The sequence below is a fragment of the Notechis scutatus genome, chromosome 5 (genome assembly GCF_049901735.1).
Source record: "Notechis scutatus isolate UNSWTSFEM ecotype Mainland chromosome 5, rNotScu1.2, whole genome shotgun sequence".
NCBI lineage: Eukaryota > Metazoa > Chordata > Lepidosauria > Squamata > Elapidae > Notechis > Notechis scutatus.
This window is the reverse complement of record NC_142013.1, coordinates 16,425,773-16,714,130: the sequence shown is the minus strand read 5'-3', so window position 1 is coordinate 16,714,130 and position 288,358 is coordinate 16,425,773. Positions and strand designations below refer to the sequence as shown.

The window sequence follows — 288,358 nt, the reverse complement described above, 5'->3', positions numbered from 1 at the left end:
GTATCAATAAGTCATGATGCTATACAGAAATTATACTTAAATATTGACTCAGGATTGGGATATAAAAACTTATTATTGTTTAATTATCAAGAAGATAAAATATTGGTTTAATATACTTGGAGTGTCCAGGGTAAGTCAATATATTCTGTAATTACTGAAGTTTCTGGACATCCAAAAACTGCATCTCATAATATATTATGGCAATAAATATTTAGGTTGTGAAGTTGCAAGGTATACCAGCTTTGTTACCCAGACTGTTATATTTCTGTCCCATTTTCTACAGAGATATAATTTTCTTTCTTTCTTTTTTCTACAAAGGCTTTCTAGATAACTTATGAACACTTCAAATGGTATATATCTATGAACACATAGAAACATACACACACATATTATATAATAGTCAAAATTATAGCAGTTCTCTCCTAGCAAGTCTTTTCAGAGTTTTAGACAATATGGCGAAAATTAATTATACATGTGTGTGCGTGTGTGTGTGTGAGAGAGAGAGAGAATAATATCTACATATATACTTAAAATATCGTGGCCCAAGATGTTTTGAAATCTGTATACCAGAAAAGCTACCTGTTAATGTTTCCTTGGTAAAGGTCTAGTTAGAGACATGGGAACAATTTTATTTGTCCATTTCTTGCCAAAGTTCATTGCTTGTTACATAAATGAGAAGAAAAGAACCTGATATTTTGAAGACGGGAAAAACATTTCTCTCCAGTGACCTCTTTTTGGATGCATTTGCATGAGTATATCTGGATTATTATTTCATTTCAGATACATTTGGTTCTTAGTGCATTTTTAATATCAAAAACAATTTCATATCTGCTAAAATGTTTTTTCAACCCATTGCAAGAAAACATTACAGATGTGAAGGATCTTGAAGTCTAGTAACAGGTAAAGCTGTATCTGGTGATAAAAAGGGGACTTAAGGTAACACAATTTATTCTGAAATGAGTTTAATTTGTTTGGATGAACGGTAAGCAATATATTTGTAAAATGCAGAGCAATAGATTTGACTTATTGCCTAACATTTGTGAGGTGTAAAATAATCCATCTCCACATTGCAGACCAAAAAAAGAAAGCAAGGCTCAGATTTTAACCTATGTAGCCCTCACTCTTAAGCCTGCACTTCAATATTGGTGATTAACTGTAATCAGAACTGTATCCTCAATGTGATGGAGTGATGGAGTCATATGTGCTTATTACAAAATATTAATAAAATACCATCATTACTGAGTCTTTCCGGTCCAACCCCATTCATCATCCTCTTTTAACGACCCCATAATCCCTTGCGGGGTGCAGTCTGGGTAACTGAATGGAGCTGAGTGTTTACTGGCTGCATGCCTTCTGTTCCCAATGCGGAGGTGTTTTTCAGCAGATACATTCTCAGTGTGCCCAGAGGGAGAAATATCTGCCTCTACCTAGGATCCAACTCACAGCCTCCTGATTGTGAGGCGATTGCACCACCTCTAGGCCACCGCATCACTCCAGTCCAACTGCATTGTGCACAATTAATATAAAGGCTCCCTGTTTCCAGGCAGAATCATAATTTTTGACCACTTTCTGCACAGTTGTTTAGGAAGATATGACATCACCCTCTCAAATGTAGTATCCATTTATCAACACCAATATCTGTCATAGCCCTATCACAAAGAGATGTATAATAACAATCAGAATCAAGCAACTATTTGAAACAAGAGTAAGAAAAACAAAAATGCAGTAAGCCAGTCTTCTCCAATCTGAACAGTCTTCAATTTCCTAGTGGCTCTGCTGGTTGGAGGATTTGGGAAGTTGAAAGTCCATACATTTCAAAAAAGAAAATGCCCAGTCTGGAAATCACAAAGAGAAGAAAACAATATTTTATATATTACAGGTAATCCTCAACTTACGACCACCATTGGGCCCAAAAATTCTGTTGCTAAATGAGACAGTTGTTAAGTAAGTTTTGCCCTATTTTCTTGCCATAGTTGTTGAATGAATTACTGCAGCTGTTAAGTTAGTAACACAGTTGTAAAGTATCTTCCCCATTGATTTTGCTTGTCAGAAGATCACAAAAGGTGATCACACGACCCCTGGATACGGCAACCGTCATAAATGAGTCAGCTGCCAAGCATCTGAATTTTGACCACATGGGAATGCTGCAATGGTTGTAAGTGTGAAAATTGGTCCTGAGTCATTTTTTTTCGGTGCCCTTTTTGTAACTTCAATCACAAAACAAACTCAACGACTACCTGTATGAAGCATTTGTGCAAAGGAAGACCACTGAAAACAAACAAGATATTTTAAAGAAAATGAAATAACTTTTGTCATGCCACAACATATCACTTTATATACTGTTGCTGCTCTCTAGCCCCATTTAGTGGCCAGAGAGACAAATATGCCCCAACTATATTGTTTGAAGCTGACTCTACCCATTTACCCATCAGTCTGCACTCTCAAACCAAGTGTATGCTGGGAAGCCAGACTCCATTCCTTGAGCATTTGGAGAAAGCAGAAGCACAAAGAAGAATCCATCTTAAGCTGTGGCACATGGTCATCCAAGAACAAACTCACACCCCACACACAGAACATTGCTGGTGAGATTCAAATTGCTTGTATTTATTAATTGTTATGTTCAGCAGTAACTTAATACCATCTATCTTATATTTGATTCTCACTGTAAGTATCCTTATTTTCCTCAGTTTCACCATATCCTGTTCTCCCAATAAAGCATTCAGATCTACGCACACAGTCCATTTTATTGGAGGATGGGTGGGTTTAGCCGCATGTTGAGCTGCACACAGACTAACGTGCAGTGGGGACAGAACAACTTTTGCTTTTATTCTGCACACTGGAACATTTTTTTTTTTGCAATAGATTCATAATATATTGAGATATATACATTTTATTAAAAATAGAAACAACTCTTCCCCCCAAAAACCCTAAGTAAATAAATAACTAAAATCCCCAACTCCAAAGTATTAATCATTTCTTGCTAGCAGCATTCTAAGAAAACGTCTTGCTGATAGATTTGCCTGTATTATCATCAGAAGAATCTCAAGAGGTCATTGACACCTAGTTTGACCAATCGTACAACCTTGGGATATTGGCATGTTCTAGGATTCCTTCAGAACAACAGGAAAGCAGTGCTAATACTTGTTTTGAGTATTTTCCAAAATCTTCTGTAATGTACACAGTATGTACATCTGTTCATAACAGCTGTGCAGAAGAAATAATGAAAGGGATCACTGGAACTGGAAAAGATGAATTAGATGAGCAACTAATTGAACATACCAACATTTCCTAAAATCTATCCTGTTTCATTAAAAAAAAAATATTCCCCAGAAACAATACCATACAGTGATCAACAATGAGAGTTGTTACCGACTTTCTTGGAAACTCAGGAAGTCTGACTTTACATGCTCTTTTTTTCCCCTCCTGGTCTCACATAAGAATTGTTCACAGAAGTGGGGTGAATTCCCAAGAGACCAGCAAAGCACTGGCTGTGTTTTCTGACATTAGAAAGAAGTGTTAATAACAACAACAACAACACATAAATGAGGTAATAAATCAAATATGTTTTTTTAAACAGAGCAGAATTCAGCTTGACTCACTCTTAGGGGAAAAATAGCATTGCCTAGGCATGAAGGAATATTCATAACTATTGTATAAGAGGTTGTTTGAGTTTGATGTTTTGTGGAATTTCAGAGCATAAAATAGTGGAATTACACTATAAGGGATTGCAAAAGTATATTAAGGGGAGGATTATTTTGGATGTAGGCTTTACACAGACCATTTCTTTAAAAAAACACATAAAACATATTTATTTATTACTGTATTTGACTGAAAAAAGGCAGAATATACAAACTTTTCATCCTTTAGCTACAAGAATTCTATGAGGTAGGGTTGGATTGAGAAAAAGTGATTAGCTCTGGTGGAGGGGAATCTTGAATCTGGTGTCCTAATTCAACTTTAACCACCATACTTCATTGGCTAGTAGCATTGATCACTGTTGATCTTAGGTTAATGGAACATCTTGTCATTGGAATGTTCTTTTCTATGGCAATTTTAATGACCTAGTTTCCACAGATGAAGAACCAGCTGGGATTGGCAACCAAAACTGGATACAGTATTCCAAGTGTGGTCTTACCAAGGCATTATAAAGTGATACTGACACTTTATGTGATCTTGATTCTACCCCTCTGTTAATGCAATCCTATGATCTTGTATAAATAATGTAGTGCAAGAAACAGTCCCAGCTGGTTCATCTGCAGAAACTAGGTCATTAAAATTGTCATAGAAAACAACATGCCAATGGCAAGATGTTCCATTGACCGATTATGAACAGTGATAACAGTAGAACAGAACAGCAGAGTTTGAAGGGACCTTAGAGGTCTTCTAACCCAACCCTCTGCTCAGGAAGGAAACCCTATATCATTTCAGACAAATGGTTGTCCAGTCTCTTCTTTAAAACTTCCATTCACAATTTGTGGAGGCAAGTTGTTCCACTGATTGTTTTAATGCTGGTCAATGCTACCAACTAATGACGTGTGGTGGTTAAAGTTGGGAGAATCTTGAATGTTTGGGGGTTGCAAATAGGGTTGTGAGAGACACACGTGATCCTATCCTGACTTGTACAAAGTGATCCTATCCTGACTTGTACAAAGTATGCCTTGTGTTCTGTATGTCTGTTAGTGAGGAGAGATTCAACCTGGTCTCAGTGCAATTGAATTGCAGGTACTTCTTAACTACCCCCAGTTCCCAATGATGGGATCTAGAACATGGGTCAAAATGTTCAGCCCTGCTCCTTTCAATGTCATCACAATTAGGGGACTACATTTCTTCCAAATCATTTTTAAAGCAAACTTAGCCCTAGTTCCCAAGTCCTCTTTTAGCCTATGCTCTATTCTGTTAGATCAGAGGTCCCCAAACTTGGCAACTTTAAGACTTGTGGATAGCTGGCTGAGGAATTTTGGGAGTTGAAGTCCACAAGTCTTAAAGGTGCCAAGTTTGGGGACCCCTGTGTTAGATGGAGAGGGAGAGGGAGAGGAAGAGGAAGAGGGAGGATTGATATGGATGTAAACAAATAAAACAACTTTCACACTTTCTCTCTAGTTAGAAATTAAGAAAATGAACCAATGAAACCAAACTTTTATTTCAATTGTAATAGGGGATAAACTCAGGGGTGGCCTGCTGGGGGTTTGTAGGAGTTCCAGAGAGCCCCTAGCTAAGATTCTGTGCAGTTCGGAGAACCTACCAAATCCCACTCCTGGCTGGCCCCACCCGCCCCGCCCCGCTCCTCCCAGGAGTCCCCACGTGTCCCATTTTGGATGCAGGTAAATGCAGGGCACGTGTGGCAGCTTGGGCAGGGTGAAAAACTGGCCTCCTGGAAGTTCAGGAAGGCTGGAAATGGGCTTGTTTCTGGCTTCCAAAGACCCTACAGAGACTGGGGAGCCCGTTTTCACCCTCCCAGTGACTCGAGGAAAGGTAGGGCAACCCCCCGGTAATGCAGGAGACCAACTAGGCCACGCCCACCATGGCCATGCCACCCAGCAACCAGGCAGAGAACTCTTTGCTAAAAATTTTGAAGCCCACCTCTGGATAAACTATTACTGACTTAGGGTTAGATTACATGTGCTCCATACTTCTATTTTTAGAAAAGAAAATATGTGTATACTTTTGTGTGTAGAATTCAACTCTTTGCCTTGCCTCTGTAATTAAATTTCTGCTCCCTTTGAAAGTGTTTCAGTGTAAATGAAACAATTTGCTTTTCTCTGCTGGGACTTTAGCAGGAATCAGACCCCCTTATTGTCTCAGATAGAATATTTTGTAAAATGTATCCCTGGAAGTGTTGGCAGAATCTCACTGACTATATTTTTTTTTAAACCCTGCACTTGGAAACAAAAACATGTTTTTCATATTGTACATATTGGTTTGGAGCCGGTTTAACAAAAATAGAAATATGAAATAGAAATGGAATATAAATTGCTATAAGTGATATAAATAAAACAGTGAAGAAGAGCAACAACCAGAAAGGTCCAGGAAAAACAAAAAAAAGTGGTTTCTTGAAAATGCATTATATTTATATCATATTCCTCTATTGTAGCTGGTTCCAGGACTGTTCCAGAAATTGCATAAAAGAAAAGTGATGGATCCAGATGAAGAAGGGGAGAGAATTTAACTTGATTGAATATGCACTTTACTGAACTGAAGCATATATTAGGTGGTTGCTATATTTCACTTTTAACAACTAGTTCAGTTCTCAATTTAAAACATATCTATGATTTTGGGGGAATTGCGTTCTAAAATATATATGCGTATCTACAACACAATTTCTCAAATTGTGAATCTAGGCCTAACACCGAGTCCCAGCATGGTTCCAGGTGCGCCTCATAACCTTATCAGTTCTTCCTAATCTTCTACTGGTCAAATGATGAAAAAAGAATTGAAAGCAGATGGCCTGGAAATATAAGAGGGTTAGAAAAAGATTAAAAGGTCTATAACAGTAATGAATTACTCCTCTTGTTAAAATAAATGTCCCCTTGAATAAAATGAGATCAATGATAATTCTTTTGTGCTCTAGCTGCTGCAACACCTGGCACCATTTTGAAAATGGATGGCTTCCATAATTTGTAAGGATTCTAGACCACAGTAATTGGCACAAAAAATGTGCAGACTTTTTACTGTAATATACACAGAGAAAAACAGGATGGACTGAACCTCCACTTCAAAAAGTTTGAAAATGTTAGAAAACAATGAGACTGATAGAGGTAGGCTATTCCATGTCCTGGAATACTGTTACTGCTCCCTTTATACCAACAGACAATTTGGACTCTTTCCAGATGCATGGAACAAGGAATCCACACACTGTTTTTTTGTCCTGCATGATTAATTATACAGGTAGTCCTCAATTGTATCACCTCAAGAGATACAATCAAGATCAAGTGAGGTACTAATACCACTCTATAAAGCCTTAGAAGACCACACCTAGAATACTGAATCCAGTTTTGATCACTACACTATAAAAATATGTTGAGACTCTAGAAAAAGTGCAGAGAAGAGGAACCAGGATGATTAGGAGACTGGACTAAAACATATGAAGAATGGTTACAAGAATTGGGCATGGCTAGTCTAATGAAGAGAAGGACCAGGGGAGACATGATAGCAGTCTTCCAGTATTTGAGGAGCTGCCACAGAGAGGAAGAGGTCAACCTATTTTCCAAGGCACCCGAAGGGCAGACAAGGAATAATGGATGGAAACTGATCAAGGAGAGATTCAACCTAGAAATAAGGAGAATTTTTTTTGACAGTGAGAACAATCAACCAATGGAAAGTTGCCTTCGAAAGTTGTGGGAGCATGATCACTGGAGGCTTCCAAGAAGAGATTGGACTGCCATTTGTCAGAAATGGTGTAGGGTCTCCTGCTTGGGTGGGAGGTTGGAATAGATGACCTATAAGGTCCCTTCCAGCTCTGTTAATTTACAATTGTAATTGAGCCTGGAATTATGGTATATGTCATTGCAGTCATTAACTGGTCACCACATGACCTGATCCAACATTATGACATATTTTGCAGCAAAAATTAAGTGAATGTATGCTGTCATTAAACAACATCTTGGTTGTTAAGCAAATCCTGCTGTCATTAAGCCAATCCATATTATATCCAATGGGTATTGTTTTGCCAGAAATCAGCAAAAAAGAAAGACAAAAATTGAAAAAAATCACATGACTGCAGGATTTATTTATTTATTTTATTTATATTGCCACCTATTCGCCCATGGCGACTCAAGACGGCTTACACAATGTAAAACAATATTTAAAACAAAAAATAAAAATAAAAACAATAAAAACTAACAAAAAGAATCAAATAAATTAGTAAAGTACAAAGAACAAAATTTGGGAAAACAAAAAAACAAAACAACAAAAAATCAAAAACCATTTCCCTGACAACAGCAGATCACATTAGCCATTTGATGGACTCCATCCCTCTCTGGGTTCCCCAGGCCCACTGGCAAAACCAGGTCTTCAGTGCCTTTCAGAAGTGTGTTAGTGAGGGGGCCATTCTAATCTCTGGGGGAATGATGTTCCAGAGAGATGGAGCCACCATGGAGAACACCCTTCTTCTGGGTCCCACTAGGTGTATCTCCCTCAGGGGTGGGACCTGCAACATTCCCTACCTCCTCACTCTAATGGGTCGAGTGGATGTGACTAGCAAGAGATGTTTCCTTAGATAACCCAGACCCAAGCCATGAAGGGCTTTAAAGGTGACAACCAGCACCTTGAATTGCACCCGGAAGCAAATCGGCAACCAATGCAGCTCCTGCAGGAGAGATGACATATGTGCACACCAGGGTCTGCATAAAACCATGCGGGCCGCTGCATTTTGCACCAGCTGGATGCTGCAAATGGCTGTAAAGGTGAGTCATGAAATCATGGGGTTTATGTGTAGTTGTCCTAAATTCTAAATCAAGCCATAAGTACTTTTGCAAGGGGGGGTCTGTTGTAACTTTGAACAATCACTAAGCAACCAGTTGTAAGTCAAGGACTACCTGTATGCAACTGAAGAGAGAATTCTCAGCCACTCATTCGACCATAGAAACAGATTTTACATTTCGTTTCACCTAGGAAAATGTTTGGTTATATTGCTGCAGGCATTTGACTAGAGTCGCGTTCCATGCTTTGGAGTTAATTGGAGCATTGGACTTTATAAGAATACCATGCAATCACTCCATAAAGCATAGAGGAAAATGATTTTCCCCTTAAGAATAAAATGCTGATTAGAAAGAATGGCCAAATACATCCCTGGCTGGTTAGAATCTATATAGACAGAAATGTTGCTAGAGGATGAACTTCTATGGTGGGAGGGGGACTTCTTTTTCCTTTGTTTGGTCTTCTATCATGGAACTTATAAGTGAGTTACAGAAGAATACTGCTAGCACAACGAGATGGTTTTCTCAACATAATGGCTTGGAAGTGTCAGTGTGCATGGCAAAGATGCGTATGGCAAATGATAGCAATAGCATACTTATATATTACTCCACAGTGCTTTGCAGCCCACTCTCAATGGTTTACAGCGTCAGCATATTGCAACCCCCACCCCCAACAATCTGGGTCCTCATTTTACCAACCTCAGAAAGATGGAAGGCTGAGTCAACCTCAAGCCTGTCAGGATTGAACTCGAGACTATGAGCAGAGTTAACCTGCAGTATTTCATTCTAACTACCACCAGGGATCCTTATAGCATAGCATATTGCCCCCAACAATCTGGGTCCTCATTTTACCAACCTTGGAAGGATAGGAGACTGAGTCAACCTTGAGCTATGGAGGATCGAACCCCTGGCAGTCAGCAGAATTACCTGAAATGCTGCATTCTAACCACTGTGCCCCCATGTCTCATGATGAAATACTGTATACATGAAAGGGAAGATATTACATTACATTTAATGTTTCAACTGAGTATTTTACCCTGAGTAACAATTACAACCATAGGCTGTGTTCACATACTTTGATGGCTGGCTTTTCCATTTTCTGAGTTAGTGTAATTCATAGAATTATTAAGTAACTAAATATGTTCATACAATATGCTAGGTTGTGAGAAATGAAACAAAACAAAACCAAAGTTAAAATTCAAGCTTAGGGTGTTGTTTAAATGCAGCTAATAGGTTTGTAATTAATCTTGTTAAGCATGTAGTGTTAATGCAGTATTGTTGCTCTGTTCATGAATTCAGAAATGCTAAAACTTGATGTGCATTCTTGTAATATGTAGAAAACAGCAATTTCTGCAATTCAAAACATTTAGAAATTCACCATCTTTCTAAGCCTCACAATCACTTTGGGAATAGCCAATAGTTATAGTGTCTTTTGTGCTGAATAATCTGCCTTAAAACAAGTGCTCAGTGTGTTAGAAATCCAAAATATTTACCCTCCTCCTAAGGATATGTCAACTCAACCTCGCTAAAGATGAAGACATTTCAGTCCAAGATATTTGAAGGGTTCCAAGGTTGAGAATGGCCATAGTGATCTTCCAGTCTTTATCCAGCTCCTCCAGTTCAGAAATGAATATATTTACCTGCTTTTAATCTTGTTGTCAAGGTCTGATAACTCAGATCCAGATCATTCTCTGTGCTCTTATTACTGCTGGCCATTGTCCTAACATACTAGTCTATTAAGATAAGCAATAATGTGTCTATTTGTTTGGGTATAGCGTGTTAAGTGATAACAGCAACTGTGTTTTGTCAGCCTGGGTTTAGCCTACTGTTTGAGTGTAACTAATGGGCCTTTCAGAGTGGCTGATCCTATCTAAGATAGGCTGACAACAAAATCTTAAGCAAGTTAATTATCAGCTCCCAAGATCACCGTCTTGCTGGAATTCTCAGTGGATTTATTGGCACCCATCTAGTTTGCTAACAAATCCAGGCATTTTTCAGAAGGTTAATGAGTGTTCTCCTGACTCAAAAGATGAGGAGTTATAGAATCTAAATCTATCTATCTATCTATCTATCTATCTATCTATCTATCTATCTATCTATCTATCTATCTATCATCTATCATCTATCTACCTCTGTCTGTCTGTCTGTCATCTATGTCTACCTCTGCCTGTCTGCTGGTTGGCTGTCTATCATCTATGTATCTGTTTATTATCTCCCTCCCTCTCTCCCTCTCCCTTCCTCTCTCTCTCTTTATCTAGCTATCTAGCTAATCATATATCCATCCTTTAAAAATGGGTAACTACCAGTAGTATTGGTAATTCGATCTCTTTTAAAGACCATTTACCTTCAATTTTAAATCATTCAAAGGAAAATGTGCACATCAGAAACAAATGAAGAAAAACTCTCCAGGGAAGTTGGCTTGGCTAATACAGGATTATGGTGGTTCATGCCAAACCACAGACTACATCTTCTTAGGCAAGTTAATATGCCCTTCTATTCGCCTGGGTTGTTGTTATTATTGTTTTTTATATTAAGTATCTTCAAGTCATTCTTGATTCCTGACAACTGCATGGACAAGCCCCTGCAGCATTTTTTGACAAGAAGGCATTTGCTATTTGTCTGTTTCATAGGATAGAGAAAAATTAACTGCACCAAGGTCATAAAGCCATCCTAGCTTGGGGCCTTTAACTACTGTATCTAAATTGTACAACTAAATGTATTGGATTATAGATCTTAAATTAAGAGCCACTTTGGTAAAATGGTTAAACACCGCAGATGAGAAACTGGGAGATTCTAGTGAGTTCTAGTCCTGCCTTAGGCACAAAGTCAGCTAGATGATCTGGGGTCATGCCCTTTCTCTCAGCCCTAGGATGCAGGCAACAACAAATTTTTCCAAAGCATCTTGCCAAGAAAATTGCAAGAACTAGTCCAGGCAATCACCAGGAGTCAAAATGACTGGAAGGCAGAAATAAATAATAAATAGTAAAATAACATAAAAAACAAAATAAGAAAATAAAACAACAAAACAATAAGCTCTTATATTGTTATATGCTAGTTCAACATTTGGGGCACAGTTGAAATTTTGAGAGCATGTTATAGGTACTCTCACAAATTGAGTCGTGATGGTGCAGTGGTTACAATGCAGTATTTCAGGCTGTTCAATGCCAGCAGCTTGTGTTTTTACCCAGCTCCCCAAACATGGCAAACCCTCTGATGTGAACTCAAAAGATTCCTTTATTAGGAATGCCGGCAGCCCTGGCAAAAAGTTTTTCTAGCACACGAACAAGTCTGTCTGTCTGGAAGATGAATAGTTGTCTGCCACATCTATTCATTTCTGACCCTACCTTTTATCCCTAGAGCTAGAGTGGGGCCTCATTACCATCGGTGGCTCTTCCTTCCCCAGGACTGGCCCACGGCTTTCCACTGCTCTGCTCTTCTCTGCCTTCTGCACAGTCGTGTGTCAGGCACTGGACCCAGCTGTTCCTCTTCTTCCTCATCAGCTACCTCCAGACCTGGGGGCTGTTGACTCTCCATCTGAGGGATGAAGGATGGCCTCGGCTCTGCCTCTGTCTCTCTCTCTCTGCCAGTTCCATTCCCTCTTCTACCTCAGAGCTCCTAAGTTGCCCTGATGCTGACATTGACTCCCATGCCTCTTCCTCCTCCTCTGATTCGGCTGCTGGGGAGGGGCGGTGGCCGACAAGCCACAACAGTTCAATTCTCACTGGCTCAAGGTTGACTCAGCCTTCCATCTTTCTGACGTTGCCAAAATGAGGATCACATTGTTGAGAGCAACACGCTGACTCTGTAAACCACTTAGAGAATGTTGTAAAGCAGGGGTCGCCAACCTTTTGGACCTCAGGGACCACCAAACTCATAATTTTAGATCCCAGGGACCATTAACTGGTTCTGTGGGTGTGGCCTAATTTGTGGGTGTGGCTTGGTGGTCATGTGACTGGCTGGGCATGGCTTGTATGTAAATATTATAAATATTTATATAAATATTGATTTTTTTATAAAAAAAAGAGCAACTTTTACTCAAAATCAGGCAAAGCAGGCAGATTGAGTTGCTCACAGAATCATTCAATGATCTATCTATCTGCCATCGGCGACCTCAGTCTCTCAAATTTGCTTGACGTGAGTCTGCACTGAATTTGCTTGCAAGCAAACCTTCAGTCCTAAGGGAGGTTCGGCTGTGCTTAAAAGCAGAGCTGAAGATCTAAAGACTAGCTAGAAAGCAAGAATTCCAACCATTTTCTGCTTCCTAGCTAATCTAAATCTCCCTGCACAGCAAAACAGATGATGGTTGGAAAAAGGAAAAATAGAAATTTAGCAGGCAAGTTTACTGGGTAAGGAGTGAGTAGGCAAGGAGGGTTCCCTCAGGCCATGTGGGTGGCACAACCTTGTGTTTCTGCGCAACCTGGATTAATTGCTTTGGGGGGGAAGCTCTGGGGGTGAGATTTCTCTGCGGCCCACCAAAATTTTCTCACCGGTTGGCAATTGCTGCTGTAAAGCACTATAAAGCAGCATATAAGTCTAAGTGCTATTTCTATTGCTATTGTCCACCATAGGACCTAGCTAGTGGCTAGCTAGTGGCTAATCACATGAAACACAATCATAAGAAGGCTACTACTGGTAATGAGGATACTCGTTCTATCTGACCTCAATCCCACTTCTTTTCCCCCCTTTTTTCCCCTTTTTCCCCTTTTTCTTGGCATGCTTGTAGCCTTTAACATTCTTACTTTATAAAACTTTGGATATGCCAAAGACCAAAGCAGCCTTGGAATTTTTACACTATTTTTGAAGGGGAACGCTTTGCTTTTCAGTATGCTGCTTTCCTTTTCTTCAAATTTAAAATAATCTTAAAATAAATAAAATGGGACAAGGAGCCTAGCAGGCACCAAGGGAAGGATGGGTGAACACATTGTGAATCCCAGTGATGGATGATTCAGGGTTTGGTGTCAGCACCAAAATCTTTTTTTAACTTTCCCCGTACATATATAAAAAATGTGCAGCGAAAAAAACAATGCAGTGGTAATCAAACAAAGTGAATGTATGCTGGAGGTGACATTCATAAGACTGGTTTATCAATAGAGAATGTATTGACTTTTATGAAGAAAAAAAAGCCTGGAGATCTGTTAGGGATAACATTGGTTACCTAACTTATTTGGGTAAAATAATATATAAACTATGTTAGTGAGTTTAAGTGTATGTATCACTTTAAACTGTAAACCAAGTTTTTGGGTGCGGTTGTAAAATCACCATAAGAGGGAGCGAGAGAGCTCACTGTTTGCTTGGCTTTTACTGGAATGCTGACAATGGATTGATGGTGATAACTGCGTGTTTGCTGAAAGAAGAAAAGGGGTTTGATTTTTCTTCATATCTCTGATTGCAAAAGAGATATATCACTGGAATGATATTGTAAGTTTAATGAACTCTTTTTTGACACTGGACTTTGCAAACTGAATAACCCCCGGACTGACTGAACTTAGTGTATGACATATGGACCGTTTTTGACTATGCTATAACTCTTGCTGGAATAAAAACTATTTAACTTGCACAGTGTATCTGTCTTACTGAGTGTAAGCTACTACAACGTTTTGTCTCACATATCTGCCTGTCTGCTAGACTGCCGTTGCACGTTCTGCTAGGGTGTATATCCCTAACAAGATCAATGAAATATAAATATTAAATTAAAAACAAATCCAAAAGAAAACAATAATGCTAGTTCTGAGACAAGGAGTGTGAAATCAGAGTATACAATCAGAAAAGAAACATCTCTGAGATTTCCATTGTAGATAGATGGCCGTAGAGTAGAATAGTTCCTCATCTTTAAAGGAGATACGCTCTTTAAAGAAAGAGATATGCTGATGAAAAAATATATGGTTTCTAAAGGCATCATGAACAATATTGGAGACCAAAATACATTGCTTAAAATTGAGTCCAAACAGCTCATTTTTTTGTGTGACTAAACATCTCATTACTAACTTTACCCCACCCCCCAAAAAACCCTACAATCTCTAACACTACAGTCCATATGTTTTTATCTTGCTCTTTAGCATAAAGCAAACATTTTTTTCTAAAATCATCATCTTGATTTGTTTAAAATGTAGGCTTTAGTGCAGATTAAATTATGTTGTAATGAATTTTTGCCTATTGGATAGTATGGGGCATTATTTATTTAATTTTTATTTGTTTGTTTGTTTGTCAAACATATACAAGATAGCAGATATAGGTATGAACATAAACAGAAACAAAGGAAGTCAACATAGATAAATGGGAACAGTAAGACAGGGACGGTAGGCACTCTGGTGCACTTATGCATGCCCCCTTTAAGGACCTCTTAGGAATGGGGTGAGCTCCAAGGTAGACAGTTTGAGGTTGAAGCTGTGAGGGGTTGAGGCTGTAACAACGCAGTCTGGTAGGGCATTCCAGGCATTGACCATTCTGTTGCTGAAGTCATATTTTTTGCAATCGAGTTTGGAGTGGTTTACGTCAAGTTTGTATTGGTTGTTTGCCTGTGTATTGTTGTGATTGAGGCTGAAGAAGTCGTTGACAGGTAAGACACGGTAACAGACGATTTTGTGTACAATGCTTAGATTGGACTGCAGGTGGTGCAGTTCCAGATTGTCCAGGTCAGAGGTGGTATTCATCAGGTTCTGACCAGTTCTGGAGAACCGGTGGTGGAAATTTTGAGTAGTTCAGAGAACTGGTGGTAACCTTCCACCAGGAGTGGAGAGGGAATGGAAATTTTACAATATCCTTCCCCTGGAGTGAGGAGGGAATGGAGATTTTACAGTATCCTCCCCCTGCCATGCCCACCAAACCACACCCACCAAGCCACACCCACAGAACCAGTAGTAAAAACATTTGAATCTCACCACTGGTCCAGCCCCAGAATTTCAAGCATAGGGAGGCATAGGGAATTCTATTGTGAGTGGAGGAGTGGAGTACTTTTCACAAGAAACAAAAAGGGTTTAGTGACCTTGGTATGGAAAACAGATTAGCCACAGTTATCAGCAAAACATATCAAGAAATCAGTTCTGTAGATGGTGGTAACTAAACCTAGAAACCTAAAATTCCCAAGAGGTACTGTTCATACTGTTTTTATTTCTCTTATTTATCCTTTTCTTTGTTGGTTTTCTTTGTTTGGCATTAATCTCTTTAAAACTGTATGCATGTATGTATGCATGCATGCATGCATGTAAAAATCAATAAGGCAGATTTTGGTTCAGGAGTCGAGTTCTCTAGATGTGATTCTATAAACACTCAACCCTCACAATTCTGGGAATCTTACTCCCAACACAAATGGAGAATACCTTACAGAGAAAAGCTCATATGGTATATATTGTAACGGCATCATGATGACATATCTATACAGGTAGTCCTCAACTTATGACCACAATTGAGCCCAAATTTTCACTTGAGTTTTGCCCCATTTTATGACTGACCTTGCCTCATTTAACAAATATATAGATTCCCCCATTGACTTTGATTGCCTGAAGTTCACAAAAACGGGATCGTGTGACTCTGGGACATTGTAACCATTGTAAATATGAGTCAGTTGAATTCATGGTCACCTGAATTTTGATCAGGTGACCATGGGGGTTCTACAAAGGTCAAAGGGTGAAAAACTTTTCAGTGCTGTTGCAACTTTGAATGATAAAAAAATGAACTGTTGTAAGTTGAGGACTACCTGCACTGAACTTAGGCCAAGGACCCCTTTGTATCACCAACTATGCATAGCTGCATTATTCACGACTCTATCATTGTAACAGGAACGTGCTTCACAGGGGGATAATTCCATGCAGAGGTGGTATTCAGCAGGTTTTGACCAGTTCTGGAGAACCAGTAGCAGAAATTTTGAGTAGCCGGAGAACCAGCAAATACCACTTCTGACTGGCCCCGCCCCATCTATTCTCTGCCTCCTGAGTCCCAGCTGATTGGCTGGGTCTTCTTTTCTTGCCTTGCACAGGAGAACGGAGCTGGAAAGCAGGTTAGTGGGGTAGGGAGGGAATGGGATTTTACAGTATCCTTCTCCTGCCATGCCCACCAAGCCACACCCACCACACGCCTACCAAGCTATGCACACAGAACCGGTAGTAAAAAAATTTTGAATTCCACCACTGATTCCAGGGTACTGTGAGCTTAAGTGAACCGATATACACCAGGCAGAAAAATAAAAAGATTTAAAATGTGGATTGAATTTTAAAAACATACAAATGTTATTGGGAAAGGTAGGATGTTAGAACCAGAAGGGCATTAAAATTTTTGTTTAAAAAAGAACCAGAAGGGCAAACTAGGTCTGTAGTTCTGAATATTTCGATATATTTAATTCCTTGCTCATTCCTCCTGGCTACCATGAAACAGATAATGGGAAAATTGAGGGCGGGGGGAGGGATAACAAGTTGCTTTTGGTAATTATTATTCAGTAACATGTCACCCAATGTTTGAACTGGGACCGTAGGGGGAAAAAAAGAGATGAAATGCAAGGACATAAAAAGTATATTTCTGATTTTGAATTGCAAAGGTGTATTCATCCTTAATCCGGAGTGGTGCAGTGGCCTAGAGGTGAAAGTCCTCACCTCCCAATCAGGAGGCTGTGAGTTTGATCCTAGCGGCAGATATTTCTCTCTCCTGGTGCAATGAATAATTGTCTGCTGTGAACTCCACACAGGTGTTAGGAAGGGCATCTTGCTAGTAAAGGTTCAAGCTCCATTCAGTTGCCCTGACTCCAGCCCGACGCAAGAGTTTATAGGGTCTCTTAAAGGGGGGGAGGATTATCCTGAATCCAAATGCTTACTACACAAGAGAGAAGAATGATTGTCTGCCAGAAGACAATGTTTTGAAGCCTGAAAATGATATTATGACAAATGGGAGCTTCCTTAGGTCCTATCATGAGCCTCATCTCTTAAATAGACAGTTGGTTGCCATTTATTAGGCGTGGCTGTATTGATTCTGCCAAGATTCAGGCAGCTGGCACAGGTATCCTCATGAGAGACATTTCAATCCAGATGATCAGATGTTGTTTATATTTACAGAAGAGCTTTGATAAAAATAAAACTGCTCACTCTATCCATTCACAACCTGTCCAGATGTTCTGATTACAGGTGGGAGCTAAAGAGAAATCTGTTAAAAGAGACAGGGAACTGTATTACAACAACTTCTCTAAAGACTTTGAAGATGGAATCAAATACAGAAAAAAGGAACGTTTCCCTCCCAAAAATGTTATTCTACAAAATATTTTTTACCATTGCTTCCTCAAAATATTCAGAACAATAGATTTAATACTTTTGTATTGATGTTCCAATCCATTGCCTGGAGGTGAAGATGTCCTCCATAATATTTCCTTCTTAATATTGAGAATAAGAGAAATCACTTAGAAAGATTGTATGGCTAAGGTTGTATGGTTTAATCTACACCTCTTTATTCCTACTGAGGGAAGTCACCACCCCGCCTGGAAGAATGAAATATTTTTAGGAATATTAAAAAAGGCAGAATATTATATTTCCCAAAGAGAGAAATGGAGAAGCATGCTTTTTAAAGGCAGAAAGCAACCCCCACCTTTTCTTAATAGCCCCAGCAGATATTTTGTCCCCATTAAGACAGATTGGGCCAGTCTATTTAGAAACCAAATTGAGGACGCCTTTTAGAAATGCAGATTTGGTAATCCATTCAAGACAGGATATTTTGAAACAAAGGCAGAATAATAGCATTAGCCCTCACCCAACAGCCAAAACAGAACAAAAGCAATTAAGCCACAATAAAAATTACCCAATACCCTTTCAGAACGCAAGCACCTTCACTGCATCACCCTCAGAAACTTCAACCACACTTAGCTCAGACAAACATCTAGGATTTGTAGTTTGCCTATAGAGCAAGCTATGACCCCTATATAACTCCTACATGGCCCTGTGGGAATCTGCAACATCTAATAGAATACATGTTCATGCACAGGAACAGGAAGCTCAAGTGCAAAGCTCAAAGAAGGTATAAAAACCCTCCACTCTCAACTCCATTTGGTCAGCTGCCCAGAACCCTTGGTTTAATGATGAAGCGATTCTGCTTTATCATTAAACCATCTTTCCAATCAGCTTCTAACCTCCAACCTCTTTGTCTCAAGTGCCTTTCTCTTGGTTTGGAACTGAAACAGATACATATTTCTTTCCACACTACTATGCTGTACTGGTTTTCTTGAATATTGGTTCTACTTTATTATGGAATCTGCAAAGTAGTGTCTAGCACAGGGGGCTTCAAACTTGACAGCTTTAAGATTTGTGGACTTCAACTCCCAGAATTCCTCCTCTAGTCATATTAGCTCAGGAATTCTGGGAGTTGAAGTCAACACTTGCCAAGTTTGAAGACCCTTGATTTAGCACAACAACTGTTTTTCCCCCCCGCTACCCAGAACAGCATAGATAAGAGAAAATCTCTGTTCTTGACATAGCTAACAATATTCTTCCCCTCATTATAGTTCCATAGCAACTGAAAGGCTATAGAGATTGAAATAACGAAGTAAATTAAAATCAGGACTCAGTGGCTGGACAAAAATGCCAAATCCACTCTAAACATCTGGCTGACTGTGCAACAAACTATAATAATAAATCAATAAACTGCAGGAAAAGGAAATCTGGCTCTGAAAAAACAATTGCTGTGATTATATCATCACTGTATTGTCTACAGATAAGGTGGGGGCTTTGAAGATAAGATGGCATATTATGTCCTCTATCCATGTAAAAAAGCAGCTTTCTAGCATCAGCAGTGTGTTATCTAAGCAGCTCCTCATTAATGAATTGTTAAAATTGTCATTTTTCAAGTTATTGAAAGTTATTTTTCTTAGCATTTGCCCTGCATACTTGCAGAGTCTGCTTTTTTTTTTACTGCGTTCATCTATTCTTATTCAGAGCTATCAACGCATGATGTGACAAGAGGTTTTTATTTTTTATCGGCAGGGTTTTTCCAGTTTTTTACATAATAATTTTCAGTGTTGTGATTGATTGATTGATTAGGTGCCATCAAGTTGCTGCTCATTGTGGAGTTCTTAATACTCTCTGACTTTGGTTGGTTGCTTGCAGTTGTTTTATTACCCAACTATGTAACATCATCAGTATGAGTCATTGTTGACTCTTGGCAACCACATAGGTTGACAATTTACACCAGGGTTCTGTTTGATCTCTGGGGGGATGGGGGCATGACTAGGATGGGCGTGGCCAGCTCAACACCACTCATCCAGGCATTCAGGCCTCATTTTCAGCCACGATGGCTTCCTGCAGCCCTCTGAAAGCAAATACGGAGCTCGGGGGGGGGGGAGCAGGCTGCAGGAGGCCATCATGGATGAAAATGGGGCCCACTGAGCTTCATTTTTGCTGGCAGAGGCATCACGGCTAGCCCTTCCCTGTTTCCAGGGAGGCCCCATGGACCAGATTTAAGCACCCCACGGGCCTTGAGTTTGACACCCCTGATTTGCACCTAACCTGATCTTTCAGGCCTTTGAACAGTGCATTTGTTACCACCATAATTGAATCCATCCACTTTACTGGTCTCCTTCTCTTTCCTTCTACCTTTCCCAGCACTAAAGCCTTCTCCAGAGTGCATGGTCTTTGCATAATAATTTTGCAATCCGCGCAGAGAACTTCAGTCATAGGGCAGAATAGAAGTAACAATAAGCCAATTAGAATATTTAAAAACAAAAAAGATTGAAACATCTAGATATCAGTAATGTTTTTTTTTCTTCTTCCTATGTTTTTTCCACTTAGTTGTGGGATCCATTTTGCTTCCATTGGGTTCACGTAATTCAGGGGTGTCAAACTCGTGGACTGTGGGCCAGATGCATCACGTGCTGGCCACGCCAACCCCCGATTTAGTGACAGGGGGAAAAGTCATGACATGTCACGTGACAACAATGTGACACTGCGAGTTTGACACTCCTGACATAGTTGATCTGGTGAAGCTACAATACCAGCACAGGATGAAATGAGGGAGCTGGAATTTTTTCAGCCAGTTTGTTACAGCATAATATTGATTAAGAACAAGAGGGAGCGATTGCTCCAAGGTCATCCAGCTGGTGTCTATGCTTAAAGAAGGATTAAAACCCAAGTTACATGCTTTCTAATTCAACCTGTTCACCACTACACCAGGCTATTTCTCTTGAAAGTAATATGAGTCATTTAGTGGTAGGATTCAAAAATTTTTACTACAGGTTCTGTCGGCATGGTTTGGTGGGTGTGACAGGGGAAGGATACTGTAAAATCCCATTCCCTCCCCACCCCACTAACCTGCTTTCCAGCTCCGTTCTCCTGTGCAGGGAAACAAAAGAAGACCCAGCCAATCAGCTGGGACTCAATGGGAGGTAGAGAATAGATGGGGGCAGGGCCAGTCAGAGATGGTATTTGCCAATTTTCCAAACTACTCAAAATTTCCTCTACTGGTTCTTCAGAACTGGTCAGAACTTGCTGAATGCCACCTCTGGAGTAATTTCATAAGATTCTCTAGCTATGTCATCACATCGCCAGCGATGTGGGCAGTAATTCTGTGGTATGTTACTTCTCACTTGAAGTGCAATCACAAAAAAGCCACTCTGCTTTTCCAAAATACTTTCATGTATATGAACCTGAAGAACGGATGAGAAGCAAAACATCTTCAAATATCTTCTTGGATGAGAAATGAAACAAAGAAAGTCCAGTTGCCTCTTGAAAAAGCACCTTTGAGACAACCATGACCTGGATGACTGAGAACCTCCATAGATTCTTATTTATTCATAAACATATACAGTATACCACCCATTTTGATGACTTTTGCTGGGTTATAAAAACTTATAATAACATGAGTTGCAGTTGTGTCTGGAAAAAGGTGTCTGCAAAGCAACAAAGAAATTCACACCGTTTGTTGATACTAATTATATTTAGCACACATTTCTAATTCCATTACAGATGTTTTACTGACAGAGAAAAATGAAGCACTGCCTCTGGGGGAAGAGAAAAGAGGAAAAGAGATGTGCCAGTTTATCAAAGGTAATAATCAATTCCTTACCAAATTGGTGCTTTATTGAATGATGCCATGATAAATTAATCAGACACCAACCAGGCTGATGACAGGTTTGACGAATAAAAGTTGTCACACAGACAGGAAAAGCTTATAAATCAATTCTGCTGTGGCACAAAAGTCAGGGAATAAGGTGTTAATGCATCCATCCTAATTACTAGCAGGGAAATGATTTTTTAACTCCCCCCCTCCCCATTATAGCATTTTTATTGCATTCAGCCAAACCCATCACATTGTTGGTGTGTCGTTCTGCTTTCTTCTCAGCAAGGATTATTTGGCTATGACAGTCACATCTTAGTGACATCCAGAGTAGACTATTGCTATGCATTATACAGCTTGCCTTTGAACACAAGTCTACTACTTGGACACACAAACTGAAACAGACATTATTGATATTGCTAGTTCCTTGTTAGATATTTGAGTCTCTTAAACAAAAAACAAGGCTGAAAAAATAAGACAATTTTTATAGATCCTTCTCAGAGTGAATAAATAAAGCATTTCACTGTTTTGTTTCTTACTTATATATTTAGTTTACAATACCTTATTACTATCTGGTCATTTTGTATTAATGCTTTTGAATTATGGTGTTGGGGAAGACTCTTGTGAGTCCCTTGGACTGTAAGGAGATCAGATCAATCAATCCTAAAGGAAATCAACCCTGACTGTTCTTTGGAATGACAGATAGTGAAGCCGAAGCTAAAATACTTTGGTCACCTAATGAGTAGAGAGGACTCGTCGGAAAAGATCCTGATGCTGGGAAAGGTAGAAGACAAAAGGAGAAGGTGACAGCAGAGGATGAGATGGTTAGATAGTGTCATCAATACAATGAACATGAATTTGGGCAAACTCAGGGAGACAGTGGAAGACAGGGTGTGTGTGGTGTGCTGTGGTCCTTTGAGGTTGTGAAAAGTCAGACATGACTTTGCAACTGAACAATAAGGGAATATCATCTTTTAGTGCTCTCAAATTCCAAATGAGCCAGGACAATCTGGAACTGCATCGCCTGCGGTCCAATCTAAGCATGGTTCACAAAATTGTCTGCTATAACATCTTGCCTGTCAATGACTTCTTCAGCCTCAATCACAACAATACACAGGCAAACAACCGATACAAACTCAAGATATACCGCTCCAAACTCGATTGAAAATATGACTTCAATGACAGAGTGGTCAATGCCTGGAAAGCCCTACCTGACTCCATTGTTACAGCCTCAACCCCTCACAGCTTCAACCTCAAACTGTCTGCCCTGGACCTCACCCCATTCCTAAGAGGTCCTTAAAGGAGGCATGCATTTTTTATGTTCCTACTGATACTTGTTATCTTGTACATGTTTGACAAACAGATAAAATAAATAAATAAAATAAATAAATACCCCAACAGTTACTTACCATTCCTTTGAATGTATCCTAACTAAGATAATCCAGGGCTTGGATGTCCAGAGCTCAAAGGTATTTAGCCGCAAAGCCTACACTTGAAATTCAACATCCTACAGCTCCTGACAGTATCTTATTGTATCATATAGGACAGGTAGCAGAGGGTCAAAAAAATATCAATCTGCCTCAGGCTTTGTCCCACTGAGCTTGTCAGAAGCAAAGGTGAAATGTTTATGGGGAACATTTTCATTTGTAGGTCATTCTCTTAGTCACTGTACCGTACAAGCTAGAAAAGATGTTCCTTTATAATGGAATGATTTTTCAGTGCCCTTAATTTAAGAGAACAAAGAGGCTGAGGCTGAAATGCTTCAGGCTTGATTCAAATTGACAGAGATATTTCAAAGGCAAAGAACGTTTCAGATAAAATTGTTACATTGGTGAATCATAAGTTCACACTATGGAGCTAAAAGGGTTCAATAATGTTCACAATGTGATCATTTATTAAAAAGAGAGATAGAGGAATATTCAGAATGTATTAGAGTCGAATCCTTAAAATTATCCAGTTGAATCTTTGCAGCATTATTATCATCTAAAGAATTTACCAACCCCTGATGCTTCCTCATTATAGTTCATGGTTGAAGCTTTTATAAATCAAGTTTAATTTTATGTCTCAATTATAACTGAACTTTTCCATTGAGGGGCACGTATATATTGAATCTTGGCTGATTATAGGGTGTCCATAGGGTGGATCATGATCAAAGATGGCAGCCTTAACTCAACTCAGGAGCTAGGGAGTTATAAGATAGTATCTATTTATGGACAAGTTATTCAGAAGCTCTGGTTTTCTGTCTTGTCATAAATTGTTCCAAATTTAGATCATCCAAATTCTAAGTCCTTATGCATTTCATCTAATTTCCTATTTTAGTTATTATGATTATGAGTTCTTTTTCCAAATCTTTGCAAATAAATCCTGGTGTGTTGTATTATTATTTTTTCAGTTCCAGTTCTTCAACATTCCTATGTCTTGGGCCATCACATTCATAAACCAAATATGGTCCTTTTCATGAACATTATTCATACTATGGTAGTATACTATCTCCCCAAATCAATTGTACTTTTTTAAATCAGTCTGCTATTTTGCTGCATTCAGTTATTAGGTGTTCAGTTGTTTCATCTTTACCTCATCAAAATCAGCATTTACTATTAAACTATTTTTGTCTTGATAGTGGTCTGTCGTACTATTTCTCGAGCAGCAAAAGCATTTCTTCTTTTTTCTTTTTTAATGTACTATCCTTTAGCCATGTTTTGAGGCCATCCAATTTTCCTTCAGAATCTTAAATGCCCATGGAGTGCTGTGGTTTTCCAATTTTCTAATCTCATTTCAAGTTGCTTTATACAGTCATGTTTAGATTCCACTTCTGCAAATAACCTTCCTTCTGAGTTTTTTTCAATAAAGTTTCTTTTCTTGTATTGATATATTTTTCCTCCTCTATAATTTGTTTTACTTGTAAAAGCCTTCACCCCATATTCTACTGTAAAATATAAATCTCTTGGTTGAGGTTATCAAGGTCTGAATCCAGCTGACTATTCCTACAGTATATTGAATTACAAATATTGTGGGTAGGTTCGTGGCCCTGAATGTATTTCCATCAATTAGGGGAGACTAGGATTTTCCTTAATTGCTAGCAGCATTCTGAGCTTGTTTTTCTCTTTATGTGATTATGCAAAATATCTGACTTTTCAGATTTCCCAAATGTGCTTATTCACTTATGAGCTGAATACCTTGCAATATTGCATCCAGTTTTGGTCACCTTGATACTGTATAAAAAAAGATGCTGAGACTCTAGAAAGGGTGCAGAGAAGAGCAACAAAGATAATTAGGGGGTTGGAGGCTAAAACATACAAACTACGGTTGCAGGAATTGGGTATGTTTTGCTTAATGAAAGAAGGACTAAGGGCTGCCCTAGCAGTGGATGTTAGCAATGCTCCTAATATCCACTCTTAGGGGGCTGCCATAAAGAAGAGGAGGTCAACCTATTCTCTAAAGCATCTGAAGGCAGAACAAGAAGCAATGGATGGAAACTAATCAAGGAGAAAAACTAACCTAGAACTAAATAGAAATTTCCTGACAGAAGAATTCATCAGTGGAATGACTTGCCTGCAGGAGTTGTGGGGGCTCCAACATTGGAGGTTTTTAAGAAAAGATTGGACAACCATTTGTTTAAATGGTATAGGGTTTCTTGCTTGAGCAGAGGGTTGGACTAGAAGACCTTAAGGTGCCTTCCAACTCTGTTATTCAGCTATTTCATTACTAGTTTGGAAGTGAGATGTCTTTGTATAGCAAAGTATGTCTCATACATAATGCCAACTAGCAAGACAGCTGAACAAGGGTACCTTTTGGCCCCATTACTTTTTAATAACTGAATCAATGTAAATGTTTTAAGCAGGGTGTGGCACTAGAAGAATTCCAAGATCCCTTCCAGATCTGTGATTCTGTTATTATTATGATCAGTAATTTTACCCTTTATTTCAATGACCTCACATTTACCAAGTCCAAATGACATTGCAATATCACTATTAGGTATCTAAGGAGTATTTTGTAATGATTCCAGTACAGCTTCTGATTTCATCACCATCATTCGTGGTGGCGCAGTGGTTAGAATGTAGCATTGTAGGCAACTTCTGCTGACTGGCAACTGCCTGCAGTTCAGCAGTTCGAATCTCACCAGGCTCAAGCTTAACTCAGCCTTCCATCCTTCCGAGATCGATAAAATGAGGACCCAGATGGCTGGGGGCAATAAGCTGACTCTGTAAACCGCTTAGAGAGGGCTGTAAAGCACTGTGAAGCGCAGTGGTAGGATTCAATTTTTTTTACTACTGGTTCTGTGGGCGTGGCTTGGTGGGTGTGGCATGGCTTGGTGGGTGTGGCTTGGTGGGCATGGCAGGGAAAGGACACTGTAAAATCTCCATTCCCACCCCTGGGAGAAGGTTACCACCGGTTCTCCAAACTACTCAAAATTTCCGCTACCGGTTCTCCAGAACTGGTCAGAACCTGCTGAATACCACCTCTGGTGAAGCGGTATATAAGTCTAAGTGCTATTACTATGATCAGTCATCGTCATTTCTCATCTTAATATAAGCAAACAATACTTATTTCTTTAGGCAAGTTCAATTGATTTCTGTAGCTTTCTTAATTCATATACTGTCATAGTGGAGAGAAGGATAGAGCATGATTAAACAGAAACATTACTTAGATTTCACCAGAAGGCAGATGACTGAAAACTTCCTCAGAAACACCAGCTGGAAAAAGTGGTTTGCTAAAGGTTGCTATCCTAATAGCTACATTCATTAGCTGTCTCAGTATATCCCAGATCAGGCTATTAACTATTCCAGCTTTGACACTTTTATGTTCAGGTCCTGAGTTTTTCTATCAAATGTCTTTATTAAATCAGATGAATCTCCCAGTGAGATTATTGGAAAAGGAGAGAGAGCGTGAGAGAGAACATAGAGACACAAACAGCTGTTGATCAGATAATACCTTTTGTCTGCAATCTATTGGGTGGGTAGTTTTCATTTCCCCTATCAATTAAAAAATGAATTCACTACAGCTTGGATCAAACATGTCCTTTTATGAGTTAATAGCCTCTTCGCTCATTTTCCTGGTATAAAAGCATGCAAAGAAGGGATGTGGGAATAAATATATTGGCATTATTGTTGCTATTATCAGCAACAAGTTTCATTGAATTCATTGGTGGTCTGTTTTGGATTATCTGTAAATTCTCCATCTCTTCTGCTATCACTCCTTAGAGTGAGTCTGGTGTCAGGCAGTGCCCAAATCAACCCAGCAAGCAATAAAATATATAAACGTTACCAACAATCTCCCAATATCCATCCTATTTTGACTGAAATCTCAGGTGGATATCTTTGTTCAGATCTCAACCTGTAATTTTACTCTTAATATCTTCTTTTTTACCTAATGCTCATCTCATCTAGCTAAATATGAGCCAGCAGTGTGCAGCCGCCGCCAAAAAAGCTAATGCAATCCTAAATTGCATTAACGGGGGATACAATCGAGATCAGGTGAGGTAGTAATACCACTCTACAAAGCCTTAGCAAGACCACACCTAGAGTACTGAATCCAGTTTTGGTCACCACATTTTAAAAAAATATGTTGAGACTCTACAAAAAGTACAGAAAAGAGCAACCAGGATGATTAGGGGACTGGAGGCTAAAACATATGAAGACCAGTTACAGGAATGGAGCATGGCTAATCTAGTGAAAAGAAGGACTAGGGGAGACATGATAGCAGTCTTCCAATATTTGAGGGGCTGCCACAGAGAGGAGGAAGGGGTCAAGCTATTTTCTTTCTTTTTTTTGTAAAAAGTTTTTTATTTTTTAAATTTTACACATCGTTTCACGTGAGCAATATGTTTCCAGATTATAACACTTGTACATAATCATACTTTCATTTCCAGTTAATCTTATATAATATTAGCTCATATTATTATCCATTTCATTCATCTTTAAATAAATTTGCATTTCATATTTCAGTTCATTAATTCAATATCAATATAATTTCATCCATACATAAGTTTTCAATTCTTTATCCCCTATTATTTCCATTTTCAGCTTACCACCTATTTTATTTTGCATTACACATCATTATTGTCCTTAATTTTCTCTAAGCCAACATATAATAAACAATCTGAGAAGAGTAAAAATATAGTAAAGCCAATATATTTAGGATCCACATGGTATTTTCCATTCCCCTACTTTAATCATAATAAAATATTCTCGTTATACACTTCTAATATCCATTAAATAATCAACTGTATATATAGTCAACTGTATATATCCCCTCCAGTAAATCACTAAAATAACTTCTTAGTATATCTCATTTTATCCTCACTTTACTTATAATCATTAATAATCCTATTTTTAATTCATTTCCTTTCCCTTGTTTTGATCCTCCAAAAAAGAAAAGGGTTCATAACAACACATCTATATACAGTTCATATTCATATATATATGTAATTATAAATTCCTAAGATATTTCCCAGCAAGTTTTAAGCTAAATACCAATATATATTCCATGTGGTATCCCCCTTATAGAATCCCTAACCCTTATCTCAGAATTTTTTGGCTTTATTATTTCTTTTAATTTTAGCCAACTTTCCCTTTTCTAAATTTTCCAGGTCTTCCTTCTTTCCTTCTAGTATTTCGCCCATCTTCTGCACCCCCCTTTCCTGTTCTCTTTTTTGAAGTTTCTTCTTGTATAATTACTTCTTTTGTTTAATCTTGGGAGCGTTTTCTCTTTTATTTATTGACTCTGTCATCAATGTCATAGTCTTAATTCCTTTGGTGTCTTTTGGCAGTATCTCTTGTTTGCCATGTCTACCTGAGCCACTTTCTTCTTCGTTTAATTCCACCTCACTGGAATTTCTTTGATCTTCTACCATCGCCAATATTTTCTTTTCCAATATGTCCGATAATTCCCTTCTTTCTTTCAGCATTCCTCTTACAATTTGCAATTCCAACTTAAAGTCTTTGCTTATTTCTTCCATTTTTTATAATCAGTTAAGTTATTGATATTCAAAGTCTTTTATTGCAATCCTTGCCAAAAATCTCCTTTTATCTTTGTTTCGCTTATTAATCCTTCTGTCTCTTTGTTTCTCTTTGTTTTCTTAATAATAACCAATTCCAGACAAGTCCAGCATTTTGTCCAATGCCTAATTAATGCCAATTTATATTATTCAAATTTTAGTCTCTAATTTCACTGTAGCTTTTTATACTCCAATTTTGTTTATCTTGTATTTTTCTCTTATTTTTTGTTTGCCGCTGTGGTACTCCTATGTGAGGGCTCTTTCTTTCTACTTCTCAGGGTTGTTAAGAAAAAGTCAAGTTCTTTTATCTGGTTACATGTCGCTCACCACTTCATCACTCCAGTGCATACTTAGGTCCCGGCAGCTTTCCATTTTCAGGGCAGCCATTTTAGATTGCTGTTTTTCCCTGTCTTCCAGGTGAGTAATACCTAGCTAGGGAGGGGAGATGTGGCTCCCCTTGACCCAGCTGGCAGTCTCCCCCTCTTTCCCCCCCTGAGGTGGGTGAGATGACTCCAGTCCCGTAGGGACCCTTCCAACAAGGTAACATGGATCAAAGCCATGCACAATCACGGTCTGTGATCCGTCATCGATGGAAGCACCACCCAGTGTCTGGGTCAAGCTATTTTTCAAAGCACCTGTAGGCCAGACAAGGAATAATGGATGGAAACTGAACAAGGAGAGATTTAACCTGCAAATAAGGAGAAACTTTCTGACAGAGAGAACAATCAACCAATGGAACAGCTTGCTCTCGGAAGTTGTAGAAGCACCATCACTTGAGACTTTCAAGAAGAGATTGGACTGCCATTTGTCAGAAATGGTATAGGGTCTCCTGCTTAGGCGGGGGGTTGGACTAGATGACATATAAGGTCCCTTCCAACTCTGATTATCTGTTATCTGTTATTTCAGTTTTGCCAATGTTACATATCAACTGTCTTGTGGTAAGCGCACTCGACTGAATGCTAATAATACCTGCCTGAACTGGCTGTAAGAAGCATTGACTCAAGAACTGTCTGTGAAAACTCATCAATCATTGGGCAAGATCAGAAACATACAACCTTTATTAGAGCATGGGCAGGCTTGGCTTGGCCATACTTCAAAAGATGGGTAGGGCAACACAAAACCCTGCATTTACATTTGATTTCAATTTAATTAACTTCAGCTTCTGTATAACTATTTCATGTGCATTTATTCAATTTTGATTTTGGTCATATTCAGAACTTACCTGAGCAGGCAATTTTTCTTTTAACCCTAGAGAAGGTGCACAATCCAACCTGGGATTGATTATAGTAAGATTGACATTGTGGAAACCTATTAGAACATTTGGGGGGGAAACCCTTTCCTGAATTCTACATATTATTACAAAAGCTTTCATTTTACTAAATTGTCTCTGATTTCAGCAAAAGAACCTCACCAGACTGTTTAACATTTGGAGAGCCTCCCCCCCACCTCTCTCTCCTCTGTTGCCTTACTTGCTGAATTTCTAACTGGTTTATTTGGAAAGCCAGATGTTACTTGATGCTATTTGCTGTTCCTCTATGTGTATGGTTGGACAATAAGTGAAATAGGCTTAGCATATTTCATTGTAGAAACTACAAAAACAGATGGTTGAAATTCACAGTTAACTCAGATGCTTGCAAAATCTTCACATGATATTTTGTGTTTGAAAGTCTTTGTCCAACCTTATAGTGAAACCAAACACTTTTTTTTCTTTTGATTTTTCAATGTGAGCATAAATGCCTAATTTTGACAATCCCATCAGTTTTAATAGGCAATATATTGCCATGAACAGGAGAAACTTGATAAAGTATTTGCCCTGTTATTTCCAAACTCTATCATTCAACAGGAAATGTCAATTTTAACAGGTAGTCCTCCAGTTACAACCACAATGGAGCCAAGTGAGACAGTTGTTAAGTGAATTTTGACTTTTTTCTAGATTTTACATGTAACTTCAGAACCAACCTGAGATTTGAGACAGCTTTCCACAAAAGGAATTCCTGCATCTTCCCTTTTAAATTCAGCCTCCACCACCACCAACAGGGTAAAGAAACTAAATGTTGCAGTAATAAGTAGGAGCTATACACCAGCCACATGGAAAAAGTATTACTTTTTAAATTTTATTTGTATCCCCTATATCTCCAGGCCTAAATTGGGGCTAGAACTCACATTTGTTTGGTGCTTTAACCACTGAACCAAACTGGGTCCCTAAATCACAAAGCTAAATCATTATAATTAATCTAAGCTTCAACAATTCTGTGTCAGAGATATTGCAGAAAATAGAAATATCAACTCCTAATTCTAATCCGAAGGACAGAATGCAAGTAAGTATTTATCCCAGCTGCGCTAGACAGTTAGAAATTCACAGGGAATAATGTAGTCAAGTCATCCAGAGACTTAGAGCAGAAATCAAATTGGCAGCAAATGAATTAGGTAAATAAATTGCCAAAATACAGGCCAGGCTATGGGGTCATCAATCATTTTATAGGAACAGAATTGAGTTGAAGTTGAAGTGGAGAATTATTTGGTAACCTAGGACAGTGCCCCCTCCACCACCACCATTTTTGGGCACCAGGGACTAGCTCCCTGGAGAGAAGTTCTTTGTCAGACTGGAGGGGCGTGGTTTCATGTACTGCCTGCATTCCATGGGTGGGGCTTCGCTTGTTTGCGCAGTTTGTTTTCTGGCATGCCGCAGACCGGTGTTGCTTCACGGACCAGAGGTTGGAGACCCCTGATCTAGGAGGTCAGCAGTAGTGACCCACATTCAAGTGCTTAAATCTTCTTGATCACCAACCCTGTTCTGACCAAGGCTTCCTAAAGACACCAACAAACACATATAAAATCCAAATCCCTTTTAATTTAGTTCAATGGCTGTGAATTATTATCATTCACAACCCAGAATGAGTTTCAACCAGTTATAAATAGTCCCAGGAACATCTGCCAAAGTTCTTCAGAAGAATGCTGATAAGAACGCACCTTATCTGACTTGAAGTGCTGCCAACGACTAAAGTCCCAATTAGTCTTTTAAAACCAAACACAGAACAAATTCACCATGGAGCTTTCAGAGTCCCAACCGATCAGAGTGAACGACGTTGCTTCCTGCAAAGGTTTTCCTACCTTTGCACTTCCTTTATACCTTATAGGAGGGGCAATCACCTCCAAGCCTTACTCCCAAGTTGCCCCTTTTGTCTCAGCTGCTTTTACCTTCTGGCAGCTCTGTGCACACGTGCACTGGGAACAGGCTCCCCTTTGTTCCTTGGCCTTGCTGCTGCCAGATTCTGGAGGCTCTGGAGTCAGCATGTAACTCCCAGATGAACCTTGCCCCATCACTGTGTTGGATGCAGGACCCTCATCCGAGTCCTCCCCAGACCCCCAAATTGGTCCCTGTTGGTCACTGTCCAATTCTGCTGCCATCTGCACAGGCTGCTGGCGAACCACAACAAACCCTACCTTAAGATAGACACTGTAAGTTGCAAAGTAGCCTATTACCTTCTCAAGTATACAGTTTCCTTCAAAGATTGCTTGTCTTAAGGAACAGTCAATTTGAACTAGAGGCTATTTAATTTTGCACTTCTATTTCTTATCCCTTTCTCCTTCTCTCTTTTCTATCTGTTCCTCTCTTTGACCATTTGCCTTTGTTAGTTTTTAATCTTTTGGTTTTATTTAAAAAAATTAATAAAGTTATGGTATTTTTTTAAAGCAATCTCTGCTTTGGAGTCCTCAGTTAGGAAAAAAGTGACTATTAAAAATATAGTTCCATGATGGCCACCTTCAGCTATCAAATATTAAACATAATTTGGGATGACTTGGCAGGATTTGTAGTTTTGGAGTAACTTCATTGTGCAGATAAACATGGGGACAAGGACTTAATCAGTCTTCCATTACTGAGCATTGATTGCGCTGACTTTTTTAATGCTAAAATTGGCAAGCCACCAGCTAAGCTGTCCCAGTGTGATTAGAAATATTAGAAATAAAATGGTTTTATTATAGCCTCTTTGCCTCAGTTTCTATAATGTTAATTAAAAGAAGAAGCTTGAATGGTCAGCTTTAACAATTTCCATTTGGGAGAGATAACATTCTGAAAAACTGTATTCTGAGTGGGTGGCAGTTTCTCTTAGGCTTGCAGTGTTCTGCATATTTAAGAATACATGCCACTTTCAAAATTAAACCGAGGTTTAATGAATGAGCTAGATGATTTCTCCCCATTTCAAAGTATAAGTAACTTCATAGTGCTTAGTAAACTGAATATAAAGTTCCATTTCTTGGACTATAGTCACAGTAATGGAAATATGTTTTTGTTCATGCAATGCAAATATTACTCCTTTTCATTAGTGGGCCATTGCATATTTCCACATTTGCAACAGCAGGTCCTTCAACCATCCAGAGGAAATGGATGTATATATGAAATGAACTCAGACCATGGCAATGAGACTAAAGGAAATTGACCAGTCTGGTTTGTCTTATCCAGTGACCGAAATGCAACTCTTCTCTATAACCCTTAGCCATGAAAGCCAGCTGGGTGTTTTGGGGCCAGTGACTCAGCCAAGCTCACCTTACAAGGTTATTGTGAGAAAAATGGAAAGAGGAAGGTGAGTTGGATATGTTCACTGCCTTGATTTATTTGTAAAAATAATGAATTTTACAAATAAACAATCTCAGTACTAGTAATAAATAAATACTGTAATATACAGTAATAAATTCAGAATCTGAGATTCTGAACCATTAAGGTTTTTAAGATGTATTTTAAATGAGTGATTGGAAGAATTGCATTGCTTTGGTTTTTGTTTCTTAGCTTTTGTGACAAACTATGCAAAAATATCCTTTTGAGACTAACATCACCAGGATATGCCAATCATTTTAAAATGTATAAAGAAAGATGCAATACCAATCTTGTATCAGTTTATTATTTCCTATGCTGAATGCATTTTTCTAATCATTTTCTACATGAAATTCTTTCTTCAAAGCTTCTCGTGAGCCTCACCTTTTCTCCTTTATTTTTATATAAAGAAATGAATGTATAATAAATTTTAACTGCAATTAAACTTCTTTTTTTAAAAAAAAAATCCTTCTGGTTTCCTGTTGATGAAGGGTGTGTTAAAAATACAGACATGATGCAATAGTTTTTCAAGCGAACTGAGACAGTGCCTCAGCAAAATTTGTCAGAGATTCTGTGACTGAGCCCACAGCACAATTCCATGTCTTCTGGGCATTTCACCAATTTAGCTGAACCAATCCAGAATATTGGTGTGAAATCTAGGACTTGCCAGAGTTTTGTATGGGAAATTAGATTGGAAATCCCAGACAAAATCATCCATAAATTTGTAGGCAGGTATTACAATTAAGTTGAGAGCATCCAGTTTTATTTCTCTTGTCACAATTTCTCTAGTTGTAGATGTGATGAGCTGTTATTTGATTCCATAGTGGGATAGATGAAGACCAACAAATTGTTGACAGAATCATAGAAGAGGCCACTTGGATCATAAAATTCTTGATCCTTATAGGAATGTCTATTAAAAATAAACACCATTGAAGAGTTTATGTTTTACCTAGCCTGGTAACCAGCCCACAAGCTCAGAGAATGAACCTTCACTCGTCTATTAAAAATCTCAGAGAGAAGGGATGTTTAATGTCTATTCAACATATCCAGTGGAAAGACTATACATCTTTTAGGGTAATTGATTTCTTGTACTAGCAACAATGGAGCATTTGTGGATTGGGGGATCCTGGATATTGAAAATTGATATACAGTTCTGGATCTTACCGATACAATGAAATGCTCTTAGGGGACAAAGGGAAGGTATACTGTTTAGGAAACAGCCAGACAAGAGAGGGAGGAGCCCTCATTGGTTTAATTGTCAGAGAAAGAAATTTAGGAAGGATCCACTCTAATTGGTCAAACAATTAAAAATGGCAGCAGAATATTTGTATGTTCGGACTTGCAAGATTCTGTTAACCTAGTCCTACAATTTAGTACATTTTTCACTACTCAGGTGACAGCGAGGACATAGATAAATCTCCAAGCATCTTCAATGGCCCTCCAGAAAGGATGCAAATGACCAGCTGTCTGCAAGGAATATAAATCCTTCCATTCCCCACCATCTGGTCAGAGCCAAAGAAGCTACTATTGAGACAGTCTTTTCTATTTTAAAAAGCCTCTTGTTTTTCCATTTCTCCCTAACATAAGTATAGCTGGGACAATTACTGTACACTGTAGACATGAGATTAAAATATGAATTGCACCTGTATTTTAAATTACTTTTTTCAATTTAATTTTAATGTTTTAAGCTTCATGTTATATTTCAATTGCAAGGATTATTTAACTTTTCACCTTGCTTTATTATAACATCCACTGTAGCATATCATCATCCCAAAATGTTTTGGAGCAGAGGTCTAATATATAGATTTCATAAGCAATTGATGGTGGAATGTGTGTTTTTTTTTAACAATTTATCAATGGGAGGAAACAGAAAGAAGCATCTTGGTAGCTGAGCGACTCTTTCAATAAATTGAATGAAATACCAATCAAATCTTGATGAAAAAGGCAGGGAGAAAGAAACCAGGTAGCAATTTTGGATAAAAGCAAAGGAGAGAAGTTATATACCAAGATCTAGCCTGTATATATCAAATTCATTGGAAACTAATAATGGGGAAGTACATTCAAGTAAATGCAACTTCTCTCTTACAGAAGCCTCAATTATATTCCACTTCTGACAAAAATGCAGTATTACCACAGAAATTTCTTATCGAAAGAAAACTGAAATACATTTCTCCTTAGAATATTCCTGAATATTCCTGACAGGAAATGACTCATTTCACATGACTGTCCGAATGGAAATTGCATGCTGAACGTTTGGTTAGTTTTAATCTATATTCTCAGTCCCAACATTTTCTTCTCCGTAATGTATGGGAGAAGCAAGACAGAGACAGATGTTCCCATGTGTTGGACTCTGCTTAGGAGACACGTCTTTCAAGACAAAGGACAAGGTGTTTTCCAAATATCTCTTCTTACATCTGCAGACTTGTGAAAGGAAATGATGCAATATACAAGAGGAAAATGAGATCAACAAAAAAATCATTCCAGTTCAAGGTGCCCATTTTGGGAAAGATAGTTTGGCTCTTGCTTATGGTTATGAATAGTTAATGTTATTATAAAGATTTTTTTTTAAATCCACTGATTCCATGCTGCCTTTCAGAAATGAATGTTTCATAACCTGAACTCTTTCTTTAATCTCCTGTTAATTATATTTCATGATTATGAGCCAGCCCTCAATGTCAATCCATAATACTGTTGCTTTTCAAATATTTAACAAGGTGAAATAGAATCATTAAAGAAAGGATGCAAAAAAGGGGGATAGAATGAAATGTGAATGGCAGAAATTAAAATAATTTTTACTTATTTTAAATAAATAGAATTGTTAAATTGTCCCACAGCAAGTTGGCTGTGGCGAGTTGGCAATGATGAGTTGGCTGTGATGAGTTGGCCACAGGAAATTGGCTATGGCATTCCCATTTTCAACCAGTATTTTCATTAGAATCATAAACTCTTTCTGAGTTCACCAAGTTATAAATAAAATGTTGTGAAACTAAAGCTTCCTGCTATTACCATTGTTAAATAAACATATGCATGTACAACATCAAAATGCATCACATTTGTTTTCTGCCCTGTCAAAAGAAAAATAATGCATCACAATACCAATAGCACTTTGTCTTATATACCATTTCATAGTGCTTTACAGCCCTCTTTAAGTGGTTTACAGAGTCAGCATATTTACCCCAACAATCTGGGTCTTCATTTTACTGATCTCCGAAGGATGGAAGGCTGAGTTAACCTTGAGCTGGTGAGAATCGAACTGCTAGCAGTGAGCAGAGTTAGCCTGCAATACTGCATTCTCATCACTTCACCACCATGGCTCTTACACCTTCTTGTCTGATTGATTGCCATCATCTTTGTTGTTTGTATCTGCAAACATAGACTAAAGTTATGTAATTCAAGTTACTCATTGCTACAAAATGTGACAAAGTGCTAAAATACATACATTTTCTTCTGGGCATACTTGCTGCCTGTCTAAAGATGGAGAAAAGGGTACTCTCAATCTTTGTTAGGATCTACCTTGCTTTATTAAGGCATCTTTAAAAAATTAGAAAATCTTCAAGAAGTCTACCTGGTTTAAGTTTTGTAAACTGAATTATATGGTGGGATCAACTGACTAAACTTCTGTTCCATGTCCTACGACTGTGCTTCTTGCACCCCACTCCTCCAATCTTGATGAAAAAGGCAGGGAGAAAGAAACCAGGTAGCAATTTTGGATAAAAGCAAAGGAGAGAAGTTATATACCAAGATCTAGCCTGTATATATCAAATTCATTGGAAACTAATAATGGGGAAGTACATTCAAGTAAATGCAACTTCTCTCTTACAGAAGCCTCAATTATATTCCACTTCTGACAAAAATGCAGTATTACCACAGAAATTTCTTATCGAAAGAAAACTGAAATACATTTCTCCTTAGAATATTCCTGAATATTCCTGACAGGAAATGACTCATTTCACATGACTGTCCGAATGGAAATTGCATGCTGAACGTTTGGTTAGTTTTAATCTATATTCTCAGTCCCAACATTTTCTTCTCCGTAATGTATGGGAGAAGCAAGACAGAGACAGATGTTCCCATGTGTTGGACTCTGCTTAGGAGACACGTCTTTCAAGACAAAGGACAAGGTGTTTTCCAAATATCCCTTCTTACATCTGCAGACTTGTGAAAGGAAATGATGCAATATACAAGAGGAAAATGAGATCAACAAAAAAATCATTCCAGTTCAAGGTGCCCATTTTGGGAAAGATAGTTTGGCTCTTGCTTATGGTTATGAATAGTTAATGTTATTATAAAGATTTTTTTTAAAATCCACTGATTCCATGCTGCCTTTCAGAAATGAATGTTTCATAACCTGAACTCTTTCTTTAATCTCCTGTTAATTATATTTCATGATTATGAGCCAGCCCTCAATGTCAATCCATAATACTGTTGCTTTTCAAATATTTAACAAGGTGAAATAGAATCATTAAAGAAAGGATGCAAAAAGGGGGATAGAATGAAATGTGAATGGCAGAAATTAAAATAATTTTTACTTATTTTAAATAAATAGAATTGTTAAATTGTCCCACAGCAAGTTGGCTGTGGCGAGTTGGCAATGATGAGTTGGCTGTGATGAGTTGGCCACAGGAAATTGGCTATGGCATTCCCATTTTCAACCAGTATTTTCATTAGAATCATAAACTCTTTCTGAGTTCACCAAGTTATAAATAAAATGTTGTGAAACTAAAGCTTCCTGCTATTACCATTGTTAAATAAACATATGCATGTACAACATCAAAATGCATCACATTTGTTTTCTGCCCTGTCAAAAGAAAAATAATGCATCACAATACCAATAGCACTTTGTCTTATATACCATTTCATAGTGCTTTACAGCCCTCTTTAAGTGGTTTACAGAGTCAGCATATTTACCCCAACAATCTGGGTCTTCATTTTACTGATCTCCGAAGGATGGAAGGCTGAGTTAACCTTGAGCTGGTGAGAATCGAACTGCTAGCAGCGAGCAGAGTTAGCCTGCAATACTGCATTCTCATCACTTCACCACCATGGCTCTTACACCTTCTTGTCTGATTGATTGCCATCATCTTTGTTGTTTGTATCTGCAAACATAGACTAAAGTTATGTAATTCAAGTTACTCATTGCTACAAAATGTGACAAAGTGCTAAAATACATACATTTTCTTCTGGGCATACTTGCTGCCTGTCTAAAGATGGAGAAAAGGGTACTCTCAATCTTTGTTAGGATCTACCTTGCTTTATTAAGGCATCTTTAAAAAATTAGAAAATCTTCAAGAAGTCTACCTGGTTTAAGTTTTGTAAACTGAATTATATGGTGGGATCAACTGACTAAACTTCTGTTCCATGTCCTACGACTGTGCTTCTTGCACCCCACTCCTCCATTGGGTAACTTAGTTTTGGAACCAAGAAGGGTGAGAAGCAAAAGATCTTCAAAAGGAAAAAAAACCAAGAAAGTCCAGTTGCCTCCTGAAAAAAGCATCTTTGGGGCAACCATGATCTGGATGACTGAGAATCTCTACAGACTTTTAGCTATACAATTTGGGATGAACATCCTTTGAATAGCGTGGAAGTAGGAATGAATTTCCAGAGGAAAAAATGGCAAACTACAGGAATCAGGAGCACTACTCAGGTGACCCTGAGGACACAGATAAACCTCCAAGTGGCCTCAACGACCCTCTAAAAAAAGATGCAAATAACTAGCTGTCTGCAAGGAATATAAATCCTTCCACTCTCTGCTATCCTGTCAGAGCTGAAGAAGCTTCTTGGATGAGAAGTGAGAAGTGAAGTTTTTTCCAAACAAAAAACAGGAAAGCCCAATTGCCTCCTGAAAAAGCACTTTTGGGACAACCATGCAGAGGTGGTATTCAGCAGGTTCTGACCAGTTCTGGAGAACCGGTATCAGAAATTTTGAGTAGTTCAGAGAACCGGCAAATGCTACCTCTGACTGGCCCCACCCAGATTTATTCACTGCCTCCTGAGTCCCAGCTCATCGGCGAGTCTTCTTTTGTTGCCCTGCACAGGAGAATGGAGATGGAAAGCAGGTTAGTGGGGTGGGGAGGGAATGGGATTTTGCAGTAACCTTCCCCCAGGAGTGAGGCAGGAATGGAGATTTTACAATATCCTTCCCCTGCCACATCCACCAAACCATGCCCACCAAGCCACGCCACGCCCACTAAGGCACCCCCAATCAGTAGTAAAAAGTTCTGAATCCCACCACTGCAACCATGATCTGGATGACTGAGAATCTCCACAGACTTTTAGTTTTGGAACAGAAAAAAATATTGGAGATAAGCTCCCTGAATGGAATATAACTAAAGATGCCATTATGGTGCAGCTATCAAAGTATTCCTTCTGATTTATCATTATAAGAAACATAGAAGCTTTCTCCCAGTAACTGACTAATAATAACAGAGCTCCACAGAGGAAGGCATTCACATTTATTGCTTAGAAACTATGCCTTTAGCATTCTTTGAAGAAAGATGTAATAAATGCCAAATGGAACAGCACCTTTGCCCCTGTGGTGCTGGTCAAGTAGACACCATTACTCATTATGTCTTCTACTGCCTTATCTATAATGAGATTAGGAGGAAAACATTGATGATAGACAAACTTAAGGAGTCAAATGCAGAACAATTGAATTACCTTGTAGATGTGATTCCATCTGTTAGCATTCAGGTGACTACAGTTTGCTCTACTCTCTTAAACTCAGAAAAAAATAGCACTTGGTTCAGCTTAATTTATGTTATAAGTTTTAAGCATGTTGCCTTTCTTTATGTTTAGAAGTTTTCTTTTTATGCCATGCTATGGTGTTGTAAGGGACATGGTGGCTCAGTGGCTAAGACGCTGAGCTTGTCAATCAGAAAGGTCCGTAGTTCGGTGGTTCGAATCCCTAGCGCTGCATAATGGAGTGAGCTCCCATTACTTGTCCCAGCTTCTGCCAACCTAGCAGTTCAAAAGCATGTAAAGATGCAAGTAGAAAAATAGGGACCACTTTGGTGGGAAGGTAACAGTGTTCCATGTGCCTTCGGCATTTAGTCATGTCAGCTACATGACTATGGAGATGTCTTCGGACAGCGCTGGCTGTTTGGCTTTGTAACCGAGATGAGCACCGCCTCCTAGAGCTGGAAACGACTAGCATGTATGTGTGAGGAGAACCTTTACCTATGGTGTTGTAACCTACATTCACCACAATAAACCTATTACCTACAAAATCATTTTGTGGCTGGGAATATGTCAATGGCTCTGAGGACCACAAGGGTTATGTCCTGAGTTGGTAAGGACATCTTTGTAGGGAGGGGAGGGGAGTGAGTTGTGTGTAAATTGAAGTAAATAGTATTAATCATTATATACACTTAAAATGTTGCCAGTTACTTTAGTGAAGAAAGAAGGAAAAAGCATGAATCAAAACACTGAAAATCAGCGTTTTGATCATGCTGAATTTTGCAGAGTTGTCTCTGGTTGCCATGGGGAAAACTGTATAATAGATACCAACATAAGGGAATATTTGCTCTTTTGAGCTTGGTTTTTTTTTTTGCTCTCGAGCTTGGTTTTTTTTATAGTTTCATTACCCAGTTATGGAATAGTTGAGTAATGAAATATCTGCAAGAAAACAGCCAAGCTCAGAGAGCACAGACTCTACAATGGATGTTATCCATAAGGTGAGAACTATATCAAGTGCTGGTGCAGATATATTGAATATATATTTCACTTTCCTTTTGAAGTAATGAAAGGCAGCAAAAGAATAGACAAAAGAAGTAGAATTTAAGATTAATTCAAGCTTGAAAATAATTACAAATATGACATCAATAGAAGTATAATGTTACATCCTTTATTAAAACATTTCAAAATGGTAAATTGAAGAGAGTCATTCTAACAGTGAATCGAAATGCAGAGAAACCTCTTCAAAGCAGATGATAGGTCCAAAGCTGTACTTCCCTCTAAGAAATCCATGTTTCCTGGAATGATCCAATTTACTCCATTTCAGTTCCTTCTGAAAAACCTTGTCTCTTTCTCAGTTCAATCACCTTTCTTCTAGCACAGGGGTGTCAAACTCACGGCCCATGGGCTGGATGTGTCGTGTGCTGGTCCTGCCCCCCACTCAGTTTAGCAAAGGGGGAAAAAGTCCTGATACGTCATGTGATGCCGCCATGACAACGCGAGTGTCAACTGAAAAGATACTCCTTTGGTCTTTTTAGCTGCCAGAAAAAGGGAGTGGGGGAAACAAGGCATTCTTGAAATGCCTAGATAATCACCCTGGCAGCCCAAAGTTGTCAGAGCATAAGAAGGTTATTGGAGAGCATGATGGATGACTCTTGAAGATGGATGTGTCCCATTGGAGAAGTCACATCCAGGGGATGGGGGGAAGACCAGGGTCAAGGGGAAAATGTATGATGTAATGTAGTATCAGCTGCACCCAGCTAACGCCAGCATGGCCACTTCTAATAAATCAAATTTCTTTTCTCTGAGATGCGGCTAGAGACTTTTGATTTGAATGAGGGTGGATGTATTGGAGCCCTGACAGTGAGTTTGACACCCCTGTTCTAACATGACCCAAAGGTGTTTTCTTTCAACTGAACTTTCTGGTTTTGCTAAAAGACATTTTGCTTCTCATCCAAGAAGCTTCTTCAGTTCTGACTGAATGGTTCAAAATGCAAGAATTTACTGCATATTCCTTGCAGCCAAGTAGTCATTAGCCCTCTTTCTAAGAATTGTTGAGGCTCTGTGCCCTCAGGGTCACCTCAATCCTGTAGTCTTCAATTTTTTCCTGGAAATCCCTTCATACTCCTCTATTCAAAGGGTGTTCTTCTCAATGGAATGGGACAATTCACCACAGCCAACTCAACACGGTCAACTTGCTGCAGGACAACTCACTGCATGACAATTCAACAATTTAATTTAATTATTTAAAATAATTTAAAAACATTCTATTTTTTGTCATTCACCTTTCATTTTGTCCCTCCTTTGTCACTTTCTTTAATGATTTTATTGCACTATTTCTTTGATATTAGTGTAACTCTTGTCCCACAGCAAGTCATCCCTTGGTGAGTTGGTCATGGTGCGTTGGATGGTGGTGAGTTGGCCATAGGGAATTGGCAGCAGAGAGTTGTTGTAGACCCCATCCCAAAATGCATAACTAAATATCTATGGGACAGCCATGGACCAAACATGACCTGGACGACTGAGAATTTCTATAGACTTTTTTTTCTAGCACAGTATCTAGTCAATGAAGGAGCACATCCCCATATTTTCTCTCTTTCAGTAGATAACATTATGGAGCTATTATTGTATTTCAAAACTGTTTAGTTTGTGATTCAAAATATCTTTAATGTATCTCAGATCCAATTCGATATTTGAGATTCTTAATGGTCAGATAATGTTGACCTAAGATTTTCATTCACCTCCAGAGATGGGAGAAAAGAAAATTGCTTAATTTTGCAGCTCAAATTCCTATAGGCTCCTTTTCCTCTTTTCATTAGTTAACATGTCTCTTAATTTCCTCCTTAGTTTTGTTAGCTCCATTTTCTGCTGCAGGAAATGGCTATATTGTTTATGTTGCAGTAATCTTCTTTAATTGATTTGGGAAGTGTGCCAGTTGCTTCTGGTATTTGGGACATGTTTTTATGTGATTGGCTTTCTTCCAACAGCCATCATCTTTGGAGTTCACTTTATCCCTTTATCCCTTTGTTCCTTTGATATCTGGCATTCCTTGTCCTTGAAGGCTGTGCTTTCATCCCATAAACTTGGATCCATTATTGACTATGAATAGAAAGTATATATATATATATAAAATTTATTTATTTCTGATTGGGATATATCCAAATATGTATTATATATGTGGATATATATGTGGATCTTTGGTTATTCGGGTTTTCTCCCGCGTAAGATTGGAAGTAAGATTGGAAGTATTACTGTGAGAAGCACAGAGCAGAAGACACAAGCCTGAGGATGATGAATGAGACTTCATCGAAACGTTGCCTAGATACTTCCAATCTTACACGGGAGAAAACCGAATAACCAAAGATGCACATATAAATACCATGCGCAAAACCTCAGAAAACATATATATATATATATATATATATATATATATATATATATATATATATATATATATATATATATATATATATATATATATATATGTTTTCTTAAGTTTTCAGCGGTACTTACATGTATGGTGTTCGGCTTGGTTCGGTATTTTCCTACGTCATTGTAGTTCTTTTAAAGTTGTAGCAACGTTTCAGCAGAATCTCATCTGCCATCATCAGGCTTCTGTATTGTGTCCGTCTGTGAGTCAGACTTTTACAGTAGTTTCAGATTTGAATTTGGGGCAGCCTATTGCTGTGCCAGAATGGTTTTTTCTTCATCCTGATTGGTTGGGGTCTTGGTCTGTGTTTATTGGTCTCGGAGTTTGCTGTGTTCTGCTTGATTGGTGTCTCTAATATCTTCTGTCTGTTTTTTGGCTCTTTTTGTATCTTGATTGGCTGGCAGCATTGTGTTGCTTTAATGGAGGCCTTTAGTGCAGCTTGGCTTCGGGTAAATGGACGGCTATCATTAGTTAGGAAGCTGGGTTTCATCTGGGTGCCTGGTTGGGGTGTGTTTGAGCTGGAGGTATCAGGGGGATCTGTTTGTGTCCAGGTGTTTGCCTGGCTTGTGGTGTGGAGATTTTTTGTTTGTGAGTGCAGGCTTCCAAATGATTGACAGCCTGGTGGAATCATCTCTTCTGTTCATGCTTTCTGGTCTTTTTTCAATCTCTATGGCTTCTCTGATGATTCTGTGATTAGGGTTTTCTATAGTGGCCAGGGTTTTGGTGCCATTGAAGTTGATGCTATGACCTGTGGCTTCCATGTGTTGGACTAGTGAGGAAGTGTGTTCCAGATTTTTGACTGCATTTTTGTGTTCATCCAGGCGGGTGCTTATTCTTCTATTGGTCTGTCCAATGTATGTGGCCGGGCATGATGCACAGGGGACTTCGTATATGCCTTGGTTTTCCAGGTCAATTTTATCTTTGGGGTTGCTAAGGATGGCTGCTATTTTTCTGTCTGTTTTGAAGGCAGTCCTGATGTGATGTCTGTGTAGTACCTTACTAATTTTGTCTGTAGTACCTCTTATGTAGGGCAGGACAGCTGTTCCATAGGTCTGTTCATCTTCTGGGTCTCTATTATGTTTCAGTGTGTTTTTGTGGATCAAGCTGGTGATTTTGCTTTTGTGGAAGCCGTTGGCTGTCAGTACTTTAGTCAGGGTGCATAGTTCAGTCTTAATGTGTGTCTTGTCTGCCAGGCGTTTGGTTCTGGTAATTAGTGTTTTAGCCACGGAGTTTATCTGTGCTGGGTGGTGGTGGGATTGGGCGTTGAGGTAGCGGTTGGTGTGGGTTTTCTTCTGGTATATGGTGTGTCCTAGTGTGCCATCTGTTTTTTTGTAGATTAGTACATCTAGGAATGGTAGTTGTTTGTTTGTTTCTGTTTCCATGGTGAACTTGATTTTGGGGTGTGCGCTGTTTAGGTGTGTTAGGAAATTGTTTAGGTTTTCTTGTCCATGGGGCCAAATCACGAATGTGTCATCGATGTATCTTAACCATAGTTTGGGTTTGAGGGTGGCATTGGCCAGGGCTCTGGATTCGAATTCTTCCATGAACAGGTTTGCAATGACAGGTGACAGTGGTGATCCCATGGGAGCTCCTTCTATTTGTTTGTATCTTTGTCCTTTGTATATGAAATATGTGTTGGTTAAGCAGTGTTCTGTTAGTTCCATGAGGTGTTTAGCTGGTTGGTATTTATTTTTGATGATTTCAAGGGTCTCTTTTATCGGGACTTGAGTGAATAGTGAAACCACGTCAAAACTTACAAGCAGATCTTCTTGCTCCACGTGTAGATCTTTGATCATTTCCAAGAAGTGGTATGAGTTTTTTACATGAGAAGCTGCTGTTTCAGCATGGGGCTGTAGCTCTTTTGCTAGGTGTTTAGCTAGGTTTTGTAGTGGTGCTCCTCTGGAGCTGACTATGGGTCTGAGAGGTATGCCTCTTTGTGTATTTTTGGGAGGCCGTATAGTTTGGGGCATCTGGAAGATTTCTCTCTGGGTATGATCATGTGTTGGATCTCTTTGCTTATGTGGCTGGTTATAATTTTCTTCTTGGTTAATTTTTCCAGATATGTGGTTGGGTCAGTGTTTATGGGTTTGTATGTGGAGTCTTGGAGTAGGTCTGTCAATTTTGTTTCGTAGTCTTTTCTGTCCATTACTACAGTGGCATTCCCTTTGTCTGCTGGGAGGATGATTATGCTGCTATCTCTTTTCAGGGTTTGTAGTGCTTTGATTTCATTTTTCTGTAAGTTGCTTTTTGGTGGTTTGCTTGTGCATAAGATGTTGGTAACTTGGTGTCTTATTTTATCAGCTTCATCTGTATTTAATTTAGTTAGGCTGGATTCTACTGCACATATGATGGATTCTGTGGGGATTTTTGGGGTGCTATAGCATAATTGAATCCTTTGGTTAGGACATCTGTTTCTGTTTTGGTGAGTTCTCTGTTGGAAACGTTGTGCACTAATTGTTTCAGGTGTTGTTGTGAGTTGTTGGGGTTTTCTTGTCATGTTCTAATTTCTTTAATTTTTTCAATAATTTTTCCTGTTTGTAAATACCTTCAGAATCAGCTCTCCAAGTTGTAAGTTGTTTTATCTTGTCCCAAAGTAGAGGGTGGATTTTGCTGCTCAGTTCCAGGTGTAGTGCTAGCAAATCTTTGTTTAACTGATCTAATCGGAATCTCTTACTGTGGAGCTCGTTTCGTAGTAAAGCCATTTCAGTTCTTTTCAGGATACGTTTAGTGGCTGCTGTGCTTTGATGAAATGTTAATTTGAAGCAGGTTGGTGTAGTGTTGTTGTCTCCTGCAGCTGCGTAGGAATTGGAGGTCACATAGTATTCCTGCTCTTTTAATTTCCAGTTTCTCGTAGGTTTTGATCTGGCTGTTTATTTCCTCCCGTAGAGGTTTGATATTTGTTTTCTTAAGTTTTCATGGTACTTACATGTATGGTGTTCGGCTTGGTTCGGGTATTTTCCCACGTCATTGTAGTTCTTTTAAAGTTGTAGCAACGTTTCAGCAGAATCTCATCTGCCATCATCAGGCTTCTGTATTGTGTCCGTCTGTGAGTCAGACTTTTTACAGTAGTTTCAGATTTGAATTTGGGGCAGCCTATTGCTGTGCCAGAATGGTTTTTTCTTCATCCTGATTGGTTGGGGGTCTTGGTCTGTGTTTATTGGTCTCGGAGTTTGCTGTGTTCTGCTTGATTGGTGTCTCTAATATCTTCTGTCTGTTTTTTGGCTCTTTTTGTATCTTGATTGGCTGGCAGCATTGTGTTGCTTTAATGGAGGCCTTTAGTGCAGCTTGGCTTCGGGTAAATGGACGGCTATCATTAGTTAGGAAGCTGGGTTTCATCTGGGTGCCTGGTTGGGGTGTGTTTGAGCTGGAGGTATCAGGGGGATCTGTTTGTGTCCAGGTGTTTGCCTGGCTTGTGGTGTGGAGATTTTTTTGTTTGTGAGTGCAGGCTTCCAAATGATTGACAGCCTGGTGGAATCATCTCTTCTGTTCATGCTTTCTGGTCTTTTTTCAATCTCTATGGCTTCTCTGATGATTCTGTGATTAGGTTTTCTATAGTGGCCAGGGTTTTGGTGCCATTGAAGTTGATGCTATGACCTGTGGCTTCCATGTGTTGGACTAGTGAGGAAGTGTGTTCCAGATTTTTGACTGCATTTTTGTGTTCATCCAGGCGGTGCTTATTCTTCTATTGGTCTGTCCAATGTATGTGGCCGGGCATGATGCACAGGGGACTTCGTATATGCCTTGGTTTTCCAGGTCAATTTTATCTTTGGGGTTGCTAAGGATGGCTGCTATTTTTCTGTCTGTTTTGAAGGCAGTCCTGATGTGATGTCTGTGTAGTACCTTACTAATTTTGTCTGTAGTACCTCTTATGTAGGGCAGGACAGCTGTTCCATAGGTCTGTTCATCTTCTGGGTCTCTATTATGTTTCAGTGTGTTTTTGTGGATCAAGCTGGTGATTTTGCTTTTGTGGAAGCCGCTTGGCTGTCAGTACTTTAGTCAGGGTGCATAGTTCAGTCTTAATGTGTGTCTTGTCTGCCAGGCGTTTGGTTCTGGTAATTAGTGTTTTAGCCACGGAGTTTATCTGTGCTGGGTGGTGGTGGGATTGGGCGTTGAGGTAGCGGTTGGTGTGGGTTTTCTTCTGGTATATGGTGTGTCCTAGTGTGCCATCTGTTTTTTTGTAGATTAGTACATCTAGGAATGGTAGTTGTTTGTTTGTTTCTGTTTCCATGGTGAACTTGATTTTGGGGTGTGCGCTGTTTAGGTGTGTTAGGAAATTGTTTAGGTTTTCTTGTCCATGGGGCCAAATCACGAATGTGTCATCGATGTATCTTAACCATAGTTTGGGTTTGAGGGTGGCATTGGCCAGGGCTCTGGATTCGAATTCTTCCATGAACAGGTTTGCAATGACAGGTGACAGTGGTGATCCCATGGGAGCTCCTTCTATTTGTTTGTATCTTTGTCCTTTGTATATGAAATATGTGTTGGTTAAGCAGTGTTCTGTTAGTTCCATGAGGTGTTTAGCTGGTTGGTATTTATTTTTGATGATTTCAAGGGTCTCTTTTATCGGGACTTGAGTGAATAGTGAAACCACGTATATATATATATATTATATATTATATATAATATATATATAATATATATATAATATATATATATATATATTACAACTTTAAAAGCACAACTACAATGACGTGGGAAAATACCCGAACAAAGCTGAATAACATACATGTAGTACCCACTAAAACTTAAGAAAACATATATATATATATATATATATATTCTTAAGTTTTCACGGGTACTTACATGTATGGTATTCAGTTTGTTGGGTATTTTCCCACGTTTAGTTGTGCTTTTAAAGTTGTAGCAACATTTCGCAGACTCTCATCTGCCATCATCAGGTTTTGTATTGTGTCGCCTGTGAGAAAGACGAACACAATACAGAAGCCTGATGATGGCAGATGAGATTCTGCCAAAACGCTGCTACAACTTTAAAAGCACAACTATAATGATGTGGGAAAATACCCTAACAAAGCTGAATACCATATATATATATATGTATACATATACACACATATATTTTATTGAGGATTTTTTAAGAAATTAAAATACACATATTGAAAAGCCACAAAGAATATAAAGAAAAATAATGAGTAAGAAAACTGAAATTGAAGGCAGGGAAGGAGAGGGAAGGGGAGAGGAGGGAGGGGAGGAAAGAGGAGGAGAGGGGAGGTGGGGAGGAAAAGGGAAAGGGAAAGTCTAAACCTTTTTTATAGTGGTTATAAATGCATTCATTTGACACCCCTCCTCTCTAAGGTTCATTCATAATTTCCTTCTTTCCATAAGCTATCCTTTCTACTTTTCAAACCCACACATCTCAAGTTCATTTTTCTCTTTTTTCAGTAAAAAGTCCATAATAGTTTTCCAGTCGCTTACAAATTAATTTTACCTTTTCTGCTAGTTCTATCATCTTCATCAACCATTCCTCCGTTGTGGGTATTTCAGAATCATTCTATTTATGCACATATAATAGTCTCACAGCAGTAATCATGTATAAAAATAACCTTCCATGGCTCTTTTCTAATTGACTTTCCATTAAACCCAGCAAGAAAAGTTTTGGTTTTAGTTGAACATTGATATTTACTATCTTTTTGTATGTTTTTAATCTACCTGAACCCAGAAGTTTCTGGCTTACCAGGCAAGATAAAAATGACCCTTTATATTGTCCACATTTCTCATACGCATGCACACACAAACACACACGCATATATTTTCGGGAATCATATATCAATGATACCTAATTTTAGAAATTTTCTAAATTCTAACATTATAATTACAATTGGAGAGAAAATGGCAAAGCCAGGGTGTGATGGTCTCTCATGAAAAGAAGACACAACGCAGGGTTGTCTCTGGATGAGAGCTCAGAGCAAACTCTGAAACCCTCTTTTATTAGAAGCAATCTTTGTTAACATAGCAATTTTTGTTAGCGTCCTATCACAAACGTATTACATCACCCAAAATGCACTGATCATTCACATAAGCACACAAAGCTGCAAAGTTTAAGTTTGCTACAGTTCTGGGTAAGAAATAGCAACAATTTGTCCTTGCTCCTTGCTTCGTGTTGCAGCCAACCACCAGAAGGCTCCGTTGTCCTAGCACGTACACAAAGAACAAAGAATCATAGTTCCCACATCTCCCCTGTTTTTCCTTTTTAAGAGACAGGGAGTGTTTAGTCCCAATAACAATCTTTGTCAGGTGCGTAGGCAAGAGTGTTGTGCATGCTGATGTTATCCACGACGTTCGTGACCTCTTCAACCATCACAAACATCTTGTCCTCGTCTGGGTCGTCACAGGTTGGCTCTCCTATCTCATCTTCGGATGGCAGTGGTTCATATGTGTTAGTTATTTGTTGATTCCAGAGAGCCATTACCTGCGCAGTGGCTTTTTTCTCAGCCAAGAGGGATAAACTGTTAGAAATAGTGCGTACAAAGATGGGTAATACACAAGGCAATACAACACATCCCGCAGCAATCATACCAATGAGTGCTACAATAGCTTGCAAACCAGGCAATCTTGGGAACCAGGATCCAAACATGTCTCTAAAATCAAGACCATTCCATGTTTGCACGGGTACATGCGCAACCTTGATCATTCTATCAGTAATTTGTTGGATAACTTTTCCGCTATCATCTACCTCAATACAACAATTACTAAGGTTAAATTTTCCACACACTCCTCCTTCTTTGGCAAGAAGATAATCTAAAGCCAAGCGATTTTGCATAATATAAGTTCATGATTTTGAGGGCCTCTTACTTGAGCAGAGTCAATAGGTGGGGTGTACCAGTAGTTGTAAACAGTGGTGGCCCCCACGTTAGTCCCGGACACCTTTTGAAACAGATATTTCTTTTCCTGTAGATAAGACCTCTGCCAGCTGTGTGAGCCGCAGGTAACTCCTGCAGCGTCGTTAGGACCTTGGCCTTTGCTGATGGCAAAGCAAGCATCAAAGCATACTGAGGTGTTGGTACCCCCCCCCCCCCCGAGTGACATTATGGGTTATGTACCCATTTTTTGTTTGACTGGTTGAGAACATTCCTGCAAGATCAGAACTGGAGCCACCTTTGTATGCATAGACATAGAGGGATGCTGTAATGGGTCCCACTGCCTTAGGCTCATAGCACTGAATGCCTTCGGCAGTGTAACATCGCGCATATTGAGTGTTGTTATGCAGACAAGGGGAGACCGTCGTGGAGTTGCACTCAGGCTTCAAAGTATGATAGATCAGGGTGGGTTGGGTTTTCGTGCTGCGAGTAGTTTTGATGCAGGCGTCGCAGGAGGATGGGGTGGCTGTCGTATCGGCAGGAACGATGTGGAAGCCCAGGAAACAAATGATGAATGCAGCGGGCAGCTTCATGATGCTGATGTAGGCAAGGCTGGTTTGGGTAGAAAAGGCCTCACTTGTCGTCCGGGGACCCAGGTGGTGTTGTTGTTGTAGGAAACAGCCGTGTACCCTCGTCCCCAGGTTATAAGTTCAGCAGGTCCATGCCATGTGGGATCTGGCAGCTGTCGAAAGTAGACTGGAGGTCTAGGAGCATCCTTGGATGGAGAGCAAAAGTGTTGAGAGGTGGCAGAAGAAGCAGGTGTGCCAGACTCATTCAGGAAATTCAGTGTAAATAAGCACAAGTTAAGCTTGTTTTGCAGCGTGGGTAGCCCTGGGGTGAGTTTCCCCATCGAGTTTTGAACTTTGTCAAGAGCATTCTTTAGGGTCAGATTGGCTGTTTCTACTATGGCCTGCCCTTGCGAATTATATGGAATGCCAAATTTGTGCAAAATGCCCCATTGTTTACAAAAGGTAGCAAAGTTGGTACTAGTATAGGCGGGGCCATTATCAGTTTTTTAATTCCGAGGGCTTTCCCAGGCACGCAAATGACCGGATGCAGTGGTTAATGACGTGTTTTGTGGTCTCTCCTCTTTGCGGGGAGGCCATGATGAACCCTGAGTATGTGTCCACTGAAACGTGGATATATTTCCATGGTGCAAAAGGCGCATACTGGGTTACATCCATTTGCCAAATTTGGCATGCTTTTAAGCCTCTGGGATTTACTCCCATTGGCAGGGCAGGGGCTTGCTTGCTGCAAGTAGGGCATTGTTGAATAATTGCAGCAGCCTCTTGGGCAGTGATTTGGAATTCCTTCATAAGAGCCCTTCTATTTTGATGAAAATAGTTATGACTGTCCCAAGGGGTTAGGGGAGAAAGAGAGAAAGCGGATAGAATAGTAGCAGTGGGTGCGGCTGAAGCTGCTGCGTCGGCTCTGTCATTTCCTTCTTGTAATGGGCCGGGAAATGGTTGATGACTTCGTATATGAGCAACAAAGAAAGGGTGGGAGCGGGTTGAGATGAGTTACTGAAGCGAAATGAATTTAGTAAGAAGGTCATTGTCCAGAGTGGGGGAGAGATATGCATCGGAGATATTCTTTACTATAAAAGTGACATAAAGACTGTCCAAGATTAAATTGAAAGGTTGATTGGGAAAATGTTGAAAGGCCAATATAGCAGCAGCAAGTTCTGCCCTTTGGGCAGGTGATTGTGGCTGAGTAACTTTGGTGCGCCATTGCCCTTCTGACAACCAGGCACAGGCGCCATATTGCTTCCCTCCATCTGCATATATAGTGATTGCAGAGGGAATGGGGGCTGTGGATTTTATTGATTGTCAATTAAAAGGAACCAGCTTAAGTAAATTAAGCCAGTCATCTGCAGGGAGATGGCAGGAAATAGTCACCGGCCATTCTCCCATTACAATTTGTAATGATTCTGAATTCAATAACATTACCTCCCAATCGGACAATGACATGGGGGCATATAGTACAGAGGGTTCAATAACTATTAAGGCTTTACAACGTTGACGCCCTTTGTGAATAAGTATAGAGAAGAGCAAAGGTTTGGGGTTAATGGATTTACGAGGGGTATGAGGCAGATGTATCCATTCTAGGATGAGAAGTTTAGAGAGACTTTGAGCAAGAATTGCAGTAGGTAGCTGAGGTGTATTGAGCAAGATTAAGGAAATAGGAGCATTGTTGTGACATTGGTCGACCCACCTTTTCTGCATAATGTGCTGTATGTCCTGGGTGATTTTTAATTGATGATCTGTAAGGGTAATTTTATCCCCTGGAGTGGTTCCTCCCTTTAATGCATCAAACAGGGGGCTGAGCATGTGTGTAGTGATGCCAAAATAGGGACGGGTCCAATTAATAGCCCCTAAATATTGTTGTAATTTTACAAGGGATGTGGTGCGGGGCAGGGCTAATGCTGGTAAAACTGGTGCCGAATAAGCTTGCATTAGCTTATGTCCTAGATTTTGAAAAGGATGTCGTGTTTGAACCTTTTCCAAGGATATGTGTAAACCACCTTGGTGTAGCAAGGTGATAAGGTTGTCCAGGGTAGCAGCAACTGTGCCTTCCAGACCGGGGGCACCTATGAGAATATCATCCATATAGTGCTAGACTAGAAATTGTGGGTGTTGTGTTCTATAGGGCTGAAGGATTTGATTAACATAGTATTGGCACATTGTGGGGCTGTTAAGCATGCCTTGAGGCAATACCTTCCATTGATATCGTTTAGTGGGATGAGAATTGTTAGGTTTGGGAACAGTAAAGGCAAAGAGTTTGCGGTCTTCCGCATGAAGGGGGATGGAAAAGAAACAGTCCTTGAGGTCAATGACAACGACGTCATAGTTAGTGGGAATAAGGTTGGGATTAGGTAAGCCACATTGGAGTGAACCCATGGGTTGTATGATGGAGTTGACAGCCCTTAAATCATGCAAAAAGCGCCATTTTCCAGATTTTTTCTTTATAACAAACACCGGAGTGTTGTATGGGCTAAGCGATGGCTCGATATGATCATATTGTAATTATTCGGCTGTTAATTGCTGCAATGCAAGCAATTTATTTGCTGGCAATGGCCATTGATCAACCCAAACAGGAACATCCGTGGTTAAGGTTAAGCGAAGGGGAAGAGGATGAGTCATTTTAGCTGCAATTTAGCGCCAAATTGAGAGAGCAAGTCTCTCCCCCACAAATTCGTGTGAAGGAGGAGGATGATGGGCTTAATTTGAGCAGTCCCTGTGAGATTTTTAGAAGTCACAGGGAGCCAAAATTTACTGATGCGAGCTGTTTGAATCCCTCCTACACCTCTTACCATTGGGGAGGTCTCTGTTTCCCAGTCTGTAGTCCACTCGTCAGAGCGTATCACCGAGACGTCCACACCAGAATCCAGAAGACCGGTGAAGCGGCGACCCTTGATTAAAGCCAAGAGTGTGGGCTTAGTTTCGGTGATAGATCTAGTGATCAGCACATCAGAGGGAAGTTGCGGTACCATGATCATTTTTGCTACGACGTCACCCTTTTGTAACTTCATTGGAAGAGTGGATAGCACAGAAAGATTAATGGCTGAGAGTTTTGAGGAAGAATAAAGCAGATCGGGAACCACAGAGATTCCTTTGAGGAGGGCATGAGGGTGAGATTGTATAAGAGCAGTTTTATCGGAGGAGAAGGAGGCAGAAGGAGGAAGCTGTGCGCTGACAGAGAGTGGTAGATGGGGAAAGGATATGAGCAATCTTCTGCCACTGATAATTCATACACAGTGGATGGTATATGGGCAGCCTTGGGAGAGGGGCTAGCTGCCGGCCCCTCTACTCATTTCCCGAGGGTTCAGTTTTTGATCGACATTGATTAGCCCAATGATAGCCTTTTTTACATTTCGGGCAGACTGTTTTTGGTCGAGCATCTCTACTGGCGGAGGGCTTTACTGCCCCCCCGCCGGGAGCTCGACATTGTGATTTAAAGTGGCCGGGCTTCCCACAATTGTAACAATTACCAGATGGCTTATTACCTCTGGTGATAGCTGCAGCCATCATTTCGGAAGTGTATTGGTGTGTTCCCACCACCCTGCAGGCTTGTAGGAATTGGGCTAGAGTGGCATCTGGAGAATTAATCAAGGGAGTAAGCAAGGTTTTACAGTCTGCATTAGCGTTCTCATATGCCAATTTAAGAAGAATTCCTTCCCGAGCTGCCTCATTTGTAATTTGCCTTTGTAGGGCCGTTTGGAGGCGTTCAATAAAATCGGCATAGGGTTCATTGGAATTTTGTAGAATTTTTGCAAAAGATTGTGCGGAGGTATGAGGGTCATCCAAGTGAGAGAGAGCAAGCAGAGCGGCTTGTGCAGAAAGGTTAAGAGCATTAATAGGGCTATTATATTGAGCTGTGGGAGCAGCAAAGGCACCGTCTTCTGTCAGTTCATTTGCGGTAAAATTTGGATTTTGAGCTGCCAATAGGCGACAATGATGGAGAAACTCCGATCGCCATACAACAAATTGAGTCCCTGTTAGAGTCATATGAAAAAGGCTATGCCAATCAGTTGGGATCATTATATGTGCATTAGCCATCATTGTAAATAATCCCATCGTAAATGGAGCCTGAATACCATACATTTGTACAGCTTGTTTGATATCCTTGATTAATTTAAGAGGGATGGGTTCCCAGTGTGGGACGTTTTGTCCCTGCACGTTCTGCATATAAACTAACGGGAACGCCGATGGGCAGTCGGAGTGATCTAACTTGCCAGTTCTAACTCCCGCAGCGATGGCGGCATGAACCGCACCCATAGGAGGGGGTAAGGCAGGAGAGGAAGGCACAGAAGGGAGAGCAAGAGAAGAAGAAGAGGGATTGGGTGAGGGGGGGTCAGGAGAAGGGGGGGAGGTTTACCGACTTCATTTGCCTCTGGGGGCAGTCGGTTTAAGAGACACAGGCGCCACAGCGGGGGGCAAGAGTTGTACAGCAGGATTCACATAGGGAGGGGGTCCAGAAAGGGGGCCAAGTAGGGGTTGCTCTAGAGAGGAGAGAGCCTCAAAAACCACCCTCCAAGCAATTAATATAGACGAAGGGGCCCTAGGACTTGCATGAAGGTATTTTCCAATCTCCTTCCATACTGTAGTTTTAATACTGCCTTTAGCCGGATAAGAAGGGCAGTGTTGCCAAATGTATTCTAGGAGTTCCTCAATAGAGGTTTTTGTGAGGGGGGCATGAAGGGAGCCCCCCTTTTTAAAGGTAAAAAATTTTCATTTGGTCAATTCTCTGATTTCCTGAATGTGAGCTGCCTGCTCCTTAGAGAATCTACCACCCATACTCATGAGGGATCCGTTGTCGCCAGCGATTCAAGCGGATGGGGTGCACCAAGTCTATTCCAGACGATGAGAATGGGCATGCCAAAGACGTATCGCTTTTGAGTGGATCACGTCGGGGTCACCAGTTGTGGTGGTCTCTCACGAAAAGAAGACACAACGCAGGGTTGTCTTGGGATGAGAGCTCAGAGCAAACTCTGAAACCCTCTTTTATTAGAAGCAATCTTTGTTAACGTAGAAATTTTTGTTAGCGTCCTATCACAAACGTATTACATCACCCAAAATGCACTGATCATTCACATAAGCACACAATGATGCAAAGTTTAAGTTTGCTACAGTTCTGGGTAAGAAATGGCAACAATTTGTCCTTGCTCCTTGCTTCGTGTTGCAGCCAACCACCAGAAGGCTCTGTTGTCCTAGCACGTACACAAAGAACAAAGAATCATAGTTCCCACACCAGGGGGAGGAGTCAAGTGAGAAATTAGTCTCGAGTCCCACCTGGCACAAGAAGGCAAAGTCCAACTCTCTTTGAATGCCATTGATCCAGAGGTGATATTCAGCTGGTTTGGACTGGTTCTGGCATACCGATAGCAGAAATTCTGAGTAGTTCGGAGAACCGGCAAATACCCTGCCCACCCGCTCCCGCCATTACCTCTCCTATATTCCCTTGTTTTTTAGCTCAGCTGATTCGTGTGGCAGAGTAGATTGCTGCGCCTCAGCTGAGCTAAACAACAGCTCACCAGCACTGATACAGAGGACGGTCTTTGATCCCTGCAAAGCATGCACTTTCATAGAACTGGTAGGAAAAAATTTGAAAACCCACCACTGCATTGAACCTTATCTAGTCCTCCCCAGGGGCAAACCATCAACCTGAGACTATTTCTGTGTGTACGATTGAGCAATAAATTAGCTAACTCAGTTCTTGACATGTGGGCCTCCTTGTTTACGCCTGACATAACATACTTTCAACTATATTTTCTCATTGTTCCATCAGTATATTGTGTCCATTTTATCAGATAGCCCTTGGCTTATGGCCAATAATTTAATGGTCATTCCAAGTTAGGATGGTGCTGACATGTTTATTTCACTGTAGAACCGATTACTATTGGGTAGAAATCTTCCTGCTGCCACTTTTGTCTTCAGAAATGGGGATGGGCCTACCACTATAACTGGAATGAGATAATGTATGAAACAGAGAGTTGTGACTGTCCAATTTGGTTTGCTTGCCTACTTGAGAAACAGTCTACCTCTGGCTGCTACCTTACTCAGCTATCTGAAATGAGAGAAGAAAGGAAGGAAGCTCCATTCAACTTTGTAGGGCCAAATCTATTGCTGTTAGAAGTAATGGCTCTTACTTCCCAAGGCAACACTGGGCAATGCAAGGAGAAACCATTACCATCTCTCTTTCTGGGTCTCTTTTGTCAAGGTTGGTAACAGTTATTTGGTGGTAAGCAAGATAAAAGCTTTTTCTAATGCCAGACATTTGTGATCCAGACCTGATATCTTCAGATGATAGCCATTTATTTTATTTTATTTATTTATTTATTTATTTTATTTGATTTGCCAATTGTTTACAAGATAATAAGTATAAGTGTATACATAGTTGTGAATACATGAAATGGGTACATATAAGAAAAATAAAAGAAGAATAAGAGAAACAATAGGACAGGGACGGTAGGCACGTTGGTGCGCTTTATGCACGCCCCTACAGACCTCTTAGGAAAGGGGTGAGGTCAATAGTAGACAGTCTAAGGTTAAAGTTTTTGGGATTTGGGGAAGAAACTACAGAGTCGGGTAGAGTATTCCAGACATTGACCACTCTATTGCTGAAGTCGTATTTCCTGCAATCAAGTTTGGTGCGGTTAACTTTGAGTTTGTATCTATTGTGTGCTCTTGTGTTGTTATGGTTGAAGCTGAAGTATTCATTGACAGGTAGGACATTGCAATGTATGATTTTATATACCATGCTTAAATCAGATCGAAGACGGCGTAATTCAAGGTTTTCTAGTTCTAGAATTTCAAGTCTGGTGGCATAAGGTATTCTACAACGAGTACAGGAGTGAAGAACTCTTCTTGTGAAATATTTCTGGACTTTCTCAATTGTGCTAATATCAGATATGTAATGTGGGTTCCAGATTGATGAACTGTATTCGAGTATTGGTCTAGCAAATGTTTTGTATGCTCTGGTTAGTAGTGATATTACCAGAGAAAAAGCTACGTAGGATTAGGTTAACAACTCTTAATGCCTTTTTGGCTATGTAGTTGCAGTGGGCTCTAGCACTTAGATGGCTCACTACATTTTGGTGCCTGTGATAGATTGCTCAAATTAAGTCCTCATGTCTTCTTACTTGGGCCAAAACACTGATCCTAATGAAATTTATCTTGAAGAGGGCTTCAGTTGGTGACAGAATTCACTATTAACATTGCACATTTCATAATGTGCTAACATGAGCCTGCAGGCTACTTTTGCTGACTGCAATTTGGCAGTTCAAACCTCACCAGGCTCAAGGCTGACTCAGCCTTCCATCCTTCTAAGGTGGGTAAAACGAGGACTCAGATTGTTGGGGGCAATATGCTGACTCTGTAAACCGCTTAGAGGGGGCTGTAAAGCACTGTGAAGTGGTATATGAGTCTAAGTGCTAGTGCTATTGTCGTTAGTGATATCCATCATGCAGGTCTTCTTCACATGTAGCAAGGAGTTTGGGTCTATCAATCAACATTCCTGGAGGAGGAGAATTGTGGAAGCCATCATGAGCTCTTCCTTTTCTTCATTTCCAGTCCTTTGATTTAGCTAAGGACTGAAGCTTTAAAAGTGCCTTTTAAAGCTCGCTTTTTACATTTTTAGATCTTACCTGTTTGTACTTTTAGGAACCAACTCTCTTTCTCTGTATATATCTTAGCTTGAATTTCTATGTATGCTTTTTTTCTAAATCTATTGTATTTTATATATTTTCATTCTCATCCCAATTTACCTTGCTATGTTCTATTTCCACATTACTATTCTTTACATTATTTCTGCCTCCTTAGTATTAATTCTAGTTTTATTTCCATAATTAGTCTTTGATTTCTGAATTTCTTGATCTTTATTCTCCATGCACTTTCCTTTCCTTCTTTACCCAAATACTGAGAATTGTACTGCCTGTATTGATACATCTCCTCTTTTATTTATCCTTTATTTCTTTACTGCTTTACAGCATTATTGTATCCTTAAAACCTATTATGCCTTCCCTCACTTCCTTCTCCCTAGAATCCCTTGCTTCTTTTGGCATCTCTCCTTCCAAGTGTCTGCTTTATGGTGTTGGTTGTGATTAGGTTTTCTTGGTGTTTCTTCAGATATTCTTGTGGTTTCTTCCAGGAGAGCTATTGATTGGTTTCCCTGACTTAAAACAAATAACTTCTTCCTGAGAACAGTATAGGACAAAAGGTTGAGAGTTTAATTCTCAAGGTTTTAACTCTTCGATTTGGATCTGCATTCCCCTGTTCTTTCTCCTCTTTTTTATTGGCAATATTCTTGTAACCATCACATGCAATTCTAAACTCTATTAAGAACTCAAGTTTTTAAGGAGCATATTTGTCATACCAGTTCCTTGAAATATCATCAGTGGCATGACATCCTTTAAAAACATTTTTTGACAGTCACTGTTGCAGGGAAGGTGAAGGCATTCTTTTGCAATTGAAACATAAACCATTAACATTCTTTCTTCTATACAGCTGTGGTCAGGTTTGCAATTCACAATAACAGAGGGACATTTTGCTGAGCTCAGATCTACCATCATAATCTGTTTGACTGTTATTGCCAGGAACTGCATGATTTCATTTTGAATTGTTTTTCCAATTCAAGTATGCCTGTTTCTTGGCCAGTGGCTTTTATTAGATGCCCATGAGTTCATCATCAAGGTCAGCTTCACCTCAAAACTTAAGGATGTCTCCATTGCTCAGTATATACAGCTGAATTTTAGTGTCACAAAGGACTGGTTTTAGTAGCAAGCATTTTTTTTTTTTTTACAGTGGCAGTGAGTCTTTTCAGAACATCTCTCTTTAATGCTGATATCAAGTAATTCTTTCATATATGTATTTTCCAAAGCTCCAAAAGGCAAACAAGAAACAATGGTTGGAAACTAACCAAGGAAAGAAGCAACCTAGAAATAAGGACAAATTTCCTAACGGTGAGAGAAACTAACCAATGGAACAGCTTGCTTCAGAAGTTGTGAGTGCTCCATCACTGAAGGCTTTCAAAAAAAGACTCAACAACCATTTGTCTGAAATGATATAGGGTCTCTCGCTCAAGCAACGGGTTGGACTAGAAGATCTCCAAGGTCCCTTTTAACTCTTATTGTTCTATGAAAAGGAATGCTTTCTGAGAGTTGCTGTTTTCTCACTGCTTGCCAGATTTTTCTAATCCTTTATCCTTGTGGAACTCTGTGTGGCTGGAATATTAGACTGGTAGAGTTAGCAATAAAACCAGTATGCAACGTTCTGGTTTCGGGGGGCAGGTTGAGTTATGAGTTAGTATGAGTTATCAGGGGGATTTCCTGTCACTACAATGTTGGATAAAAATGTTTTATTTTCATTGCCCTTCAGAGAACAAAAACATTTTCACTTTGTGTGGCCAATACAGCTGAAAAATATCCTACAAGATCTTGAATCATCTGGGACTAAGAAATAAAAATTGTTGTTTTGTGCATTTCTACTACTCTCTTCTGTGGTCTTCAATTTTCTTCAAGGATGTGTATACAATAAGATATAGATATAAATCTATTTGAGTTATGGGCACTGCAGAAGCTGCCAAATTACCTGGAACATTACATGTCTCCTCATCATTCATTTCCTTATTGGGCATAGAAGGCTCATTGTGCATATTTGTGTTATTGTATCTCAAGGCAGCTCCTTCCTGCTTAGGAAGAAAATAACTTCCTTCCTTCCTTTCTTTTTTTTCTCTAAAGGCTGCCCCAAATGGGCATTTCCTTCCTGTACTCTTAGGCGACTGGTATTCTGTACAATGGCTCTGAACACTAAACTGAGGAGACAAATAACCAAGACCTGAATGAGGGAAGCCATTAAGTTCTGAAGAACCTTAAGAATCACTGCCTATTCTCCCTTAGTTGCATTCAGAGAAGCAGCAGAAAGCAAGAAGTCCCTCAAGATGGTGTTCACAGCCCTTATTATGTGTAATGTTTGTATCTCAGGTGAGCAAAGGTACGTTAGATCCAGAGTGACCACTAACAGGTAGAGCAGAGGTCTCCAAACTTGGCAACTTTAAGACTTATGGACTTCAACAAAGTCTTAAAGTTGCCATGTTTGGGGACCTCTGAGGTAGAGCACAGAGGATTTGAACTTGTTTCCTTCAGATCTGAATGCTCCCCATCCCTTCTCCATATTCAAGGGATGGTAGAGAAGCACCACTGAGTTCTTCCTTCTCTCTGCTCACTTTGCAACTCTTGCTGCTTTCTGTTTTTCTCCTCTGCTCTCTTCCATGTCTGTTGTCTCCTATGCTCTTCTTCTTGCATCTCTGGGCCTCTGAGGTAAAAAGTGTATGAATGCACCAGCAGGAAACAGTCTGGCCTTGGTGTTGCCACTCCCTCGTCGTGCACAAGAGGCAGCTGCCTCAGTTCACCCTGTGGTCAGGTCAGCCTTGTCAGACAGTCCTCTCGCCAGACAGGGCAAGATTGGTGGCACAAGTCCAAGCCCACACCCAAGAGGACTGTCTCCAAATGCTATATGGGAGTTGGCACAAGCCAGTTCGTGCAAACTGCTGTTTAAGAAGTGGCCCCTGATCAATCATTGGGCCTGGCCTAAATCTCAGCATAACTGTACCAACAGAAGCAATGTCTGCTTTGTGTACCTGTGTCCATTTTGTAAACCTCAATGAAGCAGCTTTTAGCACTAGCACTTAGACTTATATACCGCTTTACAGCCCTCCCTAAGCAATTAACAGAGTCAGCCTATTGCCCACAACAATCTGGGTCCTCGTTTTACCCACCTCAGAAGGATGGAAGGCTGAGTCAACCTTGAGCCTGGTGGGATTTGAACCGCCAAATTGCAGGCAGAGGACAGTCAGCAGAAGCAGCCCACAGTGCTGCACTCTAACCACTGCACCACTGAGGCTTTAATCTATTCTGAATTTTAGGTTCTAATCTATTTTAGACTGTAATCTACTCAATACTCCAGAACTCAGAAGAGATCTGTGTCAAATCCTCCAAGGAGGAAACAAGAGAGCAGAGGTGCTGGCATCTCCTTCTTCAAAACTTGTTCTCCTCAGAGAAAAAGATATGAGCCTCCAATACCCAGCCTCCACAAATCCCTTGCCATTGTCCCTGGTGGCTAAGGCCTATGGGGGCCAAATATTTTGAGGATATCAAGCTGCTACTATGCATCCAGAGGGATGAAGGCAAGGAAGTATTAGTCACTTGTTCTTCTAAGTGCCACCAACTCATAAGCTTCAGGCAGGAAGGGGAAATGGCAACCTAGGAACCACCTGGGAAAGGGGCCTTAAATTTCTCTTCCGCTCCTGAATCTGTAGGCTGGTTATCTCCTCTGTGGTAGCCTATCCTATTTACAGAATCAGGAGGTCCCAAGCAGCTCAAATCTGGGCTATCCCTAGAATTCAAGGCCAGTGGATCAAAGCCAAGTGCCAGCCTTGGAGAACAGAAGATGCTTCCCCCAAACCCCACTTTGCTTTGGAGCAATGGGGAGTGATGAAGAAGGACAAGCATCAGTTTGGGATGTGGGCGTTGGACCAGGTGTCTGAGGTTTTTTTCCCCCCTCCAATTCTGGCGCTCAAGCTCCATCGCTAGGACCTTGGAGACTCAACTTTAACTGCTCCATCTTCCTTGCGTCCCTCTAAGTTTCTCGCTGGCCTCGCACGGCAGGAGGCGATCGGTGGGCACAAGGTTGCTCTCCAGAGGCGATCCTTTCTTTCCTTCTCTCTCGGCCCCCTTCACCCACTCTGCGCAGCACCAATCCCGGACCACCACGCCTCCTTCGGAGTCAAATAATAATGATAATGATAATGATGATGATAATAATAATAACAATAATAACAATAATAACAATAATAACAATAATAATAATAACAACAACAACAATAATAATAATAATAACAATAATAATAATAATAATAATAATAATAATAATAATAATAATAATAATAATAATAATAATAATAATAATAATAATAATAATAATAATAATAATAATAATAATAATCGGCGCGTTTTCCTTCCCAAAGCAAATAGAGAAGACCCCCCCAAAAAAAAAGGCTGCCAAAGCGCTCCTGACCCATTGAAGCCGACCCAGCACCCCGGAATTGTAGAGACCCCAATTCTGAACGCTCTCCTGCCAACTTCGCGAGAGACCTGGAAAACAGCCCTCCGGTCGGCCAGTCCCAGAAGGGCAGGGCAGGGCAGCTCAGCTCGGCAACGGTAGAGGGCGAGGGGGGCGTTGTAGCCTTCGGCTCGCTCGCCAACCTTCTCTTCTTCCCCCCCAACCCGCCCCCACCTCCCGCCCCACACATAAACACACCGCAGTGCGCGTGTGAGGGCAACTCCCCTCCTTTTTTTCTTGCCTGAGCGGCCGGTTGGCGGCCGGGAGACGCGAGAGGTAGAGCGGGGGGAAAAGCTCTCCGAGTCTCCGCTTTTGTCCCAAGTCGGCAAAAGGAGGATCTTCCCATCGCTTTAGCTCTGCAGCCGTTCCGGCTACAATCTCCCCACCCCCACCCCACCCCTCCACCTTTTCTTCTTCTTCTTTCAAAAGTTTTTCTCGACTTCGGAGCGAACGGGCAAAGGGAGAAAGCGGGGGTTTCGCTGGCTTGAAAAGGGACTGTGGACCAAACTCTCCCTTTGCAAGAAGATTGGCGGTCGCCTTTGATTCTTTTTTTTTTTAAAGTCTTTTTTAAAGACTTCCACCACCACCACCACCATCTCCGCGATGCAAATGCTGGCGCCGTTCTTCCTTTACGTGGTAGCCTGGGCCACTTTTTGCCCCCAGCAGCAGGGATCCGCCGCCAGCAGCCAGAGCGGGTCGATCAGAGCCTTGCGCGCCTCGAACCGGCGGCGAGATGGTGAGTTTCTCCTTTCTTCACCTATTCCTCACTGATGGGTGAAATTGGCCAGGCGGCCGCCAAAAGCTGAAGGTTGTGGAAGTGCACCCCCTACAAGTTCTCCTGAGAGGTGCACTTGAATGGAGAGACAAAAAGAGGGGGGAAAGTTGTTAGGGTTGGGGGGGCTGTGCAAGCAACTTTTCTTCAACCCTCTCTTTGCTTTTCGGACTGCCTTACATTACCTACAGCCAGTGTAAATGGTCACAGAAGTAAATGCATGGCCTTCGGACTTGAGATGATGAATTGAAACTTAATATACAGTACAGTGAAAAACTACACAAATACATACCCTTTAGAATAGAATAAGAATAAGAGTAGAGTAGAGTAGAGTAGAGTAGAGTAGAACAGAACAGAACAGAACAGAATAGAATAGAATAGAATAGAATAGAATAGAATAGAATAGAATAGAATAGAATAGAATAGAATTCTTTATTGGCCAAGCGTGATTGGACACGAGAAATTGGTCTTGGTGCAAATGCTCTCAGTGTACATAAAAGATACATTAGTCAAGAGTCGAGAATCATAAGGTACAACACTCAATAATAGTCATAGGGTACAATAAGCAATCAAATCATACTAGGAAACAGTCAGTATAAATCGTGAGTATACAAGCGACAAAGTTACAGTCATACAGTTACAAGTGGGAGGGGATGGGTGATAAGGAGTGGGGTTAAGAGTAATAGTAGTGCATATTTTGTAAATAGTTGGACAGTGTTGAGGGAATTATTTGTTTAGCAATGAATGAAAAGCAATGGATAAGAATAAGAACTCTTTATTGGCCAAGTGTGATTGGACACACAAGGAATTTGTCTTCGGTGCATAAGCTCTCGGTGTACATAAAAAATACATTCGTCAAGAATCATAAGATGCAACACTTAGTGATAGTCATAGGATAAGCAAAATCATACTTGGAGACTAAATAAACAATATAAATTGTAAAGATACAAGCCACAAATTTATAGTCATAAGTAGAAAACGAGCTAGGTAATAGGAAGGATGAGAAGAATAATAGTAAAAGTCTTAGTAAACAGTTCGACAGTGTTGTGGGAATTAGTTGTTTAGCAGAGTGATGGCATGCGGGGGAAAAACAGTCCTTGTGACTAGTTGTTCTGGTGTGCAGTGCTCTATAATGTCGTTTTGAGGATAGAAGTTGAAACAACTTATGTCTAGGATGTGATGGGTCTATAGATATTTTCACAGACCCTCTTTTTGACTCGTGCAACATATCGTTTCAAAATAACTTGAAAAGAGGTCTGGGTCCCATAAAATAACAATAAAATGTTACTTTCAAGAAAAGATGCCAATCTTCTGTTAGATGCTCAAGTAAGGATTCCTATAAAGGCGTGTATCATTTCACAGATCCATATTCACCCATGCTGCAGCAAAAGTTGTAGGCAAGATTAGCAATCCAGAGGAATATTGCCTAGCAAATCCTGCCCACTCGAGGGAGGCATCCAAAAGAATGCATCTTGCTTAGCATTTCAGGATAATTGGATAAGTGCATCCAGCTTTCGCAAAATCTTTTGGCAGGACCATTTCTTTCCTTTAGTCTTTTGCATGGAATTATTGCTTTTGTAGAAAGACCAGAATGAAATCAAGGCAGAAATTGTGTCTGGTAAATTAATTGACCTTTTTTTTAAAAAAAAAAAAACATGCTGGCAGTGAATTCAGGTTTAGGCAAGATATAGCCTGCGAAATTCTTCCTGGCAAATAATATTTCCACATCATGGATACAATTTGAAATGAGTTTATATCATACAGAGGTCCTTTACATGTGAAAAAATCCATGATTATGAAAAGCTGGCTTTCTGTTCTTTAATCAAGACAATCAACAGTATTATCAAGGGATTATCACATGGGTAGGTGCTCAAACAACCTATATTGTCACCTCTTGGATGTTCAAGACTCCCCACAACACAAAAAAGGATGAAGCAGTCATAGCCTGTGGTTATTTAAAGTGCAACATCTCAGTTCTAGTTACTTGCAGTTACTTATTACTTCTTTCAGATGGCAAAGCTGGAAAGTAGCGTTTTCAAAAGTTTTAAGAGTTTGTTTCAAACTTGAAATGAGCTAGGCAGACCAATAACTGATAGATTATGTGCCATTAAGTAGTTTTCCGCTCCTAATTACCAAACAGATATATTTTCTCCATAATGTTCTGTTCTTGGTACTTCAGCTCTTCGGACAGTGCTTTGCTGTTAGTCATCCCCTCCTTCTCTCTCCTTTTAACTTAGCATTGAAACCTTCTCTAGAGAGCTCAGTCTTTGGTTGATTTGTTCAATGATCCATTGTCTTGTTTTCATGGCTGTTCACAGTATTCTCAGAAGATTTTTCAAGAGGCATCCACAGTTCAAGAAATATACTTCTACTTGTAGATAACTCCTACTGTGCACAATAGAATGCTATCTATATCAGTGGTCCCCAACCACCGGGCCCCAGACCGGGACCGGTCCATGGATCATTTTGTACCGGGCTGCCTATTTTGCTTGGATGCCGCCATCTTGTTTCGACGGCGCTTGAGAAAGTGCTTCCGGGTGAGCTTGTCGGTCGTCGGTTGGAAAGCGGCGTTTGGGTGCTGAAGGAATCCTCGCACCTTAGTTTTGTCGAAGGGGGGGGCAGCTTCAAACGAAGAGTCGTCCCGATGGAGGTGGAGTCTCGCGTTACTCAGGAGGAGATTAAGAAAGAGCCCGAAAAGCCCATTGACTGCGAGAAGGTACAAAGGAGGAGTTGAAGGTGGCGGGGAGAAGCGGGGGACCGCTGGCTGGCCGGTAGCTCGGCTCGCCTTGCCTTGGTCGTGCGTGCTGATGTCGGTACCGGTCCGTGGATCATACCAGTCCGTGGTACAAAAAAGGTTGGGGACCACTGATCTATATTACCAATCACAAGGTATAAAAGTACAAGTAGGTTTTCAAGCATCTCAGAACACTTCAACAGACAAGATGTTATTAAAAAACAAAGAACAAAAAAGTAGGCTGCGAAGAATGTATAAAATGTTTGAGCTATTGAATGTAACTAATTTCTGAGACCAGAAGCCCTGGAGTTTAGAAGTGTGTCCTATATTCTGGATGGGATAGTAATTATTCAGGAGCACAAGAAGTAATATTTCTGGGTTATAACAAAATGTTACATTCCTTTTCAGATAGATTCTTACCCATCAAAGATATTAATAGAGCTGTAAGTTATGTTATATATTTGGCATCAAAACATATATAGACTATTGCCACCTTTTTAGTTGAATCTTCTATTTTTGTGGTCTCCAAAATCACATTACAGAAATTCATCATCAAAATTCAAACTTTCATCTGCAACACGATAGTCTCTTATTCTTTCTACAATTTAGGACTTAAGATAGTGAACTGTTAAGAGCCTTTTAAGCCAGGTATGGCCATGATGAGAGCTGCCAATGTGTACAGGTACTCCTTGACTTACAACCAAAATTGGGACCAGAATGTCTGTTGCTAATGAGACAGTTACTAAAGTAAGTTGCATCCAGTTTTACAACTTTTTTTGTGATGATTGCTAAGTAACCATTACAGTCACTTAAGGGGAAAAAAATTCTGCCTCTGCCTACCAGCATTCATAGGTATTCATCTGGCTAGCGTCTTGTCAGTGTGTGAGAGAGAGTTGAGGTCTATTTGGAAAGTGAAACAGTATTTCCGGTGTGAGCAAGAAGGAGAGAGCAAGGAGTCTGGACGTGGCTTAGCTCAACTGTTCTGTACTAAAGCTGCTTGGTGCTGTGAAACTAAAACTGAAACTCCTCTCCTCTGCTTGTGTTTTGCATTTGGAACATATTTTTTGGGGGGAGAGGGAGTAGAACTCCTTAGCATCAGAGCGTGTTAATAATAATATAGGAAATACTAATGCTCTGATGGTCATTTCAGAAAATCCTTTTTTAGTGAGCACCTAGAAGCCAAGAAGAACATACGTGCCAAATTTCAAGATGCGTGAGTGGTATTTCTCTCCCTCTCTCTCTCTCTGTGTGTGTGTGTGTGTGTGTGTGTGTGTATGTATATATATATATATATATATATATATATATATATATATATATATATATATATATATATATATATATATATATATATAGAGAGAGAGAGAGAGAGAGAGAGAGAGAGAGAGAGAGAGAGAGAGAGATGTAACCCTGGAATTTTGCATCCATCATACATGCCACTTGCCAGGCACCAAAATTATAATTATGCCATCAGGTCATATGTGTGAGGACCGGTCATAAGTCACTTTTTTCAGCACTGTTATATCTTTGAATGGTCACTACATGAATGGTTTTAAATCAAGAACTATCTGTAGTTTGTTTTAAAAAAGGACAATGGAAATGATTGGGAAATGAGTGAATCAGTGACTATTACTTCAAACGACAGGATAATACTAGGCTAATACTAGAAGTGATTGATATTTCTGGATAGCCTACCTGCTGGGAGAAATGGGCTCATTTTGTGGAACAACTAATTCACTGCTGGACTGGACTAGACAGGCCTTTGTCTGATCCAGCAGGAGGCTTGCTGCTATGTATGTTTCTTTGCCAAGTATCCTTCATCAACCATGTTGCCCACAAGAGATGTGAATTTTAGTCTACAGGAGTTCAACCTCCTCTCTATGCTCAAAAATATAATCTTGGTGCGGGAAACTAATCCTATGACTGGATGCCCAGATATTTAATCTGTGGGCAATTATATTTCATTTGCAGAGGACATTCAACTATCTTATTTAATAGCTAAGTATCAGGCAGAAATCAAAAATTCAGAGTCAAGAACAGCTTAAATTTGTGCTAGAGAAATTTCTTCCCCTGCCTTGTTTTTTTATTTGCTTAAGCTGAGGGAGGGAGTGATAGAAAGCAGCTCAGCATTCAAGATCCGCCCCTCCCGCTGCTAAATTTGACCTACCCTGCTGGATTTCTGAATATTCAAATGTCAAGACTTGGAATAAACTAAACTTACAACATAGTTTTTCCTTTTCCTCCTTGCAAATCTTCACGGAGATCTCTGCAGCTGCAGTTTTGTGGCCTCGTAAGACTAAGATTTCTACTGATTCAAATGATTGTTTGTTTTATTTTTCTTATGTGTACCCATTTCATGTATTCATAACTATGTATATACTTATACCTATTATCTTGTAAGCGATTGACAAATCAAATAAATAAATAAATAAAAATAAATTTAAAAACCCCACTGGATTTCTCTTGGTTAGGGAAGCAGACAGTTTTAAGTAGAAAATGAACATGGAGGGGAATACAAGCGGTGAATATAAATTTTGCCCTCCAGTTGTATAAATGTTTTTTTCAAAGATTTACAGCTGCAAACAGCTGGACCCTTAACACTTCTCCTTAGCAGATGTTTACAAAGGGAAGTGCTTGAAGAAATGATACCAAGGAAGTTCTTCAATTGCTGCAGAAGGTATATTATCTTTCCTTCAGTCAATCTGACAGTTAATTAATTTATAGAGTAACAGAATTGGAAGGGACCTTGTAGGTCATCTAGTCCAATCCTCCACCCCCAAGCAGGAGACCCTACACCGTTTCTTACAAATGGCAGTCCAATCTCTTCTTGAAAGTCTCAAGTGATGAAGCTCCCACAACTTCCAAGGGCAATTTCTGTTCCATTGGTTGATTGTTCTCACTGTCAGAAAGTTTCTCCTTATTTCCAGGTTGAATCTCTCCTTGTTCAGTTTCCATCCATTATTCCTTGTCTGGCCTTCCGGTGCTTTAGAAAATAGCTTGACCCCTTCCTCTCTGTGGCAGCCCCTCAAATATTGGAAGACTGCTATCATGTCTCCCCTGGTCCTTCTCTTCACTAGACTAGCCAAGCCCAGTTCCTGTAACCGTTCTTCATATGTTTTAGTCTCCAGTCCCCTTAATCATCCTGGTTGCTCTTCTCTGCACTTTTTCTAGAGTATCAACATCTTTATAGTGTGGTGACCAAAATTGGATGCAGTATTTTATTTATTTCTTTTCTTTTCTTTATTTATTTATTTTGTCAAGCATGTTTTAGATAACAGATATAATCGAAACATGATTAAAAATGCATGAAATGGGTGCGAATAATTGGGGACATTAGGACAGGGACGGTAGGCATGTTGGTGCTCTTATGCACGTCCTTTACTATTGGGAATGGGGCGACATCAACAGTAGACAGTCTAAAGTTAAAGTTTTGAGGGTTTGGGGAAGAGACCACAGAGTCAGATAGTGCATTCCAGGCATTGACAACTCTATTGCTGAAGTTGTATTTTCTGCAATTGAGTTTGGAGCGATTTACCTTAAGTTTGTATCTATTGCGTACTCATGTGTGTGTTGTTGTGGTTGAAGCTGAAGTAGTCATTGACAGGTAGGACATTGTAGCAGATAATTTTATGTACTATGCTTAGGTCAGACCGAAAGTACTTTACACTTACTGTAAGTGTGGTCTTATTAAGGCTTTATAGAGTGGTATTAGTACCTCAATTGATCTTGATTGTATCCCACTGTTAATGCAGTTTAGGATTGCATTGGCTTTTTTGGCTGCCGCTGCACACTGCTGGCTCATATTTAGCTGGTTGTCCACTAAGACTCCAAGATCCCTCTCATAGTTACTGCAGTCAAATCCTGGTCTCTTTCTCTGATGTCATATTCTTCAAGGGCAGGGCTGACTGTATTTCTCCTCTGTTCCTATTTTCCAACTTTTCAACCTCCAGGCATTTAGTGATGCTCTCTAGTTTCTGGATGGAGGGTATATTTAGCCTTATTTGGAATAATCGCCTCAGAGGCAGAGGAAATTTGAACCTTCCTGCCTTTTCAGCTATAGCTTTTGAGACAAGCTTTTTCCCCTCCTATAAACGATCAATCAGGAAATGCTGGCATCCAATAATAGATGTCGGATCCTTCCCTCCCCCCTACTTTTTAAACGTGCCCCGAATTTACATTTTGTTTTATAAAATTTGCCCTGACCTGAATATGTTCTAACATTACTCTTTGAATTACAGAGCTAGGACAATATTCAGTAAAATATTCCAGGCTCTTGTCCAGATTTCAAAAACCTTTGCTACTTTGAAGGGGAAAAAAGAATATTAAAAAACACATTGAGCAATTCATGATCCAGTGCTAGAGAGCACCGGATTAACCGCTGGAAACTCTATAGTGGTAAGACTTTTTCTTACAATGGAAAATAACCATTTGGATTACTTGTCCTAGAAATGTTTAGATAAAATATACTTGTTTTAGTACTTGAACATAATTTAAGAAGGCTCCTTTGCTTTACAAAGTCAAGTATGACAGAACTAAACCAGCAGTGGGATCCTACCTATTCCACTACTGGTTTGGTGATCGCTCATGCGCACCTAACACATGCGCGCAGCTTTCCACATGCCAGCTGAGGCCTGTAACACCAATCATCTGAGAGGATAAAGAGAAAAGCGTAGGGGCGGGTGGGATCTCCAATCCTGTGCTTTTCTCTTCTTTCTGCTCTCAGCTGATTGTGGGAGGCTTTTTTTTTACCACCGGTTTGGCTGAACCAATCCAAACCGGTAGCATACTACCACTTACCTAAATGTTGTAGTACCCTAGAATCAAGCTAAGGTTTGGTAGATTAAAGTCTCCAAAGCCAAAACTTAAGAAAACCAAAATGTGGAGCAAGGAAAAAAAAAACATAAAGAAAATAATAGATATCACATTATCATTCAGCCATTAATGCAGTCTACTCTTATATTTCAATCTTGCATAACAAAATCATGCTAGCGGAACAAAGGAGCTGTGATTTTTCAGTGTGCTTCCTATTCTACAAAACCTTGAATCGGAAGATTTGTAGGAAGGTTTTCACTCCATCATCCTTTCTGTAGGCAAGGGGTGTCGAACTCATGTTGTCATGTGACGTACCGGGACTTTTTCCTTCTTCTCTAAACCTGGTTTGGGCGTGGCCAGCATGTGACACATCCGGCCTGCGGGCCAGCAGTTTGACAGCCCTGCTGGCTGGAGAATTCTGGGAGTTGAAATCCACAAGTCTTAAAAGTTGCCAAGTTTGGACACCTCTGGCTGAAATATTACAGTCAATCACTACAAGGAGGCAAACCAAGGTCATAAGTCCAATTTTGGGAGTTGGTCTTAACTTTGAATGGTCACTAAGCAACTGATTGTAAGTCGAGGACTATCTATCTGTACATGAACCAGGTTCAAATTTCTGATGGTCAGGCCCCCTCTATGACTGAAATCCAGGCACTTAGAAATATGGTTACATGTATAGCCATTTGCAAAGTCCTGTGGTCACATGACTGCATTTTACAACAGATTTGCCAAAAAATACTGGCACTTACTTCTGGTTTTCATCAAAACCATGCCCATAGCAAATGATTGATTCATTTAATGACCATGATATTCATTTTAAGACTGCTGCATTCACTTAGCAATGGTTAATTTTATTTATTCTTTGTGCCTTTTTAAAAAATGAACATGATTTGCTATGGGAGTAGTTTTATTGAAAACCAGAAGTGTCATCTCAAGGGTGCTTTTTTCAAGAGGCAACTGGACTTTCTGGTTTTTCTTTGAAGACGTTTCACTTCTCATCCAAGAAGCTTCTTCGGCTCTGACTGGATGGTGGGGAATGGAAGGATTTGTATTCCTTGCAGACAAATCCTTCCATTCCTCACCATCCAGTCAGAGCCGAAGAAGCTTCTTGGATGAGAAGTGAAACGTCTTCAAAGAAAAACCAGAAAGTCCAGTTGCCTCTTGAAAAAGCACCTTTGGGACAACCATGACCTGGATGACAGAGAATCTCCATAGACACCAGATATATCAATTTTCGGCAAAACCACTGTAAAACACAGTCTGAAGTAACCCATTTTCAATATTTGTACAATGTGTTGATCATATGGGGAGACCATACAGAGTGCCAGTCTGGTGTAGTGGTTAGGGCACCACTAGAAACCAAGCTGGACTGAGTTCTAGTCCGGCAAAAGTTAGCTAGGTGCCTTTGGTCCAATCCTCTCTCTCCGCCCTAAGAAGCAGATAATGACAAACCACTTCTGAAATCTTGCCAAGAAAACTTATTCAGGCAGTTGTCATGAGTCCACGCTGAATGTCTGGAATGGTATAGGGCCTCCTGCTTGAGCAGGGGGTTGGTCTAGAAGACCCCCCAAGGTCCCTTCCAACTTTGGTATTCCGTATTCTGTATTGTCTTTGCTGGTGGCTATTAAGATCTGGCAATTACGGTAGGTGAATCTTAGCAGTCTCAGTGCACAGATACTTTGCAGACATCCTGGTTTTAGGGACACAAAATGGACTTAAGATGTACGCAGGGATAGTTGTCTTAATGCAAAAGCAACAACTATGTTTACACCACTATGATGACCCAGGATGGGATACAAAACAAACACAGTCACAGAAAACAGGTGAAGCCCCTTTTATTCCTTCACTTTGCTTCCAAGCTCCGAATATCTTTGACGGAAGACAAAAAAAACCCACAAACAGTTACATGAAGAAGGAAAAACGCAACACAAACCAGGCAAGGTAAGGGCTGGAGGATGTCCACAGATAACACACACTGGGAAGGACACCAAACTCAGAGAGGAACCATAAACTAGAGATATTTACACACTTTGTTTCCAGAGTTTGCCAGTACGCAGGTCCAAACTCTTCATTCAGTTGTCACACCTGCAGCCTATGAAAAGGATCAAGGCCCTCTCCTCCCGAGGAGACCATGTCTCTTTCTTATCCTCTCCTCCCTGCGTGCCCTAGGATGGATAGGGGATGGGCCTGGGTCCTCCTCTGACTGCTCAGCTGGCCTCTGCCCTTACCTAACCTCCTCCACAACCTCCATAGCCACACTTCCACTCCCTGTCCGCTGTTCCTCCTCTCCCTCAGAGTTAGTCTCCACCAGGGGCATGACAGCCACTTCATAGAGAAAAGATGGATTAAGTCAGAGGCTTTTGCAAATTACGTCTCATTTCATCAGATGTACAAAATGTCCTTAATATGTATACTTACACAGAGACATTTATGATTTAATGGGGGGTTAAGTACAAACAATGAGGTCAAAACCAAACAAAATGCTGAAAGCAGAGGCAGTGATGAATACCTGTCAGTGGCCATTCACAAAACATCTATTGAACCATGATAGGGCCATCCTTGCAGAGGTTACATCATTAATTTGGTTGTTTTTAAATAGATGGTTTATTCTTGCTCAAACCCTAGGATCCATACTTTTTCATAAATTGGGTAACTTTGCAGTTCACTGGTTTTTATTCCGTGGATAATATTTCAAAGATGTGACAAAATAGACTGTAGTCTATGAATGATTGCATCAGAACAAAACTTACATTGTCTTTATTGTGTCACAAGTTCCTTTTGTTGTGGTTCACTGGCAGCCTGTGCAGACGGCAGCAGAATCGGACAGTGGGGAAGAAAGGGGACCAGTCCGGGAGTTTGGAGAGGACTTGGATGAGGGTCCTGCCTCTGATGCAGAGATGGGCCCAGGACCATCTCGGAGTGGGGTGCTGCCTCCAAAGCCTTCGGAGCCTGGCAGCAGTGAGGCAGAGGACCCAGGGGAGCCTGTTCCCAGTGCGCGTGTGTGCAGAGCTGCTAGAAGGTGAGAGCAGCTGAAACAAAAGGCGCAACTCAGGAGTAAGGTTGGGAGGTGATTGCCCCCCCCCCATATAAGGTATAAAGGACAGGCAAAGATGTTGAAACCTTTGCAGGAAGCAAAGTCATTCATTCAGTTCAGATTCATTCTTGAAGCTCTTTGTACTTTGGTTGGTTTTTTTTTTTTAGTTCATTGGACACTTCTGTTATTGGCAGCACTTCACAGGACAGAAAGGTGGGTGCTTCTCTTGAGGGACTGTTTGAGATTCATTATCAGCTGGGAATGAAAATGAAAATAATTCCCAGTGTTGCAATAAAACAAGACTTGTTTTTAAAATAAGCGTGTGCGTAATTACGGTCTCAGAAGCCTTGGTCAGAACACATTTTTTCTTTGATAAAACTATGGATGGAATTGGAAAACATACAGATAGTCCTAGACATACGGCCACAATTTAGCCCAAAATTTCTGTTGTTAAGTTGTTGAATGACTTTTGTCCCACTTTATGACCTTTCTGGATGCAGTTGTTAAGTGAATCACTGCAGTTCTTAAGTTACTAACATTGGCTGTTAAGTGAATCTGGCTTCCCCATTGACTTTGCTTCTCAGAAGGACACAAAAGGGGATCACGTGACTTCTGGACTCTGCAACCGTCATAAAGATGAACCAGTTGCCAAGCATCTGAATTTTGATCAGGTGACTATGGGAATACTGCAACAGTCATAAGTATGAAAATGGTCATAAGTCATTTTTTTCTAGAGTCATTGCAACTTCAAACAGTCACTAAACGAACTGTTGTAAGTCGAGGACTGCCTATACTAGGAAAAAGCATTTTACATAATGTAAAATGTATCTTTCCTTATCTTGAAGTGCATTAGAAATGTTGGTCTGAAACTCTCTTCTATCCCCGGGGTTGCCAACCTTTTGGACCTCAGGGACCATCAAACTCATAATTTTAAATCCCGCAGACCAGAGACCCTGGGAAAATCCCCAAAAATGTCTGCAGGAAAATTCCCCACCCCATTTTCCTATTTTTTATTTGGGATCACAGGATACCGTCTTCAGCTCCGTTCTCAGGGAGAGAAGGAGAGAGAGAGTTGGAGAGACAGAGATAGAGACAGAAAGACAGAGACACACAGAGAGAGACTTTTGGTTTCATGCAAGGAAAGCAGCAAAAGCAGCAGAAGTCTTTCTTTCTCTCCCCCAAACTCCACCAGAAATGCGTCTTTATGAGACTTGTCACACCGGTGCAGCCTCTTGGAGCAGGATGCCTTGCAGGGTCCCAAAGATTCATTCCTAGCAGAGTTTGGGGGGAGAGAAAGAAAGAATTTTGCTGCTTTCCTAGCATGCAGCCAAAAGCAGAAGAAGAAAGAAGCGGAAAGAAGCAGCCCGGTGACCAGGCCGGGCATGTGGGGCAAGTGGGGCAAGTTCTCCCTCTCCACCCTTTCCCTCCTCCCCTCACTACATCGTGTTGTTTGCAATGCAAGTGACACAAGCTTTGTGTTCCCACAGGCCATGTGGGCGGCACAGCCTTGTGTGAAGCCTGGATGAAGCCTGGATTTTTTGCTTTGAGTGTGACATTTCTCTGGAGACCACCAAAATTTTCTTGTGGACCAACAGTGGTCCCTGGCCCACTGGTTGGTGACCGCTGTTCTATTCCACTGCATGTACTGTGGAAAATAGCGACTTATTAGGCTGTGGAAATCATTATTTTTATTTACGAGGGAGTAAGTCCTTTAGCTCAAGGATAGTCACCATGATAGCTATCAAACCACTGGAATTGAAATTCTTCTCTTAGTCACCATCAGACTCCACAATAGTTTTGAATGTTTTGCTATCCAGAAACAACCCCAACCCCCGAAAAAAAAACTAGTGGAACATTTTAAGGTAAAAGAGCAATTACCACACTTGCCTTCTGCTGCATTCACCATGGCAGCCATTTTGTGAGAAAATCACAATACACAGTGAAGGTTATCTCAAAAATCCAAGCTATGGACCTAAACAAAAGCAGAAGCTACTTGCTCTGGAAACAGAAATGGTTTATGTAGCCTGGATTCTTGGCACACAATAACTCCTTTAACAAAAAATCTCTGATTAAGTCTCTTTGTAGGCTTGGACCCATGCCCTTCTGCACAGTGGAGCAAACTTCCATCTGGCAGTTGCTATCAGGTTTGTTCAGCTGATCGCTGAGATGTCGGCCCTGGGACTGGATTTCCAACACTGTGATTCTGTGCCTCCAAAATGTCATATTAATTGGTCAGATAGAAAACTAAATCCTGTCTTTCCTCCGGGAACTCAAAGCAGCACTCATTGTAATCCCTTGCCAATGTTTTTGCCTCCCACAAAAAATAACCCTATGACATAGGTTAGGTTGAAAGATAATGGCTGGCTGAAAACTGCAGGTGAAATTTCATGGTCAATACTGAATTTCAGTGAGAGTTTCTCATTAATCCACACCTTAAGGACCATATCACAGAGGTTTGAAAAGATTTGCCCACTCATTCCGTAGTAGCTTTTGAAATGCAGCTCAGCAGGTGCACAAGGATTATGGTGAGAGTTGCTTAGAGCATACGCCCATAACAATTTCACTGGATCAGCGCTTACTTGAACACCTGCCTTTGAGCTCTAGAATAACAAAGAAAATTACAAATGTGGTTCATCTATAATCAATATGTGGGAGTTCCACAAAGCACTTGGCAGTCGGTGTCTGCCCTGTTTTATCAGATAGATGCATATCATGCCAAAGCAGATATTTCAATTATAAACTTGCCAGTTAGTATCAGAGTTGCAGAAAACAAACTGAATAGTCTTTTCAGCACAAATCTTTTTAAAGCGATTGTCTCTCATCACAACATTTTTATAGTTGGAAAAAAATAACACTGATAAATAGATTTGTAGTTCTGAAAGAATGGCATGATGGCAGCCAAAGACAACAGTGAAACGGTCAGCTGCAGAATAGGTTGAACAAATGCAAAATGCCTCTGCTCAGCTTTACCTTAAATTAGCTTTCCACAGATTGACATGCCGCAGATGTGTTGGATTCCTGTTTCCTTCATTTTGAACTAGTGCAGCTGTGCTTTCTGAACCCAGAACATATAATTTAAGACTGTGGCTTGTGATGGGTTCTTTTTTTCTCCTTGCACAAAACATCTGGGTCATACCAAATTTCACCTTCCGCAAAATCTTAAACTTGGTATGTAGATCATGGATATGTTCTGCTTTCTGGCCCTTTTTCTGTGGCTGTCACACTTGGTTTGATTCAATTTCACTGCTATTTGTAGACTTGTATTTAGCCAAGCAGGGGCCACATTCCATGACACTGTGCGCCTGGGGAAACTGAGGCAACAGATTCAATGGCTGTACCAAAAATAAAAGAGTGTAGATTAGGGCTGTCAAACTCCCGGCCCACAGGCGGGGGATGCATCATGTGCTGACCAGACCCACCCACACCTGGTTTAGCAAAAGGAAAAAAAGACCCAATATGTCACGTGACACCACCATGATGACGTGAGTTTGACCCCCCTGATGTAGAAAGTTTTGCACTATTTGTTTTGGAGCTGCAAGATGAGCAAATAAAAATGTTGTGAGAAATCCTGCCTTGTTGTGTGTGTCCTAGATATTGGGTTTTATCCTTTGCCAAGGATGGAGTGTGGTAGCAGGGATGGCTACGTGGGGCATAAAATTGCTGCCTAGGATGTGGAAATCACACTGTTTTGCTTTTTGTAACTGCATTTGAACTGTTGCTACGTTTTAGTCTGAAGGGTTTTATATATCTTCTTGTGAATCACATTAAATGCCTCTGTGTGGCAGTAAGGCAATGTAACATTAATTTTGATGAATGACTGAATGGATAATATGGACTGAGGGAATTCATCGTGGGTCAGTGCAGCTCTTCTTGAACTAAAATCCGACTGCAGGCTTTTCTAATTTGATACCCTCCAGACATAAACTGCGTGGCAACATTTTGGACATTCACTTCACTCATCTGGAAAGGCATGAATTTGGAGAAGGTTAATTGTACTATGAAGGTTTTTTTTTTGACAGTTCCCCCTCCCCACCATTATAAGAATAGAAGCCCAAATAAACATGTACAACTCTTACCGTGAAGCATGGCATTTCCTGAGGTTCTTGTAAATAATAAATTGTCTATGACATCAAGTTTCCTCTTTCTATCTGAGTAATCTCTGGTCTCATTCCTTGGCATTGATCTCCATCTCACGTTTTAAAAGGCAGTTTCCTACATTTGTGCTTTAGCAGTTTGGGATCTTGACAAAGGACTACCTGACCCGCTGAATCAACTTCCTGCTTGCTTCCAAATACTTCTATCCTGCATCTTAACAGAATAACAGAGTTGGAAGGGACCTTGGAGGTCTTCTAGTCCAACCCTCTGCTCAAGCAGGAGACCCTATGCCAGTGTTGGCTAACCTTTTTGGGCTTCTGTGCCAAAAATTGTGTGTGCGCTTGAACGCTCGCGCTCGCGTGCCGGCACCCGGAAGGCAATTCGCACCCCCAACCACCTATGCATGCACCCACAATCCCCACCCACCCACCTCTGCCACCCCTTACCTGCACTGTACCTCAGAGCTGATTTTCGGCTGGTTTGAGGTCTTTTTTTGCCTCCTAGAGGCTTAAAGAAGGCTTCTGCAGGCTTCTGCAGGCTTTGCGGGCTGAAAACTAGCCCCATTTGGTCACTTCCGGTATTGTCGGAAAAACAGGAAGCGATGAAATGGGGCTAGGTTTTGTCCTGCAAAGCCTGCAGAAGCCTTCCTCAAGCCTCTGGGAGGCCAAAAAAAGGCTTCAAACCCACCAAAAATCTGCTGTGAGGCACGCGCATGTGCAGTGAGGTAAGTTTGTCTGCAGCTCGCGTGCCAGCACAAATGGCTCTGCCTGCCACCTGTGGCACGTGTGCCATAGGTTCGCCATCGTGGCCCTATGCCGTTTCAGGCAAATGGCTGTCCAATCTCTTCTTTAAAAACTCCAGTGATGGAGCAGCCACAACTTCTGAAGGCAAGCCCTTCTACTGATTAATTATTTTAATTACCAGCATCACGAAAGCTTTCTTTATTTCTAGGTTGGTTCCAGTGGTGGGTTTCAAAACGTTTCCTACCGGTTTGGGGTGAATGCACACTTTGTGCATTTGTAACTCACCTTCTGCTGCAAGCCCTGTGTGTAAAACAGCTGTGGCAATTAGCTGTGCCATGCAAAGCAGCTGAGGTTGAAAAGCAGGGAATAAGGTATAGGGCCAAGGTGGGTGGGAAAGCCCAGTAGCAGATCATCAGAGCGAACCGGTTCACTAACAGATGATCGTTGGAGCTACCGGGTCAGCCGAACCAGGCCGAACCAGTAGAATACCATCACTGGTTGGTTCACTTTCTGACTAGTTTCCATCTATTAGTTCTTGTTCTGCCTTCAGGTGCTTTGGAGAATAGGTTGACCCCCTTTTCTTTGTGGCAGCCCCTTAGATATTGGAACACTGCTATCATGTCACTTCTAGTCTTCATGGACTATATGAAATTGAACTTCATGAAAGTATAAATCGAATTGCATAAAAAGATTAAAATATAACAAGCTTGACCTTAGTCCTTCTCACAGACATAGAAAATAATAACATCCCCAAGCAACTTAGTAACTCCATTTGTCATTCATAATATTGCAAGAGGGTCTCTTGGTATGACATTGTCAAACTTCTTGATCCCCAGTAGAGTTGCAACAACTATGAAGTCACAGAATGTTATGGAAGGAAGAGTCAGCCACTGAACACTAGGGACTGATAGTATCTTGCTGGAATGTTAGTCTGGTGACAATACATGAGAAATGCCAAGGGACTGCACAGTGCTTCCCCATGTATTGTTTTCATTGAAGTCAGTGGGATATACTTGACCTAAGTTATTTCCGGATTGCCTGGTGGCGACAACATTGATGTGACAGGAAGCAGTGTTTATTTTTCCCACATGGCTCTCTGCTACATGGGAGGTCAAGGAAGGTTTATATGAAAGTGCCATGAAGAAGCTTTGGGAGACTTTGTGGCTGACTGGAAACCAAATGGAATCAATTGCAGTCATAACAATTATATGCTTAGGAAACAGTTGGCTGCTTCTCCGATTTAGATACGCTACGATGCGGTATTCCTGTTTTCGTAGCATACATTTTTGGGCATTAAGAGAAGTCATTGTTTTAACCTTGGATTGTTAAATGATTTGGCAATCATTTCAGCACTCAGCGTTTCAGCTTCAAAAGGACACACGTCACCCCTAAAAAGCATAAATGAAATTTGCAAATGCTAATTGCTGTAAAGGTCAATATTTTAGAAAGTGTAATTATAAATTAAATGGAAATTTATTTATTTTTTTATTTGCTATAATTATATCCCACTTGCCCTTCAGGATCTCATGGTTCTTAGACACTTATTTCAGTTTTTAACCACAATAACAACAAAATGAGACATAGCAATCTAAACTAGTTCTAAGACACCCAGTGAGTTTATATAGTCAAGAAAGGCTTATGTTTGAGTCTCCCTGCTCTTGATGCCTTAACTATTATACTATACTCTTTCTTATATTATTATAAAGAGGAAAACTGGACCTGAACTGAGCATCTCTCATATATTCCTTTTCTCAATGTTGTCAATGAAGATGTATGGACTACAACTTCCACAATCCCCCAATCAGCATGTAGAAGTCCATGCATCTTCAAATTCTCGAGGTTCAGCAACACGTTCTTAACCCCTTCAAATAGACCAATCTGTGCCAGCCCTTCATCAGCTCAATTGTTCCTTATCAATTAGGAAATACAGCCACTGTTTCTTTGGACCAAGCCATGCTGAAATTCACAGATGATTTAATGAGAAATGTTTTGTTGGCCCCATGTGCTTTCATTGGTATTTTCTGTCTTTTCTTAAGGATATACATTATTTCAGGGGTTGCAATTAATATTGGGCTTGCAATCAGGAAAGGGAGAGAATTATATTTGCATTGTACCAGGTGTTACATTTGTACTACATTGGTTAGTTTTGTATGGCCTCAGCCCAATTTATTTAATGGTTCAATTGATGTTGATGTTTTAACCTAGTTAATGAATTAATCTGGGTTTACTGAAGATGTTAATCCATAAACTAATCCAATAAGATGGGTTTGTGCAATACATTAAGCCTTTCTCAATTAGTCAAAGTTAATACAAAACATGTTGAGAATATTATGCAAGTATGGCCTTAAATTGATCTAGTTAAGCATGTTGTCAGGGTTCCGAGTAACACACCCAAAGAAATCAGAACTGGGTACATCATATCAGCATGGCCAATGAAAACCAACTCTGAAGTTTCCCAAGTTAAAAGTATAATTAAAAGAATAAATGTTTCCCTCCCCTCAATGTGTCCCAAGTCACATTGTCCAATTAAAACCATTGATGCATCCCTGGTCACTCCTCTCTTCCTTCCACTGCGACCTGTTGAGATGACCTTGGTTCCCACAAGAAGGCTTGTTGTTTTGTCTGTGAGACAATCTACCTCCTTCCCCCCCGCCCAGAGTGCATGACAACTATGAAGCAGAAAAAGATGGCTTCAGCCAGAGTTGACACATCATTTGAATGCACTCTTTGTATTGAGGGCATCGTTCTAACCTATGGAGTTCAAAGAAAGCTTTGTGGCATATTACTTTTTCCTGCAGGACGTTTTTGAGGATCTACCATATGTGGAAACTGTCTCACTCAAGTCTAAAGGTAGGATGACCCTATTCATCAGGGTAATAATTTATAGGATATTCCATCAGTTTATAAAAGCTTAGGCGTCTAAACTCTACCCAACCTAAACTGTAATCCTAATCCATAACTATTAATTTATCATATAATGAAAATTGCACAAAACTGAACATCTTACCATCATAATGCATTCTTTGGAACAGACTTTCAGGGATAAAGCTGATGTCCATCTGCAGGTGAACTCTGTTTTCTTTCCACTACAGTTTCTAAAAAAGCCACTTCCTTAGAAAAGTGTCAGAAAATGGATCTTATTGTTTTTTTAAAGTTCTAATAACTGCATCTTAGAACAATTATAGCATGCAGTTAAAAAGGACTAGCAGTAAAATGTAATATTGATTGCCTCTAAATGCCCAAATTGAAATGAGATGGCTCAGAGAGCAGCAAAAATGTATCTTACCAAATGGCTGGCTTGATTTTAGGCAAGTTACAGTTTACCAAAAGGAATATAACTTTAACTAGAAAATATTATGTAAAGAAATATTTAAAAAGAAAGAAAGGAAAGAGAAGTGAAGTTTCTTGTCAGCAGGATAGACAAATTAAATATCTGTGGTATGGAGAACATAATTTTGGACCTTCCTCCCAAAAGTTCTAAAACTGCTTCAAAATCACGCTGTGTGCAATGGATCAAAGCATACTTTATTCTGTTCACATTTCCTTTGTAAACATTGTGATTTTTCAAACTTTTCCTGGATAGATTTCTTAAGTTTTCTACTTCACTTTCTATCAACCGTGACTCCATTTGTACACAGGGATATTTTCCTACTTCTTACGAATCATAAATTCTCAAGTGGTGTCTGTGGCATGCACTCCTAACCATTTATATCCATTTATCAAGTAAAAATGTGTAGGAGTGCTTGAAAAAAATCTGTTTCCAGTTAATCTGTACTGTTGCTTTCCAGTAATATCACGATAAAGATTCAATAGCTTGAGCTGATAGAATTCAGGACTTGGTTCCCTCTCCAACATCACAAGAAGATATCACAGTGTCACATACACAAAGGAGTAAGGGGCTGTTTATCATGATTTGTATTATTATCTTCTACCTTTGTTTTCAGGGAACAGATTCCAACTCATTTCTTACGCTTCATGCATTATGAAACTCTGCAAGAAACAGAAAAGGGAAAGAAACCATATCCAAGTGACTGGTTTATTGTAGATACGTATAAGTAGTTCTTAACTTACAATCATTTGTTTAGTGACTGTTCAAAGTTACAACGGCCCTGAAAAAAGTGACCATTTTTCATACTTACGACCATTGCAACATCCCCATAGTCGCATGATTAAAATTCAGACGCTTGGCAACTAGTTCAGGTCAGGGGTAGTCTGATAAGGGTTCACAGGGGTTTAGGAGAGCCCCTAGCTAAGATTCTGTGCAGTTCAAAGAAGCCCCAAATCCCACTCCTGGCTGGCCCTCCCTACCCTGCCCTGCCACTCCCAGGAGTCCCCACAGAGCCCATTTTGGATGCAGGCAAGTGCAGGGCATGTGCAGAGGCTCTGGAAGTTTGGGAAGGCTGGAAATGGGCCCATTTCTGGCTTTCAGAGGGCCTCTGGAGCCTGGGGAGGCCATTTTCGCCCTCCCGGAGGCTTGAGAAAAGCCTCCAGAGCCCGGGGAGGGCAAAAACACCCCCCTCCCTACTGAGGTGCAGGAGGCTGACTAGGCCACACCCACCATGTCCACGGTCACCCAGCAACCGGGCAGAGAACCCCTTGCTTAAAATTTTTGAAGCCCACTCCTGGTTCACATTTATGATGGTTGCAGTGACCCAGGGTCATGCGATATCATTTTATGACGAGCAAAGTCAATGGGGAAGCCAGATTCACTTAACAACTGTGTCACTAACTTAACAACTTCAGGGATTCACTTAAGAACTGCAGCAAGAAAGGTCATAAAATGGGGCAAAACGCACTTAACAACTATCTCACTTAAGCAACAGGAATTTTGGGCTCAATTGTGGTCGTAAGTCAAGGACTATCATATTTTAAGTTTGAATTGTCCCAAAGCCACAAGATACCCCATCCTGCTGCACCAAAACTGTCCTGATGTTGGAATGAGCCATTTTAACCTTGCCGTAAGTCAAGTGAGTCAAACTTGAGGGCCGCATCAGGATTGTATTTGACCTCTAGGGGCTGGGGTGGCTGTGGCCAGGATGGGTGTGGCCAGCTTGATGTCACTCATGTCAGGGACGCCTGTGATGGCCCAAGTGCTCTGCCAGCAAAAATGGACTCCCGAGCTCCATTTTCAGCTGCAGCGGCCTCCTGCAACCCTCTGCCAATGAAAATAGAGCTAGGGAAGGCCTCACGCAGCCCTCTCAAGCTCCATTTTCTCTGGCAGTGGCAGTGTGGGCCTGTCTTTCATTGTTTCCAAGGTGGTCCTGTGGCCCAGATCTAAGCACCCCGAGGGCCAGATTCGGCCTGCGGCAGGGGTGCTATTCTACTGGTTCGGACCGCTTCTGACGTACCGGGAAGATCAGCGGAGACTGAACCAGTTTGCTCTGATGATCTGCTATTGGGCCCTGACCTTTATTCCCTGGTTTCGAAGTGCAGCTGCTTTGTGCGGCACAGTAGATTGCCACACATCAGCTGTGGAAGCTACAGGGAGAGTGCAGGATTGCAGGAGGTGAGTCTCTGCATGTGTGCAATGTGCATGTTTGTCATGCACGCAAAGTATGTGCATGTGCACAAAGTGTGCCCACCAAGTGACACCCGGTGAACCAGTGGTAAACTACTTTGAAACCCACCACTGGCTTGCGGGCCTTAAGTTTGACACCCCTACCAAAATTTCACTTTGGTATTTTCAGCCCTTGTCTTCAACCAATCAATAGTGTTTTGAATTTTCATTTTTTATTTTCCAGGGTAATGGTTACCCCACTGAATTCTAGATAGTCTGCATATATGAAAAGCATGGCCTTCGTTTCCATATAATAACTAAAAATATTGAATGGTAAAGACCTTGTGTCATCCCAACTCAATACCTCACTCTGGTTTGAACAGAAGAATAAGTACATATTCCCCTCTTTAAAACAATAAGGAAAAAAGCTGACTCATCCTCGTCCTCCATTTTTTTGGGAATTTTGGATAATCTCAGCAAAATAGATTTAAGGGAGCAGGGGCAAGAGCTGACAAAATTGGTCAACAAAGCCACTAAATTAATCTGGCAGTCATGAGATGAGGATAAACAACATCAGTATAACAACTGTGACACTGCACATTGAGAGGAAAGTTACTCTAATTTTGAGATGATGAGATTTCCAGAATCAAAAGTCATCTGTCTGGACTAATTGTGATAGAAAATGACAGTTAGTAACAGCCTTCTTATCTTTGTGGCAACTCCGGAATGCTTTTCTATGGGCAAAAGTGTCCAATTTGTTTAGAAGTAATTTACTGCTTTTGTGACCTTATTATAAATCAGCGTGATATCAACTGCTCTTCACCTCATGTTAATGACCAGTAAATAAAATGTTAATTTACTTTACAGCTTTGTGTTGCAAAGGTTTCAGGTATTTATATGGTTTTAATGAGGGTCCAATTTGCACAATAGCCTGAATGGATGACTATTAATAAAAGCATCTTTGTAAGGAAGAGATAATTATAATGCATCAGATGGTACCGTTATTTGAGGTGGGATTTTGTTCTTCTACATATCTGTGTTTTAAGGAGTATATATGTCTCCCTTTAGCCACTTGGATATCCTAATGCCCAAGGAACAGAATGTAAATTTTCTAAATAGACAAATCTGCAGCAAATTGGCTTTTCTGGGAAACAAGGGTACTGAATATATTTTTATAATGTGCTTTAATGATTGTGCCAATGATTGTGTGTCAAACTCAAGGTGTGTCAAACTCAAGGTCCAGGGGCTGGATTCAACGAGTGCTTAAATCTACCCTAGAACAGCAAAGGACCATCCCGCTGTGCCTCTGCCAGGGAAAATGGAGCTAAGGGTTCACAGCCCTCCCGAGCTCCATTTTCCCTGGCAGAAGGCAGCAAAAGGCCGTTGTGGCTGAAAACAGAGCTTGGGAGCCCATTTTCACTGGCAGAGCTCTTGGTCCACCATAGATGCCCCCGACACAAGTGACATCAAGCTAGCCATGCCCACCCCAGCCCCCGAGGTCAAACACAACCCTGATGCAGCCCTCAATGAAATTGAGTTTGACATCCCTAGTATGAGGAAATATCATCAACAATAACACCTTCAGTTTGAAGAGCCATAATCCAGAAATTTGGTATCTACAGTAGTATGCCAGTTGGCTTATAAATAGGACTTTTTCTTATAGGCAGAAATAAGGCGGTATGAGTTATTATTATTATGATATTTGTAATTTCTTCCATCTTAAATTGGGATTAGCAATGTAATACTTTCTGGTATTTCTTTTTGAGATTACAACTTGTATCAAAATCTGTCAACATATCTAATGGTTAATGGAAACTGTAGTCCAAAACAGTAGGAAGGATCCAGATTGCCTGCCTTGTTCGAAGTATACTAAACAGTAGTAGTAGTAGTCATTTAGTCCTGTCTGACCTTCAGCTACTCTGTGGATCAGGACTCTTCATGTGCCTGTATCATGTGCTCATCCTGGTGTGGCCCTTTATAGTGTCCAACCAACAGATGCTAAGGTGGCTTCTTCTCCTTTTTCCACTGATCATTCCCAGCAAGATTGGCATTTTAAGTGAGTCCATTCATATGGCATGGCCAAAGCATGATAGCCTTTGCTTGGTAATTGTTGTGGCCTGTCAGCTGCCAGCACCTCCAGAAGCTGAATCAGAGGAGGAGGAAGAGGAGGTATGGGAGTCAGGGTCAGTCAGGGCAACCTAGGAGCTCCAAGGTGGAAGAGGTAATGGAGCTGGCAGAGAAAGAAAGACAAAGGTGGAGCCTGGGCCATCTGTTAGACCTCAGATGGAGAGTCAACAGCCCCCAGGTCTGGAGGTGGCTGGTGAAGAAGAAGAGGAACAGCTGCGTCCAGTGCCTGACGCCTGGCTGTGCTGAAGGCAGAGAAGGGGACAGCAATGGAAAGCCATGGGCTGATCCTGGGGTAGGAAGAGCCACCACTGCTAACAAGGCCCCACCCTAGCTCTGGGGATAAAAGACAGGGGGTGCAGATCAATAGGTGTGGCAGATAACTATTCATCTTCCAGCCAGACGAACTTGTTAGCCTGTGGTACCAGCATTCCTAATAAACGAATCTTTTGAGTTCACATCAGAGGGTTTGTTGAGTTTGGGGACCTGGGTCAGAACATCTTGACTTCGAGTCATATTTTTGGTGAGATTCAGTGTAGGACTTCTTTGTGATTTTTGCAGTCCATGGGATGCACAATAGTCATCTCCAGCACCATAATTCAAAGGTGTCCACCCTTCTCTTATCTGCCTCTAAGTTTTAGTAAATAATAGATCTATGCTAAGTTGGGATTTCACTAAGGACAAATCCATCTTGATGAAAATTTCCTCTTATTATGGCTTGAATTTTTCAAGGTTCAGTCATCTGTCCTTTTCAGGTTTATGGAAACAGGCTGAGAAGTACATATTGATCAATCACTCTTTCCTCTTTCCTCTGTGTATAAAGATAACATTTTTCTCTTTCACACTAGCTGCATTCATATAGTACATTTTACCAAATTACTGAATTATCCCATTTTCTGGGCTTCCACAACATTTTAAACCATAGGATAAGCAAATGGCCTGGATTTTCACAGCAGACTAAGCTATAAAAATGGATAAAAATGCAATGTACTGGGTAAAGAGTGCCACTAGATTTTTCTCTGACTTGGTGAAATGTATTATGTGAACATGTCTAGACTGTGAAGTCCTCTTCTGCTTCAGATAACCCTATGGTGAAGGAAGCAGTCAACCTTATAATTTATCTATTTTATTTCTGTACCATCTGATTCCAATTGATTCTGGGCAGCTCACAGGATAAAAATAAACAACAAATATAATATATTTGTTGGTTAGAATGGAGTACTGCAGGCTACTTCCACTGATTGTTGACTGTCGGCTGCCTGCAATTTGGCAGTTCATATCCCACCAGGCTGAAGGTTGACTCAGCCTTCCACCCTTCCAAGATTGGTAAAATGAGGACCCAAATTGTTGGCGGCCATATGCTGACTCTGTAAACTGCTTAGAGAGGGCTGTAAAGCACTGCAAAGCAGTATATAAATCTAATTAATATGCTATTGCTAGGGCTGAACTGATCAAGAAGACAAACATGTCTCTCTCTCCTTCACACACACACACACACACACACACACACACACACACAGTGGGATTCAAAAAAAATTACTACTGGTCCTGTGGGCATGGCTTGGTGAGAGTGGCTTGGTGGATGTGGCAGGGGAAGGATACTGCAAAATCTCATTCCCTCCCCATCCCACTAATCTGCTTTCCAGCTCCGTTCTCCTTTGCAGGGCAACAAAAGAAGACCCAGCCAATCAACTGGGACTTGGGAGGCAGAGAATAGATGGGGGCGGGGCCAGTCAGAGGTGGTATTTGCCAGTTCTCTGAACTACTCAAAATTTCCGCTATCAGTTCTCCAGAACTGGTCAGAATCTGCTGAATACCACCTCTGCATTCATAGCCAAAAGCTAAAAAACAAATACAAATAGTCCTTGACCCTCTCTCTCTCTCTCTCTCTCTCTCTCTCTCTCTCTCTCTCTCTCTCTCACACACACACACACACACACACACACACACACACACACAGGAGCTCCAACCATGCTAACCCAATGTTGATGAGAACAACCAGGTCTTTAAGGCCCTCCAAAATACCATCAGGATAGAAACGATATTTGTGTTTGTCCTCAAATATCATTGGTCATGTAAACCAAGTCATTAGAGGTACCTCAAAAGGCTGAACTGGGTACAATTATTTTCAAAATAAACAGGGACCTATGTTCGGGAGATTTGTCATCTGAATAAATGTGACAATTTGTTAGTCTTCTCAAAATGTTTCTATTTTCGTAATTGTAACGATTGGGTTTTTTTTACCTGTAATATTTAGACATTTGTTATTTATACACCCTTAAATTATGCTTTTAGGACAGGGGTGGGCAAACTACGGCCCGCGGGCCACATCCGGCCCGTTGGTCTGTCCAATCCGGCCCGCCCCTGAAAAAAAATTGCTGGGCGTGGCATATTGCCCTGTGCCGCGTGGCCCCAAAGCTGCAAAACAGTGCGGAGCGCTCTCGGGTAGGAAAGAAAAGAACTTTGCAAAGGCCTTGGCTGGGAGTTCAAAATCACCTTCGAGTGCGACCTCTCCGAAGGTGAGTCCCCACCGATCCCCCTTTTTTTTCCGGGCTTCCAGGCTTAAACTTTGCAAAGGCAAAGTTTGCAGGCTGGAGCGTCTTCCGCCAAGGAGCGGGAAGGGTTCCGCCCGGCGGGTGGGTGGGCTGCTTAAACTTTGCTCGGGCGGCACTTTAAAAGCCTGCACCCAGCACTCGAGCAACTTCCCAGCAACTTTCGGCTTCCTTTTTCCTCGCGGGCGCTCGCGCCTGGCCCCGAGCCGTGCGGCGGAGGGGAAAACCCAGAGCGCCGCCGGTCGCCTCCTCCAAGCAGCCCGCCCGCCTGCTGGGTGGAACCCTTCCCGCTCCTTGGCGGGAAGACGCTCCGCCTGCAAACTTTGCCTGTGCAAAGTTTAAGCCTCAAGCCCGGAACCGAGCAACTTCACAGCAACTTGCGCTTCCTTTTTCCTCACGGCGCTCGCGCCTGGCCCCAAGCCGCACGGCGAAGGGAAGCCCGGCGGCGGGCGGGCTGCTTGGAGGAGGCTCCGGGCTTCCCCTCCGCCAGGCGCGGCGCCTGCGAGTTAAAGGAAGCCCGAAAGTTGCTGGGAAGTTGCTCGGGTTTCCGGGGCTTCAGGCTTAAACTTTGCAAAGGCAAAGTTTGCAGGCTGGAGCGTCTTCCCGCCGAGGAGCAGGAAGGGTTCCGCCCGGTGGGCGGCGGGCTGCTTAAACTTTGCTCGGGCGGCACTTTAAAAGCCTGCTCCCAGCACCCGAGCAACTTCCCATCAACTTTCGGCTTCCTTTTAACTCGCGGGCGCTCGCGCCTGGCCCCGAGCCGCGCGGCAGAGGGGAAGCCCGGCGGGTGGGCGGGCTGCTTGGAGGAGGCGACCCAGCGGTGCTCCGGCAGCAGCAACAGGCAGTTCCACCCGGGCTCCGCTCAGGTGTCTGGCTGGGGCTGTCAGGAGTTGCTACCGCCCGGCGCAGCTCACGCGCGCTCCAGTCCGCGTTGCCTTGGGAAGGAAAGGCAAAACCAGGAGCCGCTGAGCCTGAGCCTCCGGTGCCGCTGCTCCCGTTGCAAAGCACTCTTCCTTTTTGCCTTTCCCTTCCCCAGGCAACGCGGGACTGGAGCCAGCGCGGAGCGCGCCGGCGGTAGCAACTCCTGACTCAGGGGCCTCCGAGGGGAGAGGAAGGAGGAGAAGAGGGGGAAAGGGTGGGGGCGATTCCCAAAAATCTTGTGCTGACCCGGCCCGTCTGTCAAATTTTAAAAGTCAATGCGGCCCCGAGCCAAAAGTTTGCCCACCCTGTTTTAGGATTTGGGATTCTGCAGATTTTTAATTAATCTGGAATTTATTGACAACGGTGACTGCAAGTAGAGAGATAGTGAGATATCGTATGCTGTAGAAATTATAAGTTGTTTATTATTATTATTATTATTATTATTATTATTATTATTATTATTATTATTATTATTATTATTATTGTTGTTGTTGTTGTTGTTATTTAACCACAGCAGTTGTGACTCATAGTGGTCATTAAAAACATCCATCATGGAACAATATGAATTAAAATGGGGAAATCATAAAAATAAAATATTGTTAATTTAAATTAAATAGCAGCCCAATAAGAGCTAACATTTGAATGAGCAAATGTGAATCAACATTTGAATGTTGATTGATTGATGATTGATTGATTGATTGATGAAAAATCCTTCTGGAAGAGCTCTATTTTGGGAATGAGGGTCAGGCTGTAAATGTAACTGAATAATCCAGTTGATTATTGAAAGAGCATAATCTTCTTTGCGCACCTATGTGTTATTTTAATAGATTAGCCTGTGGTTCACTTTGAGTCCAGAACGCAAGGTCCTTGATTAATACTGTATTTGGATTACTCTAGAGCAGTGCTTGTCATAAATAAAGAACATAATCTTCTTTGCTCACATATTTTCCTAACACTTTGTGTTATTTTAATAGATTAGCCTATGGTTCATTTTGAGACCAGAATGTATGTACTGTATTTGGATTACTCTAGAGCAGTACTTCTCAACTTTGGCAACTTGAAAATGTGTGTAGAGTTCAACTCCCAGAATTTCCCAGGCAGCAAATCTTTGTAGATCTAGGAAATTGTTGAACTCTAACTCTAACCACGGTATTTTTGGAATTGCTAACTCTTCTGTGGTACTTTCTGAGGCAGATGGGAATAATGACCATACTGTGGATTTACTTAAGGCCTATAAAAAGTGGAGTAAACTTCCTAAGGATTCTTGAGAAATTATTACCAAATTGAAGGTTTTAACAAAGTAATAGTGGCAGCTCATTTTCATTTGGCCTGCCAGTCATTTGTCACTACTAATTGTTGGTGGACACGCATGGAGGAGTGGAGGCAATAATAAAACCTGTGTACGGGCATCAAGATGCAGCTCACATTATGTATGTACTTTTGTTTGACATCTCATTATTTTTCCATCATTGTGGGTTTTTACTGGGTGGCTATGCTAAATATATTGTAATGTGCCTCTGTTTCAGTCTGGAGCTTTGGTAGGAAACCAGGTTGTCCTTGAGACGTGGCTGAATTGCAACTTCAGACCTCTTTTTACAAACTGACAATACTGCAGGGTTTCAAGATTCTTGTATAACATCCACAATAAAGCATAGTTTTTTAATTTGTCAGACTTGCCTCATCTGATCCCTTAGGGAAGTAAAACTCTTGACTCTGTCTGAAGTGAAAAGGCACTTTTACTAAGAGATGTTGATTGCAGGAGAGTTGAGTAAAACCTAAAATTTCGATGCACCAATACAAAACTAAACCCCTGGTTTCCCCTAGATGGATCACCCTGTAGTCCATCCGAGCATAGCCACTCCAAGCAGCGCTGGGATGTTTTGAGAAACTCTGAAGTGTTTGGGCTGGCGAAATCCCACATCCAGGGCAGATGGGTCTTGAAGATGCCAGTGTGCCAGTACAAACTGGATTCCAAGATGCTCTGTTCTTCCTCAACTGTCAATTTCTCCTTCCCAATTTTCCATCATAAAGGTATACAGCAAATTGACCATTTGTTCCCCCCCTTCCCCATTGATGACAGAATGCCGGCAAAGTGCCAAGCCAAAGCTGGTGGTTCTGACATAATCATTCTCTAGCAAGTTAGAGAATGTTTACTTTTTTTAAATACATAAGGAAAACTGGGGACCTGGAAAATAACCTAAGCGAAGTGCTTTTCTAATTCTTTAGTCCTTTTCATATTCTTTCTTGCAAGAACTTACTTTCCATTTCTGTTCTTCCCTTCCATAAAGCTGGTCATCTTGTTATAATCTGCCATTTTCATTAATATTGATCTCTGTTTGGCATATAACAGCTTTTGCATTACTATATATTAAGAGCCATGGTGGCGCAGTGGTGAGAATACAGTACTGTAGGCTACTGCTGACTGCAGGCAGCCCAAAAGTTTGGCAGTTCGAATCTCACTGGCTCAAGCTTCAACCTTCCGAGCTCAGTAAAATGAGGACCTAGGTTGTTGGGGGCAATAAACTGACTCTGTAAACCACTTAAAGAGGGCTGTAAAGCACTTTAAAGCGGTATATAAGTCTAAGTACTATTACTATTTTCTGAATATGTCCTTTCCTCTCCTCTTCTCTGGCAAATGCTTGTTGTATGAAATTCTTAAGCTATAATTAATCCATTTGCTATTAATTAGATATACAGAGCTGCTTTTCTTTCTTTTTGTAAATGTAAATGCATGCTTATATTTCTGTATGCTAAAAATCTGGTGCTGTTTGTGAATTCAGACGCTAGTTTAATCATTAGCTGTTCTCTAATTCATTATCAGTTTAAAACAATTGAACAGATTAGTCCCCATTTTAAAAAAATAGAAGTCACCCTATTTCACAAATTACAAAGTGTAAATCTCTTGAATGTGTCATAGCCCAATAAAACAAATCCTAGATTTAAATGGCATTTGATATGTGTACACAAGCAAATGCACATATGGGGGAAATTGTATATAGCTCAGGGTTGAACAGTGGAGTCTTTTATGATCTCTGAGCCTGGTTGTTTGCTTGAAGATGTTTTATTATCCAACTAGGTAACATCACATTAACTAGTTGAGTAATGATGCATCTGAAAGCAAACAACCAAGCTCAGAAAGCACCAAGGACTATACAAATGCACATATATTTGTAGGCAGGTCTATAGCAAAACATGTTCCAAAACCCTTATTTGCCACCATGTGAACAAGGTAATGGAATATGCATCAGAAAAAACAAATTCTCTGACTCTGAACAAAATGAATTTTTTCAGAACAGAGAACTCTTCATTTGATATATTCTGAACTAAGAGCATTTGACAAATGGTTTTGGTGTTGCTGTTTCCTTCTGAATTGATTTTCTGCAGCAGAGGAAAAAAAATTTTTTGATAGAAATAACAGCCACACTTTTGCTATTTTTTTTTTAATCTTTAAAGAGTTTCCTGTGTTCTGCTTCATTGGCTAATCAGCTCATCTTCTCAAATGTAGGATGACCTCATATTCTCTCTAATATCTACACTTTTTGATAGTTTTACTAGCTGACCTTGCTAAGGACTTTCTACACATTTCCGTGGACTGCAAATAAAGATAATGAAGTACTGATCTTTCCAGAAGCAAATGTGTATTTCCAGTGAGGTAAAAAAAAAAAAGCCCAACTCACCAAATTCATACCATTTTTGATGGAAATCTGCACACAACAGAAATAAAGGTTAATCCTTTACAGGGAATCTTCAAATTACGACCACAACTAAACCCAATGTCAGGATTCCAAGTAATAAATCCACATCAAGCGAAGGTCCAAGGCTAGCAGATTCCTCAATAGATGTGATGACCTGAGGCATGGCACAAAAGCAACAAAGTCACAAAAATAGGTAAAGTCCTTTTAATACTTGGTCCCCAATGTCCAGTTATCATTGGCTGGAGAAAAAACTCTCCCAAGAACAGTTTTTAAAGAGAAGAAATTCCATCTGAACCCAAAGTACATATAAATTATAAATAAAAACCAATACAAACCACGCTGCAGCAATTAACGAGGCAGGATAAGGAATTGAAGACTTCAAAAGATAACAAAACACACACAGTTTGGAGGATGCCAGAACTCAGATAAGACTTGACAAACCAAAATAATTCATGCTTTGCTTCCAGCAAGGAGCATTGCGCAAACACCCTCTTTATCCTGTTTTCCCAGCTGCAGCTAATTAAGGGAATCAGGGCCTTTTTCTTCCCCATAACCCACGTTGCTCCCTTATCCATTCCTCCCTGTGTGCCCTAGGATGAAGAGGGGGTGAGCCTGGGTCTTCCTCTGAATGCCCAGCCAGACTATGTCCTTCTCCAGTTTCCTCCACAGCCACCGGAGCCACACTCCCATTCCCTGTCAGCTGTTCCACCTCTCCCTTGGAATCAGATTCCAACAGGAGCATGACAATAGAATAGCTTTATTTGAAATATCATATTGGCACAGATCTGGTGAAAACCAACTCTGAAAATTACCGCTGTTTTCATCTAATTAAAAGTAAAAAAAAATTCTACTTTCTCAAAAAAACCAGTGGTCCAATCACGGTGCAGTCTGGCAACCAGGTAGCATCATTCCGCCTTCCTCCGACCAGGTGTGAGAATGTCCTTGGTTCCCAAGAGAAAATATTTTGTTTTGGCTACAGAATCCCCTTTATCTCAAACTTCTCCCTCCCTGTCTCTCAGCTCCAGTGTGGAAACAGTGAAGCAGTAAAAAACAGCTTCAGTCAGGTCAGCTTCATTTTTGTTGCTAAGTGAAATATTTATTAAGTGGCTTCTGCCCCATTTTATGGCTTTCTTGCCACGGTTGCTTAGTGAATCGCTGCAGTTACTAAGCTAATACCACGTTGTTAAGTGAATCTGGCTTCCCCATTGACTTTTCTTAAGAGAAGGCCGCGAAAGGTAATCACATGACCCTGGGACCAAGCAACAGTCATAAATATGATCCACTTGCCAAACATCCAAATTTTGGTCACATGATCATGGGGATGCTGTGAGGATTGTAAGTATGAAAAATGGTCATAGGTCACTTTTTTCAGTCCCGTTGGAAATTTGAATAGCCAGTAAATGAACTGTTGTAAGTCAAGGACTATCTGTATATGCATTTTCTCACAAATAAGTTAAACATCTTTCGCTTGTTTCTCTCATTCTCTCCCTTCTATTTATTACTTAAATAAATAAACCATATGCCTCTGGAATATCTGCAACCATAATTTAAAAACATCCCTAAATTATCCCCCAAATCACAATAAATCTCTAGAAGAATACAGTTTACTTTAGATAAATCTACGCTAACTTTAGAAGAGCTATTGTGAATAAAACTGATATAATCATAGGCAGGTTGCTATCTTTCTTGAAAACAGATCTACTGTGAATAACTGAATGATTGTCAGATATACATTATATCATTTCTTTATTATCAACACTAGAATTTATATGGGGGTGTATGTGCCTATAAATGTATTTATGCATATGTGTGTGTATGTGTGTGTGCATGCACATGTGTGCACACCCACATTCACATAAATACATATAACATACATATACATGTACATATATTCATACCACCCACAGAAGTACATATGTCAATATGGACATATATTTCACTTAACATACAATATGTATTTGCTGAAATTCTTGATGCCATTTATAACATTAGTCCTTGAAAACTCAGAAAAATGGTAACATGTGCTGTTGATTTGAAGCTAGAAAGCTATTTGTTCTACTTTTGTGGCATGCCAGAAGGCATGAAACACAGAAAATGTATTATTTATAGCTGAAGCATAGTAAAAGCTAAATATTGCAAGAATTACTGGTGTATGAGATCAGATTATCTGGGATCATTTTCAAATATTCAGTTGGGTGCCAATTATTACATAAAAACCTCACATTTATATGCACATGCACGTAGAACTCAAAATATGGAAAACGGGCGTGCCTTTAAAGTTGCCTATCCACACAAGCACAAAAAGAATCAGGGCAGGTCAGAAACACCTCCAACACCCATTGTACATGGTGCCCAGTAGTGGTATTCTACCGGTTCAGGCCGGTTCAGGCAAACTGGTAGTTAAAAATGCTAGCGATTCAGCTGAACCAGTAGTAAACAAAATACTACCAGTTTGGTTGAACTGGTATTTCCAATGATCCGCTGGGCAATGATCAGCTGCACCACTGTCACATGTGATTTAGATGAGCTAGAAAGCAGGAAATCATCAGATTTCTTGCTTTGTAGCTAATCTAAATCGCACGGCACAGCTGTTTTTCCCCCCCTCGCTGTTCTACTTACCTCGGAAGGCTTCAAAATGCTTCGTTTTTTCAGTGCCCTGAGGCACAATAGGCAAAAAATGGGGTGCGGGGGATGCTGTGTGGCCTCCCAGTGCCCCATTTTTGCTCCCAGGAGGCTTTCCTGAGGCCCAGTAGGCCAAAAAATGAGGTGTGTGGGGGGGGGTGCTGTGAAAGAAAGAAAAAACCACATAGCCATGCCCACCCAGTCACATGACCACCTAGCCATGCCACCTAGCCACGCCCACAGAACTGGTAGAAAAAGTTTTGAATCCCACCACCGATGGTGCCCCCCCTGTCCCAATCCCAATCGACTTCAGTATATATGCCCTGGAAAATGAATAGAGGCTTGTGTTTTCTACAGCCCTAATGTTGACAGTCCTCAACTTAGGACCACAATGGAGCCCCTAATTTCTGTTGCTAAGTGAGACATTGGTTAAGTGAGTTTTGTCCCATTTTGTGATCTTTCTTGCCACAAGTGTTAAGTGAATCACTTGTGGTTGTTAGTTAACATGGTTAAGTGAAACTGGTTTCCCCATTGACTTTGCCCATTAGAAGGTCGCAAAAGGGGATACTGCTACCATCATCAGTAGGAATCAGTTGCCAAGCATCCACATTTTGATCGTGCGGGATGCTGCAATGGTTATAAGTGTGAAAAACGGTCGTGAGTCACTTCTTGCAGTATTGTTGTAACTTTGAACAGTTCCTAAGCCAATAGTTGTAAGCTGAAGACTATAGGGGACTTCCCAATTCAAAAATAATTTCTTAGGGTTTGTACATTCAATTGAATTTCAGCAGGATTTCCCTCCATACCTCCTTGCTTATATGTCAAAATCAGAAGCAAGGATGGTAAAGATATCATTTTCCCATTCTCTTTTAGTTATCATGCCTTTAAGCTGAATTCCATCATAGTACAATAGCTGGCCTTTGAACTATGATGCTGGAGAAGACTTCTGCTAGTCCCTTGGACTGCAAGGCCATCACACCGGTCAGTCCTAGAGGAGATCAACCCTGACTGGCCTTTAGATTAGAAGGCCAGATTCTGAAGATGAAACTCAAATACTTTGGCCACCTAATGAGAAGGAAGGACTCCCCGGAGAAGAACCCAATGCTGGGAACGATTGAGGGCAAAAGAAGAAGGGGGCAAGAGAGAATGAGGTGGCTGGATGGAGTCACAGAAGCAGTAGACATGAGCTTAAATGAACTCCAGAAGATGGTAGAGGACAGGAAGGCCTGGAAGAACATTGTCCATTGGGTTGTGATGGGTCGGAAACGACTTTGCAACTAACAATAACAACAATAGCTGGATTGCCAATATCTGATTCGAAAAACTGTGGTTGAACTTCATCTATGGAACTGTTTTCATTAACATCTGCCTCAGGATATGGCTGTGTTAGACAACACAATTCCTGATTATTGTATTGGATTATTTCCTGGATTTGCACAATATTTGAATCATAAGTTAACCATATAAGCAGGGTTCATATAACACGCTGGAAAGATAACCAATGAAAAATTAAATAAACTCAACATGTTGGGTAGTCACATCATGCAATGCCAGTCTGTCCAAATGGACAGAATTGTTGCCTGTTTCTCAATGCCGTTTTCTCCCTTGAAACTTTCTCTCTTGAATGCAGTTAACAATTCTCTCTTCCTGCCAAGGTTGAAATCTCCCATGAAGAAATCTATATACACACTACATATGAGATTGGCAACTTTTTATCCAGGTCCAGGGAATTATAAAGTTTATGGTCTATTGCTTCATATCTTTTGATGTGTTAAAAGTGGTCTCCAGGAAATTATTTATTATGGTCTCCAGGAAATTATTTACATTCAAGTGTTCGATACCCCCTTTGATCTGATGCAATCCTGCTCTGAAAAGTTGTGGTGTTGTCTGTGCTCTTGATTTCTCATGATATAGAAATCACTAGTCAGGCTAATTATATTGCTCTAAATTCAAATTCAGAACAGAGCTGGAAGGGACTTTTGAAGTCTTTTAGTCCAATCCCTTGCTCAAGCAAGTGACACTATACCATTTCAGACAACTGGCTGTCCAGTCTCTTCCTAAAAACCTCCAGTGATGAAGCACCCACAACTTCTGAAGGCAAGCTGTTCCACTGATTAAGTGTTCTCACTGTTACAAAGTTTCTACTGAATTCCAGGTTGTTTCTCTCCTTGATTACTTTCCATCCATTGTTTCTTGTCCTGCCTTCTGGTGTTTTGGAAAATAAGTTGATCCCCTCCTCTTTGTGGAATACTGCTATACTGTCCTTTCTTTAATTTATTTCTGAAATGAAATAGGGTTTTTTTTGGGGCGGGGGAGGGCAATTGAAATATGCCAATGCATGCTTGTAGCAAATTCAAATTTTCTAGAATTTTTATATCAGCATTTATGCTACTGAAAAGGCCGATGAGTTGTGTCAGAATGGAGTGCTTATGAATGAGATTTCTCATCTGCCTTTTGTATTAATTTTATTTTTCTCTCCACCTCTTTGAAGTTCCTCTTGTGCATTTCATGGAATACTTAGAAAAGGGACATTCTGAATGAACACATTGGAGACCACTAGAGAGTGAGGTGGCCTTACTTCAAGTCAATTTTGCTTCATGGCAATTTCCTGGACAACATGAATTTTCTTGGTACCAGCTCAGAATTGGTTACAGTACCTTTTTTCGTGATGGTTTTTGATTTCCTGGTCTAGTCTATAATTCTGGTACTTCCTGAAAGTTTTCTAGTCCTTCTTAGCTTTCAAACCAAGTTCATGTTTTCTAAGATTTTGGCCTACCATTATATATGAACCAGATCATTGTAGCTAGTTTTACAAAATATGGTTTAAACAGCCCTTCAATTGTATGATATATAAACCCAGCCTACATTTAGAAACCAATTGAAGTAGATAAAGGGAAAAAAACCCAATGAAGCTATCTTCCTTGGATAGTACATTTTCAGCTGCAGAAATTTTTTTGCAAAGAAAAAAAAATGAAATATAAATCTTTCTCATGCAAACTGAAATGATAGCATTGAACAATTCGTTACATGGTGGCATTGTTTAACCACTCATAAATGGAAACAAATACTTTTACAACATCATGGCTACAGATTATCCTTTTCTATTTTACAAAATTAGGCTTTAAAATGTAGTCCAGCAGATGGTATGAAAATAGGGGCTATAGTAAAGTAGGGAAGAAAAGTATTTTGATGTTATGTATTTCAGCTGGTCTTATTTATTTTAGCTAAATGGTTCTTTTAATGGGTAATTCCTGGCAGATGGCCCTCAATCAGAATTTTTGATTCTTCGCCAAAGTCTGCTAGGGATTAATAAAAAGAAGTGAGCTTCCATAACTCTCGTGCATATAATAGACATTTCAACAGGCAACAATTTACAGGCTAATTATTAGCTGATGTGAATATCATAACATGCTAAGGCCCTTTTCTATTATTTAGCCAAAATGTAACCACCTCTTCCTCCTCTTCCTTTTCCTCCTCCTCCTTTTCTCACATGCAGAAAAACTATAGACTTTCTCGTGGTACATATTTGGTCACTGTTTCTTCATATTAGTGATTTTAATCAGCAAATCCACTTACTTGCTGCAGCATAGATTGAGTAACCAAGAAGGCTCATTGATGGGAGAATTTTTCATTGGTGGTCTTTGATTGAAAGGGGTTTATTATATAATGTTGTCTTGGATCTGGCTATTTCTTTTGAAAATAAATATTCTCACAATTAAGATTTTGATGGTCTGTAGAATTATTTTATTTTCATTTGTTAAGTACTAGGTAAATAACCAAGTAAAAGCAGCCTAAATCATAATATAATTGTTTTCATAACTTTATGGATTTTTCAACATAAAAACATCAATGCTTTCCCCTTCAAAAATGTATGAGAATTTAAAATTCTCTCATCCCCTCCCCTGTTTTCCACAGGGGAATGTATAATAAAAAGAGATCAAAATTGTCCCTCACTAAGCAAGCTGTTTTGAACCAAAACATCTAGTCTGAAAAACTGCAGATGTACCAATCTTGCAATTTTTCTCCGAGAACACTCCAACTTTTGGTGGAATATCCCAACTGGAAACACTATGGAGGATGTTGGTATTGCCAAGTTGATTTATCAAATTTCATGATTACATTGAATAAAACTAAAATGGTCAGGCTGATATATTTTGCTTAAAACGTTATTTTCAAGTTCTAAATATGTAGCCCTTGTCATGCAAAATTCTTGAAAGTTTGTGCATGGAATATGTTCCCTGCCAACCCATTCAGCTATAAACGTGTAAGACGTTTTGTGTAATATCTTGTCATGCACCTCAGGAAACTTATTTGATTTTATAATTCTTCGTTGTAACTTCACAAAATTAATTGAGATAAACTTTTCTTCATTTATCCAGGCATTATTTGGAAGTATTTACTTTATTAAATTATATATAATTTATACAATTTAGAAGTATGTGTATGCATGTGTGTATGTACAGTATGTATGCATAGATAGGTAGGTAGGTAGGTAGGTAGACAGACAGACAGACAGACACACAGAAGCACTTTGTGATTTACATTTAGAGTAATAAAATCTCAGGACTACAAAATTTTATGGAACAACTACTAATTTAATGCTAAATGGAGGACACTATTTTTATTTATTTATTATAATTATGTGTCATCAAGTTGATTACAGCCATCCGATGACCAACCACTACACTATCTCCAGCCAAAGTGGGATTCACTAACTTCTAAGGTGATATTCTGCATTGGGAACAAGAGAAACCATTCTGCTTTATCCATTGTAATTCTTCAGACATTTGAAGATTGCTTTCATCGTTCCCCCTTAATTTTCATACCCAGCTCTTTTGATACTTCATTGGTCTTCATCCTCAGAACTTTACCATCTAGATTGGTTACAGGGTCAATAAATGAGTTGCTCTCTTTGGTCCCTAAGGAAGCTATGGGGCAGCAGAAAAACAGGTCAACTTTTGCAGCACCATGGATAGCTCTGAGTCAACAACTCTTCTCAACAAAGATAAAATGTTCTTTATCCTTGGAAATCTTCCTCAACCCCTTTGCCTCCACAATAATACTTACCTAGAAATTCACACAGGAATATACTCTAGATGGTTCCTTCTTGCAGCTAGCTTTCAAAGCTGTTGTATGTCATCCAGGTGCAAAGGTCTTGGAATAAGGAAGACCTGCAATGGTCCTTTGTTTGGCACAACCTCCAAGTGGTAGGCTTTCTTCATAGGATGTATTGAAATGTAGGTTAGACAGCCATTGGTTGAGGCTATGCACTGCACTGAACAGTCAAACTTAATGGCCTAAATAGATCCTACCAATTCTACTGATGCTATGAATCCATAAACCCATTCACTGGTCTCTATTCTTCATCTCTCTTATTGCTAGGCTCTTACATCTGAAAACAATCCTAGTGCAAACAAACTTAAAAGTTGGGGAGAAGAATGCCTTGGAGTGTAACTTTTGTTTTCCCCCTATCAGGGGTGGGATTCTTCCAGTTCGCACCTATTCGCTAGAACCAGTTGTTAACATTCTAAGCTGTTCAGTTAGAAGAAATTACTGGCCTAATCCTGTAAGGAAGGCAGGAAGGAAACATTCTGGTATTGCTTACAGAAACTGCCTCTCCATTACCCCTTAATACATTCTTGGCAGGACTAGACTTCCTGTCTCAGGAACTTCTCTGGAGTTTGTTTCCCTTCATTTGCTGGTACTTTGCTTGTGTGGAATGACAATTCAAAGTTACAATGGCACTGAAAAAAGTGACTTATGACCATTTTTCACACTTATGACTGTTGCAGCATCCCCACAGTCATGAGAGGCCAGGTGAGGAGATATGTGCCTCGATGTGAGTGATATTGAGTTGGCCACATCCAGCCAATAACATGACCACCAAGCCATGTCCACCCAGTAACATGACCACCAAGCCACTCCCACCACCTAAGCCATGCCCACAGAACCGGTTGTTTAAAAAATTGAATCCCACCCCTGCCTCTAATGCTCTCCTTCCAATATCTAAGGGACTCTTGCAAAGAAGAGAGGGTCAACTTATTCTCCAAAGCATCTGAAGGAATGGATGGTGACCAACCAAAGAGAGAAGCAACCTAGAACTAGAGAAATTTCCTGTGAGTTAGAACAAATCACTATATCACTAAAATGACTTGCCTCCAGAAGTTATGGCTGCTCCAACACTGGAGGTTTTTAAGAATAAATTGGACATCTATTTGTCTGAAATGTTATAGGGATTTCGTGCTTGAACAGATTTCGTGCTTGGACTATGAGTTCTTCAAAGTATCTTCCACCTCTGTTATTAAATCAAGGAGTCCATCATTAAGTCAGATTGTAATTATTACATGAACATTGAAAACATATGTGTCCTTTCTTTCTGCTTCTCCTTTTGTCTCACATTTTTATCTAGATGGAGATCATGTGGTCTGGGGCTTAATTACTGTATTCTCATGGAATGGTTAGTTAATAACACCAATAGTACAATGTTGAAGATTATTTAAAATAAGGCAAAATAACCTCCGGAGTTCTGTTGTCCTCCATGTAGATCTCCTTAACAGAAAGAATTAAATGGATTTTTTTTAAAGTATCAGTGGCTAAAAGCCTTGGTGGGGCTATGCAAGTCTAATTGCTTATTGCTGGTATAAAATGATTATATATGCTTACATAATTGTAAATTATAATTAAAATATCTGATGTGAGTAATTGTAATAAATTATGCACTCCTTGTTATTTAGAGCATTCCACTCTGCTTAGCAGCTAAGGAATTTGGAGTAGTAAATGAGTTTTGGAGCTAGTTGATTATTTTCTGTCTCATTCTGATAAATTATTACTGCCTACCAGCATTGGGTTTCATTTATGTAAAGGATTGTTACTTTTTTATGCAATTAAAATTGGCTACACGAAGTGGTAAATGTTTGATGTAATGCAGAGGTGGGGAGAAGATAATTTGAACCTACTGATTTTCAGTAAGCTAGCAAGAATTTCAGAAGTCTATTCACTTTGAAATAGTAGCTAATCAGGGCATGATGGCTCATTGGTTAAAGGCATTGAGCTTGTCAGCTGGAGAGCTGACAGCCCGGGTTTGAAACCCGAGCTCTGTGCAACAGGGTGAGCTCCTGTTACTTTCCCCAAAAGTTCAAAAGTATGCAAATGCGAGTAAATAAATAGATGCCATTGTGGTGTGAAGGTAATAGTACTCTGTGTGCCTTTAGTCTGGAGCCATGCTGACCATGGAAATTGTCTTCAGACAAAGCTGGCTCCCTAGGCCCAGAAACGGAGATGCTCTAGAGCAGTGGTCATCAACCAGTGGGCTGGGGACCACTGATGGTCCATGAGAAATTTTGGTGGTCTGCAGAGAAATATCACCCCCAAAGAACCCCCCAAAGCAATTAATCCAGGCTGTGGGGAATCACAAGGCTGCGCCGCCCACATGGCCTGTGGGAACACAAGTCTTGCATCGCTTGCATTGCGAACAACATGAGGTAGTGAGGCGAGGGGGAAAAGGGTGGAGGGGGGGAACTTGCCCCACTCGCCCCACGCACCTCGCCTGGCCACCAGGCTGCTTCTTTCTACTTCTTCTGCTTTTGGCTGCACGCAAGGAAAGCAGCAAAATTCTTTCTTTCACTCCCCCAAACTCCACCAGAAAAGAGTCTTTGGGACCCTGCAAGGCCTCCTGCTCCAAGAGGTTGCACCGGCATGACAAGTCTCACAAAGACTCATTTCTGGCGGAGTTTGGGGGAGAGAAAGAAAGACTTCTGCTGCTTCTGCTGCTGTCCTTGCATGAAGCCAAAAGTCTCTCTCTCTCTCTCTCCCCTCTGAGAATGGAGCTGGAGACGGTATCCTTTGATCCCAAATAAAGAATACTAGGAAAACGGGGTGGGGATTTTCCCAGGGTCTCTGAGTTTGGTGGTCCCTGAGGTCCAAAAAGTTGATGACCCCTACTCTAGAGCAGGGGTGTCAAACCCATGTTGTCATGGCAGCATCACGTGACGTATTGGGACTTTCTTTCCTCTTCGCTAAACCGAGTGGGGGCGGGGCCAGCATGTGATGCATCCAGTCCACGGGCCGTGAGTTTGACACCCCTGATCTAGAGTCAGACACAACTGACTGGGAAACCTTTATCTTTACATTTTAGTAGCTAATCGTATTTTTGAAATGAGAAAAACTGATGGTAAACAAAGATGGAATTGTAGGTGGAAGACAGTGGATGTACTTTCAGTTCATAGAATCTGTTTCTAACCATGATGGTACCAAAATAATGAAACAACAACAATGAAAACAACTGTAGCACTGCTCTTTTGTTAGTTGCATTATAAAAGTAAGGACCAATGTATATGACCAATGTAACATTTCTTCCAAACTTAAATTTCTTTCAATATGCCAATATCTGTCAGGGGGGATGGGGTGGGATTTTGACCACAGAAAGCTGGGTTTATAATTTGATGCCATAGTTGTCAGTGTACCCATTCCTTATTCCATCTCCCTCAAAAACAATTTCAATCTGGATGTGAATAGCATGGAAATTAGTTGTGCTAGAAAGCAAAATTCCAGTTCCCTGTTTTACCTGTATTTCTAAGGACAGTATAATTCCTAAGGATCCCACAGATGTTCCTAGAAATCAAAATATTGCAGCTGTCAATTGCAATTCTGTCAGAGCATTTGGCAGCATGATTACCTTTATGAGATAACCCAGGAGCAATAATACACAACACAGAGAGATTTAGACAGTAACAGTGACTTAATATGCAACAGGTATATACAGACAATATACACATGGTAGGCAAAATACCTTTACAAGCAAGCTTTCTTCTTCTTAACACATGGAGAACTTCTGCACAAGGAACAAGAACCATGCCCTCTAATGGCTGCCTTTTATGTACACACCTCTTAAAGGGATCTTTAAACTCCAGTCTTAAAGGGAAATACCCATACTATGCTGAATCGCTCTTGTTACATCAGCCTACATCTGGTAGCTATTCACTGCTGGTCATTCTTAAATCATAATACCTTAACAAATTCAGAGGATAATTGCTCTCCAACTGCTTCAAAAGAAGAAAAAGGTGAAATGAGTCCCTGAAATAAAAAATATCCTCTCCCATTTGCCTTCTGGTAAATGGGTGATATGTAATTATCTCACCCATTGTGTGACTTCTGCTTTATGAATGGGCAGAAGCCCCATCAAGTCTTCAACATATTCTCTAAACTCCAAAAGTTGAGTAGGCCTTGCCTGTGAATATAACGATCCGTGCCACAAAATTATTTAGTCAAAGTATGATTGATGTCTCAGAAGCAGAGGATGCTTTGGTGCATCCTTTCTGTCTTACTCTATCATACCTACACAAACACAAGCACACATTTCCCCCTAGCTTCAGCTAAAAGTAACTGACAATTCCTGGAGTTTAATTGAGCATTGTTTTTACAATAATTTAATTGAGTGTTATTTTTACAGTAGTTAAATGGCTTGGCTAACATCAATGGGATGCATTAATGCATCAAGGCATTAGTATTCTGCATAATTCAGAAGAGGACACATCCTATAATTATCTTTCACCTTCAGCCTTTGCTGCCTCTGAACACTGGCTAAAGTCCTTACATCTGCTCGGTATCTCCGACACAGAGAGGAGTATCTCAAAAGGCACATTGGACACGTGAATGAAATGTGGGATCATTTCCAGAATAGATACCTGGTGGCTCTTTGCTACATCATAACACTGCAAGCTTCCCTGATGGTACTTTATCTGCCTTGTGCAGGAACACAGTGAAACATAAATTTTGAAAAAGAATGAGGGAAAAGAAACAATCAACGAAAACTTATCCCCAGAGGGAAAAATTGAACCGCATCCCTCTACTGCATAAAGCAATATCTGGTCAACTAGCTAAAAAATATATATGCGATTTTCCTTTTTAAATTACTATACATCCATACAGTGGTGGGATTCAAAAAATTTTCTACCGGTGCTGTGGGCTTGGCTTGGTGGGTGTGACTTGGCTTGGCTTGGTGGGCCTGGCAGGGGAAGGGTACTGTAAAATCCCCATTCCCATCCCACTCCTGGGGGAAGGGTACTGCAAAATCCCATTCCCTCCCCACCCCACTAACCTGCTTTCCAGCTTCATTCTCCTGTGCAGGGCAACAAAAGAAGACCCAGAAGATCAGCTGGGATTCAGGAGGCAGAGAATAGATGGGGGTGTGGCCAGTCAGAGGTGGTATTTGCCGGTTCTCCAAACTACTCAAAATTTCTGCTACTGGTTCTCCAGAACTGATCAGAACCTGCTGAATACCACCTCTGCATTTGTAGCCAAAAGCTAAGAAACAAATACAGATAGTCCTTGACTTACAACCACAATTGGGATTAGAGTTTCCATCGCTAAGCAAAGCAGTTATTAAGTGAGTTGCGCCCAATTAAATGACCTTTTTTGGCTACATTTGTTAAGGGAATTACTGCAGTTATTAAATGAATTGTGCAGCCATTAAGCAAATCGAGCTCCGCAGTTGACTTTGCTTGTCAGAAGACACCTGGGAAGGTCAAAGTGTGGCAATCCCAATGGATTCCAATGCTGCAACCATTGGAAATACAGGATACATGATGGCTGCCAAGCGCCTGAATTTTCATTACGTGACCATGTGGGAAAGGTGCTGGGTTAGTCATAAATATGAAGACCAGCTGTAAGTCACTTTTTTAGTGCTTTTGTAACTTTGAATGGCTGATAAATGAACGGTCTTAAGTCTGTATCGGCTCTTTTTTATTACTAATTTTTTATTAATTAATTACATTTCTTAGTGCTTAATAAGCATCATGTTGTTTGGGTATTTAATTTGTTTAACAATATATATTACATTCTTAATCTCCACCCCTTTTTTCCAACCACTGTTAAAATAGATTCCATACTTGATAATATTCAGTATCTTCTTTCTGCTTCATTCTTAATGTCAGTCTGTCCATTTCTGCACATTCTAATATCTTCTTAATTATTTCTTCATCTCGTGGTGTTTCTTCATTTTTCCAGCATTGTGCAAATACAATCCTCACTGCTGTCAAGATGTGCAATATTAAATACATACTTTTCTTAGTTCAGGTAATATCAAGTTTAGCTGATATTATACCTAGTAAAAATAGTTCAGGTTTAAAATCTATATCCTTTCCAATAATCTTTTCTAATATTTGCAATTTTTGCCAAATTTTTCTTGCTTTATCACAAGTCCACCACATATGATAGTATGTGCCCATTTTTTGATTACATTTCCAACATTTGCTAGACATATTTTAAATATTTTAGCTAACCTAGCCGGAGGTAAGTGCCATCTATAAAACATCGGCTCTTAAAAGCGGTTGCTTTAACCCCTTAAAAGAGATTCTAATTTTTAAATTTGGAGAGGGGCAAGAAAGTTTTATTTTTTTAAAAAAAGAATGTCTATAATTTATGGAGTGAAAGCCCAATTGGATTTTTCTGAGTACAGGTAGTCCTCGAGTTTTGAACCATAATTAATTACATCATTAATTTGGTTATTTTAAAATACATTATTTATTCTTGTTCAAATCTTGGGATCCATACCTCTTCATAAATTGTGTTACTTTGCAGTTCACTGGTTTTTACTCTGTTAGTAAAATTTTAAACGTGATAAAATGGATTGCAGTCTATGAATGATTGCCTCAGTATAAAACTAGAAAGAAGGGCTCTCGTATGAGTCCAGAAGATTAAACCTCTGATCTTGGTGACTGACCCAGATTGCATCCTGCAACAGTCATGACACTTTCTTAAAATCCTTAATTCTTAAAATTAATATCTGGACATGTTTTGATTGAATATGGCTACCCCAGCAGCCACTCTGTTAATGGACAAGCTCCTTGTTAGTCTTTTTGTGAGGACAGTCATGACACTTTCTCAAAATTTACCCCTTTTAAACTATGCCTATTACTTTTTTTCCCCTTAATAATGTTGAGTAGCAGGGGTGTCTTTGTAGGATCAAAATAATGACTGTGATCATGTCAACATCTTGACTTCTTCACTCCTGCTGATGTCTCTATTCAGCTGTTAACAGAATTGTAGGAAACTGCCTTAAATCAGGTCAGACAAATGCTCATATAACAACCGTGACTTGTCTCCCTCCCATTAGCATGCTTGAAACATCTCAACTTTATTAACTTGTGCTTTATTAATAAAAACATCAGTAAAATATATACTGAACAATATATTCGAACAATACCCAACAGTAACATACCCACTTTATGAAAGATTCTTCTCCGGAAAGTAGTGAGGCTCAGCCCCTTCCTTTTTTAGAAAAGCAAAGTCGAGCAGGACTGTTTCCTTGTGTTTTAATTCTTTGAACCTGACAAACATTAGCGCTAGCATTTTGTTTTTATTTAATTTAATTTATTGCAGCGTTGGAATTGTTGTTGGCCACCCAGAGTCTGTGGGATACTATAAACCAATAAACTAACAACAAATAAGAAGGTTTGGGGGAAAAGGAACTGTCTGTTTCCTCTTCAAATATTAATACCAAGAAAATCTAGGTGAAAAACTAAGTTTTCAACAGGCTCCTCAGTGCAGTAACATTACAAAAAGTGTCATCACAGAAATGTCTCATGAATACATGAATAGCCACCAAACAGGCTTTTGTATTAATAGCAATAGCACTTAGCAATAGCACTTAAGACTTATATACCACTTCACAGTGCTTTACCATTTTCAGAGTCAGCATATTGCCCCCAACAATTTGGGTCCTCATTTTATTGACCTCGGAAGGATGGAAGGCTGACTCAACCTTGAGCCTGGTGAGATTTGAACTGCCAAATTGCAGGCAGCCGGTAGTCAGCAGAAGTAGCTTTTAGGACTGCACTGAGCCACCACAGCTCAGGATTTTATGTTGTAGATAATATATGAATTAACAATGAATGTGAAATTGACTTTTCCATCACAGATCCCAGATAATCAGAGTTGGAAGGGACCTTAGGTCATCTAGTCCAACCCCCCCACCCAAGCGGGAGACCCTACACCATTTCTGACAAATGGCAGTCCAATCTCTTCTTGAAAGTCTCAAGTGATGGCGCTCCCACAACTTCCGAGGGCAACTTCTGTTCCATTGGTTGATTGTTCCCACTGTCAGAAAGTTTCTCTTTATTTCCAGGTTGAATCTCTCCTTGTTCAGTTTCCATCAATTATTCCTTGTCTGGCCTACAGGCGCTTTAGAAAATAGCTTGACCCCTTCCTCTCTGTGGCAGCCCCTCAAATATTGGGAGACTGTTATCATGTCTCCCCTGTTCCTTCTCTTCCCTAGACTAGCCAGGCCCAGTTCCTCTAATGGTTCTTCATATGTTTTAGTCTCCAGTCCCCTAATCATCCTGGTTGCTCTTCTCTGTACTTTTTCTAGAGTCTCAACATCTTTTTTATAATGTGGTGACAAATTGCTTCATTCTTCTAATAGGAAATGCCAGAAATGAGATGTTCTGCAGAGAAAATATATGCTCTACCACTGCTCTGTAGACATTTCCCTAGAATCATCATCATCATCATCATTTAACAACCCCATAATCCCTTGCAGGGTGGAATCTGGGCAACTGAATGGAGCTAGCAGAGTGTTTACTGGCCAGACGCCCTTCTTGTCACCAATGTGGAGCTTTGTTCAGCAAATATATTCTCATTGTGCCCAAAAAAAAGAAATATCTGCCTTTACTTAGGATCGAACTCACAACCTCCTGATTGTGAAGTGATAGCTCCACCTCTAGGCCTCCGCACCACTCAAAGACATTTCCCTAGAATGACCAGGTTTTAACCAGGAGATCCCTGGATTCTTCTTGTTGATTCTTCCTACGCTATACCACATCATTAATCATCCAAGTTCTCTATGATGACATGATACATTGCAACCTGTGTGCAGTGTGTTGTTTTCTATTTTCAATCTATCCTTTCTAAACTGCATTTTTTGCCAAATAACACAAGATCAGGTGACGATGTAGACTTCCCCCCCCCCAAAAAAATACAAAAAGTATAAATTTGACACTGTATGATCTAATAAAAAAGGACTTTCTATTTTGATTTAATCCATGTGCAGATGGACTGGCTATGCCATCAACCTTAGAGAATGCATTCCATGTGTAGAAAATTGGAAGTGGTAGCAAAATTAGAACTTATCATTGCAGAAATGGCAGATCTTGTGATTTAAAATAAGAGAACTGGGGAAAAAAAAACCTTCCCTGCAGTTCTCATTTTGCAAATATCAACTTGGATAGATGCAAATATAGTAAAGAAAGTCAAGAGAAAGGAGAAAATAACAGATGAACGTGAGGAAGATGAGTGATACAGTGCTTAAGCTCTCCCCCCCCTCCCTCATCTGGAAATATGGATGTTCTCCTAAAATATAACACGTTTTGGGAAACTGCTTTGGAAGGTTCTGTATTCTTTGTCTTTTGGTCAGTACCATTAAGCTGGTCTCTGTATTTCGTCCATCTGGCAGAGTGGAAGCCTTCTCTTCCAAAATGCAAACTAGCTGCCAGAGCATTCCTGTCGAGTTTGCTTAGCCATAAGGATGCTAATTGTCCAGGCTCAACAGCTCAGCAAAGTTCTGACCTCTCCACCTTGGCAGAGTTTTTGAGCGCTCAGCCTGGCTGCGCTGGACCATGTGGCCCCCAAAGGCAGAGTGCAGGAAGTTGGAAGGCTGTTACCCAACATATGGAAGCAATCTTTGCCTGTCTGAAAACTGACCTAGTGGGAAAAGGAAGGTAGGCAACGCAATGCAAGGGGGAAAGGAGACATTCCCTGTACCCTTTTGAAATTTAGAAGCCGCATTCTGTTTGCAGTCTTTCAATCCCCAGTTGATCCTGGAGAACTAAAGATGGAAAAGTAGGCAGCCCACATGAGGTTGCCAGGAGGGAAACACGGCCGTTTTTGACCACAGGCATTGGGGTCCATTGCCAAAAAGGTTTTCTTGTTTCCAGAATAAGCAAAAAAAAACTAATAGTGTCAGGAGGAGACAGAGTTGGCTGGCCATTTGCAGCATCTTAGAACGTAGAAGGGACTGTGGATCCATTGGTACCCAGCTCTGTGTAGGAACCCCAATTAAAATAGACACAAGAGTCTTGTCTCCAAATAGTAACCATTGGGAGAAAAATTATTGACTTCTTGCAGGACCTTGAGAGGCAGCATGTTTTCAGATTCCCTGACAGAGAGAAAGTCCCATCCTATCCAATGTATGGTTTGGAATTAGAAATGATGAAAGGCTTTGATAGTTCAGGGTACTTGCTGTTTTGAAGCTAGGGACCATCAGTGAACATACTCCAGTTTGATTCAAGGCAGTAAAAGAAAGCACTTGAAACAGATTCCCAAAAGAGTGGGAAATATTGGGATATGGTGGTGAATATATTGGTTTTAGATCCAATCTGACTCAGTCACAGTTTGTTCTTCTAAGCCAGGGGTGTCAAATTCACGTCACAGTGGCATCATGTGACATATTGGGACTTTTTCCCCCTTCGCTAAACCGGCCGTTGATATAGCCAATGTGTGATGCATCTGGCCGACAGGCCAGGAGTTTGACATCCTATGCTTTCAAAGTCATGCTGGAACCCATCCTCAGGGAACTTCTCAATCTCCAAGATGTATGCACTGGGCTGTTCTATGTGAAATATTTATGTGGTGCCTGGTTGTGTGTGACTTTTGGGTGTTGATTGGGGTGTTGATGGCCAACTATTAAGCTGTTGATTGTTGCTTCCTTGTGTTGCCCCACCCTTGGCTCCTAAGTACGTGGTAAACTCAGGGGTGCAATTCAACTGGTGTCACAACCGGTTCATTGAGTGTGCGCTTTTGCTACTGACCTTCTCCAGCAATCCCTGTGTGTTAAACAGCTGACGTGCAGCAACCTGCTGCGCCGCACACATTAAACAGGATATAAAGCACAGCCTAGAGCCCAGTCGGGTGGGTGGGCCCAAACAGCTGATCATCGGAACAAACTGAACCAGTTCACTCCCAGCTGATCCTCGGAGCTACCAGTTTGTCTGAACCGGCCCGAACTGGTGGGATCCCACCCCTGGGTAAACTGCTGGTAAATCAGCACTCCTGTTGACTGACAAGAGCTTCAATAATGATTTTACTTGGAAATGAAGATTTACTGACAATTTCTACAGATCCTTACTTCCTCCCAAAAAAAAAGTGGACAAAAGAAACTTAATGTAAACAAAGAGAGATTCAAATCAGCATTCTGCTTTCTGCACATTTCTGATTTTAAGGAGCCCAGACCTCATTCTCTGCTTGGGAGTTTTCAGAAACATCTGGTTAAGCACTGATAAGGCGGTCAGGTGGGAGGACATCATGCTGAATTAGCTGAATCCTTAGCTTGATCTTGAAAAGTTGGGATCTTCTGGTTTTAAACCCCGCATTCTTCATTAACTAGTTTGTGGGAAACAAGCCAGTCCACAGCATTAGCTAGGGTTTTTCTTTCTTTCTTTCTTTCATTTTTTTAATGAGAGGCACAGGATTTATTTTCTTGTGTTCTTCCTTGTAACTAATTTGTATTGTTTGGAGAATAGGGATTGTTTGTTCTGCAGATGTTTACTGGTTCCTTTAATAGACATGCAGGATTTAACAAACCCAGTTGAGTTGGAGATGGGTCTGGTCATTTGCAGCTCCAGGGCAAATCGTTTGATGAAACTGAGACAGCAAAGCAATAAAACAGATGCTAATCTGCATTTAAAATTACCAGGCATACTTAGTAACCACAGGCAGAAGCAAATAAATGCCTGCATTCAGTTTATGTGGCATCTACTATGAACTATTTTATAACTCTGAAACTCTTCCACCATCCTCTGCTTTTCTATCCATAAAGCAACTTCCACAGTTCCCCAGCCAGCCTGTTAAAAGTCCACGCAGCTTAAAGCTGCCAAGGTGGAGAAACACTGACATGAAGTATTCTGAAAGGAAATAGAGAAAAGAGTTTACTTTTAAGTAGAAAGTATTGACATGGATTGTGTACTTTAAATCAGCTTTTCTAATTTCAGGGAAAGAGGTGAATGTTAGAGAGTTGGCACATGTTTCTTTATTAAATAACCTAAATCCTGCAGTCCGTAAATGCTGTAAAAGTGTAGAATCGACATACCTTGACATTAGATAAAACTGGAACAGTTGTTTTGAAATTGAAATGAAATACGACAGATCAAAAATAGGGTGTTTGAGCTCAACAAAAGTTCATGTTTGTAATATGTTACACATTTCTGCTGTCCAGACCAAGATGGGCAATTTGTAATCTCAGAGCAGCATGCAGCCTTCATAGCTTTTGAGAACTGTTCCATATTAGCAGGCTTGAAACCCTGCATTCCTACTGGTCCGCTAAAACCACTACGTGATTGGACAGTCTGGGCGGTTGTGATTGGCTCGCTGGGAGTCTACCGCGATTGGTTGAAACCAATCGCGGGAATCTCAAAGCGGTGTCATTGGTCGCCTAGCCGCGGCGAGCTCTATAAAAGAGCTGCCGTGAGTGCTGCTTTTTTACTCAGATCTAGCCTGTAAATAAAGAGCTGTTGTTCACTAACTCTGAGTCTCTCGTCTCTATGAGCCCGACCTTCCGAACCTAACAAGAACCTCAGGAGCTATGTCGACCAGGGGTACGTCTATTGGGAAAGATGGGGAAGAGACACAAATGACTTCTGCATTGGCATCGGTGTCTTGATGTAATTATGGAATCACATGGTTATGTCATGAGGTACATTTTCCACACGGTGGGATGGGACAACTTGCCGTGACAGCTCACCATGGCCAACTCAGCATGGGACAACTTGCTGCAGGATAATCCAAAAATGTAATATAATTTTTTGAAACAATTTAAAAATATTTTAATTTTCTCATTCACATTTTATTTTGTCCCTCCTTTTGCATCCTTTTAAAAATGATTCTATTCCCCCCATTTCTTTGACATGACATGTCGTTTGTCCTGTGGCGAGTTCTCCAGTAGTGAGTTGGCCACAGTGAATTGACTGTGATAAGTTGTCCTAGGCCCCTACATGAAGGGGTCAAAGCAGGGGTGGCTTCAAACATTTTAGCAAAGAGTTTCTCTGCATGGTTGCTGGGTGGGCATGGCCATGGTGGGTGTGGCCTAGTCGGCCTCCTGCACCATGGCGGGGGAGTATTTTTGCCCTCCCGGGGCTCCGGAGGCTTTCCTTGAGCCTCTGGGAGGGCAAAAATGGCCTCCCTGGGCTCTGGAGGCTCTCTGGAAGCTGGAAATGGGCCCATTTCCAGCCTTCCTGAACCTCTGGGAGGCCTGTTTTTCACCGTCCCTGAGCCTCTGCTGCTGCCCTGCACTTATCTGCATCCAAAACAGGCTGTATGGGGACTCCTGGAAGGGAAGGGACAGGGTGAGCAGGGCCTGACAGGAGTGGGATTTGGGCAGGGTTGGGATTCTATCGGTTCTGTCCGCCTCTGTAGAACTGGTTGCTCCAAAGAGCAGCAGACATAGAACCGGTTCTATGTCTGCTGCTGTTGTGGACCACCCGCCTGCCTGGGCTCTTACCTGACCTTTATTTCCTGCGTTTTCAACTGCAGCTGCTTTGCATGACACAGCTGCGGTTGAAAAAGCAGGAAAAAAGGGGCTTTTCCAACCACTCCACACTTGCACGCTGCGCTGCTCAGCTGTCCGGGCAGCTCAGCAGGTCGTAAATTGCACTCGCGTGACTCGCGTGACACAGAGCTGAGCAACAGAACTGGTGGTTATACCGGCCAGATCCCATCCCTGGATTTGGGGGTTCCACGAACTGCACAGAATCTTAGCTAGGGGCTCTCCCGAACCCCTGCAAACCCCCAGCAGCCCAGCCCTGGTTCCAAGTCTGCAAAACAGCAAGCATAGTATTATGATTGACACCTCACTTTTTTGGTATGTATATGGCATATGGGGTTTTAGTCATAACCATCCAACCCAACTACTTGAAAATTTTGATATTGCATAGAAACATTCATGCCTTGACTTATGCTAACTAGGAAAAACAGAATATGGTCTCTTTTTTTCAGCTATAAATGGAGATGCTGAGGATTGAATGTACAACTTTTTATACATAAAGCGAGTGTTTTAATCATTAAACTATTAACTCAACCCAAGCAAAGGGGCTGTGATTTATAATATGCCAATCTCTGATGACTGATGACAAAATGCAGTAGTCATAAGCTTGGCTCTAATTTGTGCAGTACAGTATGGAGCCTAACCACAGCTTGTAAAATGATAAGCTCTCTTGCACATGAAATATTTTCATCTTTCTTCATGTTCCAATTATAGAATCAATGAGGAACCTTTTTCTTACATGTTACTTTGGCCTACAAACTATTTTAATAATTCCTAGGGAGTTCTCTGATATCACACAGCTAAAATTAAGGATTAAATCTCTCTCTCTAAAAAAAAAAAAAAAAAGGCAGGCCAAGAGAAAAATGTTGATTTTGGCATACAACATGTCACAGTAGGTGTGTAAATCATTGGAAAAAAATAACGCATGAAAAAAACAACGCATCTTAAAAAGAATTCTACTTGCTAAATCTCCTTGAAAATCTGAGCCCCATCAATCTGTATTGCATTGTCATCATGCAGTACAGGTCATGTTCTAAGTCAAGAAAATATTAAACTGCAATTGTATACACAGTAGGATGCATGCCTCACTGAATTTGAGGATTTTACATTGTGCGTCTATGTTTAAATGCCAGCATTTTGAAAGCCCTTAGCTTCTGAACTCTACTTGGCCTTGGTGCATTACTGTTGAGGTTCAACACAAGTGCAAGATTCTGTTCTCCTGCCAAACAAGATGCATAGACGTTGGCCCAGTTCTAACCAGGTTCAGAGAAATAGGTGGGAAATCTAGGGTTAAATATGCTGTGTTTAAAGTGGTTTCTTAGCAGGGTTGAGTCTTGTGAAAAGGACAGATGAGATGAAGTCCTATCATGACAAAGAACATCAGATCAATGATATAGTTTATTTTTGGTGATGTTAAATAAGGATTGGCAAATATAGATACTTGGGAGTACAGAGGACAACTTCAAACGGAAGAGTGAGGGGCTGCATTGGGAAGGAAAAGCAGAGTGGCAACATGAAATGGGCAAGCTTGGGTCATATATATGAGATGTTCCCTCTGAAGTTGTTGTGGTTTGTTTGTGGGATGAGATATTTGGGGAAGTTCTTTGTTTTGAAGTGTAGGAACATTTTAAGTCAATTTGGGAATTACAAGCTTCATTAAGATGGAAAATGTTTGAAAGAGAGTATTTAAACCATGCATCTCTTGCGTATACAACAGTTTTATTAGGTTTCCCAGTAATCGTGTAAAACCATGCCAACGTTTTTCCTCCTATAATAGAAGATGCTTTCTTTTTTTTTTTTTTTTAAAAAACAAGTTTTATTAATTTTTAAAACACACAAATTATCATTATTCATTACATGTTTAAACCTTTTTCCTTTGTAAATTTAACAAGTCAGATAAATTATGATTCTGTTTTAAACCATTTCCATATAATATACCATAACCTCTTATTCAATTTCTCTTTACTTCTCTTTACTCTTATTCAATATCATTATTATTATTTCATCTGTTTCTTTCTGACTTAGTTACCATTATTCTCATTCTATATTTCTACAAGTTTTTACCAATTCTCCCCCAAAAAGACATATACACACAACACACAACATAAAACATAAAAAAAATATCTTTTGGAAAGTAACTTGGACCCAGGTGTCTCTCTCTTCATGGACTTCAATTATATTCATGCTCATCTTACATATCATTACTTATTTTATTTACCATTCTAAGCCTTCTATATTAACTTCTCCACATATTTCACACTTCTTAATTCTACCTTAATTAATCATCTTAGTTTAAATCATTATATTTGTATCTTTTGTCCATTTTTATCATCCCTTTGTCTCATCCCTTATGAAAAAAAAGAAAATCAGTTTCTCCTGAAATCATTAATCAGAGTATGATGCCTTTCTATCTCCCCCTAAGTTAATCAAATTAATCTTTAAAATAATATCTAATACCCAATCAGATTTTGCTTGGTACATTCTATCTAACTAATACATCCACACAATTAAGTGCATAATTAGAGAATAAATCCAAATATTAAAAAGAAATATTATAATAAAAATTTTATAATAACATCAATACCATAATTTTATTAAACTCTTTAATTAAAACAATATTCTAAACCTCTCCTATTATTAAGTTTTAAAACCAATCATTTTTAAACATTTTAACATTTTAATCTCTTATCAACTCTTAAACCATTGCAATACTACCATCTCATCTTATGTACCTTGCAAAATCTTTTTTTTAAAAAAAAAAATACTTTATCCATTATCCATAAAAATTCCTTTTTCCATTTAATTTCAAAACGTTGTAGCTTTTCTCCACCTTTTCCCTTTCTTTCTTTTCCCAACAAACCTTTCTACCCCCCTTCTTCTAGCCTCTGCCTTACCGGCTTCCCTTCTCTGTCGTATTTCTTTTCCCCTTTGTTTACAATCATCATATTGGTTTTGCACTTTATTTTTCCCTTTCTTAAATGTTTTTAGATCTTAAGTCCTTAAATCCTTTAGTTTTCTTCTTTTCTCTTCTTTTCTTTTCTTTCTCTCTTCCTTTTTTCTGGATCAAATTCTGAGATTCATTAAAGATGGCTCCTTCCTTTCTTTCTTGTTCCTCTGCTGTCTTCATCTGTTGTAATTTTTGTTGATAATTAGTAAGCGCCATTTCTAAGAAAAGGAAAGCTTCTTCCACCATTTCTTAGTTCCTCAACAGAAAGAGCCATTATAAATCTTTTCTTTTCTTTTCTCCTTCTTTCTTCTTACAACAACCAGAATATTCAAAAGAAAATAAAAAAGATAGAACAGTCCCAAAGTTATCAATCAGTCCAAACCAAGGCAGAGTTCTCACTTTCTCCTTCTGGGGTGATATCAATCAAAGAGAAAGAAAGTCCATAATCTGTTTAAAGTCTTGTTACAATATATTCTAGTCTTCAAATCCTTAAGGCATCTGCTCCAACAAATCTTAGCATACAAATATTTTCTTTTTAATCCTCTCTCTTCCCACTCATCGCAAAACCAATTTCCACCTAAAAATAGGTTTCTTAATATCCAGTTATTTATTCCGTAGGAAAGAGGAAAAGCTATCCTTTCAGCACCTTCAAGCAGCCGCTTTTTCCTCTTCTGGCAGGTATTATTCAGAAAGTCATACTTTTCAGGAATTTTATTAAATATGTCTTAGAGTCCTAGGAGCCAAGAAAAACTTTCTCCTCTCAATCACTTTCTCCACTTCCTCCTGCGCATTCTTACCCGGCTGCCAGCTTCTTTGTGGCGGCCATTACGGTTCCGCCGCTGCACCGTCCTGGGAAAGGGGTTCTGCCGGCCAGGGAGGGGGTCTGCAGCACCCCAAACCCTTCTCCGGATCCCCTACCTTCAGCTGCCCCTGCAGGTAGCCCTAGCTCCGTGCCCGGCTGGGTCGGAGCCCCAAACGGCTAGCGCGGCAGGGATCGCGCAGCCGCCAAATCCTGCCGCTCATGACTTCCGACAAACCGGAAGTTTTCAGAAGATGCTTTCTATAATAGTCTCTATGTCATGCAAAGAGATTCAATTCCATCTCAAGGCCTTGGGTCGGAGGTGGTCCATTCATAACCTCAATTATGTAATTAGGTGCCAAAACATGTACTGATCGTTTGTGTAGCTTATTATTAGGATTTCCATTCATGGCACATATCTTAAAGCACAATGCAAAAGAACCTGTTTGATTGGATTGGGTATTCAGTTAATTCTTTCTTGCCAGAAAAACTTACAACGCAGCCTAGACCCTTATATCCATTTTGAGGTAAAATCAGTTTCAACAGTGGAGTGGGATATTTCAGGAGGAGAAAGATTTCAAACATTTTCCATACCTTGTGAGAAAAACAGAAGTTTCTCTGTGTGCCATTGCTAAGGGGCTAATTATACCAGCCATTTCATCTTACTACTTTTTGAAGGGGCCACTGGAGCTTTGAGATGATGGCAGCTTAAATATGTCTGAGATAGATTGATGCTGAATTTTTTAAAAAAGAAAGGAAAAATGAGAAGGAAGTGATCAGGCAGGCAGGCAGGCAGACAGACAGAGAAGCTACCAGAAGCATTTCTTTGTTACCAGTGACAAACCTGTTCTCATCATACCTCAGGAATAAGCATGTTAACAAGCCATTTTGTAAGAATCATTCTCGCTACTATTGTATGAGAGAAGATTGCTACTAATTTTGCACAGTCTTGTTTAATTGCCATTGATCTTTAAAATATCAAGAAAGCAGTGGCAGATTAAGGCTCATGGTGCCCTAAGCATTGACAAATCTTGGTGCCCCCTCCTTTGTACCTACAAGATTTTTTTTACAAATCTTCATTATTATTGTTTTTCTTTCTCAAGTTTGTGGCGCCCCCAGGGGTGGGATTCTACCGGTTTGGCCCAGTTCTCCGAAGAGCAGCTGACACCGAACTGGTTCGCTCCGAAGATATTCTTTTCTTCGGTTGGGCCCACCCACCTGCCTGGGTGTTGTCCCACCCGCAGGTGCCCCCTTTGGGCCTGGTGCCCTAAGCACATGCTTAGTCTGCTTAATGCTTAATACACCGCTGCAAGAAAGTGGTATATCACTCAGAGCTGCTTATACCTACAGAACTGTATGAATAAAATCTTTTTACATGTTGATATGGAGGCATTAACTGTCTCCTGTGCTTAAAAACCAAGAATTGGCATAGTTTCTTCCGCAAAAAAAAAAAAAACATGCCCAGAGATGTACAACCTCTGTAGTAGCTTTGGAAGTTTAGCATCTATTTTTCTGGCCTAAAGTCACATCTAGCAGGCTGACCTTGACTGCATTCTTCTTGTGCTGAGAGCTGCACCTTTTAATTGCTCCTGCACTTTGTACCAGCAAGTAAGTAGGCAACTATTCTGGAAAGAGGGATTGGGAATTGGGAAAAATCACCAGCTTGTCTCAGTTTTTGTCTCTGCCTCTAGGTACTTTTCCAGACAGATGATGAGCACTCCGGCAGAAAATAAAGTTTTTACAGCAGGACGTGTCCTACAAAACATTTTTTGTCTTGGCTTGTTTATTTGTTTAAAAACAAGCAGAAAGTAAGGAGGCGTTAACCTTAAGAAAAAGCAAAGATTGTCTGTTGTATGGTACCTTGGGTTTACTCAGTCTCTTGTGTCTTTACAGTATTTTATTCACCTCCTCACCCACCAATTTTGTTTATTATTATTCATTTCATTTGTATCCTGTTTTTGTTTTTATCTTTTAATTAAGGTTGTGAATATTTCCAACACACCTTCCTCCTCCTATTTTCCCCTCCACAATCCTGTGAGGGGAATTGGGGGAGTGGGGTGGGTGGGTGGAGAGAATTACTGTCTCAAAGTCACTCACTGGGCTTTCATGGCTAAGACAGGACTAGAGCTCATGGGCTCCCAGTTCTCTAGCCTGGTGCCTTAACCACTAGGCTCTTGTTTTTGAGAAAATAGTCATAGAATCCCCATATCCAGTGCGCTCTGCTTTAAACATTCCACATGTATCTCTCCACATGAGTGCAATATCACTGGAACTCTTTCTATGAAAACAAAAAAAAAAACGGTATGTAGAATTAGATATGTGACCAATATTGCCTATTTAAGAGGTAGGAAACCCTAAGATGTTTGAAATAACATGACTCATCGTTCCTGGCAATTGGCAACATTGGCTGGACTCAGGGGTGGGATTCTCCCAGTTCAGACTGGTTGGGAGAACCCCTTGTTCCGACAATCAGCTGGCTCCAAACTGGTTCGCTCCAACTAGCATGTGGCCCCTGCTCTTTCCTGTCCTTTTGTTAGAGCACAGCTGATTCACGCAGCAGAGTGATTTGCCTTACCATAGCTGTTTTCTTCATCGGCAGTTGAAGATTAAGTATTAATCTTAATACTTAATGAAGATTAAGGAACCTCTGTGGCACAGTGGTTATAGCTCAGTACTGCAAACTACTTCTTCAGCCAACTGCCTGCAATTTGGCAGGTCAAATCCCACCAAGCTCAAGGTTGACTCAGCCTTCCATCCTTCCGAGATGGGTAAAATGAGGATTCAGATTATGCTGACTCTCTAAAACCACTTAGAGAGGGCTGTAAAGCACTATAAAGTGGTATATAAGTCTAAGTGCTATTGCTAAGTGCTATTAGCTTTTTTAAACACGGAGCACCTGCGCAGAGTGCACGCTCATCGAAACCGGTTGTTACCAATTGAATTGCACCCCTGGCTGGACTTGATGGGAACAGTTGTCCAAAGACTAGGTGCAAGCTCACGGGGCAAGATCCAGAGTCAAAGTCCATCGGGCAAGGCAAGTCCATAAGGCAAAGGCACGCAAGGCAAGGTACAGACAGAAACATGAGTCAAGGCTGAGTTTTTCCAAAGCTGGGGAAGTACAAGCCAAAGCAAACAATTGTTCCCAACAAAGACAATCTACCCTTTCCCAGCTTCCGCTTAAGTCAGTCTAAGCTGGGTATCCCTTGTGAGGAGGGGTGGAGTGACCTTCTCCCGAGCAGCCTGACACACTCCTTTGAGCTTGCCTCTGCTCTACTCTCCGTGCCCTCGGATCGAGTGGGGGAGGCAGCCATTCCTCATCAGAGGGGATCAGCTGCCTCTCAACACCACTGCCTGTCTGTGAGGGCAGGCAGCTCTCCATCTGGTGATGCCTGAGGAGCCTGGGACAGCATCATCCTTGGCCTCTGTACTCTCCAGATATTCCAGGGTAGACATAACATCCTGTCAGACAGTCCCGGTTCTTCCTCCTCCTCTTCCTCCTCCTCCTCCACCTCTTCCTCCTCCTCCAAACTTTGAAAGATAGAAAAAATATTTTTGAAAGTTATGGTAATCTAAAAAAAAAAAAAAAAATTAAAAATATTTAGTACAGACATTTTTTTGTATCGACATGGGTTCTTTTAAAGGAAAAAATCAGTTTACTGCATGAAAGAAAAAAAGAGGATGCGATGATGAAAAAACACATGCAAAACTAACACAAAATATTTCTGCATTTGCAACTCATAGCATCATCCGGCCATCTGCTTTGGCAATATATCACTAATGAAGACAGGTTTTATATCAGCACAGCAATGGCTAGGTAACGCCATAAATCAGTAGTGCAGAAATGTTAATGAAGCAGAATTAGACAGTCCTATCCATCCTTTGGCTTGTTTGGAAGCAAAAGTAAGGGGTTGCTAGAAAATTACCAATATTTATCAATTTGTTTATGTTTTGCAATTTGACCCCACATTTTCATTCATAATTCATCATGCTCGTCCTATCAGGAGAGAAACAAATATAACTAACTCATGCTTAATCACAGACACATTGACCAGCTAGATCAATGATGGATAACCTTTCCGTCCTCGCATGTCAAAAGTGTGCACACACTTGCATGTGTGTGTGCCAACACCCATAAGGCAATGCACGTGGGGGCCCCAATGCCCTGTGCATGCATACGTGGCCCCTTGTGTGCCCTGTGCCTTTCTGCACATGCGTGGCAGCTACCCAATGATCAGCTGGCAGGCGGGCGGTGTGCGTGCATGCGCAGTGGACCTGCTCCAGGGCGATGGCTCACGTGCCAGCAAAGATGGCTCTGCATGCCATTTCCAGCACGTGTGCCATAGGTTCGCCAACATGAAGCTAGGTCATTCCTACTAATCCATGTGCTCTTTGGTGGTCCTACCTAACTTGGTTAAGGCATTAGTGCCAACCAGGGAAGAGTGGAATAAATTCACCAATGCTTGTTTTTAATTTATCTAACTGATAGCAGACAGGCACCAAAGACTAGTAGCACAATAAGTTTTAGCCAATTATACTGACTTAAGAGCTGAATGAGGTAGGGAGAAGAAACCAGTTACTACAATGAAGAGTATTCAGAACTAAGCATCGATTAGTTTATGTTATTCAAACACATGTCACAGAGTAGAAGGTCCATAGATGTTCTTCCCCATCCCAAGACTTTTTTTAAAGATAAGCTCTCTGTCTTCCTCTCCTTCCCTCCCTCCCTCCTTCCCTCTCTTTCCCTCTCCCTTCCTCTCTCTCTCTCTCTCTCTCTCTCCACATCATAATAGCGGAATTATTTTCTCAGCTAGCTGGCTGCACCTAGCAAACGTTGGCTGATCTCAAGAGGCTGAGCAGGATTTGGTAAGTAGTAGAAAGGGAAACCATCAGAGAACACTAGGATGTTTAGGCTAGACAAAGAAGGTGAAAATAATCTTTGAAGAAAGCAGCAGAAAAACACTTCTACATAATTGCAAACAGAATTATATATATATAGGCAGGAAGACAGAGACTCAATTTAACGAGCCATTCATTTTATTTTGAGCAGGCGAAAAAAGCAATCCAACTTTAGCACGAATCCAAAAGATGAATAAGGTTAAATCTAGTTAGTTCTTGGATGGGTAAAGGCCCACTACTAGGATATTTCACACACATGTACACACACATACGCATGTTGTTGTGGCCTGTCAGCCGCCGGCCCCTCCAGTAGCCAAGTCAGATGGGAGTCAGGGTCAGCATCAAGGCAACCTGAGAGCTCTGAGAGGGAAGAGGGAATGGAGCTGGCAGAGGGAGGGAGAGACAAAGGTGGAGCCTGGGCCATCCGTCAGCCCTCAGATGGAGAGTCAACATCCCCCAGGTCTGGAAATGGCTGATGAAGAAGCGGAGGAACAGCTGGGTCCAGTGCCTAATGCACGGATGTGCAGAAGGCAGAGGAGAGGAGAGCAGTGGAAATCCGTGGGCCGATCCTTGGGACAGAAGAGCCACTACTGCTAGTGAAGCCCCACCTTAGCTCTGGGGATAAAAGGCAGGGGGCGGAGATGAATAGGTGTGGCAGGCAACTATTCATCTCCCCTGCTGGACAGACTTGTTAGCCCGCGGTGAGAGAGAAATTTTTTGTCAGGGCTGCTAGTGTTCCTAATACAGGAATCGTTGCTTCAACTACAGAGGATTTGTTGTGTTTGGGGAGCTGGGTCAGAACACATGCACACATTACACACACAGAGAGAGATAGAGATAGATAGATAGATAGATAGATAGAGAGAGAGAGAGAGAGAGAGAGAGAGAGAGAGAGAGAGAGAGAGAGAGAGAGAGAGAGAGAGAGAGAGAGAGAGAGAAAGAGAGAGAAAACACAAAAAGCAAACTCATCCCGGACAGTCTGGGAGGAGATGCTATCGTGTTGATATCTGATTCGTCTAATCTTTTGCCAATTGTTTAAACAGTGCAGTTAGTGTTGAATGATTTTCCTCCCTCTCCAAGTAGATTCACTTCATATTAGAACAAAATGGCATGTCCCATGTTAGAAAAAGAATCATGCTGGTGAACTTTCCCCTACATTCCTGGCCTCACATCTGTTTGCCAGGCACGGCCTGTCATAAATCGACATTCTAAAAAATAAAAATAAAAAGGGTTTTGATGTTTCAAATAGCCCAGGATGGGTAGAAGAGTACACTGACATTTGGCAAGGGATGAAAATGACATTTCCACACCGAGGGGGGAGGGGGAGGAAATTCCTTGGACCAAAAGACAGAAATATGCTGCTCTTCTTCCCCTGACAGGGAACATCTAAGAATAGCAATCTTTGACCACCCAATCCTGTGAATATTTCCTTGCAATTGTCCTAGTTTTATTCTTTCAAAGACAGCATCTCATCTGCAATGCATGGCTTGGTTCTCTTACAGGAAAATTGTTCTCGTTATAACTCAAAAGACTTTTCTGTCAGATTACCAAAAAAAAAAAAAGCCTTGGCAGAAATGGCACACATATTTTCATAGATTTGCAAGAAATAGATTTGAAGTTTCCATTAGATCGGTGCTTTCAGTAATCAGAATACAGAATCCTGAATATTTGGGATGAATCTTATTCATTCTGCCCTTTGTGGTATAGAAACTAAGAGATACAGATCTAAAAAAATGACTACTTAGGTATGCCAGTTGGAAAAAGCAGGGAGGGGGAAGAAGTCAGCTTCTGAAGAGAAGATTTCAAATAGGACAATATTCTCCAGTAGAGATGGTTTAAATCTAGTTAATATTAGTATGGTATACTGAGCAGGGATTTTAAATGAACAATATGGTTCAAAGCAAATTTGCTAAATTATCCCTTTAACAGCATAACAGAATAACATTTGCTAGACCAATACTCAAATACAGCTCATCAGTCTGGAACCCACATTACGTATCTGATATTAACACAGTTGAGAAAGTCCAGAAATATTTCACAAGAAGAGTTCTCCACTCCTCTACTTGTTGCAAAATACCTTATGCCACCAGACTCGGAATTCTAGACCTAGAAAAACTAGAACAACGCCGCCTTCGGTCCGATCTAAGTATAGTATATAAAATCATACATTGCAATGTCCTACCAGTCAATGAATACTTCAGCTTCAACCATAACAACACAAGAGCAAACAATAGATACAAACTCAAGGTTAATTGCACCAACTTGATTGCAGGAAATACGACTTCAGCAACAGAGTGGTCAATGTCTGGAATACTCTACCTGACTCTGTGGTTTCTTCCCCAAACCCCAAAAACTTTAACCTTAGACTTTCTACTATTGACCTCAGCCCTTTCCTAAGAGGTTTGTAGGGGGCATGCATAAGCGTACCAACATGCTACCATCCCCTGTCCTAATGTTTCTTTTATTTTTCTTATATGTATCCATGTATTCATAACTATGTTTTTACTTATACCTATTATCTTGTAAGCAATTGACAAACCAAATAAATAAATGAATAGAGTTGGAAGAGTATTTGGAGGTCTTGTGGTCCAACCCCCTGCTTAAGCAGGAAACCCTATACAAACCTTTTTTTAAAGGCAGTGAATTATGCATGGCTTCTAATACTGTGACATTTGTACAAATGTACAGCAGAAAACAGCTTCCCTGCGGTTTCTCTCTTTGGTTCTAACTCTATCTGAAACTAGGAAGTACAACTTTGCAGAAATGCAGCCTGTCAAATCTATGAGGATTGCTACTCTTTCCCTAGAATCTTCTCTTCTCCATCTAAAGATCTCCAGGTCTTCTGACTGGTCTTTTATGAACTGGTTTCAATGTTCTCGGTTTTCTTATTCTGTTTATACTCCACTTTGTCTGGGTGATTGGCACCCATTTCGGAACACAGTACTCCAAGTGCAATATGACCAACACAAATAGAACGTTACTTGTCATACATGGACATGAAGTTCCTTTTAATGTAGCTCATAAATAACTGTATATTTTTAGACTCTGCATCAGCTTGTGATTCGGTCTGGAGACACTTGATAGCTTTTTGTTTTTATTGCATTTATTTTTTTGGTAATAGTCCAGCAATGTGTGTGTATTTGTGGACTTTGCCACAACTTTTGATCCTTTTGGCTCATTTGCCTTATCAACCCACAGGAACATAGAAGCACATCAATAAGACATTGTTGATTCAGTGACATAAATCATATTAAGGTTGTCCTGGTTTCCCTCCCCTTAGGGTTTATCAATGCATGGATGTGCATAAATAATAATGTAAAAGAGGGAACTGTCATGAACCAAGCAAGCTAAAAGCCATGACAAACTGTTTACAGTTTCATTTCCAGAATTAATTTTAGAAATTCTCTCAGCTGAACAAGAATTTGGGAGCAATGTTAATATAGCAAAAAGTAAATTTAGTGGAACAATAATGGAATAAAACCAAAGAAACTTGTAAAAGTGACATTCATCATTGGAATTGTTTGTGGTTATATTTTAGTATCTCCTTTTTATGAGTTCCCATCCATCTTGGGCTCCTTTTTTCATTAATTTGTCCTTTCTTAGAATCCTATCACTACTCTGAGTTTACTAAACTTTCTTGTTCTCTTTTTTGTTCTCCAACAGACACACCACACAAACAGAAAAAAACCTCTTGCTTCCAAAAAGTATATGTTTCTGAAAAGAGGCTGGGGACTCATGGATTGCAAATTGTTTATCTCTGATTTAAATGGTAGTTGCAATATAACCTTTTTCTTAACCTTTCTCTCTCTGTCTCCGTTATGTATACACAATATTTTTGTTTCCTTGTGACACATCAGCCCAATTCCCTATAATATTTTGAAACTGATTGTCTCTGGTTCAGTAAGTTCATTAATCAATTTGCTGTACACTCTGGAATGTATTTCACATTATGCACTGATGACCTGAGAAATTCAATTAAGAAATAATATGCTAACCTTTCTCTAAGGAGCACAGGAATGCCATACCTAGGTTTTACCTCATTTCTACAAAGGAGATTAGATGGTAGTGTATTAATATGGACTATAAAGCAGGCTGGTTTTTGACTGATCTTGTTCTACTTGCTTCTTGCAAGACTACATGAGCACCTGGGCTTAAGAGATGCCTTCCATTATCTCTCAAGTCCCAAAGGTACTTTTTCAAGAAGCAACTGGACTTTCTTGTTTTTATTTGTAGACCTTTTCCTTCTCATCTGAAAAGCTTCTTCATCTCTTGACTGGATGGTGGTAAGGAATGGAAGGATGTATATTCCTTGCAGACAGCTGGTCATTTGCATTCTTAGAGAGTCATTGAAAGCCACTTGGAGGTTTATCTGTGTCCTGGGGTCACCTGAGTAGTGCAGATGGCTGTGGAGCCTTCTTGGAACTGCTGAAAGGACTGTGTTGTGGAGCTTTGCTTTCTGCAGGATGTTTCCTGCCCTGTGTCCCTTCACTGTTGAACACACATGCAGGCTGTTGAAGGTGAGTCTGCATTGTCTGCATTTCAAACTGAAGAGCAAATGGTTCCTGTAGTGTGCACTTTTTCTGGAAATCTATTCATACACCCATACTAATGATTTTCTGAAAGAATGCAAATAACCATCTGTCTGCAAGGAATATAAATCTTTCCATTCCCTACCATCGACTCAGAGCTGAAGAAGCTTATTGGATGAAAAGCGAAACATCTTCAAAAGAAAAAAACAAAGTCCAGTTGCCTCTTGAAAAAGCACCTTTGAGACAACCATGACCTGGATGACTAAGAATCTCCATAGACATGATCTAAAACTTCTTCAGCCAGATAGCCAATCATTCAGCAAGTTGCTAGAATTATACAGACCTATACCTTAGCTTATGTTCCCTATCTGGTGCACTCATGCACAGCTCCACCATGGCTATTATATGCACAAGACTGCTCTTAACATAGCTAACCCAGAAATTCTGCATATATGAATAGAGAGCACAGGAAGAAGAAACTAATAGGAATCAATGTTCCCTGTGTTAGTGACAGTCATGTGCACTGAGATGTATTTCTGCTTCCTGTTTGACCTGGAATCTGAAAGGGTACTGCAATAGGCACAGCTGAGCCTCTGAAGATTTTGACTTTCTTCTTTGATTATAGCTAACACCAACTTCAATAATAGCAATAGCACTTAGACTTATAGACCGCTTCACAGTGCTTCACAGCCCTCTCTAAGGTGTTTACAGAGTCTGTCTATTGCCCCCAACAATCTGGGTCCTCATCTACCCACCTCAGAAGGATGGAAGGCTGAAGTAGCCTGCAGCACTTTATTCTAACCTCTGTGCCTCTGGATACAGGGCTTCAAGGATTGTATTGAAAGAACCCAGGCTGTCTTTCTTAGAAAACTTCTGGGTCTTCCTCCTTGTGTTGGTTTTGCTCTGATGTACCTGGAACTGGGCACTCGATCAGTCAAATGTATGGCGTGGATTAACACCTTTAAATGGTGGTTTCGAGTGCTCTTTCTGGCAGTTCCTGGTAGCTACCCTCCCTGGCGTTTGCTGACTCTCATATTTCTCGTTGGGAGAGGGAGCTGATGAAGAAATTACACCTGCTAGGTTTTACGGGGGATGCCCTGGGAGATTAAGGCCTTAAGGATGCCCAATTTAGGGTAGTCCAGCGGCTTGTGGACATTGACTTGCAATATCTACGAGCCAGAGCTAACAAAACTTGCTCTTCAGCCAATTTAATAATTACAGACTGAGGATGGCTTCCTATTTTTACACTCTAACCATTCCCAAGTATAGAAGAGCTTTCTCCCTAGCTCGCTTTAATGTCTTGCCCTCAGCACTAGTGGATGGGCGATTTAAGAGGCTCCCAATCAACGAGCGGCTATGCCCCTGTGATAGAACTGAGGTTGAAACTGTGGAGCATGTCCTTTTATATTGCCCTATGTATAATGCAGGCAGATCTAAGTTACTGTCCCTCCTTGAAACAGACCCTTCTAGACCCAATGTTAGTAATTTGTTCTTATATTGTCTAGGGGATGGCTCCTCATACGTCACTTCTCAGGTTTCCAAAAAATTTTTTTAAGAGCTGTAACCATCAGAGGAGAACGCTGTAATTCCCCTTAGTCAAGTTTTTGGTGACCAAATGTTTATGACTAATTTTCCCATGTTCTTCTTTTGTTGTACTTGTATTTTGGTCTGTGACCACAAATAAAGTATTACTATTATTATTATTATTATTATTATTATTATTATTATTATTATTATTATTATTATTATTATTATACCTCTGTGCCACCGCGGCTCCTAATTAGTCCCTTGATTGGGACTAACACCAACTTCAACAACTCTAGAGGAAGAATCCAATAATCTGCCTTTGCTTGTGGTTCCAAAGCTTAGAAAAAAATAACTGGGTAAAGCTGTTAGCTAAGCTACTCCCCAGCCAGGGTTGCCCAGGATAACCCAACTGATGCTAAGAAGACATTTCAGCTTGCTCATCTGCTTTTGTAGCTTAGAGGGAACTCTGGACTTAGCCATTCCTTATCTGGTGATTTCCAGAAGTTTTAAACCAAAGTCTCATCATTCCTCTGATACTATGAGTAGAGACAATGAGAGCTGGAGGCTGTTGGCTCAGTGAAGGCTGATGTGTACAATCATTCTAGGACTGGAGCCACACCAGTATTGTAGTTCTCCTCCACAGGCCGGCTGGATAGGTGGGGGCCCGCCCCCCTTTTGGCCAGCAGAGTGCTGGCAGAGACACCGTGGGCTACTTCCAGGCCAGCCCTGTGGGCCGGATTTAAGCACCGCATGGACTGGATTCAGCCTGTGGGCCTTGAGTTTGAAACCCCTGTTCTAGGACATGAACTTGCAAGAGTAGCCAAAATAAAAGTCAGTGATTGAACTGCAGTAGGATAAACTTGATGTTAATGAAGGTACCAAGAGAAGTTAAATTCTGACTCTCTGCATGTCACTGAAATGATAACAGATATGCTGGCATATGGCTGTATAAGGTTTTATATCTGACAGAATATCAATGAGCCATCTTCCTCAAGAATGGAGTTTGGAGACTGAATGACAGCAGTTGGCAATAGCATCAATCTTCAACAATGAATATTTTTGCTTGTGTTTTTACTGTTTGCCATCTGCTTCTCCCCTCCCTGTTCTGCAATTATATCTACCTAGGTTTAATCACACATTAGATGTATGGGCACAGGCTTCCTCCAAATATGATTCGGTGTCAGTAAGAAAAGTTGCAGAGCGTGATTGAAAACAAGAGGGCATTTGCAGTGCAACCAGCAGTGTTGTAGATAGGACAAAGGATGGAATGACCTATTGTTTTGTTTGATGAAAAAAATGTACACAATAGTATCACCTGTTGTTTACAGTGATGCCATTGGTGTAAGACGACCCCAGTCTGCATGGGCATGTCAAGAAATGCATATCAGCTCTCTGATGATGATGCTGTGATGCTTTCATTCGAAAAAGACCACGATGCTGCAGTTACTGTGTGAGAATTTGTCAAGAAGATGGTTTTGTATTTCATAGGTGGTTCAGAAATGCAGATACAGTATCTCCACCAATAACCATAACTTGAAGCAATGACTTGAAAGCCAATGTGGTGTATCCTGATTGGTATAAGTTAGAGATTTCAATACAACATACACACATAAAAACACAATAATCGATAAATGTTGGGGCTGATGCTTACATGTAACATCAAATCTCTCATATAATAATTGTATGCATGTGTATTTTATGTAGAAAGGTATCAAATTTGTGCTGGTTATAGATTAACAGAATGATTCTCAGATATGGAACTGTGCAATAAGGCACGTGTGCACATGCAGCTAATTAAAATATATGATATACTGTATATATCTGTGATAGCAAATCTATGGCCGGAAGTGGCACAGAGAGCCATCTCTCTGGGCATGCCAGCTGTCACCCATTGCTCTTCTGGGTTCCAGAATGCATGTGCACCAGCCAGCTGGTCTTCGTGCATGCGGGAGCGCCGGAAACTGGAAGAGCAGCTCCCTGACATGCACGTGCATGCTGGGAAACTGGAAGACCGGGTAGCCAGCACACATAGGTGCTGGGGAGCTGCTCTTCCTGTTTCAGCACTCCCATGCACGCACACTCTCTCCCATTTCGGCACTCGGCACTGAAAGGTTCACCAACCCTGGTACATAGCAACTGCATTTTTAAAAATTATATCGTGAGATAGATAGTCACGCAACTGATGTGAAGAGAAGAGTGAGATAAACGTCGAGAAATCAACATTTATGGATTCAGCCATCACAGGATGCTCAAACCCAACATTTGATGGTCTCTGTTACTAATAGGGGTAGTTTTTCCTATTTCCTTTCTGGGAAACATTGCTTCAAAATCAATTTTTGCAAGCATGACGAAAAAAAAGGAGATGGGTTGTACTTCAAAGTACCAATTGAAGAGTTTATTGATTTTAAGGGTTTTAGTGAACATTTCATCAAGGGCTTTCTGAATAGCTTTTTCCCATGCTTTTGTTAGATTGCATTCTCCTTCAAGGCAAAATTGTTGATTATCTAAGCCATTTGTGCTTTGTTTGGGCAGCACGAGTATTATACTTCTGGCATATAGACATATATTTGAAGGATTTAAATATTTTTATCTTCCCTATCTGTAATTTCTGATGCTCAGGATGTGCCGAATCAGGGCACTGTTTGCATTTTAAATATGAACCAAAGTAATTTCACAATTCTGAACCAATATTTAAAATCAAAATATAGTTATCAGCTTCTTTGATTTTAGATATGGTTCATTGATTTAAAAATACAGAGTAGAACAAATCTCTATAAAACTGCATATATTCATGAAAATAATGTACAAATATGCATTAAATTAGAAAAAAATGTCAGCCACCTTCCGTCATATATTAAGCAAAATTGCAAACACAATAGAAAAGGGTGCATCATCAAATTCAAGTTGAATGAATAAAAGGTGAGAAATACATAAAAAGGAGAAGTTGAGGGAATGTTTATTGGCTTTATATATTACAAGTTCCTAAATGTGTGATACTATTATTATTTGAAGCATAACACATATACACATATGTGAAGAGAAAGACTAAGATTATAGAGAATTGCTACTGGTGAGAATAGATCACGCAAAACTAGATGGCTAAAACGGGTTTACTGAAGCATAGTGGGGGTGAGAAGTTAAGAATCCAAGGAAACAGAATGTGGATATATATATAGAAGATTATTTATTTGAGGGGCAGTGGGAGGCTTTGCTATATTTTATGGGCTTTTAAGTGTTTTTTTTTCTTTGTGAACTGCCCAGAATTAAGCTATATAATATGAGCAGCCATATATATCAAATATATATGAGAGAGAGTCTGGTTGGAGTTTGATCATACAAATTAAATAAAGTGAATTAATAATATAAATAACTAAGGCTTATGTTCATATGTGAAAGCTGATGAGATGCTTGAACTTGAATTGGGAAAATTCCAAATCTTCACTTGACCATGCAGCTTACTGAGTAAGTTTGAGCCAAGTTTAAGTTTTTTTTTTTTTTATTTTAGTTGTTTGTCAAACATGTACAAGATAACAAGTATAGGTATGAACATAAACTTGAACAAAGGAAGCAAGTACAGATAAATGGGGGCAGTAAAACAGGGATGGTAGGCACCCTGGTGCACTTATGCACAGTCCCTTTACGGACCTCTTAGGAATGGGGTGAGGTCCATGGTAGACAGTTTGAGATTGAAACTGCGAGGGTTTGAGGCTGTAACAATGGAGTCAAATAGAGCATTCCAGGCATTGACCCCTGTGTCAGCTCTGACCTTGATCTACCTTATGATGTAAAATTGCCAGTATTAACCATGTGTGTGTGTGTGTATGTGTTCAAAGCCACAGAATGTAGTTCCAAATATTCCATAGGAAAACCCTTCAAGAGTCCTCTTCCTGGGTAAATGTGGGCAGAACACGATTATATAATGTTTTGAAAGGGGTAAGGACAAAATATGCGTTCCATTTACCCATAATTTACAGTGTTCTTTGTCATCATAAGTTTAAACAGTTGCTGAATGAGTGATAGTTAAGGGAGGACCATCTATATACAATTATAGTAGTGACAACTATACCATTGGAAGACTTGAAAGTCTAAGTTAAATCAGATTATTGTGGAGAAAATCTATCACTGTGGTTGATAAGAGTCAACAGTAATTTAATGGCATGTAATCTCTCTTTCTGTCTCCATATAGACTGCATATGGTTATGTTTGCAGCCTCACAACCATTAAGTAGTTGATTTTATACGCATGACTTCCCTGTTATTTGTATGCATACAGTACCCTGTAATGGGTGCATGATCAAAGAGACACTTTTAATTAGATATGAATTCTATTTTGTGACATTACTAATTCATGTTTAATTAACAGTACAATATAGCATTTTCACTGTTCATTGTACACAAGCTGTGTATTTCAAAATAAGTCCATCCATTTTTTTCCACTGAATACTCACATTGATGTTATAGGAATATTTTTAATGGATTTGCCAAATGCAAAAGAATCTGGGGTTCATTATAGAATTGTAGAATTGGGAGAAGCCACAATAATTGTCTCTTCAAGTTTCCTGCAATGTTAGGAAAACCAGTTAAGCCACCTATGAAAACTGATAAAAAAAACTCCTGAGATCAAATATTTATAGCCTTCGTACAAGGGGTGGGCTGCTACTGGTTCGCACCGGTTCAGGCAAACTGGTTGTTAATTTTATGGCCAGTTCAGTGAACATCCAAACAGGGGAAGAATTGGAGAGCTTGAAAAATTTACCTCCTAAAAATGAATTTCTTAGCCTGCTTAAGGAGAACTTCAGTGACAGCAGACAAGTGAAGAGGTGTAGTAGCTCATTGGCTTAATGACACTGAAGGTGATCTTTGCTCCAACAGTTTGAATCCCAGTACTGCATGGCAGGGTAAATTCCCATCACCCTCCTCACCTTTTGTCTACCTAGCAGCTTGAAAGCATGTTACATGCAAGTAGATAAATAGGTACCACTTAGATGGGAAAACGGGCTGGTGCTTTGTGTGGACAGTTAGAATCCTGCTGCTGCTGTTTCTTTCTGGTTGTGATGCAAGACATCTTCAGTAGAGGGAGAGGGCTGCTGCAGGAAATCTACTCAGCTTTCTTTCTTTTTAAAAATATATATATATATTTTAAATATACAATCAATCCATTCCATTTCAACCATGTGTCGATTAGGTACATATTTCATGTGCTTACAGTTTATAATTAATACCCATCTTAACAATATATCAATATGCCAATGATCACATTTTCATATAAGTAATATCCAATGTATCTATTTTACAATCTTCTCTTATTACTTTACATATACTTCTAATCCAATTTAATTTGTTTTATTTTCTAACCATTGATAAAATAAATCCCATATCATGTAATATTCAGATTCTTCTTTCTCTTTAATTTCCAATGTTAATCTATTCATTTCTGCACATTCAAATATTTTTTCAATTACTTTTCCCTCTGTCGGTATTTTATCACTTTTCCAATTCTGAGAAAATACAATTTTAGCTTCTGTTAATACATGTATAATTAAATATGTTTTTTTTTTCTTTACTGTTACCTTCAGGTACCATTCCTAATAAAAATATTTCAGGTTTCAAATCTATATGTTGTTTAATCATTTTTTCCAACCATATCTGTATTTTTGTCCAATATCTTTTAGCTTCTATGCAAGACTACCACATATGGTAATATGTTCCTGGTGTTTGATGATGATACTTACAGCATTTGGTTGATTTATCTTTAAACATTTTCGCTAGTTTTACTGGGACTCAGCTTTCTTTCTGACACAGAGCTAGTTGCCCTCTGTGGCACACTTGGAAAATGTAAGCATCGCCATGTGCTAAATAAATAAATTACAGCAAACAAGTTGTAAATGGATTCTACACTCCCATTTATTGATCTCAAGTGCCAGAAAGAGATGTTTATATATGTATGTTGTAGTCTACAAAAGCATCAAATTGGGGAGGGGGAGAGGGACGTGTGGAGACAGAGAAAGATAAAGACGGAAAATAAGAAGAAAGACCACAACTCATTTATTCTCTCAAGTGTATTTCTCTTTTAATATATATGAATTAAATGATACAACTAGCTCTACAGTGGACAAGAAGTTCTGAGGAGACTGGAACTAGTAATATCCCTAACAGAAAAAAAAGGACCAGCAAGTCATGATGCTTCTCATCAAGGTGAACTCTTCAGCAAAATAAGAATTGTATTAAATCTGCAAAAAGGAAGGAAAGGTGGATATAAGGTGGGGTTGGTGATCGGTTAGACTGTAAAGCAGGAAAGGTGGAGGGTTGAAGCAGCCATTCTGGTATTTAGGGTATTTCCCTAGAGAAAAGCCAGAATAATGAGAAACTATTTTACTGGCTAAGACAAGGATTTCAGAATGGGTGAGGCTCTCTGCTATTTTTCCTGTTGGAAAAGAGGCAGGATATTGAAGGGAGCTGACCTACCATATTGCCAACTGCAATGACAACTATGTGGCAGCACAAGCTTCTTTGTTGGCTAGAAGCAGAGATGAGGAGTGGAAGGTGATGGCCCGGCACATAGTGCTATCAATATTATGTGAGAAAGCCAGATAGTGAGCTTACCTTTCTCTACTCTGCAAGGTGAGGCTGCTTATGCAGCAAATGTGATGCTCCCAGCCATGGTCTCACCAAAAGATGAGTCAGAATGGTAGATGAGCCAGCGGTGAAGTTGTTATATGTGTGTCAGGCTTTTGGCTTAAGATAATAGATCATGGGGGAGTATTGAAGGGAGAGAGAGAGAGAGAGAGAGAGAGAGAGAGAGAGAGAGAGAGAGAGAGAGAAAGAAAGAAAGAAAGAAAGAAAGAAAGAAAGAAAGAAAGAAAGAAAGAAAGAAAGAAAGAAAGAAAGAAAGAAAGAAAGAAAGAAAGAAAGAAAGAAAGAAAGAAGAAAAATAAGCTTCAGCATTTTTCTCCTGGGTTAGAAAGTGATGACATTTTTATAGGCTGGAAGGGAGATTAGTTAATAATTGTGGTGGAAGGGGCTGCTGTGTATGGGGCTTAGACCATACAAGCAGTGAAATTGGATTTTTTGAGTACTTTTGCATTCCAATGTATAGTATAAAACAAAGTTCTTTTCTATATATTTTTTTTTCTTGTAAATCATCTTTAAGGCCCAGAAATGCCTGTCCATACAAATCGATGTGCACAATTTCAAGGGTTTTCTCGTTTCTTATTTTGCATAGATTTCCAGCTCTCCATTTAGAACAACTGGTTCAGCTGAAGTGCACATTCTCAAATTAGAATTGACCGATTATATAAACACTTTAAAAATGCTTTGAGAACAAGAGGGCAAGTAGTTCATCATTAAAGCAGATTTCAATCTGGTGCGGACTGTTATTTACTTTGCAACAGAGTGCTTTTTAATTGATGTGTTTTTGTCTTTATTTTTAGTTTTGCTACTTTATTTTTATTTATTGCTTGAGTATTATTTTTGGTAGAAAGGCAAGATACATGTGGAAGAAAACAAAAAAAACCCAGAGTATTATCTTCCCTTCTGCAAACTAAATTTCACAAAATATCGTCTATTTCTTTTCTTTATAAATCCGCATTGAATTTTTATGAACATAAATATTTGGCCATTTCCTGAGTATTATCCATGATTGGGTGTATAATTTTCACACACACACACAAAAAAAAACCCCTGAAAACCAAAACAAAAGGGTTATTTGCAGCCTTACCTAGTGCATCTTTCTGGATTCACAAATGTAACAACAACTGAATTGCTTAATCAGGCTGTCAGACTGTTAGTCATTCTGGGTAATGCACAGATCTTGTTCATGCTCTCCAAAAACCAAAAGCAATCTGATATTCTACACTCCAGGGTTTTAAGTAATTCCCCTTTCATAGCTTATTAGCATCATGGAAATGTGCCTTCTCAATAGTTTTTTACATTCTTCTCTCAAAGAATACTACTGTTTGTAGGAAATTCAACTGCTGTTGTGCAGAGATTCTTTTCCATTCCCCTTGGAATCTTCTATATTATCCTTATATCATGATCAATGGCAACAAAACACTTAGGAATCCCGGTAACATCCATTCGGATAGATCCCATGCGTTCTTTTTGCAAAGTCATAGGTGCCATTTTTTGGGGGGGGCATTCCTGAGCAACATCTGCAGCACATATGTTGTGTTGTTATTACCTACAGAGAGGCAGCTTGTAACATTTTTGACAGTCCTGTTAGTTTAAAAACTGGAGCAGACTTGACAGCTTCTCCATGCTGATAATCACAGAATCTTTTGTTTATGCCTAAGTGAATATAAACCATGTGCTTTCACCAATGGCACTCTGTTCCAACCAGTAATAGCTATGTGGCTGGCAGTTGAATTACAGAGGTACCTATCAAGGTTTCTAAACTATGATTCTCAGCTGAGATCTTTCTGTTGAGAGATGGTAATTTTTGGTCCACCAATGCTGAGAACAAGCGATCAGGAAAAGGTATTCCTTCATGCCTGCACATTTACCTAGATTAGGAGTGTCAAAACTGGTGTGGCCCATGGGCCGGATGCATCATGCACACGCCACACCCACCCACCCACATCTCGAAACATCATGTGATGGCAACGTGATGCCGCAAGTTTGATACCCATCCCCAAGATCAACCTGTACTTCCCAAGCTTGTAAAGATTTTTGTGGAAGTTGTGTTGCTTCTAAATTTGGAACACTGCTATCCTGTCACCCCTGGTCTGAGTGAAAAGAGGGATCAGGGGTGACAGGATAACATGTTCCAATATTTGGAACAGTGTCCCAATATTTGAGGGATTGCCACAAAGTAGAGGGGGGGCAACCTACTTTCCAAAGCACCTGAAGGCAATACAGGAGACAATGAATGGAAACTAATCTAGGAGGGATTCAGCCTAGAACTACAGGAGAAATTTCCTGAAGTGAGCATGATCAACCAGTGGAATGGCTTGCCTTCAGAGGTTATGGGTACTCCATCACTGGAGGTTTTCAAAAAGAGGTTGAAATGGTATAGGGTCTCCTGCATGAACTGGGGGTTGGAACAGAAGATTTCCAAGGTCCCTTCCAACTCTGTTATTCTGTTAAGTTGCTCCTGATGCATACAATTGTGTTTGGGCTTTGCAGATAGAAAATGCTGCTTGACTCAGCTCAATTTGCATTTGTTTGCCTAATGACGTTTTAATGGTGGTTGTTTTTTTTTTCCCCGGTAGCACTATCGCTACATGATTTGGATCTAAATACAGCACTCATGACCTAACTCTTTCAGCCTTAAAAAAATCTGTTTGGAAGGGCTGCGCGTGCTTTGAAAATGATTCAGAAGTGTTGGGGCATTGTGTAAGCAACATATTTCTGCTTCATGCTTCCATTCAAGTTTGAGAAAAATGATGCTATTGGTTTTTTTAAAAAATTGGCTTATTAAAATTAATAAGGCTATTAAAGCATCAGCAACAGCACCCGTTTTGAGATATGCAGGAAAGCATGAAAATACTCAGGCTTCTTTAAACAGAAATGTATTGTTCTTTTAGGTCTCAGGATTTCTTGTAAAAAAAATTAAAAGCATGTATGGCTTTAATGTATAGTCCTCAGTTTAAGAGCATCCAGATACCTATATACATCTTGAAGAGCTTCCTACCAACAGTGAAAGGGTTCAATTCAGGGGTGGGATAAAACTGGTGTTCAACCTGCGCACCCGTGTAAAAACCCTTAAGCTGTGCCACCCGGACAGCTGAAAATCATTGCGCGCAGGTGCACAGTGTTTGAAAAGCCACTTTTTTCCTGCTTTTTCATCCTCAGCTGTGCCGCACAAAACAGCTGAAGTTGAAAAAGCAGGAAATAAAGGTCAGGTAAAAGCCCAGGCAGGCAGGTGGGCTAAACAGCAGCAAACACAGAAGCGGTTCCTTGTCTGCTGCTCTTCAGAGCTACCGGTTCTATAGAGCTGGGCAGAACCGGTAGCATCCCACCCTTGGTTCCATTGGTAATAATAATGGTTACTGGTCTTTGTTGCATGTAGACATGATGTCTTGCTTTCCACAACATACTTAATCTGGTTAAGAAATATCTCTGAGTTCCTACCACATACTGAACCATAAATTAACCAGATTGATTTGCCCAATGTATTAAGTCAGAGACATCCATGGTGATAAGGGGTGGTCAAAAAAGGTAAGATATTGTTTATGACTGTGAGGTTGAAGATCTGACTCTCTTTTTTTTCCTGAGGCACATTACACATTGGCAGGGCTGGCTTTGAACCTGTGGTTATAGTCCCTGTCTGAGAAAGCCAATGGAAGAAAACTCAGTGAAAGCATGAAAATAGATACACCAATAAATAGCAATAGCAGTAGCGCTTAGACTTATATACCTCTTTACAGTGCTTTAAAACCTTCTCTAAGTGGTTTACAGAGTCAGCATATTGCCCCCAATAATTTGGGTCCTCATTTTACTCACCTTGGAAGGAGGGAATGCTGGTCAATCTTGAGCCTGGTGAGATTTGAACTGCCAAATTGCAAACAGCCGGCAGTTAGCAGACGTAGCTTGCAGTACTGCACTCTAACCACTGTGCCACCCCGGAGAATATCTATAGTTCTGGGCTGAAATAAGGGCTCCTTGGTGCTCTCTGAGCTTGATTGCTTTCTTGCAGACATTTCATTATCCAAACAAGGTGATATCATCAGTGCTAATCAGTGCTATTAGCAGTGGTGATGTCACCTACTTTGGGTAATATCAGGGGTGGGTTTCTATCGGTTCTGTCCACCTCTGTAGAACCTGTAGCTTTGAAGAGTAGCAGACATAGAACTGGTTCTATGTCTGCTGATGTTTTTGCCCACCCGGGCTCTTACCTGATCTTTATTTCCTGATTTTTCAACTTTAGCTGCCGAACAAGGCACAGCTGCAGTTAAAAAAGCAGGAAAAGAGGGCTGTTTCAAAGGCTGCTTCTCTGCACGCAGCATGCTGATGACGATTTACAGGCGGCCGCTTGCAGCGTGCAGGAAACCGGTAGTTAACCCTGTCATATCCCACCCCTGGGTAATATAACAACTGTAAGAAAACAACCAAACTCAGAGAGAACCAAGGACCCCTCACATACTCACATACTGGAAAAAGGAAATGGAAAAAGGTCTCCATCACAAAAGTAGAATATAGACATAACCTTCTTTCAACCTTTGGGCAGGAAAGTGAAAGTTCAGAATAAGTTGAATTAAGGATATTAAGGATATTAAGAATAACAAACAGGCTCATTTCCATGAATTTGAGAGAAAATTTCAGGTATACTTGGTGAAGATGGCAAAGACACGAACAGGTAACAAAAACAAAATGCAGAACTAACATTTCCATTTGCTCTTCTCCAACCAAAAACAAACAAACACACCCTTCTACATACTTGAGACAGTGGCTCACTGAGGAAGATGGGGATCCAACACTTTTCTCCCAAACATGAAAGGCTATTTTCCCCAAATCAACCATCAGAGCCATGGTGACTCAGTGGTTAGAGTGCAATACTGAAAGCTGCTTCTGCTGACTGCCGGCTGCCTGCAATTTGACAGTTCAAATCCCACCAGGCTCAAGGTTGACTCAGCCTTCCATCCTTCTGAGGTGGGTAAAATGAGGACCCAGACTGTTGGGGACAATATGCTGACTTTGTAAAATCACTCAGTGAGGGCTGTAAAGCACTGTAAAGCAGTAAATAAGTCTTTAAGTGCTATTGCTATCAGAAAATGATTAATTCCTGCCTTAAAGCAGGATTAGGCCTGCCTAGTAGTGTAACAATGCCCTATGGAAGAGAACATCCATTGGATGTTATTATTTATCCAGAAATCCTTCCTTCTTTCCTTCTTTCCTTTCCTTCCTTCCTTCCTTCCTTCCTGCTCCTCCAAAGTTTATGGGAAAGATTCATTTGAGTGACTGGTCTCCTACCCAATTTTTACACAAGTTTAATCATCCATTAACCCAACTCTGCTGGGGGTGTGTGTGTACAATGTTTGACTGGATCCTGTAAGAAAGTCATTTATATTGAAGCTTCAGAATTAAAAACAAAACAAAAAACCCCTTATGACTCATTTTAAGCTTACTTTTACAAGGAGTAAACAGGATGAAGAGTTTGTGGTTTTAAACCAGCACAGAATTCTGCTTTTCCCAGGGATAATAGAAAGATTAATGGCTAATTTTTGTTAGGCAAAGTTTTTTTTAACAATAAAATAAAATAAAAATAAAAAACCTGTCCACATTCAAATACTTCACAAAGGGTCACAGATTGTCCTCTATGTAGCATTGTTCTTAATGTAAAGTTTCTAGCTTGGTCCTTCTCTTTCTCAATGCTTTTGAGAATGTTTTTACACTTGGCTTTTGCACTTTTAAAAGCAATTCAATCTGTGTGCAAACCTAAGGTTGTGCCCTCTCCTGCCAGAGTTGTTGTTTCCAACGACAACCTCTTGGGAAAAGTTTTCACTTTGTGTGTATTCAGTGCCAGTAAAGTGATTTAATGTGTGCCTTGCATTTTGTTTGTGACTTGCCTAGCCACCATACGGCATGTTCTTATAAACAAGAAATCATTTGTCAATTGCCAATTACCTGCCTTAGCATTGTATGCTTCGACAGTTGTTTACTGCGTAATGAGGCTTGGTAATCCAGCTCAATGAAATGGGCCTTGTTTTTTAAGATGAAAATCTTTTGGGATCCTTGGCATTTATTTTCAAGCAAGTAGCAGAGTCTCTGAGTATCACACATAACTATGCAATGCCATAAATCTAACATAATTACAGTACATTACCGTCACTGGAGAAATGTTGTACACCCGCCATGTTTCTGATGATTTGGACAATGAGGGTGGAAATTAAAGAGAGATTACGCATAAATCCTTCAAAAGAAAAGAAAATCCTACATTGGTATTTCCTGAAACAGAGGACAAGTTAAAGAACAAAAGGGCATAGGAGGTAGCGATTTAATATGAGTGATGGATCAGAGGTTGTATTCAGCAGGTTCTGACCAGTTCTGGAGAACTGGTAGTGGAAGTTTTGAATAGTTCAGAGAACCGGCAAATACCACCTCTGACTGCCCCCGCATCTATTCTCTGCCTCCCAAGTCCCAGCTGATTGGTTGGATCTTCTTTTGTTGCCCTGCACAGGAGAATGAACTGAAAAGCAGGTTAGTGGGGTGGGGAGGGAATGGGATTTTGCAGTAACCTTCTCCTGCCATGCCCACCAAGCCACGCCCACCAAGCCACACCCACAGAATTGGTAATAAATTTTTTTGAATCCCACCACTATGATGGATACACGAGCTTCTACAAGGGGAATCAAGTGTCTTCAAGGTTATTCACAAGTAACTCAGAAAAATAAAGATGGTGACCACAACTCTGTGATCTTGCCAGTTGTAATATTGTACATTGGAATCACATATAGGTAGTCTTTGATTAATGACTATAGTGGAGCATGGAACTTCCACAATAATGGAAAAAGAGCTGTGGTGGCACGGTGGTTAGAATGTGGTATTGCAGTCTAATTCTGCCAACTGCCAGCAGTTCAATTCTGACTAACTCAAGGTTGACTCAGCCTTCCATCTTTTTGAAGTCAGTTAAAATGAGGAGCCAGATTGTTGGGGGCAATATGCTGACTCTATAAACTGCTTACAGAGGGCTCTAAAGCACTGTGAAGTGCAGAGGTGGGCTGCACTTATGTTAACAACTGTTTCGCTGGTTGTCAGCGTGCATTGTGAATCACTTTTTTTCAGTGTTGTTGTAACTAAATGAACTGTTGTAAATCAAGGACTACCTGTATTTTAATCTGATCTGTTAAAAGCATTTTAATCTGTTGCTGCCCTCAGAACGTAGAACACAAACAGCTTGAGGCAAAAGACAAAATGTGGCATATGCAGATTTCCATTGTTAATATTTTTGTGAGGGATCAATGGGTGATGAACCTCAATGAATTGCAAGGCCTGATAGAGCAATGTCAGCCTTTCATCTGGTGTCCTAGAAAGTGGTTTGATCAGAATTCCTAGGCTGCATAGCCAGAATGGCTGAGAATTCTTGATATTGTAGTCAAACACATCAAACTAGATAAAACAATTTTAGGTCTCTGTTTTTGGAAGTTCTGAACTTTGCTTCTGAACTTTCTTTAGCATACCTTTAAATTTAAGTTAAAATGTCATATCTATTTACCTGGAAGTAAATCAAATTGGATAGTCAGACATATTTATGAGCATACATATTTTGAACTATACTATCAGCCAGGTTTGGAAGGTTTCCTTTGAGTTTCTGTAGGAAGTTTTATATGATTTATATATTCAATACTAAGTGTATTATAGGGCCCTTTGCTGCGAGTAATTTCGTGGCACGTATCTAAGACTGAGTGGGAAATTTGTTCAGTTTCTTCTTTAATTAGAGCTGAATTAACCAACATACAAATTGGACGAATCAATAACCTTTAATTTTGCATTTCTCTGAATTTGCAATATCATTTGCTCAGTAAAATGGATACAATTTTTTTTTCATGAATGTAGAAAACATCTACATTTGCCAAAAATGGCAATCTAAATCCATATTAGAGGATAATCAGCTTGCAGGAGAAGTATGAAAATATGTATGAAAATGTGTATACAGTTTTGATCATGACCTGACATGTATGTTTACTTGGAACAATGAGCAGAAATCATATTTGTGTGTATCTAAGGTGAGACTAAATCATCACCAACTCCACAATTTAATGATCTGTGAAAATGGTAGAAAGTGGGAGAGGTCCCTATTTATAAGTCATGCGGTTCTACTATAAACATAGTTTTGTAAGTTATTCACTAATACTCTTTTGATCAGCCTCTCTTGTCAGAAGAAAAAGCTCCCTGCGATGATCTATGATTCAGTCCTAAGATTATAGAATGCCAAGGAAATCAGCTGTGCAAGAGACCAAATCTCTATATAATTTGATTCAACACCAATATATATTTGCTCCTAGACACACAATTTCACATCTGAGAGCTCTTACATCGATGAAGAAGGTTTGGATGCAAGGAGAATAAGGGGGGAAAGAAAGAAGCAATTAACTGTCAGATTCAGTCAGATGTCAAAAGAAAGAGAAAGTTTAAAAAAGGCAAATATTGTAGAATGCCGCTTTAATGGGCTCACTTATCTTCAAGCTTACAATGAGTAGCTATAAAACATAAGACAGTATTAAAAGGAAAAGAAGAAGGCCAACTGATTATGTCATTGCATGACTGTTAAATAGTGCTGTGGAAATAACTCTGCATTTATATTTGTCTTCCGTTCCATTTCCAATTCTTTCTTTTTAAATGTAGTCTTGAATAAGATTTCTCAATTCAATGGAATTCTTCAGTCCACATAAAAAATTCCAGATCCTCAACTGGCTTTCTAAAAGTTATGTATGCAGCGCCAGGATGTCTACTTCATGAGCTGTACTGATTACCGGAATTCTTTCTTTCTTCCTTCCTTCCTTCCTTCCTCCCTTCCTTCCTTCCTTCTTCCTTCCTTCCTTCCTTCCTTCTTTCCAATCAATCAATTTATGTAATTGCCCATCTCATATATGTTACTTTGGATGACTTACAAGTTGAAAGCACAAAAACAATTAAAAAAAATTAGCCACAACAACATTAAAACAAAAAACTTGTGGGTATGCTTCAAAGTGCAAGTTAAAGTTCTGAAGGTTACTTGTAGTGTGCTTCATAGCATGGGGCCAGATTATTTGAGGGACCATTTCTTCCCACTTGTGTCTACCTGTCTCATTAAGTCTGGCAGGAAAGGTATGGTCCAGGTCCTTCCCATTAAAGAGTGCCATTGTGTGAGACCCAGGAAGAGAAGGTTTTCAGTTATGGTGCCCAACCCATACGCTGGAGTATCAGCCTCTTCCCCCTACTGAGGTTAGGTTAATTCTGACCTTGCTTGATTCCCCAAAACTGGTTATGACACTGAGCGTGGAGATTTCAATGTATAATAGACAGGGGTGGAATTCTACTGGTTCGGACCAGTTCAGGTGAACCAGATGTTAAATTTGCATCTGGTTCGCTGAACCGGTATTTCAACCAACTGGCTGGCCCTGCCCACCCTGCCACGCCCCTTCCAGGAGACTCTATGTGCAGGTAAGATCTGGGTCCGCATGGATACTGTGGGAAGGGGGAAATGGGCCTTCCGGAAGTCCAGAAATGGGCCTGTTTCTGGCTTCCGGATGGCCTCCAAAGTCCGGGAGAGGCCATTTTTGCCCTCCCAGAAGCCCGAGAGAAGGCTCCAGACCCTTGGGAAGGTGAAAAATAGCCCTCCTGGGAGTTCTGGTAGGCCATGCCCACCATGGCCACACCCACCCAGCAACTGGGCAGCGAACCGGTGGCTGGGATTTTTGAATCCCACCCCTGGTGAGAGATCTACAATTGTTGTGTTGATTGGTTGATTGGTTTAGTTTTTATTACAGCTGCCAATAATGTTTGTTTCATTGTTCTGTTGTCATATTTTTAACTGTTGTTTAGCCACCCAATTTGACATTTAGCCACCCAAATTGAAATACATAAAGTAATAAATCTTCACAGTTATTACCAAATACAAAATCTACTGTGATGAAAGGGACAAATGGTTCTCTTTATAGGAAAGAGAACTGTATTATATGAACTGTATTTAATTTTAATGATAGGTAAATCATTTTTTCCCTGGGACCTGCTTTCATGTACATTTTTTGCTCCTGGTAGACAAGCTGCAAGTATGGAAAAAATAGTGCATCCCAGGCCTATATAAAGATATAAAATATAGAGAGAGAAAGTGAAAAGCCATCAATTGGATCTAAAGCTTTCCTGTTCTCAGTGTTGGAGGAGGAGGAGTATTTGTCTAGCCCAAAATTTAAACTCCTAGTCTTCTTTTTTTATATTCTGTACACAAGACATTGGGTGTCGAGCTAAAAACACGAGGGTACAGGAGCTATTTCTCACTTCCTTTTACATTTTCTCCTCTGTATTTTGGGGTTAGAAGGAGAAAAGAATGGAAAGGCAGTGATCAAGAGAATATATGCAGAGCATGAAAGGATGGGATCTTTTTATGTTAAATCCCAAACAGTTTGATGAAGGCTTAGTACTTTCAACTTTTGTGAGCCATCAACTTTTGTGAGATGAGCACTTACATAAATAAATGCAGGCTACTGTATTTCAGCAAAAGTAGAGCCCCAGTGTTGTGGTTAGCCGGCAGCACGTGCGGACGGCTGAAGAGAGCAAGGACTCAGATGAGGGGCCAGGACCATTAGGGAGTGGACTGCTGCCTTCAGAAATTGTGGGGGCTGGCAGCAGCGATGAAGGGGTTCCCGAGGAGCTCTGTGCCAAGTGCACGTGCACGCAGGATTGCTCACAGGAAAGAGAAGCTGCAACAGCATGGGCAACTTGGGAGTAAGGCTGCAAGGTAATGACCCCTCCTTTAAGAAGATAAAAGCCAGCTGTGAAGCGAACGTTCTTTGCAGAAAGCAAAGACGTTTTGAAACTCAGCCTCATGGACATTACAGTATCTGAAGTTGATATTTGAAGACTCTTATGTTGTGAAATATTTCTTATCTGTGATTCTTGGTAGTCTCGCATAGTTTTAGTGAGGTTTGTGCTTATCAAAGTTAATTAGTTTGCAGCAGCCTTTTCACCGGGGATTCGTAAGACTCATTAAAAGGTTTCTGTTTCCTTTGGTTATTGTTTGTTTTATTGGAAAAGGGTTTGGGTCAGAACACCCAGCTGTAGGGAGACAATGAATGTTATAGAACAGGGGTGTTAAACTCAAAGCCCAGGAGCCAGATCTGGCCCGCAGGTTGCTTAGATCTGGCCCGCTGCCCTGGAAACAGTGAAGGCTGCCAGTAAAAATGGAGGGAGGGCTGTGTGGCACTCCCAGGCTCCATTTTCACTGGCAGAGGGTTGCAAGAGGCCGTCACAGCTGAAAATGGAGCTCGGGAGCCTGTTTTCTTTGGCAGAGCACTCGAGTCACCATAGGTGCCCTGACATGAGTACAGTGATGGGATTCAAATTTTTTTACCAGTGGTTCTGTGGGTGTGGCTTGGTGGATGTGACTTGGTAGGTGTGGCAGGGGAAGGATACTGAAAAATTCCCACTCTCCCCATTCCTGGGGAAAGGATAATGCAAAATCCAATTCCCTCCCCACTCCACTAACCTGTCTTCCAGCTCCGTTCTCGTGTGCAGGGCAATAAAAGAAGAACCTAGCCAATCAGCTGGGACTCGGGGGGGCAGAGAATAGATGGGGGCGGGGCCAGTCAGAGGTGGTATTTGCTGGCCACGCCCCCCGGCCCTCCCAAGATCAAACACAACCCTGATGCGGCCTTCAATGAAATTGAGTTTGACACCCTTGCCATAGAATGTCCTTAAAAAGGTCATAGCTTCTGGTTAGAAATCCATATAAGGATATTCAGTGCTACAACATTTTTCTGTATCTTTCATTTCTCCATAATAATAACTATTTTAGTGGTAGGGATGTGATCGTAGAGATAATCATAGGGTTATGTAAGAGAGAGATTGTTTCTACAATTGTAAGCCACCCAAAGTCTTTTGTGTGTGCAGATGTATTAATCATATCAATCAGTCAACACACTTGTGCCCAGTCTTCCCTTGTTTGTTGATTGTAGAAAAAATGTTGATTTGGATTTGCTTGTTGGGAGCTGGCTGGGAGTTACAAATGGTGATCGCAGGACACCTGCAACCATCATAGACAAATGCCAGTTGCCAAGTGGCACATGGAGACGATTGTAAATGCAAGGAACGGTTGTGTGGATCATTTTTTTTCAGTGCTGTTGTAAAAGTTCAAGTTGCTGAATGAAAGATTGCAAATAGAGTAGTTACTATATACAGTTATCAGTATAATGCTTTTAAAAAAATGTAGATTGTGCACAACTATCACTTCTTATCAGTAGATATTTTCACACAACACATCAGACTGGGTTGGACAGTTTATGCCATCAAGGTGTTAATGTCCTGCCATCGTGTGTACCCCAGGTTGCCCTTGTAAGCCATTCAGTGGCTTATTTGTTTGGACATAGCTATTATGTTTCTTTAACCTGGGTTTTGAATTTTACATATATTACAGTTAATGATATCCTTCTCTCCCTTTGGAAAGGCATGTTCCCATCATATGCATGTGCAATATGAGAAAAATGCTCCCATGAAACAATCTGTGACTCTATGATCATAGAATTATGGTCTTCACATGTTTCCTCTGTCTTAGGAAAAAGGCTTCTTCAGTAGGCACTTTAATGTTTTGGGGACTTTGATTCTAATGTAGAGCTGCGGTGGCATAGTGGTTAGAATGCAGTACTGCAGGATACTTCTGCCAGCTGCCTGCAATTTGGCAGTTCAAATCTCACCAGGCTCAAGGTGGGTAAAATGAGAACCCAGATTGTTGGGGGCATTATGCTGACTCTGTAAACCACTTAGAGAGGGCTGTAAAAGCACTGTGAAGTAGTATATATAGCAAATCCAAGTGCATTGCTGGTGCTAGTGCTAATAATGATCATCTAACATGAACAATGACTGGAGCTCCATCTTGGGAGCTGTAATTGCAATACATCTGGAAAGCACTAGGTTTTGGAAGGCTAGATTATTATATGGAGCAGGACAATATGTCATTAGTGAAGAAAACCTGAAGTCAGAAGTTACTAGAATGGACATATACAGTATGTATAAATCCTCCCAAAGGGTATGAATCATAGGAAAAAAGTGGGGGAAGGCATAGAAACGTTGGCATAGAAATGCCCATGTGCAAACTTAGATTGGTTACTATTTCTGCTTAGAGCTATTCGTTTTTTTATATCAGTCTTGGAATGCAGAGCCGTTCAAATAGGACAAAAGTAATTAATATCAATGGCTTTCCAATTATGGATTCACTAGCTGCCAAAACTTTCTCCATTGGTAAAGTGCATTAGGTCTAATGGGAATTTCATGTAAAGATCATCTAGAGGGCCAGATGTTGCCCAGTCCAAACATAGAGGATGCCTTCCAATGGAAGACACTTTCAAATGGGATCTTGATATTTGAGATGTGAGGATTAGAGTTTCAAGCGGCTAGTGACATTGCCATCGTAGCCAAAAGGTGGGTGTGCAAAAGAAATTCTAGGAAGGAAATAGACATTTGTTCTTAAAATATTTATTTGTCGAATTCTGGAAATGTTTGCAGTAGGGATTACAAGCTTGCAAACTACTCAAAAATTTTTGGAAACAGTACAAATTGGATGTCACAGCTGCTAATTGTAACAGCATTTGATTGCTTCATTATAGCAGCCGCCATAAAATATCAGGGCTCTGAAATACGAAGTCATATCTCTTGTTTAATTTTATCATGGCCTTTGAGGATGTACCTCAAAAGGACTCAAAGTTCTTGAAAGAAAATTGGACCTTCCTTCATTGTTACATTTTTGGAGTGGTTGATGGGTTTAAAACACCATTATATTACTAATGCTAATCTCCAAAATTATTGGGTTTCACTTGCAAAAAAAAATACTTTAAGTAGACAGGTTTGTAAAGCACCAACTACTCAAAATGCAAACAAGATACCCAAATATTTTTACCTGTCCTTACAGATTACATCGCAGTATCAACAAAGATGATTAGGGGTCTGGAGGCTAAAATATATAAAGAACAGTTGCTGGAATTGGGTATGTCTAGTTTAATGAAAGGAAGGACTAGGGGCAACATGATAGCAGTGTTCCAATATCTCAGGGGTTGCCCCAAAGAAGAGGGGGGTCAAGCTATTCTCCAAAGCACCTGAGGGCAGGACAAGAAGCAATAGGTGGAAACTAATCAAGGAGAGGAGCAACCTAGAACTAAGGAGAAATTTCCTGGCAGTTTGAACAGTTAATCAATAGAACAACTTGCCTCCGGAAGTTGTAAATGCTCCAACACTGGAAGTTTTAAAGAAGAGATTGGACAACCATTTGTCTCAAATGGGATAGGGTTTCCTGCCTGAGTAGGGGGTTGGACTAGAAGACCTCCAAGGTCCCTGCCAACTCTATTCTATTCTATCACTGATCACAGTATATATTTTTGTCACCCAGATAGGAAAGAAAGTTATAATGCAGTCCACAGGCTGAAAAATATTGTTTACTTCTGATTTAATAAATATTCACAAACCCTTCATTTTTGTGGCCTGTTTCAATGTTATTGATCACAAGCTACAAGCATAGTTGAGCCCTACAACATCAAACAGTCCATTTGCATGTATTGAATAGATTTCTTCAATACGCCAGGTACCGAACAGGTGTGAAGATGTAACTGCAAATAAATAGAAATAAATTTTAATGCAGCATTGGCAGCTCAGATCAGTATTCTCAGCATTGTAAAGAAAGAAATCTATGGTTTATGGTAGCTACTGAATATTCACTCAATTTTGCAGATTATTTTCGATAAGTGTCCTCTTGTGAACTGCTTTCTAAAGTCAACATTCTCATTTGGATCCAAATCCCAAACTTTTGCAGTGCTTTTGCCAAGTAATTTGTTTCCTTGCTACCCTATGGTTTAGAATATAATTATCTCTTGGATGAAACCATCAATTTTTGTGGCTTCTCCAGCTCTGAACATATAGGCTTTAGATCAGGTATTGTACGGTACAAAGACAAGCAAATTAAGGCAAACTGCACACTTTTCCAAATAAACAAATGCTTCTATTTACAACATATTTGGGTACCAAATAGTATGCTAGGTTTAACTAATAATTTTTATGAAATTAATGTGTTTAATTACAAATGATGCATGAATACTATGGAGCCCACTTAAATTTATCCTTATATGAACACCTGTATTTTTGTTCACACGTATTCACCTGCATTGATGGACATCAGTATGTCGGGGCAGGTTTTGCACGATCCTTCCAACTTTCACAGAAAAGAACGTGTGAGAAAACAATGTTAAACCATTAATTTTTACTTCCATTTCCTCTGAACCTAATGGAACATACAAAAATATCCTTTAGTTGGATTAAGGGGAAATGAGACCATGGTGAGCTGCAAATGAAGGTTTAAAAAAGGTCAAAGAAAACACTGTGAAGGAGTAAAATGTAAACATTTTAAGAGGAACCATTTTTAATCAGCTAGATCGATGGGCAGTAAATTAATGCAGAGATATGTAAATGTTTATACCACAGAGCTGTTATTTAGCATAAATGTCAGTTGCTTAATTACAGTTTGGGCCAAGGATACTCAGGGTCATTATCCCAGTTGCTTTTGTAATTGCAGGTTACATATAAAAATAGATAGTATTTCATGAACATTAAGGAACATATATTACCACTTAATTCTGTTCACTGAATGCTGTAGGTCAACATTTTGCAAACTCAGATGTTCAAACTACAGATCCCAGCAACACCAACCAGCTCAAATGACTGCTTTCTTGGAGTTATAGAGGTTGTAGTCCAGCATTTTCACTGTGCTGAAAATGTCCTTCTTTAATTTGACAGAAAAAAATATTTATTTATTTTTTGCTTTGCAAAGGACCATAACATTTTAGTGAAATGTTCATGTGGAAGAGGTGGGTTGTAGCATTGGCTTTACTTACAGGCAATTGATGTACAATATGATCAAGGTGTTACCGGCAGCCCTTGACTTATAACAGTTTGTTTAGTGACCATGTGAAGTTGGAACAGCATTGAAAAAAGTGGCTTACAGCCGCATCCCCATGATCAAGTGATGAAACTTCAGATGCTTGTCAAAGGATTGATATTTATGACAGTTGCAGTGTCCCAGGGTTCATGCGATCACTTTTTGAGAACTCTCTGACAAGCAAAGTCAATGAGGAAACCAGATTCCCTTAACAAACATGGTACTAACTTAAGAAACAACTCAGAGGTGGTATTCAGCAGGTTCTGACCAGTTCTGGAGAACCGGTAGTGGAAATTTTGAGTAGTTCAGAGAACTGACAAATACCACCTCTGACTGGTCCCTGCAAATACCACCTCTGACTGGTCTCTGCCTTCTGAATCCCAGCTGATCGGCTGGGTCTTCTTTTGTTGCCCTGCACAGGAGAACGGAGCTGAAAAGCAGGTTAGTGGGGTGGGGAGGGAATGGGGATTTTGCAGTATCCTTCCTCCAGGAATGTGGAGGGAATGGAGATTTTACAATATCCTTCCCCTGCCACACCCACCAAGCCATGCCATGCCCACAAGCCACAGCTACATCGGTAGTAAAAAAATTTGAATCCCACCACTGAAACAACTGTGGCAAGAAAGTGATTCACTTAACAACTGTGGCAAGAAAGGTTGGAAAATGGGACAAAATTCACTTAACCAATGTTTCACTTAGCAACATAAAGTTTGGGCTCAACTATGGTCATAGTACCTGGATAAAAGTGGCCTGTATTGTCTTCCGTGAGACCCCAACATCTAAAATTCATGAAGCTTTCAGCCAGAGCAACCCAGGCTTTCCTGTCTAAATACAAACAACAATAAATATGTTGTTTAAACATTTCATCCCCAATACAGTTAATTGCTGCAGCTGTCGTGGCTTTAGCTCTGATCTTCTTTGCTGGCTCTGCATATCTTGCCCCTTGCTGGGTTACTTTGTGATAAAAAAAGCAATGTTATTTCACTACAAGAATACAAGGTGTGTCAACAGAGCAATCAATAAATACCGTGTTTCTCATATAATAAGGCCGGGTCTTATTTTTTTTGGAGCCCCGAAAAAATGGCTAGGCCATCTTTTCGGGGGTGACTTAATTCTTGACTTAACCCTTGCATCTTCGGGCGGGCAGGCGGCGATGGCTTGGATGTTGACCTCGGCGTTGGTGGGGCACTTCGTATTGGGGTCAACGCAGGCAGCACCATATCCGGGTGTGCAACAAAAGTACTTCCTAACGGCAAGCCCCCCCACCATTCCCCCCCCCCATTTCGCATGTTTTAACATAGGCCTTAATTTGGGGGGGAGGGGCTTAATTTCATTTCATGCCTATCAAACATGCTGGGACTTCCTATTGGGGGAGGCCATATTGTTGGAGAAACAGGGTATATTGGGCTCTCTCAGCCTTAGAGAATTTACAATTCAGTACATAATTTAGAATTTACAATTTGATTTTCAATCTTAGGCAAACCCAGAGATGTTTCACAATTTGTGCCCTGCTCTCTCTCCCATCCAGGTGTGTTGAAGGCATCGATCAAAAGCAGAGCCAATAAGCCAACTCTGTGGCTAGTTTGGCTTTATTAGCGCCAGCAACTATGCTGATATTCCTTGATGCAGTTTAAGCATATTGAACAATTTCTAAGTACCCCATGGTAAAATTTGCATTCCAACTCTCAAAAGAATCCCTTGGGGGAAAAGAATCAGTCCTTTAATTTAACTTTAACCTGGGTTGTATGTTTTTTTCCACTGAAAGGAAGTAATGTTCAAAATACCTGAACAACTGCAAAGCCAGCCACCCCATAAATTGTTTTCTCCAGTCCTGTTTAGTTTGGTATGAATCAAGCATATCAACCAGTCTTTAATAAAAGAGGATCACTTTGGCTGCCCAGGGTAATTGGTTGAAGATTCTGCTTCCATTTTTAGAAAGATGGCATTAGTGCTCTTTTTGTGTCTGTGTGTGTGTGTGTGTGTGTGTGTGTGTTCCTTCGATGGTAGGTTGACTCTTGGTGACGACCTGGACAATTTCCTGCAATTTCCTTGGTAAGATTTCAGAAGTAGTTTGTCATTGTCTGTTTCCAAGCACTTAGAGAGAGTGACTGACCCAAGGCCACCCAGCTGGCTTCATGCCCCTGGATGGGACTAGCTCTCATAGTCTCCCAAATGTCTATGGAAATCCATCTTCAGAGATGAAGTTTAAATCCCCAAACTCAGTTTCACTTCTTCCTGGAGGGATTCACTCTGAACCTGTTCCTTAAGTTAGCTGCTCCATCATATCAAGTGTCCTACCTGGGGATGAAAGACATAACTAGATATCATCCAGTGGTGGGATTCAAAAATTTTACTAGCGGTTCTGTGGGCGTGGCTTGGTGGGCGTGGTGTGGCTTGATGGGCATGGCAGGAGAAGGATATTGTAAATTCTCCATTCCTACCCCACTCCTGGAGAAGGTTACTGTAAAATCCCATTCCCTCCCCACCCCACCCCACTAACCTGCTTTCCAGCTCCGTTCTTCTGTGCAGGGCAACAAAAGAAGACCCAGCCGATCATCTGGGACTCAGGAGACAGAGAATAGATGGGTGTGGGGCCAGTCAGAGCTGGTATTTGCTGGTTCTCCAAACTACTCAAAATTTCCACTGCAGTACTGGTCAGAACCTGCTGAATACCACCTCTGGTATCATCAGCATATTGATATATCAAATCCCATTCCTACAAAGGACTTTCTCCATGAGAGGTTTCATGTAGATGTTAACAAGGAGGAATAAAGAAGTTTCCATGAGGCACCTATACCTTAAATGCCCTTTAATTCCATTGGGCAACAGAATCTCAGCCAAACTGTGTACAGATCCTCAGAATTGTACAAAGGAGACAGAGCCTGCATTCCAACAATGGAACACAGCTTTTGTCATTTTCACAGAAGATCAGATCCTATGAATGCCGCTATCCCCAAGTCTGTAATTATATTTTCCTTCTGACATGGTGCCTGCCCTCTGGAACAATATCCTCCAAAAACCCAAATGGTTCCACCATGATGATGTTCAGAAAGCTATTAAAGAACCTGGTTATTCTGGGGCAGATGGATAGTTTGTTTATTTATTTAGCCACCGCAGATCACACTAATCTCAACAAGTGATTGAGTCTTAATCTTTACGTTTTGTAACTAACATGTCACTTTAGTTAAAAATTAGTTCACTTTAGTTAAAAATTAGTTCACTTTAGTTAAAAATTACAAAAAAAGTTTAATGAAACAACATTTAACTTTCATCATTCTTTTTCTTTTGTTTTTTAATTTTTAATTTTAACTCTTAAGTTAAATCAGAGTCAGTAGGAGTCGAGCTGCCTATACATTGTATTAATATAAACAAATATATAAAAAGCAAGCATATGTTTCAATTTCTCTCTTTTTATTTTGCTTGGAAAACAGTCCTACTAGGTAATACTGCTTGTGTTCACAACATGTCCAAAACAAAGTATTCCAAATTCTCTTTTGCAACTAAAATAAACCCTCTACTTCAGGGGTGTCAAACTCAATTTCATTGAGGACCGCATCAGGGTTGTGTTTGACCGTGGAGGGCCGAGAGAGGGTGTGACTGGGTGGGCGTGGCTGTGGTGGGTGTGGTATGGGACTTGTGTCAGGGACACCTGTGATGGCCAAGTGGTAAGGTGGGACTTCCCTGAGACCCTCACTCACTCTAATTATAATCTTCCTTCCTTTTCTTGTCTTTCCTCTTCATTCTTCTTCCTTCCCCTCTTTCCTTATTTTTCATTAGATAACAGATAATCAGAGTTGGAAGGGATCTTGTAGGTCATCTACTCCAACCCCCCCGCCCAAACAGGAGACCCTACACCATTTCTGACAGATGGGAGTCCAATCTCTTCTTGAAAGTCTCAAGTGATGGCGCTCCCACAACTTCCGAGGGCAACTTCTGTTCCATTGGTTGATTGTTCTCACTGTCAGAAAGTTTCTCCTTATTTCCAGGTTAAATCTCTCCTGGGTCAGTTTCCATCCATTATTCCTTGTCTGGCCTTCAGGTGCTTTAGAAAATAGCTTGACCCCCTCTTCCTCTCTGTGGCAGCCCCTCAAATACTGGAAGACTGCTATCATGTCTTCCTTCCTTGCTCTCTTCCCACCTTCCCTTCTTATTCTTTGTTTTTCCTCTTTCCCTTTTTCCTTTCCTGTCCCTTCTTGCATGCTCAAATGCAAAAGGGGAAACATTTCTCCTTTTGTTTTGTTTTTAGTTTGTTTTGATAGTCCTCTGCCAGCAAAAATGGAGCCCGGGGAAGCTGCGTGTGACCCCCCCCCCCACAAGTTCTGTTCTTGCTGGCAGAGGCACCGTGGATTGTGTCCTCAGGCCTTGAGTTTGACACCCCTGGTCCACTTCTATCTAGTCTGAGAGGTAAAGTTTTTTCTTTGGAAATGCTGCTCAGTAAAATAAGCATTGTTGGAAAGAGATTGTACAGCATTAGATATTCAGATATGATACATTCTGTATGGAGCTGTTAGTTTTAATTTTTTTCCCTTGGTATAAAACACTTAAAAATGTTTATTTTCCAGAAAAATATGATTAAGCTGGCAAGACCCTAGGTGTCAAATTTGCTCATTCCAAATGCAAGAAAACTCTCTTTGTGCTAATATGATGTATGAAAATATTTTATCTGAGGCAGGAATATGATTAATTTTATTCTCTAATTAGTAGCATCTGGTCACACATTTCTCTGCTTGATGTTGTAGATAATTCATTCTTCATGCAAGATTTGACTGGTCAGCGGGAAATGAAATAATTCATTTTCAGCATGTAGTCTTAGTGTCTCTGTAGGAAAAAATATATTTGTTTTTATAAAAATACTGGTCTCTTTCTAGTAAGAGTCAAGAGAAATAGCATCATATTGAAAACAAATGTTTAAGTTTTAAGTTGCCATAAAATCCATCTGCTTGGTAAGCCCATGAGGGCTTACAATAGAAGAGAAAACTCATCAGACGGTAATTTTCTCAAAGTTTCCTCAAGTTTAGCTTATCCTGGAAGTTTGCATTAGCCTAACCATAGGAAGTAACTTAATGTTCTCTGTATGTTTTGGATTGCAAATTCCAAAATCCTGCACCCTACACAGGCTAGACTAAGTTATAAAAAATACATGCAGAAGGTTCTATATTGCCTATCTGTATTGCAAATCATCTTGCTTCTTAACCAGCCTAATCAGTTATTCCCAAACTTAAATATTCTATGTGCCAGGTAGATTTTGTGTTTTAAGGTTTCCTAGAAACATTAGTTTACATGAGACATTTTGTGAAATAGGTTCCTTCATATATCTTGGTCACTATTAGATATTTTTTTAGAAGTGAGCAAGCTCAATAGTTTAATTAACATAAAGCAAGAAAGGGGATTAAGTACTTTGGTCAAGTGTTCTTACCAAAGTTTCAGAATCACTTAAGAAGTTTCCACAGTTGGAATTCCTAAACATACTTTTGATTGAGAGAAGGTTATTGGGAAGAGGCCTGAACCAACAATCTTTATAATATGAAGAAAGGTTCTTTTATAGGTCATAGTGTTTGTTTTACATGTAGATGATCCCTGGTTTAATGACAACATTGGCCAGATAGATGAATGATCTGATTTCCTGGGTTCCCATAGATCTTTGACAAAGCCCATTAGCATTAAATTAAATTCTTGGAAAGGTCATATAAGAGCTAAAGCTATATCCAGAGGTCACAGGTTGAGTGCACAATTATGATTGCCTTAATCTCCATTTTAAAAAAAACCTGTTTTAATCAGAGTTCAAGGAGAATTCACAACAACAATCTTGTCCTACAAAGCACTCTGTGGAAATACAGAGTACATTTAAGAGTAATAAATAGACTTTTGTCTTTCATTCAGCCTTGAAATTTAAACCAGTTGCATAATGCAAGATTTTGTGTGTGTGTGTGTGTGTGTGTGTGTGTGTGTTAACAAACTGCTGCCATTGATGCTTTGAGACTGTGTTAGATATTTTCCAGAGTGAGTTGGTCTCCCAAATTGATAAAGGCTACATCTCCAAGCATGTAGAAAAGTGGGCTTTTGCACATCAAAAAAATCATTATTATTGTTAGGTTTTATTTTTCCCTCCCAGAGCATCCCAGAAATGCTGGAAGTTAGTAGCAAATGAAAGTACAAATATAAATAAATTGAACAGAAAATTCAAAGTAAGCCATTTCAGTCAGGAAGTGAGAAAGTGTGGTAATAATTCACTGAGAGGAACATCACTATGAGAGAAGAGGAGGAATTTTATGAAGAAATCTAACATTTATTTTAATGTGAAATAGCCTGGTGGTTCACAGTGTGTATACAGTTTGCCCCAAGACAGGTTTATAGTCAGCATATTGCATATTTATTTAACATCATTTCTATCCCATTCCAGTCCTCTTTGAACCAGGGCAGCATGCAACACAATTAAGGAGATAACCAAAGTATATAATGAATGTATATTCATAATTAATCCTTAGACACTCTACAATCCGCTCCAAGTCAAATGCAAGATGGAATAATACTGTCTCAATGTGATCCCCACTGCCCTCCAAGCAAGGGTTGGATTTTAGTGTCATATTACAAATAAGATACAGTATTTCATTTTGGTCATTTGTATAAAGATTTCTATAGACATGTGATGTCACTAGCATCCATTTCTCCCCACTCCGTAGAGCCCATGACTGCTGGCGTTGCTGCTTTCTGTTAAATATCTTTCCATCATTCTGAAATCTCTTTGGCTGCTCATGTTGTGGCCTGTTGGCCACCAGCAGCCAAAGAAGAGGAGGCATGGGAGTCAGGGTCAGCTCAAGGCAACCTGAGAGCTCCGAGGGGGAAGAGGGAATGGAGCTGGCAGAGAGAGAGAGAGACAGAGGTGGAGCCTGGGCCATCCGTCAGCACTCAGATGGAGAGTCAACAGCCCCCAGGTCTGGAGGTGGCTGATGAGGAAGAGGAGGAACAGCTGGGTCCAGTGCCTGATGCATGGATGCGCAGAAGGCAGAGGAGAGGAGAGCAGTGGAAATCTGTGGGCTGATCCTTGGGACGGAAGAGCCACCGCTGCTAGCAAAGCCCCATGCTAGCTCTGGGGATAAAAAGCAGGGGGCAAAGGTAAATAGATGTTACAGACAACTATTCATCTCCCTGCTGGACAGATCTGTTAGCCTGCACTGAGCGAGAAACTTTTTGCCAGAGCTGCTGACATTTCTAATAAAGGAATCATTGATTTAACTTCAGAGGGTTTGTTGTGTTTGGGGAGTTGGGTCACAACAGTTCAGTCTGAACAGGCACAATGGGAAAGTTGCTTTGGGATTTAGTTAAAGAATTAGAAGCCAAGAAGACTACATACCATTGTGGAGTTAATGACAACAGGAAAGAAGGATATTCATACATAGTTAAACTACTTTATCAATACATAAATGGAAGGACTTCATCCATAGGAATTTCTCCAACATTTCTCATAAACACAACCTTTTTCCTTGAGTTAAATGAGAACGGTGTTTAAAATGTAGCAGTAGTATGCTACCATTTTGTGATAGCGTGCTATAGGAGTCAAAATGATAACTGTTTACTCTAAAACAGGGTGTCAAACTCAAGGCCCATGGGCCAGATGCATCATGTGCCACCCCGGCTCTGTGAAGGGGAAAACCACCATGATATGTCACATGACAGCAACATGACTCTGCGAGTTTGACACCCATGCTCTAAACAGGGGTATCAAACTCAAGGCCCAGGGGCTGGATCTGGCCCACGGGGTGTTTAGATTCGGCCCACAGAGCCACCCTGGAAACAGTGGCGGACTGGCCCCGGTGCCTCTGCCAGTTAAAACAGAGCTCAGGAGGGCTACGCATGGCCCTTTTGAACTCCTTTTTCGACTACGATGGCCTCCTGCAACCCTCTGCCAGCGAAAAGTGAGCTCTGAAGGGTCTTGCGCAGCTCTCCTGAGCTCCGTTTTCTCTGGCAGAGCACTCAGGCCACCACAAGTGCCCCCAACATGAGTGATGTTGAGCTGGCCACGCCCACCCCAGCCCCCTGAGGTCAAACACAACCCTGATGCAGTCCTCAATGAAATTGAGTTTGACACCCCTGCTCTAAAAGGAAGAACAAAATTGACCCCACTCATTGAGGGTCAACAGAGATTATCTTTTCCTTCCTAAGAGTATAATGCTACTATAATGTTCATGTTAATTGTTTTGAGAGTCTGTCGTTTACCCACATAAACACAAATTAATCAATGTAGTAGTTTCAAGTAATTTCCCAGTTCTAAAAAATCATCTTCAAAGATGCAACTAGATCTCTTGACTATGTTCTCTTCTGATGCCTCCCCATATTATGCAACTTAGTTTTTTTTTTCCTGCTTTGTAGATCATTCTAAGTATAGCAAAAAAAAAATCCTGCTTACAGAAGGAAAAATGGAGGCAGGGGAAGAGAGTGGAGAATACTGGGAAACAGAACTAGCTGTACAAATTCAGTTTATTTTACATATCTTGACCTGAAGGTGAACTGTTTTGTGGCTCGAAGTCAAATATGCTTTCTTCCCTCTGTTACTTGGAACTCTGCGAATTCAGCTGTCTTGATTTTACCAGCTGCCAAGCCAAGGAAAAATTTTAAAAAGTGCTTCTCTGTTGTTGTTGTTTTTAAGCATTCATATGGAGTGCAGAAAGTTCATACATTGGTAGATATGAAAGTATTGGTTGAATTGTTAAGAAGACTGAAGGTTAGGTAGGAATTACTTGAAAAAAGACAAAGGAAGAACTCTTAGTCTGCTGATCTATTTATGGCTATAATAAAGACTTGAGGTGACTTAACTCTTAGCTTCTCTTTAGAAGGGAAAAATCATATGAATCATAAACCTAATGGAAATCATAGTGAAACTCTCAAGGAGGCATTTATTCCCTCTTCTGACACATGGGAAGATCAGACTACCTAAAATTGGTATCCTCCAATTCATGTAGTGGTCTAGAATGGAATGGAATGAAATAAAAAAGACTAGGGTGGGGTAGGGTAGGGTAGGGTAGGGTAGGGTAAGGTAGAGTAGAGTAGAGTAGAGTAGAGTAGAGTAGAGTAGAAAGAATAGAATAGAATAGAATAGAATAGAATAGAATAGAATAGAATAGAATAGAATAGAATAGAATAGAATAGAATAGAATAGAACAGAATTTGGAAAGGACTTTGGAGGTCTTCTATTCCAGATCCCTGCTCAAGCAGGAGACCCTATACAATTTCAAACAAGTGGCTGTCCAGTCTCTTCTTAAAAACCTTGAGTGATGAAGCATCCACAATTTCTGAAGGCAAGCTATTCCAGTGGTTAATTGTTGTCCCTGTTAAGAAGTTTCTCCTTAATTCCAAGTTGCTCCTTGATTAGTTTCCAACTATTGTTTCTTGTTCTACCCTCTGGTGCTTTGGAGAATAATTTACCCCCTCTTCTTTGTAGCAGCCCCTTAAAGAATAAGACTTGGCGTGAACTGGGATGTTCTGTACCTCCTTAGGATTGAACTTTTTTTCTGATGCTGCAGTGATCATTGCAAGCTACACTAAAAGCTGTGGCTTCATTCAATGTTTAGTTCAAGGCAGGCTACCAACCTAGCAAGAAACTTCATGGAAGGAAGGAACTGGACCTCTTGGGTGGTAATACCTATCGAAAGTGGAGGGAAATGTGATCATATGATCCTGATCCCTGGATGTACATCTGCAAATTTTGGCATTGAGAAGAAAAAAATTAGACAATTTTCTGGAAGAAGAGGCAGGTCCTAGCCTATCTCCCCCATGGAACACACTTCATCAAAAGTGATTAGCCATTTCTATCCAGAACTGGAGAAACCTGTCATTGGAGAATCCATTTCAGGATTTTCCAGGTAGCTTAAAAGTTACTTAACTATTTATCCAGCAGTTAAAAACCATAGCTCATTTTCTATATCTTATGATCACAGAATCAAACAAGGGAGTAGACAATAAAAATCTATGACTATTTTTCCAGGATTTTGTGTTAGCATAATATTGTTTCAAAAAAACAACATGGATGAACACCTAAGAACTAGTTTTGCTTAGAAATAGATGAAACAATAGTGAAAGTGAAAGTGGCAGATGTGGTCGCACTAAACCAAGGGTCTTCAAACTTGGCAAGATTAAGACTTGTGGACTTCAACTCCCAGAATTCCTGAGCTAACATGACTGGGGAAGAAATTCTCGGAGTTGGAGTTTGAAGATCCCTGCACTAAACCATCACATTGGAGATCTCAACTCCAGTATAGCCCTATAGAAAATATAATATTAATAAATGCTTAATCTTAGGTATGTTACAAATACAAATTTAGAATGTACATTATTTGTAGGCACATTGATTTGAAGTTTGATTCTTCCAGAAACCAACCAATAAATAGCCTTGTTCACCCTAAAAACATTCCATTAACTACTTTGCATGTCAAACCAACAATGTCAACAGATCAGGTTTCTAGGACGAGCTTAAACCTGGGAAGAGACTTCCAAATGTATGCAAATATTCCTAAACTGAAATCAACATTGTGGAATCTTTGGTGTCCTCTGAGCTTGGTTATTTGCTTGTGGACATTTCATTACCCAAAGAAAATAATATCATCAGGATTAGTGAATGTGAGGTTTACTTCCTGTTATAGCAGGGATCCCCAACCTTTTCGCGCGCGGCCGGTTCGGCGTCAGCTGGGCGCATGACCGGTTCCGGCGTCAGCTGAGCGCCGCCATCTTTTTGACGAAAAATCACTTCGGTGGCGTCACGGAAGTGATTTTATCAAATCGCAAGCGGCGCCAGCGCTTCTGGTGAGCTTTTTCGGGTAGAAATGGCTTTCTACCCGGAAAAGCTCACCCAGCAGCGCCGCCTCATCTTTTTGACGAAAAATTGCTTTTTACCAAAAAGATGGCGGCGCCAGCAACCAGCGGCCCGGTAAGGCTTGTTCATGCGCCCGGTGCCGGTCCGCGGACCGGCGGTTGGGACCCCTGTGTTATAGTATATAGTAGCTTGCCATACTATTATTAGTGGGGAGGGATGTTTTCCTTCTGGGTGTTTCCTTGATTAAGGTATTGTTTTCTGCTTGATTGTTTGTCTGGTGTTAATCCTTGTTTATCTGGGTATTGGCTCCTGAGAGGGACATCTTCTGATCTTTTTGTTTCCTTCTTAGTTTTTTATTGTCTCAGAAGACCACCAAGGACTTCCAATTCAATCCTGAGCTACATATGTTATCTTTTATTAAAATCAACATTATTGAGTTAGTCAGCCTTCTTCTGCAGTTTCATGGGAGTTTATGCTTTCATATTGTAATGCTAACTATTCCTTTTTTTAAAAAGGAGCTATGGTTTATATGCTAACAATGATAGTGTATACAATATTTGTGATTCACAGGGATTTTTTTCCCCCAAGCCTGCACATTTTTAAGAATGCAAAGCTTGAAAACTGGCCATTTTGAAAATAGTATTATTGTTGATCTGAATGGGATAGTAGCTCTGATTACAGGTTCAGAGGGAGCTACGTTTAAATTTAATATTGGGGAACACACACACACAAAAGAATAGCTCCTGGTCTTTTTTTACATTCTGGGAAGACTTCAGGCATCTTGCTCTTTTCTGAAATAAAACAGATTCTGAAAACAAGGTGCCTGTTAATATAAAACTCTCACTATTCATTGATTAAGCATCTCTGAAACAAAACCAACAGTGAATTACTCTTGTTGGATTTTTTGCTGCATCCATTTGGGGAGGATCATTTCTCAAAGCAAAAATAGCTGAACAAAGTAGCGTTCCTAATGCAGCTCTGGGTTCTTTGGCTTTATGGGGCCTTTAATTCCAAATTTAAAATTTAATCTCCATGTTAATTCACTTTCATTGCCTAGACATGTTTTTAATAAGACTACATTTTTTGGTGGAAAAAAAAAGGTTTCTTTTAATGAGGTGAACTATTGAGCAGAGTGCTTGGCATCTGATTTTCTATGCTAACCAATTCCCTAAAATAATTTTTTTATTACCAATACTAGCATATTTTTGGGGCTGGCTTTTGGTTCATAGGCAGCAGGAGGAGGAGCTCAGTGGTTAAGATGCTGGGCTTGTTGACTGAAAAGCTGGCAGCCCAGGTTTGGGAGCCATGCTCCATGCAATGGATGAGCTGTCCTTGCCTGGCTGCTGCCAACTTAGGACTTTGAAAGCATGCAAAAGTGAGTAGATAAATAGGTACCACCTCAATGGGAAGGTAACAGTGCTCTGCGACATCATGCTGGCCACTTGACCATGGAAATGTCTTTGGAGAGCGCTGGCTCAATGGCCTTGAAACAGAGATGAACACTGCCTCCTATGTCAGCAACAACTAGTGGAATAAAATCCACAGGGACTCCTTTACATTTTGATTCATAATCTTGCAGTCGTTTCTGCTGTGGCTGTTGCTAGTAAGTCAGTTTTTTTTTAATGCATTTCTTTATGTTGTTCATGGGAGACACATTAATGGAAGTTCATTTGCATTTATTTTTATTTTATGTCTATTTTTAGAATATATTTATCTCTGCTTCCCGCCAAAACCAGTTACTTAATTTCGTATCATATTTTCCAGGTCTAACATTCTCTGTCTGATCCAATACAAGCCTGTGTAATTTGTGAACTGATATGTAGCAGACATTATTTAGTTCCTCCGTTCAGTTTTTTCCAATTATTTTTAATTCCATTTATTTTGTAATTCATCTCATTATGATTATCTCATTGTGAAATAGTCATTGTGATTATTTTCATTTCTTCTTCAGCTAGGTGACCTAGTCTTCTCACTGCAACTTTCAATTTATTTATGACATTTATCAGACCACCTGAAATTAGTCAAGTTCTAAGTAATCTAACAAAATAATTTATGTAATTTATGGGTTTGATTGTTGTGAGCCACCTACAGTTATTTTAGAGTTGGGCAGAGAACCAACGTAGAACTAAGGAGAAATTTCCTGTCAGTGGGAACAATTAATCAGTGGAATACCTTCACTTCAGAAGTTATGGATGCTCCATCTTTGGAGGTTTTTAAGAAGGAACTGGACAATCTCTTGTCTGGAATGGTATAGGATCTCCTGCTTGAGTAGGTGGTTCCACTACAAGACCTCCAAGGTTCCTTCCAACTCTGTTATTCTAGATCAGGGCTGTCAAACTCCCAGCTCGTGGGCTGGATATGTCACACACTGGCCACGCCCCCACCCAGTTTAGCAAAAGGGGGGAAAGTCCCAATATATCACGTGACACTGCCCTCACGACGCGAGTTTGACACCCCTATTCTAGATGCTATAAAAACAGAAAAATAATGATGCTTTCCAGCCTTTTGATTGTATTTACTTCTTATTTTCCCTTAATATTGCTCCAGGCCTCTCTTTGCCTATTTTATTTCCTGGAGCTCTTCAACAAACCAAGAGGCTTTATGGGATCAGGAAGTGAGGACAGGCTGTTTCAAAAGGATCCTCTCAAGCACCTTTGCATTCCAGTGGTCAACAAACTACCCCATAGAAATGCCTTTCAAATGGCTGTTAGTAATTTCCATTGAAGCAAAGGTGGTATTCAGCAGATTCTGGCCAGTTCTGGAGAACCGGTAGCAGAAATTTTGAATAGTTCAGAGAACCAGAAAATACCACCTCTGACTGGCCCCGCCCCCATCTATTCTCTGCCTCCCATTGAGTCCCAGCTGATTGGCTGGGTTCTCTTTTGTTGCCCTGCACAGGAGAACAGAGCTGGAAAGCAAGTTAATGGGGTGGAGAGGGAATGGGATTTTGCAGTAACCTTCCCCTGCCATCGACCAAGCCATGCTGCACCCTCCAAGCCACACCCACAGAACCAGTAATTTAAAAAATTGAATCTGACCACTAGGATCATTGAAGCAATATATTTAGGGATCCCACCATCCTAATTCCAATGCTAAGAAGGATAATCAATTACGGGCAATTTCTGAAATGCCAAAATTGCCTTCTTTTCCAAAGGAAACCTATTGGTTTTTTTTTATACAGATAGTCCTCAATTTATGACCATTCATTTAACAACTGTTTGAACTTAAAATAGTGCTAGAAAAAAAGTGACTTTTGACTGATCCATGCATATATAGTGTCCCCGCTGTCATGTCATCAAAATTCAGGCACTTTGATGGTTGTTTAAAAATTTATACAATGGCATCACTTCTGGATGAATTGAAAATGGAACTTAAAAGAAGGGAAGGGTTCTTTTGGCTTCGTTTTTCAATTCTTAGAAATGGAGATCGGGAACTATGAGAAACAACAAGAAAAGACTGCAAAACAAGAAGACTGGGAAAAGAAGAAGCCATCTTTAATGAACAAGTAACTCTATGTGGGGAAGAAAAAGGAAAGGGGGGAAAGAGAACGGAGAATTTAAAACTTAAAAAAAAAAACAAAGAAAAGAAAAATAATTCAAAAAATAAGTATAATACTGGAAAGCAACAGAAAAGGGGAATACAGAAGAGGGAAATAGAGGTAGAGAGACAAAGGGGTAAAAAGGGGAGAGAGAAGAAGAGAGGGAAGAAGGAAAGGAATAGAAGTTACAAAGGACCGGAACAAGATATGAAGAAACAGGACCTATTTAGAGATAATGGGTGAAAATCTAACTGAAAAAGGGATTCTGTAAAGGTACATAAGATTGTATTGTTATATTTGTAATAGAAATAACTTTAGAAAATTGGAAACAACATATGATTAAAATGAGGGATAAAATAGTTAGTGTAATTTAGTGAAATGTTTGTGAATAAAATAAATGAAATAAAATAAATGAGAAAATTGAATTAGGAAGGAACAGGAACATAATGTTTTATAAAATATAAGTGAAGAGGGGGGGAATTAACTATGGAAAGTTTATAATTGTTCCCATAGAAGTATGATATTTAATTGAAAAGTAATGTTAAAAATGTTAAGACTTTTATGAATATTAATATTAATGATAGAATTGAATTGGAATGGAATGTTGTTTTAATTATATACATTTATAATTTTCTTTCTTTTTTTTTAAGAATACAGTGTGTAGTTTAAGAATGTACCAAGCAGAATCCGAATGGAAGTTATGTATTATATTGAGTGTTACAACTTTAGGGAAAAGATATAAAGGCGTCATATTCCAATCAGTAACTACAGGAGAAATGTTGTTTAATGAGAAAAGATAATAGACAATTGAAACAGGACAGACAAAAAATATAAATATAATGATTTGAATTGAGATGGAATAAATAAAACAAAATTGAGAAAATTAAAAGAGGGGAGAAGCTATGTAGAAAATGTAAAATAGTAATAAGATATGGAATAGAATATAAAAATGAGCATGAACCTGAATTTGCATATGTGTGAAGAAATGTAACCCGGGATTATGCTGCTTTCAAAAAAGATGTTTTATTTGTATTCTTTTTCTTTTTGTGAAAACTCAAATAAAATTTACAAAAAATAATAATAATTCAGGCACTTTGCAACTGGAGCAGTTTAGGTCATATAATCACCAGATGTGATCTTCCTGGGAGGCTTTCAACAAGCAAAGTCAATGCAGGAAACTTGGGTCATTTAACAACTGCATGTTATGCATATTGACTCTGGTTATTTGCTTAATAAACATAGCAAAATGGTCATAAAACCAGGCGTGATTTATTTAATAACTGCATTGCTTTGCTACTGATGTTCTGGTTCCAATTGTAGTTGTAAGTCAATAATTAACCCTAATACTTTTTTTTCCAATTGTTTTCTTGATCAAATTCAATCATTGCATACAATTGCAATTATAAGTTATCAGTATGATTGTGTTATTGTGAGTCTATATGATAATCTCTGAGCATTCACAGGGTATATGTAGAACCACACTGTTGTAATGGTTAAGGTATCAGGGTTAGAGACTTGGAGACTTCTAGTCCCACTTTGGTCATGACACCAGCTGCATGATCTTGGACTACTTTTTTCAGCCCTAGGAAGAAGAAGACAATGAAAAATGCTACCTAGAGAATGGCAGAGGAGCATTGCCAGATGTCAACTGTATCTTCAAAGAAGAAATTTTAAGTGTGTGACCTACTATTACACTATCTACCCTGTTTCCTCAAAACTATGACCTACCCTGAAATAAAGTCTTAGCTTGATTTTTACACATTTGCCCAATATAAGCCCTACCTTCCAAAATAAGCCCTAATTAAGATCCCACCCACTTCAGAGTATACAGGAAAAATTAAGCTAGGATGGGGATGGGGAGTGGAGCTGCCCTACTACTTACCTTTGGACAGTTGTAGTCAGGCCTCGCATACCCCGAGACCTGCCTTGCCACCCCATTTCTCCTGCAGCCCGCAAGGCTGGCAAGGCTCTCCTGAAGGCCTCTGTAGCCGATTACAAAGCTCTGGATCGATCCAGAGCTTGGTTATCAGCTGCAGAGGCCTTCAGGAAAGACTTGCCATCCGCAGAAGAAAAAGTTCCTGAAGGCCTCTTGACAGCGAAAAGGAGGCCGGAGGTGACACGCACAAGTGAGGTTAGTCAGTGGATGACATCTCCTAAAAAATAAGACCTGGTGCCTTTTTTGGTGGCAAAATTATATAAGACAGGGGTTTCATTTTGGGGGAAACACAGAAGTGTTTATACTTTAACTAAGAAGCATGCAAACATGTTAATATGTCACTTCTATACATGTTTGCAATTTACTTGAATAGTTATATAGGGATAAACAAATTTGTACTTGGTTTGGGAAAAGCTAAACAATTTTTTGTTCCTGTGCCCAGCATGTCAGAAATTGGAGGCAACATTGGTGGTGAGTCACTGCTACCATGTCTTCCTTGATTGGTGGATTAACTCATGTCTTTCTTTCCAAAGCTTTATGAGAGACAATTAAAATCACACTGCCTCTGGAAGTCTTTTCACAGCAGGCTAATTCTCAAGTGTAAATGTGCCTGAAGAATCAGCTGATGAAGGGAACATTTCAGCTCAAAAAAGGAGAGACAGCTTGCCAGTTGGACACTGTAAAATGAGTATGAAATAAGAGAGTGAAGTATGAATCAGCAGAATGGCATGGCTGGTAAACAGTCTTGAACAATTTAGGCAGTTTCAGTAGATAATAACTTTCAGATTCCAAACTGTAGAAAGTAATCCATCCACTCTATTTTCCCAGTTTAAGTGTTGAGTTCAAATCTGGATACCGCTGCATCAGAAGAATGAGGCAAATCAGAAGGGATGCTTTGTGGTTGATCAGTGAACTGAAAATGGTGGAGCAATTAAGGAAACTGGGTTTAATGTTAACAAGAGAAGACTGAGAATGAACATGATAGCACTTCTCCAGTTCACTAAAGGTCCATGATTTATTTTCTGATCTTCCCAGAGTATGTGGAATAATGGCCTCTAATTGCATGAAAGCAAATCCCTGTTGAAAGTTGGCAAGAATAATAATAGATGACCATTAATCAAGGGCTTTAATTAAAATTTAGCTAGTAAACTCTTGGGACAAGTGCATTCCACCCTTTTCCCTCCTGCTCCTTCTTGCTCTCAGGTTCCTACTTGATCTAAGATCTAAAGTAACCTCCTACTTGTTTCTTAGGCCATTTCTATTTACCCCTTCTTATGGAAAAAAAACTCTGCATGTGTTATAACCTCATCCGATTCGTATATTATCAATCACAAATATAATAATGTAGCCCAATTGTGTGGGGTGTCATGGGACAAGATGACAAAATTTGCCTTCTCCATTTGGTCATGTTAATTATTGTATGATTAGCTTATCTTTTTGGGAATGATTTGGGCAGCCATCCAGAAGTGGGATTCTACCGGTTCGGACTGGTTCGGGCGAACCCCTTGTTCCCATGTTCAGCTTGCTCCAAACCGGTTCGCTGCGACGAGGAAGTGGGCCTGCCCACCCACCCACCCCTGCTCTTTCCTGTGCTTTATGCCTTTGTTTAGAGCACAGCTGATTCACGCAGCAGAACAGTTTGCCATGCCTCAGCTGTTTTCTTCACAGAGGCTTGTCTTTTTTCAATGTGGAATGTGTGCACAAAGCACACAATGACCAAACCGGTTGTTATACTGGTGGAATCCCACCCCTGCAGTCATCTATGCTGAGTTCTTTAGTATGGTCCCTTGAACTGAGCAAGGAATTGGACTTGAAGAATAAATGCCCCCTTCTAACTTTTAGGATTCTAACATTGTAGTTTATAATTATTACAAATTCAGACATTACATGTGAGCTAGTATGAGAGTGAATTAGTGACCTAGGTCACATCCTGACAATGACAGCATATTTTCTGCGTACGTTGGAGGAAGTGATGGAATCTCAATGTATGCAGAAAGTGAAATTTTGTTGAAGAATATGTATCTTTCAATTAAAAAGACTCAACCAGTTCCTCATAATGTATATAATTGTACATATTTATAGAGTGTCTCTCTCTCCTGGCTTCCTTGTTCATTATATATAATGACCTGTACATGATTCATGAAAAGCTATGTAATATTAAAATTGATTGCTGTATATGCTTGCAGATAAGCCAAACATTTTAGATGCCAAAAAATACCCCCCCAAAATGGGTTAGGATTATCCAAGTATGGACATATCCATGAGTTTATATGATAATATTTTTTTTAAAACGTAGTTGTGTATCCCACTTACATTCAAATCATCTGCAGTTTAAGTGCAAATTCTTTTTCTTTTGTTCCTTTGAATATTTTTGGAAGGAATTATTACAATTTTATAGTATTGGTTTTAAGAGATATGACTTTTACAATAATCCTCTGCTATTTTATTTAATGTATGTTATTGTTTTTAAACTTCATTTTACTATATTTCAAATCAGTTTTTATAGTTTCTCCAGAATTCTTTAGCTGCTGGATGGATTAGAAGTAGGTCTGTATCTATGTACTTCAGGCTGTTTATAAGGCTCTCCAAACCACAAATATATCAAAAACGTCTTCTCACCCTTATGAGTGGTATGTGTCTTTCTCAATCTTGTGTCCTCTACCAGAGGCCTGGGGATTCAAAGGTTCTGCACAATGTCTTAGTTTAGCTGTTCCTAGCACTGCGCCGGAGGTGGTATTCAGCAAGTTCTGACCAGTTCTGGAGAACTGGTAGCGGAAATTTTGAGTACTTCAGAAAACCGGCAAATACCACCTCTGACTGACCCTGCCCCCATCTATTCTCTGCCTTCCGAGTCCCAGCTGATCAACTGGGTCTTCTTTTGTTGCCCTGCACAGGAGAACGGAGCTGCAAAGCAGGTTAGTGGGGTGAGGAGGGAATGGAGATTTTACAGTATCCTTCCCCTGCCATGTCCACCAAACCACTCACCAAACCACACCACACCCACCAAGCCATGCCCACAGAACCTGTAATAAAAATGTTTGAATCCCACCACTGCACAGTGCTCTTCTTGAGAAGGAACTCTGATGTTTTCCTTGGGATCTGTTGGAGTCACTCTCCCAGCTTAGGAGTTACAGCTCCAAGTGCTCCCACTATCACTGGGAACATTTTGGCCTTTTCTTTTCACATTCGCTCTAATTTCTCCTTCAGGCCCAGGAACTTCCCCAGCTTCTCATGCACCTCCTTCCTGATGTTGCTGTCTTTTGACACTACTGCGTCTATCACCACTGCTATCTTCTGGTCCTTGTCTCTAATACCACAATGTTTAGTTTAGTTTAGTTTAGTTTATTGTCATTGCACCTTGTACAACGAAATGAAATGCCATCTTCAGTGTACATTACACATAAAAAAATAAAACAAAAGCACAAATCATTCACATTCTATACAATTGAATTGATCCATTATCAACTGTATAGTGCAATATTGCATTAACATTGCACTATACAGTAGAATTTAGTAGAGTTACTGCTCTGGGTTAGAAGCTGTTTTTCAGCCTATTTCAGAGGTGGTATTCAGCAAGTTCTGACCAGTTCTGGAGAACTGGTAAAGCGGACATTTTGAATAGTTCGGAGAACCAGCAAATACCACCTCTGACTGGCTCTGCCCCCATCTATTCTCTGCCTCCGGAGTCCCAGTTGATCAGCTTTTTGTTGCCCTGCATAGGAGAACGGAGAACGGAGCTGGAAAGCAGGTTGGGGGATGGGAAGGGAATGGGATTTTGCAGTATCCTTCCCACTCTTGGGGGAATGGGGATTTTGCAGTAACCTTCTCCCTGGAATGGGGAAGGAATTGAGATTTTACAGTATCCTTCCCCTGCCACACCCACCAAGCCACGCCTACAGAACCGGTAGTAAAACAATGTTGAATCCCACCACTGGCCTATTTGTCCTTGTTTTTATTACCTGTCAGATGGTAATAGTTCAAAAAAATAGTGCCCAGGATGAGATGGATCTTTAAGTATGTTTTGAACTTTTTTGAGGCAGCGGGAGCTATAAAGCTCTTCCAAAGAGGGAAGAGAACAACCAATGATCCTCTGGGCAATGATGTTAATCCTCTGGAGTGCTGTCCTATCTGCCATAGTGCAACTTGCAAACTATACATGTGCAGTAAGTGAAAATACACTCTATGCAGTGATGGGATTCAGCCAGTTCACACCAGTTCAGGAGAACTGGATGTTAATTTTCAGAGCAGTTTGGTGAACTGGTTGTTGGAAGAAATCATTAGGGCAGAGAACCAGTTGTTAAATTATTTGAATCCCACCATTGACTCTATGGTACAGCAGTAGAAGGTCACCAGCAGGTTTTCATTCCGTTGTTGTTTCCTGAGAAGTCTCAAGTAGTATAATCTCTGCTGGGCCTCTGCTTGGCCAATCAACCAGTGTCTGGTTGATTGACCAAGACTTGCCTGTTCATCTGGATCATAAAGTCCCACAGGATCTTATTACCTTCTATAGAATCTCCCATTGGGACTTTGGAGGGTCTAACCCCAAAAACTGTGGAGATATTCCTCTACACAATACCAGCTATTTAGTTGTACCGTTCATTGTTGTTCTATTTTCTCTAAACAGATTGATTTAGCAACTAGAAAGATAATTGTTGCAATAGTGAATTTCAGTGCTTCCATTTTTAGAGCAGAATTTGATGGATATGGATTTCCACATCCACCCACATTACAGGAAATGGTTTAAAAGGGAAAAAAAGAAATAATTACACATTTACAGTATTTTGATTTTTAATTAGCTGTATTTGCTATGAAATATCTCTTCGTCAAAAGCTTAACGGGAACACCATATTCCACTATCCCTGCCCACATGGAGCTAATGATATTTTGTGCAAAATCCAATCTCCAATTTTTAAAATTCCCCTTGTGGGAAAAATATTCAGGAAAAGAGAGATAGGTTGTATGACCATGAATCTAACTGAAAGGGGAAATATGTGTTAGCTCTGAATGACAATAGTCTGATCTTGTTCATGAGTTGCTGAAGATATGCAGGAAAGTAAAAATGTGAACCTAATTATGAATTAAGAGTTTAAAAGGAATGTCAGAAAGTATGAGTTCGAGTCAACTACATTTGCTCTGGGTACCTATAAAAATAGGAATTTGATATTGGTGTCAGGCTTCTCAAAAGTCATACTTGAACTAGAAAATTCATGGACACCAATTCAAAGGAGATAACTCTTGATCAAATCAGGTTTTATTACAGATATTAAAAAGTGTTTAATCTGAAGAAAATGAGCACACTTGAATTACAGAAAGTTTTGTGCAGATATGTAATTGAAAGTTGGTTACTGCTACTAAATGCAGTAACAGTAATATATAATAGAAGAAAAGTATGCAGGAGAATAAACTCTTAATTCATTGGTTCAACAGTGAACAGGAAATGAGTACATGGCCTCCCTTGCTTGTTTAATGTATTTATGATTAAATGTATAAGGAATACTTGTGGTGACATAATGGTGTTTTTGTTGAGGGCATAAATGATATCATCCAAACATGATAGCATGTTGCTGGCTAAGAACCCAAATGCAAGATAGTATAAGCCAAAAAGTATGGAACTGAAAATTAATATATGGGTGATCAAAGTACATGTAATCCTTGACTTACAACTGAGCCCAAAACTTATGTTGCTAAGCGAGACAGCTGTTAAGTGAGTTTGGCCTCATTTTACGACCTTACTGGCCACAGTTGTTAAGTGAATCGCTGCAGTTGTTGAGTTAGAACACATGGCTGTTAAAGGAATCTGGGTTCCTCCTTGACCTTGATTGTTAGAAGGTCGTAAAAGATGATCACATGACTCTAAGACATTGCAACCGTCATAAATACGAGCCGGTTGCTAAGTGTCTGAATTTCGATCACATGACCCTGAGGATGCTGCAATGGTTGTAAGTGTGAAAAATGATCATAAGTCACTTTTTTCAGTGCCGTGGTAACTTTGAATAGTCACTAAATGAACTGTTGTAAATTGAGGACTACCTGTAATTATGTCAGACAGGGAAACTGGAGCAAATGCTTGCAAGCTTTAGTTTTTCATCATTTATGTAAAGCTTGCAAGCATTTGCTCCAGTTTCCCCATCCGACATAACTACATCTGACATAACTGTGAAGTTGTGTTCCTTGCTATACACAGTTTCTCCAAGATGGAGAAAAGCTTGAAGATATTGTAAGAAGTACTCATATACATATACAAAGAAGCTGGAAATCTACTGGAAGAAAAATTATAGTACAATGAAAAACAGGTCACTCACATGAATTCCTTTTTCACTTCATAAGAAAAAGATTTCCAGGATCCTAGAATTCTGAAATTTAAAGCATTGTTGTTACAATTAAATTAATGGTACAATTAAAAGTTTGCTTTAAGCTTGCTTTTTGAGAAAGTAATATTGTTCATTTATCCAGAAGAAAATTTATCCCTGAAATATAATAATAATTTATTGGCTGGAAAATGTGAGGATGATTATGATAATTTTGCAAAATGTATCCTGCATTAAAATCTTGATCTTGGTCAGGTCAGTCAGAACTTTGGGTCAAAATGGTAGCTTTTGAAGTTAACATTAGTTTTAAAACACTAAAATGTAATTGAATTAAAATCTTTCCTCATGGTTACACATGGGAGGAAGATAATTTAGAATGCATATGTGCACCAAATTGTGTCCAGTTGTGAAGTTGTGTGATATCACTAATGAGTGCATGGACTGACCTGAAATACCCATTTATTGACCATCTCATTTGTGGATTGTGAGATGGCAGGGGAAATTTCCAACTATTGTCACTGTGCAAACAATGGTGGGAAGTTGCTTAGCAAGACAGATGTCAGTTGAATCAAACTGGCACTGATTCATGACATGGGAAAACTTTTAGAAGCAGCAACAAAAAGTTCCATGACATCTTAAAGTCTTCAGGAAAAATGCGAGAACAATGCTGCAGGAAAATGACAGGAGGTGATGTGTATCTCAGTCTTTTTCTGACCTTCCCAAAGGTATTCATTTAGCTGTCACTGGAGAGAAGACAGAGTTTTTAGAAAATGCCATACAGAAGATAGATCTAGATTCCTCTAACAATGATCTGAAACCTACACACACACACACACACACACACACGCACGCACACACGGACCAGGGCTCCATCTCTTTCTCTCTCTTATAGACAGACAGACAGACAGATAGATATAGATAGATATAAATATAGATAGATATAGATAGATATTTAGAATAAGTACCTAAATACCATACTTCTGTGTAGCCTTTACTTGAAGAGTGAGTAGTAGTGATATATATAAGTGTATGTTTGCGTCTGTCTGTCTGTCTCCCCCCCCCCAATCTATGCATCTATCTGTCTTGAGAACATTGATTTGACTTTCTTTGGGAAACAGGTTCAGCTAACCATAACTTATTATGGATAAAGCTGCCAGGGTGGTGGGGTAGAGAAATCATTGATCACTTGTAGAACATAGAAAGCTCCTGGCTTAGATGGACTAAATGGTTTGACTTGATCAAAGTCAGTAGTACCTAACATCTGAGGAATTAAGGACTCAAGAGTTTGGTTTCTTGATCTCAAATACTTCCAGAAATATGAAAACTTCTTGAAGGATCAGAGCTCACATTTTTCAACTTATGTTTATATTAAGGATGAAAGGGCAAGGATGGAAGGAGGAGGCACATGGGACCTGAAGTGCTTCCATCCTCTCTCTTAACCACCACCCCAGCTCCAAAATTTTCTTGAATCATTTTTCAAGAATGTTGAGAATTTAGAGGTTTTGATGAGAACAGAGAAACAAAGGCAACACATAAATGCTGGGGGAAGAAAGGCATTGAGTTCTACAATTGGGGAGCTTTCTTGGCTGGTTTATATTTCTGTTCCCACAATATGCTTTACTGGGTCAAAAGGGAATAATATGTTGTAGGAACTTGAGTGAGTTGACAATTTAATTTCCAGATGGTTGAATTTAGCCTGAAAGAATTCAGTCTTGCATAGAATTAAGCCCATTCAGCCATTTCATAGGAATATGTAACCCCAATTATGTGGCACGTATGACAAACTAGTCTTCTCATAGAGAACTAAATAGCCGGTTTTCTAATGCCCAATTGCTAATTGAGCAGTAGTGTCTGCACAAGATGTCTACCCAACATTGATCCAACTAAATGTGGTGTACAGTCAATGAAAAGTGGCAATTGCCATAGTAACTGATTAATAGAAAATGTATTTCAGAACATTCCTCTGTACAATTCCTGATTTTATTCTACTTCCTAGTATATGAACTGTAAATAATTGTTAAACTATAAAATAATTGTCTGTTTTCACACTGCATATCACCATATCGTTTCTTTTATAGCCCAGATCTCTATTATCTATATCTATTTATATCTGTCTATCTATCATCCACATCTATCTATCTATCTATCTATCTATCTATCTATCTATCTATCTATCTATCATCTGTCCATCCATCCATCCAAAATGGTTACATCCATCCAACATCTCTCTCTTATCATCATCATTTTTAAACCAGTTTTGAATACTCATTATTACACCTTGTGATTTTTCACAGAAAGTAATCATCTCACAGCCTTATATAAGAAAGAAGAGACCATCAATGTTTGGGAAAATGGTTACATCCAGAGCCCTCGTTTCCCACACAATTATCCCAGGAATCTGTTGCTGACATGGAAGCTACATTCACCAGGAAACTCTAGAATACAGCTGGTGTTTGATCATCAGTTTGGACTGGAGGAACCAGAGAACGATATCTGCAGGTAAGCTAATCAAACCACCAAGGAGGTCCAATGTGATTCATAATTGCTCGTTTGGTAGAACAACTTCAAGGCAGGCAAAAATAAGTTAGCCAAGTTTCTTAAAGATGTTTTTAAAAAATTAAAAACTGCAGTCAGACCAAACTTGTTTTCTTATTGATATAAGATTTGGGATGCTCATCCGTTGAAGGAAATTGTATCAAACAATTTCCACCTATGCCTGCTCAGCATGGATTTGCAAAATCCCTCCAAAAGCAGCTGAACAGTTTTTAAATGTAGCAGAAGGGGAGAGAGATTTAATCTGCTTAATGACATTCCCCAGTCATTAATTCTGACTAATTCTTGTCTTTTCACATATTCATTTTCTTCCTATTTTTATTTGGTAGTCTTGTTTTTCTCCTGGCTATCAATTATGAAATGTCTATATATCTCTTTTCATAAATGAGATTGTTAATTAAAAAGGTGGAAAAAAAACTGCATTATCAATTCAAATATATTTTTGAATTACAGTTAAATCTAATCAAATGTTCGACTCTGGATCTCACCTATTTCTTTATCCTGGAGTAGCCTATTTTTTTTTGACATAAGATCCCAATTTGCAGCTTAATGTTTCTTGGGCCTAAGAAGGTTTTGCTCTTTTATACTATACATTATCACATGTATTTTATTTGAGTGAAACAGCTGACAAAGCAAACTGTGGATGAGAAATGATATAAGGCATGAATAACGCTTGTTTTTATGCAGGACTTGTTCTTTGTAATGTTTATTTGAATAAAAAAATATATTTGGAGAACATAGAGGAACTATATTCCAAGTTTTCTGTCTGTTGAATGGCTCTTTAGCATTCAAAGTATATGGGTACATTTTATCCCATACTATGTCAAAAAGAGAATTCTGAAATTTTGCAGATTTGTTACCTAAGAACTATCCAAACACACCTGCATTTGGCATGATGTGTTTTCAAAAGCAAATTTCTGTGTCACTGTACCAGGCTTTTAAAAATGTGCATAAATAAGAACATCAGGTGGTATTTTCTGCTGGCTCATGATTTTAATAATGTTCTACAACTTTGTGATACCCATTTTTAGCCACAGGGAAAAAAATGCTGCAAGTCCCCCCCATCCACCCATATATTCTTCCTCCCATCTCCTTTAATGCAGAGAATATTCAAAATGTCAGTCATATGATCTGCAGTGATGCTTGACATTAACTGAGATTGGCTTTAGACAAGATTTGCAAAATCTTCTGGAAAGCTTTGCCATAATTGAATGGAGGTATTCAGAGACGCTGAGTCCCCAAGGAGCACAGGTTTTATTAGGAAGTGGATTTTGCCAGACCTATGTGGGACTTACACCAAACACCAAACTACTATATCTATAGGAAACAAATTAAAACCAGTTTTTTGGGGGGAGGGGAGTTTTTGCTCCATATTTGCATAATATAACACCATCAAAGCTAATACTGTGGAGTCCTTGAATCCATACGCAGGTTGTGGTACTAGTTTTCTGAATCCAGAGGCTGGTAGCTAACATGTTGAAAGTGTAGAAGTATTTTATGGACACTGTCTGAAAATCCCACCAACAGTCTTTCTAGAGAACTGAGCAGACTTTCAAAGTTGAGCTGTAGTCAGTGCCTATATTTTTTTTAAAAATGGCCCTGTGATTTCCAGTGCCAGCATGGAACTGACAGATGTTGCAGAACAAATGATGATGATGATGATGATGATGCTAGAAGCTTCAGGAGCCATGGTGGTGCAGTGGTTAGAATGCAGTATTGCAGGCTACCTCTGCCCATTGCCAGGAGTTCAATCCCAATTGGCTTAAAGTTGACTCAACCATCATTCTGAGGTCTGAAAAATGAGGAGTCGGATAGTTGGGAGCAATATGTTGACCCTGTAAACTGCTTAGGGAGGGCTGTAAAGCACTGTAAAGTAGTATATAAGTCTAAGTGCTATTGTTAGAAGCTGATTTTGGCTTTCTAGACTTACAGTTCCCATTTGTGTTTGAATAAAAGGATCATTAAAATGTGAAATGTTCATTGGGGGGAAAAATCCTCTCATCTTCTGCCTTGTATCATCATTTCTTTGCCAGACTACTAATCTATCACCTTCACTCCAGATATGATTTTGTGGAAGTGGAGGATATTTCCGAAATTAGCACTCTCATCCGAGGACGGTGGTGTGGATATAAAGACATTCCTCCCAAAATAACGTCAAAGACAAACCAGCTGAAGATCACCTTCAAATCAGATGACTTCTTTGTGGCTAAACCAGGATTCAAGGTTTACTATTCCCTGGTGGTAAGTAACATGATGGTATCTGGGGAAGAAACAAAAAACTGCCATAGGGTACAAGGTACAGGGTACCTTGTAGAGGGTGCAAGAAATTATTGGGGAAGGAAGGAAGAGTAATAAACTTCCAAGTTAAGATAATGAATCCTGCTTCCCTTTGGGGAATATGTAGTAGGGTAATTTTTGATGAAATCAGTAGAGGAAGAAAACTATTAATTAAAATTCACTACTCCTTCATTTTAATAACATATATAGGAAAATACTATACATTTGGGGCTAGAAGCAATCGGGTGAAGGCAGTGACAGAGATTTCCTCTACCCCTCAAAAAATACTGTGAAAGGCGACACTCTTATTCAAGTCCAACATTACCTCAGTTGAAGTCAGAGGTGGGGAGGAAAAATACCTTCAAGTGTTGAAACTCATGAAGCTAAGCAAAACACACACAGGTCATCAGCAATCAAAGATTGATTGATTGATTTAGGAAATGTATATAGCTGCCTATTTACTCATAGTGATTCTGGCAGCTTACAATAAAAACAATAAAAACACAATGTAGAAAAAATAAAAATCAATAACACCCCTGCCCTTGTGACAGCACACAATTAAGGGAGCCATTTGATGGGCTCCATCACACTCTGGGTTTCCTGGGCCCACTGGCAAAGCCAGGTCTTTAGGGCCTTCCGAAAAACAATCTAATTTCTGCAGGGATAGTGTTCCAAAGGGAGGGAGCCACCACAGAGAAGGCCCTTCTTCTGAGTCCTGCCAGATGTATCTCCTTAAGGGATGGGACCTGCAACATTCCTTGCCTCCTGGCTCTAGTGGGTCAGGTGGATGTGACTGGAAAGAGACGGTCCCTCAGATGCAGATATGAATCAACAAATGATTGTATCTTGAATACACTGTCTGTAGATCTTGATTTCTATAGAAAGGCTCTAATGTTGGGAAAGTTGGAAGAGAAGGTCAGCAGCAAAGTTTGTGGGCTGATTTACAGTGACATTGTTGGAAGAAGTGAAGGGCCAAGGTAGGGACAGATCATCATAGAGAAAATCTACCTATGTGGACTTAACACCAACCTGATGGCACGTTGTCAGGTGCTCAGCATGATTATCTGGTGGTAATGTAGGCTCTGTGGGAGTGGTGTGATGGCCTAGAGGATGCTTGCCTCCCACTCGAAAGGTTGTGAGTTCAATCCTAGGCAGTAGCAGATGTTTATCCGGGCGCAAAGAGAAAATATATGCTGTGAACTCTGCATAGGTGTCAGGAAGGGCATCCGCCCAGTAAATGCTCATCTCCACTCAGTTTTCTCGACTCCACCCCAAATCAAGGGATTAAAGAGTCATAAAAAGACGAAAATGTAGGTTGTGCGGCTTCTTTTCAGATTAGAGACGAAGTGTTGGAATAGTCTCAATATCTTACTCAGATTGAAAACATTGTTTAAGGAAGCAACATTGTTCTCAGCCAATGTAGAATTTTTATTTACTTATTTATTAGATTTTCATGCTGTCCATCTGTCACATGATTCTGGGTGGTTTACAGTCTGAAAATGGAGAAAAGAGGAAATGGAGACATACCAGCTTATTTTTCCCAATCCTGTAGTATCATCCCACTAGTGTGAGAAGTATGTGAGAAGTACCTTCGTATGTCTGTATATTAGAATATAAATATAATAAATTGTGATGGATACTCCACAAGGGAAAGCAGTTGATCAAACAGCCTAAAATGAAACAGCCTTAGCTATTTGCAGTTAGAAATTTATTTTAAAAATAAACATGCCAATTAACAACTGTCTGGAGACAGAATTCTTATGAGCCAGGTAATTATATTAGTGTCATAGTAGTGACACTCTGCTTCTCATAATATAAATTTCAAGGCATGTTGAAACCTGAGAAAGCATCTTACTAAAAAAAAAAAAACAGCTGCTATTCCATTTTCTGCACCTTTTTTTCTTTTTAACTTTACGGACTTCTATTATGAATGGGCAGATAAATTCTCCTGACTTTTGCTGCAGTCGTCTTTCTGTTTGGTCAGAGAGTTTGCTTTAGAATTTATTCTAAAGGAGAGGAGAAATTCGGAGTTACAAGAAAGGGCAGACATCTGTGACTTTCTTGTGTTTCACTGCATCGTCCTCTCTCTATCCATCTGTGATGGCTCTGACTGTTACTGTATGTGAGAATGACCTTAGGAGATAAGAGAAAGAACTGCAAAGTAGGCAGATAAAGGGCACCTGAGCCAACAAGAGAAATAGGGATTTGGCAAATGGCTCATAAGAAACTCTTCCTGGTTTCCTGGACTGTATAGGTGAAGGGTGGGGGGGAGATGTCATTTCAATCTTCAAAAGATTCTGTCAATGTAATTGTACAATAAAGACAGAGCTAATACTTCTCAGTGTGCTTCTATCTGGACTATTTCATTGACCTTGTGTCCTACACATTTTTAAATTCCAGGGGGGAAAAATAAGGATAGTGTTTTTTTTCCTATATAGTAATGCTTAATATGATGATTAAAGGGTGAGTTCTGCCTTTGATAAATTGATAGGGGGAAAAAATCTTTGGAGATATTTAAAGAAAACATTGCTCTGCCCATATATTTGGTGAAAAATTTCAGAGGAGAGTTTTTGTTTTGCTATTGCTATTGTCACTGAGAAGGCAGAGTCTTCCTCTTGGACAAGTGGATGAGTGGAATTGTGATCCAGCTGTCAAGCACCAAGGAAATCAGGAGATCCAGGCAGTTCAAATGGGCATAAACGTTTATTGCAAGCTTAAGCTCTCTACAAGAATCTGAACTACTAATGGTCAAAGAAAATTGGTGGTAGATAAGGATAAAAGGAATTTGAGGTGGACTGGACTTAGATCTCATGTGAATGTGAAGGGATTCATGAATGATGACACATTTGACTCCTCTTTCTGACTCAGCCTGGGCATTTCCTACACCAACACATCTGCAGTCTACAGCCTGGGAAAGACTAACTTTTGTGACTATAATGACCTCATTGTCAACTCGTAAAGCATTTCTATGTCTGTTTTGGAGTTGCCATAAACAAGGGGAGGGGAGGAAATCTGAAAGAGCATTGCGGCAGTTTAAAACCAGTAATACATTCCAACACTTATCTTACAAAGATTGTAGCTAAGCTACCGGATCTTCTGCCCACTAAAATCCTTAATTGGAGAACATGATTGATGACACCCCACCTGTGAATGTGCTTTATTGGAGAATCTGATTTATATTTTCTTGTTTCCAGGGGGAGGGGGGAAACAGGGTCACAGGTGTCTGTGAATTATGTATGTCAGAGTTGGCTTCATACAGATTAATGCCAGACATGTTGCTCCTAATAAATCTTTTGGTTTCTTTTGAAGCTTGGCTCAAGACTCGTGCATGGTAAATGTTGAGGGAAATTATTGGAATTACTGAAAGAATTGCTTCTTGTAATAAGCTTGGTAAGGGGCAAATCCAACCCTCCTAGAGAATGTTGAAGAAATTATTCAGCTAATTTCCTTTTTCACAAACGTAGTAGAGAGTCTCAAGTGGCATTTATGCCCAACTTTCATATTTATTACACATGCCAGTGAGACGTGTATATTCTAGGAGCATTTCAAGAAAGAGGAAACAGTATGGTAGCTTCATTGCTGAAAAATTCAGAAGAATCCAGATATGGTCCCATTGGACTCAGAATATTGAGTTAAACAGGATATTGATATAGATCTCCAAAGCTATGCTCGTGAGTTAAGTTACTATACGGTGGAAGCCTTTAATTTGAAAGCAATTTAGCAAAACAGCAATTTATGGTATTGCTTTCCCTGGAGTACCACACAATGCATAAAAATTAAGCACTGCTGCTTTGTGTGATATTTCCGAAGGACCTCTCCTATAATTAGCCAGTTTTATGAGAAACTGTGTACAATTAATTCAAAACCCTGGGGCTTCAGGAAACAAGAAAATATATAACATTGCAAAAGAACAGAGATTTGTGTGTGTGTTTTTCCCCAGGAGGAAAAATGGATGAATATTGTTGCCAAGGGTCTGCGATATCATGTTTGTGTGCATAAAAAGTCAGTTTTGCTTGCCAGCAGCCTTTCTGAGAGAACATGCTCCTAGCCTTCTTGGAAAGCAAAAGGGTTTTTCCAGATTGTGAGACCTCTGAGCATTTCAGGCATGTTTAAAGAAATAGATCAGAAGTGGTATTCAGCTGGTTCTCACCAGTTCTGGAGAACAGGTTGTGGAAATTTTGAGTAGTTCGGAGAACTGGCAAATACCACCTCTGACTGACCCCACCCCCATCTATTCTCTGCCTCCCGAATCCCAGCTGATTGGCTGAGTCTTCTTTTGTTGCCCTGCACAGGAGAACGGAGCTGGAAAGCAGGTTAGTGGGGTGGGGAGGGAATGGGGATTTTGCAGTAACCTTCCCCCAGGAGTGGGGTGGATATGGAGATTTTGCAGTATCCTTCCCCTGCCACACCCAGCACCCCATGCCTACCAAGCCATGCCACGCCCACCAAGCCACATCCACAGAACCAATAGTAAAACATTTGAATCCACCACTGGAGTCAACAATAGATTGCACAATCGATGCAAACATTTCTTTTTTCTGCCTGGAGTCAACAATAATTTTTTTAATCGAATGTATTCTTCCTAGGCTTGCTGCAAACACAAAATTAAACTTTTGTAATTTGATACTCTCCTCATATGATGGACTATAACTCTTAACGATTCTCACTATTACAATCAGTTGAAAATTATGTCTGTAATACACCACTATGACCAGTAGGCTCTAGTGTGGAGAATCTGAGTGATGTCATAAGCTGCTTAGATGACTGTTTAAGTATTTCATTACGAGGAAGCTTATGCAGAAGTTGCACCAGTGCCATGTTGAGAAATTCTTCAGCATTTTTCATTGTTCTGCAATCTGACAGAAGCAAATTGCTCTCAAACAAGAAGAGATATTTGGAGAAATTCACGTCGGTTTAAGGGCGTCACATTCCATTTATTTGTTTAAAATATTTGTATCCTATTTTCCTTTTAAAAATAAACAAACCTTCAAAGAGTTTATAATTAAATTATTCAGGGCATGTGTAACTCTTTTGATGTGCCATCCTTTTTCCAGAACTGAACCCTTCCTGTCTTGCTATACTACAGAGACATTCCAAGGGAAGAAAACAAGAGGAAACTTCTCCCATTTGACCTTTCAGATTAGGACGTGAGGACAGTCAGAGGTTTTACAGTGATAGAAAGACTTATAACCAAAGTTGTGTAATGGTGCGTGGAAATGACCTTGGGAGACAGGAGGAAGAGCTGCAGACTAGGAAGTGGCCAAATATGTGGCAACTGAGTCCACAGAAGGAATGGAGATTTGATAAACATCTCAGAGGAGACCTCCCAATAGTGGACTATAAACATGAGGAAGGGTGGAAGAGATATGTTTTCAGACTTGGAAGATTCTGATAAGGCAACCTTACAATAAAGTCAGGCCTAGTATTTCTGGATGTGCTTCTGGTCTGCACTGTTTACAAGGCTGGCAAGTAGTCCCTGCTTCCAGCTGAAGCTCATTGGGTTGTTTTTTTTTAATGAATGGATTTGTTCTGAATTTCATTGCACTCGTGTCAGAACAACCGACGCACTTCCAGGTTGAAAGGATTAGCTGGTGACATCACCCTTGCCCCGATAACGGCTAGTTGGGAGCTCCTTTTATGTCCCCAGCGGGAGCTAGCACAAAGCTCACCCTGCCCTATGGAAGCACTTGGGTCTCAAATGCGGGCTTACAAACTTCCAAGCCAGCCTCTGTTGTGGTTCGCCCACAGCAGGTGCGGATGGTTGAGGACTTGGAGAGTGAAGACTCAGATGAGAGCGTGTGATGCAGGGATGGGGCCAGGACTATCAGAGAGTGGAGTGCTGCCTTTGTAGCTTGTGGAGGCTGGCAGTAGTGATGCAGAGGACCACGAGGAGCCTGTGCCCAGTGCGCGTGTGCGCAGGGCTGCTCGAAGGAAAGAGCAGCTGTAGCAGCATGGGAGACTCGGGAGTAAGGCTGCAAGGTGATGGCCTCTCCCTTAAGGGATAAAAGCCAGCCCTCAGAGATGGGATTCTTTGCAGGAAGCAAAGAAGTTCTTGCACTTCAAGTCTTATGGAAGTTCAGACTATCCTGGTTTGGGTTTGGAGACTTTTGGTTTTGATTATTTCCTTGCAATTTAATCGAGTATTCTTGGCAGCCTTGCACGACCTTAGAAAGGCTTGTTCTTATTTGGGACAATTAGTTTTAATAGTGTTTTATTGTGAATGAACGGAATTCACAGAGAAGCATTAAAAAGGTTTTGCTTTTATCTCTGTTTGGTATTTGTTTGCTTTGAACAAGGCTTGGGTCAGAACAGCCTCCTAACCACACGAACCACCATGCTCCTACACTTATTCTGAATGAAAACATTGTTCATCATTTTAAGAAAAAGGCAAGAAGAGACATCCTCCATACTGTTGCCTAGAAAGCAACATGGAGGATCCATGCAATCACCAGGATTGAGCTCAACTCAAGGGCAACTTGCCTTTGTAGCCTCTCTAAGGCTTTTATCACATATAACTTCAAAAGGAAGAAGGGAGGCAGAGATGGACAAGACAGAATTTAATTTCCAGACAATCAGACAGTGCATTTGGAATATCAACACATTGTGGAAGATACTCAGAAAGGAAGTGACAGATTGATACATTGGGGAAGTCACCACAATATTTCTGAGCACTAATGCTTCGGACTTGCAGCTCTGCTTGACTTTATGTTATTTTCATTAAAGAAGAATTATTATTTAGAAAGCAATATAACAATCTCCGACATAGTCCTTAATAGCATCCTGCTGTATACAAATGCCTCTAGGTCCTCCATTGAATTAAATAATAATAATAAAAAGCAAGTGGGCTTAATCCAATGCTTTATTTGGAATCATGTGCCCAGAAAGAAGTAACCTCAGGTGGTAGAGAGGCAAGGTCATTAGTTTGCTCTCCAGTAAATCAGTGTTTTGTGATTACCACATCCATCATCATAGTCATGCCATGATCAAGCAATCCCCAGCAGCAGCGATCACACACAGCATGTTCTCAGTGCTAAAAAAAGTTGTTTACTTCCAACATCAATCTACTTTCAAATATTTTGGACATTTGAAGCATTGTACATGTGGTTTTGCTAAATATATGAGTCCTACTTGGGTGTGCTAATCTTCCAAGTGATTAGAGTCACATGAGAGCCAAGAAATGTGCAAGTGCTCATACTGAGCTGTCATTCGTGATCTTTTGTTGACCTACCTGATGTTTAGCCCAGGGGTGGGATCCGACCGGTGTAACTACCGGTTTGGTGATTTACGATTTGCATGCTGCGCGCGCATGTAAATCATCGTCAGCTTGCTACCTGGACAACTGAGCAGCGCTGCGCGCGGGTGCGTAACAATTGAAAAAGCACTTTTTTCCTGCTTTTTCAACTGCAGCTGTGCCGCGCAAAGCAGCCGAGGGTGAAAAACCAGGAAATAAAGATCAGATAAGAGCCCAGGCAGGCGGGTGGGCCAAAACAGCAGCAGACATAGAACCAGTTCTATGTCTGCTGCTCTTCAGAGCTACCGGTTCTACAGAGCCGGACAGAGCCAGTAGAATCCCACCCCTGGTTTAGTCCCTCTTCAGTTTCAAATTCTAGAAGATCATCATTGCAAAAGATGTGGGCAGATAACACGTAGTGTAGACTAATTGCTTCTGGGGATGGCTTTCCATTTCATTGCTTTTGATGGGAGTGAGGTTAACAGTAACCCTGTTGCCTGTCAGGATTCTGGCAGTTACCCCAATGAAATCATGAGTCTCGAGCCAAACTTCCAAAACTTCAAATGGATTAATTGGGAGTAAACATGTCTAGCACTGCCTAGATGTAGCCAACTCTGAGACACATAATTCATTGTCACTTTTGACTCTGGTTTTCCCCCACACCCTGGGTGTATCCTAATTCATATTCTTCAATGAGACTCATCCTTAGCCAAGAGTCATCAATCATGTTCTCCAGTTAGAATTTTGTGCGCCAGAAACTTCAGTTATCTAGTTACTATCTTTGAAAAACTATTTATGGAATGCACTTTCGCTTTCCAAGCTGCAGCACTGCTCTTTCAAATCCCTTTTCCCCCTCCCTTTCTGTTGGCAACTCTAAAAAGTCCATAGAAATATTTTATGAGTTGACACTGTCATTCTAGTAGTTCTAACTGTTGAATTAGAATGGGGCTAATAGGGCTTATAAGGACCACAGTGAATTATCATGAGTTTAAATAAAGAAGTTACTAGGACTTTATGGAATGTAGATTTCACTGGGATCATAGTACATATGCTTTCACATTAGCATGGAGGTTCATTTTGTTTTTTCCTCCCTACTTTATTCTTAGAAATAAATAAATTCTTATAAATAAATGTATGGCATATTCAAACAATACAATCAATGGGATGAATGTAGCCTTAGACATCCTTAGAAATCAGACCTTGGTTTTTTTTATCTTCATTAACTTCCTCCTTTTTATATAATCTTTGAAAATAGTTGTAAATGATATCTTTTTTCTTCTCTATCTCATGTTGTAAGACATCTTTCTCATCCATTAGTTGGTGTATCAATCTCTTTTCTTTCACTTTTTTAAGTTTATGGGATAGCCATCTTCCTGGTTTATTTGCATGCTCAAAAATAATTTTGTTTGGACCTTTTCAAGTTAATTTCTATTTTATCTTGTTCAAGTAAGTTCAATTTATGTTTAATTGTTATTAACTGATTTTGTGTTCTCTGGTTTTTAGGGGATTTTTGAAGTTGTATTTCTAATTCTTTAATTTGTTGTTGGAATTTATTTTGTTGGAGGAGACGAATGACAAGGTAATTGGAGAGGAATGGAATGTGTGTATTCAAATTAAGGTAGGAGAATTGGATCTTGCAGACTGTCAAAAAGGATATTGTCTGTTTTTAAACGCATCTTTTTTTTTTTTTTTCTCTTTCTCTTCCTTTGTTTCTTTCTTTCTTTTACATCTCTTCTTCTCTTTTCTTTCCAGTTTGTAAGACCGAGTGTTCTTTTTTGTTTTTTTCCCTTTTGTGTATGTAATGTCGATATGTTTTTAATTGTAAATTTAATAAAATTTATTTATAAAAAATAAAAAAAAATAAAAAAAAAGAAATCAGACCTTGGTTTGTTGATGACTTCCCATTGATTTTCAAGAAATCTGCTCTAAGTATATTCCATTCAGATGCCCAGTTGAAAAATAAATATTAAAAATCATCAGGTCATATGGGTAGGTTTTTAAAAATTTAAATGCCAGGTGGTAAAACATTTGGTCTCATAGGAAGTTTTGTAAATTGGAAAGTTCTTAGCAGCATCCACAGTGATTTGACAGAAAACTTGAGCTGTTTCACTCATTTGAAGAAAATCTTCAACCTGTACATTCGATCAAGTTCCTGATGTCCAAACAAAGCTTTTGATGATGGGCAGACCTTTTTATTTTCCCCTCAGATGCAAAGTTCAAAATTAAATATATCACCTCCCTCACTATTTCAATTGCAGCAGATTGTCTAAACCAGGGGTGTCCAACCTTGGCAACTTTAAGACTTGTGGACTTCAGCTCCCAGAATTCCTCAGCCAGCTTTGCTGGCTGAGGAATTCTGGGAGTTGAAGTCCACAAGTCTTAAAGTTGCCAAGGTTGGACACCCCTGGTCTAAACTAATAAACACCAATTTGTAGATGCCAAATGGAATCTAGAGCAGATGATCAGAAAATATTTTCAAACTCTGGAATCTACCTTCTTTCTCTTTTATTATTCCACGCCCGTTACCATTAGAAAGGAACTTGCAGACACTGAAAGTAAAGGTAAAGGCTATTAGGATATCTCATTAAAGAATCTCTCCAGACAGAAATCTCTTTCATTGTATAGTTCTTTTCCACCTGATCTTGTTTTAAAAGCCTGAATAAATAGACCTTTTATCTTTCCTTCAGAGAGATCATCTCAAAGAAAAATCTGTCTGACAGGAAAAATTTTCTTCATTGTGAGCTTATATTTTCCCTTCCTTTAATGTGTTCCTATTACTCATGTTGTCTTCTGCCATTTAAAGATCTATACTCTGTCTCCCCTTCACAGTTTCTTCTCTTTCAAGTATCTGTGAATCAATATTCATTGTTTTTAGTTCTTATGTGAAAAGAACTGCATTCAAATCTCTTTCCTAATTAAAACTATACATACAGTTCCATCCATTGCTTCTTACCTAAGGTACCCGTTGACATCACAAGGCTCATAATAGCTCTGAATGGCATCCAGGCACTCCCAAAATTATAAATCAGTAAGACTGGGCAAATTCTTATGAGATTCTCCAATCAGACAAGATTTCAGTGCATTCACATTATATCAAAGAAGTTAGATCAACAAGAATTAGGCAATCTCACGAGATTTTTCACCCATTTTCATTTCTTTTTGTATTTTAAGGTTTTGAGATTATATTGTACAAAAAGAAAATTGCCCACCTTTTGTTCTATACCAGGGATCTCCAAACTTGGCAACTTTGAGACTTGGCTGGCTGGAGGGAATTCTGGGAGTTGAAGTCCATAAGTCTTAAAGTTGCCAAGTTTGGAGACCTCTGTTCTATACAAACTCCAATCACAATTTTTATTTGACAGACTTCACACTATATTGCAGCAGAATTGTTTTATAGATCTAGATTTCTGTTGTTGGAATTGAAGTCATTTTCTTCACTTGAGCCATATGTTATAGTAATTTTCTTCACAGAAAAGTGAAGGAAAATGCCAGGACATTTTAGATCGGTGGTTGCTGAGAGTTAAACCATAAAACCACATTATGCCCATTCTGAAGTCAAAAAAATGCTAGGTTTGAATCTGAATCACTTACACCAGAGATCTCAAACTTGGGGTCATGACCTACCAAAGGATCAGAAACATTTTTTTAAAATCTATGATTGGCAGATGGTTTCACATTAAATAGCAACTTCCATCCCATGTGTTTTATAATATTGTACGTATTGCCGTTGGAGCACCGATAGAAGTATTCTAATTATTGCAGTTTGATATATTTATCTGATTATTTTAAGCTTTTGAAAATGGTTTTTGTTGTATGATAAGAAAAAAAGATAAAGATGACCAACTTTCCAGTAGTGCTGATAAAAGTAAATCTAAATGAATGAAGAAGAAAACATACTCCAATAAATTATATTTATTTCTTTTCTGTCTCCAAAACCCATGAAACGACATGATCAGATAGATTCACTTGTCATTCTAGAGCAGGGGTATCGAACTCAATTTCATTGAAGGCCGCATCAGGGCTGTGGTTGACCTCGGGTGGGGCTGGGGATCATGGCTGACTGGGTGGGTGTGGCTGAGTAGGTGGGTGTGGTTAGCTTGATGCCACTCCCCAAACTGCTGGCATGTTTCCTCTTTGCATTGAATAGACCAGGCCAAAGCCATGCTGGCCTAATTGGGTAGACCGGGCTGAACTACATTGGCCTGATCGTTCCTCATTGCATCAAATAGACCAAGCCAAAGCTTTGCTGGCCTGATCTTTCCTCTCTGTATTGGGTAACCAGGCCAAAGTGATGCAAGTAGACCGGGACAGCCCTGTGGGCTGGATCCAACCATATCATGGGCCAGATTTGGCCCATGAGCCTGAGTTTGATACCCCTGTTCTAGAGCATTACACCAAAAGAGAGTATAAAGCAGAAGGCACAACTTAAGGTTCTACAGTCACATTTGATCCTAAAAATATCTTCAGTGTGTCTCCAAGAACACTCCAATACTTGCTGTAAAAAGTCATCTTTAATCTATCAAAAGGGGAAACAAGTTATATCATTGGCTAATATAGTAATTGCATTTAATTAATATAATCTTAAATAAATACAAATGAATTCCAATCCAATCAACTTTTTCTCCTGATCCTGTCTATTTCCTGACATACCAATCAAAAATAAAAAAGTAGTTACAATTTCAATCTAAAAAGGTGTATTTGAGTTACACAGGAATTTTATTCATTTCCCCCAGTCTCCTGTCCTCTAAATGGGCTGAATTAGAACTTGCATTATCCTTAGCCAACATGATCAATAGTTCTATTGTCTTGAAATGATAAGATTTAGGATCCAATTTGGAGAAGGGGGAGCTGGCGTCACGACGATACAGCATGCGATCTTAAAGATCTGAGATCGCTGCCTATATCTTTGCTCCTGGATGGTCCAAACGGATCTAAACCGTCCCGAAGAGATGGTGAGTGTAAAGAGCGCATCCTGTTGATCCCAGGGATACCGCAAAGTCCCTGGTAGATCCAGGAGAAGCTCTTTTTGCCAGCGGCAAAGAGGCAGCCATTAAAGCTGCTGAAGTTGGGACAGCTCCGAAACGAAAGAGAACGGAAAGACAAAGTGTGCCGGTTTGGTGATAATTTTTTCTTTACTTTAAGATTTAAAAGGACACCCTAAGGAAAAGAAAGAATCTGTAAAATCTCAGGCAGAAGTGATTAAGCGGAGATTTTAAATGGGAAGTCAAATTAATTAATTTATTTTTGCTGGACTCTTCATATATGATTTTTTACTTTGGACTGGACTGGTCTTTTTTTCTACCTTATTTTTTCTTTTTTGTCTCTTCTTTTTGTCTTTATAATATTTTAGGCTAGAGATTCCCTTTTAGCTTTTTTTTTCTCAACCCTTTTTCCTTTTTAACTAATTTTTATAATAATTTGTTTGGAAAAGGAGGGGGAAATTGAAAACAGAGGAAGATTTAGGGTCCAATTCATCTAAAAATCAGCACCTGAGAGAATCTGCTCTAATCTTAACTGGCAGTAACTTTCTGACTCCTAGGACAAATCTTTGCCATCTTCTAAATACATCCTGGTTCTTTTCTTAAGGAGAAAGGCCTTGTAATGAATTTAGGGACTTTCTCCCTACATGTGTCTCACACTTCCCATTTGACCACATTGATTTGTTGTGCAAATAAAAATAATTGGGTAACTCAGTAAAGGGACATCAAACAAATATTTGTTCAGCTGCCTGGTTTCAACTGCAGTGCATTTAGAAGCACTGATTGGACAGTTTTGCAAATGAAGGACTATTCACTGTAAAGTAGGAGAGCCTATTTAGTGGGACATGGTTTCAGCTATTCCTGAAATTATTAGGCATATCTATTAAGTAAAGGGTAGGCTGAAAGGCGGCTCATCTGAGCATCTAAATAAATAATAATTCCCTGAGAACTGCATTTCTTGTTTGAACACACAGAGACTGGCTGGGATTTAACAAGATAGTAGATAATAATCAGGTGCCTTACAGGCAATTTATCTCTTTCACAATTACAAGCAAATAAAATTTGTCTCCTTTCTTCTCTTAGCCGAAGTTCATTGTGTTTGCAGTGCACCCTCAGTGCTGGTTCAGACACAGATGCATTTAGAATGAGATTAAAGGTGTACAAAGTGTTTATTCATGCACCCAACGCTTTTGATGTACATAAACCAGGAATAGGAAACACTATTTTTATTCTATAGCTGCTTACATGACATTCCCATTTAAAATGCAAAAGGGAGAAACAAATGAATGCTTTTTCCGACACAAGATTACACAGTATTTCTTGACAGTACCGTCCTTTGATTTTGTAGATTAGTTTGGTTTGCACAACACACAATCTTTAGTTATTAGAATAATGAATTTTCTGGATTTGCAAAGCAAATTGAGTAATCATTTAATTAGTCAGGCTGGGATCATGCAACCTGCTAAATCACAGAAAAACTAACACTAACCAAGCTTAGCCTGTTATATAAACATACGGGCACTAGATTTTTGAATGACCGAGTCAAATGTCTCAATCATCACTGAATGGTTAATGTGCCAGTCTATAATGTTGACTTTTGACTTGGGTATGCATATAAAATGAATGTTCTATCAGGTGTGATTATTTTGATTGCTAGAATTTCTGCGCAGATTAAATTTCAAATAAAATAATGGCAGAAAATAGCCTTAAAATGTTGTGTTCTTTCAAGTGAAACCTTTTATGTAGCCAATGTTGTTGTTATTTGTTGCTAAGTCATGTCCAACCCATAGCAACCCCATGGACAATGTTCCTCCAGGCCTTCCTGTCCTCTACCATTCCCTGGAGTCCATTTAAGCTCACACTGACTGCTTCAGTGACTCCATCCAGCCACCTCATTCTCTGCCATCCCCTTCTTCTATTGCCCTCAATCTTTCTCAGCTCTTCTCCAAGGAGTCTTTCCTTCTCATGAGGTAACGGCCAAAGTATTTGAGTTTCATCTTCAGGATCTGGCCTTCTAAAGAACAGTCAGGGTGGATCTCCTCTAGACTGACTGGTTTGATCACCTTGTAGTCCAAGGGACTCACAGGAGTCTTCTCCAACACCATAGTTCAAAGGCCTCAATTCTTTGGTGCTCAGCCTTCCTTATGGTCCAACTTTCACAGCCATACATTGCAACTGGGAAAACCATAGCCTTGACTATATACACTTTTGTTGGCAGGGTGATATCTCTGCTTTTTAGTATGCTGTCTAGATTTGTCATAGCTTTCCATAGTAAGTGTCTTTTAATTTCTTCTTTGTAGTCCCCATCTGTGGTGATCTTGGACAAAACTTGACTTCCCCCACAACTGAAAAACCAGTAGGCCAGGGATGGGGAACCTTTTATGGCTCACTCAGGATTTCTGGGAGTTGAAGTCCATAAGTGATAAAAGAGCCAAGTTTCCCTACCCTTGGCCCAACAGATCATTCAGCAGGTATTCTTGGATGGGAGGGGCTCTGTTTAGAGTTTAACAGACTTTTACAAATTTGTATGTGATGATGAATAAACCTTTGATGAGGGAAAAGATGTAGATGACAACTTGTTATGTTCAACATAACTTGCATCCCATTGAATTTAGTGAGGTTTACATTCCTGCAAATAGGCGGGGAACTTGAATTTGACCCAAGTGCTAAAAAGTCCAATACCTCATAGTGTGCACCCATTGGACTCCCCACCACAAGCCAACTGCCAGAGCTAGGTTTTAGGGCTCTTCCAGAAAGTCTGAAGGGTAGAGGCAGATCTCACCTCAGGAGCTAAGGTGTTCCTCTATATCAGTTATTAACTAAATGCTACTAGCTAAATAATAACTGATTAAATTACTTCAAAAAGAATTGTGCTTTTTTTTTCAAAATAAACCTTAATATCTTTTAAAGCCCTTTTTCTTTATTTTGTGCAAAAAAAATATATGAGAAATCAATGTTTCAAAATTAATGGAAGGAAAGAAATCTCCCTCATACATTATCTTCTATATCAGTTACTAGCTAAATAATAACTAACTGACTAAATTACTTCAGAAAGAATTGTGCTTTTTTCAAATTAAACCTTAATATTGTTTAAATACCTTTTTATTTCCTTTTGTAAAAAAAATATCAGAAATCAATGTTTCACAATTAATGGAAGGAAAGAAATCTCCCTCATACATTATCTTCTATATCAGTTACTAGCTACATTCTACTAGCTAAATAATAACTGACTAAATTACTTTAGAAAGAAGTGTGCTTTTTTCAAAATAAACCTTAATATTGTTTAAATACCTTTTTATTTCCTTTTGTAAAAAAAATATCAGAAATCAATGTTTCACAATTAATGGAAGGAAAAAAATCTCCCTCATGCATTCTCTTTCAGACTGTTAGGCTAAAGTCAGTTTAAAACAGTCTGGACAGCAGTATTCTTTTCTGCTTCCCACTAAATCAGCATCTTTTGATCCCACTGGTAAACAATGAATCTGGCAAAAAACATGTTTTTAATCTTCAGAGACAGAGAAAGGTCTCTTGCATATGCAGCGTTATTATCTTCTGAGAAAGTTTATAGAGACTTTTCCATCTTCTTTAATTTGGAGATTACACAAACAAATACCCTAACTCTCCACCTTCTTTCCAAACAGCAATTCATTCTCCTTCAGGAGAAGGGAGTTAAATAAATTGCTTTAACTTCTGTTCTCCCTGTGAAACATGACATTTCTCTTATATGTTTACTGCAAAATTAAATGGAATCCACAGAGCTTCTAAAAAGTCAATGAATCTTCAAGTAAATTCAGGAAGACAAGTTCATGTTCCGCCCACAGCCAAAAGATCTTGCACATTTTTAGTATTTATTTGATTTGTCATTCGCTTACAAGATACAGGTATAAGAATAAACATAGTTTTGAATACATGGGATAGATACTTATAAGAAAAATAAGAAGAAACAATAGGACAGGGACTGTAGGCATGATTGGTGCGCTTATGCATGCCCCCTACAGGTCTCTTAGGAAGGGGGTGAAGTCAATAGTAGACAGCCTAAGGTTAAAGTTTTTTTGGATGCTTAATAGCACATGGTAGCACCTGATTTTCCCTTCCTCCCACCATGCAATTGAACAAATGTGAACTTAGGTGTGGTAGCAGAGTGTTATAAAAAAAAATCCAATAGCCTTGCTTAGCCTTCCTTTGAGTGCACATCTCTGCAATGCAGCGAACACCAATTAAACCCAAATATGCTATAAAACAACAATTAGGAGCCCAAGTACAAAATGTAATTAACTAGAATCTAATTAATCAAGCAACAGTGCACTGAGAAGAAAAGAAAAAGTCTAGCCCAAAGCCACTGGGGAATATTTTGTTTAAGCTGCTGTTTGTTTGTTTGTTTGTTTGTTTGTTTGTTTATGGGCAGCACAGTGGCTCAGCAGTTAAGATGCAGGACTTGTTGGCTGGAAAGCCAGAAGCTCAGGTTTGAGACCTGAGAACCATGTTACAGGGTGATTTCCCATCTTTGCTCCACCTCCTGCCAACCTAGCAGTTTAAAAACATGCAAATGTGAGTAGATAAGTAGGTACCACTTTGGCGGGAAGGCAACAAGACTGCCAAAATGTCTTTGGACGGTGCTGGTTCAATGGCCTTGAAAAAGGGATGAGCATTGCCCCTTATAGTTGGCAATGACTAGTGGAATAAAATCCACAGGGATTCATTTTTGTTGGTTTATTTTTAACAAATAACTCCAGGCAATGAACATATCCAACATAACTTCCTCCAATTTTCCCCACAACAAAATTTGAATTGGCACTGATTTAAGTTGGTGATTCAAAATCTGCAAATAATTCAGTTCAGATATGTGACTGGAGGGCAACCAGATCCAATCTGAAACAAAGCAAGTGCCCATGTGAAAATGCCTGAAGGGTTTTTCATTTTTGGAAGAATTGCATGAAAATAGGGGCCTCCCCGGCGGAAGTACTGCAGACTGACTCTGCCGACTGCCAGGAGTTTGATCCTGACCAGCTCAAGGTTCACTCAGCCTTCCATCCTTCCAAGGGCTGTTAAATGAGGACCCAGATTGCTGGGGGAAATATGCTGACTCTGAAAACCATTTTGCGAGAGAGCTATAAAGCACTGTGAAATAGTATATAAGTCTTAGTGCTATTGCTAAGTGCTATCTATAGACACTTCTGAAAGTACAGTAGCATTATTAATTATCCCTGGAAAGTTTTATTAGAATACCTCCAACTCTTTTACCGTAACATTTAAAAAAAAAACCCTCCAGTATTTCTTTGAAGACATGAGGAATGGACAATACAAGAGCCTTCAAACTGTCATGAAAAATATTGCAAATATTTTAGAGAGTAATCAGTTGAACCAATACAGAAAGTAACCTATTGCAATATAAACAGTCACATTCAAAATGCTTTTTAAAAAAATAATAACCTTGTGTTTATGCCTAGCTTTTCTGGCCTGGAAGGTTTGGTGTGACAAATGATAAATGACTTTATGGGCTGAACTTAATGTACTGGCTCTGATCATTGATTTCTGAGATCAAAAGAGTTGGCAGTTACTTTGCAAATTTGAACCCTTCCTCTCAGGAAAGACTTGGTGAAATAAAAGCTATGGCTTGGTGGTTCTCTTTCCTCTACTTTGAAGGCAGAAAGTATTAACCCAGCACCCATCCATTTGTGGTCAGGAGATTTAATTCTTTCCCAGATGTTTGTAGAGGCCTGTGTAGATGACCTCGGGGGATGAGGGAAAGAGATGTTGCCTAGGAAACAATCAGACAAGAGAGTCAGGAGTCCCCAGATCAAAGTTTTGCCAAATCAAAAACTTCTTTCGAAGCTTTGCATGGTGTTACTAATGAATGTCTAGAAAAGGCAGGCTTGCTTTTACACTAAAAAAATATAACAAGAAGAAAACAAAAGAAAGATCTGCTGAAAGAGAGTCCTAAAGTCGTATCCATGCATTCATAGCTATGTTTTTACTTATACCTATCATCTTGTAAGCAATTGACAAACCACATAAAATAAATAAAAAAAGTAAAACAAGGTCCAAAGTAAAATCTCCTACAACCTAAGCTCAATTCTTTCAAGTCAAACATCTTGGCAATAACAGAAGTTTGCCTTTGCTTTCTTCTGGGATGTTTTTGCCCCCAACTTTTCAACTGCATTATGCCCCCACATCTTAATCAGGCTCATGATTGCCATGGTGTCCATGAACTCCCTGGCCATCTCTGATTCCACACCCAAAAATGTCTGGGAAACTGAACTGCCAGTTTGACCAAAGAGTCAGGGAAGCTGCCACATAGCAGGGAGGCTGGTATAGGAGCAGCAATTCTATTTGATTTTAGGATTGCAAGTAAACCCAAAAGAAGATGCAACATCTATGAAAAGTTGCCCTCCAAGATTACTTTTTCTTCTTCAAATCAATATTGTTTCATAGCTCTGATCTGGAAGGCTTGTGTTAGGAAAGGTTATGTCAAGCAAACAGAGCTTGGCCTGTGATTTTTCTAGTTTATACAACATTGATTGAAGGAACAAGATAGATAAATAGCTGCATACATGCAATAATGCCATAGATTAGGCTGCCTGTTCATGCAGAAGACAACAATAGTTGGAATGAAGCATCTAGAACAAAAGTTCCAAGAAGCAATCATCCAAGACCACTTTGCATACTAAGTTGTAAAAAGAAAACATTTTAAATCCACCTTTTAAAGATGAAAATAAAGAAGACGAAGATGAAGACAAGGAAGAAGGAGGAGGAAGAGGAAGAGAAGAGGAGGAGGAGGAGGAGGAGAAGAAAAAGTAGAAGAAGAAGAAGAGGAGGAGGAGGAGGAGAAGGAGAAGAAGAAGAGGAGGAGGAAGAGGAAGAGAAGGAGAAGTAGAAGAACAAGAAGAAGAGGAGGAGGAAGAGAAGAGGAGGAGAAGAAGTAGAAGAAGAGGAGGAGAAGGAGAGGAGAAGGAGGAGGAGAAGAAGAAGGGGAGGAGGAGGAGAAGAGGAAGAGAAGAAGAAGTAGTAGAAGAAGAACAAGAAGAAGAAGTAGAGGAGGAGGAGGAGGAGGAGGAGGAGGAGGAGAAGAGAGAAGAAGAAGAAGAAGAAGAAGAAGAAGAAGAAGAAGAAGAAGAAGAAGAAGAAGAAGAAGAAGAAGAAGAAGAAGAAGAAGAAGAAGAAGAAGAAGAAGAAGAAGAAGAAGAAGAAGAAGAAGAAGAAGAAGAAGAAGAAGAAGAAGAAGAAAAAAATCATAATGAATGAATGAACCATTCCTGAGTTTACATCAATCTTACCTAAAGGAGTGTATGTCATGTCCATAGTGGGTGGCTTTAGATTCAACACCACAGGTTTCTAGACCCTTAACTGCTACGGGTCTCCGGGCAGTTAGGAGGTTTCTGTCCCATTTCCAGTTCTGCAAATAGAACTAAGAAAGAGAGAAGACACTCCACATACATTATGTTCAGTGCTAAACTAAGTCAATGTTCTAATTTAACTATAATTTGTTAATTGAGCCACAATTGGCTAGACTCACATAGCATTAAAAGTATAAACGTGGTTTTACAAAACACAGGGACTAGGTTTATGCAACACGTCCAGTAGCAAACAAGCTATGATATAACTTAGTGGAATGTCTGAACCCAGTCAGTGGCTGCATTCTGAGAGTTTATATTTATCCATCAATAGTAGGGAAACTCAGTCAAGAAATATGCAGAGTAACATAATAAGAGAGTTGAAAGGAACCTTGGAGGTCTTCTAGTCTAACCCCCTTCTCAAGCAGGAAACCTTATACCATTTCAAACAAATAGCTTTCCAATCTCTTCTTAAAAACCTCCAGTATTGGAGCACCCACAACTTCTGGAGGTAAGCCAGTCCACTGATTAATTGTTCTAACTGTTTAATTGTTTTATGCTGCTGGTTAGCATTTGGTAGAGCAGCCATGAAGGTCTTGGAAAACATGTTATGCTTACAACAATCCAAATTATGCAAGCCATGTTATTCACTGTGACACTCCTTGGAAGTGAAAGTTCAACTTTAAAGAAGCTGGATAGGAAGTCTATTGATGCTTTCAAACTTGGTATTGAATAATGTGGAGAGTCAAGAAAACAAAACAATATGTCATCAAACAAATCAATCAGAGTTTTCACTCCAGGCACAAATGACCAGGCTGTAATTATCCTATTCAGACACAGTGTGTGAAGCCCCAGATCTCTGGAGAAGGTTCTAATGTTGGGAAAGATCAGTGGTGGGATTCAATTTTTTTTTTTACTATAGTTCTGTGGGTGTGGCTTGGTGGGCATTGCTTGGTGGGCGTGGCAGGGGAAGGATACCGTAAAATCTGCATTCCCTCCCCACTCCTGGGGGAAAGTTACTACAAAATCTCATTCCCTCCCCACCCCACTAACCTGCTTTTCAGCTCCGTTCTCCTGTGCAGGGCAAAACAAAAGAAGACCCAGCTGATCAGCTGGGACGCAGGAGGCAGAGAATAGATGGGGGTGGGGCCAGTCAGAGGTGGTATTTGCCGGTTCTCCGAACTACTCAAAATTTCCACTACCGGTTCTCCAGAACTGGTCAGAACCTGCTGAATACCACCTCTGGGAAAAATGGAAGGAAGGAGAAGAGGAAGATGACCAGCAGCAAGGAGAGTTTCCTTAGTTACAGTGGGTGTGGATGCACTTTTGGAAGACCTGAAGGATTAGCTTAAGGGCAGACTATCATAGAGAAAATCTATCTGTATGATCACTAAGAATCAAGAATGACTTAATGGCACACAATCAGTCAATTAATCAATCAGTCAATCAAGGTATTTACCAAGTTTCAAAAATCACCTAGGCTCAGCTTACATAAAGAAAGAAAGAAAGTCTCACATTAGGTTTTTAATTGACTTGATTGTGTTGTGTAAGCAACCAACAATCTCTCTTCCTGGTTCTCAGCATATTTAAGTAGTCAAAGCCAGGGCAGAAAGTAAAAGGAAAAAATCCCAGGGGAAAAAATGAACTGATGCTTTTTTTCTTTTAAAAGCTGAGCGCAGATGGAGATAAGACAAAAGGGAATAAAAAGGCGAGAGGATGAGAAAAATACTAGATTCTGCAGTTAAGGCTAGACTGACAAAAAGATTGCAAAGAACTTCCAATTTGCTTTCCCCTCATTCCATTCAAACCTGTTTGAACTACGGTTAAAATAACAAAAAAGAAAGTATCAAAAAAAGCATGAGGATGGAACCGTGAACCTAAGAGGTCTTCAAATTATTTTTCTTAAGCAATCGAGAGCAGTAGAAGGGGCACTCCAGAAACAGAAGGGGCATTTCAGGAGAATTTTAGAACTTGTCAGTAAGGATTAGTTTGTTAAATAAATAATTGGGTGCATATTGGGTAGTGTAAAAATTGCATGAGCCTTTAAGATGAGCTGGAAGACATTTGGGTATCCAGCCATTGCTAATAATAATAAACAAGTCTGTCACAGTAATGCCAGAAATCTTAATCAGTTCGTCAGCTGATTAAACTGTTGACATTTGCATAGGAAATGCATTCATTGTTTAAATGCAAAATGACATTTTGATCTGCAACTCTAACCAACCTGGGAGTGATCCCTATCCTATAAAAAGTGCATAGGATGATGCTGTAAATATATTCATTTCTTTTTTTTAAAAAAAAGAAACATGAAAAGAGAATGCTCCATTGCCTAAATCAGTGGTTCACCAGCATTTTCTTCCCCACAGACCCCTCTTTAAATACCTTTTGTGGCACCCCCAAGACTTAGTTCAAGATTTAAATCATAACATTTCTTCAAACCTTCATGGACTCCCTATGACAGCATTTGCAGCCCCCATGGTTCTGCGGACCACAGGCTGAGAACCAGGGGTGAGATTTTACCGGTTTGGACCAGTTTGGGTGAACCCCTTGTTCCGAAGATCAGCTGTCTCTAAACTGGTTCTCTGTGATGAGTATGTGGGCCACCCCGCCCACCTCTGCTCTTTCCTGTCCTTTACTTCCTTTGTTTAGAGCAGAGGTCTTCAAACTTGACAGCTTTAAGACTTGTGGACTACAACTCCCAGAATTGGGGATTGGGGATTGGGAAAAGATGGCAGTGGCAGTAGCAGCAGCATGAGGAGCTCCAGCGGGCACGGGCAGCACCAGGTGACAAGTCCTCTAATCCCTGTGGGTCCAGCTGGTGAGGTGAAAAGCCTAACGCCCGAGACTTGCCAGCAAGCCAGAAAAGAGCTCCATTCCTCAGTAAACGGCCAATTCAAAAGTACTCAGAGATTTCCGATTCCTCTCATCCTTGACCAGCATGCCAGAAAAGAGCTCATTCCTCGGTAAGCGCTAAATTCAAAAGCGCTCTATTCAAAAGCGCTCAACAATCTGCGACTTGACCCATCCTTACTAGAAGGTAAGGTGGTGGGGCTCGCCAGTATCGGGGGCTCTACGATCATCCTTGCAGAGCGGTGAGATGGTGAGATTCATCCCATCCTTGCAGGGCGGCGAGCACCGGGAGCTGTGAGTCGGTCTTCAGACATCTGCAGCCAGGGTGTGAAGCAGACTGCTTCCCCACCACCACCCCTCCTTCCCTCTTCACCAAATTGCTAATCCAGACTCCCTCTTTAAAAGGACAGTAACTTAGTTTTGTTATAACTGAACTCCTGTGAAGATTGGAAGCAATTTTATTTCCTGTGATAGAAGCAGAAGTATATTGAAGCCAGGAGCAAATGCTCAATACAATTCTGTTTCTTCAGCCCAGGAAAACAGGCCTTCTGTCAGTTTATTAGGGGTTATAAACCTATTCTCAGATATCAGCAACAGCTAAGCAAAGCAATAACCCTTTACTTACTGACTCTCAATACTATTTCATTACTTTCATTATCTCAAAACTTATAACTTTCTACCTCAAGACCTATATCAAAGATTAGATAATGATATCTCCAAATCAATTTCTTTAAAATAATTAATTTTTATCAAATGATTAATTGATTTATTGTTTTTATTGATTAGTATGATTGAGTGTTTAGTGCATATAGTGTAATTACTGAATATTTGATTAGTAAAATCAGTGATTTAATGAATTTAATTGACCAGTGTGTTTAGTAATTACTGTAATAAATTAGGCTGTTCATTGCTTAGCAAAATTATTTGATTAGAGTGATTTGAATAACCAATTGATTGATTGATTTTTAGTAATAAGTAACTTTACTTTTGATTTGTTCTCTAACATATCAATTAACATTTATTAATTACCAACATTCATTAAGTAACTGTCTACCTATCACATTAACTAGCTATTGTAATTGTTTAGTGTACTATTGCCATTGCCCATGCCAGCCAAAAACTCCAAACCAAAATAAAAGAAAAATATCTCTACCAATGACCTCCCAGACTCCTGCACATCTTTCAGGTGTCTTGAAACCATCAATGAAAGCAAAATTCACATCAAATGCCGCCTATGCAATAATCTAGCCCACCCTGCCTGCTTAAACGCAAACAAAAGCTTAGCTGATATGATTAAAAATTCAGATACATTCTTTTATCTATTTCCATCATGTTCTCCTAAGCTAAACAAACTGAGTACCCTACCTGACAAAGTTGAAAGCATAGAATCACTCATTCACTCAATAGAACGCTTAGCAGCACGTTTTGAAACAACTATACAAGCAAGCCTAATCTCTCTTGAAAAAAAAAATACAGCACAGATAAGTGAGTACCCATCAGCTCAAAATCAAATCCCACAACAACCACAACCACTACCTCAACTACAATCACAACTACAGCCAAAAATAACCACCAAACCACAGCCACTATCCCTTCAAATAATTCCACAAATAATATCTCCTTACTCATCAGAGACACCATGGAACATGAACAGAAATGTCCAAATGCCATCTTATTTGGTCTCGAAGACACCAACGAATCAGACAACATCACCAAAGTTCGCGATATCATAAGCAACTCAAATACAACAAACATCTCTCCTGAAGATATCATTGAAATAACCAGAGATGACCCTGGGTACAAATACAATGACGGCTCTATGGCCCCAAGATTTTGTAGAGTTGTATGCAAAAATGAGTCCAGCAAACGCATATTCATTCATACAATAAATGCCATTGCAAAAACCAATCCCAACCACAAAAAACTTCGCTCAAGACCAGACTTATCCATACTGCAAAGAATCTGCTCCCATGAACTCCACACAGAACTCAAAAACCGTCTAGACAATGGAGAAAAGGATCTATACATTGACTACAGAGCTGATTGCATCAAAAGAAAGTCAGACAACCCACAACTCCACATCCAACCCCACCCCATCCAATCCAACATCACTCAAAACTAGGCACGCACACCCCTAACAACATCTATTCCAATGACAACTGGCCTTAAATGCAAGCTACTCAATGCAAGAAGCTTTATAAATAAAATATCTGAATTTCTCCTCTTACTAAATACAGCTAAATTGGACATTATATTTGTCTGTGAAACATGGCTCAACGCATCTCTCCCTGACTCCATTACCACAGTAATAGACTATCATGTTTACTGATCAGATCGTGAAATCCGTAGAAGAGGTGATGTTGCTATCTTCTATAAAAAGTCCCTACATCTAAAAAACATCCAAGTTACCCAGGAGCTTGCTATTCCTGAGATCATCGTCTATGAACTGTCCTTAAATATCACATTTCGGTTCTTACTATGTTACAGAGCCTCTGATTATGACATCGAACATGCAAACAAGCTAAATACACTACTAACATGGGCAGCATCCTGCCCACAGGCTTTTATCTTTCTTGGTGACTTCAATTTACCTCATATTAACTGGACGGTTCAGATGTTATCCACTTCTTTCTTCCCTCCTGCACAAATCTTAGTCCAGCTGAGTCCTCCTCTTCGGGGTGGCCATTTTAGACCACCGCTTCAGTCGTCTTGGGGGGGAAAAGAGGGGAGATGCGGCTCCCCTCAACCTGGCTTGCAGCTTCCTCTTACTCCACCACCCCTCCAAGGCAGCTTCAGCCCCTAATCGTGATGATCAGGGCTCTCCAACAAAAGAGCACGGACCATAGCTGCAGACAGTTGCAATCTATGGTCCATCAGCGAGGAGGGCTCAACCCAGAAGCTAAAGCCAACCTCTTTAACACATTCTTTGGCTTAGTATTTGTAAACAGCAAATTCTTAGTATTTCCTAGTTGAACCACAGACAATTACAATGATCTAATACATATCGATTTTACAGAAGACAATGTTGAAAAAGCACTACGCAATCTAAAACCATCTCTATCTATTGGACCGGACGGAATATGTGCCTACTTCTTAAAAAAGTTATCCACTGCCATAGGCGAACCTCTAAGCATAATCTTTGAAAAATCTTTCAGGACCAGCTCCTTGCCAAAACTATGGTCACAAGCCACGGTCATCCCCATCTTCAAAAAGGGAGACTCCAGCCTAGTTGAAAATTACGGACCAATCTCTTTATGCTGCGTCACCTGTAAAGTCATGGAATCAATTATTAACCAATCCATCATCCTCCACTTAGAAACAAACAACCTACTCTCTAATAAACAATTTGGTTTCAGGAAAAAAAACTATCATGTAATCTGCAACTCTTACACTGCAAAAACATATGAACTACACAACTCGATCAGGGCAAAGCAACAGACGCAATCTACATAGACTTCTGCAAAGCCTTTGATTCAGTGGTACATGACAAACTACTCCTAAAACTAAAATCTTACATTATCTCTGGACATCTGCATAACTAGATAGAAGCATTCCTGTCAAACAGACAACAATGGTCAAAATTGGGAGCGACCTATCAAATTCTGTACCTATCAACAGTGGTGTCCCTCAAGACAATGTTCTAGGACCAACTTTTTTCATACTCTACATAAATGACCTCTGTGATCATATTAAGAGCAACTGTGTTCTCTTCGCTGGATGATATAAAGCTATTCAACACCACAGACAATACTGCTACCCTTCAAAAAGACCTTGACTATGTATCAGAATGGTCAAACAAATGGCAACTTCAAATCTCAACAAATAAATGCTCTGTCCTACATATTGGCAAAAAAAATCAGAAAATAAAATACAGGCTGAATAGTCAAGACCTTGTTCATGATCCAAACTCTGTCAAGGATCTTGGAGTACTCATCTCTAATTATCTAAGTGCTAGAGCCCACTGTAACGACATAGCCAAAAAGGCATTAAGAATTGTTAACCTAATCTTACGTAGCTTTTTCTCTGGTAACATTACACTAATAACCAGAGCATACAAAACATTTGCTAGACCAATATTCGAATACAGCTCATCAATCTGGAACCCACATTACGTATCTGTTATTAACACAGTTGAGAAAGTCCAGAAATATTTCACAAGAAGAGTTCTTCACTCCTCTACTCATTGCAGAATACCTTATGCCACAAGACTCGAAATTCTAGACCTAGAAAACCTAGAACTACACCGCCTTCGGTCTGATCTAAGTATAGTATATAAAATCATACATTGCAATGTCCTACCTGTCAATACTTCAGCATCAACCATAACAACACAAGAGCAAACTATAGATACAAACTTAAGGTTAATTGCACCAAACTTGATTGCAGGAAATACGACCTCAGCAACAGAGTGGTCAACGTCTGGAATACTCTACCTGACTCTGTGGTTTCTTCCCCAAACCCCTAAAACTTTCACCTTAGACTGTCTACTATTGACCTCACCCCTTTCCTAAGAGGTCTGTAGGGGGCATGCATAAGCGCACCAACGTGCCTACCATCCCTGTCCTATTGTTTCTTTTATTTTTTATTTTTCTTATATGTATCCATGTATTCATAACTATATTTTTACTTATACCTATAATCTTGTAAGCAATTGACAAAAATAAATAAATAAAATAAATAAATAAAATAAATTCCTCCTCCAGTCATGTTAGCCCAGGAATTCTGGGAGTTGAAGTCCACAAGTCTTAAACTTGCCAAGTTTGAAGACCCTTGGTTTAGAGCACAGCTGATTCAGATGGCAGAGCGGTTTGCCGTGCCTCAGCTGTTTTCTTCACAGGGACTGCTGTAGAAGGTAAGTATTATAGCTGTTTGAATTGTGGAGCGCACGCATGGAGCGTGAATTTGGCGTGAACGCGCAATCACCGAACTAGTTGTTATACCAGTGGATTCCCACCCCTGCTAAGAACCACTGGACTAAAAGATTTCAGCATCCTCCCTTCTTTTTTTAAGTTAAATAAATAAATACCAGGGACAGAAAGATTCTTAAAATTGTTTACTGCAGAAATATTTCCAGCCCATGAGTTGAGCATTTACTCATTCCCACAATATTGGAAAGAAGACTGTGTATCTTTGCTTCAGACAGACAATTCTGAAAGCACTTAGTTATAGCACCGCTTCAACATGTCATCCTTTAATTTCACTCCAACCGAGCAAAAAGCTGACATATAAATGACATCTTTCTTCTTTCACATCACAATTGTTAGCCTCCTGTTAAGCCCAAAGAGTCACAATTTCTGCTGTGCTGCCTACAGGAGAGGCTACGGAAGCATTTGGTAGGGTGTAGAGAGGTTTTTTTTTTGTGTTTTGCAATTTTTACTCAAGGCAGGTTCTTACTCCCAAAGATGTCCATCGTTAGAGAAAAACCAAGTGTTCTCTCAAGGGGACTGAATTTTCTATTAGGAATGAGATTAAAATCTTCATTTTCTGCTATCTAGGGATAAAGAAGGGGAGGCAGATCCTGGGGATTTGAAAGGGAAAATGAAAGGGAAAGATCCTCAATATGAACTTGACTCTTATTATCTAAAGAGAGACTACATACAGAAGAAATTCAAAATGAGATAAATTGTATTTTTCACAACCATAACAGAGATGGTTGATTGTTGCCTTTTTCTGAGATATTTATCCATTCCCTAGTCTAACCAATAGTCCAGTGCTTTGCTGGTGATTTCCCATTAACGTTTCAACCAAGTCCAAGTATATTTAGCTATTTTAGAATCAGCTGGTATTTGCAAGATAATGCTGTCTACCCAAGCTACTAAAATATTAACCTTACTACCACAGTGCTACACAGTTCAATTAAGCAACCATTGCATATCCCAAAAGTGCAGAATCTCTGGGTGCTGAGCTCTCTATAGAGAACCAGGGAAGTCTAGTATCCCATGGCCATCAGCAACTCTCCAAACGCTTTCTGATGGCTCCAATGTCTTATGAGCAAATGCTAGAGATATTCAGTGGCCAAGCTTCCAGTCAATTTGAGGCAGGAAATGCACAATTATGGTGCATTGCAATTTGCACAAGTGGATTATAAAGTAAAGTTTGAATTGAGTGAACTCAGTTCTAAAATGGTGAAGAAGTTAGGGTTAGTACTGCAGCCTACTTTTGCTGACTGTTGGCTGCCTGCAATTTGGCAGATCGAATCTCACCAGGCTCAAGGTTGACTCAGCCTTCCACTCTTCCGAGGTGGGTAAAATGAGGACTCAGATTGTTGAGGGCAATAGGTTGACTCTGTAAACAGCTTAGAGAGGGCTGTAAAGTACTGTGAAGTGGTATATAAGTCTAAGCGCTATTGTTATTGCTTAGACTATCAAAAAGTTGCTAGCGGTGCCATGTATAGCACAGACAAAGAGAAAAAGAGCTGTGCTTAGAGCAGGAAGTAGCTATCTTTAAAGTAAAAAGTATATCTTTCTAATCACTCTACCATTTTTCCCCTTAAAGTGATTTTGTTCCATTGTCATATTGTTGGCACCTGGGCAAGGGGAATTGAAGAACACATAAGGAGGCCTTTAAGTACACAACCACAATTTCCCTTCCTCCCTTTCTGGTAGACTTACTTACATATGACTTCTGTGGTAAAACACACAATACTTCAATCCTCCCTTCCACAGCTGCAATTTTATGCTTTATGCTGCTTATAATTACCAATAACAAAAATAGCTTATTCATGCTCTTTCTATAAAGAGAAAAAAGAGCCTGAATAATTACAGCTTCTCTTGAAATCATAGCCCATAAAACACTAGCTACAAGAGAAACATGGCTTCCACTGTCTCAGAAATAAGTAATATTTTGCCATAGGAGAAAATAATAATATTTTTAATGATAATATTTTTTTAAAAAATCACAATGTTAAAAAATACAAATATTCAGCACAATATTAAACCTCGAATAAGGTAGCTCAACTGTAGAGAATAAGGGAAATGGCTGAGGTAAATAGGCAAGAACCATTGTAGATTCAGGTAGACTCCTCGGTCATTCAGACAACTGGGTCTTTCTGAAAGGGCCAGTCTAATGTCAGGTGGATGAGGTTATAAAAGCCAGCAACTGAAGGAGGACATGTTTACTGTAAGAATCCAGCCATCATAAAAGGTGTTTCTTTGTGTCTGTTCAGTATCAGATATATGGTTGATAGAAAGTTAGCTATAGCACTGGTTTGTGGTCCTTCCTCATTCTCATACGTGCAGTGGTGGTATGCTGCCGGTTTGCACTGGTTCTAGCAATCTGGCAGCGCCAGTCAGCAGTTGGCCCCACCCACCTGTCCCTGCCCTTTCCTGTCCTATATTTCCTTTGTTTGTAGCTCAGCTGATAGGCATGGTAGAGCAGATTGCTGTGCCTTAGCTGTTTTACTCACCAGCGCTGACAGTAAGGTAAGTCGAAGCACGTGCCCACAGAATTAGTAGTAAAATATTTTGAATTCCACCACTGTACATGTGTTTTCAATACTTTACTCGATGGACTTTTTTCTCCCTTTAATCTGCATGAAGATAAATGTGCAAAAAGAAAATAGTTTACAAATATATTATTAAGAAGAAACACTAGGACAAATTAGGACTTTGCAATCACAGAAGTTGATTTTCGATTCCAACTTGAATTCTACAAAGCAGTTGCCAGCCCCTTACATCCCATCATCATCTTTTCTCTCCTTTTGACAAAAATTGCCAGACCATGGAACAGTGTATCATCATCCAATCATCATATGGTCAGGTGACCATTGAAAATGTAATAGTAGAGAGAAGATGAGGAGGACAGTGACAAAAATTATCATCAGCTCCAACATAGACTCTGACAAATGTTCTGTATATATCAAGTTTGCCAGTGAGCCCTTTGAATGAAGGAATCCTTGAACTCCTGCACATTAGAATGAACCCTTCCTTTCTCAGGTTGGGTTCCCTATTTAGTTCCTCGTGCAACATTTCTTTTTTTTCTAGTCCAGCTTGCTGAATTGTCTTAGGGGGAAGAAATGGCTAATGAGGAATTAGGAGTTGAATGTTTTCTGATACATAGGCTATCAAAGAACTGAATCTTTCTCTCTCACCGTCTAATCTTTTGTGTAGAAGGAATGTTCTCTTTAATAAGAAGAATTAGTTTCCCTTACTCTTATAACACAGTTTGCTTTCCATAAGTAGAAAAATAAGTTCAGGCTGTCCTTGATTCTAATTGCAGCTGAAAACTTTCATATATTTTTGGAATATCATACTCTCCTTCCTATTACAACAAGTAACTATGACAGGGACAATTAATAGACATCCAGTACATCATTTCATATTACTCCTAACATTACAGCTAGTAATATACATTGGCAGCCAGCTTCCTCAACAGTTCTGAGTATGTGTGGCTTCCGGATATTTAAGATGCAACATCAGGGACAAGGAGTGTAGAGAAAATCCCACAATTATTTCCCATTAAGCAGCTCAGAATAACTTTTTCCACTCCATTTCTCCAACTTCATTTTTTTTTTCAAAAGTGGGGTTATCATACAGGTTTCGGTTTGTATGATTCTTTTCTCATACTGTATATATAGTGTGGGTATTTACTGGCTTTCATGTTGGTCAAATATTTTCATTCTGTCTAATATATCTGCCTATCTGTCTAACTATCCATCTATTATAAATGGGCAGCCTTTTTCTGTCTGTCTGTCTGTCTCTATCAACTTACCTACCTACCTATCTATATCTATCTATCTATCAATCTATCAGTCTATCTTTCTGGCTGGATGGCTAGCTGACTAACTAGCAATCATCTATGTATCTCACAAGTTGACAGCCTCTTTCTTTCTTTCTTTCTTTTTTTTTCTATCATCAGCTAGCTAGCTAGCTATGTATCTATCACAAGGACAGCCATTGTCTGTCTGTCTGTCAGTCTATCCATCCATCCATCTATCCATAATCTGTCTATCTATCTATCTATCTATCTATCTATCTATCTATCTATCTATCTATCTGTCATCTAGCATCTCCTCTCCCTCTTTTTCTTCATTCTGTGAATTTGAGACAATTAATTTAAAAATATTCTCAAAATATATTTAAAACATGCATTCCAATTCATTTTAATTTAGGAGTTTTTTTAAAAGAAAAAAACATTATCGGATGAATGCAGAAATGGACCCAGCATGGCAGATCTGCTTTTTCTCCAAATGATGAAAGTGTTTTGCAGTTGCATGGCAACACTGGTGTTCAAGGCAACAACAATGATTGCAAAGGGACTTATTTATTTATCGCCACTGTGCTATGTAGGCAGAAGCTACATTCTCTGGAAAAAAATGGGACTTCTGGATATTTAAGGGCCAGTTCAAGTGCAACATTGGGAAGAGGCAGTGTGTGTGTGGGGGGAATATCCCATAACTTCTCAGCACGAGGCCAAGGAAAAGAAGCACTCCAATTGGTTCTATGCATAGAATAGAATATCGCATAACAAGGGGAGGGGTTCCATTTTTTTAACAACTGGTTCTGTGGGCGTGGCTTAGTTGGTGGGTGTGGCTTGCTGGTCATGTGACTGGGTGGGCATGGCCAACTCAATGTCACTCACATCAAGGGGCTCTTCTCCTCGCCTGGCCTCTCATGACAGTGGGGATGCTGCAATGGTCGTAAGGGTGAAAAATGGTCATAAGTCACTTTTTTCAGTGCCATTGTAACTTTGAATGATCACCAGTTTTAGACCAAAACTCAAAAAGGGTATGTAAACTCATGTTCAAATGTCAATCTTTCTAGCTAGCCAAGAAGCCTTGCTGAATGTCCCTCATCTTGGTTCCTTGTCATTATAAGCTTCTTTCTGGCAGCTCTGCTTCATTATTCAATTATTTCTTCAAAGTGCTAACTCCAACAGGGGAGTATTTCCTCCCAACAGCAGTGTAAAAAGCTTAAAACAACCCTTCCCCTTTACCAGCAAAAAAAACCACCCTCCTTTGGAGACAGTAAGTCTAGGCATACTGCCAAGAATGCAAGAAGGGTGGAAAAAAACAAAGGGAGATTTCTTCCAACAACCGGTCCTCCAAACTGCTTAGAAAGTTAACAACTGGTTCTAGCGAATAGGTGAGAACCTGTAGAATCCCACCCCTGAACAAGGGTCTTCAAACTTGGCAAGTTTAAAACTTGTAGACTTCAACTCCCAGAATTCCTAACATGACTGGAGGAGGAATTCTGGGAGTCTAAGCCCATAAGTCTTAAAACTGTCAAGTTTGAAGACTCCTGTCGTATAAGGATAACAGTTTACTATGATACTAGAAAGGACAACATCATTTGACATTTCATAAGGAATTATAAGACTCAACAACAACAACAAATCCTGGGAAATTCTGGGAGTTAGAGCCCACATATCTTAAAATTGCTGAGGTTAGGAAACACTGTTCTATACTAAGATAATATACCAGTGGGAGAATTGTGTGAATTGCCAATATTTGATGTGAAGGGAAAAGAAATCAACTTCAATACTTTGCTAGCAGATTGAAAGAAAACAACCGTTAACCTAACACTTACGGATATGTAATGGATCAGTTTGCTGTTAGGTAGGAAAATGAGTTGTAGTATAAATTCTACCTTTGGATTTTACAGAAGCTTTTGAAAATTGTACTAAAGCTGTTTCCTTTTCTTCCTCCTTTGTTCTTTGATTTCCTCCGATTTCTTTCTCTTTCGATTTTTTTCCCCTTTTTTCCTTTCAAGAGGAGATTGCCTGCTCCTTTTCCACCACCATAATCTTCCTCCTTCTATTGTCAGGCATATTCAGAGTTCTTTTGTGTACTTTTAATTTATGTCTGTTTCCACTCAATTGGCTTAGCCATTTGGGCATCCCCGTGAGGTGCTGTTTGGATATTCTGTCTCAAGCACCAGAAACACATCTATTTTTGCCTTAGTCAGAGAGAATGTTATTTTTTTTTCTCCTTTGTCTGAGGAGCTTGCTCCTGTGCTTTTAATAATAGCTTAATGCGTCCAGATTCAGTAAATGCAGCTGCGGTTAGGCAATGGCTCCTGTCAGAGAAACAAAGGTGACAAATACTGACTTTTCTATTTTGGTGCAATACTCTTAAGGCAAGCCACATAATTTTCTGCTCAAAATTAGCCTTTTTAAAGAGCTGGTTGTATTTATGCACCCTTTCCCCATTTTTTGTATTAAAAATGAGGCATATTGTCTACTTGTGACTTACTAGAAGATAAAATGCCTGGGTTTATTCCTAATGCAAGCTAACAGTGATGAACAGTAAAAGGTATATGGGTGGATCAACTGTGTAACTGATGCTTTCAGAAAAGAAAAGAAAATACCCACATGACATTATTTTTTGTGTGTTTGTGTATGTGTGTTTCTCTTTGGACTTCAGGATGATCTTCAGCCTGTTGCATCTGAAACCAACTGGGAATCAGTCACAAGCCCGGTCTTGGTAAATAATTGTTAATCTATTTTGTTTTAAAGAAGAAGAAATAACTTAAAATCAATTGAGAACCACAGCAAGGAGATAAATTGGATTTAAGCATTCCGCAAAGCTATTATATAATTTGTTTTATTTTGGCTTAGTGCATTATGAGAAATGAAATGATTACAGCTTGTTCAGCAAACCAGTGTTAAGCAATTAATGTGATGTGTCAAACAGATCGCTATAACGCTGGCAGGGTTACTAGCAGAGACATTTCTGCTACTAATAGTGCTTTGGGATTTGTTGATAGCAATGAAATCCAGCTTATATTTTTCAATGAATCGGTCAATCATCAATTTTTCCGCCAATTCAGTCCAAAGTTTTATCTGGCAATATCCTGACTGTTCAGAATAGATATTAGCTATTTGATTTGGGTTCCTTGGAAACAGCATTACAGAACATTACGGAGTAGGAAAAGAATGAGATGGTTTTACATGAGGAAAGTCCAAGGTACCATCTTGAGCAATCCCAGTTTAAACAGATAAGTAAAAGGTATTGGCCACCCCGCTCTATCAGATGATGTGGGGGGTCAGTGCTATTCAGAATAAATCAGAGTTTTCCAAACTTGGCACCCATCAAAGATCTCAAGAACTGTACCTCTCAAAATTCGTACGTGTCATGGAAACCATCTTGAGGCTTAGGGAAAGCTACAAAAGTTTAAGTCTGGGTAGATGGATAAATAGGTTAATCTGGATAAACTCCTGTGTATTTGCTGTGGGTGCTCAAATGAACCTCACACTTCTTACTTGCCTCGAAGACACAAGGAAAAAATGAGTTTTGTGTCCAAATTTTCATTATTAACGATGCTCAGGAAATAATTTGCTACTGGTTTGGATGTTATTACAGAACAATAGAGGGCATCAATAATCTGTGCAAGAATTAAATCTTGTCATGATTCAAAAATGATTCGGAAGCCTGCAATGCAGCAAGGTAGAAGCAGCATTTTTCAGAGTTCAGCCTGAAAACAGACATCATTGATTTAAGGAGTCAACTCTTTAAATCAGCCATATTGGAAAAGCCTGGAAAAAAGACACGGCGAGTTTAAAAATATGCTGCAATTTATTCTCCTCTGCAGTTTGAAACACTCCTTCTGAATCATTTCCAAAGCATGAACATCCCTGGAAGCTATCTTCAAGAATGTACACTTAATCTGTTCTTTTATTGAGCAAACTGCAGTGGTTTCTTTTAAAATTACTTTCTAATTCCAGCATTAGATTTCATTTATACATTGGGTAACCACAAAACATCATTTTTGTTTGACATTTGTTTAAAACGAGCCACTAGTATTTCTTCCCAAGCAACAATCAATTGTTGAATGGAAAGAATTAGGTTTATAATCCAGCAAGTCTTAATTTGGTCTGTTAAATAATTCTTCTTTGTCTTATCCTTGAGATGCAGCGCTTAAGCCATAGGGCATATTTAAATATTTTTTCCTTTAATACTGTTCATACTCTCAGCAACAAAAAAACAAAAAAGGCAGACTTGTTTAGTTTATCCTTAGCAACTAGATTTCCCTGAGAATCTGCTATCTAGTTGTTTTAGAGTATGAGATTGTTCTCCTGACTTGTCTCCACCTCACTCCTCTATCAAGAAAACAGAGCTTCCTTTTTCAGTATGGACATTGTGTTTTGAAAATCTATTTTTACAAATGCCAGGATTTTGTACAAAAGGAAAGTAATAGTAGTGATACTGTTCTTTGCTCACCTTGATGTCTTCAAATTTCTCTCTGGTTCATTATCTCAACACATCTCATCTCTATCTAGACTGCAGCAATAAAAAAAAATCAGGCACATAGTACTTCATGACCACAGAACTTGCTTCTTTACAATTCTTGTTCCAACTTTCTATTTCACATCTAACATAACTTTTCCTTAAAATACCTCTTGGCTTGTTCTTATTTTTTTAACCCTTGCAAAACGTGTGTCTTGGACATTCATTCCATTTACTCCACCTATGTTAGAGTCTTCTTGACTCTCTGACAATTGTATCCTTTTTCCTTACTGATTCTTATGCTTGAAAGTATTCTTGAGAATGTTTCCAGAAGACCATTTCTCCTTTAAATTCTTCTTCAAAGCCCACCTTTTGATAAAGTTCGAGTCATCTCCCATTTCCTGCATGTCATGTCTAGTAACGTGTCTAGTAACTAAATACTAGAGAGTGGAGTCCTGGCCTAGAGGTGGAGGTCTCACCTCGCAATCAGGAGGCTGTGAATTTGATCCTAGGTAGAGGCAGATATTTCTCTCTCTGGGCACGATGTGAATATATCTGCTGAATATTACTCCGCACTGATGACAGGAAGGGCATCCGGCCAGTAAAAACTAAGTTCCATTCAGTTGCCCAGACTCCACCCCACAAGGGATTATGGCATCATTAAAAGAAGATGATGATTGTAACTAAATGCTAGAATTTTTTCTTTCCCTCCATTCCTCCCCTTCTTCATTATTTTTCTTTTTTTTTTTTATAGAGGTTCTATTTTGATTTTATTCTCTTCATTACCAAGATCTAAACAAAACCCAATAAACAAAACAATAACTATGAAAAGGGTGTTTAGAAATCAGGACCTGCCTGTTACTTCAGTGATGGACAAGGTTTGATGTCTGCAGTTTAACCTCCCCCACTTTTTAGTGTGTCATGGGAAGCTATCTGGTAACATGCTGTCACAACAAAGGGTGGAACTGAACATTTTTAACTTCTTTTAGGGGGCTGGGAGTGTGAAGAATAGCAAGAAACTGCAGGGAGGCAAATTGCTCAAACATGACAAACTCTAAAATTGTTTTCTGGTCAGAATCAGGTCCTTTGAGAGATTAAGCACGTGGGAGTAGTAGATGCCTGTAAGAGGCCTCATGCTTCCCTGTCACTTAACTTTTCAATCAAAAAAATAAACCCCAAAAACCTTAGCTAAGTTGGGTCCCTTTTATCACAAGATTCTATGAACATAATCTTGGGATGCTGATGTTTTTATGCAGATCACAGATTGGTCATCCTCACTGTTTACCTTCATGAGCCATTGTCCTGTCCTTTCATCTTCCCAGCCTCTATGCATTCGGCTGGGAAATTTAGACTTGCTCTGTATAGCCGGAGGAGAAGCTATACTGGCGTTTGCTGTATTTCAAGGAAAGTATGTATCTTAGCAAGAACGTACTTTATTTGAGAGCTGTGATTTGCATCAAGCAAATGTAAGTCAAAATTCATCTGAGAACTTCTCACTAAGATTGAGAAGAACAAGCACCGTTCTCTGTACACTTTAAAAGGTAAAGGTTTCTCCTTTTAAATCGAGTCCAATTTTAGGGGGCAGTGTTCATCTCCATTTCTTAGCTGAAGGAGTCAACATTGTCCAAAGATCCTTTCTGTGGTCATGTGGCCAGTATGACTATATGCTGAAGTGCACAGAACAGCGATGTGGTACCTATTTATCTACTTGCATTTTCATGCTTTCGAACTGCTAGATGGGCAGGAGCTGGGGCAAGTAATGGAAGCTCACCCCATCATCTGACACTTGATCTCAAACCTGGACTGTGACAAAACAGTGCCTTTAACCACTGAGCCATCATGCCCACTTTGAACACCTCGGTCCCATACAATTACACATGCATTATTATGTATACATTTTTGTTTACAAAGACATATACCTAGAGAACACAAGGGTTGCTTTCAGTAATGTTTAGTTCTAGCAGTGCAATAATTCATTGTTGCTATTAAATCTGGAAAGAGTTGTTTTGATCTCTTTGTTCTTTTCTACATAATGCTCAAAGCACTCTGCCCTATATGTCCTTCTTAGGGCATTTCCTATCGCTCCCCATCAGTGACTGACCCCACTCTTACGATGGAAGCCTTGGATCAAACCATTGCTGGGTTTGATACTGTGGAGGAATTGCTCAAGCACTTTAATCCAGACACATGGCAAGAAGATATGGATCACCTGTACACAGAGAGTGCCCCACCTCGAGGCAGAAGTTTCTATGAGAGGAAGTCGAAAGGTAAGAAGCAAAAATGGTTAGATGGATGCATGGCAGAGTAATGAATGCATGGCAGAATAATCTGTTCAATACAATATTAATTTTGTGACTGACATGGTTAAAATCCTTGGAGGGATGTTGTAAAATTTTAGCAACCATATTTCGTTCAGTAAGAATTAAAATTCTTAACAAGCAGTCTACATAATGAACATAAAATCCACCTGCTCTTACAGGTGCTGATGCCAGCTGTTCTTCTAAGTGTAGTGTGATTTTTTATTTTTTATTTTTTTAAAAAAAAATTATTGGTTTTTAAAAACAAACATAAACAAACAAAACATAAAAACATCAAGCTGTCTTCCATAGGTGTACATACAGTGTGCCGGTTGGTTTACAAATTATTTTGTGCTTCCATTTCGTAGTCTTCAATTACAATTACATTACATATAATCTCATATTGTCAATCAAAAACTTAGTATCATTATTAATCAATCATTTGACTATACTTTTATTCATTCATGTTTTACAAGATAACCATAATTTACTTAATTTATTGTATAACAGTTCATATTATCATCCCAGATCTATCCTAAAATCATTTTGTAGTTATAATAAGAAAGAAGTACATCTTTATATATTTATTATTTTCTATAAATCTACATATTTCATTACTGTACTTTGTTATCTAACCATTGATAGAAAAGATCCCAAATTTTATAAAATTGTTTATCCTCTTGTTCTCTAATTTCAAATGTCAATCTACTCATTTCAGCACATTCCAATATTTTCTTAATGATTTTCTTCTGTGATGGTATCTTCTCATTTTTCCAGTTTTTAGCAAATACAATCCTAGCCGCTGTTAATACATTTACAATCAGGTATTTCAAGTCTTTACTATATATTTCAGGTAAAATTCCCAATAAAAATATCTCTGGTTTCAAGTCTATATGTTTTTTTGTCATTTTTTCCAACCACATGTGGATTTTAGTCCAGTATTTTTTAGCATCTGCACAAGTCTACCACATATGGTAAAATGAGCCAGGTGTCTGATGACATTTCCAACATTTTTCGGATTTATTCTTGAACATTCTTGCTATTCTTGTTGGGGGAAAATGCCACCTGTAAAACATCTTATACAAATTTTCTTTATATGCTGTTGACATTGTCATTTTATAATTTTGAGACCACAATTTTTGCCATTTCTCTAAATCAATCCCATATCCAAAATTCTTCCCCCAAGCAATCATAGTTTCTTTAATTTGTTCTTCTAGTTTAATTTCTAATAAATATCCATACAATTTTTTAATCACCTTTTCATCAGTACCTGTCAAAATCTTATCTAAATCAGTCAATTTATCATAGAAACCTTCTGTTTTAGAATCTTTATCATACCTTGAATGTATTTGCGCATATGAAAACCAATTCATCTTCATACCTTGTTCCTCTAGTTTTTGCATAGATTTAAGTTCACCCTTTTCATTCAGTATTTCACCATATCTAACTGTTTGTTCCTTTTTGTATATTATAGGATACGAAAATGCTGCAATAGTCGATAACCAGACTGGAATTTTCAAATAACATTGTCTTTTAACCTTCTCCCAGTTTAACCACAGAGACTCCCGTATATAATGTCTTCTAAAATACCCCTGTGTTTTAGTTCCTTTGTACCATAAAAAAGCATGCCACCCCAACAACAGATCATGTCCTTCTAATGTCAACAATCTAGCATTTCTTAGTGTTATCCATTCCTTAACCCACATCAAATTTGTAGCTTGGTAGTACAATTCCCAATTAGGCAAACCAAATCCTCCTCTAATTCTAGCATCTTGCAAAAAATTTAACTTTATTCTCGCTTTCTTACCTTGCCATATATATTTCAACACGATTTTATTTAAATCTTCAAAATAATCTTTTCCAAGCCTAATTGGAATTGTTTGAAACAGATATAAAATTCTGGGTAATATATTCATCTTGATTGTTGAGATTCTCCCTATTAGTGAGAGTTGTAAGTTTTCCCATTTTGCCAGATCTAGCGCTATCTGCTGTTTAAGTTTAATATAATTATTCTCTTTTAATGTACTACATCTTGCTGTCAAATATATCCCCAAATACTTGATCTTATTCGTAACTTGAATTTTCAATAGGTCTGCCAGTTCTTCCTTTTGTCTTAATAGCATATTCTTTGTCAAAATCTTTGTCTTATCTTTATTTATTTTCAAACCAGCCACCTTTCCATATGTCTCTATCTTTTCTATCAATTTTGATGCTGTTTCTAAAGGGTCTTCTAAGATGAAAACCAGATCATCCGCAAATGCTTGCAACTTAAATTCTTCCTTTTTGATTTTCATTCCTTTTATATTCTTTTCATCTCTAATATTTCTGTTTAACACTTCCAAAGTTAACACAAACAACAAAGGTGATAGTGGGCACCCTTGTCTTGTTCCTTTTCTTATATTAATAGAGTCTGTCAGCTCTCCCTCTATCATTACCTTTGCCGTTTGCTTATAGTATATAGCTTCTATTGCTTGGATGAATTTTCTAGCAAAACCCATCTGTTCCAACAATAATAACATGAATCGCCAATTCACATTGTCAAATGCCTTCATTGCATCTAGAAATATCAGAGCCATTTGTTTTTCAGGATGTGCCTCGTAGTATTCCAAGGTATCCAAGATTACTCTCATATTGTCTTTAATTTGTCTCTTTGGCAGAAATCCATTTTGATCAGGATGGATAAAATTATTTAAATATTTTTTAAGTCTTTCTGACAATATTGAAGCAAAGATTTTGTAATCTGCATTTAGTAAAGAAATGGGTCTATAGTTCTTAATTTGTAATAGGTCGGCATCCTCTTTAGGAATAAGTGTAATACAGACTTGTGACCATGATTTAGGTATCTTCTTCTTTAACATAACTTCATTCATAACTTCTAGCAATGGAAGATTCAACGATTCTTGTAATGTTTTATAAAATTCTGCCGGAAGTCCATCTGGGCCTGGTGCCTTTCCATTATTTTGCTTCTTGAGTGCTTCAGTTAACTCCATCATCGTTATGTTGCTTTCTAACATTTTTTTCAGTCTCTTTAGGTAGATACCTAAAGGTAAATTAGCATTCTGTAAGTACTGCTTAACTCTCTCTTCATCAATATTCTCTTGCATATATAATTTCCCATAAAAGTTTCGAATGATTTCTTTCTTCTCTTTGCTACCATGGCAAACTTGGCCTTGGTCATCTATTAATTGCAATATTTTCCTTGATTCTTTCTCCTTTCTCAATTTATATGCTAGCCATCTACCTGGTTTATTTGTGTCTTCAAAGTAGTTCTATTTGGCACCTCTAATTTTCTGTGCTAATTCTTCTTTTTCTATGTGACCCATTTTTATTTTTTTAAAAAGTGATTATCTCCCTCTTATGCTGCAGTGAGATAATTAAGATGGTTGCCGAGGACAAGAATAGGTAGATAATGGTAATTAGGTAACTGGTAATTAGGACATCCATGTCTTATACGCAGCAACTGGCTTTAACATAAAGCCCTAGAGCATTTGTTCCCTGGAAAAATGGTTAGCAATGTCCAGATTTTATTAGATGAGCCCAAGGCAGCTGGATATATCAGAGGACACATTAGTCAGTTGAGCAAACTTAAAAAAAAAAATTCTGCCTGGAGCAAATACTTATTCCTTACTACAGTACTATATTGGTTTGAGAAATTCAGCACCCCATGTAATATATGCATGACTATTCAAAGTGGATGCATCTATGATTCTTGATGCATTGCAAGTTGTCTTTTCACCATTTTGATTGACAGTGCATGCGTGTCTACATACGTGTGTGTGTGTGTGTGTGTGTGTGTAGGCATAAAAGTCACAATGCATGCCTTTAATTTCTGGAGGGTGTTTGTATGTGTGTCTCTGTTGTGCCTGTACGTGTGACTCTGTTTGTTAATGGCAAACTCATTTTCCAAATAACTATGTGGCCAAAATCCTTCTACCCATGCTAAAAATGGGGATGCCATCAAGCTTTGGAGGACCTAAGGTTTGAAAAAATATGAAGAATTCCAAAAAAGAATGTAAAGAGGTCTGAACATACTGCATGTGCTCATCATATGTGTATATATGATTGCTTGATTGCACCTGCAATTTCTGTATATATTTGAATGCTACCCAATCATATGCAAAACTTGAACATTCATAAAGTTATAATGTTGATATTATTATATTATATCCATTACATTACATTATGTTACAAGTCTATGGAGATTCCCAGTGATCCAAGAGATGGTTGTCCCAAAGGTACTTTTTCTAAGACTGCTGGACTTTATTTTTCCTTGAAGACATTTTGCTTCTCATCCAAGAAGCTTCTTCAGTTCTGACTGAATGGTGGAGGATGGAAGGATTTATATTCTTTGCAGTCTTCGGGTCATTAGCACTCTTTCTGAGAGCCCTTGAGGCCACTTGGAGGCCCTCAGGGTCACCTGAATAGTGCAGATGGGTGTAGAATCTCCTTGTAAAGCGTGGTGTGTTATATTGTGTTACAGTACATATAGTACAGCACAGTACAATACACTACATGATCATAGGTTGCCCAATGCCCAATAACCTGGGCAGAAAACGCAACAGTCTTTTCAACAGGATACTCTTTAAAGCTTAAGAGAATAGACAGGTCTTTTATAGTTCCCTGAATGTCACTAGGGTGGGAGTCATACAGATCTGGAGGGATGTCATTCAAAAAGACATATATTGTGACAGAGAAGGTGTTCTTCCTTGGTCCCGCAAGATGGCATTGCAATCAGTGTTGTTGATATTCGCATTGCATTTGTGTTGGAAGCACCAAGGCGCTTCCAGGTTCAAAGCATTGCCGGGGACATCACAGTTGTCCAAGGGACGTCCAGGAGCTCCAGGAGCTGGAGCAAGGACAGTAATGCCTTCACTCTTCACTCTGACCACACTGTGTGCATTATGCATGGACATAAACAATTGGATACTGGCAGTCCCTCAAATAACATGCCATATGCCATGAAGGTCTCTACAGATGATAAACAGTTTGAATGGTATAAATTGCACCTAGAAAACAACCTAGAAAGCAACTGAAATCCAGTGCTGCCTCTAAATATGGGTATCAAAACTGCATGCCACACATACTGAACCAGTTGCAGCTTTTGGAGGGTCTTCAAGGGCAGCCCCATGTAGAGCATATTGCAGTAATACAAATAGGAGGTGACTAAGGCAGGGGTGACTGTGAGCAAGGCTTCCCACCCTCTTTACCTAAGCCATTAATAAAAATGTGTAAAAATTACAGGGCCAAAAATCTAAAACCACTAACTCAGATTGGATGAGGAACAATTGATGAACATTTTTGTTTCAGCTAAATGTCCATTTAATTGTTGTGCCACTGAACCCATACTTAACTAGCTTGCTAAGTTAATTCCATACTTAACCATCAGAATATCATGGTGTAATTGGCTTGGTTGAAATCACGGTATATTATGTCTGAAACATTTCCACCTTTTACTAATTGTAAATGTCATTATAACCCAATCATGAAAATGAGGTAATCTTAGAGTGGCAAGATTCATTCTCCACAAATCTATAGAATAGAATAGAATAGAATAGAATAGAATAGAATAGAATAGAATAGAACAGAACACTTTATTGGCCAAGTGTGATTGCACACACAAGGAATTTGTCTTGGTGTAAATACTCTCAGTATACATAAAGAAAAGATACATTCATTAAAAATCAAGAGTCATAACGTACAACACTTAATGATAGTCATAGGGTACAATAAGCAATCAAATCATACTAGGAAACAGTCAATATAAATTGTTAGGATACAAGCGACAAAGTTACAGTCCTACAATCACAAGTGGGAGGGGATGGGTGATAAGGAGTGAGGAGAAGATTGCAGACTTTGTCTGTTAATTACCATCTTACTTTTAAAATGATTTACAATACTAATAGAGTTGGAAGGGACACTGGAGATCTTCTAGTCGAAACCCTGCTGAAGCAGAAGACCCTGTCCCTGTCCAATCTCTTATAAAAAGCCTCGAGTGATGGATCATTCACAACTTCTAAAGACAAGCTGTTGGACTGTTAATTGTTCTCACTGTTAGGACATGCCTCCTTAATTCCACTTTTTCTATCCTTGATTGGTTTCCATCCATTGTTTCTTGTCTTGCTTTGGAAAATAGGTTGATTATTTATTCTCTTCTTAGAGAATAAATAATAAGAACATTATTATTATCCCAAAGGCGCTTTTTTCAAGACGATACTGGACATTCTAGTTTTTCCTTTGAAGACATTTCACTTCTCATCCAAGAAGCTTCTTCAGCTCAGATGCTCTTGGATGAGAAGCAAAACGTTTTCAAAGAAAAAACCAAGAAAGACCAGTGGCCTCTTGAAAAAAGCACTTTTGGGACAACCATGACCTGGATGACTGAGAATCTCCATAGACAACATTATTGTTATTTAATAATATTGAACAAATAAGAACAAATGTAAGAACAAATGCTTACAGGTCTGTCTCTTTATATGATGGTTGAGAATTTTCAGACCAGCATGGTCTGCAGTTCCCTAGACACTTATTTTCTCATTTAAAAAAAAGATAGCAAAAATATTAGCTCTCCTTCAGTCATCTGGCACTTTCCCAGTTCTCTCAGATTTCCCCAAAGATAATATATAAGGGTTTAGCGTGACTGTCAGCTAGCTCCTTTCCTACCTTACCGTGCATTTCATTTGGCCCTGGAGATTTAAGGTCATTCTGAGTAAATAGGTCTTTCCTTGTGTTTCTATCAAACTGAAGCTTATTCATGCATTCGGTATAAGTAGTTGCTTCTGAGGGATTTTTAGACATATGTAAGTCACACAGTGTGGCTAGAAAAATTTCCAGGCTAGAAAAATATCACCAGCTATACAACATGTTCCTGGATTGAGAAAGGGGAAGAACAATGTTGACACAGTAGTCAAAACAAATCTGTTGTATTCATTGTTTTTCATATCTTCACAAAGAACCAACAGGGAGAGGTAAGCAAAGGAAAGTAAGGATTGTGAACCTTTTGAATAGAATAGAATAAAGAATAGAATAGAATAGAATAGAATAGAATAGAATAGAATAGAATAGAATAGAATAGAATAGAATTCTTTATTGGCCAAGTGTGATTGGACACACAAGGAATTTATTTTGGTGCAAATGCTCTCAGTGTTCATAAAAAGAAAAAAATAAATTTGTCAAGAATCATAGATATAACACTTAACAGTAGTCAAAGGGTACAAATAAGCAGTCAAATCATACTAGGAACCATAATAATAAGCTATCTAATCATACTAGTAAACAGTCAATTAAAAATCGTAAGGATACAAACAACAAAGTTACATTCATGCACTTATAAATGGGAGGAGATGGGTGGAAGGAAGGATGAGAAGATGAATAGTAATAGTAGTGCAGACTTAGTAAATAGTTGGACAGTGTTGAGGGAATTACTTATTTAGCGGAGTGATGGTGTTCGGGGAAATAGTGTCGTTTTGAGGGAAGGAGTTGAAACAATTGATGTCCAGGATGTGAGGGTTTTGGTTTTTTATAAATCAAGATGTAGGAAGGGTTCAGATGAAGGCACCAGAAAACAGTATGATCATATAACACATGTATGAAAATGAACCATTATAGGTCAAACATAATGAAACAAAATATATAGATTGTCTTAAGTCAGGGGTGTCAAACCCGCAGGCCAGATGTGTCACGTGCAGGCCACGCCCACCCCAGCTCCACAAATAGGAAAAATGTCATGAAATGTCACATGACGGCAACGTGATGCCACAAGTTTGACAGCTGTGTCTTAAGTGAAGTAAGTGCTGTCAACAGAACCAGTTTATCTTTTCAGATATTACCATTTATTTATTACCATACTATTACCATCTGGCAGGCGGTACAGAATAATAAAAACAAGGACAAATAGGCTGAAAAACAGCTTCTATCCCAGGGCCAGTAGTTCTTTTGAATTCTGCTGTATAGTGCAGTGCTGGTGTGGTATCGGGGGTTTTCGGTTCAATGTGTGAAGGGTGAAGGATGTGTGTTTGTGCTTATTTTCACGGTCATGATCATGATGTGCACTGAAGATGGTGTTTGATTTTGTTGTACGATGTGCAATGACAATAAAGTAGACTAAAGTAGATGCTAATTAGGCTGTGTTGAAGAACTGAGGAGGGATGAAATGGTACACAAGATTGTACCATTGTACACCTGACTTGAGAACAATTAATCGGTGTAACAGGCTGCCTCCAATTATTGTGGGTGCTCCTCCCTGGAGGTTTTTAAGAAGGCATTTGTCCAGAATGTCAGAGAGTCTCCTGCTTTTGCAGGGGGTTGGACTGGAAGACCTCTAAGGTTCCTTCCAACTCTGTTATTCTGATTGCCAGATCAAGCTTACTTATAAGGAAAAGATGCTTTCAGAAAGGAAAAGTGTACATGTGGTTAAATGTACACTCAAATCAGTGGGATTTGAATGCATCAACTTTTAGATTTCACTCGTAAATATTCATTCATCCTTAGAGAAACACATTTTCGTTCTGTAGATTATATTATTCCACAGCACACAAAATGCTATTCAAGGAATAATTGAGCCAGTTGGGGCCCTGTTGATACAAGTTTAGCATACTGTGAGAGATTTACAGGTTAAACAAATTTGCTGCTGCCACTGGGTTATGCTTTTTAAAACAAGGGTTAAGAAAATAAAGGAATATCACCGTGTAGTGTTTTTCCAACACACACTGTGAAAATGGAACAAGTTGCACGCTGAAACATAAAGCCTTCCTGTGAATTCCCAGTGTTCTGAATCATCTCATCTATTCGTCATTAATATTTTTCCCCAGTTCAAACCAAAATCAAACAAAGGAATTTGATGTCTTCCAGATTGACAAGACAATGTCAGCGAGTAACTAGAATCCTCCGTGTATTTTTCTTTGAAGGGTTCTGGGCCATCTGCCAATAAGCCAAAGTATTTTGATTGCTGAATGCAAAATACATTTCTGCTGTTCGCTTGCAGCAAATGTTTATCCTTTCTTATGTGTGGTTAGTAATCCTTACTCCAAGACGGCTGTTTTAAAATGATTTATATATGCATTTGCATAGATTTCAAGAACGCCAGATTCCAAATGCATAATTTTAAAAAAGGTAGAATGATTAAAATAAACATAATATATGCATCCAAAAAGGCCATACATTTTCAGTGCCTTCCTGGGCATTATCAGGGTGGAAGTCATTCAGGCCTCCAGGGTGATGCAGTTTCAAAGGGCAGGCACTGTGACAGAGAAGGCATGTTTCGGATAGATGGTTTCATTCAATGGAGAAAACCTAGAATACACCAATTCTCTCAGAACCCAGCCAAGCAAGCAGAAACAATCAGAGACAGATAGCAATAGCAACAGCACTTAGACTTATATACCGCTTTACAGTGCTCTACAGCCCACTCTAAGCAGTTTTACAGAGTCAGCCTATTGCTCCCAACAATCCTCATTTTACCCACCTCAGAAGGATGGAAGGCTGAGTCAACCTTGAGTCTGGTGGGATTCGATCTGCCAAATTGCAGGCAGCTGGCTGTCAGCAGAAGTAGTTTGCCGTACTTGCACACTAATCAGTGTACCACCGAGGCTCTTTTCCATGAAGAGTTAAAGCATGATTATTACCACTTTGAATTGCATCCAGGATCCTGGCAACCTATACAGCTCACAGAACAGGTGTCATATGATCATAACATCTCTCTATATCAGGACTGTCAAACTCCAGGCCCGCCGGCTGGGTGCATCTTGTGTTGACCATGCCCACACCCAGTTTAGCAAAGGGGGTGGGGAAAGTCCCAATACATCATGTGACACCATTGTGACGATGTGAGTTTGACACCCCTGCTCTCTATCATAACCATTCTGTGTATAACACAATTTTTTTGTGGTGTGTGGAGAGGTGACTTTGAGGCATTGTTGATTCCTGGTGACCTCCGAAACAATCCCTGCAGTTTTTGGAACAATTCACCATTGACTTCTTTGTCACCAAATTGGTTCTGTACTTAAGGCAAGACTGGAACTCATGGTCTCCCAGATTCTAGTCTGATTCCTTAACCCCAATGCCGTACAATGCATTTAATTACATATAATGCAACATTGATTAATTTGAAAGATTTATTAGATTGCCTGTCTCATCATTCAAAGATTTGCACCATTTTACATTTAAAAGAATACCGTTGGGCAAGGGTGTCAAACTCACGTCGTCACATTGTCGTGATGTGACGTATCGTGATTTCTCCCCATCACTAAACTGGGTGTGGGTGTGGCCAGTGCATGACGCATCCAGCCCGAGGGTCGTGAGATTGACACCCCTGCCCTTGGTCCATGAAAAAGAAAACCAATTTTATTATTATTTATTATTATTTATCCCACCTGTATTACTTTATACAGTAAGTAACTCAAGATGGCAAACATAACTAATACTGGTCTATGGAGATTCTCAGTCATCCAGGTCATAATTTTCTCAAAGGTGCTTTTTATTTTGTTTTCTCCAAAGACAACTGGACTGTGTTTCATTTGAGGAAGAAGAATAAAATATTTTGTTCCTTATCTAAGGAGCTTTATCAGTTGTGATTGGATGGTGAGGGAATCAATTACAACTGAAGAAGCTTCTTGGATAATAAGTGAAATGTTTTTTTTTCTTCTTTCTCAAATAAAAAACAGTTGCCAGTTGCCTTTTGAACAAAAGAAAAGAAAAATAGCACCTTTGAGATACCTAATGTGCCTTCCTATTTTCCATAGCAACAACAACCTTGTAGAATAGATTGGGCTGAGAGAGAGTGACTGGCCCAAAGTCATCCATCTGGCTTTCATGCTGGAACTCATCGTATCTTGGTTTCTAGGTCAGCACTTTAACCACGAAGCTGAACTGGCTCTCATAGGAAATTTTAGATTTTCACAGGGCTGCCTCATGTGATAAAATATTGAATGTAGCTATTTTCTCATTAAAGCGCATCTGAATATTTCCCAAGAGAGCTATCTAATCCTTTTCTCTTGTAGAGAAGGATAAAGGCTTCCTGCTGCACTGAACCTTATTCAACCGTCACTGGATGGGTTCAGACATTATACTAAGCCACAGTGTGATTTGTTACATTATACATTGTTTTGCACAGATGAAGCTATTATGAATCATGGCTTGATATGAACTACTAGTCCATTTTGTATGGCTAGATGAATGATGACTAAAATAAACCATGGCTTAGTTTAATTGTGAAATTGGTCTATCTGAGCTCCAGCAGATTCTTATATTTTGGTTGTTCTTGATCTTAGAAGCTTGCTTGATTCTTATCCTCATTTACCATTTATCTTCTAGTTCTAACTAGATTTGTTGTCTGGGTCATTTTAGATTATTAACCATAACCCAACCTAGCAACATTAGGTATAATGTAGGGATTATTGACCATGCCAGATTTCCCCCCATCTTGTCTATGAAATACAGTTTGTCAGTCTTATAAGGGTTCTTTCCATTCTCATTTTGGTGAAAATAGCAATAGCAACAGCACTTAGACTTATATACCTCTTCACAGTGCTTTACAGCCCTCTCTAAGCAGTTTACAGAGTCAGCCTATTGCCCCCAACAATCTGAGTCCTCATTTTACCCACCTCGGAAGGATGGAAGGTTGAGTCAACCTTGAGCCTGGTGAGATTTGAACTGCCAAATTGCAGGCAGCCGGCAGGCAGCAGAGGTAGCCTGCAGTACTGCACTCTAACCACTGCGCCACTGAGGCTCACTGAAAATCATTCCCAAATCTAGTAAGTCCCTCGGAGGTTTAGCAACAGGCACGCTGAAACTAATTCTACATCAAATTATTCACTTATGTTTCGTGGAAACATTTCTCCAGCCCCAACATTCCACCTTCAACAAGTTCTTATGCTAACTAAATTAAAATTCATGATGAAAAATATGAGAACATCTTATGTGTAGTTGTGGTTTTTAGAAAAGAGTTTAGTTTAGGCCTGCTGATAGTGATAGCATTTATTTATTTATTTTATTTATTTGATTTGCCAATTGTTTACAAGATAATAAGTATAAATGTATACATAGTTGTGAATACATGAAATGGGTACATATAAGAAAAATAAAAGAATAAGAGAAACAATAGGACAGGGACGGTAGGCACGTTGGTGCGCTTATGCACGCCCCCACAGGCCTCTCTTAGGAAAGGGGTGAGGTCAATAGTAGACAGTCTAAGGTTAAAGTTTTTGGGGTTTGGGGAAGAAACTACAGAGTCGGGTAGAGTATTCCAGACATTGACCACTCTATTGCTGAAGTCGTATTTCCTGCAATCAAGTTTGGTGCGGTTTACTTTGAGTTTGTATCTATTGTGTGCTCTTGTGTTGTTATGGTTGAAGCTGAAGTATTCATTGACAGGTAGGACATTGCAATGTATGATTTTATATACCATGCTTAAGTCAGACCGAAGACGGCGTAATTCAAGGTTTTCTAGTTCTAGAATTTCAAGTCTGGTGGCATAAGGTATTCTACAACGAGTAGAAGAGTGGAGAACTCTCCTTGTGAAATATTTCTGGACTTTCTCAATTGTGCTAATATCAGATACGTAATGTGGGTTCCAGACTGATGAACTGTATTCGAGTATTGGTCTAGCAAATGTTTTGTATGCTCTGGTTAGTAGTGTGATATTACCAGAGAAAAGTTACGTGAGGATTAGGTTAACAACTCTTAATGCCTTTTGGCTATGTCGTTGCAGTGGGCTCTAGCACTCAGATCATTAGAGGTGAGTATTCCAAGGTCCTTTACAGAGCATGGGTCATCAACAAGATCTTGACTATTCAGCTTGTATTTTATTTTCTGATTTTTTTTGCCAATATGTAAGACAGAGCATTTATTTGTTGAGATTTGAAGTTGCCATTTGTTTGACCATTCTGATACATAGTCAAGATCTTTTTGTAGGGTAGCAGTATTGTCTGTGGTATTGAACAGCTTTACATCATCAGCGAAGAGAACGCAATTGCTCTTAATATGATCACAGAGGTCGTTTATGTAGAGTATGAAGAGAGTTGGTCCTAGAACACTGCCTTGGGGGACACCACTATTGACAGGTACTGGATTTGATAGGACGCTCCCGATTTTGACCATTTGTTGTCTGTTTGACAGGAATGCTTCTATCCAGTTATTCAGTTGTCCAGAGATACCATAGGATTTTATTTTTAGGAGTAGTTTGTCGTGTACCACTGAATCAAAGGCTTTACAGCCTTTTTTTTTTTTTTACTTTGCATGTATTAAGTAATTGTGGAACAGCTCATTCTGAGACTTGCCACATTCTTCAAATGCAGGTGACGTTTTTAATCAGGCACATTACCTAACTACTTCCATATATTTTACTTGTAGCTGTAGAGATGGACTATAATGGTCTACAGCATAATAATAAATGAAGAAGAGAAGCGCCAAATGATTCTCTGGAAACAGTAGCTTATCACTATAGAAAATTTACTCATTGCACCTGTGAACTCCTATTTACAAATTACTTCCGTGTGAATGTGTGCCTACAGAAAGGTGAGATTGCTTATGGGTGCAATCCAGCAAATATGAGAGACAGAGAGAGAGAGAGAGGATTTCCCGTCACTACAAATTAAGAGAAAATGTGATGCTTGGTATGACCAATTTATCTCCAAGGCATCAACCCTTTCTTTAAAAAGAATAGGTGTTCTGTAAAGCCAGATTCATTCCTGGCTTGAATCCATGGATATCACACAAACAGACCCTTTGTGACAGCAGTAATTTCATTCTGGTGATGCGACTTGACCTTCTTCCTTTGAGGTAATTGACATGCCAAGTTATATGAGCCATAGAATTCATTTCTTTTGAATGGTTGACATTCCATTCAATAGCCCAGCCTGCTGAATGGGTCTCTTTAAGACTCAACCTTTTCACCCAAAATGTTTCACCTTGGATGGTCCAGTTGAAGGATAATACAAACACTCCCATGTGTGTAGCTACAGATACTTTACCTTTTCCAACTGACTATATAAACAAAAATAAGTACATGCTAAAAGAAAAAAAGTATTTGATTTCATTCGTGTACTTTTTTTTTAATATCTTCATTTAAAATGTCTTGTTTTCAATTGCTTGGGGGTTACTGCTATAATGTTTTCTTTCCCAACTGGTTCATAAAATTATACATAATAGGCTTCAGCATTTTTGTCATTCCAAAACTTTGAAGAACTTACAAGAACATTCAGTTTCATTCTAAGCCTTCAGTGAACAACTGTACTCCTTTCCCCTTCATAAACTTTTAAAAAAATGTGAAGAAATAAATTTTAACAGCTTGGAAGATTGGCATTAGGACAAGCTTACCCAGCAATTTGGTTTTGTCTGTCCAGTGTAGATTTCCAAATTTGCTGGAAAATTAGAATTTAGTTTGGCTCAGGTCACAAAGTGTGGGTTTCATCCCTCAACCAGTAGTGGTATGCTACCAGTTAGGCCCAGTTCACCCAAACCAGTAGTAAAAATAACTGAAAAACACTACCGGTTCAGTCAAACCAGTTCCTCTGATGGTCAGCTGAGAGGATAAAAGAAGCAACAAGTGCATGGGTGGGTGGGAGGATCGCTCCTAGCTTTTCGTTTCTTCATCCTCTCAGCAGATTGGCACATTAAGGGCGTGAATGCACGCATGTTAGGGGCGTAGGCACACACATGCAATCACCCACTGAACCGGTAGCAAGCAAGGTAGGAACCCACTACTGCCCTCAACCCTACCCTTATTCTCAAATTCACCAATGCCATAACCTCAGTTTTCAAATAGAATATCTGGTGATTTTTGTCTAGATCTGCAATCTTTTCTTCTCTACATGTTTCCTATGTACACGTTCATGTGATGGTCCATTCGTGTGGTTGTTTTTTTTAAAAAAAACCAAACTCTTGCAAGATTCCAAACGACTTTCAAAATCTCATGGGAGTAATAGACATCTTCTTGCAAGGTCATAAGGCTCTGTGTGTGTGTGTGTGTCTGTGTCTGTGTGTTCACATCCATGTATCTTCCATAAGATATTTCCTGAGGCTGGTCCTTTCTAGTCTTTTAGGGTTTTACTTCCATAATTCCTAGCCAGCATTTTGAAGTAGAACCTATGGAATTTTAATCTAACAATTCCCTGTCCGGAGAACTACCCACAAGGGATAAAATGTCTTTTGCTAAAGTTGGTGTTTATTCAGTAACTGACAGACACAACATTTGCATTTGTTTTCAGTGACTCCTGTAGCTTCTCTACATACTTAAAGAGCATTATTTTAAATATTTATTTGGATACCAGATTTCATTGATTTGCCTCTAAATTTTTTAAGGAGATAATCTCCTCTCTCTTTCTCACTGATGTCACTTTAGAACGGTAGTTCTTATGCACTTCTTTACCTTTGCAACTTGTCAGCTACCAGTGCCCATAACTGAATTGATGTTAGATATGCCCAGAGGTGGTATTCAGCCGGTTCGGACCGGTTCTGGTGTACCAGTAGTGGAAATATTGAACAGTTCAAAAAAACAGCAAATAGTACCTCTGGCTGGCCCTGCCCACCCACCCACCCACTGTTACCTCTCCTATATTCCCTTGTTTTTTAGCTCAACTGATTTGTGTGGCAGAGCGGATTGCTGCGCCTCAGCTGAGCTAAAAAAAAAAGCACATTTCACCAGCATTGATACATAGGGCGGTCTTTGAGCCCTGCATGCGCACTCTCAGAAGCAGTAGGAAAACATTTGGAAAGCCGCGACTGGATATGCCCACAATTAGTGACAATGAAAAATTAATCTCTCATTGAAAAGCTTTTCTTCCTCATAAGTAGAATAAGGCAGAATGGCCAGACATGAAAGCCAGAAGAATTTGAAGAATGACAGAGCATCAAATTTCACCCTTTAAGAGGAATAATCAATAGTTTTCTATTCTCCTTCTTCTTTGCTATGCACACCAGATCTTGCTTCCAGTGCTTGAGTGCACTGGTAACTCCCATTGATTTTATGCTTAAATCTCAAGGAGAGAGATACATCTTTGTAGAGATAATGGCATTCTTGGGAAAATAGCAAATGGAGGACATATTATTAAAGATTCATATATTTAATATCAGAATTTAATTATTCTGATAGCCTGGGCATCCATTCCCATATGTAAAAAATATGTATATGAAAGTATTGAGAATTTTTACATTTTAGATCCTGCATCAGATCACCGAAATGTCTCCTGGTCAGTGTGTTTTCTTTCAAGATTTCATGCAGAATCTTGTTTGTAATCTCAGAAGTATTATCCACTTAAAAAAAAAATCTCACAACAAATGACTGGATGCTATTGGTGACTGCTGTTTTAGTACATAAATTGTAATTTCATCTTTGGATCATTCAAAGTCCTCCTTAGCTATCACCATCATTTCCACCGGGTGTTTCCTGTCTGACATTAATAGAGTATTTGAAAGCAGAAGTCTAGAATCATTCTTATAAAGCATGGGTGTCAAACTCGCTGCATCACATGACATATCTTGACACTTTCCCCCTTTGTGGAGCTGGGTGGGCATGGCTTGTGTGTGATACATCCGGCCCACAGGCCACCAGTTTGGCATCCCTGCTATAAAGTAAAAGCAACGGTGATTAAATTCCGTACCAAACATACCAAATTGTAAAACTCATCCCCTCCTTTCTGTTCCTTTAATATGCTTTAAAAAGGATTTTGAAAACGAAATGAAACAGGAAAAAAGTGAAAGAAGAAAAGAATAAGGACAAAGTTATCAGGGGTCCTTGGTGCTCTCTGAGCTTGTTTGTTTTTTTGCAGACATGTCATTACCCTAACTAAATAACATCATGAGCACTAGCACTGATGATGTTACCTAGTTAGGGTAATGAAACGTCTGCAAGAAAACAAGCTCAGACAGCACCAAGGACTCCTCACTTCAACCCTGAGTTACGAATATTCTCCTTTATTTGTACAAAGTTATCAGTCTTTCTGTTACATGAACAGAAAGATAAATCTTAAACTCATGTTATCAGTATAAGGTATTGTTTTCTATGTCTAAGAATATTTTTCCAACACCCATCCTTGGTAAATCCATAGTTCTTCATCATCTATATATATATAAAAGCAAAATACCACTCATGCATCATCACAAAATCTCCAGAACTGTAAAGCCTACAAACTTGAAATTTGGCATGTGTGTTCCTCTTGGCTTCTAGGTGCTCACTAAGAAAAGATTTTTCAAAATGACCAACAGAGCATTTGTATTTTGTAAATTATTAACACATGCTGATGCTAAGGAGTTCTACTTCCCCTCCCATCTGAAAAGAAATATGTTCCAAATGCAAAACACAAGCAGAGGAGAGGAGCTTCAGTTTTAGTTTCACAGCAGCAACCAGCTTTAGTACGGAACAGTTGAGCTAAGCCATGTCCAGGCTCCTTGCTGTCTCCTTCTTGCTCACACAGCAAACACTGTTTCAGTTTCCTCAACTCTCTCACACACTGACAGGATGCTAGCCAGATGAATACCGATGGATGCTGGAAGGTAGAGGCAGAATTCCCCCCCCCCTTGTTTTCCTTCCAAAAAACTAAGCCCGACCACATAGTTTTGTAGCGAAGTACAGGTATTGAGCTAGCCTAAAGATAAATTCCAAATTTTGAATGTGTAACTCAGAATCACTTTTATATTTTTACCACATATTTCTCTTCTAAAAACCATATTACCAAAAATATGAATATTAAACTAAAAGAGGATGATATTGAGGCAAGACCATATCATATACCTAAACATCATCACCATCATTTTACACTTCTGACATATCTAATTTGACAATTAAGCCACCAGTTGATTGAACATAAGTCAAGAATGTGGCTACAAAAAAAGTAAATGTAATTTTAGAATACAAAACAGAAACAATGTTCCTAAATTTCAGGAAGTAATGGTTACCATTCTGCTTTGTCCAATCTCCCCCTCAAGTATTGTGCTGAGTCCTGGGATGTGACAGAATCAGTTAAACTGGAAGAACTTTAGATGTCAGGAAAGACAATTACAGAATGGAAATTAAGTCCTTTGAACAGTAATTGAAGGCATTGGAAACATTTAACCTTGAGAAAACTATAAAGTGAAGAACACATGCTTTCTTCAAATACCTGAAGGTCAAGACTCCAGAAGACAGGATAGGCAATAAATCACAGATTCAGATTGGATTCAGATTGTTAGGGAGCAAAAAGAAGAAACACTTCATAATAGGATGAACAATAGACCAGTTCAGCAATAGACCAGCTGCCTGGAAAGGTGATAGATTCCTTTTCACTGAATGTATTAATGGAGAAGTTAGACATCCCTAGTCTGAGATGTTAGTATTATGTTATTATCAGGGATGGGATTCTACCAGTTCTGTCTACTTCTGTAGAACTGGTTCTATGTTTGCTGCTGTTTTGGCCCACTCGCCCGTCCGGGCTCTTACCTGACCTTTATTTCTTGCGTTTTCAACCACAGCTGCTTTGCGTGACACAGCTGCGGTTGAAAAAGCAGGAAAAAAGGGCTTTTCCAACCACTGCACATTTGCATGCAGCACTGCTCAGCTGTCCAAGCAGCTCAACAGGTCGTAAATTGCATTCGCACAACGCAGAACAACAGAACCTGTAGTTATACCGGTCGGATCCCATCCCTGGTTATTATTATATTATGTTATTATTATGTTATTATCTTACTCATGTTTATACTTATACCTATTATCTTGTAAGCGATTGACAAAGCAAATCAAATGAATGAATGAATGAATGAATGAATGAATGAATGAATGCTGGATTTTGAAATCCTCCCCTTATGCAGGAACTAATTACCTAAGTTTCCCTTGTTACAGGGTTAGAAGCACAGTACTTTCAGGGACCTTTTAAAGCAGTGATCCCCAACCTTTTTTACGCCGCGGCCCGGTATCCCCAACCTTTTTTATGGCGCGGCCTGTTACCAGCATTAGCTGGGCGCCGCCATCTTTTTTGATGAAAAGTGCTTCCGTGACCTCACCGGAAGCACTTTTTCATCAAAGATGGCGTAGCTCGGTGAGTTTTTCCGGCAGAAATGGCTTTCACCCAGAAAAGCTCACCGGAAGCGCTGGCACCGCCATCTTTTTGATGAAACGTGCTTCGTGAGCTTTCTACCCGGAAAAGCTCACGAAGCAGTATGCCGCCATCTTTTTGATGAAAACATGCTTCCGGTGAGCTTTCTACCTGGAAAAGCTCACCGGAAGCACTTTTTCATCAAAAAGATGGCGGCGCCCAGCAAGTCAGCGGCCAGGTAGGACTTGTTCCACGGACCGGTACTGGTCCGTGGACCGGTGGTTGGGGACCCCTGTTTTAAAGGAAGGTGTTGAGTCATGCGGACCTTTTTATGCAAAGTTAATTATAAACTTTTTTATGTCTATCCTAACAGAAAAGATAAATAATCTCCTAGCAGCCTCTGATCAGATAAGATTTGTTCCAAAGTAATATATAAATGACAAAAAAAGTGTTGCAAGTATAAGAAATCACTCTATATAACTTAAAAAAAGGATGAAGTCCATACTTATCTCCTCTGGCTTGAGTGTTAAATGTATATTTCATGAATATGGTAAAGAATTTGGCAAAACTATTTGCAAGATTTGGTTCTTTAAAAAGCAAACATGAAGCCATTCAAGATACTCTCTTTAGAATGATGATCAAAAGTAGTTTTGTGGTTTCATTATCAGCAAACAAGAGGTATAGTTCAGATGGAATTAAAAAACAAGGTCGTAAGCTCAGATACTTGGTTAAATTTGGAATACTTGTAACACAAAATACAAAACACTTTGTATATAAGTTACTATTGAAATAGGATTTGGAATCTGAACAGGTTAAAGTTTTCATGGTCAAATGGATGCAGAACTCAAACAAAACAATTGATATCTCACAATCTGAGTATCAATAGAAAAACAAGATTAATTTCACTGGAAATAATACATTAAGAGAAAATTGATATAAGATGTTTTTCCTCCGATATGTTACCAAATGATGATTACTAAACAAGACGTGTATTTGGGAGATTGTTAAAAATGTAAAAAATCAAGTTGGACCATTTTATTCTAAGTAATAACAAAGTAATAAAGTACAACTATTCTGAAAGATGATAAAATGAAACAAATTATAAATATTGACTTCCTTTTTTATCTGTTTATTATTAAAGGTTATATACCTATAACATACATTGTGTTTATAAAGGATAACTGTCATCAAGATATTTTAGGCTTTTCAGTGGAAATCACATGTAACTTCTTTGTTAAATGAATGGCAGCTTAAACTATGGAAGCATGAAACCATGTCTAAAATTATATGAAAACAAAGCTTGATGTTAGCTTCAACTTCATCTAGAAGTCACTTCTAAAGTATAATTCTATATATGGTACAATAATGGATTCCTAAGTGCTCTCTGAGCTTGATTGTTGTACTCCACAATTCTATATATGAGTTAGTGCCATAACCGAGATTTGGGCTCTTTTAAAATAAAGATTCTGCATGCTTTGATTATAATTGCTTATTTTTTATTGGATATCCCTCTCAGGTAATTTACAATTTTATATAAATAAGAGCGAAATAAAGCAGTTTTCAAAGTGTTAAACACATTAAATTGATGTAAACACACCATTTTAATCCAAGCTGATATATAAAGACACCATAAAGTGAGATGTTTGTTCCAATGCAATAATTTCCATTTTCTTTTCATGGTTATTATTCTGCAAACATTTCCATGCAAATATTTGTAATTTTGGTGGTGCAGCGGTTATAACGCAGCATTTCAGGTAAACTCTGCCCACAGCCTGGAGTTCGATCCTGATGCAGCTCAAAGTTGACTCAACCTTCCATCCTTCTGAAATCCATAAAACGTGAACCCACATTGTTGGAGACAATATACAAATAACGCTTATCACCCAGAGATTTCTGTAAGCATTACAGGGTGGTATATAAGCCTAAATGCTATTGCTAATGTTATTGCTATTTTTGTAATTTCTATGTGTTTTTCTTTGCTTTTAAAAATATAGTTTGAAAGCTTTCATCAGACAAAGCCCCCATTCCAAGATCTGCACAGCCTGGCGGTGACTGTATTGTAACAGACATGATATTCTTCCGATTAAAATCGGAATTCCGATTTTTTGGGGAATCGCCCCCCCCCTTTCCCCCCTTCTCCTCCTCCTTCCCCTCCCCTTGGAGGCCCCGAGTCAGGAGTTGCTACCGCTGGCGCGGCTCTGCGTGGCTCCAGTCCCGCTGTTGCCTCAGGAAGGGAAAGGCAAAAGGAAGAGCCGCGGGCGGCGCTTTGCAACGGCAGCAGCGGCTCCTGGTTTTGCCTTTCCCTTCCCGAGGCAACGCGGACTGGAGCTGCGCGGAGCCACGCCAGCGGTAGCAACTCCTGACAGCCCCAGCCAGATACCTGAGCGGAGCCCAGGCGGTGCGAGCGGAGCCCGCTGAGCGGCAGGAAAAGGGAGCTGGGCAGCGATTTCTTGGCGCGCAGTGGGGGGGTCTCTTTTGGCCGGCCCCGATTTTTTTTTCAGAGGGGAATATCATGCCTGTGTAATAAAAATTAATTTAGCCCAGAGATTAATTGTCAGAGTATATTCATGAACTGGAATAGAGCATGGTAACAAGGTCAGCCAATGAATAGGCATAGCAACTAAATCACCCAATGAGGATAGTTTGGAAACTGAAACTAGCCTAGGCTGGAAACTCAAACTAAAAGTAGCCTAGGTGTGGCTCTATATGAAGCTTTGCAACTCTGCAGCTATGTTGAAGCTCTGAGTCTGTCTATTGAAGATGAAACTAACTTGCTTGCTTGCTGAAGACTGGAGCTCTGCTCTGAACTTGCAACATGTTTCTGTTTGAGTTTGCTCCATGTTGGAGAAATCTACAACTGGTTTGTAAAATCTTATTATGCTTATAAAGATGTTAAAAGAAGCATCAGCCATCTGTGTTTATTTTTCTGGCGCTGAATTATCGCTGCGAAACTCTCAATATTAATGGATTCATTGACTTCTATGGGGAAGAGGTATTTTATTCACAAGTCTGCTCTCTCTCTTTTTTTCCTCCTGATTCCATTTTGCCTGTTTCAGTTGATTTAGACAGGCTGAACGATGAGGCAAAGCGTTACAGCTGCACTCCAAGGAATTACTCTGTCAACATTAGGGAAGAGCTGAAGCAAACCAACGCCGTCTTTTTCCCTCGCTGCCTCCTTGTCCAGCGCTGTGGAGGGAACTGTGGTTGTGGAACGACAAATGGGAAATGCGCTTGTACAGCAGGGAAACTGGTGAAGAAGTATCACGAGGTATATTTGCTTTTTATGTCATTTTTTTAAAAAAGTGTATGTTTGTCAAGTGCCATTGTCTTTTTTTTTTTTTTTTTTAGCTAAAGATAAGTACAGGTAGTCCTCGACTTACGACCACAATTGAGCCTTAAATTTCTGTTGCTAAGCGAGACGGTGGTTAAGTGAGTTTTGCCCCATTTGATGACCTTTCTTGCCACAATTGTTAAGTGAATCACTGCAATTGTTTCAAGAGTGGCACAGTGGTTAGAATGCAGTACTGCAGGCTACTTCTGCTGACTGCCGGCTGACTGCAATTTGGCAGTTGGAATCTCACCAGACTCAAGGTTGACTCAGGGGTGGGTAAAATGAGGACCCAGGTTGTTGGGGGCAATGTGCTGACTCTGTAAACCACTTAGAGAGGGCCATAAAAGCACTGTGAAGCGGTATATAAGTCTTAAGTGCTATTACTATTGTTTTGTGAGTAACACAGTGGTTAAGTGGATCTGCCTTACCCATCGACTTCACTAGTCAGAAGGGCACTTGTCCTGGGCCACTGCAACTATCATAAATATGAACCCATTGCCAAGCATCCAAATTTCGATCAGGTGACCATGGGGATGCTGCAACAGTTGTAAGTATGAAAAAACTCATGAGTTACTTTTTTAAGTGCTGTGGTAACTTTAAATAGTCACTAAAGGAATAGTTGCAGAGGGGGTATTCAGCCAGTTCTGACAGGTTCTGGAGAACCAGTAGCAGAAATTTAGAGTAGTTCAGAGAACCAACAAATACCACTTCTGACTGGCCCCGACCCCATCTATTCTCTGCCTCCTGAGTCCCAGCTGATCGGCTGGGTCTCTTCTTTTGTTGCCCTGCACAGGAGAACAGAGCTGGAAAGCAAGTTAGTGGAGTGGGGAGGGAATGGGATTTTACAGCATCCTTCCCCTGGAGTAGAGTGGGAATCCTTCCCCTGCCACACCCACTAAGCCACGCCATGCCCACCAAGCTACACCCATAGAACCAGTAGTAAAAAAAAATTGAATATCACCACTGAATAGTTGTCAGTCAAGGACTACCTGTAAGGTTACTTCTTGACGCTCATTCAATTAAGAATGTTTCCCACATCAGTAGATAAATGCACATTTGGATGGTTCTGACTGGCTGAAAATACATATATTTTTTTCCTTCCTAGAATACCGGCACCTCTCACAAATCATTGTTAACTGCCGTAAAATTTACTAATGACAATCAAGATGGACATATCCAATAAATATATCTCTTCTAGAAAGACAAAACCACTATGAATTTGAATGCCAAAGCACTGTGACATCTGATTCAGCGTTTTCTTTTTTTTAAAAAAAAGTCTAAGGGATGCAACCATTTAAATAATGGCACGGGAGCAAGATAGGGTCTTATGTCAGGAAAAGGTATAATTGGGGTTAGCAGGTCAACCTGGCCCTGTTGTAAATTGCAAGCAAAGAGTGGCTATTTGTCCTCCTCCTCCTCCTCATGAGATAAAGCATGAAAAGTCTCCTGTTCTATATCCATTGGAGTAATAGTGTAAGGGAAGGATGTATTGTATCAGTTCTCCTAGTCTTGCTTCTGGGTCTTTAGACAAGTATGTAGGAACAAAAAGCATGAGGATGGTGATTAAAATAAACAAATACCATTTAAAATAAACTTTTACAGAGCCGCAGCTTGGCAAAGGCTGCTGCCCTGCTTCAATGCTCCTCTCTGAGGGATATGATTGTTGAACTGACTTTAGGAGCAGGGTATATTCATTTGTGCAGACTGCCTGGGCTTCTTGTTGTTGTTGGTCACGAAGTCATGTCTGACCCATTGCAACCCCATGGCAGAGGTGGTATTGAACCGGTTCGCACCTATTCGGGAGAACCGGTAGCGGTGATTTGGTATGGGTCGCAGAACTGGTGGCGACCCCTGGCTGGCCACACCCCCGAACGGGGTCGCCCCATCGCCCGGTCTCCTGCTTTTCCCAGTTGCTCTCCTAGCTTTCCGTATCACATGGTGGCCATGGGGCAGCTCGGGTGGATGTGCGCATGTGCAGCAGCCCCGGGACATCTGCCTGCCTGCCCGCCTTCCCAGAGCACGTTTTCTTCCTTCTCCCGGTGGCGGACGTACCTCTTGCAGCCTAGGCCAGCCCGGCCCAGCCAGCAAGCAGGTGGGTGGGCGGATATCCCGGGGCATCTCGCCCCCCCTTGTCACCAATGCCTGCAGCAGCAGCCCCTCAGCTGGCTTAGCCGGGAGCCACCTTTCCCAGGTTTCTACTCGCCCGTGCTTGGTTGACGCCTCTTCACTTTGCCTGATGTGGCTGGTCCTGCCCCTCACCCTCCCCTCCCTCACCTGGCCTGAGAAGGTAAGGGCGACGGCAGGGGATAGCAAAGCGGCCAGGTCCCTATCTTCCCCTCTCTCTCCCCCACTCTTTGTGTCTGTGTGTGTGTGTGCCAGTCGCGAGTGAAGGAAGAGAAGGGTCGCCTGAAGGGAATGGCTGAACAAGGATCACCAGCTGCGCTGGAAGCGTCTCATCAATTTCCATTTAACATCACCGGTGCCTTCAGCTCCAGCCATGCAGAGGCAGGCGCGCGTGTGTGCTTGCCATTCCCACCTATCCACCCCATCTGCGCGTGGCGACCCTTCCCCCACCCCCAATGAGGGAGAAGACTGCATTTCTCCTTCCTCCTCTCCCCTGTCCTCTTTCAGGGGCTTCCCACCCACCACTCTGCTTGCTCTGTGCGTGGGTCTGGCCAGCTGCCTCTTCCCTACGCTGCCTTCCCCTCAGCGATTCCGTTCAGCACTCGCCCCCCTCTCAGCCCCCCACCCCCACACCCCAACCCCCACCGCCCGGCGGGGGCGATGCACCTCCACTTTTGTGCGCGCTCTCTTCTGAGCCCTACTGCCCGCAAATCCCCCCTCCTCACCTCTTCTCCTTCCCCCAGCCCTGCCAGTGTAGTCTGCAAATCCCCCCCCCCACCTTCCACTCCATGATGCAAAGCTCGACAGCCCCCAAACGCTGCAGAGCTCCACCCCACAGCATATTGCAAAGCTCAACCTCTTTCTCTCCCACCCCGCCACCCCGAACGCCATAACTCGCCATGCTCCGCACGACAACCAGCAGAAAGCAAGTCAATGCAGCTTTCCTCCTTCTTCAGGTTAGGGAGAGGGAGGAAACCTTCCACTTGGGTGGTTCATGCCCTGTGGAAGCTCCTCTGTTTGCCACCGTCCCTTGAAAGTAGCGAAGAGCGCTTGGCCCAGCTGCAGCTTTGAGAGAGACAGACAGACAGACAGAAAGACAGACAGACAGACAGACAGACTGACTGACACTGACACACACACAGAGAGAGAGAGAGAGAGTAGGGAAGAGAGAGGGGAAGATAAAGAGAGGGGCAGAGAGAGAGAGAGACAGAGATACAGAGGGGGGAAGACCCATAGAGAGAGAGACACAGAGAGGGAGGAGTAGAGAGAGAGAGAAAGAGGGAAAGAGAAAAAGAGGGAATGAGAAAGGAAGGGAAAGAGATAAGAAAGAAAAGAAAGAAAAAAGAGAAAGGAAGCGAAAGGAAGAAAAGGGATAGACAAAGAAAGGGAGAGATGAAAGGAAGGGACAAAGAAAGAAAAAGAAAGAAAGAAAGAAAGAAAGAAAGAAGAAAGAAAGAAAGAAAGAAAGAAAGAAAGAAAGAAAGAAAGAAAGAAAGAAATCAAGAAAGAAAGAAAGAAAGAAAGAAAGAAGAGAGAAAAAAAAGGAGAGGAAGGAAGGACACAAACCCTGGCTTCAGAAGACTCTTTGAAGCACACAGCAATCTAGGGCTGGCCTGCAAGGGATCTCGGAGATCATCTTATCCAACCCCCTCCTCCAGCAGGAGTTCCTTACAGAATCATAGAATAGCAGGGTTAGAAGTAAGTGTGTGTGTGTGTGTGTGTGTCAAAACTCCAAAACAGGTCAAGTAACTCTGGGGAGATCAGTCATAAATTAGAACACTTGCTAAGCAACCGGCCATTAAGCGAGGACCACTTGTATTTGGTTTGCTGGTCACCTGGCCACGGCCACGGCCACCCACATGGCCACAAAGACATGCCCACCCAGTCACATGGCCACAAACCCATGCCCATCTGGTCATATGACCATAAAGCCATGCCCATCTGGTCATGTGACCAAGCCACGCCCACACAGCCACATGACCACCAAGCCACACCCACAAATTAAGCCACGCCCACAGAACTGGTAGTAAAAAAAATTGAAAACCACCACTGCCCCATGGACAATGTTCCTCCAGGCCTTCCTGTCCTCTACCATCTTCTGGAGACCATTTAAGCTCATGCTGACTGCTTCTGTGACTCCATCCAGTCACTCATTCTCTGCTGTCCCCTTCTTCTTTTGCCCTCAATCTTCTCCAGTGAGTCCTTCCTTCGCATTTGAGTTTCATCTTCAGGATCTGGCCTTCTAAAGAGCAGTCAGGATGGATCTCCTCTAGGACTGGTTTGATCACCTTGCAGTCCAAGGGACTCGGAGGAGTCTTCTCCAGCACCATAGTTCAAAGGCCTCAATTTTTTGGTGCTCAGCCTTCCTTATGGTCCAACTTTCACAGCCATACATTGCCACTGGGAAAACCATAGCCTTGACTATACACATTTTTGTTGGCAGGGTGATGTCTCTACTTTTTAGTATGCTGTCTAGATATGCCATAGCTTTCCTCCCCAGGAGCAAGCGTCTTTTAATTTCTTGGCTGTAGTCCCCATCTGTGGTGATCTTGGAGCCCAGGAAAATAAAATAAAATCTGTCACTACCTCCGTTTCTTCCCCATCTATTTGCCAGGAATAGAGAGGGCCAGATGCCATGATCTTAATTTTCTTAGTTGCCTGGGCTAGTGATGTGGAAAAATTTATAAAAGCAGTTTGAATTTATTGTATGGACAGAAGCAGGAAAAATGCATATACCAATTCCAAAATGGAGATGGAATACCTACCTCGTAGCCAAAGGTTAATATAATTTATGATGAATCTGCTGAATTTTAACAATTCTGTTGCCTGTTGACATGTCAGATAGTAGCCAATGGAATGATTATGTGGTCAGTTCCATATGGAAAGTCCTACATTCCTGGGCTCAATATATAAAATAAAGGAAATTTACTTATATGATGTGCCCTAGGGGTATTTCTATTCTTATGATATTACAGACTAATATTATTAAAGATGGTGTTCTAGCTTCAGCCTCAAATGACCTGTCAATGATAAATTTAGATGTGCTGTATATGTATCCTTTACTCAGTGGTGGGATTCAAAAAATTTTACTACCGGTTCTGTGGGTGTGGTTTGGTGGGCGTGGCAGGGAAAGGATATTGTAAAATCTCCAATCAGAGGTGGTATTTGCCGGTTTGCCGAACTACTCAAAATTTCTGCTACTGGTTCTCCAGAACTGGTCAGAACCTGATGAATACTACCTCTGCCTTTACTGCTGAATTAACAGTACAATGAGTGTAAATCTAACATTAATAGGACCCATGAAAATAAATCTATTTTGGATACATCAAAGGGTAAGATTGATGTGAACTCAGGAACAGTTCATTCATTATTTCTTCTTCTTTTCTTCCTCTTCCTCCTCTTCCTCTTTTTCTTCCTCCCCTTCTTCTCCTCCTCTTCCTACTTCTCCTCTTTCTGTGTATGTATGTTTTCTCTCCCTCTCTCCCTCTCTCTCCTTCATTCAGAAGGAAGGCTGTTGACCATTGCTTTGCTCCATATTAATCTAGCTACTTTTTTTTTATAACTGACAGTAGTACACTGACTTCCTTTGTATCTTAGAATCAATATAACCATCTAAAAAGGAGAACATGCCAGTTCCACAAGGGACTCGGGATTTTCAAAATTAACCTTACATACATGGTAGAGGAGAATCCCTTTTCTCAATACCTTAAGAAGGGAAAGGACCAGCTGAGAAGTTTGTTTGCTGATGTGTTGGTTATTATCCATGTAGATATTACTTGTTATCAGGTATTCAAAGGTTTTGAAAGAACTGTGCTGCAAGAGAAAGGCAAGTCACAATTATGCCATCATTAGAAACGATAGAAATCCATTCACATGAAAGTCTTGTTGATAATACTCTTGAAAGCTACTGGTCTTTAATTAAAATAGATAAATAATAACTTGACATATGGTGGTGCCAGTATGCCCTATTCACATCACAAAGGAACTGTTAAAAAATTCAAAAGAAAGGCTGTGGACCATTGATTTATCTGAAAATGTCCCCCTACCCATCTAGAGAAAAAGGGTAAGCTATGGATTGTGAGAAGTATTCTAGAGGACTGAGGGATGAGAAGAGCATTAGAAAATGCTGATAGAACTATGAAAATTGTCTATCCATGATATAACTAACATTTACGCCCAGTTGACGAAGTCCACCTTGTGGTTGTTTTGCCGCATGCATGGTCAGCATTTTACATTTTGTATATAAATTATTATAAATTCTATAACACTGAAATCCCTAATTATGAATGATAATATTCTGTTTATTCCAGATTTGGAAGGAAACTAGCCAATACTGAAATAAGGTGTAGTCGTCTTCAGTTTGAGTATTTTTTTTTCAATCTTACATGGTCCAAAATGTTCATATGCAACATAGTGCATTAATTTACTAGACACATGTTTCTAAAACAGTATCTTTTTTAGATACACTTGCCCTTCCTTATTGTGTCAGCATGATGCTCTCCAGCACGATGCTGGCCAGCTTCACTTTAGAGGAACGATCAACACAACAGATCTCTTGTTTGGCTGCTGTGACAATTAGCACAGCATTTAGAATAGAATAACAGAGTTGGAAGGGACCTTGGAGGTCTTCTAGTCCAAACAGCTGTTTAGGCAGGAAACCCTACACTGCTTCAGACAAATGGTTATCCAAACTCTTCTTAAAAACTTCCAGTGTTGGAGCATTCACAATCTCTGGAGGTTGTGAATTTTCCTGATAGTTCTTCAGCTTCACCACAGCTTTAACTCTTCATGGACAGGCCCATTGTGATGATAGGGGACATGTCTTACCAAGTTACCTGGGCCTCCTTTTGACCTGTGGACTCTAATGGGTAAGATGCTCCATCACTTGTTCCAGCCATTTGGCCAAAGAAGACCAAGTTGGGTCAAGGAGCAGATCCTAAGTTCAGGAGAAGGTAGTGCAAGCAACCTTGAAAGATAATCTCCATAAAGAGGAAAGAGGGAACAGAAAAGGAAGACTCTCACAAAAAATCCAAAGGGACATTGAAACAATATCCCTTTGTAATATTTGTAATATTACAAAATAAGATTCCCATATACAGTATCTCTCGGTGAGAATAAGTCCTTTAGAGTGGCAGTTGCCACAGATATATTAATACAGGCATGTGAGAGAGTGAATACCTGTGAAACTAAGATAACTGCAAATAGCCTGATCATCCATCCCTAATGATAAACCACAGTTCCCCACACAATTTCAACTCTGGGCCTCAAATTTAATTTATTTCCATATAAACTTCATTTTAAAAATCTGAAATTCATCCAGTGGATTGTTCAACCCTCACTAGTAAATCAAAAAGGTGATTTTTTTTTTTTTTAAAAGAGGAACAGAAATATAAAGAGTGATGGAGTTTGTATGTCAAGCCAATTCTTCACTAAAGGAAAGTACCTAAGTAAAACCCTTCAGGGTTTTCAATAGAGTCACAAGGCAAAAATTCTGGACAGGCTCATATTTTTCTTCTTCTTTTATATTGTCAATTCTATAGGAATGCATAAGGACATCATAATATTTTATATTCCTATAAATCTGGCATACCAGTTGTACTTTCCATCTCAGTTTTATTATCATGGGTCCACTTTGGGGACTGATATGGCCTTTGACGTATTAAGGGATTGTGAGAAGAATGTTTTCTTAGGGGCTCCATAGTTATTTACTGTAGTAATTCATTACTACATTTATGCCTCACATCTTAGGTCATTGAAGGTTTCTACCTTCACTGTTTTCTACCACCACTTTTCCTGCATCAGACATAAAGTTGTACATTCTTGTGTGCCTCTTTTACCCCAGATTCTCCATTCATACATTCACATTGTATATGTGAAAAAGTCCAAAAACTGCAATCTTTCTCATAGGGGTGTTGTTTCAGCCCCTTGACTATTTTGGTTACCTTTACCCATATTCTTTTCAATTGTACCGTACCCTTTTGGAGATGGGATGATCAAAATCAGTGGGGGGGGGGGAACAAAGCCACCAAATTTAATCCCTTATTCATTGCAGGAAACCAGATTAAATCTTCCAAAGAACCAAACTCTTCTTTGTTTGTAGCAAAGAAGCATCCATCGTTCCATTAAGGAATTGTCTCCACTACCAATTTGCCTTATTCCAAAGACAGGATTGGTGAAAATTATGAAGATCCAAACAGATTATAGCAGGGGTATCAAACTCAAGGCCCAGGAGCCAGATACGGTCCACAGGGTGCTTAGATCTGGCCCGCGGGGCTGCCCTGGAAACAGCAAAGGACTAGCCTGCAGTGCCTCTGCCAGCGAAAACAGAGCTCAGGAGGGTTGCACAAGGCTTTCCCACATTCCATTTTTGGCTGCGGCGGCTCTCCTGAGCTCTCTTTTTGTTGGCAGAGGGGCTGCAGGAGGCTATCATAGCGAAAAACGGAGCATGGGAGGGCCTGCTTATAATTAATTGATCACTTTTCACTGGCAGAATGCTGGGACCACCACAATTGCCCCCAACACGAGTGATATTGAGCTGGCCACACCCACCTGCCCCCCCAGAGGTCAAACACAACCCTGATGTGGCCCTCAATGAAATCGAGTTTGACGCCCCTGGGTTATAGTTACAATAAGCATCTTCTCTTATCTTTTTTCAGTGGTGGCATATGACCCATATGCCTCAACCCAAGAGTTTGTGATGATTAGGCATCATTTCTCTCTTTTTTGTGGGGGGGGCGGGGTTCCTCATTTTTTTATCCCAGTTAACACCACCACCTCCTTCTCCATTTCCTCCTCCTGTTTTCTTTTCTTCTCCTCCCTTTTCCTTTCTCCCTCTTCTCCTCTCCTAAGGATCATTACCAGGGAAGAGACAAATCACTTCTACTAAGCATTCTGACCGATCACCTCACAATTGATGAAATTCTCTTGAAATTAATCCAAGAGATTCATACGGCCTTATCATCATAGCCTCCCCTTTCCTATACTTCCAAAATACCTGGAGGATACTAGATGTAAGTTGATGGAGGGAAAAGCTTCTTTTGAACTTGAACTAGACATGCAAAAGATCAATATGTAATCAAAGGCTGAAGAATAATATTACCTTTCCACATTATTGAGAGGTGGTGTACCTGGAAGATTCGTACATGTTCTAATTGCCTTCTGATTCCCTTTTTATCTAACTAGGTGCTGAGATTTAGCCCTGAAGCAGGTAATTTCAGGAGGAGAGGCAGAACCAAGCCCAACATGTCACTGATCGATATTCAACTGGAGCACCATGAACGTTGCGACTGCATCTGCAGTGCGAGGCCACCGCGATAAAAGCAGAGTGCCTGGTTTTATGTGCAACATAAAAGGGAGAAGGAGCTGTCCATGCTAATTTGCCCAGTGACTACCGAACTATGCTAAAAAGCCTGCATCTGTAGCCTTTTGATTTGAAGTGCTAAAATGCCAATGACAGCTTACCCTTAATAAAGCAGATTGACAACTCTGAATGCAAATCTGGGATTGAGTTTAGAAAACAAGTGAACTCGAGGGCTGAATGTTTTCAGGCCTATGATGAAAATCAAGCTGCATGAGGACAGCACTCGTTTGGCTGAGTTCCTAGTTGGCTTTTAAAACCCTTCATGCGTGCATGTACTCACAATACTTTTGCACAAAATCCTTTGCACAAACACCCTTAAGCACACTTACAGTCCAACTTAAGGAAAAAGGAAACCCTGTAGGGGCATCATGGCTAATTTAGCCATTTTAGCCATTTAGAACCAAATTAGCCAAATGGCTAATTTATAGACAGCCACCAACACATACAGGTATATTAGGTTTACAGAATCCTGGTGCTGCAGTAGGTATAAAAGTAGCAATAGTATCTGGCATCTAACCATACAGGCATCACACCTAGATATATGCATTATAGTAGTCCGATCAGAGCAAGCAAGTTTGAACATTATGCAAGCTGGAGCCAAGGCTGTTAGAATCCACATAGGTAGTCTTCTTATATGACCTCCATTGGGACTAGAACTTCCATTACTAAGCAATATGACTCATTAAACAACTCATCACATTATTGCACCTCATTTCATGATCTTTTTTCTTTTTTGCCATGGTCATTAAAATCCCCCGGTCTTTAAGTGAATTTGGCTTTACTCCTTGGCTTTGTTCATCAGAAGCCACCTGGGGAGATTGCAAATCACATGACCCCCAGGTTGCTGCAACTATTGTAAATACATGCCGGTTGCAAATCTGCTGAATCATGATCACGTGACCGCAAGGACACTGCAGCAGTCATAAGTGTGAGGACCAGTCATAAGTCACTCTTCTTTTTTCAGCACCAACATAACTTTGAATGGTCACGAACTGAATGGTTGTAACTCAAGGACTACCTGTATATAATCCTGTTATTTACATAGTTGTATGAATCATTCTTCCTTGAACTAGCCTTGTTCCCTTAAAGTACAGGTTTCAAAATATGCTGATACTCATTCAAATGATCACCTTTTATGGATAGCAAAGTTTTATGGGTACCAAACATTTCAGAATATTGTTAGAATAGAATCAATCTGTCCTCAAGAGTCACACTCTTCTTCAGGCAGTAGTCTAAAGGTCCCTATACTTCCCATTTTAAAGTTTTAGAAAAACTTCGTAGAATTGTTGCTGTCCAGCTTGAAAAGATTCTTCCCCAGCCTTGTAAATAAACACACCTTTTGGGTTTTGACAACCTTTCCCAAATCGGTTCCTACCAGATGTATTAAATCAAACTAAGAATCCTGGAAGCAGCCCAACACATATGGAAAACCTCAAGTTGGAGGAGAAAAGCTACACTGAACCCTTCAACACACAATTGGATTGAAAGGAAATGATATACTCAATCATCTAATTCAGTGGTTATAACTTTGACAAGCTCTTCATTTCTGAGTTTCATGCCAATCTGATTTAAACAAACCAAGTAGTGCACACATTTTTTTTCAAATGCAATATACTATAGTTCCAAATAGAGTAGAGTAGAGTAGAGTAGAGTAGAGTAGAACAGAACAGAATTCTTTATTGGCCAAGTGTGATTGGACACACAAGGAATTTGTCTTAGGTGCATATGCTCTCAGTATACATAAAAGAAAAAATAATACATTCGTCAAGAATCATAACACACACTTAGTGATAGTCATAAGTCACTAAATAAGCAATCCAATCATACTAGGAAATAAAACAATATAAATCAGAGATACAAGCAACAAGGTTATAGTCATAAGTGGGAGGAGATAGGTACGAGGAAGGATGAGAAGAAGAATAGTAATACGGTCTTACTAAATAGTTTGACAGTGTTGTGGGAATTAGTTGTTGAGCAGAGTGATGGCATTTGAGAAAAAACTGTCCTTGTGTCTAGTTGTTCTGGTGTGCAGTGCCCTATAGCGTGATTTTGAGTGAAGACATTGAAACAATTTATGTCCAGGATGTGAGGGGTCTGTAGATATTTTCACAGCCTTCTTTTTGACTCATGCAGTATATAATAGAAATAGAATAGAAATAGAATACCTTTATTGTCATTGCATTCTACGAATAAAATGAAATTTGAAAGCTACTCCAGCACAGTGCCCCAAACACCACATCACAATCACACTACAGAGTATTTAAAAATTAAAATAATAATAATAATAATAATAATTTAAAACCTAGTCTAAAACCTATCTAAGTTAGATAGTTTAAAAATGCCACTATATACATAGGACTAAATCACAAATGCACTGTTTGATTCAAGACAATTATTGCCTTGGAAAAGAAACTGTTTCTCAGCCTATTAGCCCTCATTTTAAGACACCTATAACATCTCCCTGATAATAACAGTTCGAAATATGAATGACCAGGATGAGAACGGTTTGTGGAGATTTTTAGTGCTCTGGAGAGGAGTCTGGTCTTCGCAATCTCTTCCAAAGAAGAAAGAGAGCAACCAATGATTTTTTTGTGCTGTGGAACATCTTCTTATCCACTGCAGAGCATCCAGCATACCACACTGTTACACAGTATGCCAAAATGCTCTCAATGGTAGAACAGGTCCTCAATGGAAGGCAGGTTGGAAGCAATTGTTTTTTCTGAAGTTCTAATTATCCGTTGAAGTTTGTGTCTGTCTGGTTAGGTTACAGAGCCAAACCAGACAGTTATAGAGGTGCAGATTACAGACTCAATAATTCCTCTGTAGAATTGAAGCAGCTGTTGGGCTGCTCCATCCTATGAGCTTTTCCATCCTATGAGGGCTGTTTCTAACTGAGAATATTTGTGGTATAATTGGAATAGCTTGCTGTGATTCTAAAATAACCTCTCTCAATTTCAAAACATCTTTCAAATCAACATTTGCCCATTCCAGACAAGGACAGCGAACTCCAGACATAAAGAAACAAAGCATCTCACTAACAATCCAAATAAAATGCATCTTGTTTGGTGAGAGCCATCAGCAGATTCAAAAGTTGGAGCTGGGATTTCTTGCTTCTCTCTCCTTCTCTCCCATTTTATATAATATTTTACCTGCTAGTGTGCTCAAACTGGATCTAATTCTAATAAACTTGTCATTCGAATAACAAAGCTTGCCATTCATATTAACATAACCTTTCCCAAACTGGATTCCTCTAGCTACCCTGGACTATAATATCTAGACAGCTTTTAGCCCATAAACTGTAGGCCAAACTGTCAAAACTAGCTGGAACAGGAATTGTAGTGAAAGGCAGAAGATTGGTATACAGGTAATCTTCGACTTACATCACAATTGAGCCCAAAACGTCCATTGCTAAGGGAGACAGTTGCTAAGTGAGTTTTGCCTCCATTTTACGACCTTTCTTGCCACACTTGTTAAATGAATCAAGGCAGTTGTTAAGTTAGTAAACTGGTTGTTAAGTGAATCTGGCCTCCCTATTGACTGCTTGTCAAAACATCACAAAATGTGACACTGCAACCGTCATAAATTTGAGTCAGTTGCCAAGCATCTCAATTTCAATCACGTCACCATGGGGAGATGATCCTAAGTGCAAAAAGGATCATAAGTCCCTTTTTTTTTTCAGTGTCGTCCTAACTTTGAATGGTCACTAAATGAACTGTTGTAAGTCAAGGATTACCAGTAGAGCTCTCAAGGGTTCAAAAGTGCCTCGTGCTTTTGGTAAAGCTGTGCAGGGTTTCAAGTCTGAAGTCAATAAGATGCTTCAAAGCACACAAGAATGAAAACATGTACCTGGCATCTTTTTGCCTTTGAACAGGAAGTGCTGCATAATATTATTTAGCTGCAATCTTCACAATAATTGGCAAATCTATATTTTTATGCTTCAAAGGCAGCCCCATAGCTGATACAGCATTTTCACAACAAGGATGAGATCCTTACCACTGACATCTAGTTTTGGCTTCTGAAAGGCAGATTTAAAAATCAGCTGCATTTTTAAATTTTAAGTACATACCGAATGCAATATTCTTCACATTACACAAAACAGTATTAATTCACTGCCATCCATAGTAGTTCCCATGGCTGGCTGTAATTTCCTGGGACTTAAAAAAAAAGAATAATTGTATTTTGAATAAGTAATTTATTGCCTTGAGCCTTACTTGGTTTTGCAAAATAAATGTTGATTGGGTTCATGCAATATTAATAATATTACATTTAGTTCCTGGCTGTTGATAAAGGATTTGAAAAGCTACAGGATGGTTTCCTGTGGTTTTGAACCTCTAATAGGAAAGTTCCTTGATTGACTATATTTTCCAATTATTTTGTATGTGTTCTGTACTTGTTAAATGCACACATATACTAACTCATTTCTTGTCTGAGATATCTAAATAAAAGTGTAAGGCTGTTCATGGTGAAGAGAACTGAATGTTTAGTTTTAAATGTAAAGGAGAAAATAGGTAGAAGGTTTCCATAGATAAAATTACACTTTATTTTTCTATATTGTTTTCTGATTCCATGCTTTAAGAAAGAAAAAAATGGTTTTACAATAGCATTTCATATATAAAAATAAATTTGGCTTCTTATCGGGTAATATTGCGGATTTCTAAACCACTATTGTTCTGCTATTCTCTAACTTGGTTCCTTTTATTAAGCTGAATGTTTCATCTGCTCTCTTGTTTTCTTCATCAAATTTTTCCTGAAATACAGCTCAGATTTTGAAGAAGTTACCACTTCCTATTGTAATGAAATACTGGGGAATATAAATATTTCTTCTGTGTTTCTTTGTTTTCCTTTCTTCCTACGAAATCTGCTTGTTTCAGTTACCTTTTGAGGCACTTAATTCAGTACCCAAATTTTATTTTAAAGGAGTAGTTATTAAGTCAAAGATGTATTAAACCTTATATTTTAAAAAGTTTATTCCCTAAATACCTTGGTCAACATTTCCCACATTTCCATATGAAAACTGAGAAAATAGCACAATGAACCAGTTCCTTTATCATCTGTAATGGAAATTATTAACTAAACCATAGTTAATAGTTAAAAGCAATTGTTTAGTTTAACTATTGCTGGAGCTGTTTAACTGGATTATGAATTTGGTGTAGCTTGACTAGAGCTTTGAATCTTGACAACTTTACTTCAAAGAAAGGTAATTATGGAATTAACCATTTTAAAGTATAAGTGTTCAGTAAATAAAAGCAGCCCAAATATCACAAACTAGTCCTTAATTAATTACTGTCTTTCAGTACATTTCTGGCAACTTCAGCATGATGACATTGGTCTAGTAAATCAGTCATGTGGTAGAATGCACTGAATTTACTACATTTTGACATTTTGAAAATAACTGTTCATATTGCAACTATTTTTGTGGTGGATTCAGTCATTTCTTTCTTAACTAAGGCATATTTCGGGCAAAAGAGAGGAAGGGGGAGAATTCAATCCATTGACAGTTTGATTCGGTTCATAACAGATCGAAAAACCCATTTACTCCCAAGTATTAAACAAACTGGAGAGAAAAAATGGTCAAATTCATGTGTCCAAGAGGAGGGCAAATGGAAAAATATGTATTGCCATTTCACAACACAAGCCCTTTTATGATATTGAACGCACCTATTTGGTTCCAAGGGTGCTTTTTCGAAAGGTGACTGGGCTTTCTTTGTTTTTGCTTTGAATACATTTTGCTTTTAATCGAAGAAGCTTCTTCAGTTCTTCGGAAGCATTCTTGGTTGAGAAGCAAAATGTCTTCAGGCAAACACAAAGAAAGTCCAGTTGCCTTTTGAAAAAGCATCTGTGAGACAACCATGACCTGGATGACTGAGAATCTCCATAGACAGTATAAGAGGCACTGCTAGAGTCATGGTATCATTGTGCATGTTTCATTAATCTGATGAAAACTCCAAATATAGTTGATGCATTAGGTCAACTGACTGATTATATGGCAGTGCTTTTCTAAGTATCTTGCTGTACTATATGTACAAAGCAAACAAGATATTTAAAAGTAAGAACAAGGAAAGGGAGCAAACAGCCAGTAGAAACTAATTACTGGTGGTGAAGAAAATATTGATATTATAGGAATGTGACCTACCAGCAAAAACAAAAGAGTTTTCAGAGAAATGTGGTGGGTTATAATTACCATCGTCACAACCATCACAAGAAAGAGTTGGGATTATATAAATATGTATATATGGGCTTAGTTACAGATATTGTGCCTGTGTTTCAGCACACTACATTCTACACTACAATTATACTATAAATTAGCATTTGAATTGACCCTCATCCTTAGGGAAAGCAAGAACCATCGATGTAAATAAGCAAAAGTAACATAAGCAAAATGCACAGTGTAGTTTCCTCCAATGTCTCTCTCTTGGGTCAACATATTCTGTCCATAAGAGCTACAGTGGCACAGTGGTTAGAATGCAGTACTGCAGGCTACTTCTGCTGACTGCCGTCTGACTGCAATTTGGCAGTTCAAATCCCACCAGGCTGAAGGTTGACTCAGCCTTCCATCCTTCCAAGGTCAGTAAAATGAGGACCCAGATCGTTGGGGGCAATATGCTGACTCTGTAAACCACTTAGAGAGGGCTGTAAAGCACTGTGAAGCAGTATATAAGTCTAAGTGCTATTGCTAGTGCTATATTAGCATAGACTACATTGCTCATATATAATGGTCCATGTAAAATGAGTGAGATCTTATATACATATTCAACGCCTAGAGATGTCTAGATATTCCAAAACTATCAGCATATCTTCTTGTGCTGGCTCATAAAGTAGGCATCCACTTAATCTTCTACTATGCCATTTGAACCCTGTTATTTTGGAGGATTACACTTTCAATAAAGCAATACTGTGGTTTGTATCGAGTTGATAAGACAAATTGATAGCCCAGGAACGAAAATGGATGATCCCACTGAAAATTATTGGTCTTATGTTTTCATCACAATCCTCTCAAAAGCTGAGCTGTATACAAAGTAAACAATGCAATATGTACTAAGATTATGAAGTATTCTGTCTCCCTTTGTGTGTATGTGTCTTTTTTTATATATATCAGATCTCTTGTACAAATGCAATTTTCAATGCTTCTGGAAATACGATTGGAAAAAAAATCACTGTAATCTTGTTCGGATCAAATTTGCTATCCTGTGCAATTTATATATGTATTGTTGTTTTTGTTATTGTATACCTAAAATGCTGCCTTTTGTAGAGTGAACACTTTAGTCGTACAGCACATATAATTGTGTTTTAAAATCAATTACAAATAAACAAGCTTTTGAAGGAAGAATGCTGGATTTATTAATATGTGTCAGTGTTCTTAAATTCTGCTGAAAGGGCAATTTAAGCGGTACTCTTTGTTCTTTTATTTTCCTAGTCAGCAAGTGCCCAATTTCATGCAAAGCTTTAGACTTTATACAATTTCCTTTCCTCTAAATTAATCCACGTATATTCCCAATCATCCACAGTTAATGAAATCAGAGGATGAAAACACCCTTTCCCCCTAAATTATGGGTACTTGTTCTTAACCATGACAGTGGCAAAATAGCAAAATGTAAGTCATAACATCTGAATACTGATTGTAACCTTTTGTAGTACAATGTGATAAATCTCACAAGTCTCAAGAGGCAAAATTTGTATCACAATGTTTGTGCCCTCTCACCCCACAAAGAGATCTATGCCTAACCGTTCCTTTTCATTTAGAAGAGACAAGTAGTTTGATTTGATGGAAGCAGCCATTTATTCAGGCAGCCATGAGGATTAGTCACCTGTTGCATTTTTAAAAGAACAGACTAACTTCTATATACAGCACAAAGAAATCACAATAAAGAGGACCCATAATCAAGCATGACGGGTAGCATTCAATCTAGCATATCAATATAACCCTACAAGACACTTTTACATGTAGGCTGATACTGCAGGCTGTCTGGCTTCTCAAAGCTACTGATCTGGCAAACCTGATTTGCTAGGGAGTGGCTCACTAAGATTGAAAATACAGAATAACAGAGTTGCAAGGGACCTTGGAGGTCTTCTAGTCCAACCCCTATATCATTCAGGAAACCCTATATCATTTCAGACGAATGGTTGTCCAAACTCATCTTAAAAACTTCCAGTGTTGGAGCATCCACAACTTCTGGAGGCACATCAGTCCACTGATTAAATGTTCTGTCAGAAAATTTCTCCTTAGTTCTAGGTTGCTTCTCTCCTTGATTAGTTTCCACCCATTGCTTCTTCTCCTACCTTCAGGTGCTTTGGAGAATAGCTTGACCCCCCTCTTCTTTGTGGCAGCCCCTCAGATATTGGAACACTGCTACTATGTCATCCCTAGTCCTTCTTTTCATGAGACTAGACATACCCAATTCCAGCAACCATTCTTTATTTGTTTTAGCCTTCAGTTCCCTAATCATCTTTGTTGCTTAATTCTCATTACACAGTGATGCAAGATCACTTTTTAATTCAAATGATCCCAGGTTCAGTTCTTAGTGTATCTCCTTTAGATAGCATTCATTTACATATAGTATACAAACATTTCATATCACAAACTTTCCTATTTATTATTATTATTATTATTATTATTATTATTATTATTATTATTATTATTATTATTATCTCTTTATAACATGAAGTCACAGCTGCCAGTTTTTAGCTGGAGTTGGCCTTCATTGGCATAGGATTTTTCCAAATTATCTAGGATGTGGTAATGAGTATGTGGATCCAAGCAGAGTGCCTTTTTGCAATTAACAAAACTTTAGTCAACACCCAGATTTTCAAAGTGCTGTCCAAAATATTTTGGCATGGCACCGAGTGTGCCAATAACCACTATGACCACCACAGCTGGATTATGCCACAATCTTTCAACATCAATTTTCATTTCTTGATGCTCTGTGATCTTCTCCCATTCTTTTACTTCTAGTCTACTACTGTATCTCCTGATTTTGCCACTTCACATCCACACATTGTGCTGAAGATGATTAATTGCACAGTTAGCCAGGTGTTCGTTCTGGATTTAGTATTTTATTGATATACTGTTCAATCTGAGGGGAAAATGTATCAAATCTTTGGGTATGCGAGAGGTGAAAAGGAAGCAGTGGCTAAGGATATCATACATAAAACACTTTGGGTAAGAGAAAATTTTCATCAGATTCCATCAAATCTTACAGCGATCCACAGCTCCAGATGCAGAAAGCATGAATGTATGCAATTTCTGTAGCAAGAAGCATAACATGGAATGTAACAGACATCAAACAGGTCAAAGGGGGATTAGGAATATTTTTTTCAGGTGCTTAATCTAGTCTTTAAAATGCAACATCATTTATGAGAACTTACTCTGGCCCTGACCAACCAGAACAATTTATTCCTCTCTTCTACTATTTCTATTACATCCTTCCCCAAGATGAGTTCAAAAGCAGCTTACATAATTGAAATACTGCCACAGTAAAAGCACATAAAAATAGAACTGGCATCAACACAGAGCCTTCAGCAACATTGGATGAATGCTAAAACTAAGAAGTCTCAGAAAATCAAAACGGTATCTTGAAATAAATATGAGGAAGTTTCAGGGAAAAGGGGCCAATATTTTTTTTCCTTCACAAAAGCGGGAGGCACTCATATATATCATTGTCCAAAATCAGAACCAAGGCAATTCAAGGGTCTTTAAGCAAAACAGACACCATCCAGGGACCCTGATCTAAAAGATAAGAGCAAACTATAATCAGCCTTGCTCAGTCTCAATACCTATTGGAACTAGGTGCACAAAACATAATTTTAGACCATACGCAGCCATTACTGTCAGACTAATAAATTGATGCAACATCCCATCCATTTGAAAGTGGGACTTGCTTATGGATACTAAATATTTATTCTGAAAAACAAAATGAGCACCCAGCACATTTCCTTCCAAATTTCTAAAGCAGGAGGGCTGGATTGTATAATTTGTACCTAAACTTGTATCCTCACTGCATCACTCCCTTATATGTTGGTGGTACAAAGTCTATCAAGGTTACAGTCATTACTTAACCACAGCAAATCCCCACTTAATGGCCGCAGTTGAGACTGACAATGCTATAGGTGAGCAATGTAGTCATTAAGTGAAACATCATGTAACTATACCAGACTTACATCAATTCCACTGCAGTTGTTAAGTGACAAAGTTTCCACCTGGGCATCTTGTATTAATGCTAAGAACTATTGTATGACCAATAAATCCAACTCTCCATGCTATGACAGCACTTCCATTTTTGAAAAGCTGCTATCACATATCCCCTTATCTCAGTGTTTCTTCATTTTAGCAACTTGAAAATGTGGGTTTCAGTTCCCAGAATTCCCCAGCCAGCAGTTCTGGGAGTTGAAGTCCACATATCTTCAAGCTGTCAAAGTTAAGAAACAGTGCCCTTATCCTTTTTGTCTTCAGGCTAAACATTCACAGTTCTAGCACTGATAATGTTTCTTAGTTAAGTAACGAAACATTTGCAAGAAAACAAACAAGGTCAGAGAGCACCAAGGACCCCACAGTTGAGCCCTGAGCTATAAATATTCTCTTATATTGATACCCAGTTCTTTCAACATTCTTCATAACATTTAATCTCCAATACCTCACTGTCCACAGTGGCTTTTCTTGGCTCTGTTTTCAATTCCGCAACATTCTTTTTCTATTGTGCCAAGCAGAATTAAACCCCTTATTCTAGAGTTCTTTCTGACCAATGCAGCACAGAAACTATTTCTTCCTTCCACCTCCGCATGCCCCCTTGACGTAGCCCAAAGCTCTTCTGACAACTGATTAGATTATTTAGTTTAGATTATTATGTTACAGCTTTAACCTTATCAATGTTAGGGGAGGTCTGTAAACCACTCAGGGTCAGGTATGATTGGAAAGGCACATAAACCTAGTTAAATAAATATATTGGAGGAAAAAGAGAAAGATCTAATAAATCAAAGTGATGGGCTTTATCATCAGAAATGAAAACACTGTATTATGGGTATGAGATACAAATAAACAGATCAGCCCAGTGAAGAAGACCACATGGATTTATAATGATGCAGCTTTTTGAAAAACTCAAATGGTGTTCACAACACATTTACATCCCGATCATAATTCTCATTGTATCCCATTTTCTGCCACTAATGTAATTTGATTCCAAAGTCTTAGATTTACCTGGTATTCTAGAAGAAACTAACCGTAGCTTAAATGAAATGGTTTCCAGTTTCAGTAAACCAAAATAGTTCCTTCTGCATTACATCATGTTTGAAACAACCATTACACGTTTGGATATTCAATCAAGATGTGTAGAACTGTGTATTGGGGGGGAAAAACTGTTATATTTCTTCCCTCGATTTTAATGAAGACCCTTTAGTCCATTTTAAACCTTTGACAGAGAAAAGTAAGCAAATCAGCTTTCTGCAAGAAATATAGTTTGCAAACAACTGAATTCCTTGAGACTAAAAGAATTTATTAATTAACTATCCCTTTAACTTTTGTACTTGGTACAGAAAAAAAATCACAAATGAAAAAAAAGAATTGGCACATGATATTAAATCATTACTATCCAATTTAGGATAAGAGGACATGTGGGTTTAGCTATCTGGAAGATGATGGCTGTTAATTATATTTCTAACTATCCCATATTCTTTTATCCTTCATGTGCATACAGCTTCAGCCAAAGCTAACTTAAATTACTTCCACACAAAAAAACATTTTTAAAAATTCATCAAATTACATGTAATGAAACATACATTCCATTCTCACACTGTTTTTCTGCTTAGTGAAATTTTAGGGGATATCCTCATTCTTCTTTCAGACTTACAAGATTCTTTTATTGTAATGTTGGAAGAAATATCCTCCTGGGTTCAGTTCCAAGTGGGGGAAAAGACACTGGAATCATGGAACTTGCTTGGAAAGAAGCATTAATGGTGGACAGGATCACATGGCTGGGTGATCACATGCTTCAGGATGTTGAGTGAAGAAAGAAAAAAGGGTTGAGATGCTGAAAGTGTCTGAGTTTTATACCCTCTGTTGGATCCTACCTTAGTGTTTCCTGTTCCCGTGTATGAATTGTATCCCATTGGCTGTCAGACTCCCAGGGGGAGTCTTAGCTAACTTTGTAGGTTTTGTCTGTGTCACATTAATCTTCCCAGGTGCCATGTAGTGAGATAGGTAGAAGGCTTATCCTATCTTTTGTTATGTAGAATAGACTGGCTCAGGCCTTAATGGCCCATTGACAAAGGTGGGAGGGGAGCTGAGTTTTTACCTCTCTGAGTTTCTACTTCTCTTTTAGGGGAAATATTCTGCCTTTTTAATATATCCTAAAATATTTCATTTTCGTAGGAGAGGGGTGGGTGCTAACTTCCTACGATAATGTCAGCTTACAATAAAGTAGAATTAGTTCCTGTGGATGTGGTTTCTTCTCTGCACTACCTTGCAAGGTTGACATCAGTTTTGCAAGTACATTTCTCCCTCCTCGCCTTTACAGCCCAAGAAACTAGGGCTGTATTCTGAGATATTTGCCATGCCCACATTCCTTCTGTGGACTACTTAAACTTAAATAAGTTGGAGGTTATTTGTACCTTCATCACAACAAATATAAACAATTTTTAAGGATCAGCTGTCTGGAGCACTTCTGAGCCATCTCAAGTCCTCTTCTTGTCTCAAGAGGAATTATTGAAGAGTTGGTCTACTCACTGGGTCTTCAATTCCACTGCAATCATCAACTCTGCTTTTCTTTTCTTGTTCTTGTTCTTTTTGTATATATATTTTATTTTATTTTTAAATATGCATCAACATCAATACATGAACAGTGTGGCATCTGGATATCGTTTGTTTTAATGCAAAGAGCAATAATAATGTTAATAATATTTGTTACATTAGTCAAACTTATGTAATCATAGTGTTAATACACATGGACACTGCAAATGGGGCCGAGCTGGGCGTCCTGGAGTGAGAAGGAGTGCCGGAGGAGTAAAAAACCTTGGTCCAGCTGGCTCAGCTGGTAGCACCTCGTAAGGGCCCCTTTCCAGGGTTATGGGAGAAGATGGTCAACAGTTTTGAATGCAGAAGAGGGCTTTATGCCCCAACGGCAGATAAAATGGTAGAACCCTCTTCTAGGAGAAGGGAAACTCCAATTTCAAACCTCCACGGCCTTGTGATATCTATCATTGGATAAGGCTTCAGAAGTCAACCTCAAGGCAAAATCCGGAGCCAAAGTCCCGGAAGCAGTTCATGACTATGTACAATCATGTTTTGGTAACTCCTGCGATGCAGCTGGAACTAATCATATCAGCTCTGCCATTCCATTAGACTGTTTCAGTGACGTGGAGAGGGGGGAATTTGCTGCTTTGATAATAGTTTATCCTCCATATTAAATTACCCAGGCCTTGTGCTCTGGAGAGGGCACTCCAGTTTTGCATACAGCATTGAAACAACACGGGAAGTGGCAGTTACCGGTTTCATAGCATGATACCATAGTCTCTTGAGACTGAAGGATGCCAATTCAATTCAATTCAATACACACGTTTGTATTAAGATAGTTATTCTGTGTTTCAGTGTATAATGCCAATTACAATATTATTTGAGCAGGCATAGTAATGCCATCTTTCAACCTCTATTTTTTTCATTTAATTATTGCTTTTATTCTATTATACAAAAATATTGCTAATGCTAATATTCCCACTACTTCTTATTTCTACCTCTGCTCTGCTTTTCAGTTTGCTATTTTTTTTCCTTAGAAGTCATCTGCATTGACACAAAACCCTTTTTTTAATGTAGCATTTATAATGAGAAGACTAGAAATCAGTTCCAAATGAACTGTTCTTATTATTGCATTGCATTAAAGTCTTGTTCACTGCTGACCTTTCTATAGTTAAATAAAAATTAAAAATCAGCATTAGAAAAATATAAAACAAAGTATTAAAAATGACAGTAATCCACATAGATTACCTGAAGAATTATTGATAGTCCCATATTACCTCTAATGTCATTTCTTTGGATAATCTTAATTTGCAGAATTGTTGGAGGGTTTAAAAAAAAAACCTTCTTCCTATTTAGCCTCTTAACCAGTGGTGGGATTCAAATTTTTTTACTACTGGTTCTGTGGGCGTGGCTTGGTGGCTGTGGCAGGGGAAGGATGCTGTAAAATCTCCAGTGGGAGGTGGTATTTGCCAGTTTTCTGGACTACTCAAAATTTCCGCTACCGGTTCTCCAGAACTGGTCAGAGCCTGCTGAATACCACCTCTGCTCTTAACCCATCTTTCTTATCTCTCTATCCATTCTACACACCACTAAATTACCCAAGTTTTTCTCTAAATAGGAAGCCAGTAAGATTCTGTGCCTTCCTTTATACAGGAGTGATTTCAGTCCCAATTTCCATGCCTAGCAAACCTAAAATTACCAGATTCTTATGCACAAATAAATTTTAAAATGTGCATTTTAAGAAGAGATTTTTACTGTATGGATTTTTTCTCTCAATAAATTGTGTTACTGTGGTTTGAAATAAAACTTTTAATTGTCTAATTCAGTGTTTTTCAAACCAGCAACTTAAAGATGTAGAGAAAAGGGACAAGTTTTTAGAATAATTGGATGTTCTGCTCAGATATAGCCTAGTTTAGGAATGCCAGACAACTTCTGAAGGGCAAAAGAAATATCTTACAAACAAATAAATGTAATATTGGGAAGGTAAGCAATAAGAAAATTTCCAGAAGACCAACTTCCTGCCACCAACTAGAAAAAGAGAATTTGCAATCTCTGGTTCTTATTGAAATGACCTTTCTTGGCTTCGCTATTTTGGAATCAAATTCAGTTCAGCCAAGCAAAATAGATGCCAATAAAAAGTGCATTGAAAAGAAGAGAGAGAGAGAGAAAAAAAACAGCAGTCAGAAATGGACGTGAAAGGCCAATATTACACTGACAGTAAGAACAAATAGGCTTTTGAAAAATGTAAAAGGTATAAAAGAAAATTCCATACATACATCTGTACAGTTAGGAGGTTGTATTCTCCTTTTTTTTTTTTTTTAGAAAAAACATAATAAATATTTTCTTGTAGTAGGGAAGAGAGTTATGAAAATAATCAGATAATAATAGCATTCTGAATTTACTTATTATTTTATGTTATAATGGCAATAAGATTCTCATCTTTGACTAATTATGATATTCAATGTACAAAGGAAATTAAAACAATATAATTAAGACACAAATAAAGGCAAAACTGAAATTTGTTAAAGATAGCAGGCTAGAAACTGGGAGACTGTGAGTTATAGTGCAGCTCTGAGCATAAAACCAGCTGGGTGATTTTATTTATTTCATAGTGTTAGATGGGTCCGCGCGGGAAAGGACAGGCAGGACACAGCAGGACTGGTAAGCAGACTTTATTTTAAGTCAGTTCGAAAAAGCCGCTCAACCGCGGCAGGCGCTGGCTTTTATAGCCGGCACTGTCCAAAGCTTCAGCCACTGACAGGATTTCATTTTTCCTGCCAGCAGCTGGGCCAATGAGTGGAGTCTATTAGCCAACTCCACTCTTTGGCCATATTTGGTCATATATAACACATAGTATCAGGGATCTTAGAGACATTTTAGTCCAACCCCCTGCCCATGACAGGAGACCTTAGATCATCCTGGATAAAAGGTTGTCCAATCTTTTTTTGAAACAACAACAACAACCTACCAACAATGGTGCACGGACAACCCTGGAAGGCAAACTGTTCCAATGGTTAATTATTCTGTCAGGAAGTTTCTCCTTAGTTCTAAGTTGGACCTCTCTTTCATGAGCTTCTGCCCATTGCTTCTTGTCCTGCCTACGGGTGCTTTGGAGAATAGCTTGACCAGCCCTCCTCTTCTCTGAGGCAGCCCCTTAGACAGTGGAACACTGCTATCACGTCATCCACCTTTCTGGGACAGCCCCTCATATCCCAAAAATCCAGGCGTTTTGTATCAACTTCCTTCCTGGAAGTCCTAGATGAGGTGAGAAATAGGAAATGCCTCATGTTCTATTAACCGAAACTGCTCTTGAACATGTGTTCAAGTTAAGCCCATACAGTGCAGCAGCATATGTTGTCTTTCAGAAATAATGACCTAATACCACAATCTTGAAGCATTCAGCTGAAAAGGAACCTTTTCAAAGGTCTATGTGGTTTTTTTTCCTCCACACACAGCAAGAAAAGCTATTATAGTGAAAAACAAATTATTTAAACGAAGCTATCTCTGTGTTAATGTCACAAAGAATATCTTGGAATCATACCAAGAAATGTAGTAAGGTATTGGGTCAAACGACTATTACAAAGAACATTGGTTTGGATTATTTTATGCACCAGCAGCTACATTAGTCTCTCTCTCTCTCTCTAGCATTTGCTTTCTACAGCATGTGCTATGCTAAATTCCATTAAAATCAATGGTGCAATAGCTCTCTATTGGGTGAGTGGTATTGTGAGAAATGCAAATATTATGGAGCAAGTCTAAAGCTGAAAACACATATCTATGAATCACTTGTCTCAAAGCACCGAAGTGTTCAGAATCAGCTTGGCTATATAACGGGAGCTCATCTTCTCTACTCTAATGTTGAGGATGTGCTCTGTCCAAACTTGATCTGCATTTCTATTGTCTAGATCAGTGGTCCCCAACCTTTTTGTACCAGGGACCAGTTTCAAGCAGAAACACTTTTTCAAGGTCCGGGGGGAGATTCTATTTTCCATTCCCAAAACTTTATGTTTACCCTACAACTAGCATTAAAGACACCTGACTGCAGTCTCTCTAGTTCTAGGTCTTGCCCAGCTGTGTAGCTACAAAATTTCATGCAGATGTTTCTCTTATCTCTGTTTGGTGAAAACAGGAATTGAATGAGGAGCATTTAATCAGTGTGTTTTCCCTAGGAAGCTCCTGTAGTCCTTGTTTAGGGATCATTCAGAGCTACGATGGACCTCTAACATCCAGCCCAGGAAGAATGCTTCAAAGAAGCCGCAGGGGGTGTGTGGCTTTTCCTGTCGCCGCAGCTCCTCCGAGCGCCCATTCACCCCCACCGCCCGCCAGCAGCTTCAATCCAGTGCTCCGTTCTGCCTGCCTGCCTGCCTGCCTTGGTTTCTGGTTGTTTGGGAGCAGCTTCGGCTGAGAATAATAACTATTCGCCTCTTTTTATCAGCCAAGCTTCTCCGAATCAACCAGAAACGAAGGCAGGCAGGCAGGCAGAACGGAGCACTGGATTGAACTGCATGGCGCGGCGGGTGGGGTGAACGGGTGCTTCGGAGGAGCTGCGGCGACAGGAAAGCCACCACCCCCGGCTTCTTTGAAGCAGTTTCTTCCTGGGCTGGTGGAGGAGCGAGAGAGTGACTGAGAGAGGAACGAGGCGGGAGGAAACCGAAGCCGCTGAGCCGGAGAGCAGGACAGGCTTTGGTTGCTTCCTCCCTCCCCTTCTTTCATTTGTGTCCTTGATCCCTGATCCCAGCAGCATTCACCGAAGGCGAAGAAAGCCGCCATTTTTATTTTATTTTATTTTATTTGGGCCCGGTACAGAGTGCTCCACGGACGGGACCGGTCCGCGGCCCGGTGGTTGGGGACCCCTGGTCTAGATTGTTCTACTTCAGTGGTAATGCCTGAATTTCTTCCAAGGAATGCAACTAGGGGAACAAGGTGCATTGCTGCGTAGTATTTTTTTAGGATTTAAGTTGTAATAGTCAGAACCAAATCAAGACCTGGAACCTCCCATCTGTTGGTCACCTGTTTTAGCTGCGGACAAAATCAGACCAGATTTGAAAGATATGGAATGCACAGTGCATTGCAAAGCCTTGAACTGAGCAGTTTGCTACCAGGTGCAAAGTCTGATTTTGTACATCAGCATATATAGCATTTACCGCCCCGTTTATTATAGTCTTGGAAGCTTTTCCTGGTTTCCCCACAAAACTCAGCCACGCAATTTGCCACTGAAATATTGGCAGTGAAGTTTGCTTTGAAAAATCAAGAGTTGGGATATGTTTTTTTTTAATGGGTCTTTTGAGTTTTTTAAGTGTTTTGGAGGATTACTGTCTCGTTTTGTTTTGTTATTCCCAATGGACTTGGACTCCAACTTCTGCATCTTGGCTTTAGTCACTTGGCAAGATAAAAGAATAAAAAAAAAACTAATAAAGATAGCTTAATGGTTCCATTTCCTATTTTAATACTGTTTGGGTACCTGGCCACATAAAATCCTTTATTGCTTTGATAGCTAATATTGTTTATTTTTATGAAACAATGAGCTTGGATAAAAATCTGCTGATCTGTTCTAAGACATCCCCAGGTCTCCTGCTTAAAATGGCTATCTCATTCCATCTAATGAGCAGTAAAGCAATGCTATAGCTTTCCACACATATAGTGGTTATGAGAGATGGACAAATCAATCTAAAACCACACCAAATAAAATTGTTTAAAAGTGTATCCATCCAACAGATCAGTGACAACTTAAAAGTCAGCATTATTTTTAAAGAAAAAGGTATCTTTAAAATGTATTGTGTTTATTAGATTTCTAATTCAACTTTCAGGAACCCAAGGCAGTATAGATACCTCACATTTTGCCCCACAATGAAGTTGATTAGGGCAAAAGAGAATAACTTATTATTGGATAGGTTTGCACAGAAACTAGACTAGATGCTGTGCGCAGATGATTAGGGGACTGGAGGTTAAAATTTATGAAGAACGGTTATAGGAATTGGGTTTGTCTCAGAGGTGGTCTTCAGCAGGTTCTGACCAATTCTGGAGAACCGGTAGTGGAAATTTTGAGTAGTTCAGAGAACCGGCAAATACCACCTCTGACTGGTCCTGCCCCCATCTATTCTCTTCCCCCTGAGTCCCAGCTGATTGGCTGGATCTTCTTTGGTTGCCCTGCACAGGAGAATGGAGCTGGAGAGCAGGTTAGTGGGTGGGGAGGGAGGGAATGGGATTTTTGCAGTAACCTTTCCCCAGGAGTCGGATGGGAATGGAGATTTTACAGTATCCTTCCCCTGGAGTGGGGTGGGAATGGAGATTTTACAATATCCTTCCACTGCCACACCCACCAAACCATGCCCACCAAGCCATGCCCACAGAACCAGTGGTAAAAAAAAATTTGAATCCCACCACTGGTATGTCTAGTTTAATGAAAAGACAGGCTAGGGGTGACATGATGGCAGTGTTCCAATATCTACAGGGTTGCCACAGAGGAGAGGGAATCAAGCTATTCTTCAAAGCATCTGAAAGCAGGATAAGAAACAATGGATGGAAACCAATCAAGGAGAGAAGCGATTTAGAACTAAGGAGAAATTTCCTGACAGCTAGAACAATTAATCAGTGGATTGACTTGCCTCCAGAAGTTGTGAATGTTCCAACACTGGAAGTTTTTAAAAAGAGATTGGAGAGCCATTTGTTTAATATGGTATATGGTTTCTTGTTTGAGCAGGGGATGGACTAGAAGACCTCCAAAGTCCTTTCCAACTCTTGTTATCCAGTTATTCTAGTAAGACCAGGATAAATTGCTCTTAGGTACTTTGTCGTTCAATATATGGAAGAAACTCATCCCCACTGTGTTGTGTGAACAGGACACCAGGGGCAAAATGAGCAGAGGAAGGAGTGCTTTCAAAACCACTGAAGTCCTATGAAAAAGTTCTGGGCATCAAAAATGAATAAATAAAATATTGATATAGTATTATACATTTTAATGTATACATTACATGCAGCACAAACATTTGTCTATAAATCTGTTTTAGGAGGTCTCTAACTAGAATGCCAGGGCCTACAAGGATTTTAATCTGGTTCTATTTTATTGTTGCCTGTTCTTTTCTCCTGGCTATTATGTTATGTTCATGTTTCATGAACTGTATTTGCAAATTAACTTGGTCTAATGATAGGGGGTTTTTTTTCTTTTCAGAAAAGATTGATGATCTCCAAAGGATGTGCTGGAGCATGTAGAGCTCTAAACATATGCCTTAAATGAGATGCTGAACTGATTTATTCCATAGACTATTTGATTGCATTCTTCACTATGCTATTCTCAGGAGTCTTCTATGAACCAAAGTTCAAAAGATAGAAATACTCTTTCTATTTTTGGTAGTGGTTTGCTCTCCAAGCTTGTTTCAATTTAGTTTCTGAACATTTCATTACCAGACTAGGTAATATCATCAGCAGTGTATTCTTGTCCTATTCTCCTTAGTTTATAAATGTCTTATTTAAATTCTGAGCAGCTGATTGGTTCTCTTGTTGATTGGTCTTTCGAATGGTCTGGTTTCTTACATATTCCTATGCTGGATCTAGATCAATATGCTTGTTAATTGGTCCTTTGGTAGAATACAGGCTTCAATAAATCCATGTGTATGACAGGTGTTGGCATGGCCAATGATTTTTCTTCCTTCCCAATTGAACTGTGATGGTTTATTGTCAATGTGATTTGAGATCAAGGATTTTTGGTCATGCCGTTTAACTGCTGGTTGATGTTCATGAGCCCTTGTTTTCAGTTGCTTTCCTGTTTGCTCCATATAGAATCGCTTACAATTGTTGCAACTGATTTTGTACATTATGCTGCTGTTGACTTCATTATTTTGTCTTTGACCTTAGATAGCTCTTTTCTGGGTATAAATGTGGGTTTGTGAGCTACTGCTTCTTCAAAGTCCAACATTCACTTTTACTGAGTGTCATAGGGAAAGCCTTTGCATGTTGATTCTGATCTTTGTAGACCTCACAGCAAATGAATATCTTTCCAAACCTTCATGGCTACCGTACCAAATCCTAATCTGATGTGTATCTCGTCTGAGGTTTGTTTAACCTCCAGATCACTTGCTTTTTCAATGAAGTAGTGTAATCATCGTAGCAAAGGTCGTTTATATTTTCTTCTTCCAATTTTAAAACCACAGTTGTCTTCCAATCCAACCTACCTCAACATGTATTCAATATATAATCTGAATAAAGTAAGAAGAAAATAAACAGCCATGTCTTTGCTCCTTTCTCAGCCTAAAGCCAATCTGTTTCACCATGTTTGTTTGTTTGTTTGTTTCATTTTAGTTGTCAAATGTATATAGCCAAATGAAGTCAAATGTATAATGTTCCATCTCAGTTGTGGCTTCCTATTCTTGTGGATAATTTTTGCATGATGACAAGAAGATGGTCTGGGATTGTGATTTTCCAAAAGGCATTTCACAACTTAATATGGTTAACATAGGATCTGTGTATTGCACAAGCCAGAAAGAGGGCTAAGAAAACATCCATAGACCCCTCACATCCTGGACATAAGCTGTTCAACTTCTCCCCTCAGGATGCCGCTATAGCACATTGCATGGCAAAACAACTAGACACAAAGACAGTTTTTTCTCCTATGCCATCACTCTGCTAAATACTTAATTCCCACAGCACTGCCTTATGCCTAAAGACATTTATCCATGTAGTAGGGCTATATTGCTATTATTCTTCTCATCTTTCCTACTACTTTTCCTATTAGTATCTTATGATTTATCACCTGTTGTTCGTATCATATGATTTATGATTGTACCTTATGATTTATTATCTATGACGTACCACTTTGTTGTTTGTATGTTCACTGAGAGCTTATGCACCAGAGACAAATTCCTTCCTCACACTTGGCCAATAAAGAATATTCCTATTCCTTTTCTACAATCAATGAAGAATATCTTGACTTCTGTTTGGTATTATCTGGCTTTCTTCATTATCCATCATGCATCAGCAATCATATCTCTTGTTTTTCAGACTTTTTTTTAAAAAAAAGCCAGGTTTTTTATCTGCTTCTTTCTTTCCATGTAAGGCTGTAGTCTGTTATGAGACATCCCAAGCATTATTTTCCTAGCATGTAGATTTGAGTATACTGCATTTTGTGATCATTTGAACATTCTGTTAAATCTCCTTTCTTTGGCATGTAGAGTGAGCTCTTCCAATATAGTGGCTGCTGTGTTGTTCTCCAGATTTGCTGACATACTTTGGTTACAACTGTTAATGATTCTTCTTCTATTGCTTACCATATTTCTTAGATACACCATTTATTGGCATACTGTGTAATGATGTGGTATGCTGGGTGCTCTGTAGTGGATAAAAAGATGCTCCAGAGAGTTATAAACACAGCACAAAAAATCATCGGTTGCTCTCCACAGACCGTTCTCATCCTGGTCATTCATATTTCGAACTGTTATCTTCACGGAGATGCTATAGGTGTCTTCAAATGAGGACTAATAACTGAGAAACAGTTTCTTTTCCAAGGCAATAATTGTCTTAAATCAAACAGTGCATTTGTGATTTAGTCCTATGTATATAGTGGCATTTTTAAACTATCTAACTTACTATATGTTTTAGATAGATTTTAGACTAGGTTTATTATTATTATTATTATTATTATTATTATTATTATTATTATTATTATTATTATTATTATTATTATTATTATTATTATTATTAAAAACTCTGTAATGTGATTGTGATGTGGTGTTTGGGCACTGTGCTGGAGTAGCTTTCAAATTTCAAATTTCATTGTATTTATAGAATGCAATGACAATAAAGCAGAGGTGGTATTCAACCGGTTCTCACTGGTTCTGGAGAACCTGTAGCGGTGATTAGGTATGGGTTGCGGAACCGTTAGTAACTTCTGGCTGGCCACGCCCCCAAACCAGTTCTCTGGTTTCTGGTCGCTCAGTTGCCCCACCCACCTGATGCTCGCTCACGCCACTCACCCGCCCGCCCCCAAGGGGACCTTTCCGGGTGGGAGGAGACCAAGGTGGGGTGCTGGGCCAGTCCAGAGGGTGGGGGGGGCAGCGGTGGCGGCAGTGCGGCTATGGGAAGCAGCCCCAGGAGTTCCTGGCCTCCCTTTCGGAGCGCATCCGCCACCCTCCCAGCCCAGCAGAGCAGGGAAAGCAGAGGAAAAGCAAAGGGAAAGGTTTTGCTTTCCCCCTCCCTTTCGGGGCGCATCCGCCGCCCTCCCAGCCCAGCAGAACAGAGAAAGCGGAGGAAAAGCAAAGGGAAAGGTTTTGCGGATTTGGAACAGGGGAAAAAGAATTAGCAAGACCAGCTCCACTTTTTGATGCAAAGCACCTCAAGCATCCAGTAACATGATCATGCAGTTGATAGGTGACCATCTCCAAGCAGATAGCATCATCTAGTAACCCAGAGCCTACAGGAGTCTTCTAACTCTTGGTAAGGTGATTTTGGCTCAATTCACAGCATGCCAAACCAACATTCACATTGTTCTCCCCCCCTCTCCCCTGGCTCACTGCTCATAAGTTCTTCCCAGAAAAGAGGTGTATGTGTGAGATAGAGACAAGGAAGGGAAGGAAGGGGGAGGAAGGAGGGAAGGGCAAGAAGGAAAGAGCAAGAAAGGAAGAAAGAGCAAGAAAGAAAGAGGAAGGGAGATAAATAAATAAAGAGGGAAAAAAGAAAGAGGAAAAAAAGAAAAAGAGGAAGAAAGAAAAAAGAGGAAGGGAGGAAGGGCAAGAAGAAAGAAAGAAAGAAAGAAAGAAAGAAAGAAAGAAAGAAAGAAAGAAAGAAAGAAAGAAAGAAAGAAAGAAAGAAAGAAAGAAAGAAAGAAAGAAAGAAAGAAAGAAAGAAAGAAAGAAAGAAAGAGGAAGGTGGGGAAGAGAGAGAGAAAGAAAAAAAGAAGGAAGGGTGGAGAGAGAATAGTCTGTGGTGTTATTTTTAATTGTTCCATTATTTATCATATATTACTCTTTTGCACTGTCCCTACACCTAAAGTGATTTTACTGACTTTCTTTTGCCCAGGTATTTTTCAGGGTTTACGTGTCAATAATCCAGAGCATAAATACAGGTGCGTTTAACAGAGTTGAAAGGGACTATGGAGGTCTTCTAGTCCAACCCCCTGCCCACGCAGGAAAACTCTGAGGAATCCAAAATCTGAATAGAGGTCCTGGGAAAGGTGTCAGAATAACATAATAACACTTAGAAAGGGACCTTGGAGGGAACTCTATACCATTTCAGAGAAATGGCTGTCAGTCTTTTGTTAAAAACTTCCAGTGTTGGAGCACCCAGAACTTCTGGTGGCAAGCAATTCCACTGGTTAATTGTTCTCACTGTCAAGAAGTTTCTCCTTACTTTTAGGTTGCTTCTCTCTCTGTTCAGTTTCCATCCTTCTTGTGCTTTGGAAAATGCATTGCCCGCCCTCTTTCTGGCAGCCCCCTAAAAGCCTGCTGCCTATCATCCTCTTGGGCAAAGCATGTGAGCCATTTCCTCCTTTCAGTGGTCCAGGAAAGTACATCTATAGATAAATAATAAAGTCAAAAAAAGGTGAACAACATTTTTACAGAACTATGGATACATTGAGGCTGGGTGTGACAAGGAATGGCTGGGAGGGGAGAGGCCAGGTGAGGCACCCCCTGACGTGAGTGATATTGAGTTGGCCACACACACCCATTCTTCACATGAGCACCCAGTCACATGGCCACCAAGCCACACCTGCCCAGTCATGTGACCCTAAGCCACACCCACCAAATAAGTCACGCCCACAGAACCGGTAATAAAAAAAATTGAATTCCACCACTGCAATAAAGGTATTCTTTTCTATGCTATTCTTATAGTCTTCTAATTTTGTCATGACCAGAGTGTCAATCTAATTTCAACTTCTTGTACTAGAAGTATTTATAAATAAATTTGTAAATAATGTATATCTTCCAGGGTATCTTAGATTTTGACATCTTTACTATGTCAAATTTCATTGTATTCCTTCCATGTTTCTTTGGTTTTCTTTAACTGAGTTGCTCTGTTCCATGAGCATACCCAGGGATGGGCTTCAAAATTTTTTAGCAATGTGTTCTCTGCCTGGTTGCTGGGTGGGCGTGGCCATGGTGGGAGTGGCCTAGTCAGCCTCCTGCACCACAGGAGGGGTATTTCCTTGAGCCTCTGGGAGGGCAAAACAGCCCCCTGGACTCCAGAGGCTCTCTGGAAACTGGAAACAGGCCCATTTCCGGCCTTCCCGAACTTCCAGGAGGCCCATTTTTCACCTTCCCCAAGCCTCCGTGCACATCCTGCACTTACCTGCATCCAAAACGGGCCACATGGGGATTCCTGGGAGGGGCAGGGTGGGGTGGGTGTGGCCAGCCAGGAGTGGGATTTGGGGGTTCTCTGAACTGTGCAGAATCTTAGGTAGGGGCTCTCCCAAACCCCTGCAAACCCCCAGCAGCCCAACCCTGAGCATGCCCAGTCAAATTTCAGATATCCTTCTGAGTTTGGAGGGGGGCGGGATTTGTAAGATTTACCTCATTTTTCTGTGTTTATTTCCATTTTCAATATTTTTGCAGATATCATTGTAATTCTGCAACTTTTGTAAGGCTTATTTTAGTCTGAGGCAGCAGCAGGCTGCTTCAGAAAGTGCAGAAACACAGGCATCCAGTACAAACCATAATGACATCACCATGGAAATAATGTAAGGTGCCATGACATTGAAATATGTTATCCCTTATCTCCCCCTTTCCTCACCTCCTGCTCCCACTAAGGACACTCGTGTAGAGCACAGCAGGTCCATATGATCCATATGATTCTCTGAAGTCTTTCCAATTTGGATTATTCTCCCTCCTTAAAAAGAAATGAGGGTTTAGTATACAAAGAATTCCACATAAAAGTGACTTTAGGGAAAATTACAAACAACCAATATTTCTATCCAGAAAGACTCCTGTAAAAGCAAAGGTAACACATACTGGGAAAATATTTTTGAGATAGCCAGTAATGTGTGAATAAATACATTGAATATATTTATCCTCTCTTTCCAACATTTTTTGTTGTGTTAATTTTTTCAGATGCAATTATCCTCATTTTAACTATCCCTGATCCAATTAAAGGTGTATTTTCGTTTTCCAGTCTTTTGCAGTAATGAACTTGGCAGCTCACAACAGGATTCAACTCCATTTCTTATCCTCTATTCACTTGTCAGCTTAGACAGTACCAAAGGTAAACCAATAGCAGATTTTACTTGAACAATTATCGCAGGGTCTTGCCAAGTCCTTAAAAAAATCCATCTGAAAAGGCTGGTTCAAGCATTGAGATCAAAGATGGGGATACATAATAATCTGCTTTCAATTCCCCCAAAAGAATCTATAGAAGGTTATGGTTCACTTTGTACAGTTTTCGTAGAGTGAATGTTATATATTGGCTATCTTCCTGGTCAATTCTTGACGAGATGCTGAAATAAATGTAAAAGGAATTCTATGCCAGAAAAAGTTGCAATGAGATTCACTGAGTTCAAACACCAAATCATCTACCCAGAGATTTATAGACTTTCAGGAAAAGCAGTTTTTCAATGAGGGTAAAAAATTAGGATGAAGCTTTGACTATATTTGCCTCAATTTATTTTCTCCTTATTTCTACTTTGGTTCTCTTCTTGAATAGCTTTCGTCCGTTGCTTCTTGTCCTGCCATCATGTGCTTTGGAGAATAGTTTGACTCCCTCTTCTCTGTGGCAACCCCTTAGATCAGGGGTGTCCAACCTTGGCAACTTTAAGACTTGTGGACTTCAACTCCCAGAGTTGAAGTCCACAAGTCTTAAAGTTGCCAAGGTTGGACACCCCTGCCTTAGATAGTGGAACACTGCTATCACATCGCCCCTAGTCCTTCTTTTCATTAGACTAGAAGTACCACATTCCTGCAACCATTCTTTATCCTTTTTAGGCTCCAGTCCCCTAATCGTCTTTGTTGCTCTTCTCTATGCTATTTCTAGAGTCTCAACATTTTTATATTGTGGCAAACAAAACTGGGTGCAATATTCTAAGTGTAAGTTATATTATATTCATATGTAGGTTACTGCAGGACCTGATGAAGAAAGCGGCAAACAAGTTTTTAGTGAAGAAATATTCAAACAAATAAATGCTTCATTTTCTTTTGGAAATGTGTAATTTGCATGTGTGGCCTCTTTTACTCTAGTCACAGCTACTTTCTGCTAAACCATCTGTTACTGATACTTCTCACATCCCCATCTAGCAAACTGGGAACAAGTTCGGTATCTCAGAGACTAGCAGTCACTAGTGAGCTTAATGCGAGATCCGTATCTTGGAGACTTACTGCTGCTTGCAATATGGTGAGCATTTAACTGGGACAGCATTGAATAAAGAGATTAAGCCATTGAGTTGTTACGAGAGTGAGATCGTTTGGAAGTTTGTTATCAGTTTTCACTTCTAGCTCTACGCGCATTTAAGTCAATCAAGCGAAACCTCTGGGTTTCATTACTTTTAGCTTTGCCTTTTGTTATCAATATGAACCTCCCGATGGAGTCATTTACAAATGCTTGGAGAAAGCATTTAATACTATTTTGTGATGGATTAATAATCACCAGAGTGACTGGAGATTGGCTGCTGATTCACAGGACTCTCGCATCATCCAGGCACAGTGTTTCTTTAAATATGTGTCCCATCATTGAAGTCATTCTGGCTGAAATATCACAGCTTGGCCCCTTATCCTTATTAATTACTGAATTAATTAATTAATTACTAATCACTTTCTGGTTTTTACTGGAAAGTAACCACATAGGCTGGGGTTCTAGAGACAACAAGTTGTGAAATAGAATAGAATAGAATAAAATAACAGAGTTGAAGGGACCTTGGAGGTCTTCTAGTTCAACCCCCTCCTTAGGAAGGAAACCCTACACCATTTCAGACAAATGGTTATCCAAACTCTTCTTTAAAAGCTCCAGTGTTGGAGCATTCACAACCTCTGGAGGCAAGTTGTTCCACTGATTAATTGTTCTAACTGTCAGGAAATTTCTCCTTAGTTTTAAGGTTGCTTCTCCCCTTGATTCGTTTCCACCCATTGCTTCTTCTCCTGCCTTCAGGTGCTTTGGAGAATAGCTTGACTCCCTCTTCTTTGTGGCAGCCCCTGAGATATTGCAACACTGCTATCACATCACTTCTACTCCTTCTTTTCATTAAACTAGACATAACCCAAGTTCTTCTGCAATACATGATGAGCTCTAAGCTATGTGCTTAGAGCTTGAAGCATTGTTAGAGACCCCACCCATCCACTTCGTGGTCTGTCTCTGCTGCTTCCCTCTGAGAGGAGATTTCAAAGTATCTATAGCAGGACTATTAGATTCTGTAACAGCTTTGTTCCTTGTGCCATCCACCTTGTAAATTTTCAGGATTCTTTTTTTTTGCCCTATATATGTATACATTCAAACTAGACTGATGTTTCTCTGTGTCATATATATGTGCATACTGTATGTGAGTATATGAATAATGGTTGTCTTTTGGGAGCTGCATGCAATGAAATTTCATTTTAATGTATGCTGATTAGTGTACATTTAAAGTGACAAAGTTCTATTCTATTCAGTGGTGGGGTTCAATTTTTTTTACTACTGGCTTGATGGGCATGGTGTGGCTTGGTGGGCGTGGCAGGGGAAGGATACTGCAAAATCCCCATTCCCTCCCCATCCCACTAACCTGCTTTCCAGCTCCATTCTCCTGTGCAGGGCAACAAAAGAAGACCCAGAAGATCAGCTGAGACTCAGGAGACAGAGAATAGATGGTGGGGGGAAGTCTGAGGTGGTATTTTCCGGTTCTCCAAACTACTCAAAAGTTCTACTACCACTCTCCAGAACTGATCAGAACCTGCTGAATACCACCTCTGATTCTATTCTATTCATTCTATTCTATTTCTTCTATTCTATTCTATTCTATTCTATTCTATTCTATTCATTCCATTCCATTCTTCCATTCCATTCCATTCCATTCCATTCATTCTATTCTATTCTATTCTATTCCATTCCATTCTATTCTATTTCTATTCCATTCTATTCTAATTTTCAGATATTCTGAAACTATGATACCCATATTTTTCACAGACTCACATGGCCTTGCTTGAAGAAAATTCTAAATGTTACAGTATTAAAACACTTGGAAAATGTCTGTGCTAGCTCATCTCTATCTCTGTTACAAGTTGGGTATGATTTTCACATATAAAATGTATACTGACATATATTTTAGCTAATATTTTGGACTTCCTTCTGTGGTGGGACTCCATGGCAGATGCTTGATATAAGGCCTATTAACCAAGTAATGGATGTATATTGGGAGAAGGGAATTATGAATACACCTTCTGCTCTTCTATTTTTGCACTCTTTGATTTCCTCATTCCTTCAGCGAAAAGAAGAGGAAATTCCCAGGCCAAAGAAAATATGCTTTAAATGCTATTTGCAAATAAGTTTAACACATCAGAAATTGAGCTAGAATTTCCACTGAACAGCTTGCTGCTGCTCAAGATTGCAGGCAGCTTCTCAGTTTTGTTTTAGTGTGGCTTATGTTATTTCTTTTCCTGAATTTTGACTCTTTAATATTTGCCCTTTTTCTAGTCTGGGAAGGCTTGATCTTTTCAATAATGTAAGTAACAGATTTTTAAGATCTGCCATTCATCTTTGCCTTCTGTTCTTATAGCTGTATTTCCATTTGGCACAGTCTTCCTAGACTTGTATTATTATAACATATGTATTTTTAATTTTGGTCTGAGTTTTTTTTTAAATAAAGGAAAATTGTACCTTTTATTGGATCATCAAAAACTTAACTGAAGGAATTATTTCACTTCCTGCTCATGACATATTTTTGTCAAGTGTGGAAATCAAGAAATCCAGGCAGTTCAAATGAATATAAGGTGTTATTGAAAGCTTATAAGCTATGGTGGCACAGTGGTTAGAATGCAGTACTGCAGGCTACTTCTGCTGCCTTCTGGCTGCCTGTAATTTGGAAGTTCAAATCTCACCAGGCTGAAGGTGGACTCAGCCTTCCATCCTTGCGAGGTGGGTAAAATGACGACCCAGATTGTTGGGGGTAATATGCTGACTCTGTAAACCCTTAGAGAGAGCTGTAAAGCACTGTAAAGAGGTATATAAGTCTAAGTGCTATTGCTATTAAACTCACTACAAGAATCTGAACTACTAACTGTCAAAGCAAATTGATGATAGAGAAGAGTCAATGGAATTCAAGGTGGGCTGGACTTAGATTTCTTGTGGGCACAAAGGGACTCAGGACTGATGACATGTTTGACTTCTCCCTCCCTCAGCCTGGTCATCTCCTACAATTTTGGTATTTTACACTTTGAGAAATCATAGTTATTAAGCCTGTTTTATGCATTCACATATATTATAAGTTACACAATGATGAGCCTTTATCAAGTTGGTGATGATGAGGGAAAAGAAATACCCCCTCTTTTTTAATTACCAAGGAAATTTTCCATTTCCCTTTTCCTTGTTCTTGGATGGATAGCTAGGAAATGTTTGTAAAACAATTTCCTTGCTTTTGTCAACAATTTCTGTACACTTAAGTAACCCTTCCCTTTTTTCGGGAACTATGATGCATTTTATAATAAAATTTAGTGCATGCATATTGACAGGTTGCCCACCGATACCTGAATTCAAATTCCTTTTAGATAGCTCAGCACCAAACCTTCCATGATAGTATGCAACTAAAATATATTAAATTACTAACTTGAAAAATAATGATGAAATTAGCAAAGCCAGCCAAAACATGAAAACATGCTAACAAAACATTTGTTGATAGCAATAACACTTAGACTTATATACGTCTTCACAGTGCTTTACATCCCTCTCTAAGCAGTTTACAGAGTCAGCCTATTGCCCCCAACAATCTGACTCCTCATTTTATCAACCTCAGAAGGATGGAAGGCTAAATCAACCTTGAGCTGGTGAGACTTGAACTGCCGAACAGCTGGCAGTTATCAGTCAGCAGAATTAGCCTGCATTCTAACTACTGCGCCACCATGGCTGATGTTAAATGCTTGGAAGTGACAAAGTAGCCTTTGTCATCTGGCATTTCCCTTTCTACGTGGAGTTCCAAACTTTATTGGGTGATAAGCATTATTTTGCTAAAATAAAATTAAGGAATAGATTATACAGAAGATTGCAAACTCTGAAAAATCTTTTTTTACTTTTTGTACATAGATTAACCTCTTACAATCTGTTGGCCACTGTGCCATTCTCTAGGCATTGTTAGGTTAGAACCTTCACTGATTAAACAAATTTCTGACTAAGCAAATTTCAGCAGATATCCTACCATTTCCTGTAGCCTTCTGATTTGGTAATGATTTATTTATTTATTTATTTATTTATTTATTTGATTTGTCGATTGTTTACAAGATAATAAGTACAAGTGTATACATAGTTGTGAATATATGAAATGGGTACATATAAGAAAATAAAAGAATAAGAGAAACAATAGGACAGGGACGGTAGGCACGTTGGTGCGCTTATGCACGCCCCCTACAGACCTCTTAGGAAAGGGGTGAGGTCAATAGTAGACAGTCTAAGGTTAAAGTTTTTGGGGTTTGGGAAGAGACTACAGAGTCGGGTAGAGTATTCCAGACATTGACCACTCTATTGCTGAAGTCGTATTTCCTGCAATCAAGTTTGGTGCGGTTTACTTTGAGTTTGTATCTGTTGTGTGCTCTTGTGTTGTTATGGTTAAAGCTGAAGTATTCATTGACAGGTAGGACATTGCAATGTATGATTTTATATACCATGCTTAAGTCGGACCGAAGACGGCGTAATTCGAGGTTTTCTAGTTTTAGAATTTCGGAGTCTGGTGGCGTAAGGTATTCTATAACGGGTAGAAGAGTGGAGAACTCTTCTTGTGAAATACTTCTGGACTTTCTCACTGTGTTAATATCACTACGTGATAAGGATTCCAGACTGATGAACTGTATTCGAGTATTGGTCTAGCAAATGTTTTGTATGCTCTGGTTAGTAGTGAGATATTACCAGAGAAAAAGCAACGTAGGATTAGGTTAACAACTCTAATGATCTGCAGGCAAATCTAACTTCTTCTACCATTAGGAGTTTTTGTAAATAGGGAATATCTTCTAAGGTATCTTAGACATTGATATTTCTACTGTACTGAATTTCAATATACTGTTTCCATCATTGTTCTTTGAATCAGTTACTATCTGTCTCTTGGAGTCCTTTAGCATACCATTTGAAATTGCAATTGGTCAATAAACCAAAGCCATTTGGAAAACTAGGATTGATGAAGATTAATAGGGTGAAATCAGAGTTACTATCAGACCCCAAATACTACATACTACAGAATACTATGTGGTGATTCTTTCAATTTGAGTTCCTTGTTGTTTTCATACCTATAGACAGAATCTTGCCAACGGAGGCAATATAACTATCTGTATTTACCATATGGTGAGAATTACCAGGGAGTGGATGTCTTCACCCTCTTTCTCACACAAAATATCTGGGGTGAGTTGTCTCTTACACCTCTGAAACGTACCCCATCCCTCCTGGGAAACCACATTCCATTACAGTAACACTTTTCTCTTCTTGATGCTTTTTAGTTGTAGCTTTTTGCTTTCAGTCACGGGTTGCCCTTAGGGAAATAACATCATAAGTCAAGAAAGAAAAGAAGACCAGAAAAGTCATTTCCTAACATCTCCTGTGGCTAAAACCTAGGAGTTGTTACTGTAAAATGTGGTGTTGATCATCATGTCAAAATGAGGATTGGGCAAATTCAAGGGAAATCATGCTAAAAGTAGCCATTTAGCTCAAAAGGTATGTCATAATCTCAAGTAGCTCTTCTGTCCATCAGTTGCTGAAGAATCACAAAAGTCTGAGATAGTAGCAAATATCTGTAGCTCAGGTATAGGATGAGGGTGGAGGTGTGTTCTCTGAGCTTGTGGGTTGGTTTCCAAACATTTCATTACCAGGCTAGGTAATATCTTCAGTGGAATTTAGGGGATGTCAATATTCCTCTAAGAGCTTCATGTGGTCAGTAGGTCTTGTGATGGTGAAATCAAGTCAAGTGAGGGTCACATTAGGTCAGGGTCTTGTGATGGGGCTTGTGGTGGATCAAGTGTAGGTGTGACAAGTGAGGGTCTTGGGGTAGGTCTTGTGATAGGTCAAGTGTGTCTCTTCCAAAAGTGAGGTTGTTAATTTTGTCATATCCAGTTTTCAAGTTTTCCATTGGTCTGGATAGAAGCAGGATGCTGAATCAGATTAGACTTTATTAACTTTATTGTCACTTTAAATGTACACTAATCGGCATACATTAAAATGAAATGTCATTGCATAAAGCTGTCAAAGGATCACCACCTCCAATATACACTACATAAACATGACCAAAATAGTTTGTATATACCCACATACATTATATGACACAGAGAAACAACACAGTCTAGTTCCGATGTATACATGTACATGGTGAGAAAAACGAATCTTGCGAGTTTACCAGACGGATGGCATAGGGAACAAAGTTGTTACAGAATCTGGTAGTCCTGCTAGAAATACGTTGAAACCTCCTCCCAGAGGGGAGCAACAGAAACAGATAATGAAGTGGGTGTGTGGGGTCTCTAACAATGCTTCGAGCTCTAAGCCCATAGCGCTTATAAGCAGTATCCTGGATAATGGGAAGTGAGCTTCCTATAATCTTCTCAGCTGTCCTTACTGCTCTATGAATGGACTTTCTATCTGAGGTACTGCTGCCACCAAACTAAACCATGATGCAGTTTGTTAAAATGCATTATCATATGTGGTAGGCCTGTCCATTGGTGAAAAAATATTAGGCAAAGATAAAAAAAATTGGTTGGAGGAGATGATAAAACAACAGATAGACTTAAAGCCAGAGCTATTTGTATTGGGCATACTAAAAAAACTCGGTACTTGATGCTTCATGTAATAACAGTGGCGAGAATTAGCTACACACAAAATTGGAAAAACAGAAATACACCCACAGAGGAAATGGTAATAAGGAAAATACTTGATTGAACTGAAATGGACAGGTTGACGATGTAAATTAACTATAAAGGAGAATCAGAATATTATTCCATTTGGGACATATGGTACAATTGGTTAGATAAGAGATGTAAAGACTAGAAAACTACAATGAAAGAAGATCAAAGTACTATAAATAATATGAGTATAACGATAGTTAAAAATAAATACATATAGAAACTCCGGTTAGAACTATAGGAATAAGAAAGATAAATATGGTGTTGTATAAAGAAAAGTTAAAGGGTTGAACATAGGAGGTATAATAGAATACATAATGTATAATGTTGATACAACCAGTATATCATGGTTGTAAAATTGAAGCTGTAATACAAAACATTAGATAGATAGATAGATAGATAGATAGATAGATAGATAGATAGATAGATAGATAGACAGACAGACAGACAGACAGACAGACAGACAGACAGACAGACAGACAGATAGATAGATAGATAGATAGATAGATAGATAGTTAGATAGATTAAATCCGTGATGGCGAATCTATGGTATACATGCCAGAGATGGAATGCAGAGCCCTCTCTTTGGGCACACGAGCTGTTTCCCTAGCTCAGCTTCATTATGTGTGAATGCACCTCCCGCTGGCCAGTTGGTCTTTGGGTCTCTGCCGCGCATGTACAGGGATGGGGCGCAAGCGGGAGGATGGGGTGCATGCACAGGGATGCTCACGCATGTGCAGGGGACAACACCTGTGAATGTACAAGGATGGGGTGCATGCACGGGGGACGCACACGCATTGCATTTTGGGGAGGGCTGTGCGCACGTGCTTTGCACACTTGGTGTTCAAAAGGTTAGCCATCACTGCTCTAAATCATGCCTTTGTAAAAAGTGGCCAGGACAGAAAAAGAAAGATGTGCTTTCCTCATCTGATGCAAAAAAAAAAAAAAAAAAAAAAAAAAAAAAAAAAAAAAAAAAAAAAAAAAAAAAAAAAAAAAAAAAAAAAAAAAAAAAAAAAAAAAAAAAAAAAAAAAAAAAAAAAAAAAAAAAAAAAAAAAAAAAAAAAAAAAAAAAAAAAAAAAAAAAAAAAAAAAAAAAAAAAAAAAAAAAAAAAAAAAAAAAAAAAAAAAAAAAAAAAAAAAAAAAAAAAAAAAAAAAAAAAAAAAAAAAAAAAAAAAAAAAAAAAAAAAAAAAAAAAAAAAAAAAAAAAAAAAAAAAAAAAAAAAAAAAAAAAAAAAAAAAAAAAAAAAAAAAAAAACGAAATGCAGTGGCCTGTTTTGCACGCATACACTAAGGATGACATGTGGAGAGATGCATCGCTGGCCTAATCCAGCTAGGCTGAACCACTGTTCTTAAACAATCACACATGATTGTAAGTACCACTATCCCTCCTGGACACCCAGGTTTCTTCTCCTCCTGCTGGAAGGCCTGCTTTTCCTGATAGTGACAAATCCCTGCTGCTCAGTGCCTACTCATTAATATGCTTTGCTTCACTGATTTCTTTTGCCTAGCTTGTTCCACCGCAGTGTGTTTCACAAGCTTATTCCAACATTTAAACGCTCCATGCTGCTTATCTGCCAGACACTGACAGCAAATACTGATTATCCCAAAAGAGTAATTGCATGATTTCTCCCCAGAAGGTAGGGGTAAAACAGCAATCATACTGTTAATGAAAGCTAGGGGCTGTCAGCCAGATTGCACAATTATTTTGCCCATTAATTAGCGTATAGGTTCGCTCAGGAGAGTATGCTTATTAAAATTTATGCTGAATGATAACTTTTGGACTTGCTCTCAATGCAGTGTGTTGGGATTTTCTACCATAAGTAACAAAACAAAAGAAAAGAAAAAGAAAAAACATCACCCTCACCCCATCCTTGAAAGTACCTCATTTCTAATATAATCGCATAATTTGTGGTTGTGGTTGGTTGGTTGTTTTTTATTTTATTTTATTTTAATTGCTGATTAGTTCCAAATACAGTTTAACATCAGTTATTCAAATGTTGTTGGCCATCAGCCAATGAATCTGAAGAATCATAATTTTTATTTTATTTATTTATTTATTTATTATTTTATTTATTTGATTTGCCAATTGTTTACAAGATAATAAGTGTATACATAGTTGTGAATACATGAAATGGGTACATATAAGAAAAATAAAAGAAGAATAAGAGAAACAATAGGACAGGGACGGTAGGCACGTTGGTACGCTTATGCACGCTCCCTACAGACCTCTTAGGAAAGGGGTGAGGTCAATAGTAGACAGTCTAAGGTTAAAGTTTTTGGGGTTTGGGGAAGAAACTATAGAGTCGGGTAGAGTATTCCAGACATTGACCACTCTATTGCTGACGTCGTATTTCCTGCAATCAAGTTTGGTATTATCAACATTTGGTAATATCAATCAACATTGATATTACTGTATATAGAGCGACTACAATCTTTATAATCATTGTTACACCTGGCTTATCACGTTTGTGTTCCTGATGATGATACTATTCAGAATTAATCCATGATCACATTTCTTAGAAAAAAAGACTTGTTCCACTGTTTGCTCCTGGAGAAAACATTCAGAACAGACCAGAGGTGGAATTCAGCAGGTTCTGACCAGTTCTGGAGAACCAGTAGCAGAAATTTTGAGTAGTTCAGAGAACCGGAAAATACCACCTCTGACTGGCCCGGCCCCCATCTATTCTCTGCCTCCCAAGTCCCAGCTGATTGGCTAGGTCTTCTTTTGTTGCTCTACACAGGAGAATGGAGCTGGAAAGCAGGTTAAAGGTTAAATTTCCTGACATTGAGGACACTTAATCAGTGGAACAACTTGTGTCCAGAAGTTGTGAATGCTCTAACACTGGAAGTTTTAAAAAAAATGTTGAGTAACCATTTATCTGAAGTGGTGTAGGGTTTCCTGTCTAAGCATGGGGTTGGACTAGAAGACCTCCAAGGTCCCTTCCAACTCTGTTATTCTATTCTATTCTATTCTATTCTATTCTATTCTATTCTATTCTATTCTATTCTATTCTATTCTATTCTGTATAGCTGGATCAGCTCCATGGCTTCTACTGAAGGACTAGACTTTCCAAGGCTTCTACCCAAGCAGCTGCTTCATTAATGTTAAATGTAATTGCATTTCTTCTTCCCTCATCATCACTTTTTCATCTTCACTATTTTTCTTCTTCTCTTGGGCCTTACATCAACTGGCAGGACCTATCTTGTTTTTTTCTGTTGTATTCCTGCTCTTGTGTTTAAGCTGTCCAGAAAACCTTTTCAGTTGGAGAACATGAAAATTGATCCATGGGGACAGAGTGCATTTTCAACACCAGACATTTTTTTAATCACAGGACTTAAGGATTTTTTTTAATAACTCCAGGTTATATGTACAAATTTTATTTTAGAATGTTTACCACTTATAACCAGTCAAGAGCTTTTACATTAATTAGAAGCCTGACTCTGGCTCTCTCTGACAGCTTGAAAAGCCCAGATATAGGTCCTGGAGGCTGTAATTCTTTCTAATTATGTAATGAGCTTCTTGTCAAGAAAACAATCTTTATAACGAGGCATGTGTACGGCATCGCCTCAGGGAGAACTAAAATGTGACAGGTTGGCTCTGTGCAGAATACCAATCTGCTTAGGACTCTTTTAAAAAAAAATCCAGAGATTTATCAAAAAAGTTGTAAAACTTGTTTATCAGTCCACCTTGGTTACATTGGCCTTTAACAAGCCTAAAATGGGAGGCCTATATCCACCACCGTGTTCTGTTGCTGCTGCGGGAATATACATAGATTCCCGGAGCTCATTTATAAAAGGGAGACGGGGGGGAAAGGCATTTAAAGATGATCTCTGTAAGTTACAGCTTCTTGGTGGCAGCCATGACTCTTTAAAAAAGAGGAATGCTAGAGTCCTTGGTGATCTATGAGCCTGGATGTTTCCTTGCAGATATTTCATTAACTGACTATATAATGTCATCAGTGATAGTGCTGGTGGATTTTCTCCTTGTTTTTATATTGCGTTGCCAATTGCATTAGGAGTGTGGTTTTCTCCCTTGGTCATTCAACACTGGCAGTACAAGCTGCAGTACATAAACAGAAAGCAAATCCCACACATATCTTGCAAATCTGAAAGCACCTCTCTCTTCCCTTCTACTAAACAAAAAACAAAAAACAGGGAAGCTGACTTCTAAGATAGTTTCTCCACCTCCTACAGACTCAGAGTTAATTTATGACACCATTGTGTAGGCTGCAGCACTTCCTCCTGTCTCTTAAGGTCATTCCAACATACTATTACGATATATGAGGGAAAGATGTAGGCAGGAAATAAAACATGCTATGTCTGATATCTGAGGGAAAGAACTTTCTTGAGTACCAGCCAAAAACTGAAACCTTGGAGAGAAGCCATTTTCAGTTCAGTTGAGTTCAGTTGTAACCAATATTGCATGGCTGTCTTATTCTTCACTTCATGTCTAGATAAATCGTCCCATCATATTCTCAAACAAGCCAACAGTAAACAGCCCAAACAAAGACCCCTCTAAGACCATCCCCACAAAAACTGACAGGGCAACCCACTAGAATATAAACTGAAAGCAAAGCCCACTTCTTACTAGCACTGATAACGTTCCCCAGTTTGGGTAATGAAACATCTGCAAGAAAACCACCAAGCTCAGAGAGTACCAAGGACCCTTCAATATGTGAGCCCTTCATTCTGAGTCTCACTTCCTACTTTTCTTTTTAAGAAAGAAGCCAAATAAACTTTACAAGGTTAAAATTAAATTGTGTTCACTTAAGAAAATAGCTTCAAACCCAGCTCAACTCTGCAGCATTTTCCAGGGGTTCACCCTCTCATAATAGTCTTGGTTGCCAATTAACTGCATCGTTGTTGTTTTTTTCATTTTTTAAAAATAGTTAGAGACATTTTCATTTCCCCTGCTTCATCCTGATCCTGACCTGAAGATTGAGTAAGGTCCAGACTCCTGAACAATTTGGATCAGACTAGGTGGTCCATGTATGTTTTCAATAATTTCTCTGGCTTACTCTTAGCTGGATAAAAAGCACCCTAGGGAAATAACAAATCTTTGTTCCCTCATTTTATTATTCATTATCTTTATAATATTTATAATGATGCTAACAAACTTGGAAACATTGTCTTGAAGTAAAAGCGTGTTCTGATGGCTATCTAGAATAAAAAATCTCAGTTGTACAATTAGCATTTTTAGCACTGAGATATCCCATTCAGTTTGACAAATCTTTGGCTTGAAACTCAGTGGCGATCTCCAGTTGACCTATTCCCTTAAGCCTAATTTTGTTTTTTATCCTGCCATTATATAGTTTTAATGTTCTGTTTTGAATGATATTATAGTTGACACCACCTGAGGGATCCGAAATGGAAGAAGAAGCAAGTTATTTGAATATATACACGACATACTGTGAATCATCCCAACCTGGTTGTATCTACTCTACCCGGTATCACCATGTACAAGTCTTAGAACAGAAGCTTCAGTCAGATGCCATCCAAGATGTTTCTTTTTTTTTTTAAGTGGAAATGCCAAAAATCATCTCTCCCCCACACTCCACACACACCCTTTAAGACAGTGTTGATTCCTAGTGATTGCCTGTACTGATCCCTA

General features: G+C 39.6%; 2 protein-coding genes across 3 annotated transcripts; one reads left to right on the top strand and one right to left on the bottom strand.

The window, feature by feature from the left end:
* Positions 1-53,743: 53,743 nt before the first annotated feature.
* LOC148130377 (endogenous retrovirus group K member 8 Gag polyprotein-like) lies at positions 53,744-54,774 on the bottom strand. The gene has a single exon (XM_087967486.1). It carries the CDS (start codon positions 54,772-54,774, stop codon positions 53,803-53,805), a length of 972 nt encoding a protein of 323 aa, XP_087823612.1. The 3' UTR covers positions 53,744-53,802.
* A 7,901-nt stretch (positions 54,775-62,675) lies between these two features.
* PDGFD (platelet derived growth factor D) lies at positions 62,676-249,198 on the top strand. 2 transcript variants are annotated; one of them, XM_026675623.2, is made up of 7 exons: positions 62,681-63,349; positions 176,867-177,071; positions 179,186-179,366; positions 213,156-213,215; positions 217,027-217,225; positions 239,310-239,521; positions 248,891-249,198. In XM_026675623.2, the coding sequence occupies exons 1-7, from the start codon at positions 63,217-63,219 to the stop codon at positions 249,023-249,025; spliced, it is 1,125 nt and encodes a 374-aa protein (XP_026531408.1). In that variant the 5' UTR covers positions 62,681-63,216; the 3' UTR covers positions 249,026-249,198. The 2 variants fall into 2 exon arrangements, with proteins under 2 accessions (XP_026531409.1, XP_026531408.1); XM_026675624.2 differs by lacking the exon at positions 213,156-213,215 and having other exon boundaries at positions 62,676-63,349.
* The last annotated feature ends 39,160 nt before the right edge of the window (positions 249,199-288,358 follow it).

Bases quoted from the DNA above. Each gene is read 5' to 3' on its own strand.
- LOC148130377 (XM_087967486.1), bottom strand. From the start codon at position 54,774: ATGGGTGCGGTTCATGCCGCCATCGCTGCGGGAGTTAGAACTGGCAAG.
- PDGFD (XM_026675623.2), top strand. From the start codon at position 63,217: ATGCAAATGCTGGCGCCGTTCTTCCTTTACGTGGTAGCCTGGGCCACT. The intron at 179,367-213,155 runs GTAAGTAACATG...TTTGGACTTCAG, and splicing joins AGGTTTACTATTCCCTGGTG to GATGATCTTCAGCCTGTTGC. The intron at 217,226-239,309 runs GTAAGAAGCAAA...TGCCTGTTTCAG, and splicing joins CTATGAGAGGAAGTCGAAAG to TTGATTTAGACAGGCTGAAC.